General features: G+C 40.9%; 23 protein-coding genes, 3 long non-coding RNA genes and 2 pseudogenes across 41 annotated transcripts in view; 10 read left to right on the forward strand and 18 right to left on the reverse strand.

Moving 5' to 3' along the window:
- Positions 1-3,078: 3,078 nt before the first annotated feature.
- Positions 3,079-6,168, reverse strand: tmem74b (transmembrane protein 74B). Its single transcript, XM_026307783.1, has 2 exons — positions 5,935-6,168; positions 3,079-3,681 (listed from the first exon to the last, which is right to left on the reverse strand). The coding sequence occupies exons 1-2, from the start codon at positions 6,166-6,168 to the stop codon at positions 3,079-3,081; spliced, it is 837 nt and encodes a 278-aa protein (XP_026163568.1).
- A 5,260-nt stretch (positions 6,169-11,428) lies between these two features.
- On the reverse strand, positions 11,429-24,825 carry rbl1 (retinoblastoma-like 1 (p107)). 2 transcript variants are annotated; one of them, XM_026307744.1, is made up of 22 exons: positions 24,544-24,825; positions 22,550-22,683; positions 21,664-21,867; positions 21,459-21,523; positions 20,834-20,962; positions 19,882-20,045; positions 19,701-19,765; positions 19,078-19,252; positions 18,756-18,922; positions 18,514-18,626; positions 18,284-18,387; positions 17,403-17,540; positions 17,077-17,241; positions 16,767-16,911; positions 16,465-16,683; positions 15,945-16,132; positions 15,654-15,830; positions 15,422-15,493; positions 14,982-15,060; positions 14,315-14,463; positions 14,052-14,216; positions 11,429-13,245 (listed from the first exon to the last, which is right to left on the reverse strand). In XM_026307744.1, the coding sequence occupies exons 1-22, from the start codon at positions 24,703-24,705 to the stop codon at positions 13,051-13,053; spliced, it is 3,174 nt and encodes a 1,057-aa protein (XP_026163529.1). In that variant the 5' UTR covers positions 24,706-24,825; the 3' UTR covers positions 11,429-13,050. The 2 variants fall into 2 exon arrangements, with proteins under 2 accessions (XP_026163529.1, XP_026163528.1); XM_026307743.1 differs by having other exon boundaries at positions 14,973-15,060.
- Positions 24,826-26,180: 1,355 nt separating this feature from the next.
- On the reverse strand, positions 26,181-32,950 carry LOC113130294 (keratin, type II cytoskeletal 8). The gene is made up of 10 exons (XM_026306785.1): positions 32,639-32,950; positions 29,449-29,657; positions 29,284-29,344; positions 28,468-28,563; positions 27,984-28,148; positions 27,421-27,546; positions 27,195-27,338; positions 26,818-26,894; positions 26,684-26,730; positions 26,181-26,287 (listed from the first exon to the last, which is right to left on the reverse strand). Exons 1-10 carry the CDS (start codon positions 32,948-32,950, stop codon positions 26,181-26,183), a joined length of 1,344 nt encoding a protein of 447 aa, XP_026162570.1.
- A 1,200-nt stretch (positions 32,951-34,150) lies between these two features.
- Positions 34,151-44,108, reverse strand: LOC113129992 (deoxyribonuclease-1-like; annotated as a pseudogene).
- A 39-nt stretch (positions 44,109-44,147) lies between these two features.
- On the reverse strand, positions 44,148-50,317 carry LOC113129802 (uncharacterized). The gene is made up of 2 exons (XR_003295644.1): positions 49,823-50,317; positions 44,148-44,998 (listed from the first exon to the last, which is right to left on the reverse strand). It is a non-coding gene; the product is annotated as an uncharacterized LOC113129802 (long non-coding RNA).
- Positions 50,318-53,887: 3,570 nt separating this feature from the next.
- Positions 53,888-55,436, reverse strand: LOC113129993 (nuclear factor 7, ovary-like). Its single transcript, XM_026306278.1, has 2 exons — positions 55,343-55,436; positions 53,888-55,252 (listed from the first exon to the last, which is right to left on the reverse strand). Exon 2 carries the CDS (start codon positions 55,235-55,237, stop codon positions 53,888-53,890), a length of 1,350 nt encoding a protein of 449 aa, XP_026162063.1. The 5' UTR covers positions 55,238-55,252; positions 55,343-55,436.
- A 1,764-nt stretch (positions 55,437-57,200) lies between these two features.
- LOC113129796 (nuclear factor 7, ovary-like) lies at positions 57,201-59,440 on the reverse strand (annotated as a pseudogene).
- A 2,833-nt stretch (positions 59,441-62,273) lies between these two features.
- On the reverse strand, positions 62,274-65,097 carry LOC113129794 (tripartite motif-containing protein 35-like). The gene is made up of 3 exons (XM_026305909.1): positions 64,982-65,097; positions 64,145-64,636; positions 62,274-64,054 (listed from the first exon to the last, which is right to left on the reverse strand). The coding sequence occupies exon 3, from the start codon at positions 64,037-64,039 to the stop codon at positions 62,642-62,644; it is 1,398 nt and encodes a 465-aa protein (XP_026161694.1). The 5' UTR covers positions 64,040-64,054; positions 64,145-64,636; positions 64,982-65,097; the 3' UTR covers positions 62,274-62,641.
- Positions 65,098-66,734: 1,637 nt separating this feature from the next.
- Positions 66,735-79,259, reverse strand: osgn1 (oxidative stress induced growth inhibitor 1). The gene is made up of 8 exons (XM_026305908.2): positions 79,074-79,259; positions 74,712-74,776; positions 73,033-73,169; positions 72,737-72,928; positions 72,378-72,469; positions 71,104-71,303; positions 70,272-70,615; positions 66,735-69,876 (listed from the first exon to the last, which is right to left on the reverse strand). Exons 2-8 carry the CDS (start codon positions 74,767-74,769, stop codon positions 69,301-69,303), a joined length of 1,599 nt encoding a protein of 532 aa, XP_026161693.1. The 5' UTR covers positions 74,770-74,776; positions 79,074-79,259; the 3' UTR covers positions 66,735-69,300.
- A 12,860-nt stretch (positions 79,260-92,119) lies between these two features.
- On the reverse strand, positions 92,120-96,104 carry ccdc51 (coiled-coil domain containing 51). Its single transcript, XM_026305911.1, has 7 exons — positions 95,972-96,104; positions 95,357-95,436; positions 95,061-95,268; positions 94,766-94,903; positions 94,302-94,466; positions 93,791-93,997; positions 92,120-93,445 (listed from the first exon to the last, which is right to left on the reverse strand). Exons 2-7 carry the CDS (start codon positions 95,359-95,361, stop codon positions 92,864-92,866), a joined length of 1,305 nt encoding a protein of 434 aa, XP_026161696.1. The 5' UTR covers positions 95,362-95,436; positions 95,972-96,104; the 3' UTR covers positions 92,120-92,863.
- tma7 (translation machinery associated 7 homolog) lies at positions 96,091-97,737 on the forward strand. Its single transcript, XM_026305916.1, has 4 exons — positions 96,091-96,230; positions 96,596-96,651; positions 96,900-96,987; positions 97,221-97,737. The coding sequence occupies exons 1-4, from the start codon at positions 96,215-96,217 to the stop codon at positions 97,253-97,255; spliced, it is 195 nt and encodes a 64-aa protein (XP_026161701.1). The 5' UTR covers positions 96,091-96,214; the 3' UTR covers positions 97,256-97,737.
- A 1,162-nt stretch (positions 97,738-98,899) lies between these two features.
- LOC113129798 (deoxyribonuclease gamma-like) lies at positions 98,900-103,959 on the reverse strand. 2 transcript variants are annotated; one of them, XM_026305912.1, is made up of 10 exons: positions 103,886-103,959; positions 102,544-102,629; positions 102,143-102,231; positions 101,572-101,658; positions 101,354-101,466; positions 101,062-101,174; positions 100,473-100,630; positions 100,062-100,158; positions 99,385-99,460; positions 98,900-99,288 (listed from the first exon to the last, which is right to left on the reverse strand). In XM_026305912.1, the coding sequence occupies exons 2-9, from the start codon at positions 102,622-102,624 to the stop codon at positions 99,392-99,394; spliced, it is 807 nt and encodes a 268-aa protein (XP_026161697.1). In that variant the 5' UTR covers positions 102,625-102,629; positions 103,886-103,959; the 3' UTR covers positions 98,900-99,288; positions 99,385-99,391. The 2 variants fall into 2 exon arrangements, with proteins under 2 accessions (XP_026161697.1, XP_026161698.1); XM_026305913.1 differs by having other exon boundaries at positions 99,378-99,460.
- A 2,040-nt stretch (positions 103,960-105,999) lies between these two features.
- On the forward strand, positions 106,000-108,402 carry LOC113129795 (zinc-binding protein A33-like). Its single transcript, XM_026305910.1, has one exon. It carries the CDS (start codon positions 106,279-106,281, stop codon positions 107,671-107,673), a length of 1,395 nt encoding a protein of 464 aa, XP_026161695.1. The 5' UTR covers positions 106,000-106,278; the 3' UTR covers positions 107,674-108,402.
- A 1,985-nt stretch (positions 108,403-110,387) lies between these two features.
- Positions 110,388-113,787, forward strand: c1qa (complement component 1, q subcomponent, A chain). Its single transcript, XM_026305914.1, has 7 exons — positions 110,388-110,540; positions 111,438-111,611; positions 111,802-111,978; positions 112,601-112,677; positions 112,997-113,113; positions 113,246-113,329; positions 113,509-113,787. Exons 2-7 carry the CDS (start codon positions 111,449-111,451, stop codon positions 113,647-113,649), a joined length of 759 nt encoding a protein of 252 aa, XP_026161699.1. The 5' UTR covers positions 110,388-110,540; positions 111,438-111,448; the 3' UTR covers positions 113,650-113,787.
- Positions 113,788-114,923: 1,136 nt separating this feature from the next.
- On the forward strand, positions 114,924-117,790 carry LOC113129800 (complement C1q subcomponent subunit C-like). Its single transcript, XM_026305915.1, has 7 exons — positions 114,924-115,115; positions 115,319-115,431; positions 115,517-115,579; positions 116,305-116,467; positions 116,752-116,892; positions 117,168-117,294; positions 117,505-117,790. The coding sequence occupies exons 2-7, from the start codon at positions 115,329-115,331 to the stop codon at positions 117,658-117,660; spliced, it is 753 nt and encodes a 250-aa protein (XP_026161700.1). The 5' UTR covers positions 114,924-115,115; positions 115,319-115,328; the 3' UTR covers positions 117,661-117,790.
- Positions 117,791-120,947: 3,157 nt separating this feature from the next.
- Positions 120,948-124,814, forward strand: c1qb (complement component 1, q subcomponent, B chain). The gene is made up of 5 exons (XM_026307037.1): positions 120,948-121,059; positions 121,655-121,823; positions 122,182-122,413; positions 122,716-122,833; positions 123,117-124,814. Exons 1-5 carry the CDS (start codon positions 121,057-121,059, stop codon positions 123,324-123,326), a joined length of 732 nt encoding a protein of 243 aa, XP_026162822.1. The 5' UTR covers positions 120,948-121,056; the 3' UTR covers positions 123,327-124,814.
- On the reverse strand, positions 124,120-125,350 carry LOC117152653 (protein ATP6V1FNB). The gene is made up of 4 exons (XM_033325198.1): positions 125,175-125,350; positions 124,901-125,075; positions 124,383-124,485; positions 124,120-124,238 (listed from the first exon to the last, which is right to left on the reverse strand). The coding sequence occupies exons 1-4, from the start codon at positions 125,348-125,350 to the stop codon at positions 124,120-124,122; spliced, it is 573 nt and encodes a 190-aa protein (XP_033181089.1).
- Positions 125,351-127,390: 2,040 nt separating this feature from the next.
- On the reverse strand, positions 127,391-131,768 carry LOC113130414 (nuclear factor 7, ovary-like). Its single transcript, XM_026307029.1, has one exon. The coding sequence runs from the start codon at positions 131,480-131,482 to the stop codon at positions 130,088-130,090; it is 1,395 nt and encodes a 464-aa protein (XP_026162814.1). The 5' UTR covers positions 131,483-131,768; the 3' UTR covers positions 127,391-130,087.
- A 1,009-nt stretch (positions 131,769-132,777) lies between these two features.
- flnba (filamin B a) lies at positions 132,778-186,831 on the reverse strand. 2 transcript variants are annotated; one of them, XM_026306994.1, is made up of 49 exons: positions 186,438-186,831; positions 167,476-167,585; positions 167,145-167,280; positions 166,469-166,566; positions 164,496-164,643; positions 162,905-163,023; positions 162,727-162,801; positions 162,157-162,319; positions 161,772-161,972; positions 161,501-161,638; positions 160,912-161,038; positions 159,452-159,588; positions 159,154-159,347; positions 158,957-159,070; positions 158,458-158,601; positions 154,213-154,336; positions 153,620-153,780; positions 153,238-153,328; positions 152,997-153,151; positions 152,620-152,737; positions 152,369-152,448; positions 152,010-152,195; positions 151,286-151,600; positions 151,081-151,198; positions 150,572-150,772; positions 149,834-150,007; positions 149,579-149,741; positions 148,941-149,101; positions 146,973-147,264; positions 146,456-146,609; positions 145,802-145,991; positions 145,465-145,712; positions 144,572-144,655; positions 143,642-143,747; positions 142,862-143,002; positions 142,276-142,404; positions 141,884-142,057; positions 141,307-141,465; positions 141,028-141,231; positions 140,721-140,873; positions 140,488-140,610; positions 139,125-139,391; positions 138,563-138,700; positions 138,346-138,461; positions 136,700-136,832; positions 136,388-136,564; positions 135,716-135,934; positions 135,313-135,522; positions 132,778-134,474 (listed from the first exon to the last, which is right to left on the reverse strand). In XM_026306994.1, the coding sequence occupies exons 1-49, from the start codon at positions 186,727-186,729 to the stop codon at positions 134,287-134,289; spliced, it is 7,848 nt and encodes a 2,615-aa protein (XP_026162779.1). In that variant the 5' UTR covers positions 186,730-186,831; the 3' UTR covers positions 132,778-134,286. The 2 variants fall into 2 exon arrangements, with proteins under 2 accessions (XP_026162779.1, XP_026162780.1); XM_026306995.1 differs by lacking the exon at positions 144,572-144,655.
- Positions 134,381-140,726, forward strand: LOC117152655 (uncharacterized). Its single transcript, XR_004463080.1, has 7 exons — positions 134,381-134,493; positions 135,284-135,547; positions 136,338-136,899; positions 138,291-138,419; positions 138,566-138,703; positions 139,113-139,402; positions 139,779-140,726. It is a non-coding gene; the product is annotated as an uncharacterized LOC117152655 (long non-coding RNA).
- A 2,364-nt stretch (positions 186,832-189,195) lies between the features above and the next one.
- Positions 189,196-233,525, reverse strand: slmapa (sarcolemma associated protein a). Of its 11 annotated transcripts, XM_026307001.1 has the most exons (26): positions 231,798-233,525; positions 220,085-220,232; positions 219,268-219,340; positions 209,996-210,032; positions 208,231-208,293; positions 207,915-208,010; positions 207,276-207,347; positions 207,043-207,183; positions 206,797-206,934; positions 206,335-206,503; positions 206,075-206,125; positions 204,980-205,117; positions 203,619-203,684; positions 201,763-201,822; positions 201,480-201,551; positions 200,805-200,885; positions 200,350-200,409; positions 199,957-200,082; positions 199,557-199,631; positions 199,363-199,463; positions 198,971-199,175; positions 198,747-198,864; positions 197,505-197,676; positions 197,287-197,421; positions 195,315-195,402; positions 189,196-192,340 (listed from the first exon to the last, which is right to left on the reverse strand). In XM_026307001.1, the coding sequence occupies exons 1-25, from the start codon at positions 231,993-231,995 to the stop codon at positions 195,319-195,321; spliced, it is 2,679 nt and encodes an 892-aa protein (XP_026162786.1). In that variant the 5' UTR covers positions 231,996-233,525; the 3' UTR covers positions 189,196-192,340; positions 195,315-195,318. The 11 variants fall into 11 exon arrangements, with proteins under 11 accessions (XP_026162786.1, XP_033181115.1, XP_026162787.1 ...); XM_033325224.1 differs by lacking the exon at positions 204,980-205,117; XM_026307002.1 differs by lacking the exon at positions 195,315-195,402 and having other exon boundaries at positions 205,004-205,117.
- Positions 233,526-236,696: 3,171 nt separating this feature from the next.
- On the forward strand, positions 236,697-250,972 carry dennd6a (DENN/MADD domain containing 6A). 2 transcript variants are annotated; one of them, XM_026307020.1, is made up of 19 exons: positions 236,697-237,085; positions 238,121-238,159; positions 238,359-238,401; positions 240,643-240,755; positions 240,988-241,068; positions 241,771-241,876; positions 242,341-242,420; positions 242,790-242,849; positions 242,965-243,020; positions 243,774-243,896; positions 244,239-244,334; positions 244,624-244,718; positions 245,123-245,188; positions 245,363-245,427; positions 245,574-245,663; positions 245,944-246,107; positions 246,529-246,631; positions 246,861-246,935; positions 247,253-250,972. In XM_026307020.1, exons 1-19 carry the CDS (start codon positions 236,855-236,857, stop codon positions 247,382-247,384), a joined length of 1,818 nt encoding a protein of 605 aa, XP_026162805.1. In that variant the 5' UTR covers positions 236,697-236,854; the 3' UTR covers positions 247,385-250,972. The 2 variants fall into 2 exon arrangements, with proteins under 2 accessions (XP_026162805.1, XP_026162806.1); XM_026307021.1 differs by lacking the exons at positions 246,529-246,631; positions 246,861-246,935; positions 247,253-250,972 and adding an exon at positions 246,287-246,411.
- Positions 250,973-251,124: 152 nt separating this feature from the next.
- Positions 251,125-255,348, reverse strand: LOC113130417 (uncharacterized). The gene is made up of 5 exons (XM_026307036.1): positions 255,093-255,348; positions 253,448-253,612; positions 252,727-253,022; positions 252,045-252,170; positions 251,125-251,555 (listed from the first exon to the last, which is right to left on the reverse strand). Exons 1-4 carry the CDS (start codon positions 255,331-255,333, stop codon positions 252,075-252,077), a joined length of 798 nt encoding a protein of 265 aa, XP_026162821.1. The 5' UTR covers positions 255,334-255,348; the 3' UTR covers positions 251,125-251,555; positions 252,045-252,074.
- A 1,522-nt stretch (positions 255,349-256,870) lies between these two features.
- On the forward strand, positions 256,871-259,743 carry LOC113130419 (ADP-ribosylation factor 4). The gene is made up of 6 exons (XM_026307038.1): positions 256,871-257,091; positions 258,071-258,151; positions 258,247-258,356; positions 258,440-258,511; positions 258,879-259,001; positions 259,288-259,743. Exons 1-6 carry the CDS (start codon positions 256,923-256,925, stop codon positions 259,372-259,374), a joined length of 642 nt encoding a protein of 213 aa, XP_026162823.1. The 5' UTR covers positions 256,871-256,922; the 3' UTR covers positions 259,375-259,743.
- A 506-nt stretch (positions 259,744-260,249) lies between these two features.
- appl1 (adaptor protein, phosphotyrosine interaction, PH domain and leucine zipper containing 1) lies at positions 260,250-270,663 on the reverse strand. Its single transcript, XM_026307015.2, has 22 exons — positions 270,473-270,663; positions 268,934-269,032; positions 268,689-268,748; positions 268,451-268,522; positions 268,163-268,250; positions 267,929-267,970; positions 267,323-267,381; positions 266,857-267,003; positions 266,422-266,504; positions 266,096-266,257; positions 265,496-265,684; positions 265,337-265,379; positions 265,201-265,257; positions 264,686-264,777; positions 264,363-264,542; positions 264,127-264,179; positions 263,646-263,820; positions 263,332-263,368; positions 263,070-263,210; positions 262,917-262,967; positions 262,700-262,789; positions 260,250-262,404 (listed from the first exon to the last, which is right to left on the reverse strand). Exons 1-22 carry the CDS (start codon positions 270,524-270,526, stop codon positions 262,252-262,254), a joined length of 2,127 nt encoding a protein of 708 aa, XP_026162800.1. The 5' UTR covers positions 270,527-270,663; the 3' UTR covers positions 260,250-262,251.
- Positions 270,664-271,758: 1,095 nt separating this feature from the next.
- LOC113129994 (kelch-like protein 10) lies at positions 271,759-275,220 on the reverse strand. The gene is made up of 5 exons (XM_026306279.1): positions 275,024-275,220; positions 274,030-274,519; positions 273,126-273,737; positions 272,697-272,846; positions 271,759-272,106 (listed from the first exon to the last, which is right to left on the reverse strand). Exons 1-5 carry the CDS (start codon positions 275,218-275,220, stop codon positions 271,759-271,761), a joined length of 1,797 nt encoding a protein of 598 aa, XP_026162064.1.
- Positions 275,221-275,575: 355 nt separating this feature from the next.
- On the forward strand, positions 275,576-280,066 carry LOC113130423 (uncharacterized). 2 transcript variants are annotated; one of them, XR_003295698.1, is made up of 4 exons: positions 275,576-275,636; positions 276,412-277,565; positions 277,965-278,183; positions 278,919-280,065. It is a non-coding gene; the product is annotated as an uncharacterized LOC113130423 (long non-coding RNA). The 2 variants fall into 2 exon arrangements; XR_003295697.1 differs by having other exon boundaries at positions 276,412-278,183; positions 278,919-280,066.
- Positions 280,067-281,472: 1,406 nt separating this feature from the next.
- Positions 281,473-282,605, forward strand: part of il17rd (interleukin 17 receptor D) — a 23,180-nt gene continuing 22,047 nt past the window's right edge. The window contains exon 1 of the mRNA XM_026307014.1: positions 281,473-281,673. Coding sequence (XP_026162799.1) covers positions 281,473-281,673 — 201 coding nt within the window. The remainder of the gene's footprint in view (positions 281,674-282,605) is intronic.

Consider the following 282,605-nt stretch of genomic DNA (forward strand, 5'->3'; position numbering starts at 1 on the left):
GGAAAATACTGACTTTGTTTCCATAGAGACAGTTCCCCCAAGTTAAAACATGTTTTCTAAGGCATCGTGGATGGTTTGAAGTGGATGTTCTTTGGGCTTTCACTAACACAAAGCATATTGTTTTTCTTTGGACAGTCTCAGTCCAAACAGATGCATTTTTAGGATTTCACCCTGAAGCTCCTTCACATAAATGGACGTGTAACTCTAGGAGCAGCCAGAGAGTTTTCTTTCTCCAGGACACATCAGCAGAGAAGCAAACAGAACCGTTTCAGAAGCTGCTGCACCAGAAAAGATCAAACTGTATTAAAAAACACAAAGCATTTCTGGTTTTCCTGCAGAATATTTTGGTTTCTATTATATATTTCACTCTTCAATCATCAGTTATCGTATCATTTACAGTGGGTATGATATCTGCCTAATCTCTACCTGGTGTTGGCTGAACCTCAGTACATTATTGTTCACTTCTAATTGAGAAACTAATCAGCAGATTCATCTACAAATAAACCAAAGAATCAATGAATTGACCAGATTAATTCATCTGTCATTTTCACTTGGCTAGTTAATTATTAGTTTATGTCAGTTTTTAGCTTTAAAACTTGCTGTGGGTTGTAGATACTAAAATGTGGACATTGACTGGTTTACATTAAACTAATATAAATCCATGACTTTTTCCTATGAGCTGTTTGTTACCATCAGTGTTTTCTTTGTTTCTTGATGCTGAGGGGAATGAGCTGCTAGTAGAAACAAACTGATCCACCTGGGAAGATGAGTGTTTTTTTGTTTTTTTATTTTCCATACCTGCGCTGTGTATTTGGTTTCTGAGCATTAGCATTAGCTGGTCCTCTACATCCCACACGTCTACATGTATTTACAATATATGACATGAAAACGTGATGGTACCTATTTCAGCTTGAGATCAGTCTGAGTGAACTCACAAGTGCTGAGCCACAACCTGACTTATCAGGACGTGTGTGTGTGTGTGTGTGTGTGTGTGTGTGTGTGTGTGTGTGTGTGTGTGTGTGTGTGTGTGTGTGTGTGTGTGTGTGTGTGTGTGGCTACATTACCCTTGGCTAACTGGCTCACTATACAGGCCTTAACACGTTAGCAGAATAATATTTGCGTATACATAATTTACAGTGTGTGTGTTTACTCATTAAGGCATATTGTATACATGACATAAATAACAGCTGTTTACATATTATACAAATGAGTAGGTGCTGTGTCATTAAAGGTTCATTCCAATTAAAACTGTTTCTCCAGACTAGAGCTGCATTCAAATGGAAAAAGACTCTGTGAGCCCAGCTCTGAATTATTTCTTTCCGGTTTCAGATTCATTTCAGTCGGAAAGTGACTGTTCAAATGTTTTTCTAAACCTGCAGCAACTAGCATGAAGCACGTGTTGGCTTTATGTTCCTATACTTTGATCCGGTGGAAAGTGATGCCAGCAGAAAAAATGCTGATTAGTAAACATGAGGCAACAGTTCTGGATGTTGCAGCATGAGACGTGGGATATGTCACATGATGCTTCGCAGGTTCAGGTTGTTGTCATTCCACTGCAAAGTTAAATTCACTGAAAAACACGAGACTGTCGAGGACTTGACTTTCACACATTCACAGGTTATCTTGACTAGTTTCGCTGCTACAAACACAGACACTATCAACTAAATTATTCCATATCTGACTCAAAAGTCAATTTGAGCTGGTACAGACGTTCCTGTGAAAAAACTTGGATCCACCATCATAAAACAAGCAGCCTGTTCCAGCCCAGTACAAACACACCAAGGGCCAACAAAACAGAATCACCATCTGAGCTGTGACTCATGTCACTTCTGCACCTGTCACTCTGACACCTCCACCTCTATATCATTAACAATATATCAGATGATATATGATTTTTTATAATGACAATAATAACAACTGTCACTTTATCAGTCTGGTTTGGTAGACTTAGTTTGTTAGTTCTTAGTTTGTGCAAATTAACTTATTGTTGACAATAGAATAATATTTTACTGTAGCATATTTTTATTTTATTATGACTAAAGCATTGGGAACACGTTAAAACACTTAGCTTTTTTAACCTTTCAGCTCTGGTTTGGTCTCCACCACATGCTGAGAAAAACATGTTTCACTGTTGAAGATGTTCAGTCACTTTTTATCTTCAGGTGTCTAAGGTTTGGCTCTACCGAGTATTAGGGCCACTGTTAGGTCAGAGACAGATTCATTGTTGAGATTAAAATTATATTAGGAGAAAAAAAAGATGTAATATCGGAGAAAAAAATGCTTTCAGATTAAAGTAAATTTGAGTCATAAATTATGAGACAAAGTCATTGTAATCTAAAACAAATATTGACTCTGGCAGGTTTAACTAGAAGGGGTTTATTTACCTGTAGTTCCCTTTCAGTTTCTGGGGGTGAGGGAGCCTGGAGCCATGTTTACAGGTTATTTTATTAAATATTGTTTTAGGAAACGTTGCCTCTGTTTTCTTTGTGTGAGAGCTGGCATCAGATTTTCCACCGCACTATTTTCTATCCAATAACTGTAGATTCACAGCAGCAAGTCAGATATTAATGTCTGAGTTAAGGTTAATTTAAGGACTAAGGATTTAAAATATGGCTCGGTTTAAATGCTGAACATCCTTTAGTCACCTGGTGGTTGAAACCAGACTTCATCTAATTCTCTGCAGGAATGTCTATACAGGACACTGTGCTTTTTATTGTCACACTCTGACAAACATTCTAGGATTTGATACTGGAACTCTAATCTTTGATAAACAACCATTCATCTCAAAATGTGCTCTGAGCCACACTGCGTTAGGCTTACCTCTCTTCTTCTACCGGATCAAGCCCTGCTTTGTCATACATCCTTTGTGGTTGGTTAGAATAACTATCCCATAAATATCCCATGAGGTTGGTCTACGTTCATCCCAAAATGCTGGGTTACAGCTGGGTCACTGCAGTGCAAAGCCATGTGCTGAAGATGTGCTTCTCTTGTCAGTACAAATGGCAGACCTGCACCATTTTGCATCCCCACGTTGCAGCTGAGGGCTCACTCTGAGGAAGGAAAAACAGCAAAGCGCAGTTAGTCGACTCCATGTGCAGCAGGAGGAGGATTCCTGCTTGGTTCTGGTTCTGATCTGGAGTCCTGACTAGCCCCTGGCTGTGTGCTATTGTGCATCTCTGCATGTTCCACTAAAAACTCCTCGCCTGCATTCCCGTCTTCACCACCTCCCGCCTCTCCAGTCGCCAGCTGCTTCATTCTCAGGTTGATGGAGCCGTAAGTCCTCTTGGGGCGAACGAACGCTGCCCTGCGTCGGTACATCTCACCCCGGCAGATGGACACCATGAGCAGCACAGACAGGAACATGCCCCCCAGAGTCAGAAGGCCCAGGCCTGCAATGATGCACTTGTCCAGGTGGGAGCCCAGCTGGGCGTAGTACATCTCCAGCTTCTCCATCTGGCGGGCCGACACCGAGTCCGGGTCAACTTTGGCCTCTCGGGGGATGGTGTAGGCAATGACCACAAGGACGATCCCACTCACCAGGAACACCAGAGCAAAGATGAACCCGTAGTCCGCAGAGTGGTCGTCTATGGGGTTCAGCTCTGTGAAGTCCTGGCCCTCTTCCTGCCCGCCACCTCCTTCCTCCTCGTCATAGGAACGAGGGGAGAGCTCCTGGTGCTGCTGCTGCTCACCCTGAGAGAAACAACGAGGCAAAGAAGGAAGAAAGAGACACAAACAAAGAAGAAATGAGAGCAGGGTATCACCAAGAACAAACACAATGTTGGTGACTTCAAGAGTAAAAAAGAAAAACAAAGAAACATGAAGAAAAGTGTTTGTGTCAACATCTGAGTCAGAACTTCTCCGTGAACAACCTGGTCAAACATGCGGATGCTGAAATTCAATTTCCATAGAGACAGGTGGCTTTGTAAAGAGAAGAGTAAACCATTGATGACACAGGACAGTTTTCTGTTGATGCTGAAACATTTTGTCCCTGTTGGACACTGCAGGTTAATCTCTTACTGTGTAACCACACTCTTCAAATGTTTCTCCACTAAACAATAAATGTGATGGCACCGCTGTGTAGCTTTGTACGAGCTGCTGTTTGGTTGTAATTCAACACCCGGTGATCGATATGGAGTTTTAGAGTTTGAGGATCTTCAGGCCCAGGTCAGCTCCACAATCAGGCTCCATCCTGTTCATCTTGTTCAGTTTAAACTGATACTGGAGGAGGTTTTTCTATTTGTAACTGAGATTTCTTAGTACAAAGAAATGTGGACGGGCAGAAGAATAAATTATTGTGACTCTTATTTGGAGTGGTTTTGGTGGTTTTATAGAAGCAAACCAAACATCAAAGGAGTCTGTGAGTTAAATCTACAACAATCTGTTAAGATACAGTCTAATCGTCCAAAACAATAAGAAGGAAAGTGAAAATCCATCACAAACTGATACAAGTTTCATTAATTAGCTCAAGGTGTCTCAGGAAACACACACAAAAAAACACTGAAGAACAAAGCAACTTAACGTACAAACTGAGTCGTGATCCAAAAGCTGAGAAAGTCCAAAGCAAACACTAAAACACAAATGGGACCATAACACACACATTCACAAGGATCTGAACAAAGAACAGAGGGATGTATATATATACACACACACACACACACACACACACACACACACACACACAAGGAGACTAACAAGGCACAGCTGAATGTAATCAATAACTAATGACACAGGTAAAACAAGAAACACTAACCAACAACAGGAAGTCCTTTCAAAATAAAGTCCCTGAACAGGAGGCACAGCACAGATCCTGACAGACACTCCTTATAATTTCAGGGTTTATTGACAGTCAGTACATTCATGGATGTACAGTGAACAGGAACATATCTAACTGTCCAGAATGTGAATACATACAGGCTAAAATATGACATACAAGGTTTAGTTTTCAGTGTTACTCTGTGGAATGGTTATATTTGAAAATATTATAATAAATTGAACCTGAGTTTAGATTTGTTTCACCAGGTGTGCTGTTACCTGTGGCTAAACCAATTTCAACCTGCGCATGGGGTAAACATTAATTTCACCCCGGACAGTTAGTGTGTTATTATCCCGGAGAGACAGACACAATGTGAGCGTGAACACAGTGGAGGCTAATTAGACCTGACTAGTGAAATAAATATAATAATAAAAATAGTAATAAACCAGAGGTGATTTTAGACCATTTCCTAGGGTGCTCATGCAAACCTAAAATTCATCTCAGCACCACCAAAACATAAAGATAATTATTAACTATTATTAACTAATGTCAGATTTCACAAACACGTTGTTGGATTTCATGGTGGAGATTAAAGCTGGAAAGCAAATCTAGTTGCTGCCTGTGTGACTGTGAACACTGGGCTATTGTTGCTGTGACTTAGAAAGTGTGTTACAGCTCCATGGTGTGAATACTGTCAAACAACGTTAGCTGACTGAGCCCCTGTAACTGATGCTCTTTATTATTTTAGTGTGAGTGGAGATAAAATACAAACCTGCACAGGATTATGAAGCTTTGTGATTATTATTCTTCATTAACAAATAAAATAAAGTTCAGTTTTTACATTAAAGGAGGAAAACAACCAGGCTCAGGTGAGGAAGTGAGGTCAAAATGACACTACCTGACTACATTACCCATAACAACCCAGTATTGAATTGGAGTCATATAAATCTGTGTGGTTTCATTGATGCGTTTTATAAAATTATAGATTCTGTGGTTGGATGATACGTTTGGTCGAGAGCACAGAGAAGAACAGAGGAGGACAGTGATGGAGACAGAGAGAGAGCAGGAGCTCGTCCCCAGATAGACCCCTGGACACAAGGCCCTGTATAAATGCACATGTGCCCCCCAAAGTCTGATCCTAGAATTGTCCCTGTAATAAACCAAACCGAGCCATTGGCTACACCAACCTTGTGACTGCCTGATGTTGAGGGCGAGCAGTTCACCGACACAGTCTCCCCCTGCTTCTGCTGGTTTTGCTCCTCATCCTGCTGGTAGGAGGCGTTCTCGAAGCCCCGGGCGGCACAGCCCACATTGGTCGCCGTCCAGGGCGCCGAGGCCGATGTGGGAGACACAGCTCGACGGCCACCTGCGCCCCGAAGCTCCTGGAGCTCTACGTTGTTGAAAGAGGACTCCATCTAAACCAGACTGATGTTTTCATGGCCCTCCACTCTGCAACATCCTCACTAGATAAAGAAGAAATAGTGACTCAAAGCACAACCTGAACTAATATCAGTTGTGATTTACAGCAGCTCTGCTTTATGGCATTTCTATGGTTTCACTCCTTTAATATAAATAGAATTAGGATCAGATATACAATTAGGATCAAATATACACATTAGGATCAAATATACACATTAACCACATTTTAAACAGGCAGAAATAATGTAAACATCAAAAACAACATTTAAACAGTAAAACACTGACACTGATGCATAAAACAATTTAAATAGTGAATAAATGTGTGTGTGCTGAAATAGAATAAAACGTTTATATAGAATGACAATGACAAATGTAAGTAGATTTAATTATAGTAAGAGAAATGAAAAACAGCACAAACTGTGGCCATGAATATTCTAATCTGCAGCCAGGCTGAAGAGGTTTCACAGCATAAACACTAAAAGCTGCCTCACTAAAAGTTTTTGTCTTTGGAACGACTAAAACACTCAGAGGATCTGAGTCCTGGTTCGCCCTGTCTGGCAGGTCGGCTGCAGCAATGAGGCCATGAGGAGCTTTAAAACAAGTTAAACTGTTTCAAAATCAATAGAGGAAAGTGGCAGGAAATAACACAGGCGTGTTTTTATGGACAGTTTGACTTATTTTCGTTTCATTTCAGAGGAAACTGTTGTAGTTTTAATATGATCAGGCTGTGAAATAATAAAATAACCACCCAGCAGTACATGATGTAGGTATAATTAGCTCTCTCTCCAATTAAATGCTGCCTCACACTTCATTAGTAATAGTATCGCAGTACTACAGAGTATATATGATAGATATACCACACTGTGCTGTTGGTGTTTTGTGTCTTTGCACCTGTGTGTCTGTGTGCGTCACTTTCTTCTTGTTTCAAACGTCTTTGTGGTCATTTGGATTCTCGTGTTAGTTGTTTAGAGTCTGTTTGTGGTCGTTTGACATCTTGTGTGTTTCTGTGGCATAATGTGTTTTGGGTCCGTGCCCAGGAGTTGGGCCACGAATGGAGCCATGCACACTGGATAGTTTGGTTCATGAGAACAATCAAGGAGTTCTGCTGCATGAGAGAGGCCTGTTTCACACACACACACACACACACACACACACCCTCACACACACACACACACACACACACACACACACACACACACACACACACACACACACACACACAGACAAATCACATGACTCTCACCTCCGTAGTTACTCATTTCCATTTTTTTCTTCTCTTGTCACCATGATCGCTGTCACTTCTTCCTGTTGAACCCAAAGCAGAGTCAAAGATACAGAATCCTGGTCTAAACCCTAGACACAATAAACACAATCCTGCTCAGACACACGCACACACACACAAAAGGCTTATAGGCATATATATGTTATATGTTTATAAATTCATTTTAACTGCAGTATCAGCTAATAATGTCCCTTCATTTGTGAATCTCATTAGACTGGGATTGTAAACGGGCAGTGTCAAAGCTTTTATCATTAATATTATTCATTTTGTTTTATTTTGCTCATGTGTCTAAATATAATATGTAAGTAGGCGTCAGACAGAAAACAGGAGATTTATTGTCACTTTCTAATTAATTCGTAATATATTAATTATTTAGGATAGAAATGGTAAAAAAAAAAAAAACCTGAAGTCCAACGTGATGTTTTCCAAAGTCTGACATAATTTATGAATTTGAATCTAAAGGAGTAATGACATGTGTAGTGGGGGGTCAGTGGGACCCAACATTATTGCCCATGGGCCGCTCAGGAGCTGGATCCAGTCCTCAGATGCTTCACATGAGGGTAATGAGAAGCAAAATCTCAGGTAACAGTGAGACAATTGTGACATCTGCTCCCATCAGCTGTTTTTTTTTTTTCTCGCGTTATTTTAGGATAAACTCACACCCCCTGTATGAGGGTTCACACCTCACAGCCCCGGGTGTCAGAGCTCAGACTCGTCGGCTTTGCACCAAGATTTTATAAGCAGAAGCTGGTCTGAATATTAAAAGCAGAAAGTAATTTCACTCAGACAATTAAGAGTTTTCGTCCATCCTGCCCAGAAGCGTCACATCTTACAGCTGAATCTCCAGGCTGCAGTAGCCCACTGACACAGTTACCGTGTTTCAACCTCCAGGGGCCCCCGGGGGCCCCAGGTGACCACGGGCAAGGTTTCATTTTACCGTCTCCATCACCGTGACCTTGTGATGCGCCAAAGTACCAAAACCAGAACCACCACAGTCGGTCTGCGTGTGTGCATGAGGCGGTGTGTGTGTGTGTGTGTGTGTGTGTGTGTGTGTGTGCAGGAGCGATTATATCAGGATTACCCGGGACAGATAAGCACCACACCGACTGACACGCTATTCATTACGCGGACCGGACGGCTGATAACGTGCACAGGAGGAGGACGGAGAGTTCGAGTCCGCGGATCATCTTATCCCGAGTGAAAATACGAACCGAGCGGTGTATGAGCCGATTTCTGCGGAGGGAAACACCGGGGATGGTTTCAGTATCCAGGCAGGGAAACAAGCAGCACCTACCCCGCGCTGAGCCCAAACAAACACCGCCGATTGCGTCGATCATCCGCAGGGACACCGATGAGATCCAAGAGAGTCGAGCAGTGAAAGTGATGGGAGTGACACCCGGGTCTTACCTGGTGCTGAGACCGGGACCAGGCGGGAGTCGGACGGCTGTGGAGGATGCTGAAGGATGCTGGAGGATGAGAGAGGAGGATGGAGGGAGGGGGCAGACTGACCATGCGCACAACCAGCCTGAGTCTTTCTGAGCTGCTGGTGGAGCTGGTGGTGTCGTTTAAGGGGTTTCCTGGTCTCAACGACCCCCATTATACAAGTCTTTATTTCCCCAGAAACCAGTACTCTGGAACCAGTGGATCAAGAAGCATTAAGAAGAAGCATCCTTTACAGTAGAAATACCACATAGTAAAAATCCTCTGATCCAAGTAAAAGCCCTGGATTTTAAATGTTACTGCAGTAAAAGTCCAAAAGTACCTGGATAATACCATAAGCTGATGTTAACTACCTTATATACTTCTAATTTGAAGTACTTTATATACCGCTGGGTAGCTGACGTTAACTACCTTATATACTTCTAATTTGAAGTACTTTATATACCGCTGGGTAGCTGACGTTAACTACCTTATATACTTCTAATTTGAAGTACTTTATATACCGCTGGGTAGCTGACGTTAACTACCTTATATACTTCTAATTTGAAGTACTTTATATACCGCTGGGTAGCTGACGTTAACTACCTTATATAGGAAACAGCTGTGACCAGATCAGCTGAAACTCGTATCAGATGTGAGCAGAAATAAAATCTCTATAAATGTTGCACTAGAACAAAAACACCTACATGGTACATGGTTTGAATCCTGCGTAGAAAGTGAACTAGATGTGGAAATGTTGGTCTATGAATGTCCTCACCACAAAGACGGTTTAGGACCTGGAAGATGAACTATACCTGCCCGGCGACGATTACAACCTCACAGAGATGTCACAGCTGTTACCATGGCAACACATACCCAGCACAGACAGGTGTAAAACCAGCAGCCGTAAAAACATCAGTTTTATCTGACTGAAAAGCTTCTCACATGAATAAACGTGTGTCCTCTGCTGCTGATTTCTCTCTCTGAACACTCTGCTGGCTTCACACTGAGCAGCTTAGTATTTGCAGCATGAAAAACTGTTTGTCCCTTTTTAATGTTTGTGCATGTTCACTAGTCAAACAGAACAAAATCCACCACAGAAGGTGCAGATGGTCGTTTCTCCAGCAGCCTCAAAAGACCAGAATGCACTGCAGCTACAAACTAAACCAGGCTCTGGATTCACAACATCACTCTGATGACACCACATTCATTGGTTCTGTCAGTCTCTGTACTGGACTTAGACTCTATAACACACACAAATGCTCCGTACAAGCACATACTGAGCTCTGTGTCCATCTCAGCGCTCTGGGCGAGTAGTCGTCCATGGAAAAGGCAGCAGCCCATGAAGCGTGGACTAATCTCATGTCACGGCAGCTGGGATCGCTCACTTCCCAGCCTCAGGTAGATCATCAGCTCTCACCTTGTGGAGATGAAGGTCAGGGGAAGTGTGGCGAGTCAGTCACTGCACAGAGCGACCACTCAGGGGCTTTTCTGCCTTTAACAGGGAGCTGAAGCCTAAATACTGAGCTGGGCTAATTTTAGCTCAGGCCTTTGTGTGCAGTTAACAGGATGCAGAATGAAAATTGTATTCACGAGGGTGTGAAGCATCATGGGATTCTCTGGCTCCTTCACGGTTTTCAGTTCCTGAGAGCCTGCTGGCAGATTTTATAAATGTCTCACCTTCTTACTTCATTTTTGAGGATTTATCTCGTCTCATGTCTGTGGACGCTTTATGAGAGAATGGCTCCCTGGCAGAGACAGGTACCAGGCCCCACAGTCCGTCATGGATGACTGAAAGACACAAAAATGAAGTGGTCAGTGTGAGTCTCTACGCAGCAGCATTAATAACATTAAACTGGATGTTAATCAAATCAGGTGATGTGTAATCAATATTTTTGTTTAAACATCGTATGAACTGACAGTTTTCCATGTGAAAGGGATGAAACCTCAGGAAATTATCAGCCAACTCTTCATTTCTGTGTCTTTCAGCTCTTTGTTGGATTTTACAGCCCATAAAGTGACTGTTTTAGCCTTCCCACCAGGACAGGACATGGCTCTGGGCCTCAGTGTTTCAGCAGCTGTAAAAAGCCAATGACCTCTACCTGCTCAGCAGCAAACAGACACAGAGTAATAGATGAGCTGGTGAATATATTGGAGCAGTTAGCAGCTAAAGAGCCAGAGATTTCCCTCAGGAGTCAAAACAAGAGCAGAAACTGGATTTAAGTTAATGTTGCGGCCAGAAACAAAAGACATTAAGACACAATGGGCTGAAACTCTATATACAGGTGCTTAAAGCTGAGAGGAGCTGCAGGTTCATCACTATCAGAAACACCTTGCACCTTATTATAAACACACTGACTGCAGCCCCTTTGCGCGCACGCATGCACGCACACGCACACACACTTCTAAAAAACAAACATGATTAGAGCCTGAAGTTCGCTCTCAGGGGAACAGATCTTTTCTTCTTATCCTTCAATCATCTGATGACCCGTTTCAGATTTATGTGCTCCCATATTCACAGAGCACGTCTTTGAAGAGGAGTTAAACTCAGAAGCTAAGAATGCTCAGAGGAAGATTTATTTTACAAAACTTTTGGCTTTTGTAGAAAATACAACTTTTGTTTGAAGTGAACGTAGAAACACAGAACAGCAAACACCAGAGTGACACAAACTTGTTCTGCTTCCAGATTATCATCCATTATTGTATTTCAAGGCTTCCTGGAGCAAAATCTGTACTTACTACACTTAACTTCTATTTTACAACAAGCGGTTAGACGTCGGACTCCTTGTCCTGCAAATGTGCTTTTAGTGAACTGAGCTGAACAAAACAAATCATTTTGTTTAAAGTTACAAAGACTGATTTTGAGGTGAGGACACAATAAAATGTTAAATTCATCCAAACATGAGTGTAGATACTACACACTAGGCCACAAAAATACTGCATCAGTCAAGCTCAGTTAGTTACCTGTTAATATTATTACAACATTAAATGGTTTAGAACCACAAGAAGTAGAGATTAAAGGAAACAGAGGAACCAATTAAAAGAATAAAAGTTTCTCTATGAACAGTAAAGACCTGTGCAGATACTGTGGTGAGGAACGTGTTTCATACTGGAGAGTGTCCAACAGCACTTGATTTGTCACATCCTAACAAAGGAACTTACATATACAAATTAACAGACTGGACCATTGTAAAGTTCAAATCTTTTTTTCAGTAAATTTTGAACTGAAGTGCAGAATGTTGAACTACAAAACATAATAAACCTTCTGCTGCACAATAAAATGAGAATCAGACAGACGACTTACAGAGATCCTCAGGAAAAACCCCCAAGCTGTCTCACTCTGAGTGCTGTAGCCTCAGATTCACTTACTGACCACTTTATTAGGTACACCTGTGAAATTTAATGCAAACCAGTACAACAGCTGTTGTCAGGGTCAATGTAGTGAGGTGGCACTGAACTGGACTGTGTTATACTAGCAGGTGGGTCTAATGCAGTCATCATCACCATCATCATCATCATCATCAGTAGCTAAACCTTAGTAGCAATGACACAGCTGAATTAACACCTCATGGATTAAGGCTGAGCTGCAGCTTTCAGTTTCCTTCTGAACTCAACAGTCTGAAAAACCTGCTGACGCTGTAACCTGAGGTTACCTGTGAGTCACAGCAACAGTGCAACGTTAAAACTGCTGTGAATTGTTGCATTTGTCTCTTCAGAACAAGAGACTTTAATCCCACATTGCAAACATGTTTTTAAATGGAGTCGCTCTGAAAAGATATGAATTTTAACAAGTCAAACAGCTGAAGATGAAGATGTTTGGCCACAGTCCACCTGGGTTACCTGGGGGGAGGAAAAAAAAAAAAGAAAAGAGAAAAAAAAGTGACCTTTCTCTGCTCTGGTGTGGTGTGGCCTGAATATCACATTCAGATATTAGCATAGATCTAAAAGTCAGAGTTTTGTGGTTGTGACCACTACATGTGGAAGCAGTCACTGCTTTGGCTTAGACCAAGGCAGGAATCAGGTCAGCCGTTATTTGGTCATATGACCCTCAGGTCATATTGTATATGGTCAAAGATGAATGAGCGTCAGCTTCCTGGAAAATACAAACACGTCTCCACATGTAGCTGGAAGCTTTTTAACTAAAATCCTTTCATTTTTCCTGCTATCGGGTGTTTGTTCAGTGACTCTGCCGCTCAGACACGACGTCCTGCAGACGCTTCAGCAGCACATCTGGACTGCTGCTGTTCTCTGGACATGCCCTTTTGTTGGGGGAGTCGCATGCTGATGACATCATTACATCCCCCTCCATGGTGAAGGCCCGCTTTCTGCTCACACAGCCCTGTCTGATCATGCGGTTGATGTCTGATAACTCCTGCAGGGAAGCAGCAGAGTGTTAGAAGTGCAGATGGAACAGCTGCTAAAAATCCTTTGCATTATTGAATAACATACCAGTTAGTTTTGATTCATCATTTAGTCTGTGAAATGTCAAAAAACTAAAAAAAAAAAAAAAAAAAAATTCAAAGCCCAAAGCAAATGCTGTTTAAGCAAAAGTCCAGAAACCTAAAGATACTTTCAGTGTTCAATGAAACCAAAAGACAGAAATAAACATTGAAAACAAGACTTTTAAAAATGAACATTTGAGGATGAAAATCCTTTACAGTTTTAGAATAAAGAATAAAAATCAACATAAGTGACCAAGAAAAGGACATGAATTAATTCAGTCTCAGTCACAAACTGATCAGTGAAACCAAACCTCTACTGACACTGATTCAGCTGCTTGACCTCTTGTTGCCGTTAAAAAGAAGCATCTTCCCTCCACGAACATTTTGTCTCTGTCGTCTGACGTGAATCCTGGCTGGTTAATTAGTGAGCGTTGTATTTCTGCTGTTTACACCGAAACCATCACACAGATGCTGCTGAGGGAACTTTCCAGACTTGTCCAATCCAGACTCTGCTGCATGTTGACATCTAATGAGCTTCAAACAGCTAAATCTGTTCTTACAGCTGGACTTCTGTATCACTGTCTCACCGGAACATGAAAGGACAGGCGAGTGGGTTTTCCACTGATCCATTTCAGATCAGGTCCAAAAGTCTGGACTAGTGAAGGGCAACCATCATTTTGTCAAACACAAACAAAGCAGTTTGCACCAAACTCTGTATCAACATGTGTGTTCTTGCCTTGGACGGGCTGCTGTTGATCCTGTAGGTGTAGGAGTTTGGCGTGAGGCAGCCTGCAGAGTTCTTGTGGGGGGAGACGTACAGCGAATGTCTCTGGGAGATTCGACGTGGAGAGAGCGGCTGAGCCCGGACCAATGGGAATGGGGACAGAGGAGGAGCGTCCGCCTGGAGGACGAGAACCGTCAAATTATGTTTCCAGTCATTCAGTGAAAAGTGATAAATTCACGATAGTGGCTTAGTTTTCTGCTGTGAGCACATCATACCCTGTTGTCATGGGTGGCATATCTCAGTGCAAAGCTTTTCATCTTCAGGACGAAGACGGTGTTGTAAAACTGGATGAGGTCACCACGTTCCTCCTCCGCTGACTGTTTGAAGCTTGAGGTTCCTGAGACCTGATTAGTTTTCTCTGCAGCTAAAGAAGCACACAAGTAATTTATAAAACAAGCCAGACAATTTATAAAACTAACATTCAAACATTTGTAATGTTTAGCTTTTTATTTTCACTACCTCAATCTAAATACAAAAACGCAAAATACAAAATATAAAAAATAAAAAATAAATAATAACATAAAAAAAATAAAATCATAATAAAATAAAATAAAAACCCCCAAAAACAGAAAACCTGCTTCAGGTTTTGAACTGGGACACAATAATTTGTTTAAGTTTTCTGGTGTTTATAGACCAAATAATGGTGAAAGTAAATTTTACTAAGAAAAACAAAAGTTTGTGTTTCATGACAAAAGTTCTTCAACTGCAGAACCAAAAAGAAAATAGCTTTACCATTTTAAAAACAACAGTATTAAAGGCAAATAATTTTTTGTGAAGAGCTGAGGAAACTGCAGTTTTTTTAAACAAATCTGTTCTTCTGCTTAAACCAGCTCATCATGTCTGAGTGTTTATGAAGCGTCTGTCTGATCTTACATTCAGCACCTGAAACTGGATCCACCTCCATGTTTTCATCAGCCACGGGCTCTTTGGGAGAGTGACGCAGTAAGACGCTACGATAAACCTACAGACACACACACACACACACACACACACACACACACACAAAAGAAATGTCCTACTTCAGTTTTACTTTGTATGAAGCTACCTCCATATAGTCTATTTAAATCTAGTCAAACAAAGCTACAATAATTAGTACTATCTTTGTGAGGACCATTTTGAGGACATTTTGGCTGGTCCTCGTTTGTCCAGGCTCCTGTTTGAGGGTTAAGACCTGGTTTTAGGGTTTAGGTTAGAATCCGTTTTAAGCTGGGGTTAGAATGAGGGTTGAGGTTAGAGATTGATTTGTGATCATTAAGGTGTAGGGTGTCAATGAGTGTCCCTGAAAAGACAGAAAGACAAACACGTGTGTGTGTGTGTCTCACATGGCTGCTGGCCTGTGGTTGGCTGCGATAACACTTCATGATGTCCTGGAAGGTGTGTGTCTCTTTAGTGATCTAAAGAAGGAAAAAAGATGTGGAAGAGTAGGGCAGCAACGTTAAGGATTTTGTGAATCAAGTGTCAGATTTGCTGTGGCTCAAACTGTTCACAGCCGCTTCCAGAAACAAAACAATAGGAGCCAAGTTTTTTTTAATTACATGTGACACGTTTTCTCACTTTGGATATGATGTAAATGCTACAGAGCAGCAGCTGGTCGAGGTGTCGGTCCTTCATCATATCTGTGCAGTGGACCACACAGTGTTCAAAACACGTCCAGATTTTCCCACGCAGCTCTGAAGAGATGTCCAGTCTTGCGCACAGGTCTCTCAGACGTACACTGGCCAGGTGGTACACCTGGAAGCAGAGAGAGAGGTCAGGTGGGTCAGAAGACTGAAACACAACAAGTGGAAGCTCACCAGTGTTTTTTTTAATGGAGGCACAAATCAACTATACTACACTGGTTCATACCTTCCTGAAGAACAGAGCGACAGACCCGGTGCGTCGCGGCCGCCCATTTCCTGTGTGGGGGTCAGAGGGCATGGGTGCGGAGGCGGCACGGCTCGGGGAGGCGGTGAGCAGGAACTGAGCGGTGACAGCACCGGAGGAGTCAAATGGCTGGACCGGGATCAGCGTAATAGTTTGGTCACTATTCACACCTGCGGACGTTCACACACAAACACACAGTAAGTAGTGAACAAAACCAACGTGTGTTTGTTTCAGCACAGACAACCCTCCACCTGCTGCAGCTGGATTTACTGTGTAGCACCAGAGCAGGGAACCAACATGACCAGTGGGTCAACGTGCAAGTCAAGAGGTTTTAGGATCATTTTAATACCACAGAATTTAGATTGAATCAGTTTTGTGTTCCATGTACCCTGTGGACTACAGAGGTAAAGAGTATTTGTATTCGTTGATTAATGTGCATGCTTCTGTAATTGCAGGTCAATCTGTGTAAATGTATCTGTGTGTGTGTGTATGTGTGATTTACTTTGCAGTGGGATATTCAGGACAGTGGTCTGGCTGCCGATCTTCAGGGTGCTGCTTGAGCCAAACGTCAGCCTTTTGGCCGGAGATGAGATCGGGCTCATACTGGGGGTCAGCCCTGATGTCGGGGCCGGAGGGTCGTCGCCAAACAGACGGCGTTTAGCGCTGCCGGCCGTGGGGGAGCTGTACCTGTCATGGACTGACAGTGGAGAGGGAGGCACCTCTGGAAGAGCAAAGGACAGAAACATCAGCTGCATCCACAGAATAAATCTCCAAACACAGAGACTGATGCACCAGAACACCCACCTTTACGTGCACTGCCCAGACCTGATCTGAACTCCTTGATGCGAGGGTGGATGATGGGGGATAGGGCAACCAAAGGCAGGTGGGACTGACCCGCACTGGTGGAACCAGAAGCAGAACCTGTGTCGAGGCTGGAAGAAAAATTCACCTGGAGAGAGCGGAGTGAAAAGAGTCGATGAGAAGAACAGGAGAGGATGAAGAGGGACAGAAAAACAAAGTAGCTGAAAGGAAAAGAGAAACTGGAGCTGTAGACTGTGAGCTACTTGTTAGTCACAATATATTGTGTGTGTTTCAGAGCGTGTGTCCTGCTGACCTCCTCCACTGTGGGCACTTTGTTCCCAGCAGCTTGCAAGGCACTCCAGAGGACAGAGTCTGTAGTCCACGCTCTGCTCTCCAGAACCTGCTCCTCGATCGAATTCAGGTGCTTGACCATGTCTCTGGACAGACCTTCCTCTGAGCGGATAAACACCTCGATCACCTGCGTACACACAGACATAATGTAGGTATATCAGACACACCTTGGAAATATCACTTAGGAATCACAGGTCTGGTTTAATGGAATAAAATTCCTGTCTTCTGTGATAAATACCTCTTTTAATGCAAAAACAAAAAAAAAAAATCTCGTTGAGTGTGTGTTACCTTGAAGAAGTAGAATGGGGCCAGTTTAAAGACATTGATGATCCAGGGGAACGTCCTTGGGGAGCTGTAGGAGAACAACACCACTTCCAGACAACACGCCATCAGGGAGGAGTGGAAGATATCCTGCTCCAGCAACACCTAACAACACACACACACACACACACACACTAATTTTTACTAAATTAAAAAAGACCTCTTATCATGTGAAGACAACAAAGTAAGGACAGAAAGGAGGAGGACAGAAAAGCTTAAAACAGGAGTAGACCTTTGATTTTTACATTCCAGTCTTATGTTATTTGTTGTTATTTAAGAATTGACATTAAATTATTAAATTCACTTTAAACCCACAGTGACTGACTGGGCAGAAGTCAAAATGAATGAAAATGAAATAAGTCGTGATCACAACAGAGACATATCATCACCTTTTAACCTCATATGGGAACTTGACCAGAACAACATGCTGATCTATGTGGACCATTGTCTGTGTCCACCTACTGAGTCTCAGCCCTCAGTTTGGGCTCTGGGTTTGGTCTCCACCACCTCCTGAGGGAAATCTCTGGCTCTTTAGCTGCTAAATGCTCCACTATGTTCACCAGCTGCTGTTTGTTGCTAAGCAGGTAGAGGACGGTGGCTTTTTTTTTTTTACAGCTGCAGCTCTGGAGACAGCTGCTGAAACACTGAGGCTCAGAACCAGGCTACGAGAGCACTGACAAGGAACCAGAACAGGAAAGTAAACAATGAGCTGAGACTCACAATAAAGGTCCATAAAGCTATGGGGAGCTGCAGATTCATCTGCTGAAGCACCAATAAGTACCAACCTTCTGAAATCATCACACTGCTGTTATAAAAACAAAATAAAACCCACTGTGGCAGCTGCTTACACTCATGTCTTTGCCGTGCAGCCGTTTGGTCTCCTGAACCATGACATTCTCCAGGACCTTGTAGTAGAGAATCTCAGCCAACTTCAGGCGGTTTTCTGCAAAATCTAAAAAAAAAGTAACAACAGAGAGTAAATTATGGTGTGACAAAGTGTCGTACACTTTTTCTGAGGTTTTCAATAAGGAAATAAAGATGCATTGAACATCTTGTAATTAATAAGACTGTGCTGTACCTATATGAGAGCCAGGTGTGTCCTCAGAGTCATTGGTGTATTGTTCTTTGAAGGCTTGGCCCAGCGTCTTGACTCTGGCCAGTATAGACTCTGTGGGATCTCTGGAGCATGACCTGTAACAAGGGCACAGGACACACTGTTAGTATGGAGGGGGCACAGAATCCACATCGATCTGCTTTGTCCCGGTCTCACGTCAACACGCAGGTAAGAAGCAGAAGGAAGAGACAAAAGGAGAAACTGACTTGAAGATCTGCATCAGCTGGTCGCTGGGGGCCGCCCGTAAGCGGGCCACCATGCCCTGTAGCCGGCTGACGCTCTGGGTCGCTGAGGACACGGGGGTGACGAGCAGCTCCTTCTCCTTCAGGTAGACTCGTCCTGTCAGAGGGGTGGAGGGCGCCAGAGACCCAGACTGCAGAAAAAGATTCAGATTTTTACTCTATGCTGGTGAGTGTTTCCTTTTTTGTCGTGTTGCAGCTCATTTTCTCTGTCTTGAAATATGTCTTTGTATGTATCTATGTATGTGCACATTACTGTGTGTGTGTGTGTGTGTGTGTGTGTGCTAACCTTCTCTACATGCTGTTGCAGCTGTTTCTGAGCCACTGTCTGACTGACAGATGCTTCCTGAATGATCTTCCTCGGAGTCCCAATTTCCTCGTCAGCATCGACTCCCAGAAACACCCGTTCATCAAAATCTCCCACCGTCAATACATACTCCTCATACTCCCTGTTTATGGCTTTACTGTAGGTCACAAACACACACGCAGACAGATGTTCAGTCTAACACTACAGACTCTGAAAACTACAAATACATACAAAACTTTCATCTGTTAAAAATGAAGTCAGGGAAAGAAAGAGACAGGAGGTTAAAAGTTGTGCATAAAGGAAAAACAGAGCAATCAGAAGCATTTATAAAACCTTATTACAAAAATGTTGTGTACACAGGCCTGAGGTGGAAAAGTTGGACAGAAAGACAAAATGATACTGTATGTGATGCTTGTCACTCAAACATCAATCATCACTTGCAGGGAAAAGGTGAAAATGTGTGTGGAGCAATGAGGTGTTGATTTTTCTTTTGCTCATCATCTGAAACGTCAGTTGCACAATGCAAATCTAGCTGGTGTTAAAGAGGAAAAGGATAAGTTGTTTTCTATCACAGTGACCTCGGACGTGTGTTCAGATGGCCTTACTTGTTATCAATGAAGTTCAGAGGGTCCAGCATTTCTGTCAAATGCTCCTCATTGCCTTTCAGGATCTGATTGGGGAGAAGGGATGAGTTTACAAGCCACAGATGGGTGAAAATCTGCTTTATATAAACTGAGTTTATATAAGTTTGAATAATAGTTTGACGATGAATCTGAGTGACTGTACCTGTCTCTGGAATAGTTTCTGTATGTAGGGTTTGAAGTAGTGCTGTTTAATGCCTTTGGCCTCCACCACCAGCCCATCATGCAGCTCACACAGCCTCTCCAACACACACGGATGAGGCTCATCGGGTGAAACATGCCCGTCAGCGCGGTACGTAGCAGGCAGACCTAATAACGTATGTGCATGTTTAAAAAGGGATTCTTATGATTCTCCCACAGTCCAAACACAGGTTAGATTGGTTGGTGACTCTAAACTGTCCATTGGTGTGAATGTGAGTCTGTCTCTGTGTCAGCACAGTGTCAGCTGGGATTGGCTCCAGCCCCTCACCACCCTGGATGTTCCAGGATAAGTGGTAGATGATGGATGGTTGGATTTCGTCATGCGCCACAGATGTAGTTCACAGCTGGCTGAGAACTGTTCAGAACAGAGAATACTGTCTCCAGTCTGTGTTCTGAAATCTTAGTTATTTTAATCTCATTTATGGGATGCATTTTGTCTAGCAGTCTTTGGTGTGTACAGTCACCATGGCTACACATGTGGTAGTTGAAAAGGCTGTTTATTTGTTGCTCTGCAGTGCAGCAACTGATTTAGAAATCGCACATTTTAAAATCCAGTTCACCAGGTTCAGATTGAGAATAGGAGTTGAATCAAGAGGAAACAATTAACGCAGTTATGTTCCTTTAGGACCACACACGTAAGTGTACCACATTCAACCCACTTGGGTAACTAGAGCATGTTATGTAAACACAGTCTCTATGTGAGTTGAAAAAGAAGTTTACACAAAAAATAAAAGAAGCTGGACCGAACTCTGTGCATGTACTGCTACATACACTTGACATTTGTTCACAGAAACACAAAACAAAATTCGAATAAATGCAGCGATGTAAACATTTGTTTTTTCCCCTTTACACCCAGACACACACACACACACACACACACACACAGAGCTTCTCACCTCTAAACGCTGGATTGATCAGGTCCTTCCTGTTGGCACAGAGCAGTGCGTTGCCAAACACCAGGTCCAGACTGCACAGGAGCAGGTGGTACGAGTTTACCAGGTCATCGCCGATCATACGGAAGTTACCTGGAGAGAGACAAACATCACATCCATCCATCCATTATCTATACCCGCTTTATCCTGAATCAGGGTCACGGGGATCTGCTGGAGCCTATCCCAGCTCTCTCTCGGGTGGAAGGCAGGGGTCCACCCTGGACAGGTCAACAAACAACACATCTGTTTCACAAAAGGAAACCTGTATTCTAACACCGTTTTAACGAATTAAAGGTCACTTGAAAATGAACGTTGGTTTCTGTAACACCAAAACTCACCAAATTAAATTCAAAACTTTAAGAATTGTTTAATCCTATGTCGAACGCAATTTAACAACTGCTGTAAATCCATACTGACAAAATATGAAGGCATGATGGAAAAACCTTCAAAGGCTTTTTGAGGAAAGTGAACTGAATGCTTCTAAAGACCTGCAGACTGCCTGCCACAGCAGAGACTTTTTCAGAGCATTTTAAAAGTCTACACTTCAGCGTTTCCAGCTGCTCAGAGATCTGGTTTAGATTCTGGGTACCTTTGGTGTAGACAAACAGAGTCCAGCAGAACTTGAACAAATCACTGATGTGACAAGGAAGCCGCCTGCAGAGCCAGAGAGACACACATATGGTTATTCTGTGATTGTGTTCCCTGCTGTAGGGCTGGCAACATGGGTGGTCAGAAAAATTAAAGAAATACTGGATCTGACAAACACAATAACAATGTATAAACACGTATCGTGCCTGTGTTTTCTGCTACGTGGCTGCCGGGGCGGCTCGCCTCCCTGTGGGTTCTGAAACATGTCCATGAAGATGGGCTCAAACTTGCGGAAGATCACTGTGGAAACCTCAAAGTTGCGCTCCAGTCGTTCCATGCGTAGCCTGAAGTCCTGAGACAGGTTGGACATGTCGGCCCACTTCTTCATTTTTGAGAAGAACTGGATCAGACTGGGAGGACAGGGAGAGAAGTGTGAGGAGCAACATACAGAAGCCACAACCCCAAACATAAACAATCCAGTTGAACAGAGGCTTCAGAGAATCTCACTTCAAACCGTTAAAATGCTTTTCTGCATTTTCTCATTGTTAATCAAAATTAAACTGCTATTTAAGAAGAAGAAGAAGAAGAAAAAGAACTTTATTAATCTCCAAGGGGAAATTAAATTGTTACAGCAGTTATTCTCATTTAAAGTTATTAAATTTAGCATTATTTAAATTATCAGAAGAAAATTATAATTAAGAGAGGATCTGTGTTGTTTCCTCTGAAAACTGTACAATGGAAATTTTGTCATCTGTCCTGCAGGGTCCATGTAGATGTCAGCATGCTCTGAAAACAGTGTTTACATGACTTTCAGTATTTCTTATCGTTTTGATAATTCAGCTTGAGTTAAACACTTTGTAGCTTATGCAGCAGTTTGTTGGAGGATTTTACAGTTTGAATTTTACTTTAATGTAGTAGAAACCCAAACGTGCTTTTAGTTCACTTCCTCATCAGTCATCTAACATTAGAAAAGCCACTTTTCATTGTATATATGATATGCCTTGTGATTTACCAGATGCCTTCTATCAGCTTATACTTTATCTTTAATACTGTCTCAGACTGGCAGATGCAGAAGACCCGACAGTGACTGACCTGAGTTTGGAGGAGCGGAGGATCCTGGTGAGAGAGACACAGTTTCCCTCCATCAGGCCTTTGCCCACTGTGGGCGTGGAGCCCTTCCTGCAGGCTGCATACAGAGAACAGGCCAGCCAGTGCACCACCTCTCCCTGTGGAGACACAGCAACACATCATTTAAACTACCACCACAGGAAAACACACAACATAATATACATTATTTTCAGCAGCAGAACACAAGCAGAAAAAAACAACTACATGTGTAGTTAAACTCTCCAGCGATGTGTGGGAAGGTTTGTTTCGCTCTCAGGGGTTTCTACATCCCAAAATAACGTCTCTGGTTGAACTTTTTAGATTTTTGTAACCACAGAGAACACAGCTGGGTATTTTTAAACAAGGCTGCTGAAGAGCCAATTGACTCAGCACAATCAAAATCTTAAACATTCAACGTCTTAGACTGCAAAGTATATAATCTCTCTTTGGTATCAGTTTTAAAAGACAAGACAAAATCAAGCCAGCATCATTTTACTGAAACGATCAATTTTAACAGTCCATTACTGATCACCTTTCAATCCTTGGAGTCACCTTTCAAGCAAAAATGCCCAATGTTTATGTTGACCAGATTGTCAATTGTGAGTTTTTGGCGTTTTTTTTTTTTTTTTTGTGGCTATGAGCATATGAGTTTTAGACTGTTACTCTGAATAAGTCATGAATACAGAAATAGTGATGAGCCTTTATCACAGTTATTGGACAACAGTTCAGTAAACAGAGAGATGACTGATTAGAGGTGGATCCATAATCAAAATAAATCTCAATTATTTGCAGCCTCACACAAAGTCAAAATTTTTATCTTCTTTTAAAATCCCTTAATTACAATGAACTAGATGACTAGTATCGTATCTGACCTGCACTAAAACTCTTTCTCTACAGAAACGATAACTAGCAGTTAAACAGGTCTTTTTCTCAATTAAATGATTCACTCCATCCAAAAGCCAGACCCAGCAAATGTTAGTCATTTTTTGTTTTAAAAAAATGATTATTAGATTATCAAACTTGTTAAAATGACGAATTTCTGTAGCTTCTGAAAACATCAGATATTGGTTTCAGAAGAGTTATGAATCTATTAACATGCTCTCAATGAAATGCTTTTCTCATTCCGCCAACAGTGAAAAATGGGCTGTTGTGAGTAATCTAGCTCTTGTAAAACAACACAGAACCAAAGCAGTTGTCAATAAATTAAGCCGCGTGACACATTAAGGCTTGTCCCTCTTCTCTCCCACTGCGGAGCAAATTCATAATTAATGTTGTGGCTTTAAGCTCAGTTTGATCCCTGTGTTTGAAAATGATGATGAGGATGATGACAAAAGATTGGGCCAAGGCCTGTCTCATAGGGTGAAGACATACAGTCAGAGTGTCCTGTCATAACATGTCAGTCACACAGTCACACAACTAAGTAGTACAGTACAAAATCTGCTTAGACTCACATTATTTGTAAAGCAGAGACCCTTCTCTTAGACAAATTAATCATTAATGTAAAAGGCTGCAGTTCAATTTCAACAGGGCTGTAAATATCAAGTTTATCTTGATTTTATTTTAGGTTTGAAACAAATTGTAGTTTTTAATTGGTGATTAACGTGATGATGATATTGTGGGTCGTCTTTAAACATTTTATTTTCTTAAACCAAAAACTTCAACTATTCAATTATTTTAATAAATGCTTGTTTTTCTGACTGTTCATTATAAGAATAATAGTAATAATAATGTGTAATAAATGTATATTACAGAACAACAGTAACTACATAAATTAATATTTTTTGGGGGGTAATCACAACCTATTAGACACACTGACTAAAGAAAAGAATGGCTGAAGCCCTTTAACTCCCAGACACTGTGCTGAAGTTCAGTTAGTCCTATAAACTGTCAGAAAACGAGAAGAAACTTAATGCACTTTGGCAAATGTCAAGTGTAACCGCAGGTCGTGAGGTTAAACAGCCCCTGAGGACGGTATTTACCTCCAGTGTGTATGTATTCCATATGGCAGTGAAGTTCTCCATGGCTTCAGTCGCCGTCTGCTCGTCCATGTTTAGCTCCTGACACAACGTCTCCAAACTCCTCCGGACTGAACTCTCCTCCATCCTCCCCGACTCCGAATCCGACGACTCTTCGCCCCGCATCCGTCCGAGCTTACAGTTGCAGTTTGAGCCGAGTTTTAAAACCCCCCAGAGTTAATTCCTGAACACCGAAACACGACGACCCGCCGTGCGAATGTAAACAACACCGTCAAACACACTTCCGCTCAAGGACCCCACAATGCATCGCGTTGGCGGGAAAACTGCAGAGCGGTGACCAATCAGAGGCTAGAACAGGGTGGGTCATGACTTCATTCGCCCCTCCCCCTTTCCCCGCCCACGTGCTGCTTCCAGCTAGCGGTTACTAAGCAACCACTCCCTCACGTTACGTTACTGTAAAGCGCGCCTTTTTTCTGCTTTTCAGTTTAATGTACAAAAAATTACATAGTAAATCAAATTTTACTAAGTTTTATAATAAAATATTTGAATATGTAAGTAATCTAACCAACATTATACAGTTGGCAACCTGTAGTTACAAGAAAAGGTTAGCAGGAACCAACCAGAAACTTATCACATCATTGTTTAGCTGTGCAGCACAGGTTTTACTGTTTTGATTAATTCTTAACACTTGTATTGTTTTCAGAAACAGCAGGAAACATCTCTGAGGTGCCATTTGTCCTCTACCTGCCCAGGTGGAAACAGCAGACACCAGAATCTGCAGGTTTCCCCACTGGAGGTAGTGGAGACCAAAACCAGAACCAAAAGATAAGGAAAGCTGGACTCATTCATCAAGCTGACAATACATATTTGTTTTGGGGTTTTTTTTGTAATTATGCAACTGGGCTTCATTATGGCCTCAAAGCTCTAAAATAGATTTTTAAAAAAAGCACAGAAACATTCCAGGGTTTCTTTGTTCTTTTTATTTTCAAAGGCAAGAGCAGAAAAATGACACAGACTTAAACCTGATGATCAACTCAGTAGATTAAGAGTACACACTAGTTTATCTGATATGCTAAGTACATATTCACTAAAGTCCTTTGGTGTAAAAGAAAACAAGCAGTGAACATCTGAGCTGACTAGGTCTAGGTAAACAAATAAAACTACATGAGTCAAAAAATGTCATCAAATGACAACACACCTCTAACAGGACATCCCCAAAATGATTTGGAAGACTAAATATGTATATTTAGGATCTCAGCACTGGTCACATGAGCATATAGAAAACAATAGTGCAGTCTACCAGTGTTTGTTAAAAGCTTCACATTCCTGTGTCCAAATAAACTGAGTCCCAGAATGATTTTTTTAAACTAAATCCACCGAACAAACTACAATAAACAACCTAAAATATTTAAACACTCTAAATTACTGTAGCAACACAATTCCCAGCACTATAACTCCAAGACGTCCTACTTTTAGATGCACAGATCTGTTTATTTTCTAAATACAGGTTGCTACATTTGGAGATAGCTGTTAGATAATCCCAGTGAAACTGTAGATCTGTGTGCACATGCTTTGTGTGTGTGTGTGTGTGTGTGTGTGAGTGAAACATCTATGTGTCTGTTCTGAATATAGGTGTCCACTCAGTGAGTGCTGTATCTGGTGTTATCCCTGGTCTCAGTTGTCTTTATCAGCAATTTTGGAGCAGGAGAGCTGCAGGTACTGTGGTAGCCATTAGTACTTTTAGTACCTGCAGGGAGGGAAGTGACAGGTGTAAGAGAGGAGACAGGAAAATAAAACAGGAAGACAATGAAAAAAGAAAGAAAAACAAACAGGGACACAGAGACAGAGGAAGAAAAAGACACAGAGCTAAAAGTCAGTAAAGTTATTTCATCAGTGTTATGCATCAAACATATAAAAAGTGTAATTTTCCAATTAGATCAACATTTAGTTTGGAAAGAAGCATCAAACATTGAAATAGTATAGAAAATGGTGTTATTGCAAACACATACAGCTAAAAAGAAACCTTCCAGCTGTGATCAAAGGCCAATATTCTGACATTTAATTTTAATGGCAACACTTTTTGGTGGTTTTGACTGTGGAAAGGTATCTAAGCTTCGTGGCTCCTTCTACATAAGTTACTTACTGTAGTTGGACACAGCCTGGATGTTGAGGACAGACTGCTGCCCGAGTCTGCAGGAGAGGAGATGGAGGTTAGTTGGTGTGTTTCATCAATCACATGCTTATAATTCACCTCCTGTTCTCGTCTCCTCCTCCTACCTGTCTTCCTCTCCTTCCAGCAGCTTCCTGTAGGTGGCGATCTCAATGTCCAGAGCCAGTTTCAGGTTCATCAGGTCCTGCAGACAAAGATGAAGGTTTTTTCCATTAATTTGACTCCACATAACTAGTGCTAGTCTAAAGTAACTAAGTACATTTAGTCAGTTACTGTACTTAAGGACAGGTAATTTAGTAGTTTATTTGATTTAACTGATTTGTAAGTATTTCCACAAGTATTTGATTATTTCTACATTGTAGAAAAATAAAAATAATAAAAATAGGAGCAGTTCTTCAATCACTGCCAAACACTGAAGATTTTTACATGATGCTCTGTGGATTTTCAGTTTTTCTCCCATCCACCCAGGCCTTCCCTCTCTCACCTGATACTCTCGGAGCTGTCGGGCCATGTCTTGCTTGGCCCTTTGCAGTGCGTCCTCCAGGTCTCTGGTCCGGGCTTTAGCTTCTTTCACAGCCAGCTCTCCACGCTCCTCTGCCTCAGCCAGCTGGTTCTCCAGGCTGCCACGCTGAGGGCGCAGGCAGCGAAAGAAAGGTATGAATTATGTATTAAATGACTTCTACCTGCCTGAATATTGTCTGCGATGGTACCTGAGCTTTGACAGCCTCAATCTCACTCTGCAGTCGGCTGATCAGGCGGTTGATTTCAGCTACTTCTCCTTTCACAATGCGGAGCTCGTCTCCAAATTGGCTGGCCTGCACCGACATTTGGTCGAACTATAGACAGAAGAACACCAGCCAGTTTCTGCAAATGCTGCTTGTCTTTTTAGACGGAGAGCTGGCGGTGAAGTGGAGCCCATACAAGCAATTTATTTTACCATCTTCAATCAATTACAGCTTATTTTTTATCAAAGATTGATACGTGCTGATGCTACTTCAGGTGAATGAAAAAATATGTGGTAAACAGTTTTTAAGTGTGAAAGCCTGTAATAATGTATCACTGCAAACCCTCACCTCTTCAGTGGTGTAAACATTTAAGTACTTGTGTGTTTTGATTTTGTGCTGATTTGTACTTCAACTGCATTAAGCTTCAGAGGGAAATATTATTTTATAAATATTATACAGTCTAACTTAGCCTCATGCTAGAATATAATTTGTCACCTCCTTTGATTTGTACTCAGGATTATTAAGAAGTCCTGTTTCCTCGTCCACACCTTGCTCTTGTACCAGGCCTCTGCCTCCTCTCGGCTGCGGGCTGCGATCTCCTCGTACTGGGCTTTGACCTCAGCTACAATCTGCTCCATGTTCAGGCTGCGACTGTTGTCCATCTGCACCACCACTGACGTGTCTTTGATGCTGGCCTGCAACTCACGCAGCTCCTGTGACAGGTGACGGCAGCAAAGACACATAATTTACTGAAACTCTCCACGTGCGTTTCCACCGGTACTGAGGAAAATGGAGACTATTCAGGGTTATTCTACACTTGGAAAAGTAAGTCTAAATTAACACAACGACAATTCTGCACACAAGCTCAAAAATAACATGCACCAAAGTAAAAAAGTTACTGTTCTTCACCCTGGTCTCTTTGGAAAGGTGAGTCTAAATCTCACAACCCAAAAGTAAAAATAAAGAAACGGAGGAGGATGATTGTTTAGACAAACCCCCTCAGTGTTTCAGCACAGGAAGAAGTTTCTTTACCTCTTCGTAGATGTTTCGCAGGAAGTTGATTTCGTCAGTCAGAGCGCCGACCTTATCCTCCAGATCGGCCTTCACCAGATAGGCTGAGTCTACATCCTGAACACAAACAGGGATTATAAACCAGACAGCAGTGTCCACAGATGTGTTAGTCGCTCTGTAAAGCTGTACAAAGCTGGGCAAGTTGAGCTCGACACTCTGCACTTCTGAGGGGAATGTGAATGCTCAACCAGATTTCATGGCTCCTCCAGCAGTTGTTGAGACATTTCACTAAAAAAAACACAGATGTGAACCACATGGTGGCAAGAAAATAAGGATTTATCCTCCTATAACCATGAACGTCTGTACCAAATGGTGACAATTCACAGAACATATTTAGTAGTATATTGAGTTAAATCCAAACTTCCCTGTGGCACAATAGGAAAAATTGTGAGAGCACAAGTTAGGACTGATCCTCTGGGGACAATGTTTCACAGCAGTTCATTTAAAGTGCTGGACCGAGCAGCAGATACTGTACTCATCTTCTTAGCCCCATCATCAGCACAAATAAAACTCTACTAGCAAACAAATGTTTGGTTTTATTTAACTCAAGTCATGACAGTTTTCCAGGTTTCTGAAACTCTTTCTGCGTTGGTGCATTAACTCCAGCTGCTGCTCCCGCTGGTACGACAGCAGTTATGGGTTTTGATGCATGTGTGAATGCCGAGAGACAGAGAGAGGAAGAAGGCAGGGACAGTGTGAAAGAACAAGAGAGTGGTTCATGTTACTCACCACACCTGGGATGTATGAATGGACAAGAGGGAATGTGTGTATTCTGACCTTTTTGAGGATAACAAAGTCATTTTCCAGGTTGTTTCTCTTGTTGATCTCATCTTCATATCTGTGGCAGAGGAAGGACAGTGGGATGGACGAGGTGCATCATTACACATATACCTGGATAATACAGAGGTCAAGCATCACCTGCCTATCAGAGACATTATTTACTTGTGTTTGTAGTCCTCCACCAGGCCCTGCATGTTCCTCAGCTCTCCATCGAGTTTGATCTTGTCATTGTTGACCAGGTCCATCTGGCGCCTCAGACCTGCCATGTAGGCCTCGAACAGGGGCTCCACGTTGGATCGACTCATCCCCTGACCCTGTAGCAGCTCCAGTTTCGTCTCCAGCATCTTGTTCTGCTGCTCCAGGAAACGCACCTGGGTGAAGAACATGGGACTGGATGAGGAACGGTGTAGGATTTCTAAATACTGTAACCAATCTATTTCAGAAGGTCTGATGATGCATGATTGAGTTATTTCATGAACCATAGTTTCTGATCAATTAACCACCTGTGACTTGTTGTTTCAAACAGTTGCTACAGCCTGTTCCTTCTGGTTTGGTCCAATAACACGTCTCACATTGATCTGCTATTCACCATTACCTGTTTACTCTCTGTAAGTCCTAACACAAGAGCTAACACGAGCTAACTGTACACTAGCAGGCAGCATACATACAGTTAGCCTATGTTAGCTCTTGTGCTAGTAACAGCTGCCCCTGCCTAACGGACCACTCAGATCAAGAACTGAGGGTTAATTCTAGTGACTGGAGGACAAGCCAAGTAGTTTAATCATCAGAACCTTTTTTACAGTCATATTTTTAAATATTTACATATTCAGATTATGTAAAATACATTTGTGTCATAGGACGGTGCTCCCCAATCCTCATGTCCTGCTCTCATTCAGTCTAAAGAGCAACAAAACACCCTGGTGACAGTTTGTCAGTTACTAAGTTCAGAAAGAGACGAACTGTTTTGATCAACGTTTCAATGTTTGATCAAGTTTTAAAGCAACAGCGCCTTGAATGATTCCAGCCTGTGAAGGACGAGTCTTCTCTGACAGTAAATTGTGCATCTTTGGGTTTTGGGGCTGTTGGTTGAACCAAACAAATGATCTGATGTTCCTCTTTGGGAAACTATGATGGTCAATGTCTCTGTTGTGATGGAAATAACTGTCAGTCCTTGCTTTGACAAGCGCAGGTCCATCCCAGTAGCTAACCAGCCTGAGCTCAATGTCACCACCTGACTGCATCTGCTCAGCTCGTGTTTCCTGCCTGCAGCCAAGTATAACCACGGCCTATTATGGCATCTCCTTCCACACAAAGCCAGTGTCCTGTACTGAGCAGCATGATCTCCCTCTGAGACACAACCACACCGTGTCCGGCCGGATTCATCAGGTTACAACCCAGCTCAGTAGGACTGAAATGGGACACATAGTTTAAATATCCAGTGGCCCCAGTCCACCACAGGTTCAGGCTTTAAATGGGAGTTTAAATCCCACATGCATTCACTGAACTTTGGGCTCTTTTTTAAAGGTTTTACTGTATGTCTGTCTGTTACAGTCAGATTGACAATTTGCACAAAACACATTTTGCAGTCAAACTGGGTCACTGACTCTAATTCAAACATAAACTGGGTCATCATCCTGCAATAAATACTTGTCTGTGTGTTGCACTGCACTAACTTCGTCTCTGCATGAGGAAGCAGCTCTTTAATGATTCATTCATGCTGCTGGGTCCAGGTGGCCTTGGATTACACAGTAATTGCAGGATCTGTTGATTTCACTTTGTCTTTCAGCAGTTTGCTCTTTTGGCTGCAGAGCATGAAGGAGTGTCAGTGCCACCATGTCCAAAATGCCGTAATGTGGCTCCACCAAACACAGTCCGGGTTTTCCAGGCCAACATGCCATGGATTAATTAACATGGAGAGGAAATAAAAACCTGATTCTACATCAGCATCTCACAAGCAGCGAGAGATGAAAAAGATTTTCTAGTTTTCTAGGAGTCAATATTTTGACTTTTAGACCATACTGACAACACTGCAGATCTAAAATGACAGGAAATTATAACATTTCCAGACCCAATCTAATCTATTTGTGATCAGTCTTTGGGCACCACCTCAAATATTGGTCCAATTCCTGCACTTTGACTATAAGTCGAGGATTTTTAGCTGCTCAAAAAAACCCCAAATAGCAAAAAAAGGAGAAACCAACCATCAAGATCAGAAATGTTTGCTGAGAAGATAATATGTGGATCAAAACATGGCATGAACAAATAGCAGAAGTTTTAACATGTTTTGGTCCAGTTAATTTAAACAGCTGGTTAAAAACAAAAGGTTCTTTTTGTGCATTTGGACAAAGGAAATCCATCCAGTGCAGCACTCTGCCCCCTCAATGCCTCGAGTGTATCTCTGCTGATGTGAGAAGCCAACAAAGCCTCTATTGTGAGTGTGTGTTACCTACTCCGTGAGAAAGCAGAGATGTTCTCTAAGTGGAGTATCAATGTCCAGCATTATCACAGAGATGGTGGGTAATGTGTCCTTCAGAAACCTTGACACATGTCCTCTTTTCTTATCATCCTCTGTCCGTTTGTTTGTTGCCCAACAACTTTTAAGAAAACCAACTATAATGTAACATGCCAGACACAGTTATGGGCCAGTTCATGTAATATAACAAGGCAGCCATAAGACACTGGGACAGCAGGACATAAAACAACAACTGTTTTTAGTGTCAAGACTGGAGGCCTGTTGTTGTGCTGCTGCCTTATTGAAAGACAGGTATCAGGTGTTTTTTTCACATCCTCTAATTAGGCCACTGCTTTGTTTCTGTGTGGGAGGAGCTTTGTCAGAATCAGTAAAAAGTAATTGAAATCACCTGTGTGGTTTATTATGTGTGTGCAGCATCACATAGGGTCAGAACAGAATTTCAGTTATGATGCTGCAACATTACAACAATGAATATTTAAGTAACAGCACTGTTAAAAACCAAAGGTGGTATGCTAGTTTAATATCAACACAAACACTTTATAAGTGAAAGGTGAAATGAAAATGCGCAGCTGTACACAGCACAGTTAACATATCAACATTTTTATTATTCGATTCCTTGTAAGAAAACATCTGTTTCATTTTACTAATGTATTTAAAAGGTTTGACTGCAGAACATACAATTTTCATTCTTTTATTAGCTGGAGTTATTTCCTAAAACATAAAGGGACCTTTTCAAATCAGTTATTCACACCACAGATATAAATGAAAAAGCATTAAATCCTCACATTCTAGTGTCAGAGGCTATTTGGCACATTTACTTCATTCAAAATGAAATAAATTGATTTAGTTTCTGATCATCAACCACCTCAGTCTGTTTACCTTGTCTATGAAGCTTGCAAAGCGGTTGTTGAGGCTCTTGATCTGTTCCTTCTCGTGGGCTCGGCTCATGGACAGGCTGGGGTCGATCTCCAGGTTGAGGGGCGCCAGGAGGCTCTTGTTGACCGACAGGGTCGTCAGTGGGGCCCCGAGGCCCTGGTGATGCCCGTTGGCGCCCGCATACAAGGAGCTGCTGCTCAGGGAGATGCCACTGAACCCCCCGAGACCTGGACTGAAGCTGCTGAGCCTCCTCGGCCCACTGCTGCTCCGGACAGAGTTACTGGAGCTGATTCGCTTGGTACGACTCAGACTCATGATGGACGGAGAGAAGGAGGGAGGCAGAGGTGAATGGAAGGATCAGAGGTTGGATTGGAAAACAGAAAGATGGGAAGAACGCAAAGTTTTCAAATAAAAACTGAATGAATCAGGGAATGAACGGCCGAGTTAATGAGCGAATGAAATGGAGAAGCAGAGAAAAGTGAAACAGGTGAGGACGTGTGACCACAGTGAGGAGTCTCAGGTGTCCCTGGGCCTTTTAATCCTCCCCCAGGTGGAGTCACAGAGGAGGAGAGGTGCTGTGGTGTCAGGTGTCCAGTGTTTCTGATGCTCATGTCCGTGCTTAAAAGCACTCAGACACAGTTTCATATGCGTTTATTTCTTCACAGTTTGTGCAAACTGAACTCCTGTCGGAACCTGCTAACCAGAACCAGGAGCTGATACCACATCACTCTTGTTTTGTCATCTATGCTCTGGCTTCCAGGATCTTTTAATCTCTTAAGACTCTTCATGGCCTTTCTCCCAGAATTGAACAGATGTGTAAATTCAGGTTTATAGGGTTGGCCAAAAACGAAAGGGGGCGCAGCATTTGCAGTCAAGGTCCTAAGGTCCCAAACCACTGGGCCAAGCCAGTGACATTTTAAATTCCTTCTTAAAACCATTTCAACCCATTAGGACCCTGTGAGTCAAGCTCTTTTTCAGGTGTGTTTCAGTCTGTCCTGGACTGTCAGTCTCCTGAATCTGCTTCTTTTTCTAAACAAAGTTCTGATCTGAGGCCTTTTAATTGATTTTTTAAATTGCTGCAGTTTTTAACTTGAATTTGTCAAGTGTTCTATAAATAAACATGATTATAGATTACTGACATTAAACCTCACTAAAATAACCCACACTTCACTGCAGACCCAGCAAACAGTGATGAATGGAAAGAGTTCAGGAAAATAAACAGCCTGAGCACATTTTCATACATGCACAATCTCTCTCTCTTTTTTAAAAATAAGTCCTTTATTAAAACTTTCAGATTTCTCCAAATTAAAAGATTACATTCAGTTGTTACATATAAACTTATTTCTAATAAAAGAAACAATATTTGAATATATAGTCTACATATTTTTAAAAAAAGTCAAAACCTGCTCATTAAAACAGTGGTGGAAGGTAAGTCCATTTATTTAAGTGCAATACTTAGGTATTAGTACTTTACCGGAGTATTTCCATGTTGAGCTACTTCATCCCTGGACTTCACTACATGTCAGAGTCAAACCTTGGACTTTTTCCTGCTCTACATTTGTCTGATAACTTTAGTTAGCGATGAATCCAACAAAATACAGACTGATCATCAAACTTTATTGATCCCTGGGGGGGAAATTCAAATGTTGATACTTCTGTCATTTTACTTCACTAACTTTTTAAATACCTGGAACAAAGGACTTGTTCCACCACTGATTACTGGAGACTATCTTTTTTCTAATAATAGGAAATGTATGATATACTTTAAGAGTCCATGTAGATTCTAAAACATAAACACTGTTCAAACAGAGAAATGTCAGTAAGCAGTAAAGACAATTCAAAGATACATTCATTATGTGATAAAAGATCCTGAAAATCAGTTTTATTTGGCAACTTTTCTTCTCTTGGCTGGTGCGTCGGTCACATCTGACGACTGTCCTCTCTTCTGCTTTCCTGGCTTCTTCTTCTGTGGCCCTGTTGGTTTATTGAACAGAAACAAAACTGAAACATGCACCCAAATTAACACAATGGAATACAAATATAAAATCAGTTTGTTAGCACTGGTTTTGTTGTTTTTTTAGTTTAGCCAAAATCTATAACTGATGCCTCACAGTGCACTAATTTTATTCAGATATTCAGACATTCAGGATGAATGACCTGACACTGTTTGCATGTAAAAAATACAGTCACCTTTCTGGGTTTGTCCTTTTGTCTTTGCTGCCTGAGGCACAGCCATCCTTTGTCTCGGTGCTGTGTTTTTCTGCAGCTCCACCTCCACAGGATAGTGGTCACTGACGCTCAGAGCCTGGAAAAGCAAAGAAAGACACACTGTGACTTTATCTAGAGGGTGCTGTATTTTATTCTTTTCAAAAAACAAAACCAGGGGTTACAGGTTATGATTAATGTTTAGAGTTTAATGACACTGGTATTCTGAGAGAAGCAGAAATTTTGTCTTACCTGTTCATCCGTCAGCCCGAACTCAGTCTGGAACTTGAAGGGCTTGGCTGAACCAGGGACAACGGCGTCACGCATGGTCTCTCCATACACCACAATCCTGTTGGCAGAAAATCCATCACAATCTGAAGAAAGAACAAACCAATAACAAATATTCCTGCTAACAGCACTAACATGTCTCACCTGTCGTAGGTGTTGTCATTATTGTTACTGCTGGTGGTGTCGACACTGTCGTCTATCAGCCAGTAATAGGGAGCAGAGCAAATTCGAATCAATTTCAATTCAATTCAATTTTTATTTGTATAGCGCCAAATCACAATACAAATCATCTCAAGGCACTTTACAAAAACTAAAACTAAAAACCCAACAATTCCCTTATGAGCAAGCACTTGGCGACAGTGGAGAGGAAAAACTCCCTTTAACAGAAGAAAAAAAAAAAAAAAACCTCCAGCAGAACCGGGCTCAGTTTGGGCGGCCATCTGCCTCGACCGGTTGGGGTGAGTGGATAGAGCAGAGAGAAAAGAACAGCAACAATAAACAACAAATAGACACTGCAAGTTGGTGGGACCAGTAACTGCACATCAGCGATATACAGCTCCAGGACCAGGGACACCTGCAGAAGGTACAGAGAGAGAGAGAGAGAGAGGGAGAGAGCACAAACTAGGGGAGAGAGAGAGCACAAGGTTAGTAACATTCAATGGTGGAATATACATGAGGTGGGAGAGAAGAGGGGGGTTAGCAGCATAACTAACTAAGGGATGGTTCAGGGTTGCCTGAAGCCAGCCCTAACTATATGCTTTGTCAAAGAGGAAGGTTTTAAGTCTAGCCTTAAAAGTACAGAGAGTGTCTGCCTCCTGAACCCAGGCTGAGAGCTGGTTCCACAGGAGAGGAGCTTGATAGCTAAAGGCTCTGCCTCCCATTCTGCTTTTGAGAACTCTGGGAACCACAAGTAGGCCTGCACTCTGAGAGCGAAGTGGTCTATTGGGATAATATGGTACTATGAGGTCTTTAAGGTATGAAGGAGCTTGATTATGAAGGGATTTGTATGTGAGAAGAAGGATTTTAAATTCTATTCTATATTTTACAGGGAGCCAATGAAGAGAAGCCAATATAGGAGAAATATGATCTCTCTTGCTAGTTCCTGTCAGGACTCTGGCTGCGGCATTCTGGATTAATTGGAGGCTTTTTATTAAGATATTAGGACATCCAGATAGTAATGAGTTACAGTAATCTAGCCTTGAGGTAACAAATGCATGGACTAGTTTTTCTGCATCATTTTGAGACAGGATGTTCCTAATTTTGGAAATGTTGCGCAGGTGAAAGAATGCAGTTCTAGAAATTTGTTTTATGTGTGAGTTAAAGGACATGTCCTGGTCAAAAATAACTCCAAGGTTTTTTACAGTAGTGCTGGAGGCCAGGGCTATGCCATCTAGAGTAGCTATAATTTTAGAAAAGTTATTTCTGAGATTTTTAGGCCCAAATATAATGACTTCTGTTTTCTCCGAGTTTAAAAGTAAAAAGTTACTGGTCATCCAGGCCTTTATGTCAGTTAGACAGGCTTGAAGTCTGGTTAACTGGTTTGTGTTAACAGGTTTAATAGATAGATATAACTGAGTGTCATCCGCATAGCAGTGGTAATTAATAGAGTGCTTCCTAATGATATATCCTAAAGGAAGCATGTACAGGGTGAACAGAATCGGTCCTAGCACAGAACCTTGTGGAACTCCATAACTAACTTTTGTTCGTGTGGAAGGTTCATCATGGACATGAACAAACTGGAATCTGTCCGATAAATAGGATTGGAACCACTTTAACGCTGTTCCTCTGATACCAATCACATGCTCCAGTCTCTGTAATAAGATGTTGTGGTCAATGGTGTCGAATGCTGCACTAAGGTCTAGGAGGACAAGTATCGAAACAAGTCCATTATCTGAGGCTAAGAGAAGATCGTTGGTAACTTTCAACAGTGCTGTTTCTGTACTATGATGTGCTCTAAATCCTGATTGGAAATCTTCAAATAGTTCATTCCTGTGTAAGTGGTCTGATAGCTGCTTAGCAACAGCTTTTTCTAGGATTTTAGAAATAAATGGCAGGTTGGATATTGGTCTATAATTAGCCAAGACTCCTGGATCAAGACTAGGCTTTTTGAGTAAAGGTTTGATTACTGCAGTCTTAAAGGCCTGTGGTACGTAGCCTGATACTAGAGATAAATTTACCAAGTCCAATAAAGATGAGTTCATTAATGGCAGGGTGCCTTTAAGCAGTCTAGTCGGGATGGGGTCCAAGAGACACGTTGATGATTTCGATGAAGCAACTACTGATGTAAATTCAGAGAGATCTATAGGAGAGAAGCAGTCTAAACATAACTGAGGTCCTACAGATGATTCAAGAGCTACTGTAGTAAAAGATTCATTTATTGCAGGTATAGGAAGCATCTGCTGAATTTTATCTCTAATAGTTGTGATTTTATTTGTAAAGAAACTCATAAATTCATCACTGCTGAGAGCTAAGGGAACACTGGGCTCAACGGAGCTGTGACTTTTTGTCAGCCTGGCTACAGTGCTGAAAAGAAACCTGGGATTGTTCTTATTTTCCTCTATTAGTGATGAATAGTATGCAGTTCTGGCTTTACGGAGAGCTTTTTTATATGTTAGTAGACTGTTTTTCCAGGCTAGAAAAATTTCCTCTAAGTTTGTGGAACGCCACTTCCTTTCCAGCCTTCGTGATGCCTGCTTTAAGGTACGAACATGTAAAAACTTCTTTTTCAGAGGGGCTACAGAATCAAGCGTTTCACGCAGTGAGGTTACAGCGCTGTCAACAACATGATCAATTTGGTAGGGAGTAGGATTAAGGCAGCTGCCCTCCACTATGTTTATACTTGGCATAGATGCAAATAGAGATGGAATCATTTTCTTAAATTTATTAACAGCGTTGTCAGATAAACATCTGCTGTAGTGGAATTTTCTTCCAGACGATCTTATCCTTCTTCTTCTTGGAAAGATAATGTCCATCCGCATTAAAGTCCCCCAGAAGCATAATGTTCTGCAGAAAATATCACAATAAAAAGTGCTCTATGTAAATATTTGTCTGGGCATGTTTTTATTACAATCAGTCATACAGTATTGTGTGTAAGGTTTTAGGCATTTCAGATGTTTTCAGTTCTTTTCACACGCCATCAGGTGTCTGATTGATCCCAGGTTTGTTGTGCAGGAGAAGAAGTCCATAAAAAACCCATTCGAGTTTATGGAGAACTATTTACAGAGGCAAGAAGAACCAGGAGTCCTGCAGCAGATGCTCTGACCCCCCACAGAGCCCTGATCTGGGCAGTGTGGAGTCAGTCTGGGATCACATGACAAGACAGAAACACTGGGACAGCCTGAACCTACAGAAGAACTGCAGCAGCTTCTCTAAGGTTCTGCAAAGTACCAGGAGAAACTGTGTCAGGTCCAACCAGAGAGAACTGCTGCTGGTTTAGGGGCAAAGGGGAGAGCTGCAGATACTGATTAGATTTAGGTTTGGTTCCCTTTACTGCACTTTGTATGTAGTTCATTGATAAATGAAAAAATATAATTCATATTAAAAGCATCGCCGTGTGTATTATTACTGCCTTAAACCGTTGCCTTACCTTAAATATGTAATTGATTGATACATTTTCATCACTAATTTGTCTGAGAATTGAATTCACTTACTCCAATAATTATGTCTATTTATTTAATTGATCCTCCTGCACAGCTGTGGCATGTGCTGCTTGATGTGATCAATAGTCTAAAAACCAAAGATGTGGTTTAATGAGTAGTGAAACATTTTGATTCAACAGCTAAAGTCAAGCTGTCATGACTCAGACTCATGGCCTCAGCCATTAAAACCCAGGTTCTACCAACAGCCTCTAGTTTGAGAGATGCTGTCAGCTGAGGTGCTGTCAAACTGCACTTACACATGTGGGATCCTTTGTCATATGTCAGACTGTTGCAAAATAACCACACAAACCATCAGTCTAATAAATGATTCTACATTTTCTGTTGCATATCACCTGAATGGAAAGCTGTAGCTCAGTTAAAACCTGTATCTGATTTCATCACTCGCAGCAGCATTTACATATGTAATTTTTCAAATTAGCCCCAAAGTGGCAGGAGGCTGAACAGCTGGAGAGCAGAAACTCACTGTGGAGCAAATCGTGATCAGATTTGGTCTCCAAACCTGCTTTGAATTGGATTTAAATATCATGGAAATGGTTTAACAGTAGGTGAATCAGCCCCTCTGAGTCAGACGGTAGATTCTTCTTTCAAAGGCAATAAGACAAACGATCAAATCTACATTAGTTCTCCACTTCTTCCTGACTTTATTGACCACGTCATGCAGCTCATCCAGCTCTTTCTGAGCATCCTGTGGCTTGGCGTGGACTGGGATCAGCACCAGGGTTTCCACAACTAGTAGAACACACAGGTCCAGTATAAGTAAAGAGAAACTGGTTCAGGTATTGAGAGATAATATGTACAGCACATACCTGTAGTTGGACAGCTGAAGCGAAGGATAAAGGGCTCGCGAGCAAAGGCGTCTTCATCTCCCACTTGATTGTCTTCATACTGGTAACAGTCTGTCTGTGTCACCTCATCACGTCTGAGACATTAAATCACACACATGTGATAAGACATCAGTGTCTTCATGTGCATGTTACACCAGACAGACTTAAAGCTGCTCTGCCTACTTTCTTTTTCAGCTGCTATGTAAAAACCTGAAAACTAGACCTTGTTTTCTTTATAGAGATCTATAAAGTATATAAAGTGCCCTGTCAGCCAAACCTTTTTTAAGGAATTTAATTTATTTAGAAGAATGTGGGAGGAAACCAGAGCACCTGGAGAAAACCCATGTCACACTGTGGTGACAATAAGAGTTCCAGTCCTGCCCCAAACTAGGAGGCCAGGAGGCCAAATGGATGTGGAGCAGGACTGGAACTCTTTATTCGATTCACACATTCACCTAAATCGGAACAACCTTGTTTCGGCGTTTGAAGATGTTAGTGAGGGCTCTGCCCACAGATGAGAAGAAGGAGCAGATTGTGCTGGACTTTTTTGGTTTCTTCAGGTGATGTGTCAAAGAGGAGACGATGCAGTTTTCAACTTGTGGTTCCTTCAGAACCATGGCAATCACTAACCTCCCTGCACAGCCCCACTTCTTATGAAGGTCTTTGTAAATGGCCTTGTGGAGGTTTTTACACTTTTCCGGGGTGATGTCTAAGTCACTCTCAACTTCAGCCCATGCTCTTTCAGCCAGATGGTTGATGATGGCGTCTGTATCTAAATCACATGGGTTCACCTTCACTTTACTTAATATTTTTGAGACAAGCCTTTTCATGACCTCCCTGATGAACATCCTTCTGTTTTCAGGTTCTTCTGCAGCCTGCACAGGTTCAGCAGGAGTGTCTTCGTGAGCAGAAACCGCACCTGATGCCACAGCTGGATTTATGTTCACAGTGACAACCTCCGGCGGATGTGAGTCTTCCTGTGTCTCCACATCGACGACCTCCGGCGGATGTGAGTCTTCCTGGGTCTCCACGTCAACGACCTCCGGCGGATGTGAGTCTTCCTGGGTCTCCATGTCGACGACCTCCGGGGGATGTGAGTCTTCCTGTGTCTCCCAGTCGACGACCTCCAGCGAATATGAGTCTTCCTGGTTCTCCACGTCGATCACCTCTTGCTCCAGTGGCTGTGTCCTTGCCTCAACATACCGTGGAATTAAAGCCCGTATTACCCTCTCACCCTGTCTGTCAGCCTGTATGTTCAGCCACCAGCTCATCAGTGCCATGCAGTTCTGCACCTCGTTACGTATGTCAGCGTACATGGGGGCATGTGCCTGTGGAACAGACATTGTACTGCAGGTTTCGCTGCTTTTGACTGGGACTTGGGCAGTCTCAGCTCCCCTCCCGGAGGTGATGTGTCTGTAGAGAAGATCACTGACTGCTTTTGTTAACGTCACTGCTTTTCCACTGAACATCTTCTTGTATTTCCGGAATACAGAAACATGGCCGCAGTATTTCTGAGCTACATCCAGGAGCAGACTGTCAATACTTTCAATCAGCTTCTCCCCCGACTCAGTGCTGGAGTCATGAGGGAATTTTGCTTTGATTTGTGCCAGTATCCGATGTAAACAAACTTTGGCGAACTGTCTGGTAAGAAAGGTCTTTATCACCCCCCCAAGTTCTTTCAAAAAGCTGGATGTTGACAAATCCATCTCTACCAAATACTCATCATCATCATTAACATCATTCATTAACTCAATTATGTCGTCTGTAATTATTTCTGTCTCAAAAGTCATATGGCGTTCCAGCAGGTCGTAGTCAGTATCTGGCAAATCCTCTAAAAAGAGCTGTGTGATTTGAACCAGTTCTTTGCTAATAATTTCAGCGAAATCCATCGGCAGCGACAAAGTAACAGGTGACTGATCCTGGTCAACTACGTTCTCTGTGGAAGAGGTCTGGCTTGTTTTCTTCCTGCGTGATGTGCAGAAAGACTTGACTTCGACTCGGAGCACCAGTAAAAGACTGAAAATATGGCCAAGCATATCCTGAAGTCTGCAGTGGGAGGTCATATGGTTTATGATAGGCTCCTCAGTGCACACGTCAATGGAGATGGACTTCACACATTCTGTGACCTCTGAAACAATTAAATTTGCCAGGTGCTCCAAGCTGGCACACTGGTCCTCAGGGCTGACAAGGTCAGAGAAACTCTGGCAGAGTGTAGCAGCCAGATTGGAGAATGGACCTTCCTCTGACGCGACTTCTTGGTCCTTAAGAACCTCGGCCATGGCGTTTGAAAGCCTCACTATCACCTCCAACAGCAGCTTGGCCAAAATCAGTTTGGTGGCATCATCTGGCGCACCTGACCTTAGCAGCTCCCACTGTTTCTTTGTCAGATGTGTCTCAATGCCATTGAGCAGATGACGAGCCACATCGAAACAAACTTCCAGAGTCTCCTCTAACTGTGGTGTTTCTGATCTTTCCATGGTTCTCTCTGTGTTATGTTCCATTATCTTCGATACTTTGCCTTTTCCTCCAAAAATGTCTTCACTGAGTTTTCACACACGGTCGTGCAGTTTAGCACCTGCAGAAATGACGTCTGTCTGAACTGTGGACTGGTCCTCCACCTCTATTAACAGCAACTTCCATCAAAGGCGTTTTACAACACGATGACGTCAGAGGCCAAAGCCTTGACTGCTCTCCCTTAGCAACTGTTGCTGAGCAGCATTCTTCACTTTCATATTACGTCATCGAGGTCGTGGACCCACACGTGTGACGTCACCCACCGCGTTACGCACCGCGAGAATGAAGCCAAATCAGGGGAAAATAAATAAATAAATCAATAAATAAAAAGGCCAATTCAGTCGCCATGTTGCTTTTTTTTGGAGCCTGAAGTACCATATTTGGACAATAAGGCAGTGCCAGAGAACGTTTCCATGGCGACCAATGAGCCAATCAGCAGCGAGCTTGTTGAACGTACACGCTAAAAAGAGCTGCTAAAGCTACGATGCTACATTCTGATCTGGTCTTAGTCATAGGGCTTAGCTTGAGGCTAAATATCAATATCTGTTATGTACAATTAATTCTACCTATAAAATGGGATTTGTGTATGAGTAAAAGCAACCTGTCAATCAAAAGAGTGCGTTCAAACAAAGACGGCAAAGCCATAATGATTACTGTGACAACAATAGTGACTTGGTAATTGGCGCCGATTTTTGAACGGAAGTCAATGGGAGCCAGGGCTTGGTGGAGCCAGTTTGAAGACCCGCCTCATATGTCACACCACAACACTTCTTCATGCACTAATTAATGGATTGCATTAGCACTAGGATTGAAATAAGTTTGGGTTGATATCGACTTTCACCTCCAGAAGAAAACAAACTGTTCCTTGTAGGTGTTGAAGGCAGTGTTAACAGCAGTTTAGTGAAAGGATATTGTTTGTTTACACTGTGGGAAAAACAGAATAGATGAAGGGAGTAAAAGGGGAACAGAAACAGAAAAGGAAACTCATTTCATTTGTTCATATATACTCAACTTATATTGAGAGGAAGTATTATGACATGATTATGACATTCCTTGTCCTACCTTCAGCTTCATTCAAAATGTCAAAGTCACTGTGTATGTGTAGTTAACATGTTTCATAGAAGTATTTTAACACTGGTATGAATGCCACAGTCCTTTAGTTCCTAAGTAACAGTAGTAACAATAGTACTATAGGTAATTTCCTACGTTCAAGATGTGCTTAAAGTAACATCAAAGTGCTTAGTAACCCATAGATATACTATACTGCATAATTCAATTCTTATCAACACAGACAGTAAACAGTTTCTTAATGCTGCAGACATGAGCTGCAGACAATTTTAACTTTAAATAATAATTAATTTTAAAACACAAAACACACGCACTTTAATTTTCCAAAACATTGCGATTTTTGAATTATCAGGACACAACATGTAAGTTTAGCTCAGCTCAGCTCTTCCTGCTCTCAGTTTGTCAACTTATCTTGAAGTTACACGATAAAAATGAGTTGACGTCTTGTCCGCAACATTTGCATCCACAGCAGTTTTTAGGTTTCAGTCGTCTTTTCAGTGCAAAAGTGAAAATGAAAATACATTTATTATCTCAGTATTCAATCTTCTACAAGAACATTTTCAGATAACAGTTTAAAAGTGTTTCCCGCTGACCCGCACCAGGTTTAACCAAGTTCAACCTGTTTGGCAGACACAGTCACTCAGTTCTAGTGCAGAGGTGCAATAAGTTAAACAAATAGAAGAACTCACCAGTTCTGCTGAAAGAAACAAAATCAACAGGTTAGAACGTGAGTAGCAGCAGCTGCTGATGAACCAGAAAACCAACACACCTCTGCAGAAAGTAGGACAAGTGTTGAACAGTACAGGAAGAGGATGTGTCTACTGTAACTGCAGGACATGTAACAACCCTGCCCCCGTGGGCTCTGTGGATTCTGCAGCCTCATTACTAAATGCAGCTGTATCTCACATTTTCCATAGTAAGTTAATGAGAACAAAAAAAAGAGTGCTTTCTTCATTTCTGAATTATTGTATTTTTATTATGTACATTAAAAAACGAGGAATGAAAATTTAACGAACTAATTTAAAGAACTAAAACATGACGTCTACAAGATGAGATTTCTATTGAGCCTGCCGTTGTTCTCTTGAAAATATGACAATTTTAAAAATGACATTTTAATGATAAATGGACTGTTTTCCTTGTAACACACAAGCGACAGACCTCTGTGTCTGTAATTAAGACATCCATTCAATGAAGGCGGCGTCTGTAACAGCTGACCAGTATGAAGTGTGAAAACCAGTTGTGGTCCAGTAAGCAGCGTGATGTGGAAACTTGAAACCTACAGGACACTTACGTTTAAAACACACAGACTGATGTGGACAGATGCTCTACAACATAACTAAACTGACATTATAACCACAGGAGCAAAAAAACATGCACAAGCACTGTATTGGGAAGGAACTAAAACAAGTGAAGGTGGAGCACGTCAGATAGCAAATGTTTAGTATGACTCAGGTTTGTATTTCTAAACTTCATCAAAAGTTGCAAAGATCCCAAACACTGTGGAGAGATTGTTCCACCATGAAGGTTTCTTTCCTTCTGACAAAATTCACAAACATGTGTCCGGGACAAATATTGTAGGCCCAAAGAGACGATCGACTCCTGCTGAAGCCTTAAAAACAAGATTCTAAACTGAGCTCAGCCACTGTGTTGTCTGATCTGTGAAGACTGGGTTCTCCCTGTAGGGTGTTGGTGTGTCACTGCTCGTTCTGCTGTGTGTCTGTGATGGTGGACACGGTGCCCTGACCCTTGCTGACGTCACTGATACACGCCCACTGACCATCCATCGACTCCTTCCACAGCGTCACCTACCAAATGAACACACACAAGGAACAGACAAGAGTGTGTTAATGTGGAACAGTTAGTGGTATCACTGCAAAGCCATTCTGAAAACCATTAGCTGCTTTATAAATAGAATCAATAAAGCTTAATGCAGCCTGTTTGAAATTAGATTTAAACACTGAACTGCATGTTTCCTTTGGCTCCACCCAGTGGTTCAGCTAAACACCTGCAAGAGTCAGGAATTTATTTTGTTCTTCCAAAATAAAGTGTATAAACACTGTGGTTATTAGGAATTGATTCACTGAAACATTCTGAGTCACTCTGGAGAACATAGTTGCATAAACATGAGCACCGCTGGAGAGCAGGTGCATGATTTGACATGGATTACTTATTTATCTCTGCATATATCAGTAAATGTGGTTTGTACTAATGTATCTTAAGTGTTACAACAAACACTAGATGTTAAAGTCCCTGTGAGTTGTGTAGTTATTTATTGCTGTATTTTCTCTGGAGGATATTTAATGGTAAGTGACATACTTGGTTTAAATACTTAAAAAATAATACAAAAAGTTAAATCCATCGTCTGGCCGTCTCCAGTTGGTGCTGGAAGAACACGTTGACCATCATTAAACTGTTGTTACTATCATTATTAAATTCCAGGCGGAGGACATGGGATAATTTCCACATTGCTAACAGAAGCTCAGTGTCAGCGTGCTGTTAGTCTGCCTGGCGTCTGGCCTCTGTGGAAACACAGACAGGCTGTGTGTTGTCAGACTGTTTCTACCAGGTTCTGGCTCGGCACCCGCAAAAACACAAAGACCTGAACTCAGAAGCTCCGTCCTGCACAGAATCCACTCATTCACTCTGTTAAAGGTGAAACGCAGTTCACATGAAGCTAATTCTCACCAGCTGGGAAATGTGCCGTTAGACCACCCGATGTTTGTTTCCAAACATGATCTCCAATTTTTCTTTACATCATAATATGGAAACTGCCCTAATCATCACTCTCTGACTTGAAGAAAATGATCATGTGGTTATAACAGGGTGACTTGTATTGTTCTTGAAGATCACATGTATCTAGCTTGGCAGCAAATAATACAGAAGTGACTGAAATGCTAAAAAAACACGACACCTCATGTAAGCCAAAGTCCAAGAAACTTGATCCTAATTTAACTCTATTTAAGTCGGACACATGTGACCCAAGTAGTAATTATAAGAGGAATCGTCGCTGTGGCTCTGGACTGCAGTTCCCAGAGATCATCTTTCAGTCATTATGGGCACTGTGTGAGACCGTCTGTCTTGTGTTGCCTGATGATGAAGTTTGAGTGTTGAACTTTATCGTTTTTCCATTCAGCCGTGGCAGCTCGCTGTTCCTGCTAATTACACAGGTCTCACTCGTGGCTTTATCTTGAATGAGAACGTGCTGGAAAAGTGATTATATAAACAGTGTGAGTGTGAGTGTGAGTGACACATGCAAAAATGCATGGATGCCATTCAGAGCTGTTAGCATTTATGTGATTTTGAGATTAGCATACCATGTTCAGTTCCAGTTTTTCATTTTCAATCTGCCTCCCAGCAGTGGACTGATCGGCCTGTTTGACAGGCAGAGCTGCACAAATCATTGTTGAGATTTATGTCTGCTCCTCTTAATGCCTCTGCAACATACAGTTTACCTCTGTGTAAATCTGCAAAAGTCTTATGAGAATGTTCACAGACGTATAATCCTCACACAACTCGCCTGCCACTTTCACTGTGTGGCCAAACAGAAGATAAGAACCATAAATGCTGGTCTGTTTAAATGCTCATTTCCTCATCAGAAACAAAACAATTCTTTGCAGTGTCTTCATAAAACCACCAGTTTGATGAAAAAAATAAGGATGTTACTGGTTGTTAATTCTGAATCTGTTCCTATTGCATATTACAGATGTCAAACTGGACTGATATACGCACGGTTGACTGATAAGCTGAATTATGTTTAATTTGTTTTTGTTCACTTTCAGGGAGAAAACACTGGGTAAAATTTCCCAAATGCAATGCTAATATTTGTCTTTGTTATGTCTAATAGTAAACTAAATAGTTTTTTTTAATTTTATTTTTGACTGTCAAATTTTACATACAATCTACATGGTCCTGTGTTTTTGGAAACTATAGCAGGGAACATAACTATTTTCTGACATTTTATACATAAAGCAATTAACTGATTAATTGCAAAATAATAAAATAATCATTACTACTGTACTTTATTTTACAGGTGGGTTATATTTAAAGAAAAGGTTTTTTCCACAAGTTCCCTTTTAACTATAGAGTAAATGTTGAAGTTTGCTTAATACTGACTATGTTGCCCAAAATACATATTTGCAAAAAGGTACAGGCAACTTTTTAATCCAGTCGCTGACAGAGTTGTCACACTGCAGTAACTGTGATGATGCAACAGAGAGCGAGGGAGGTCGAGAGAGGTTAAGACTGTTCAAACAGCAGGATGATAGTTTGTTTAATGTTTTGTTTGAGCAACACTGATTCATGCAAAGAAAGAAAAAATGGAGAGCAAGAGAGAAGGGAGGTAGACCGGTAGGGTGTGTCAACATCAGGCAGTGTGTTCAAAACGGTCGGCTGCCCGGTCATTCATCTGGGAAATAATGATGCTTTTATTAAGCGAGACAACAGTCAGAGGACAGAGTGGCAACTCATCTCCATGTGACTTTTGTCTGTTTCTTTGCATAATATTTGTGTATCTCTTTCCCTCCAGTCATACTGGTCCACGTCCTTGTGTCGCTTTTTGGATCGGCACACACACACACACACACACACAAAATAGACTCCAGGGGAAAGGAGGCCAGGCCCACTATTGTTTTGAATGACATTTTCCTTTAAAGTCAATGGTTAACGAGTAAATCAAATTTAATTTTCAAACACTAATCAAATCCTCATGAAGCAGCGAATCACATCAAGGTGAGCTGGCGGAGAGAAAGAACAGAGGGAAAACAGGAGAAACGAGGAAGAAGAGGAGGACGTTAGATGCAAATGGAGAAACAGGTGGGAAGGATACAGATGCAAGATAAGAGACAAAAAGAGTGCAAGAGAGTCAGAGTTGAAGGAGAGAGTGAAGTGAAGGTACGTACACAGCGTGTCAGGAGGGAGGGATAAATGAGAGATGGGTGAGGGTGGGAGGTCGATGGCTGATAATGTCACCACCGATGGAGAAGAGACAGAAATCAATAAGCTGTCGGGTCCTCTCTCCAGGCGAACTTAAAAGGTGGATGAAGCTTTTCCATGGGGCTGTGACATATTCTTTATAAATCTCAATTTTTAAGCATGGTGCATATTCACCATTTAGTTTCTGTACTAAGAATAGAGACTAAACATGACAGGTATGGAGTGTCAATACCATATTCCACAATTAAGTGGAGCTGTGACATTTAGTTTAACCTTCAGGACAGATACAGCAAAAACTAAAAGTCTGCTCTCCAATTCACTGGCACCTTTTTGTTCAACCTATAAGAACCTCATTTTTACAATAGATAGTTTTGTCCAAAAACAAAAATTAATACATTTGTCTTTAGGATGTAGCACAACACATACTGCAGAATCAAACAGGCCAACAATCTTGAGTGTGTCTTCACTATAGCCACTGAAGTGTGTTTGTTACTCTAGGAAGGTGATTTGATTTTGACATTTCCTACCCCAGTTAGTAATTTTAGACACGTGCTACTTTTCAAGAGTTACAGCCATAATTACTTCCTGATTTTGGCAAACTCACTGGTCCGACTATATTTTAAATCCTGTTTGGAGCAGCAATCTTGAGATTTAAATAATATTTTTGCTGCTCGACACATAATCAGACTGATTCTTGTTGGATTATGATGTTAATGAAGGTGATTTTTTGCCAAAATACAAACTGTTCAACCTTTCTACTTAAATTAGTTTGTGTCAACCTACTTGGACCAGAAAGTCTTTTTCTTTCTGCTAAATTCTGTGACCTGAAGATCCTGTTTCTTTCCTATATCTCTGGTCTCACTCCTGTTCCTGAAATGTCATAGTATTCTGACTTGTAATAACAGTCTGAATTTGTTGTCCAATGCTGTTTTCACAGTTTCACATCTGCTACCAGTGAAAACCTTGAAGGCCACCTGCTGTCTTCAACCGTTACTGGAAGTGTGTTTATCTTATTGCAATCACACAGTGAACACAGTGACCACAGAAAGAGCAGAGAAGTTGGCACCAAATGTCAACTTCAGTATACACTGAACTGTGCCCAAGCACAAAAGTACTTATAGGCTGAATATCTTATTAAAGTTCATGTTACAACAATAATAAAACCTTCTGCTTTATTTAAATGGCTGCCTGGTAAATTCACCAAATGACCTGTAATCTGCAACAGGCTTCTCTACAAGCTCTTCACAGGTGCGTTATGAAACCCTCAGGAAAGATTTATCTGGACAGAACCTCTCAACTTAATTAGAGATGATTTCTGTGTGTGGCAGATCGCATGAATGGCCCCGCTGGTTCTATGCCATGTTGGTAAAATACCAAGACAGGATATTGTTACTAGGAATGCCCTGATCAAGTGTTTTTGGCCCGTCCTGAACAAGGTCCTTTATTATTAGGTATTTGTCGGGCTTTTACGGGTGAAAGACAAAAATTGCATAGAGAAGTGTAATTGGAAAATTATGTAACAAATACCTAAAGTGATAATCAAAAATAACACAAAAACCGAAAAGAAACACTCTAAACTTTAAAGTATATGTAAAAGGTTCCTGCAGACAAATCAACTTTTGCAAAAGCAATGAAGAAACGAAGAACGACAGGGAGATCAAGTGAAAGCACTGAATTTAATTAAACGCGTTTTTTACCTTCATGTCGTTCATGATGAGTTGGAAGAGCCCTCCCAAGGCGCTGCATTCCTTCTCTATTCCCGCATCCATTTTTCCACAGGCTCGGGGGAAAAAGTCCTCTTCAAATTCCCAACTCGCAAACTTTTTACCTTCCTCAAAAAAAAAACCTTCCAGTCAAGTTTTCAAACGCTCCAGCACAGGAACCAACAGAGGCTTTTTATTTAATATGGAGCAGGGCAGAGGGCAAAGTCCACTTTTAAAAACCAGCAGTGGAAAGGCAGAAAAGCGACGAAGATAAATACAAAAACTGAAGGAAAATCCAGCTCAAAGAATCCGAGAAACTCACACTCACATACGGCTTCAGTCTGCCGATGCTTCCAGCCGGCCAACTTGATAAACGTCCACAAAAATACCACAAAATCATTGTGTCCGAATGATTTCACGTTGTTTCCCTGCGAGTTTTGACGAGGGAGCCAAACGTTTCCCTCCGGTTCGTCCAACGAGTGTCCCGACCTGAAGTGAAGGAGCGTTTCCCCGAACAACAGGTCCACTTGGTGACAAAGCCACATCCGGCCTGGACTTTCACAATCAAAGCCTGAGAAAGATCTATGCTAGTTTTTGTAGTTTCAATTATATCCGAATTATATTGAAATAGATAGATGGATAGACAGACAGACAGACAGACAGACAGACAGACAGAGAGACAGACAGACAGACAGACAGACAGACAGACAGACAGACAGATAGACAGATAGATAGATAGATAGATAGATAGATAGATAGATAGATAGATAGATAGATAACAATTAACAAGAATTAATAGAATTAACTATACCAGTGGCTACTATAGACAACAGGATGGCCAACATCTTGACCATTCTTCTGGCTAGTAGCTAACTAAAATAAAATTCATTATGTATATATGTAAACTTTGGACTCAAATATGTAATGTTTACATTTTTCACATCCTGTTACCTATTGCACTACCTTGTTTAGCAACTTTTCTGTACTGGCTGACACTGCATTCTCCTAAATTGTGCCTTATCTTGTACATTGTCTAATCTACTGTCTGCACTGCAAAGACCCGTCCACTTACTGTAGCTTAGGGCTTTTAGTTAATTACTAGTCAGTTAATTAGACTATTACATATGTGTAGTCTGTATTGTTTTACTGTCTTTATGTAGCACCATGGTCCCGGGAAGAGCATTGTTGTGCTTCACTATGCACTGTGCTTAGTGTGCATGGTTGAAATGGCAAATAAAAGCTATTTGACTCGAACTGGAAAAACCAATAATGTAATCTGTCTGCCCCGATTTATAGCTGTTGAGTTTCTAAGCGCCTTAGTATATCTATATACATTTTTACACCTATGACTAATAAATATTGTCAATTTTCTACTTAATCATTTATATTAATGACAAACTATTCAAACAATTTGCTTTTGACGTTTTTTCTCTCAATATGAAAATAATTTTTGGGAGGCTCTTATTTTAGACGCCTTTAGCTTCCGGTCGTCGCTGAGTTGCTGCTGCTGCTGCGTTAACGTGCATGGGGACGGTTTGTTGCAGAGAGCAAAATAAAAGAAAGCGCAGTGATTTTACTATTTATGTTCAAACTTTATTGAGAGAGAGAGAGTTGTAACGTGGACGATTTTAAAAAGCGAATACAAGTTAAATATTAATCCTGTTGCAAAAACTATTAAGAACAGCATGCAACAAATACACCAGACTGTATATTGATTTAAGCAGAAGGTAAACTAACATTAATTCTAGCCTGTCAAAACGAAACTAAAAGAGGGTGTGTAGAAGTGGTAGCATATAGTGCTGTAGATGTGCAAACCACAGTGCATATGAGCAGTTTGGTAGAAAACATGATTATGGATCACGCAGCATGCAGACCAGTACAGGCCCAGGAAATAAGGCTGTCATTACTCACTTTCAGTGCAACATGCCTTCTTCACTTGACTTCTCTGGGAAGGATTAAACAAATTGTGGTTTCCCTTGCCTGCTAGGAAAAAAAGACCATGTTGGAACTTAAAGGTGTTTAGACCTGACTCCAGTGCCAGTGGCCCCTTAGTCCTGTAGGGCTTTTGAGGACATTTATATGCAGTTGTATCTCTATATGAGAACAATTCTGTGTATGGTCAACAGCATTTGATAAAAATGGACAGTTCAGCACAACACAGTAGTAAAAATTAAGAATTTGTCTTCATAGCAGTGATTAGTTGTTGCCAACAAGTGTAAATGAGTAAAAACTTGTTGTAATTAAATATGTATTTGCTGCTTATATACTGTATGATCAAACTAAAGCATTAATCTTCTTAATATCCTGTTGACTTTCCATTGGTACAGGTCATGTTTATTCTACCTTTAATTAAAAGGCATCAATGGAAGTCACAGGAAAACAGTGTCACATGACCCAGTAATGATAATTTAATACTGTAATAGATTTCCAGGCTGTTCATGTTTGGTTTGTACCACATGCTTACTGTTGTAGCAGCTAGCAGCTAATAAACACATCGTGCTCACACTGATTCACCCGGCAACAAGCTGACTCACTGCAACAGCAGCCTTCCTGCCAGCCTGGTTTCCATGGCAACCAGCATGGTGTTTGCACATGTGTGCGTGTTTTGCTGAATCACAGGAACGCCACCATCTACCCACCAAATACCACCGTGGTGACCATGGCAACCAAAACATCAATACAAAATAATAATAATAAAAACAAAACAACAATAGCAAAATACAAAAAACAAAAAATCCTGTTTGTCTATTTTAAAATAATGATCTGGTGTAGTCTTGCAGCAACAATTACATCAAAGTGCACTTTTTATTAAACAAGAAGCAAAACTCAGTGTCTCCAGGTGTTGGAAAAACAAAAGAAGTAATTTGAACTTGAGCTTCAGGGAATAATTCTCCTCTAAGAAACTAATTAATCACAGTAAGTAAACAGAAATAATATGTAAACCTGGAGAATTGCTCACTTTGCCCAGCTGATAATAAAGTCTGGGCCCAAAAAATGTCCGTCAGGGTATTTTACACTGAAAATGACAATGTACTGAAATAGGAAGTTACTGTCACCATGTTGTCACAGTAGTAGTATGAGACTATACATGCACCATATAAATTAAAAAAACTACAGAAGATATTAAAACCTTAATGCCCCAAAACATTAGATCTGTCACGCAGCACATGTTATCTCTGCTATAAAACACTAATTCTAATCTCTTTTTGTGCTGCTACATTCTGGTTGAGCAGTTTTCTGTAGATTTTTTTCTGGAGATATTTATTTGATTTAACGCCTACCTGTTAACACTGAAAATGATCAGCCCATTGCAGTGATCACAATAACAATATGTTTTAGTTCAGCCTTAGTTGATGTTCTTCAGAGAAGCAAAGACTTTTATAAATTGTAAACATAAAAGTTAAAACACCCAAACCAGATGCTGAGGTCTTGTGGTTTATTATACCAACAGTGACACCTGCTGACCACAACAGCATCTAACACAGAATCAGGAAGACAACATGACTTTCAACATGCTGTTGTAAGATTTATTTAGCTTTAATGTTTCACTTGTTATCAATAATATCAGTAAAAAGTATCAGTCCCCTTGGTTTTCTCCTTTAGAGCAAGGATGTGAACATCTTGATCATGTTTATTTGTCAGGCCATGTTTTTGTGGTTGAAATGTACTTTGGGGTTTCCAAAGTGTTATTGTATTAGATTTGTTTTGCAACAGACCATCAGTTAGTGATTAAAATTAATTCTTCAAATCAAACATGACACCAATAAAATTTTATTCACTAATATTTGTTAAATATGGTAAAACACAGATTCCTTCTCAGTTATGAGTCAGAGTAAAATAACCGGACCCCTTTGTCTAATGTTCAAAGTATGACGACCTAACAAAGCCGTGAAATCACATATGTTTACATAATGTTCTAAAACTGCAACATGAAAGTATACAGACAGTAATACAGACAGGTCAATTTGTTCAGACTTCTCTAATGTGTTAAAAACACTGAGTCTGCCTGTTGATGTGCTGCAATTATCCCCATGATCACTATTGTCAACACCACCATCGTCACTGATCAGCATCATCAGTGACCACTGGTAGTATCTTCAGCTGTTGATGCTCACAACTAAAGAATGGAAACACTTCCTCAGTAAAAGTGTGTGTGAAGGTGTGTATGTGTGTGTTCGTATCAGTATCAGAGAACGACAGTTCTCCTTTGTCAAAGTCAAGATGGACTCTGATCTTCTGAAACTTCTGCTCTGAACGTACAATGGAGGGATTAGATGGGATATATTTGCCTTGGAAGAATCTCAATGTATGTAATCCAGAAATTGATGCTACACCCAGACACCAGTGGGGACTGTCTCCAACTTCAACAACCCAGGTGTGAGTCCCAGAGGTAAAGCTGTCAGAGCCCAGGACAGAGGGGTAGTTGAACCTCTCTGGGTTTGAGGGACGTCTCTGCCTCTGTCCACGCCTCACCCTGGTCAGATCTTTAGACAGGGTCAGTTCTGGATGAGCAGTGTTTGGATCCAGAATCACAGGAGTGTAGGAGACCACCTCCTTCATCTTGTTCCAGATGTTGAAGGTCAGGTTGCCCAGGTGATTGGCCATATCTATCAGAGCTCCTAAGACCGGCTGTGGATCATCCAGCAGGGGGTGCTGCTGGACTCTTCTTACTGCAGCCTTGTAGTTCTGCAGGAATGAGATGTCTTCAGCTCTCAGCTCCTCCTCTGTGGCTCTGATTGTGTCTGAAAGAGCTGTTATCTCTCTGCTCAGAGCCTCAATCTTCTCCTTCATCATCTGACTCTTCTGCTCCTCTTCCTCCCTCAGAGCAGTGATCCTGGCCTCCTCTTCCTCTTGTAGAAACTGGTGAAGCTTCTGTAACTGCTCCTTAATCTGTTTCTCTGTCTGTCGAGCCTGGACCTTAATGTGTCCTGCTGTTTGATCACAGTTTCCTTTAGCTTGTTCAAAGAGCTTCAGTTTCTCCTGTAAGGGCTTCAGAGACTTCAGGATCTCCTCTCTGTGATCCTGTGCAGCTTCATTGATGGGTCTGAATCTGTGGTTGTTGTGAGTTTTTGAATCTTTACAGACAACACACACTGGCTGCTGATGGTCTAGACAGAAGAGTTGGAGTCTCTCAGAGTGCAGACTGCACAGATCCTCAAACTTTGCTAAGGCTGTCAGGTCCCTCTCCAGTAAAAAAGTCTCACACAGGTTCTTTAAAGCCAGGTTACGAGGAGGGTTTTTCTGTCTACACACAGCCTTACACATTGGACACAGGTGTATTTGTTTCCCTTTCCACCATCTCTTCACACAATCGTTACAGAAGCTGTGGCTGCATTTCAGAAGAACAGGATCATTAAAAATGTCCTGGCAGACTGAACAGGTGAGATCGTTCCCTGATTCCGATGCCATTTTCTCTCTGTGAAGCTGAAAACACAACAAACACAAACTGACAGTCACAATGTTTCCTTTTCTAAAGCTATTATAAATCTGAATTGTGATTTTCTGAAAACTCACATCAGTGGTTGAAGTCAGCTGCAGGTTGTAGTGTCAGTATTCCAGCTCTGTCCCTCTGTTGAAGCTGAGGTTTGAATCTGATGTCAAATTGTATCTTTCTTCCTCTCTTCTCTGTGGAAACTAATTTGTCTCTTATTGAATACACAGTGGGTGGAGCTTTGTCAGCTGATTTCTTCCAAATGCTCACCTGTTTCAATGTATATAGGGGTGTGTGCTTCATTGTAGTGTTATTAGAATTGTTTTGGTAGATCTTGCTATTTTTTCTGAGGGCAGACTAAATAAAGTCTGATCCAGGATCAGTTTGCTACAGAAACTAAAACCCAATTGAGATTGACCTGGTATTTTAACCATTGTTTGGTCCACCACTTAAAGTGACTCACAGAGTTTTCTGACATCTACTGCTGCTGTGTCTCAGTGTTTCTGTGAGCAGGTCACTCATTTGTGTCCAGTGTCAATGCATAAAGAACATACAGCGACACTTTCCTGCCACCACTTCCAGCCTATTCCACAGATTGTCAGTAATGCAACCAGATATACGACAATGTAGAAACAAAATTATTTTGCTTTCTAACTTTTATTCAGCTGATCAACAAAAAATGGGTCCCACATGAGGACTACATTAACCATTCTTGACTTATACATAACATTTAGTTATTTGTCCTGTAGTTTTGGGTGGAATAGCTTAGCATAAATAGTACAAAGGTGGAACTGAACCATTAATAGCAAAAGGAGGAAATGTACTAATACAAAAATCACTGGCTACAACACTGGACTTGTGATCTGACTCATAGCAGCGTAGTCCCGTTTCCATTCCTGTAACTGTAGCAGTGTACAAGGTTGTTATTTTCATTGTGTTGTGGCCTGTCTTAAACCCAGTGACTGCTGGGCCTTACAGGAATAAAACACCAGAGAAAACTGGACTAGACCAAAACAACAGGAAATACATAATAATTTAACAGTGTTAAAATCACTTTCACCTTATTAGATTGTGTAATTCATCTGTTTGAATAGATATATTATGCTTTATAAAACACCCAGTCCCCCAATAGTTTGTATATGTAGATGTACTGGCCCTTGAAATTAAAAAACAAGGACACGTCTATTTTTCAAGTTACAGGTAATGAGAGAGTATTTAGAAGAAATCAACTGACACGGCACCACCCACTGTCTGACTCAGTTGACACACATGAGGAAACAAGTTATTTTTCCATCAAGAGGATTCACATACTGGCACAAGACTCACGTTGGACCAAACCCAGAATATTGGAGCAGCTAAATGAAGCAATGCAAATACTTGATCTTGTTTTGTTGCAGATTCAAACATTGAAGAACAAGTGAAAGTAACTTTGACCAAATTGTCTGTGTTCAATTTTGAATGTATCGTCTAGTGTGTTTTCATTGAGAGAAAATGGCTTCGATTAGAGAAGGATCTCTGCTGTCCTGTCTACCATGAGATCTTTGATAATCCTGTCCTGCTGTCATGAACCAGTTTCTGTAATGACTGTGTAAGAAAACTAGTGGTGAAGGAAGCAAAGACGGGTGTGTTATTATACTAGATTCATACTGCAACAGACCATCAGTTAGTGGTGAAATAAATTCTTCAAATAAAACATGATACCAATGAAATTTTATTTTTTAATTGTGAAATATGGTGAAATACCAATTCCTTCTCAGTTTACAAGTCAGTGTTAAATAACTGTACCCCTTTGTCTATTGTTCAAATATGAAGACCTGACAAGAAGAGAGAGAGAAGAGAGAAGATTCATACAATGAATTACATTTTGTGTAGTGTTAAAAACACTGAGTCTGCCTGTTGATGTGCTGCAATTATCACCATGATCACTATTGTCAACACCACCATCGTCACTGATCAGCATCATCAGTGACCACTGGTAGTATCTTCAGCTGTTGATGCTCACAATTAAAGAATGGAAACACTTCCTCAGTAAAAGTGTGTGTGAAGGTGTGTATGTGTGTGTTAGTATCAGTATCAGAGAACGACAGTTCTCCTTTGTCAAAGTCAAGATGGACTCTGATCTTCTGAAACTTCTGCACTGAACGTACAATGGAGGGATTAGATGGGATATATTTGCCTTGGAAGAATCTCACTGTATGTAATCCAGAAATTGATGCTACACCCAGACACCAGTGGGGACTGTCTCCAACCTCAACAACCCAGGTGTGAGTCCTAGAGGTAAAGCTGTCAGAGCCCAGGACAGAGGGGTAGTTGAACCTCTCTGGGTTTGAGGGACGTCTCTGCCTCTGTCCACGCCTCACCCTGGTCAGATCTTTAAACAGGATGAGTTCTGAATGAGTCATGTTGATCCAGAATCACAGGAATGACCATCTCCTTTATATTGTTCCAGATGTTGAAGGTCAGGTTGCCCAGGTGTTTGGCCATATCTATCAGAGCTCCTGGGACTAGCTGTGGATCATCCAGCAGGAGGCGCTGCTGGACTCTTCTTATTGCAGCCTTGTAGGTCTGCAGGAATGAGATGTCTTCAGCTCTCAGCTCCTCCTCTGTGGCTCTGATTGTGTCTGAAAGAGCTGTTATCTCTCTGCTCAGAGCCTCAATCTTCTCCTTCATCATCTGACTCTTCTGCTCCTCTTCCTCCCTCAGAGCAGTGATCCTGGCCTCCTCTTCCTCTTGTAGAAACTGGTGAAGCTTCTGAAACTGCTCCTTAATCTGTTTCTCTGTGTGTCGAGCCTGAAAATGAATGTGTTCTGCTGTTTGATCACATCTTCCATTAGCTAGTTCAAAGAGCTTCAGTTTCTCCTGTAAGGGCTTCAGAGACTTCAGGATCTCCTCTCTGTGATCCTGTGCAGCTTCATTGATGGGTCTGAATTTGTGGTTGTTGTGAGTTTTTGAATCTCTACAGACAACACACACTGGCTGCTGATGGTCCAGACAGAAGAGTCTGAGTTTCTCAGAGTGCAGACTGCAGAGATCCTCAGACCCTGATGGAGCTGGCTGTTCTCTCTCCAGTAAAAAGGCCTCACACAGGTTCTTTAAAGCCAGGTTACAAGGAGGGTGTTTCTGTCTACACACAGCCTTACACATCGGACACAAGTGTATTGGTTTATTTTTCCACAGTTTCAGAACACAATCGTTACAGAAGCTGTGGCTGCATTTCAGAAGAACTGGATCATTAAAAATGTCCTGGCAGACCGGACAGGTGAGATCGTTTTCTGATTCCAACATCATTTTCTCTCCAAGTGAGGCTAAAGACACAACAAACACAAACTGACAGTCACAATGTTTCCTTTTCTAAAGCTATTATAAATCTGAATTGTGATTTTCTGAAAACTCACATCAGTGGTTGAAGTCAGCTGCAGGTTGTAGTGTCAGTATTCCAGCTCTGTCCCTCTGTTGAAGCTGAGGTTTGAATCTGATGTCAAATTGTATCTTTCTTCCTCTCTTCTCTGTGGAAACTAATTTGTTTCTTATTGAATACACAGTGGGTGGAGCTTTGTCAGCTGATTTCTTCCAAATGCTCATGCTTAAATCTACAGGTTGAGTCATGGTAACTACTACTCTTCTGAGTAGTCAAACGATTTGACCTAAAAACTAGAAGTCCAGTTGCCATGACTCAACCTCTTCACCTGCTAACTTCACCTGGACGACTGACAGTCTTCACAGTCACCTGTTTAAATGTATATAGGGGGGTGTGTGTTTCGTTCTAGTGCGTTATTAGAATTGTTTTGGTAGATCTTTCCATTTTTTCTAAGGGCAGACTAAATAAAGTCTGATCCAGGATCCACTTGCTCAGTGAGTCTAGAATTTAAACTAACTGAAGTTGGTGAATCACAGGCTGGTTTCTTAGGTGAGAGTTGGGTTATGTCCTGGACAGATCAGCAGTCTATGACAGGGCTGACACACAGAGACAAACACTCACATTCACACCTACAGGAAATTTAGAGTCAGCAACCAACCTAACCTGTATGTGTTTGGACTGTGAGAGGAAGTCAGAGTACACAAAGGAAACACACACAGGCACAGGGAGAACATGCACACTCTAGGCAGAAAGGATCAATGTTTAAATGGGATTTGGACCCAGAACCTTCTTGCTGTGAAGTGACAATGGCCCTTAACTAGACTAAAATATCTTTAGTTAATGCAATTAACTGCAATTTATAAAATAGAAGTGTATTTTATCAGATTCTCTATTAAAACATAACACACAAGTGTCTTAACTATGAGCATAAAACTCTAATCATGATCAAAACAGGTCTTTGTTTTGATGCTATTTTCCTACAATGATTTCAGTAGCATGTGATGATAAACCATCTACTGTAGATTCAGATCATCTTTTGATATAATCTGATGAAAACCTCAGAACAAGGGTTCAGCTTGTTCTTCACCAGAAAAAGAGGCAGGTGGCTGGCTGTTCTGTCAGGGACTAGACAAGAGGGCCAGTGGCCTGGACCAGCAGAGTCATGCACACTGTCCCTGTGTGAGTGACCTTATCAGGTAACAACCTCGTTGCAGTTCCCTGGATTGTTTGGATTTAAAGGCGTTCTTCAGGAAAAACCCAAGCAAACTCCTTGGACCAACACAGGACACGCAATTGTGTCACTGATCTTCTCCCAGGGTCCCCTACAACCAAGTGCAAAGGTTCTCCATCCTCTATATGCTGATATGTTCCTGTGTCTCCTCCTCAGTCTCCAGGAGAGAGGTTTTCTAGGTACTCGTACCACTTCACCACAGCCACCATACTGATCCTCCTCAACTTCAGGAGGTATTTAACTTGCCATAGATGACCAAGGACTTCCACCAGATCAAAAACACAACTGGGAGCTACTGGTAATACTTGGAACACTGAAAGGAGATCTTACTTAGGGTTGGCTGAGTTGGCTGAACACAAACTGCATGTGTCTGGATTTTGGGAGAGAGCTGAAGTACCAAAAGGAAACCAATGAAGACATGGGGAGAACATTCAAACTCCACAAAAAAATACCAAGTATAATACAAGAGCAAACAGCAAACTGAAGGAGAAACTGAAGTTCTTTGAACAAGCTAAAGGAAACTGTGATCAAACAGCAGAACACATTAAGGTCCAGGCTCGACAGACAGAGAAACAGATTAAGGAGCAGTTTCAGAAGCTTCACCAGTTTCTACAAGAGGAAGAGGAGGCCAGGATCACTGCTCTGAGGGAGGAAGAGGAGCAGAAGAGTCAGATGATGAAGGAGAAGATTGAGGCTCTGAGCAGAGAGATAACAGCTCTTTCAGACACAATCAGAGCCACAGAGGAGGAGCTGAGAGCTGAAGACATCTCATTCCTGCAGAACTACAAGGCTGCAGTAAGAAGAGTCCAGCATCGCCCCCTGCTGGATGATCCACAGCTGATCTCAGGAGCTCTGATAGATATGGCCAAACACCTGGGCAACCTGACCTTCAACATCTGGAACAAGATGAAGGCATTAGTGTCCTACACTCCTGTGATTCTGGATCCAAACACTGCTCATCCAGAACTGATCCTGCAAATAATACTAAAATATACTTAAAAAATAAAAATGATTGCCTCTTCTTTTCCTTCTTTGTCTGTTTTACACTTCTTCATTTTCTGTTTTCTTCTTCTTATACTTCTCTTGCTACCCTGTTTACCCTGTTCTAGGACTGTTTACTTTCTCTTCCTTGAATCTTTTTTCTCATCTTACACTGTTTCTTCTGTCATCCCTATATTTTCTTCTTCTATTATTTTGATGTCTTTTCTCCTCCTTTGTCACTGTATTCCTCCAGCTTTCATTTCCTTATTTATCCACATTTATGGTTTGGGTGAGGATATTTACACTCTTGTTTTCTCTGCTTCTCAGCGCTGCTTGGTTTGCTCCCTTTTCATGGCTGAAAACACTTCTGCAACTTGTGTCATGAATTGGCATTCAGATGCAATTTTAGAATTCAAGTAAATGCAAAGTTAGTTTTAAGTGCTTGATGAAAAATACATTAACCATAAATTATGGGGACCTGGTAGTTTGGAGCCCTAGGCAACCGCCTGATAGGAAGTCCGCCTCTGTCTCAAGGCAAACATCATCGAAGATGATAATGACTTTCTCTGTCATATGATGCTGATTTTGATTGTGATGCTACTGTAACACACAGCAAGCCAATCTTTCCTTACACACACTTTTTTTGTAACATATTGTGATTATGACAGTTTTGTTTAATTTCATACATACAGATCATGACATTGCTTCATTAACAATATTGTCAGATGTTAGGCAAATTCTTTTAACAAACAGACTCAGAGGGCGAACTCTGGCTAGTTAGGAGTTTTACTTGCAAGGAGTAACAGTCATGCAGCACCTTGGTACAGCATGAGAGTCACTGGCTGGTAGCAACCCAGGTATGATACAAAATAAGGTCATGTGAACAGAAAGAGGAGTTAATTTCCCACTGCAAGACATCTGGGTTTTGATACTGTCTTTATCAAGAAGTCAGGTAGAGCAAACTGTTCTCACTGAAAACAAAGTTATGTTTGAACCTATTCAGCAGTGTTTCGATTATACTACAGTAAGGTGGATTAGGTCACTAGAGGGTAAAACATTTTCTTAATTTCTCTTACATCAGGGAATAATATTTCCTCATGCCAGGCCTGTCGGCTTTTTATTTTTTTAAAGTCTCAAGTCTCCTATAAAAAATAGGAGTTAGGGTTATTATAGTTATTGAAGCTATGTGTCTCACTTTGGCCATAGTCTACATGTAATGATGGTGAATGTGATGTTGGGACTTTGTCTGCTGTTATTCTCCCTGTTAGTCCTTCATCATAAAAACAAATCTGCTGTAAATAACTGGCTATCAATGTTAACATTGTCATTTTTACCAGATTAAACTGCTCTAAATGCAAATTCCTGACTGGCAGGTTGCATTCAAAAGACTATTCATGTTATTGAAATATTTTGTTCACAACATTAATGCCAGGTGAATCAAAAATCTATTTAAAATACAGAATTTATTGTAAACCAGCACAAAAACATATGTCATCAACACACTTTACAACTATGTGATACACTTGTCTTGCAGTTAGTGGAAATTTGGATTTGATTAATTATGAAATATGGTAAAACACCCATTCCTTCTCAGTGTACAAATTACAGTAAAATAACCTTATGTTTTAAAACTGTAAATTCAAAGATTTACACAGTGAATTATATTTTGTGGAGAGAAGAGGCTGAAATATGCAGATAGTTCAGACTTTTTAAATGTGTTGTAAACATTTTCACATATCTCAGATTATCTTAAAAATACTACAGGTAGCTCAGTCTGCCTGTTGATTCTAATTATTGTCACCACCACCATTGTCACTCAGCATCATCACTGACCACTGGTAGTGTCTTTGGTAATATCTTGATTAGCCGATGTCCACAAAAAATTGGAAACACTTTTTCCGTAAAAGTGTGTGTGGCGGTGTGTATCTGTGTGTTAGTATCAGGATCAGAGAATGACACTTTCCCTTTGTCACAGTCCAGATGGACTCTGATCTTCTGGAGCTTCTGTACTGGAAGTACAATAGACAAATCAGATGGGAAGAATGCTATATATTTGCCTTTGCTGAATGTTACTGTATGTAATCTACATATGTTATATTTTCCTGTCTGGCTTTGAAAAGACTTTGCTGCCACACCCAGACACCAGAGTTGACTGTCTCCAATTTCAACGTCCCAGCTGTGAGTCCCTGAGTCAAAGCCCTCAGAGCCCAGGACAGAAGGGAGGTTGAGCCTCTCTGGGTTTTCAGGAAGCCTCTGATGCTCTCTAAGATTCACAGTGGTCAGATCTTCAGACAGGATGAGATATGGATGAACAGTGTTTGGATCCAGAATCACAGGAGTGTAGGAGACTAATGCCTTCATCTTGTTCCAGATGTTGAAGGTCAGGTTGCCCCGGTATTTAGCCACATCTATTCGAGCTCCTAAGACCGACTGTGGATCATCCAGCACGAGGCGCTGCTGGACTCTTCTTACTGCAGCCTTGTAGTTCTGCAGGAATGAGACCTCTTCAGCTCTCAGCTCCTCCTCTGTGGCTCTGACTGTGTCTGAAAGAGCTGTTATCTCTCTGCTCAGAGCCTCAATCTTCTCCTTCATCATCTGACTCTTCTGCCCCTCATCCTCCCTCAGAGCAGTGATCCTGGCCTCCTCTTCCTCTTGTAGAAACTGGTGAAGCTTCTTAAACTGCTCCTTAATCTGTTTCTCTGTCTGTCGAGCCTGGAACTTAATGTGTTCTGCTGTTTGATCACAGTTTCCTTTAGCTTGTTCAAAGAGCTTCAGTTTCTCCTGTAAGGGCTTCAGGGACTTCAGGATCTCCTCTCTGTGATCCTGTGCAGCTTCATTGATGGGTCTGAATCTGTGGTTGTTGTGAGTTTTTGAATCTCTACAGACAACACACACTGGCTGCTGATGGTCTAGACAGAAGAGTCTGAGTTTCTCAGAGTGCAGACTGCAGAGATCCTCAGACCCTGATGGAGCTGGCTGAGCTCTCTCCAGTAAAAAGGCCTCACACAGGTTATTTAAAGCCAGGTTACGAGGAGGGTGTCTCCCTCCAGACACAGCCTTACATATCGGACACTCCCGTGTTTGTTTCTGTCTCCACCATCTCTTCACGCAGATTTTACAGAAGCTGTGGCTGCATTTCAGAAGAACAGGCTCTTTAAAAATGTCATGGCAGACTGAACAGGTGAGATCGTTCCCTGATTCCGATGCCATTTTCTCTCTGTGAAGCTGAAAACACAACAAACACAAACTGACAGTCACAATGTTTCCTTTTCTAAAGCTTTTATAAATCTGAATTGTGATTTTCTGAAAACTCACATCAGTGGTTGAAGTCAGCTGCAGGTTGTAGTGTCAGTATTCCAGCTCTGTCCCTCTGTTGAAGCTGAGGTTTGAATCTGATGTCAAATCGTATCTTTCTTCCTCTCTTCTCTGTGGAAACTAATTTGTTTCTTGGTCTGTCTCACGTTACACAGGAAGTGGGTGGAGCTTTGTCAGCTGAATTCTTCTAAATGCTCAATGCTGTGTTTCATTCAATTGTCTTGTTAAAATTGCTTTGCTAGATCTTGAATCCTTCCTGAGGGCAGACTTAAATAAAGTCCGATGCAGGATCCATTTGCTACTTTCTATCAGTGAGACCTTAATTCAAGTTAACAGAAGTTGGTGAATCACAGGCTGGTTTCACAAATATAAATTGTTCTGCCCTTACTGTTACACCTGGGTAGAATTATGCAGACAGGTAACTCCACGACAAGTGACAGATGTATTGTCCCTTTATTTAGACGTTATCCTTCACATGCGTACAGAGTAAAACTGAAAGAAATAAAAACATTTCCTGTCACTTAAACATGAAATGTATGAAGACTATGGTTCTCCTATATAAACATAAATTAAACAATCCAAAAGGTACATAACATGTGCAGCCAAACATAAGGTACATAAAGAACTGCAAGTAACAAACGTCTCTTAAACATATATAAATAACATTCAGCATCTAAATGACAGTAAAGGTGAGCTAAATGCATTTGCCGAGATGTAGAAGCCCATTCGACTTTGTTACCAACATAAAACAAGCTATCTGCTATTTTACTAAACATTTTCTCACTACTAATCACTGATAACTGTTTCTAAGATGCTTTGGTAACTACAAATACTCACAGGCAATGCTTTCCATGAGAAACAACCAAGGATGCAGCTGGATTCAGTTTCAGCAATTCTGAACTCTGTCAACCATACTGAACATGTGTTTCCTACTTCTTACCCTCCTGATAGCTACGGCAACACAAAAGTCTCAAAACCTCGTGAACATAACACCACCTGCTGGCGAGGATTTCTCACAACGGGTGTGGCTGGAACTGCAACTTACTGGGTAAGTAAAGTGGCTGGTGTCAAGATGAGGGGAAAACTGGGGTCGGTGGATACTGGGATGAGAGGTCTTGAGTTCGCAATAGCAGTTACTTCTACCATGAAAGTCGCCTGGGTAAGTTGTCTGGGTGAAATGCTCATGAATATTGAGTCAAGAATGTGTCTTGTCACTCCAATAAGACGTTTCCAGCTGCCACCCATGTGGGAAGCATGAGGGGATTGAACACCCAAGTACATCCATTGTCACTCAAGAAGTCCTGAATTCTTGTGTTATTGCAGTGTCTGGAGCTGATACCAAGGTCTTTGCATGCACCCACAAAGTTGGTCCCGCAGCCAGACCTGAACTGTTTCACTGGGCCACGAATGGAGAGGAATTGCCGCTGGTAAGACCAGCAATGTTGTCTGGTTTAGAGACAGTGGCCCTGAGACAAAGACAGGAGGCAGAGCTGGAGGTAGCAGAGCTGAAGATGTTGAGGTTCTCTCTGGGAGTCACGAGGATGGACAGGATCAGGAATGAGGACATCAGAGGGACAGCTCATGTTAGATGTTTTGGAGAAAAAGCCAGGGAAGCCAGATTGAGATGGTTTGGACATGTTCAGAGGAGGGACAGTGAATACATTGGTAAAAGGATGCTGAGGTTAGAGCTGCCAGGAAGGAGGCCTAGAGGAAGACCAAAGAGGAGGTTCTTGGATGTAGTGAAGGAGGACATGAGGATAGTTGGTGTGGGTGAGGAGGATACAGAGGATAGGGTTAAATGGAGGAAGATGATTGGCTGTGGCGACCCCTGAAGGGAGCAGCCCAAAGGAGAAGAAGATCTTGATACTGTGGCAACTGCCTGTGTTGGGTATAGTAGGCAGCAGGGGAACAGACAAGTGTAAAGATGTGAGGGGCTCTGACAGGGGCCAAAGTGTGGTGGCTGGATGACTGGGTCAGAACATCTCCAAAACTACAGGCCTTTTTGGGTGTTCCTGGTCTGCAGTGGTTAGTACAGACCAAAAGTTGTCTAAGGAAGGACAAAGTGAACAGACGACAGGATCATAGAGGTCCAAGGCTCATTGATGACGAGGTTAACCTACTGTCAATCTCTACTTGTCCTCATGATCAGTTTTCACTCCTTTTGATATGTTTTTTTACTGAAGGGTGGAAAAATGTGTTTCTCATCCTGACAGTAGAACTATGGAAACAAACAGATTCACAGAAGATGCACAGTGAGCTGCAGCGTGACACTAGTGCCAATCTACTACTGCATTGACTCCTGTTTACACAGTGTCAGGCAGATGCTCATAGTGTTATGGATGATCAGTGTATGTACAGTGTATTCAGAAACTATTCAGACCCCTTCCATTTGTTCAGTTTTGCAGCCTGATACATTTTTTAAAAATAACTTTTTCTCATAATGACAAAGTGACAACAGAATTTTAGAAATGTTTGTAAATTTATTAAAATGAAAAACTGAAATAGACGAGTGGCATAGACAGAGTAACCTACAATGATAATATCTTAATCATGTACAGGAAGTCCAAAAGCAGATACACAACAAAATATGTTTGCTGAAAAAGAATGTTTTAATAGAAACTCACATACAAATGAAAACAACACATTTATAAAAACAAAGTTTTACTGTTTACTGAATGACAGACATCCTACTGTGAAATAAAACAAAGTATGATTTTTGCTGTGTGTTGAGGCACTGCTGGCTGCTGTATAGATCACTAGTTTTCCTTCATCTTACTTAAGTAAATAAGATTAAAAACATATTAATCCCTCCATAAAACATGAGACAAGTTTTAAGGATGTTCATTTTAAAATCGTGTTCATCTTTAGAACCGATAAAAAAAGATAACTTGGCGTGTAGTTGAACTAAATTAATGAGTTAACAAAAATTCAACAGGCTACAATTGATAAGAAAAACTTATTTTTTACACAAAATACAAAACCATGTTATTGCAGCTTCTGTAAATGTGGTTATTTCCTCAATTTTATTAATAAATAAACAGTTTTTGCTTTTGTATTCAAGTAAGGCTGTGTTCAGGTAAGTCACATTTGCAGCCTTAGTTTGGGGTATAATTAAAAGCACAGTATAGAATGTAGTACTGTATCTGATTTCTATTCAGTAAGATTAAGTTTAAAAGTTATTTTTATAGTGTGTTTCAAGTATATTATGGAAGATCATAAGCAAATGCACTAAAGTAGCTGCTAACTTGAACACAGCTGAATGCAAAGTGACTGGATTCAATGTTAACTTAGCGTTGCACTGTTGTATTGGGTGACATGTTCCTTCAGTACCATGCACACTGCAGTTTGTTTTGACTGAATCCCACATATCACCCTGCTGCTGGAAATACTCACTACAGCACCAAATGTGCATTAATCCACTGCTGAAAATAGTCCCCAACAAATACCCAGTTTCCTTCTTGAGTAACATTTGCTAAAAACTACAGTGTCCAGCTGCTTGAGGAAATTTACAGTAGATATGGTGCCAGTGTATTTTGTCTCATTCTGCAAACCACCTCAAAATGTAACAGTGTGGTGTGTTAGTACTAATATTCAACAGAAATAATTGTCCACCTGCTTTATTTATTTATTTTTTCATTTGATGTTCTCTGGCTCTTACTGAGGCGACCATATCAAATGTTAGGATCTCTCTTTGTCAAGAATAAAAATTTATTTGTGGTTAAAACACTTAAAAATGAATTAAAAGATTCTAAACTACCATGAAAATTAGTCATGTACAGCTGAAATCAACTATGTGATTGGGCTGCGTATGAAAATGTGTGTTATTACTACAAGTTACAGAAGTGGTTTATTCATGTGGAAATAAACTGCATTAAATAAAAAAAATTTTAAAAAAAGTTAGCAGTGCTAGTAATCTGTCATTCATTCAGTGTTATATTGCTGATGTACTGATGCTGTAACTTGCTCAGTGAGATGAATTAGAAAATAGATTTTTCTCTAATGTTCTATAAAGTATAAAATGTTCATTAAAACATGAACAATAATATCAGGTAGGTAGTTTGTATCATGATAAATCATAGCAAAATTTAAAAATGCAGCACAAAAATACACAATAACAAAACCATAAGTCACAAACATTCATGGGAAACGGTGTTTTGTGGAATTACAAACATCTGTGACAGCATAGTGTTGCAGAATATAACAGATCACAGACAAATAAAGGTCTATGTAAAACATGGTCATTATAGCACATTACTTTTTTAAAAAAAAGAAAGAGGTTGAGGTGTTCTGGTCATGGACAGCTGTTTAAACTTTAACCTGGTAGTTACTGTAGTGATCATGGCTCAGTGGGAGAAAGGAAGCCTAACCAGCCATGCCACTGACAAGTCTGCTTCACTGTTTTTCAGGATTTATTCACATCCTTGTCCTTCTCTTAATTCGATTTTTCTACTTTCTCTCTCCCCGTCTTGGAAACTGCTGCCTCTCCAGATCTCCACCTCTGTTGTTTCATGTATCGAAACTATTATTATTGGCTGATTTTAACTCCTCAAATCAACAAACTAGTGTTAGTTGACATTTGTGTAATTTGTCCCCCAGCGGCACCAACAAAGCAGAGTTTAAATTTCCTGCTCGGTTAAAATAATGCCCATGTATGGGTGCACACCAGCTGCAGGCAGGTCTCTCCCTACTCTCACCCTGCCTACCTGTCTGCATCTACTGTTGCTATCAAATAAAAGCTCAAAATTTTATGTGTTCATGTAAAAAATAATTATGTTGATGCCAGATTTTTTAAATGATCACATACTGCAGATATCGGCTTGTAAATTTCAGTAAAACATCTCAACACACAAAGTCATGGACAGCTTCTAGGTGGTCTCCTCCTTAGTCGATCAGTCCATGCCCTTCTGCCATTTTTCTTTGCTTTTATCTCTCAGAATGCCTGAGGTCTGGTCTACATGGATCTAATGAGTTATCAGACCTATCCTAACCAGTACAAGTACAGGTCCAGTTATAGCACCTACCCACACACACTGAAATCACTCAGCAGCATGTTTGAGTTCCCTGCTCTGATTTCTGGGAAACATCACCTGTGGCTTTTGTTTGCAGTGATTCCAGTTTCAGATCAGTTTGCTTTGGTCCAGTGTCCCAGAAACCAGCTATGAGTCCACGACACAAACCTCTGCTTCTGTCTGTGCGGGCACCTGTCTGTCCACCCATCTGTCCCCCCATTCTCCTCCCTCCCTCTGTCTCTTGGCGAGGTCGCTAGCGATCGCCAGTGCTCCCCCCTTCAGGAACCTCACAAAGTTCTCACCAACTAAGGGCCCCATGGCGTACATGCCTGGCCAATCAGCTGCAACCACCTTATTTGTGAACGGGTCCACCTCAATCGGGTTCCTCCGGCATGAGATTGGCTCCCTGGGGTCAATGCCGAGCAGACGCCCATTGTCGTGCAGAAAGGAGAGGTTGGGGTGGGCACCAATCAGAACCAGTGCCTTGGAGACCTGGACCACTGTGCGCTGACCAGAGTCTGACTCCAGAATACACTTCTGATCGGGTCTAAACGCTACGACCCTGTGGTGAGGGAAGCTCAGGTAACCTGGGTAGGAAGAGGGGGAAGATGAAGAAAAGTGGGAAGGAGAGGAAAGGTTGGAGTGGTGATGGGGGTTCTGGGTGTGGTCCTGTGTTGGATGGCTCGGTTGATGATGCTGCTGTTGGGTCATCATCTGATGAACCTGAAGACCAAAGGACATGAAAAAGTAGGTTAGATGTGATTTAACTGCTGTAAAAAGTTCCTTTTGTTGCTGTAGTGCAGGAAAGATTATAAGGTGAAAAAGTGTATGGTAGTTTCTGTAGACAGACTGGGTTACAAAAAATATATTGAATTCTTTCATGAATTAATAAACACATCCATCCATCCATCTTCTGTACCCGCTTGTTCCTGAAAGCCAGGGTCCCAGGGATCTGCTGGAACCTATCCCAGCTCTCTCTCGGGTGAAAGGCAGGGGTACACCCTGGACAGGTCACCAGTCCATCACAGGGCCACATAGAGACTTAATAAACACATGAAATATCTTATTTTTGTCAGTAAATATAAATAGTTTAGCGAAGCTATTGAAGCTCTCCTCACCTTGTGGTACTCTGGGTACAGCACTTTGGGCAGCTGGTTGAAGATGAGGTCGGGGTCTGTGACCGAGCGTCTGAATGCGTGATAGACAGGAGTGTTGAGATGGTGGGCGGCCAGTACTGCGTCAGCCGCCGTTAGCCCAGCTCCCACCACCAGCACTGGGTCTGAAGACTGGTTGAGCTCGCCACAAGAGATGGTGGCCTCCAGCTCCCAGAAAGAATGGCAGACGAAGGGCAGGGACTCTCCCTCTATGCCGAGCCTGGCCGGGATGTCGTGGGTCCCTGTCGCCAGCACCACATTGTGGGCCAAGAGGGAGAAAGGCACCTCTTGCATAACAGAGGAACCATCTAGCCAGAGAAGCAAGCATGTTAGCAAACAGTTGTTTATTTGCATCTCGGGCAGTTATGGAAATATATGACCATACAGTCGTGTCTGTGTCCAACTAATATAAACCAAACATTCCCCCACTTTTAGCTCTAACTGGGTTTCCCTTCAAAGAAATCCCTGGCTCTCTAGCTGCTGAATGTTCCACCACGTTCACCACACGGTCTCTAACTGTGCCTGGCTGCTGTTTACTGCTCAGCAGGTAACAGACAGTAGATTTTAGAGCTTTTTCCCTGAAAGGAGATGTGTGCTTTGGACAAACATGAAGCTCTAAAACCTGAGAGCAAACCAGAACAGTAATCCTACAACCACACACCTGAACAATAAGACTGAAGTCACTATAAAGCTCCATAAGGCCAATGGGAGCTGCAGAACAAGGTGATAATTTTCTGTCATTTGATTCAGTGCAAACAAACTGATTAACTCCATTGTGTGTCATCATGCACTGTACCTCCCAGCTCTTCCACCTCTCTGCACTGTAGTCCCATCACTCTCCAACAGGGCGGCAACCCATTCTGGTTGCCAGGCTCCCTGGTTACTGAGGTGACAGTGGCACCACAGGCAAAGTTTTTCTCCATGGACATCTGGGAAACGTAGTGCTGGTAGTAGGAGGCTATTTCTGCTGGTGTGGCACGGTCATTTCGTACATTTCTGAAATAGAATGAACATAAAAATACATTATATGCACATATGCTATATCTATCTATCTATCTATATAGATATTATTTTACATAAACACTAAGTGGTAAAGCAGCAAGTCAAAGAGTCCAGTGGCTGCAGAGACAGTCCACTGGATCCCTTGTCATGGCTTAATTTACACGAAGTTGTAATTGCATGTAGATCAAGTGGGAGGTGTGAAAAATCAAACTGCTGAGGGAGAACACAGGGACAGTCTTTGTTCTGTGGCTCATATTTCCTCATGTGATGCTTCAGGATTAGGTCTAGTGATTCTATGAGTGTAATGAGATTAACTCATGATAATTTATCAATCAATACATCAATCAACACTTTATCTGTGGCTCTAAAACATAAAATGAGCCCAGCATCAAATTTTAGGTGACACTGACAGAATACTGAGGCCACACAGGAAACATAACCTTCCTCCATAGAGGCCATTTTGGACGTTCAGAGCTCTTGAGTAACTGTAGCTGTGAGTGACTACATGTCAACTGGGAACTGATCATTTCATCACTGTAGTTTAAAAAAAATGTCTGTTTGCAAAGTTGGAAATTCTTTTCTTCAGGCAGAATTTATGGAGTGAACTTGATTCTCTTTATAGTGATTTGAAAGACAAACATGAGGAAATGATCTACAAATTAAAAGTTAATCTAACGTGGCAAATAAGACTAATATTGTCTAATGCTGTGTAAAAACATGGGAAGACACTACTGGACACTGATCTAAAGTGTTAGATTAGATCATGTGATCTGAAATGTATTGATTTCATTTTTATTCAACTATATTCTTCTCATAAATTGGGATTTTCAGACATAATGTGCAATTTGCCATAGACATATCTATGAATATGAGTTCTCCACGAAGGCTTCAGAGTTTCCTTTAATGTGAGTGTCTTTATGAACAAGCTTAAAGTGCAAACAAAACTAAATGTGGAGACAAAACAAAACTTAAACTAGCTGCCTCTTTCTTTACAGATTATTAACTAACAGACAAATCTGTGAGTCACAAGTACTAAAAGAATTTGATATTTTTTTATCATGCACTGACCTGCGTTTGTCTCTTAGCCAGTCCTTCAGTTTGAGCCCAGGAAGCTCCATCCAGTTGGCCAGGCTCAGAGTTAGCATGGAGCCCTCCATAGCCTGGAAGCAGCACACACAAAGGTTGAATAAGATGCTGTGTTCAGTCACATGCACGGCTGCAGTCACCTTCACGTATCACGTGTGTGCAAATAAGCAGCTGAAACAATTGTTAGTTGCACACTCCATAATGTTAGATGAGTCGATTTGTCTTTACATCATAGTATCACCGTATTTCTCCTGTTTAAACTCAGTGAATACCATTAATCTGGAACAGCCTTAATAATCAATAATCTGTAGGTAATCACTGAGCTATTTCCAGCCACATACATGCCAGGCTCCTCCAAGTGGACCCTTCCCCAGCACCAGGTGAGGGACGGCTCGCTCCGGCTCGTATCTCCATTCCAATGGGGAGCTGTAGTCCAGCCCGAAGTCACTGTCGGGCAGCAGCAGGGAATCAAAGAGCACGGCCACAGGATTGGACGACCGCCCCTCCAACCCCTCGCACAGGTACTCCAGGTCCTGGAGAGAGATTAGGACAGTTACATGAGAGACCTTCCACTAATCATTAACCTTTAATTTCATTCACCAACTTAAAACAATCTACTGTAGGCTGTGTGTGTTACCTGCTCCAGCAGCGACAGGTGAGGCTGCTTTCCCAGCTTGCTGTGCAACAGGGGGTTGGGGTGCGATGCCTCCGGCGACAGGTAGGGGGTATAACCTGACAACAGGTATGACAGGCAGATCCCTGATGGGCCATTACCTAGGAAACAGAGACAGCCACAGAAAAGAATTCATAAATCATAAAGAAGCCACATACAGACTCAGTTCTACCAAAAATGTTTGTGATTGGAAAATACCTAAAGTCATACTAATCTAGCTTTGTCCATGTGGAACTTACCTATCACACCTGTTAATGTTATTGTTAATGTAATTCATTAACACATTCTAATTTAGCAATAATGCCCCTAACTATCCATATACGGTGTTTTATGTTTTGCTGTAATCTGGATTTGTAATGGTTTGGAGTTTTTTAACTTCATTCCGAAACAGTAAAACCTTTGCAGACAGAAAATGTGTTGGTGCAGCACATCTCCACATCTCCACCATCTAAACCTTGTGCAACCTGCTGCTACATAATGGAGGAAAAGGGAACAGATCCCTTCAACAGGAACAACAACTCAAGGTAGAAAACACAAACAGCTGGAGTGAAAAATATCTGCACTGTCACTAAATAACTACTTACTGTATCAAAGTCACTTGGGGCTGCTGCATGACTCATTAAGTTTATATGTTAAATAATGAGTTTGTGACTCAGCAGGACACAAGACACACCAAACCAAATGCAGAGCAGTTAAAAGTCATGATGACTAATGGATTATCACACAAGATAAAGGACCTTTGACAGCAAAATAAATCTCAGTTTGAATTATTTCTAGCTAAAAAAAAAAACGTTGGACTCAACCGAAGACAAAAAAAAGAAGAATTTGGGTCAAAATCCAAAGTACAAAAAAGAAAAAGGTTCAAAAAGATAAATGATTAACACCTGGTACTTCTCTTAAAGCTTACTGAGTTTAGGCTCACAATCACATATTTTAATGCATCACAAACATTTATTCTCATTTTTGTTGTCAGTGTGATTTTTAAATGTATGTGTGAATGTATGTACTTCACAGGAATCTTGTGAGGTGCCTCAGAGACAGTGGGAACTAAAGAAACAGACACTTCAGGCTGTTGAACGTGTGTGAACCAACTTCTTTTTGTGCTTTTTTATAATTAACCTGATTTTTTTTTCTTTATTTGTAAAAACAAAAATCAGATTCATGCTTTTTTCTTCTGTTGAGTTATTTTCACTGCAAACATTCACTTACAATGTCCAGCAAACATTATGAATGCACTTTCCACACATAATCTTGTGTAACACTTCCTCCTGCGGCTTTCTAAGTCTGTATTTAGCCTGTGAACAATTAATAAGCATTCACTGCACAGAAGCTTGTGCAAAACCTTTTTCTCATACAGTAGCTTTGACATTAGGTACAATTTGATCATATCTGCAAGAGTTGTTGCAGTTAACGTCAGTTTGCCCTGTAGTCGCCTATTAATGCAGCCGAGAGTGTGAACTTCATGGACACCTGTAAGTGCTGCATTCAAGAGCTTTAAAGAAGGTTGGGAAAAAGGCACTAGGTGTTTTGTTTCATACTAAGTTCCATAATATGTAACTTATCAAAGTAAACATCAATGCAAATTTCTACGTGGTTTTCCCAGCACATAAACAAAAGAAGAGTGTGTGTGAGCTGCTTCTTACCAATGATCACCACTGGTAAAATCTCCCCAGGGAAAATTTCTTTATCCTGAAGATCCATGTTTTCTCTGAGAAAAGAAAGATGCTATTATTATTCTATTATTTCCCTGCAGCATCATTAGCATTCAAAGTATACTGTCACCACTATGATCTAAAACGTACATAACAAAGGCCTTTTATTTAGGTCATTAATTAGTTCATCATTGGGGTAGGCTCCAGCAGATCCCCGTGACCCTGGTTAAGGAATAGGCGGGTATGGAAAATGGATGGATGGATGAGTTCATCATTGTGCAGTCATGACATCAGACACAATGATCAGTCAGTACATTTCCACCAACCTGACACACATGCACTCACTTCACTGTCTGCCCTCACAGTTCACCTCAGCAAATTGACCTCCAGCAAACAAAGAAATGCAGATATGGTGGTTTTACACACATAAAGCTTCCACTGGCACATATGTAAAAGAGAAGTAACTGTTTATCTTTCATAACCTACAGATATAGAAGATATTCTGGAAATCTTGCTTCATTTTAGCTGAAATACACAGAGAACAAACCAACTAAGACATGTGACACTGACATTACTTCACAATTTGTTCTGCATGAAAATCTGAAAAACGTGAAGTTTGAGCAGCACAGGAAGAGGAGGTTAAAAAGTTTCTTGTTTTAATTGCGAATATAATTTGCATGAAAAGGTCATGTTCAAAAATACAGTTTCTTCTGGGTTTAGACAGTGACTTTACTTAGACTTGATGCCGCACATATGACTAATGACTCAGTAACGTGATATACAGTAGCTGGACGTCACCACATGATACCTGTTATTTATACAAACATGATCTTATCAGCCCGAAGGCCTGTTGGCCGGGGTCCGACAGTCAAATCCTATTTCAGAACAACTTACAAAAGTTACATTTCATGTATTTATATGTCTGTATTTAAAACACATCAGCAGGTTGATAAATGTTTGGCCTTTTCTGTTGTCGCAGCAGAGAAATGAGCTTAAATCTATTCTATAAATCTTTATAGGGACACACTTTGGTTGGTAGCAGTGTAGGACTCATGTCAACCATGTCAACATGTCACCTGGGAAAAATATGAGCGCATGTCTTCTGGGCACAAAGATCTAATCATTCACATTTTTCCTGCAGGGACACAAACTTCAGGGAAACATCACTACAGATTAAAAAGCAGCTGAATACAGCAAGTTGCCTGTGCTGCAGAGTTTACCTCACTGACAGTCCGCAGAGAGTAAATAGTGAAACATTATACCGATAGTACCAACTCATATCCACGGCTGCAGAGGAATGGGCGGGGTGAGCCGGGGCCGTGGTGCATAGCGACGGGTGCTGGTTGCTTATAACAATCTGCAGAGTCATGCTTACACAGAAGGACGGAGAGGCGTGGACAAATGAAAGAAGAAGAAAAAAGGCAGAAAATAAAACAAAGTCAGGAGTGCAGAAGAAGTGCAAAAGAAGAGAAGCCAGGAAAAAGGAATGAGGCAGAAAGAGAGAAAGAGAGAAAAATGAGTTTTGAGAGAGGATTACATAAGGACATTGCACAGGCTGGCGCTGAGCCCAGAGCGGAGTCCGTTTCATAACCAGAGCATTTTCTAGAGTTCACACACTACCACACACAAACGCACGCACGCACACACACACAGTACATGCTTGGCCCTACTAGCCCACTTTCCATGTGGAACTGACTGGACGGGATAATTAGTTTTCCTTGATTTCCTGGCAGAAAATATCTCCACCAGGAAGAGGTGACTAACGCCTGACTTACAGTGCAGGCCCAGTCGTCCGGTCATTGGAGCCCTTGGTATTTTCTGTTTATTATTTCAAAAACGGAGGAACTGAGCTGTGTTTATTTGAAATAATCACAAAGTGGATGAAAACGAATGAATCCTGTTGGAAATCAGCTCTGTAGCACAGACTTTCTGTAGTTCCACTGTTTGTTTTGTATCAAATGTTTCTCCTCGTTTGCTGGGAAATATTCGTAGCTGAGTCCACGTTTAGGGTCCAGGTGTAAAAGCTGCAGGAACAATACCACTTGTTATGTGCATCAGTTCTAGTGAGAATTTAACTCTCAATCTAAAACATATTTTACTGTCATGTTTTGACTCTACTTGTCTTTCATGCCTCCCTGTGTTTAGCTAAGACAGCTAGTACAAAGCTTTATTAAATGAGCCAAAGCAGAAATTCAGCCATTAAAAGCCATTAACACATACTTAAACTAGTAACAAGCATGGCTGTAACAACAATGCACTGTTCCCTCCTTCAGCTGACACGCACGACTGCACACATTACGCAACATGCTCACAATCTGTGATGCAAGACTTCAATTGCAAACAATCTCAGACACGTAATGAGTTGACTTGCATTGGTCAGCTACTCACACTAACAGTATCACACAGCTTACACATAAAAAGGCTCAGTGCACTAACCAAACCACCACTTCACCACCCCAGAACAGAAACATCATTTAAATCAAGTCTTATTTAATAGATGGTTTTCGATCAACAGCAAAAAAGGATCTGACACCTCCACAACTGACCTCAGTGTGACCTTTACTACACCCTTTTAAACTTCTCTTTTACTATGAACTTCAAATATATTCAACCAGATTTTCTCTGCTTGGCTTAAAACTTGTTAATATTCCTCACAGAGAGGTACGCACCTTGTTTTGGAATCGGTACTGAAACTAACAACCAGATCAGCTTTTATTTGACAGATTTGTCAGATTGCACAACGAATGAGTTGACAAGATTTCCAGAAAGTCACGGAGACAGCGTTGCTGTGAAATTCAGCTCTGTGACAGTGGACACAAACAAACCTCCAAACCTGAATCACTGTAAAAGCCTGAACCCAAGACGAGTTTGTTGCCATTACTTTAATACAGGGACAACACTTTCATTTAATTTTAATCTGGGACACTGAAACACTTCAGAGGAGGCACCTGTACCGACGCTGTCCTGACATCATCCTGCGGCCGACCCCGATCTGCCATCTGCACCGACCGGAAAGCTAATGAGATTTCAATTATCTACCCAGTGAACAGCAATGCACCTGCTGGAACCTGTGGAGGAAGCCACCGTCCAGGAAAGAGCTAAAGTCAACGGGCAGCAAATTAAATTACAATTCACTGACCAGTTATTTATGTCCTCTGGAAAAAAAAATGGCTTCTGATTCACACATGCGGCTTCTTTTTGCCTTGACTGAATATTTGCGGTCAGAAACTTTTAGCTCTGACTGATATTTGCTCAATTTCCAGACATTTTATGAATAAATGGTTAATGGTTACCAACAATAAATACATCAGTCTGAATCCATGGCTCTGGGGCCTACGTGCTCTCTGGGGTAGGGAGCAGAAAAAGTGTTTCAGATACAGAAAATTCTTCACACGTTAACACGCTACACAAAGCTGTGCACTGTTATCACCCCATTCAGACTTTAAGCAACGCTCTCCAATACCACACACAACGGCACATTGAGACTGCAGATATAAAACATAATCAGTTAGTGGAAGATTTCTGTGTATTTAAGTGGTCAGTTCTTATACAAGCTGCCAAAATAACTCCAAGTTAAAAGCGTAAAAAGGTCACATATACTTATAATAGTATTCCCATGCAGTACATGATAAATAACTACTCTTATGGTGCAGTTTTGCATAATGTGGACTTTTGAAAGTCAAACTGGCAACTGTTGAGGGGCCCCAGATTCACCTGTCCTGCTGGTTTTGGGGATCTGCACCACTGAGCCACCTGCATTATTAGCTAATGCCCTGATACTGTGCAGACACCCTGAGTCTAAGTCTAGTCTAGCTCAGACCTATTCCTCATTTATCAAATGACTCCAAACTAAACATAAGAGCTTGTTTCAGCGCAGGTTCAGTTGCACAGGAACTGACTTGAACTTGGAGGTGACAGGGCCTAATATTTTAGCCTCTTGCTCTTTTTAAATGCAGGTTGGATTTTACTTCTAAGGAGAATTTTTACTCTGTGTTTCCGTCCTGTAAGAAAATGTGGTCTACAGTGTGTCTACAGGCAGACACAGCAGGAAAAGGTCGGGCGAGGTCCCGGGGTGGGACTGGACATGCAGCCAGACCGATTGCCTGCGCAAACCCCCCCCTTTCCTCCGGTAACCAGCATGACTCCCATCACGTCAGTGTAAAGTGACGACGCAGACTTTTTTTTCTGCGCACCGTTAATGCACAACCATCGGCCTTAATCATGATATTCATATATATATATATATCATATATAATAAGGGGCTACATACTCATTTATATAAAGGCGCATGCGCTTCAAGCACGCACCGGTTTCATGAATTAACGTTCTCGAGAATGGATGAATGTTACTCACAGATAACGTCCTGGTTTTGGGTCTCTCCGGGTCCTCTCTTCGAGGCCAATGTGGATTTAACTTCTTATCTCCTGCTGCTTTTCATTGACTCAGCACATGAGAAGATGATTCGGTCATTCCGCTGCTTTGTTTCCTGCTCTCTGTCCGATTTGCACCGCACATGTGCTGCAGTCATAGCTTATATACAGTGACACCGTCTCCGGCCCGCTGACCAATCAGCGCCCACCCCCCTCCTGCACCTGCGCTGTCGTCACAAACACAGGTCGTCTCTGATTGGTTGATGGAGTCGGCACGATGGGGAGCCACTGAGTGCAGTTTGAGAGCTTTCATGGTAAATTTCTGCTTATGTCACGCGTCTCGCCCACCGCCATATTGTGTCGGGTCTTCTGCCCCGTTCTTGTAGTCAGCTAGTAGAAAATCTCTGCATGTCTAAAATAAAAGGTTAGACAGAAAACCATAGAGAATGCAAAGTGTGATTGTGGTGGATTTGTTTCGTGTTCTAGGCCTATAGGTTCCCAAAAGATAAATAGTAAGGACAGAAAAGCACAGTAGCACTGAGGAGAAGGGACTTTGAGCCAAATGGCAGCTTAGTTTGCAGCCCTCATTTAGGCTAACTGCACTTCACTGTACAGCTTTGATTAAAAAGGTCATTCAAAAAATAGCTGTGGTGTCTGACAAAAATGTATTTAATCTTTTAACTTTTCATACCTTGTTTGATTCTTATATTTATAATATAACTTTTTCAGAATGAAGTAACAATTAGATCATGTTGTCATTTCATCTATTGAAACATTGGTGTTATATTAGTGTTTTTATCTAAACCATGTTTTTAAATTTGACCAAGTATCCTGTATCATAATTACATGTCTGGGATTTTTAATCAAACTGCTGGAAAATCTGTTGTAAATTAAATGAGTTGTGATGATTTAAAATTGTGAATAGACATCCTGCCTTCATACATTTACAGGCGCCCAAGGCGCAGCATCCCTGTACCAACATGGCGACTGTGTTGATGATAGTGGAAATCAGCAAAGCTGTCACTATTAAGGGTGAACTTAATGGCAGCATATCAGGATCCCTTTTTTTAAAAGTGTCTGAAATGCTTTTAGCATCAACACAGTTTAAATGGAGTTTCAAAGGAAAGTTTTTTTGACAAACACACTGGAAATGGTAACATCCACTTACTGAAGAAATTTAATTACTAACATGGTTGATTTGATTATTTCCCACTTTACAGTTCAGCTGACAGCTTACCTGACTTGTTTATTACATTGCAAAGAAACCTGCTATAGGCACCTCAGGTTTCTCAAAAACATACTGGCAATGCTTGAGGTTTCAAAGAAGCCACTTAACTTGTCATGGTGTAAAAGCAACGTGGGACAAGTCTAAAGATGCCTTTGAAAAACCCAAAGCTGTTCTGTCAGTCACACTATAATCCCACCCTGGAAGCTTTCCTTTGTATGTGAGCGCTCAAATACCAGCATCACTGGGATCTGCTTCCAACAGCAGGGATCACAGGCAGAGGATGAAGAGATCAGAGCAAGACAAAAGACTGTACGAAGGGTTAAAAGTACACAAAGCATTCCTCCTCTGTCTCTTTTCCAGAAACAGAGTTGATATTTGAAAAAGGCAGTGACACGGTGATCAGGCACAGAACAGTGCAAAGAAAACAGCAGCTGCAGAGATGAGCCATAAAAGACATTTTACATGGGTGTGTTTTCTGTGTGTGTGTGGGGGGGGGGGGATTAGTTTTAGAAATCAAATGTCATTTTAAAACAGGAATGTCTGCACTTTTTCAGACAGTCTCCTGGAAGATGTTGCAGATAAACCTGCACCCTTGTCCTGTCGAGGGCTGCGATGTGGTGTCGCAACAAAGTGATAATGAGTGATTGAGGATGACGGTGTTCTAGCAGAGTTTATGATGATAGTGGAAATCAGCAAAGCTGTCACTATTAAGGGTGAACTTAATGGCAGCATATCAGGATCCCTTTTTTTAAAAGTGTCTGAAATGCTTTTAGCATCAACACAGTTTAAATGGAGTTTCAAAGCAAAGTCTTTGTGACAAACACACTGGAAATGGTAACATCCACTTACTGAAGAAATTTAATTACTAACATGGTTGATTTGATTATTTCCCACTTTACAGTTCAGAGTTTAGAAAGCTAGAGAGATAGCGCCTGTGTGTGAATGTCTGCTTGGAGAAGAGGGTCGGACACATACACACCTTATCCAGCATCAAAAGCCATGACAAGAAGTTTGGAAGTCTAAATCCTGTTTAAGCTGCCAGCTCTGTTTTGAAGTATTGAACATAACATTTAGATTTAGTTTTTTATATTCTGTGTCACTGTTCCCAGAGGAACCAGAATTTTTCTCTATACATAAGGTTGCAATGTTTTATATTCATTATAGTCTCACAAGTATTTAAACAGCTTGGATTATGATCCTCTTTAGGCAGAAATAAGTCAAGCGTTTTCTTGAAAACATGTCCAGAGTGACTAAGTGTTTCTGTTGAGATCTGCTGTTAAACTTTTCAAATGTCACTTCTCTATTTTACAAACCTCATAAGATGAAACCAAAACTATTTTCATAGATAAAAGGGATTCTTTTTTGTGAGACTTGATTGAAAGAAACAAAACATTTACAGTGTACACATATAGTGAACATCAGCCTGTTCTGGGAATTTGCGCTGCTTCTTTAGGAGCTCTCGTAACAGCGAGGTTGCCAAGTTTGGTATCATTGTGCCTGTGACCAAAACCTGTGCTGATCAACGGCATCTGGCTTTTCTCTTTTTAATGATACAGTGTGTCAGTCACTGAGATCGAAGGTGTTGGTAGGTGCATCTCTGACACCTGCAGATGACCCACAGTTCTGATCAGCATCAGAGTGAGGTCATTCTCAGAAAGAAAGCAAAAAAGGGTTTTCCAGCAAATCGGACTTTTCCATGTTATCCAATAATAATCCTGCACAAGCAGCTGGAAGAGAATGAATGCAGGAATCAGGAACATGTGTGGGAGTCTGACTCTGTTTAAACAACCCTCCCCCCTCTGGTGGAGCTTCAGTCTGGTTCACTCCAATGTATGGACAAGAGAGTAGACAATTGGATTAAAACATTACATAAATAAGATTATGTAATACTATGTGCAGTGTGAGACTGATTGGTGCTGATGTAGTTAATGCTTTGCTGTCAAGGCTGAAACAGCATTATGTTCACTGCTATCAGACACAGTCCCTTTGTGGTTTTTTCAGAGGAACTCCAAACACTGATGAGTGAATTGACCAGGATTTGGTTTAGTTTGGTGCACTATCTACACCGAACATCTGCTAACATCTGGAAAACGTTCTCTCAGTAGCAACATCATGCTGTTTACCACTGAATGCAGCTGCCGGTCCTGAGTTTTAGGCTTGAACTGTGTCTGCAACCAAACCTTGGGCAGTAGCTGTAGAAATAGCCTGTAATGTTGTAAAACGATTGTTCGGTTTTGTTTTGTTGAATCATTTTTGTTTCTTTGATGGGTGGAATTTACTGAGGAAACACAGGCCTTTGGTAATACCTCTTTGGCATAAGAGACATTGAAGAGTTTTTTTAACAGATGCTATGATGGTTCTGATGTGTGCAGTGTGTTTCCTGTGCCCAGAATGAATACGTTTACTGCAGTTGACAGACACTGAGCATAGAGTGTTTTTATATCTATGACCAGAGTGGATCATGGCTGCAGGTTTGGCTGCTTTCAAAGAAATGATCCTTTAAATCTCTCTGGCAAGTTTTTTTTTAGTAAGATGTGTGTGTGCATGCTAGAAGCGAGTTATAAAACAAAGAATTATAAAACAAGTTAGACAGGGGACACAGCAACACAAACAATGAATGATTTATATCAGATATATATTAAATTGAAAGTAACTAAAACCAAAAACAAAAAAAAAATGCAAGTGTTCAAATAAACACTTTTGCTCCCCAGGCCTAGATATATTCATGATGCATTGGTCCAAACCTACACTCACCACTGTCCACACACAAACTGGTGTTTATATTCTTTAAAAAGAAGAGGTGCTCCACATGTAGACTTCAGACCAGGGTGAAAACAGCTTTCTTGAGGTTGGGAGTGGACAGAAGGGACACAAATGAACAATGCTGCCTCAGTGTTATTCAGAGCTGGCCCTGGGAGTGGTTTAGAGGTAATTTAATTCTCACCTGGTTACATCATGTTTGCTGCGACCCAAGAGCCCTTGATGTGCACAGAAAATATTTTGGTCAAGGTCTTTATCTCAGAGCAGGCTTCAACAGCTCTGAGTCTCTGTAGGAATTTGGAGATCAGCTTGCATTTACCTGGAAGATTAGAGAGATTTTCATAAAACTCTGAATTCTTTAGCATCATTATGAAACAATAATCCACTTTGCAGTACAGTTGCATTCTTGCACGGAATGAGATGAGGGAACAGCTGTGATTTTCTGTTCACTCACAACTCCTCATTTTATTTCTCATTACACAACAGCAGCTTCCTGATGTGTTTTTGTCACCACAAGGTTGCCAGGTTTGGTAGCTTCATGCCTCTTTAGAGACTGTAACTGTATTTGTTACCTGGAGACACTTTACACAATGAATGGAAAAATGCACAAATGTTCATTAAGAAATAGTTCTTAATGAATAGCATCTAGCTGCATCTTAGGTCACCTATTGTTGTACTATTGTTTATACAGCCTGCTAAGGAATGGGTTTTATTAAGGATAAGATCATTAAATTAGCATTAAAATCTGCAGTGATAAAAATACTAATACCACACTAATATCATGATTAAAGTAAAATGAAATCAGCACATGGAATGATATGTTTATAAAAGTAAAATGTAATTTTCCTAAAATAAAGGTGCCTATCATTGTCAAACACACTGCAGAACTCCCAAAGATGCTGAGAATTGACTTGGTAGGTGAACCAACTTGAGTTACTCATATATAAATTTTATAGTAGCAGTAGGGTGTTTCTGCCTATTTGAAGCCGCTGAGCCAACATTCACACTCACTTCACACCATTGTTGGCCAACCATGCAGAGGTGTAGTTGTATTAATTGCTCTTTAAGTATTTTTGGCCCTTTTAATGCAAGTGAAATTCTGTCTGCTCCCTCTTTATGATCAGGCATGTGGTTGGTTAGTTATCATACCTGGGTGTCATCTGCACAAAAAAGGTAATGGATTATGTATTTATGAGTAATGGCGTTTGTTTGCATGTTCTCCCTGTGCTTGTGTGGGTTTTCTCCAGGTACTCTGGTTTCCTCCCACAGTCCAAAAACATGTATGTCAGGTTGATTGGTGACTCTAAATTGCCCATAGGAGTGAGTGTGAGTGTGTGAGGTTGTTTGAAAATAATAATTGAGCCTTGTTGCTGGATGGACAGAGCAGGTGGTTTGATATGATTTGAACCAGATAGCCAGTAAATACAAATGTTCCTCTTTTTCAATTCATCCTGGGTGACCCCCAAGGTGTTTCCAGACCAGACGAGATATATGATCTTCTGAGTGTGTTTTTGGTTTACCCCAGAGTCTGTTACCGGTTGAATGTTCCCAGAAACCATCCAAAGGTGAGACACACAGGAGACACTGGGTGCAGGGGATAGAGAATATTGTGAAGACTCTGTCACAAATAAAGATGAAGCAGTTGTAGCCAAGATAACCTTCCAAAGTTGTAAAATCATGTCTGTGAGTGTTACAAATGACTGCTATGGTTTAAAATCAAATAAGCACTGAAGACATGTGGCATTGAAACGTTACAAATCACCACAGGTCTGCACATGTGCCATCATCACATCATGTGCCTGAAAGAATCCAAATGAAGGGGGGATGTCGTCTTCCGCTCTCGCTTAGTGACGACTGTCATCTCTAAAACAAACAACACTGCATGTGTGTGTGTGACTAATCCGGCACAAATTCAGATGCTTTACTTTTCTACTAAATGCAAAGCAAGTTAAAGTCTGTTTGTTTAAGATGTGCAGTCGCACGTAAGAATGTTGGCATAAGTATTGGACATACACGACTTATGTGTCAGATGATGTTTAAGTGAAAGCAGTGGTGAAAGGTGCAAAAGCAGCAAACCGATATAGACCATTCACATGAACTCAGAGAACTGAACTGGAGAAACCAATTTCCCAAATTCTACTTAAATTATCAACAACATTTTCTTCTTGCTTCTGAAACTGCTTCACATCAGCACATTAACACCTCCCTCCCCCACTTTCCTCTTATCTTCGCAGTAAATTTCCTTCCTCTAAAGTGCATTTTTTTTACTCATTTACTGTTTGTCTATGTTCCACTCGGAGTAGTTAGTCATTAAGAAAACACTACCCATGGTTGTTTTTGTTGTGTACTTGAGTTGTCCCTGGTAACTAAACTGATCTGAGACACTCACTGCAGAGGTTTGGATTCATGTATGTACTGGGTTAGGACTGACTCAAAACTTTATTATCATTATTACAGTAGAATTTAAATCTTTACATCTGCTGTCAAAACAGATGTCAGTGCCATACATCGCACAGCTTGTTACACAATGGAATTCCTTGGTGACATGAGAAATATATGTTTCAGCCCCACCCAGTAACATACCTGCCTCCTCTTTTTGTCTCATCTTTTGTCACAGGTTCCTCTTCTGCTAAGACTTTAAACACCCGTTACTGACACTAACGGTACACAAGGTACATTGTGTTGCAGTCTGCCTGTCAATTATGCACTTTATCTTGGTCACGCTCACATTATACAGGTGGTCACAGACTCTTTCCTGTCTGGGGCCAGTTACTTCCTGGACCTCCGTCATGTCCACGGTCAAAGAGATGTTTAGTAGATAGTAGATAAAACACTGAAACATTAAACATTAAAACAATGACACTGGGGGCCACTGGTGGTGTAGCAGTAGCGTGCCCGTCCATGAACGCAGGAGACGGCGGCTCGACTCCCGAGCCGGCTGTCACAAACGACCTGCATGTCTTCCCTCCCTCGCTATCTCCACTGTCCTATCCACAGACACTTTAGAGCTGCGCTTCATCCTCTAAGCTGAACAGCCAATCACCGAAGTCTCATAGATCCAACCCTAATGCTGAATTGACCAGAAAGACATGGACACACTGCAAAGACTTGGACAACAGATGCTCACAGACAGTCCGATGTTGGCTGTTGACCATTGGCTTGACTTGTTACTGGCCCTTTGTCAGTAATGTCAAACTTAGCTCCCAGTTGCTTATCATCCAACAGTTACTGCATAAGACTGTGATTCTTTGAAGTTGTGTCGCCTGAACCTTCAGTCTATTTTAGACGTGTATCTGGTCTCTACCTGACCCTAAGGGTGTCTGGCTCTTTAGCTGCTAAATACTCCATTATACTAACCAGCTAGTTATCACAGTGGTGTTGTTGGCAGAACAACACAGCAGAAATACATCCAGAAATGTCTTCTTGAATATACTTGATTGGCCAATAAAGCGTTTTAATGTCGGGGTTCAGTGTTTCTATGTTGGGGCTCCCTGTGTTGACTCTCTTGCTCCAGTGAATGATGGGGTTGTGTTTTTTCACCCAGAGCTAAAGTTGATCTGAATAGTCTAAACCCTCAAACAGCCTCTTTGAAGACACAATGATCAGACAAAATGTCCCCATTCATAACGCAAACTGGTCCTCACAAAGACTGAAGGACAAAGTCAGCACACATGGACTAGACTAGATGTCTAGACACAATCCCAGGCTCTGTCAATGAGGAGACCTCCACCAGTCAAACACACACACACACACACACACACACACACACACACACACACACGTCCTTAATCCCCAAGTCTGCTGAACCTGCTGACCCCTGAACTCCAACTTGAATAGAGTAGAATAGAATAGAATAGAAAAGAATAGAAAAGAAGTCATCTTCCTGGTTCCTCAGTCTTTGTAATTTCTAATTTCCCTGACTCTTCCTCCTTGCTTTTAGTGAATTCTTTTATCCCAAACATTTATGTTGAGCTGGAAAGTTAAGTATCAAATGTCAGAATCATTGACAGAATCACTGTCTCCAGATAGTGGGACGTCACGTCACTCTGTGGACACAGTACTGCTTTTTATATATACTGAAACTTGCTCTGAATGTTTGTTGGTTTTTCTCAGTATAAGCCTCGTGGAGGACGTCATAGATTTACACTGAATGAGGAATGTTCCTACAGAATTAGACCTTGAATTTTTTTTCTGTTCTAAAACATTTTCAGTGGGAATTATCTGACCAACAGCAGCCACAATGTCACATACTTGACCTGAATAAGGGAATTTGCCCTTGGGTGAACAACAGTTTGAAAAGAACATACCACTAGAAAAATGTGTGTCTGGTTATGAAAAAAAAATACTTATTTTGCTTTGGTTTTTGATTCTTAACTCTTTCTGTTATTTTTAGACAAAAGGAGACCTTATAATGAAATAAACAATGACCTTGTTTATTTGAGGTGATTTTATTTTTATTTGGTGCTATATAAATGAATGGAATTTAAAATTGAATTAATATTATTAAATTATTATTCAGTTTTTATTCCTATATATTCCATTATTATATCGAGCCATTTCTCACTGTCCATGTCATCTGTGTAAACCCACTAGGGAAACTCATTATGGAAATGCTTTTACAGATGTTAAGCTTTTATAAAGATCCTATTCCACAGTACAAACATAAGTGCTGTTGGTCTCATGATGATCATATGATAACAAGCAATCACTGCCACATATAATTGCAGCCTCTGTGTTAGCGCTAATCAAAGTTCTACAGCAACAATGAGCGAAATGAAATCTTGATCAACCTACAGGGAACTACCTGACCTGAGCTCCCCTTTATTGAAAGTCATTGCAAGTTGAAGTTCATTGTTTAACAGTCTGGCCCAAAATGTTTTGGTTAAGTCTCCCTGCACTGAGCATGTTATATCTGCCCTGACAGGCAGCAGAAAAACCCACTGTACACAAGCAGCTCAGCACCAAACAGCCGACAGACACAGAGTCTAACTGTGTCTGCTTTATTTCAACTTGGCCTTTAAATTTAAACGGGTGTAATAAATGTTTGTACTGATCTTCAGTGGATCACTGTAAAACAAACAAATTGTCAGTGACCTGCTTTTTCCTCCTTAATAACACAAGAGTAGTAAACAGAGTGAGGTCCTGTCAGTGTTGGCTGTATCAGTAACAGTGTGATAAATGATTTATTATCCCATCCAAGTTCACAGGCAGATAGCTACTGCTGACCTGCTGCTGTAGAGTCAACATTACAGCAGCAGTTTGATTGCTGCTACCACTACCAACACTAGTACTTAGGCCAGTACTACTTACTCACATTATCCTCTCACTGGAGTCGTGTTTGTGTCCAGTGGCTTCACTAAATATTCAGACTGCTTCAATCCTAGACACTTTATTGTGCTGTAGAGTTGCGTTTAACTGGATAGATGTGCAGTGGTGCTGGTGCCTCACAGCAAGAAGGACTCACTCAAGTATTGTGTTTGTGTAAAGTGGATGTGAGTCTCCAGCCACTTTTTCTTTCAGAGAAAACAGTGACACACACAGTCTTCAATAATTGATTGATCTGATGATCATAACATCATGTGTGATATTACTGAACTGAACAACTGTCAGTTTGACAGTATTTTGATCCACAAAGGTAACTGAGTTCCATGATTATTTTTTTTTCACACAGTGGTGTAGATGCAAGCAGAGAAATGGAAAAATTTCACATTTGCTGTATTAAAGGGTGAAAGTTAAATCTGACCATCTTCTACTGAACCACCTAAAAGTGAAGAAGAATTCACACTGCATCAGTTTCTGCACCTGTCTAACATATTCCCTCATGCCTTTCTGCACGCTCTCTATAAGACTGCAACTCTGCAGACGTTGCCTGAGGGAATAACCCACAATGCATAGCACTTTAATAATTGGTATATTGTTTAACCCTAAGGAGTCTGTCGTCACTCCAGTGTTGCCCGTAGCCGTTCATATGGACAGTGACACAAATCTTTGGGTCAAGAGCTCGAGAGAGAAGCTACATTAAAGTGGGTGTTAATGTGAGATTGTTGGTTTCGGGAAGTTAAAAAACCAGTTGGACACAGACCAGTTAACAAGAAGATCTCAAGGCCATTTTTACAGCTTCTGTCTGGTATTTGCGTCTTCTACGTTGGCTCTTATCAAAACAACTGTGTGCCCTGGAATTCACAAAATACAACACAAAGTTGAAACACCTCACTGACGTTTTAATCATCTGGGTAAATTGCAGGGCCTGTAAAAATTATATCACACTCTGGCCCAGAATGAAGTTGAACTTCAGAATGAAGCACACAATAAAGTCATACAGCCTGATGAATGAATTACAGCTTGTAAACACACTAACCCTAAACTAACTAACTCTAACCTGAACCCTAAAACATCAAACAGAAGTTCAGAGGAGTGGTCCTCACAAAGATGGTACCAAAGTAAAATTTGTCCACACAACCATAGTATACCAAGTACAAACACAGACACACACACACACACACACACACACACACACACACTGAGTAGTGCAGTGTGGTGAGTTGAATGATCTGGATAACAAATTTATATCCAGCGTAGCCTTTTATAATGTATGAACTAAATAATGTACACAAACTGTTAACTGTTAAAACACTACGTCTTTAATTCTCCTGTAGGGATTAGTAAAGTGCCCTGTGATGGACTGGTGACCTGTCCAGGGTGTACCCCTGCTGGGATAGGCTCCACCAGATCCCTGTGACCCTGAATGGGAATAAGTGGGTATAGATGATGGATGGATGGATTAGTAAAGTCTATCTATCAAATTTCCATTTGGTGGCACAGGTTGTTCTGTGAACACGACTCTAATGGGGCAATGATAGAAAAATATCCTGATAACTGTGCCTACTTTCACTCCACTATCTAGTCTGGAACAGCTTTAATCACTTTAGCCTCAAATCTGTTCAGACAACACTTTCTCCGAGCTGGTCCTTAGTGCACTGAGGCCTCTGTTATGTTCGATGGAGCATTTTCTACAGATGTAAAACTGCTCGAACTCGTTTTATCTGACGCACTTCTCAGTTTCACCCTAATTTATGATGAAACCATGACAGATGTCAAACAGGACAAAGAATAAGACTACTAAGAAAACCATCAAATTGTAGTTACGAAGTGAGATGTCAGGTTAGGTAGTTAGTCAATACTTAAAATTAATTTAAGAGAGAGAGTCTGTGAATAACTGAGAAAAATATTCTTTAACCCTCTTTTTGCTTGGTCTCATTTAAAAGTTAACTCTAAATTTTATAACCAAAAAGTCAAAATGAGACTAAACTAAGGGTACAGAGGCACAAAGACTGTACAAATATAAGTTTTGTTTTGTTTTGTTTTGTTTAATAGAAAATAAGATCTGTAGCAGAACCTTTTGATTGGAAAACACTTTGCAGCCACAGTTCATGCACTAGAGATGAGCTTTCTGCATTGTTTAGAAGAATAAATAGATAAAGAGGCTGATAGTCTAGTGCAGACTAAAACACACCTGAAGGTGAGCTAAAGCTGACCCACAAGTTAAAGGGTTAAACCTGTGTCATTGTCCACATCATTACTGTGATATACCCGATCACATGACCACAGCATTTACCTGGAAGAATTTGTATCAGAGGTGAGAGTGACGGGGTGAAAGGGTGACTTCAGGATTGCACAACATCTAGAAAACCAGGTCATTCAGTTAACTCAGTATGTGTGTTATATTTCTATCTTTGTGAGGACCAGTTTACAAACTAATGAAACTCAAAACAGGCTAAATCTCTCAGCAAGGAGTCAAGGTTGTTATGTGTACATGTAATATTTGCTATTAAAGGCAGTAATATCTTGGTTCTGTGCTGAAAACTGGAGATGTGACTGAGCTTTAGTACAGTGCTGATATACTGCATGTCTTTGCTGTTGCATGACCCCCCCAAAACCACAACATAATTCAAACCTTGGGTTGAAGTTGAAGGAAAACACATGTAGTGGAGGTTAAGAGCTCAGTATGTTTGAATCTAGTCGTCCTTTTGCCAACACCCCAGAACCTCAAGGGGCACAAGGGTGTAGCTGATGGATGGATAATCCTTTCCTGCCCAGACTGTGTATTTGGTTTCAAAGAGCTTATTATAAGAATAAGGTTTGTTTTCCAGGGCACTGACGTCACAATACGTCAGCCAATAATTAAGACTGTAGGGTGAGTGTGTATGTGTGTGTGTCTGTGTGTGTGTCTGTGTGTGTGTGTGTGTGTGTGTGTGTGTGTGTGTGGTTTCACAGGCGTCAGTCATTGTGCTAAGTAAAGACCCAACACCTGCTGCAGTGGATTTACAGGACAGAGACAACAGAACACACCAAGATACATACACAACATGGCCAGAAGTATGTAGACAACAGAACATACAGAAACACAGGCTTTTTCCAGTCAGCAACACAATTTCCTCTAACGCCTCATTACCTACATGCAGTTCAGCACCACTGTTAATCTCACATCAAAAACACATCAACACTGTGGTAGCAACAGATACCATTTAATTTGTATTTTATATACTTGTTATTCTGTATTTCCTACATTTTTATGTTTATCTGTTGTGACTGTGGTGCTGCAGTACCAGAATTAACCTCTGTGGGTAATAAAAACTCATAGTTGTAGCCAGAAAATGTACCTTTATTTGAAATCTCAATCTGTCAAAGTACAGTGAGTTGTGTTCACAAACCTTTGGCAGTGTAGGGCACTGCATATAGAGAAAGGACAGTTGCACAGAAGTGTTGTGTCCTGTCCTCTGCAGGTAGAAACACAAGGTCCACCAGCTGCCTGCATGTTTCACATGTTCAACTGCTCCCCCTACTGGTCACTACTGGAACAGCCAGTCTAAACATGATCACTGATCTCATGTACCGTTGTTTTAGAGGTAGATGACAATTGCACCTCAGCTCCTCACCACAGTGGTTCAGAAGACATGCTTACTTTTATTCATAATTAGACCTAATTATAATATGTCTCGTAGGACCTTACAGGTGCAAATCACCACACATGAATGCACAAAAAGTGTTAATAATTTTATGACATTTTCTGGAGCGAACCTTTAATCCAGCTCAGTACAGCTCTGAACAACACGACAAAGTGCCCAACACCAATATGTAAGCACACAACAACAAGCTCCAGTACTGGAGGAGATTAAAGAGGAATGTGACTGCAGCTGACCCAGAGTCCATTCTGCCAAACCTCATTAACATTTTTCTGCATTTTCTGATCCAGTTTTAACATTTGGCAACTTAAGTGTTCTTCTATTTAAACAGTGAGAACTGCAGTGATTGAAGGCAAGCAGAATTTTGTCAGAGGACTTTTAGACATGTTAATTAACATTAGCATATTTTCTTTATTTCATTTATCTCTGAAACTCACAGTTCATTTAAAGTCATTATTGCTCCTTCAGGTGTTTAAATTTACACTGATTTTGATTGAGTTTCCTCACCTCAACCATCTGGTGAAGATGATCAACCATAATGAACATATCATGGAGGTTTATTTCATGTCTGGCAACAGTGCAACTCCACTGCATCGATTGTGTGAGTATTGTAATGTTTTAGTACAGACCAGACTAGAAACAAATCCCTGAAATGGGAGCATGAAAAGAAAATGTGGTCCCTTTGACATTAAACTGGTTAAGTACTGATTCTTTCAAGGGTAGATCAGGTTCCAAACATTAAAACTCCTTTTGCACTGGATTTCTCCCAGTGATGAGGGCTACACAGTGCATGTAAGCACATTGAAATGAGAGGTATCACATCTAACCAGTTCCTCTGAGCAGCAGGTAGACAGCAGAGATGGTGATAGCAGTGGCGGTGTAGGTAAACACAGCATTATAAAAAGTGTTTGTCCTAATTTGTTCTCCTAGCATCCTCTGACTCTCCTCAAGATGCCTCACCACCACCTCAGATTCCCACTGGTCCTCTCTCTCTGGTTGCTCTGGTCTTGCTAACTCCAACTGGGCAGCCTGTGCTTTAGCTTGTGGTCTGGTCTCTAGAAGCCTCCTAACCATCAACAATTCACTCTCAACTTTACTGAGTCCTTGCTCCAGTTGTCCCAGTTGTGGCGGAAGGGACTCCAGGAGGGACTCTGTCCTTTGCCTGCCGATGTGGAGGTCTTTTAAAGCAGAAAGAGGCACTGAGGGTGAGTCCGAAATGGGACCTCCCTTGTCTTGAGGGACGCCTCTCCTCTGTGTGAAGATCTCATTCAGAGTGACCCTGAGGCTGTTGATAAGCGTTTGGAGCTCGTCCTGCTGGGAGCGGTGGTTCCCAGCCTGGACTCTGAGGGCCTCCTGCAGGCTCTCTGGCCCTTTCTGGGCCTCCAGCAGCAAATTCTTCAGCTCCTACAGATGAGAAAAGGAAGATGAAACTGAAAATTGGTACAGAACACAAAGTACAGCTCAGGCTGATGGGAAGGACATGTTTGATGATGCTAAATGGAAGCAATTCATCTTGCAGGAAAGATGCATGCATGGATCAAGGTTATCCAGCCAACAGTTTTGAAATCTTTATGCCTGGAGCAAAGTGGTGAATGAACCAAGAAGCATTTTTCACTACTCTTTCACAGAGGTGATCCAGATTGAAGATTTGGTCTTACACCAACATGCTTTAGTTTGGCCAAAGACTACTGAGCTGTCACTCTCAGTCCAGTTGAATTCACCAGCAGCATGAACGCCAGCCCTTCTCACCTGTAGACGGACTCGGTTGACATATGTTGATCCCATGACTCCAATCAGGGCTCCAAGCACCGAGCCGATGATGGACCAGTTCTTGGTGCGTTCTGCTCTCGTCCTCTCCTTCTCGTGGCTCCCCCTGACAGCTGCTGAAAACAGGGCAAACTTCTCCCTCTCTGAGCTTTCTGCATTCTCATATGTCGTCCGGAGACGACGCTCCTCCTTCAGTCAGTAGAGACAACAACAGAGATGTGGGTTAATTTGAATTCAGTTAAACTGTTATTACTTCAGCTGGTCAATTTTCAAATGGACGTCTCTGATTGGACTTTTGAGTATAACTGTATTCTTATCTTTACAAACAACATCTTCATAACTGTGTTACCACATTATGTAGCTAATGAGGCACTGAAGAATTTCACTTCTTCTGATAAAAAATTACCCGTAAAACCTTGTAGGAAAACCCTTGTACAACTAACAGGTACTGTACCACCTGCTGTAGTGCTCATTTTCAATTGCCTCAGCCAACCTGCAACAGTTTGTGCTCCAGTGTGGCCAGCTCCAAGTAGTGAGCCTCTTCCCTGGACACTCTGTCCAGCCGGTCTCTGACCTCCTTCAGCCTGACCTGAAGGGCTTCCAGGCTAGTATGAGCCTCCCGCACCATTCCTCTGGCCACCATGAACATTGCCTCAGCCTGGAAGAAAGACACGTCTGTCATGCAACCCTACTTCTCCAAAACATGTAAAAAATGGTGATGTGTAAAATGGATTGAGTTCCCATCCAAACTGAGGAGAAAATGTAGTAGTGTAGTGTAATAACTGCCATTATTTCAGAGTTCCAGGTTGAAAATTTATACACATGCTACAGACAGGATCAAGTTCACTGAGCAGTGTGTGTCATAAGTGAGGTGTTTCTCATATTTTGTCTACCACATTTACGTCAGTGTGGCTTGCTTAAATTTGGAAGTTGAGGTACTTCTTACTATCCACTGACCTCAGTGACCTTAGCCTGAGCCTCACGGACTTCATTGAGACCAACGAACTCCTCATACCTCTCCCACCAGTAGTTGACTGTGGCGCTGGCTGCTTGAGCTGACCTCTGACCCCATTGTCGCCCCACATCACCTGCATACTGTTAGGATGGAGAGAAGGCAGTGTTTTAATTAAGTTGGGTTCTTTTGTAGTATCAGATGATAATGTTGTTTTAATTGTAAAAATTCAGTGGTTATCAGCATGTTGGCAGTGATGTGTATTGTCTGAAAAGATGTCAAACAAGACTTTTCAAGTACTTGAAAGGCAGCCAGGACACGCTCCTTCGCCACCTCAGCTCCACCCTTCCCATCAGGAGACGCAGGATTAGTGGGTGGGAGGGAGCCAGGCTGATGGTGAGCACTGTAGGTTCGGACCAGAGTAATTCTACCGGACAGACATCCAGGCAGAGAGAGGCGGGACAGACAACCTGACCCACTCCACAGACACATCTGAGCTCCCCTGTACCTGAGGGATTAAAGATACTGTCAATCACCAGCTTCAGTGCTTTATTTGTATGTAAAACCAGACATGAAGCTCAGGTCTCCCTGTGTACCTCATTGAGAAGAGCAGCAATCAGAGGTGCAGCTTGAAAACTGTCAACAGCAGCTACAGAGCCAACACTGGAACAGTCACCTGTGAGAAGAACAACACAAACAATATGAAGACTGATAAAGGTTGGAGGCGTCTTGTTCAGACTATGGGCTGGACTCCTGCTGTGTTTGAGCGATCCAGTCAGTATTTATGATACAATTATAGCAGCAACAAGAAGCTAAAACGCAAATACGTGTTGTGAACTAAACAGTACAGTACAATATTTCATTCTGAACTGTAGTAGAGTAAAAGTATACAGCAGTATACCATAAAAATACTAAAGTTACTCAAAACTCTACTTAGGTACAGCACTTGAGTACTTAATTTTTAATTTTAATTTTACTTAATTAAAGTACTTAATGTTAAATGATCTAAAAGCCCCATTACTAATAACAGATGACACGAAGATGGTGTCTGGGGGTAGTTAAGGTTAGTATTTATTAAGTTAGTTACATATCATGTTTTCCTCAAGGGTGAGCGAACATTAGCTATATGCTGCTCCTTCCCCTGCTTCATTCTCAACTTACATCAGATTTCACTCATATAACGAGGTGTAAAAAAAATAAACATAATTCACCTGTTTTCGTCGATGTTGTAAAACCGTACATGTCACACTGTTTACGTTTCTTGTGGCTAACTAGTTAGCATTTTGATGTCAACTCACAGCCGGCTGAATTTTCGTTCAGGCACAAAACGGTCATTCTATTTCCGGTTAAGAGTTCACCGGGGTCCTGGCAGCGCGGATTAGCGAGACAGCTGGGAGAGAGTTGAAAATAAAAATACATTTATTTATTTCCTTCACGTTATTGTGGTGCCAAACATGTCTGGCAGAGAAGGTGAGCTGTCGTTTCATCTGAGGACCAGCTTAGCATTTTAGTCACCAGAAAAGATTCGTTTTGATAACATGCTGAAGCTCGTGCGGGTTAGTTAGCTAGCCAGCTGTTGCTAACGGCTTATTCAGGGAGCGCCAAGCTGATATCGTTGATTTTCACCAAAGTGCATTAAAAACATACAACATTGACGATTGTCGATATAAGTATGTAGGATACGACTCGTTTGCAATCGACACATTCGGTTTTAGTCAATGTTCGAGTAGTTTATCGGTGGTGTTATTAACAGAGAAATACGTCTGAGACTGGAAAGATGTGAAAATAAAAATGTGCTTCTCTCGGTCACATTCTTATTTGTGTGTTGTTCTTAGGAGGCAAAAAGAAACCACTGAAGACGCCCAAGAAACAGGCGAAGGAACTGGACGAAGTAAGTGTCTTCCTGTTCTTTCTGTTAATGTGATGGTTGTTTTCTTGATTGAACATTTAGCTGTTAGACAACAACAACAAACATAAATAGTTTCTTCAAACTTTAGTCGAAAACCAATTAAATTATTTGCTATTAATTAGTTTGATTGCTGGGAAACTTCTATGATTTCTAATTGTAAAAAAATCTATAATTATACCATAAGACATAAGGGAAGGAGTTTAAAGATTGTAAACTAAGTCTGTCTGCAGGATGATGTGGCCTTCAAGCAGAAGCAAAAAGAAGAGCAGAAGGCCATGGATGCACTGAAGGCCAAAGCTTCAGGAAAAGGGCCTTTGGGTAAGATAGATCAGAAACAGATAGATGAGAAGCTTGTTTTATTTTGCAAGATCTTATTTGTTATGACATATTTTCTTGCTACTACAAGATACCAATTTAATCTGTTCATTTACACTTCACATTTACAAACCCAAACTCTAGTGTGGTCACATTGAGGTCATTTATATGAATTGATTGAATTAGAGGTTGTGTTGCACACATTTTTCTGTTTCCTGTCTTTTCTCCCCCTTCAGGCGGCAGTGGAATTAAGAAATCGGGCAAGAAGTAAAATCTGAAATGGACATTGTTTATTTGCTCCTGGGCCTCGCGTTTTACATCTGTGATGTGTGTGCTCACTGACAGACTGACGTTGTTGACCATGAACCCCATTAAACTCAAAACCTTTCCCAGTGTTGAGCTCCTCCAGCAGTCAAAATGTAGAGACCGTGAGTTTAGTTGATTCTGAGAGTTTCAGATAGCTGTTTTTAGTCAATCTCGGTACACACATCCTAACTCCCTAGTGGCATGAAATTAGAGGTTTCATACTGTGATGTTTGTGGTTGAAAAATCTTCATTCAGTTAAATGCACTGACCAAAATCTTCAAATCCTGCTTAGAAATGAAATGCAAAGTGTGGAAAAATCCTGACTTCCACTGTTGTTTTTTGCATCTATGTGAAACTTTGTTAGAAACCTAAGTTACCCCAAGTTCTTTTTTCCTTCTGATTTTTGACAGTAGAGGAGGAGATTCAAATAAAGGTTTTCTAATTATTGTGTGTTATTTTAATTTTGTTAGTTTTTTTAAACAGAAGTGATTAAATTTTTAAGGCTTCAGTATGTTTAACCTGTGATATGTAAAATGTGTTGAAGTAGTTATGTTGAAATTTGCTGTATATCCTTGAGGTCTAACAGTTTCTTTCTAGGAACATATTTGCAAAACTTTAAGTGTGAGACCTGTATTACATCCAGGGTCACACTAGCTAGATGGCACTTTGTTACATTTCTGCTGTTGCCACCTTTCAAGCAGTAGAGTAGCGTGAAGCTGACATGGTGTCTGTTTTGTATCTGAGCAGGGTAAAAACTAGCATGTAGGCTAATTCCTAGAGCTGTTATAAAAAAAACTTATAATCTCTCAAATTTCATCTGCAAACTTTAATTATGTGTGTAGATTCTCAGTTGTCCAGGGAAAGTTATCTAGAGGTTGAGTCATGGCAACTGGACTTTCAGTTCTTTAAAGGCGAAACGTTTCACCTTTAAAGAACTGAAAGTCCAGTTGCCATGACTCAACCTCTAGACACACCTTAATTAGTGACTTGTTTCAGATGGAGTGGTGGCCTCATCATTTTTTAGGGTTCAGTAAGGCACACACTGGTGGAGGAAGTTTGACAAATGACAATGTAAAGTATTGCACTTTAATTTAGCCCTGAATTAAAAATCAGTTGAATAAGTATTGGCAGCATGATGCACTAATGCATCAAATATCATTTGAATCAAACCTCTCCTTGATTTATTAATGTATGGCGGAAAGATCCCGTCTTCTACCACTGGTGTTAAATTTGGCCCCTGATTTTGATTTCATTTTAGATTTAGTCTTTTAATAAAAATTTTCAATTCAGTTTATTTGTGTAGCACCAAATCACAATACCGTCATCTCAAGGCACTTTACAGAGAAACAAATCCCTTATGAACAGCACTTGATGACAATGGAGAGGAAAAACTCCCTGCATACAGAAGAAACCTCCAGCAGAACTGGGCTCAGTTTGAGCGGCCATCTGCCTCCCCTGGAAATGTATACAGGTTTTAATTTTGATTTTAGTATTTTTGACATTTGATTTTTGCAATGGAAATGTGATATTTTCTTTCTTATTTATGCCCTAATCATTTTCTTTGCCATGTTCTGTTTTCAATTGGCTTTAGTAAAACCGTAAAAAGCAGTCTGCTGTCTCCAACCTTTATTAGAAATGTGTTAAGCGTGTTGCATTGCTTTGCAGTTACATTTGCTGACAGGGCAGGATGTTAAATGAATTCTCAGTACTGCCTGTGCTCTGCCAAGTAGATTCCATATGAAAATTGATAAGTAATAATAAATGAATATTAATCTGCTGATCTGAGAGATTTGTCCATGATGATTAAAATGTTTATTTTTTACTTTAAAAGAGGATGTCACATACTGATTCTACACGGGATGTAAATACACAACTTGATCCAAAATGTCTCATCTTTAGAAGAATGTTTATGAGCTTCTCCCCCTCCAACAGCAGGTTTCCCCTCCTCAGCTCCAGCTGATCCTCTTCCATGACCATGGTGTCCTGGTGGCACTGCACCTACATCAGCGAAGGTCAGAAAGGCTGATTTGTGCCAGAGTTTTAATATTTTTTATAGCAAAATATTAAGTCTGTAAGTATTTTTGTACCTGTTACCATTCAATCATTTTTTTGACTTAGTGATGGACTTCAGCTCCACCTCCACAGGGTAATGGTCACTCACTTTCAGAGCCTGGAAAATAAATATTTATTGATCAACAATCACAATCTGAGCTATAGCTTAATATTAGCTGTGTGAACCAAATCCTGTAGTATTTTATGACTATAACACTATAATGTGTAGTATAAATAATTAATAATCTCAAGAGGATTTTTCTGAATCAGCATCATAAGGCCACTCAGAGCTGTACTCTAACACTTAGATCAACAACATTAAGTATGTCATGGCTGAGCCGCCACTCAGATTTGTACATGAACTTAAAGATAAGGCCAGCAGATAAAGTCAAACAGTTTTGAGACATTGACCAACACATTGTTTTGGTCTTTTCATGGAATTTGTTGAAAATAACATACAATTCTTTAACATATAAAATCCAACTGGCAAATTATCATAAAAGTGCTAATAATTTCAAAAGGATTATTACATAAATGTAAACTGTGTACACACTAACATTGTGCACACAAGATGTCATCTGCCGAGTATGCTGGGGTTTGAATGTGGTGATTTTTAGAACCTGTAATGCCAAACTAAAATCAGACTTTATGATGCTCTTACAAATGGTGCAATCATTAGTTTAGACATTAGTCCAGACACTGTGAAATGAAAGTGTGACCTGTTCCTCGGTGAGTTTGTATGCCTGGTGGAAGTTGAAGGGTTTGGCAGAGTTTGGTACAATCGCCTCAAGCATGTCGTCTCCGTAGACCACAATCCTGAGCAGAAGCACACAATATATATGTTAGAAACATAACATTAAGACGACAGGTATTTTATAACTGCTGAGCATAAGACTGGAAACGAGGGGACCTACTAGCTGAGCTAAACTGCTCCCAATAACTTAATGTTGAACTGACATACATTTAAAATATCTGCAACTAAATCTGCACCAGCAAGTAAATATGTTTATTCCAAAAATGTCCGTCTTTATCTGAAAGAATGCAGTAGCTGCTCATATGGCCTGTTTATACCGTCCTATTTATTCTAGTTTGTTTCCCACCACTGGTGTTGGTGCGTTGGTGTGTGCTACCTGTCATATGTGTTATCGTTTTTGGTGCTGGCTGTGGTGTCGACATCATCTCCAATCAGCCAGTGGAAGTTCTTGTCACTGCGGATACGGATGCGTTTCATTTCTTTCTTGGAGACGTACGATCCATCTGCATTGAAGTCACCCAGGATCATTATGTTCTGGGTGAACAGGACATCATGTGTCAGCAGGGGCCCAATACAGACACAGATTAACAAAATAACAATAACAATATAAATACCGACATCTTGACAAATACTGACATCAGTATCTTTTCATTACATTGTGATAGTTTTGGAACTATCCCACATTTATCCTGTACTTTCAGACACTTCTAACCATTCCAAGCATTTACCTATTACTTCTAACAATTTAAAACAATTTCTACTATCAGTAATTTTGGCCATTTACTTTTACTTTATCTATTGTACCTTTGTGTTCACATGCTAACCAGTGTTCACTCTCTACACATAATGTTCAGTGTACAGCAGATACATATTTGGATATCATGTTTTAAAATATTTTTGTAACTAGTTCACTGTGATGTTTTGTATTGTTAGCATTGTCTGCACTGACTATGTTCTGTCCTTACATCAGTTTTCCACTTGTCCTTGACATGATTGAAGACATCGTAGAGCTCGTCCAGTTCCTTCTCTGAGTCCGTTGGTTTGGTGTGAACTGGGATTATCACCAGGTCCTTCAGCACTGTGGTGGGCACACACACACACACACACAGACCTCTCAATTCAGACACAGTCTACTACAGCTGTTCCGTTTTGTAAACGTATCTGTTACACCCAAACTCAGCTGTAACTCTATATCTTGCGACATTTGATCATCTCCTCTCACTTTACTTGTAAATTTGTGTGCACAGCATTTTCTACCTGTATTGACACAGCTGAATCGCAGGACATAGGGATCTCTGTCGATAACGTCTTTTCCCTTAGCCACCTGGTCATCAAACTGGTAGGAATCCACCAAGTTAACAATATCCTCCCTACACATATAAATCAATGCATTAGATCATTAACTATAGTATGTTCATGTCAGTATTTTAACAAGTACTGTGCTGTACAAACTGCTATGCAGGCTGAACTCTCACCTGTACAGGAACATGAACTGCTCCTTGTAGGTTGTTCGGCCCACACGGCTGCTGAGCTTCAGAGTGTAGCGATTCTTCTTTTTGGATCTGGACACAGTCAAATGTATTGTAATGTGAATCTAATTTACTGCTCTGGTGCTCGGAGGGTGAATCCTTCTGACTTTGATGATCCTTTAACTGTTCCTTTAGTGTCACCAGATGTTAGTGTGGGTTACTATTAAATTTGGTAATACCACCTCAGTGACTTGGAATAACAGTGATAAGCCCAAACTTGAATTTAGTGAATTTCAGCATCCAATATTTTATCTTATGAGCAAATTCCCATAAAAGTATCGTCATTCCTGTCTGTCTCAGCTGTAATTTGGCATTTCTTATCAAGTGTTAATGTGTTAACAATGACCTAAGATGATAAATATGGTAAACTTTATATCTATTTAACTGCAGCCAAAGAAATTAAATAATATCATCCATCCATCCATCCATCATCTATACTCACTTATTCCTTAACCAGGGTCACAGGGATCTGCTGGAGCCTATCTAACTAATATCATTATAATAAAATGCCACTTACTTGTTGAGGGACTCCAGGAAGGTTTTTACAGCCTCACCGCTGGTGTCCACCACCTCCAGGATCACAATGAGGTCATATCGAGACACGATCTGAAGTCAGAAAAAGAAGAAGTACTTTATTAATCCACAAGGGGAAATTCAATTGTTACAGCAGTTATTCTAATTTAAAGTTATTAAATTTAATATTATTTAATAATAAGAGAGAGACCCCTTTGTGACATCAGTATATGAACCTTTAGATTTGGACTAAAATAAAATAATAATAGTTGCAGCCCTGATATATTCACCCATGTAACTTAATGCAAGTTCCGTAATTAGTCAGTTTTGAATGGGTTTGTGTTCTTGTATGGCTCCATAACTGTGAGTTTTGCACCATGAGCGTGCATCCACACTCGTACTTACCTTAGTCAGGATGTTCAGGATTTCTGGGTCCGACACTTTGTTTTTTCCAAACCTCTGGACGTTAAAAGATGCTATTTTCATTGTGGCTGCAGGGAAGAAATAAAAAACAGCAAATTTTAATGACAATTAACTGTGGTATGTACATTGCATGAAAAAAAACAAAACTTTTGTAAGTAATGGCCATTTGGCAGATTATTGCAATTTTCCATCATTCAGCATTTATACATCATCTGCTTTTTTAATTCAGAAAAGTCTGTTGACAAATTTGGAGCAGTCCTGTTGATATCAACGGGTCAATGAAAAAGCCTCAAGAAAACATTCAGGACTTGTTCCTTCAGGTTTAGTGACATTTTGGTTTCAGCTGGGACATTTTACAGAGCAATTTATATGATTTTCTGACACTTTAGAGACCATATTGATGAATCAAGTTAGAATTAAAAGACTTATCTAATTAGTAATTAAAAGGTAAATAAAAGATAATTGTTAATTGCAGGGCTGCAGTCATGTGGTTGTACATACAGAGAAACATGAAGATTAAGTTTAACTCAGTTGGTCTGGTCATCCAACCAGTTTGTCTTTGTGCTGTTGCTCAGCCTGATGAGGAGAAGATACTGCAGCTGATAACACACAACATGCCAGTACGTACAAAGCAAACACCTGCATGTCCTCAGAACAAACGTAACTGGGATCCGATGTCTGTGTCACCCTCACAGTTTCTTATGAAAGTCTTGGACTGTTGCAACACTTTGTTTAAACTTGTTGAAGATAGAACTGACACCTTGTCTGCTCCCGCTATAGATTAGCATACACAGTATACAGTAGACTTGTGAAGGTGTTGGGTTTAACAGTCACTTGTGATCTTGTCAAGCTTATTGGAGGTCATGACTTATATTTATGGTAGATAGGTTTTTGCAAATGGCTGAAATTCAATTTAATAATGCAGTACTTCAGTACAATACTGCAGTATTATCATTTCGTCAGGACTTTCGGATTTTACTCCACAACATTTACTTAATGGTTGGATGTTTTAGTTCAATTTTAAATTCAACATGAGGTAAGATCATAATGCATGGTGAGCTGTTTCACTACCTCCAAAATGTCAACACCAAAATACTCAGAAAAACTCTTTTAGCTCAGTAAAACAATGAGACCATTAAGTCCATTAAATCTTCAGAATACCAGAAAACTATTATCTCCATATTTTTACAGGAAAAGACAAAGTAAACTATCAGTACCTCAGCTCTACAGGTGGAGGAAGGTTATTTTATCCTCTGAAATAATGCAAAACCTCATGCAAAGCTCAGCAGGAGAAGAAAAAAAAACCAGACAAGTTGTGTCTCACCTGCAGATGATACGTATGTGTTGCTGCTTGGTCAGATCTATAGGCTGTGTTGATCTATAGCCACTTAGAGCCAAAGCATTATATAGAGGGTGACCAGGGGCAGTGATTGGCTGAAAGTCAACCAATAGCTGAGACTAAAGGGAGAGGGAGAAACAAGACAAGTATCCCGCCCTCCATAATGTTTACCAGTTGTATGTGTATGACGGCATATATGGACCTGTACCTTTGACTGAGGCCGACTGATCATTTTAGAAACATGATCCACTCAAGTGTCATCCAGGCCTTAGGTTGAAAACAAAAAGAGACCATAAATAGGAGCATTAAAATGTCTTTGTGTGCATGGGAGGGAGGTGTTTGTCTGCTCCCAGTTGCTCAGCAGCAACTCTACAGAGATAAGACAACATGAACTCACAATGCAGCACATGACACACCCAGAAAATGTCCTCCCAGTAAAGATAAGCACAAGTAACAGCATGTCTCAGTTCACAGTGGGAGGACATAGACTGATTGATAGATAGATAAACACATTCACCACCTGATCTCTCAAGTTCTGAGGGACTGTCTGAGCCATTCTCATTGTGTTGCTAATGCATCTGCAGCTGAGTATTATACCTAATGATTAAGTTAACAGCTGTGTGGTACCTGGCATTCAAATACTGACCTCCTTGTGTTAAAGACGTCATTCCTGTAAAAGTGTGTGTCCACTAAGCAAAGCCACTGACGTACCAAACAACCTTTCCTGTCTCGGTTACTTACTATCGTCTTCCTTTCCATGCATCATGTTTCCTGAAAGCAAACTGAAATCTCACCTCTGTAAAGGAAATGTAGTATTAATAATCTGTCCTAACAGCAGTATTCACTGTCTTATACTTCCTTTTCATTTTTAGTCTGCTGTCAACAAAGTTGATTACACCCCTATCTTTGGTAGCCAGTCACATGTTGATGTGGATACAAGTGGAAATTTGACAGACCAGAATTTTCTGAGCTTGTCTCTCTTAGTTCAGCTCTGCTGTTGACACCAGAAATTTGTTTTCCACCTTCATGAATCTCCCCTACCCTCCACCCACTCCACCTGCCACGTTTCTCCCGGCTTGTGTGTTTCTTACCTAACAAGGTAACAGAGATTACCACACAACCACAATGGATCTCCTCTGACTGAGGGTGTGTACTGTAACTTGCTGTAACTGCTCATCACCATTTGCCCTGTGCCTCCCAACCCTAAATCCATCTTGTTAAAAACTACAGGCCGGGTTTCACTGCTTCTCTTCCAATCCAAGGTTCTCAAGGGTGCACTTTTCACCCAAGTCTCAAGTTGTGTGTACCAAAGTAATAGATTTCATCCAAACCTGTCTGATTCCTACTTCTTCCTCACCCAATATGCCCTTTTCTCTCTCCATCAAGAAATGTGAACATGAATGAACACACTTGATGATTGTTCACACAAGCAAACCTTTGGAGTGTCACTGAGACGTACTGATGGGTGAGAAAAAGATTTCATTTTCATAAATTTATCCTCCAGGTTGGGTGAGAGTCGTTAGACCCAATTTACCTAACGAGCCTATTTGGCTACGGGTGGAGTGAAACCAATCTGAAGCAGTTTCATTGACTTCATTGACAAACACTTTCTAGTTCTTCTCAGCTGATGTAACTACATTTGATTTCTAGTCACAGGCTACCAAGGAACTTGTTGACAATTATCTAGTGTTTTTTAAAGTGGCACTTATTTTGCAGGGGTATTTTGTTATCCACTATACACAGATCTTAACTTAATAACTTTAGCTGCAAACAATATTAGCTTGTCTTTTTGAAATGTATGATTGCTGTCGAGACACGTTGTAAAACATATCGTTGAGATGTGTGTTTTGTTTTTTTTTTTAAACTGAAGGCAGATTAGTTTTAAACTAAAGCAGATGTGTAGATGTTCAGGTTGTATGTTGTAGTAGTGTGCAAATTTTATCATAAACATACATTTATATGTCCATGTTTCAGTCAAGCAAACGCATTGAAGTCTGGCTGCATATTAAAAGAATAAGAGCTGGTGTTTTATTGCTGCTCTTCATGAGTGTACAGCTAAATGTCAGAGGTTGCCTGATGAAGCTCCACCTCCAGTTCACCTGAAACAAACCAGGAAGCAGACAGCTGTTCCCCCACCAGGCAGCGACGCTCACACTGAGAGAAACAATAATCTCGTTCAGACTAGACCCACAACTTCCCCTGAGGGAGGAAAGCTACAGCAGGAAAAACTGTTAACCCACTGCTGACTGTATTTCCAGACTTAGAGGGGAGAAACCAGCTAAAAGTGAATGCAACTTCCAGGAATTTTCCAGACGAGGGAGTGGAGCAACAGACTTCCTGTTTAACATTCAGCCTTTCAACTGCACTACTGAGAGAAAATGGCTTTCCGATCTGAAGAGGATTTCTCCTGTCCGATCTGCCAGGACATCTTTAAAGATCCAGTTGTTCTGTCATGCAGCCACAGCTTCTGTAAAGACTGTCTGCAAACATGGTGGAAAGGCAAATCTGCACAGGAGTGCCCTGTTTGTAAGAGGAGATCTTCAAGAAGTGATCCACCTCGTAATCTGGCTTTGAAGAACCTGTGTGAGGCCTTTTTACTGGAGAGAGACCAGAAAGCTTCAGGAGGGTCTGAGGACCTTTGTGGTCTGCACTCTGAGAAACTCAAACTCTTCTGTCTGGACCATCAGCAGCCAGTGTGTCTCGTCTGTAGAGATTCAAAAACTCACAGTAACCACAGATTCAGACCCATCCATGAACTGGCACTTGAACATAAAAAGGAGCTCCTGAAGTCCCTGGAGCCCTTAGAGGGGAAACTGAAGCTCTTTGAACAAGCTAAAGGAAACTGTGATCAAACAGCAGGACACATTAAGGTCCAGGCTCGACAGACAGAGAAACAGATTAAGGAGCAGTTTAAGGAGCTTCACCAGTTTCTACAAGAGGAAGAGGAGGCCAGGATCACTGCTCTGAGGGAGGAAGAGGAGCAGAAGAGTCAGATGATGAAGGAGAAGATTGAGGCTCTGAGCAGAGAGATAACAGCTCTTTCAGACACAATCAGAGCCACAGAGGAGGAGCTGAGAGCTGAAGACATCTCATTCCTGCAGAACTACAAGGCTGCAGTAAGAAGAGTCCAGCATCGCCCCCTGCTGGATGATCCACAGTTGGTCTTAGGAGCTCTGATAGATGTGGCCAAACACCTGGGCAACCTGACCTTCAACATCTGGAACAAGATGAAGGCATTAGTCTCCTACACTCCTGTGATTCTGGATCCAAACACTGCCAATGCAGAATTTATCCTGTCTGAAGATCTGACCAGTGTGAGACATGGAGACAGGCAGCAGCTTCCTGAAAACCCAGAGCGGATCGACTATCATCGCTCTGTCCGAGGCTGGGAGGGATTTTACTCAGGAACTTACAGTTGGGATGTTGAAGTTGGAGACAACACAGCCTGGTTTGTTGGTGTAGCAGAAGAGTCTGTTGAGAAGAAGGGACGCATAAAATCTGGGTTCTGGCAGATAGAGTTCTACAACGGTAAATACATGGCACGCTTGTTAGGAGAACCTCCCATTGTTGTCCGAGTGAAGAAGAAGCTCCAGAGGATCAGAGTGAATCTGGACTGGAACAGAGGGAAACTGTCATTCCTTGACCCTGATACTAACACACACATACACACCTTCACACACACTTTCAATGACAAGCTGTTTCCATGCATAGGTACTTTGAATGAAACCCCACTGAAGATATTACACGAAAAGGTGTCTGTTAGAAGAGAATAGCTCAATCTGAATGACTATTGCGAAGTTTAGACACTGAGATGCAATAACATTTTGAATAAACACAATGTTTCAGTTAGCGTTTGGTGCTGAGCAGGTTTACTGGGTTTACTGGGGCTTGTTTACTGAAAAAAAGAGGCCTGCTGCTGATGTTTCTGCACTAAATCCACAAAACCAAAACAATAAGCTCAAAGGTGTCTAAAAGCTCCATAGAGCTGCAGGACTGGGAAGACTTCTCTGTTAGTTTGTCAGTGTCAGATTATTTCATTTATTGTTATTTTAAAGTATGTGTGGCTCATGATGTGCTGTTTTAACCATAGTCTGTTTTTATTTCCTCATGTAACCCAGGGTTTTTAATATGTATGCGTCATTGGTGAGTTGCAGTTTAATTAATATACACCTTTTACACTCAGTACTGTTTGCTCTTACACCTCACGTCCAAAAGTATGTGGACAACTGAACATAAGCATACGTGGTAATAGAGTGGCACTTGTTTTCTGGTCAGTGAGTCTCAGGTTGTGTTGGGTTCAAGGACCAAAAACAGTCACTGCTCTGTGCCACTATCAGACTGCCTCTGGCACGCTGCAGAACAGACAGTAGATAACATCAATTCTAAAGCTGCATCTTATTTCATTTCTTTTACATTTGGATTTTAATCTTTTGAAAGGATGAATGTTTATCACAAACGTGTCTGCCAGATGAATGCACTGTAGACTGGTGTAATAAAATAATTTAAATACTATTTAAAGTCATTATCATCAGTCTGCTCAGTGTTTTTTGTGAAACGTGGAGGATTTATAATAATAGTTTTGCAGAGCTGCCACATTTCATCTCCTGCCACAAATAAGTGAACATTTCCAACACACAGGGTAACTTCAGGACTTCTTGTCTGCCATAGACAACTTCATTTTTAATCCAATACATATTTTTAGTCCTTTTAGTGATGTTTGAGTGAGGCCCCTCCAGCCTGAAGCCAACACTGCGGATGCTAGGCACAGCTCAGTTTAACTAAAACAAAAACTAACTTAATTACTTGTTGTTTTTGTTTTGTTTTTAATTTATTTTATCCATCGGTCCATCTCATGCTGCTGCTTTGAATGAAGGGTTGATTATGTTCCTGTTATCCACAGCTTGGGCTGCTGGGAGGGATTTCACTCAGGGACTTACAGGGACTTGTGTTATAAATGTGACTTTTAAACTTTTTAAATTGGAGCTTTGTTGTTCCTATTGGTTTTCCTTCATTGTTTGACCTGTATGACCATGAAAATGTAGAAACTTCTTTCTGTGTGGCATTTCAAAGGTCTTATAAAGTCCTACATTTAATGTGGTGACCGCTACAGTAACCCTGCACACAGCATCTATAGTTTCATTCAACTCAAACAGATGACACTTAGAATTTGAACCTTTTAGGTTGAACAAAACGACACTTACGTTAAGATTATAACTTAAGTGACAAGCAGCAAAAATTGTGTAAGAATGTAATGTAATGAAAAGTTTCAATCAAAAGGGTAATTAATAAAATAAAAATGTAAATGATAATAAAAGGTAATCAGTGCAGTCCTTATTAAGCCTGTGTACACAGGAGACATTTTGACTGTATCTCATTATTGCCTCTTGCGAGTAAATGTCTATTTTCAGTCTTTTGCATAGTTTGTCTAGTGTCATTGCTCCATGTGACCACTTGATGGTGCCCCAAACCCTGTCATTTGTCTGAACAGGCCTAAAAACCTCAGGTGTGATTTAGATGGTGCTGTCTCACAAAGTCTTTAGGATAGTTTGTGGTTTGCACTCACGCTATTATTGCTGGAAGCTGTAAATTATTGTTCATCTTATTTGTTCGTATTATATTGTTGTTTTTGGCTGTCATCTTCTTTTTGTTCCTATTTCTTTCTTCACACATTTTGTTTTTCTCTCCTTTGTCTTGCTAATCAGTTTTGTAAACAATAAAATGTTCTGTATTTGAGACATGACAGTGAGAAGCTCAACCCTACTCTTCCTTTAGTGGATGCTTGGGTGCATTGTGCTGCTAACACCTTTTGCTTTTCAAGTAGTTCTATCGGTATTTACTATCATTGAGTGTCACTGGCTGCATTGTGAGTATATAAACGTATATTGTGCCCACAATAGAAAGAAAGTAGTGTCCATTGCCCACTGACATCTATGCTGCTAATATTCCCACAATGCAATGTGCAGACTGACACATTTCTGTTTATTAGCTCTGTCAGAGATGATGCTAAATGAAGATGACTGATGGCCACTTTTATTTTGCTGAGTGTTTATTGCTGTATATAGGAAGTGTCAATAATTAAATGAGGGTCTGATTCCAGACAGGGAAGTACTTTTTTAAACTATAAAAAATGGCTGACCAAGCAACCACATCATCAGGAATAAATAGTTAGACCCATTCATTGACCTGTATTTATTTAAAGTTTGGAAATTTAACTATGGTGAAACAGTTTCTGTCTCTGGATGTGCTGATAACTGTTAATAAATGACTTTGATACTGAAGAAAACTTTAAAATACAGTGATTCTCAGGCAAGGTTTGGTTTTATTAACCGTATGCAGCCATAGTAGAATTGCCAGAAAGGCAAACTCCAGTTTCCAACATACGCTGTGGTCACTGAGAGAGAAGACTGACAATAGAGTAACTTGATGATCTACTACGGATCAGTCTAAAGTATCACAGTGAAGACCTTCAACTGGAAACCTGTCAGATTACAACTTTCACTTCCTCACAGATTTTCTGCTCCGCTTGCATGTGTGAAAAAGTCAGGGAGGCTGTTTCAGTGTTTTTTTCTGAGGAAAAGAGGAAATCCCGTCTTTTAATTGCAGCTCAAAATTTCTACTGGACGGAAAGAAAACTCGGCTGGTGAGTACAACAACATCTCCCAACGTGCAAATGTACTGAAATGCTGCTGATAGAAAGAGAGATAGTTTTGTTCAGTAGGTGTTTATGCTGTTTACATTAGAACAGTATTTGACAAAAATCACAATTCAAACATTGCACAACCTGAAGTTAAAGTTAAGTAAAGATTCATTATGAAGCAAGTTTCAAGCTTCAAGTTGTTTTTCATAGAAATTCACTTAAAATAATAAATGATCAGTTACTCAGTGCACTTGAGATTTATTTAGATTAGATTTTAAGATTTAAAGTGTTAGATGCTGTTGGTCTGTCAGCTCCACGTGTCTTTTTTCAATCTTTACTCTCTCATGTCTGGTACTAATGAACTTGCCTCAGATTTTCCCATGAGGGTTTGATTTTCCTCACTTTAGACAGACAATAATCTCAGTTACTTTCCATGTAAAACATCTTACAGAGACGCAGCAGAGAGATGGTCCGTTATACTGACACATTTGATTAAATCATATTATGTCATTGCTTACATAATATAACAAAACTGTAACCTGGGATTTCATCCTTTACTCTTAAAATCTTTCTTAAATTTTACATGACTAATTTTTTACAAAGTGCTCAGTGTTATGTTTTAATCAGTGTCTGCTGTTATTTTAACTTTATTTTCCCAAACTGTGGATGTATTTTACTGTTTTTAAAACATCCCCCACACTGCAAGAAATATAGTTCTGTTGGATTTAAGCTGCTGTTGAGTAGTTGTATTTAAACGTGTGGAGACACTGGAATGAGCGTAGATTCATTATTTATTCATTGTAGAACAAGCCCAGGACGAAACACAGACGACATGATCTCAATGTCAAGGACAAATGGTTTTTTATTCATTTTAAAAATGTTTTTAATTGTTTACTCCAGTGTTGTGGACCATGGGGGGTTATTATGGGCTGGCGGTTCTGCTGGGTGTGGCCTTTCTTGTGACAACCAGCCACTGTGATGTTCAATGTAGAGGAGTTGATGGCCAGGCAGGTATATCAGGAACCTCGGGCAGAGACGGATTGCCTGGAGAGAAGGGACAGAAAGGAGAGCCAGGTAAAAATCTGCCTGTGATTAGACACTGCTCTTTTGAAAGATGCCAAAAACAGGACTTCAAAAAGTAAGAGGGCATGTTATTCATATTACCTTCTCTATTGGAAATAAGCTCCATCCTTTGGTAGTAAGACACAGGTTTCATATTAGCACTGAAATATAATTTATTTTAACCACTGCTGTTTGTTTCCAGTTGCAACGTCTGACGGTCCAGTGGATGCAGCCGTCCTTCTGATGTTGAAGGGGGAGATGGGGGATCGGGGCATGCAAGGAGTCATGGGCGCTAAAGGTTTCCGTGGTGATCTGGGAGCACCAGGTCAACCAGGGATATCTGGTCCACCCGGACCTGATGGCAGGAGCTTTGAGAGTGGTAACGAACGACCTTTGACGCTACACCTTACAATATATGCAACGTTAAACTCAACACAATGCAAAATACCTGACGGGACTGACAATAAAGCAGAACCTCGTTGTGAATAAAACTGCTCCAGATCCTACAGTAATGAAATGAAGAAAAAGGCAAAACAGGAGGTTGTTTACCGGAACTAGCCGCATTTAGCTGTTAAAATAAAGTTCTGTGTGTCCCAGTCGCCACCCGCAGTATTACAACAAAAAAAATCCTTTATGCCCAAAAAAACCTTTTTCCCCCCAGACCTCCTTTATAATAGAAATATAAAACTGTTAAATAGATTGTGTCCAACTGCAAACAGGGTCAATTAATACTCTTTGTATGATGCATTTTTAATCATAATGGTTTAATATATGTAAAAGTTTCCCAGAGCCTAGAAACACAACACAATGAACATATAGTGAGTTTAAAGGCCTTCATAGTCAGGTAATGACAATATTCAGACAGACTCTATGTAGTTACAGACAGATTAGTGATGTATTGTATATACTGTAATAAATCTGTTGCACTTTTCTTTGTGTGTGTGTGTGTGTGTGTGTGTGTGTGTGTGTGTGTGTGTGTGTGTGCGCGCGCATGCTTGCAGGACAATATTCTTTTGAACAGGCCCGATCAGCCTTCTCAGTGATGAGGACTGACACCAGTTATCCCAGATACAATGAGGTTCAGTGTGTCATCTGTTGCATATGTTTTACAAACCTGAAATTAGATTTTCTTTCTTTGATGTCTGCTGCTATGAAAGAAAAAAAACCATTGCATTTTGGCAATAGGTGTGCAGATAGTCTTAGTTCTCTCTCAGCTTTTAAGATATCAGTATTGTTAATGTGGATAATCCACAGATGTCACAGTCAACAAAAGCTGTTCATATTAAACTTGTAAGGGAACATATAGCAACAAATGAAAAATGTCACCCAGTGTTTAACCTTTTTTGTCTTTTTCTCATATTATTATTGTTTAACTTAGCTCTTAACTGTTCTTTCAGAAAGTAACCTACCAGAAAGCTGTGGTCAACAAACCTGGGGACTTTAACATAGCCACAGGTCAATTCACCTGCAGAGTACCTGGTGTTTATTACTTCAACTTCCACTCCATGGCTAAGGTAACACACAATAAGTGCTGACCATTTTCTGAACTTTATCATACATGTTTGGGTAGAAGGTTATGTCACCATATGCTGAGATATTTACAGCTCCATATCATAGTGCATTACAGTTGTGCTGCATGTCTGCAGGTCAGCATGTGTCTGAGGATAGAGACTGATGCTCCGATCGACCAAAAGCCGGCATTTTGTGATTACAACAGGAACTATGATCAGGTAGGTGTCACTGCTCCACCACAGAGACACAGACATGTCAGGAGGGAACATCTGTCACTCAGACTGTCCCCAGAAGAACAATAGAAACAGAAGTTTTACTGTTTAAGTTACAAAGCCTCTGTATCTGTAGCAGTTATGACAAGTTATTTCATGATGTGACTGGCTGTGTTATGTTTCAGGTGCTATCAGGAGGTGTGGTCTTAGAGCTGGAGGCCGGACACAGGGTTTGGCTCGTGTCCTTTAAGGACCAGCAGACAGACCCTACCACGCGAGACACCCAAGAAAAACTGATCATTTTCAACGGCTTCTTAATCTTCTGAATCCCAGAATAAAGTTCAGTCATACACACTGAAAATGTCTGATACTGTTTGGTTTGCATTTGAACACGCTGGAAACTTTTCACCTGACTGCTTGTTTTCATACTGACTCATGTAAGCACTCGATGGTGACACTGCCCATAAATGCTAAACAAAATTAAAGTTTATTATTCAGCAAGTTTATGTTTGAATGGGTGTTTTTGTATAGCTTCATTACACAAATTTTAGTAACAGTGACTGATGTTGGTGTTCATGGCATCGTAGGTCACACAAAAAACTGATACCCGTCTTCTCTAGAGGGGAAAGACGGAGAACAACACAACACATTCACAGTACAAACTACATTACAGCCCTCTGTAAAGCTGATTCCTATTTATTTTCCCACCTTTATGTGAACCCTCTGAAAGTTTCCGAAGTGATTCAATTTTGGTTTTATGCTCTTGGCTCATACTACAGCGACCTGTTCCATCTATTGTTTTATGTGTTGTGTGTGTGTGTGTGTGTGTGTGTGTGTGTGTGTGTGTGTGTGTGTGTGTGTTTTGAAAAAAATGTTAAATTGCTAAAACCTGCCTTGGACCTACACACCCTGTCATGAGTTAAAGGTCCTGAATGAATCCATGAAAAGGCCAAAATCAATGCTAATCCACCTTTTTATAGTTTCTGACTTCTCTATTCTAACTGTTGCATTAGCCCACTGGTTCCTACTGAAGTGAAAACATTTTTAGTTTTTAGTAAATTTTAGTTCCTGTTTGTTTGGTATCATTTGGCAATGGATTAAGACTCATGGTCTGAATTACTGGTTCTCTATTGGCTTCAGTCTATGCTGGTTTAAAGTGTAAAGCTTTGGCTGCACAGTCACACATTTACTATAGATTTTGGTCTTTTAATTGGAGTAAAACATAGAATGTCAAACATTTTCTTAAAGCACATGACATTGCTAAAGTACGTGGAACCCCCGACAATGTGCTTCCAACTCCACCCAGGTTCCTGTTTGGTGTGGAAGAACTTGAACCCTGACCTCAACCCCATTCAACAGCTCATGGAAGAACCTCAAACATCAGGCCTGAACATCACTAATGGGGCAGAATCTTTGCAGCCAGGTCCTAAAATCACAAATTAGTCCACATATTTCTGACCACATGGGAAACTTTGTTTAGTTGCGTTTTGACGACTTGCTGGTGAGCGTTGTCATCACGTGCGTTGTTGAGTCTGAATATGAACCCAAAGCTCAGAAAAGGCTGACAAACTTCTCCTTTGTTTCAGAACATGCTTCTTTATTCCCTCACTCTAACCTCCCAAAATTGCAGAACTCCACCAGTTGGCTCAGAAAAATAATTTCCGGCATAAAAGCTGCTGAATCTTTGGTTTTGTGTGAGCTTCCTCCTCTAGCTGCTGCAGGACTCGGAGCTTAACTTCAGTTTGTTTTGAACTCACCGCAGCGGGTTTTATTTCTTCGTCTGTTCTCTCAGGTGAGTGTTATACCTTTCTTTTAAACCTTTTTTCATCTTTGGGTTGATTAGTGTTTATCAATGTTTTGGTGAAAGAGATTTTTTTGATTTTGACATTTGAGAGATCAAATTCAGGTTGTGTCAGTTTTTGACAATTGGTGCTCAGCACTTGCTTCTTTCCTCCTTGTGTCATCTTGTTCTCCACGTCCTCTCCTCGCTGTTAGGTGCTCCATCATGCTCCATCAGTGTTTTTTTGTGATTTGCACCCTGTTGTCATTGACTGTACAACTGGTTGCCATGGAGACTTGCCCAGCAACAGGGATGCCTGGTATACCAGGTACAGTATGTGCATTCTTGCTCATACAAGTCAAGGTGTGTGTGTTGTTTATTTTGTTTTTGTTGATCTGACTATCTGTTCTCAGGTATTCCTGGGATGCCTGGCAAAGACGGACGTGATGGAGTCAAAGGACAGAAAGGAGATCCAGGTAACAACCAGCCACAGAGTTGGTTAGGTCTGAAAATCATGTCAGGTCAGCTACAAACACATATGAGCTCCAGTTGGGTAATTGTATTATGTTCCAGCAAAACCCAACACTCACTTTAAACACAGCATTTTACCTGTTACAAGAATTACACAGCTGAGTGCTTTGGCTCGTATCTTCAAGACATATTCAAACTGCTGTGCCATCATTTCTGATGCAAAACTCAAATAACTCAGGGAACTGTCTTGATTTTGCACCATGAATCTGCAAACATGCAGAATCTTCTGCCATTTATTTATGACTTGACATTTTAACAAATTAGGTCTTTTTTATTTACTTCAGTAAATCTTCAGATTAAAAATCTCTTGTATATAAATGTCTTTAAATACAGAAAGAAGAAGAAAGAGACATTACAGTCAGGATTCAGTATTTTTTAAAGTTACGTGATTTAAACCTCTAATTATAACTTTTGTGCTGTTTTTGAAGGAGGTAGTTTTTCTGAATTTAGTGAAATATGGACAGGATCCAGTTAGCTGTCCTTCACAGTGTCTGCTCTATATGCTAAGCTGAGCTAAGCTAAACTAACCATGTTCTTACTTACAACACAGACATAAGATATTTTTATGCTACAGTCAGATAAGACGCAAAGAAAATGAATATTTTGTCAGACACAGCAGCTCAGTGTTGGTTATCATGTGCGATGAGCAGCCTGTTGTTGGTGTCTACAGGAGCAAAGTGGCACGGGAGCCTCAGCCCCCAGAAAGGAGAAAAGGGGGAGATGGGTCTGATGGGATTTTCTGGTAAACGTGGTCAGAGTGGAGAACCAGGGATGCCAGGGAAACCAGGGCCCGCAGGTCCTGCTGGACCTCCAGGAGAAACAGGAGATTTCAGGTATGTAATCAGACAAACCACTGATCAAAGCACAGGTGATCTGATGTGGGTGACAGAGACATGGGTGCTGCAGTAGAGTACTTCTGTAAATTCAAGACAATAACATGCTTATAAAACCCAAAGACTAGAGCTTTAATACCCTACCATTCCAGGTACTATCAGTGATTACATGGTGCAAATTGTTAAATTACTGGGATTTAATTAAACAAAGTCCAGTGCCCACGGTTCACTTTTCCTCTGAGCTCCATTAGACTCACATTGTCTTGTGTCTGTGGCTGTGGCAGGGCTGTTGGAGTCCAGCAGAAAGCAGCCTTCAGTGTGGCCAGAGGAACCAACGAATACCCGGACAAAGCCAGCGTCATTCGGTTCACGACCGTCATAACCAACATCAACAATGACTACAACGTCCAAACAGGACGTTTCAGGTGAGAAAACCACCTGCTGTCTTGAATGAGTTCAGGCTAATGTCTCAGTCTCAGTCTCAGTCCAACCTCATACAAGAGAAATTAAGGGATCATCAAAGTCAGAGGGATTCATCATCTGAGGACCATGATCATAAGCTCCAGCCGGTAACTGGCTCAATCAGGCTACAGCTTAAAACAGGACAGTTCCCTGATTGGTTTGTTGAACAAAATCAATCATTTCTTTTTTCCAGATGGGCCAGTCTTTTAGTGACTGACTGAAGGTTTTTGTGTTGCAGGTGTAAGGTCCCGGGAATATACTACTTTGTGTTCCACGCCTCCATAGAGGACCGACTCTGTGTGGTACTGAAGCGGGATCAAACTCCGCTGACATCGTTCTGTGATCATCGCCGCTTGAGGAGACAGGTACAAGCAGAACACAACACCACTGATTGATTATCAGTCAATGTGCCACTAAATGAGGCTGAAGAATCCATCAGAATGAATCAGTGAAGAAATAAAACAAACCAAAAAAAAAAACAAACAGTGGGGATCAACATGTCCACAAACGACAGGCTTCACAGAACCTCTAACTGAAGTACATGAGTGAATAAAATTTTGATGTACTGATTCCAGGTGACTTCAGGCAGCCTGGCAGTCTACCTGTCAAGGGATCAGGAGGTTTGGCTGGAGACTAAAGAGTACAGAGGGATGAGAGGAAAACCAAGCGGTTACAGCATCTTCTCTGGCTTCCTGCTTCGCCCTTACCAACACACAGGACTGGAAATATAAGGCAGTCTTTCTCTCGCCTTTACTAAATCATTCACAGGAACACTGCAAGGCTGGAACTACAGGACAAATGAAGCATTCCTTTCCTCCATACTGACCTTTTCAGCTTTTTCTTTTTCACATTTCTCTGATTTAAAAATGGAATATCAATCAGGCACCATCCTAACAAAAACACCCTGGTACTAAAATGTATGTAGTTTACATGAATCAGTGTGTTCATAATGCACTAAGTCATGTCTTCACTAGTGATTTGGTGTTTATTTCCTTTGCAAACAGGTTTAATCCTTAAAGAACGTGTTTTATTTAGTTTTCTCATTATTATTGAATATGTACAATTTACATTTTGAACATATCAGATCCAACTCTGTTAATTTGACCTCTTCTGTCTGCCAGTGAATCCATAGTTTGACTTCAAAAACCAATAATAAAGAGCTTTAAAAAAATCTAATTTTCTCCGATGTGAATGGGTCATGTTTTTAATTCTCTGTCAGACTGATCAGAAAACAGGAGTTTTGAGGAGTATTTTATTTATTAAATCATTCAAAGAAAACTAAGCCTAATTGTTTGTATAGTAAAACAGCTTTAACATAATATGAATGCGTCTTGTACTGTTACAAAAAAGCCTGTGTACATTAACATTTAAAGATGTTAACTTCCACTGTACAGTGAGATAATTACTGTATTTAAAATACATACAATCATATACTGCATACAAATATTAAGCACATAACATGGTACAACAGTGGATTGGTGGTTAGCACTGTTGCCTCACAGCAAGAAGGTTCCTGGTTTGAAACCCATCAGGGGCCTTTCTGTGTGGAGTCTGCATGTTCTCCCTGTGCTTGTGTGGGTTTTCTCCAGGTACTCTGGTTTCCTCCCACAGTCCAAAAACATGTATGTCAGGTTGATTGGTGACTCTAAATTGCCCATAGGAGTGAGTGTGAGTGTGTGAGGTTGTTTGTCTCTATGTGGCCCTGTGATGGACTGGGGACCTGTCCAGGGTGGACCCCTGCCTTTCACCCAGAGAGAGCTGGGATAGGCTCCAGCAGATCCCTGGGACCCTAAATAGGAATATTCAGACCTCCTTCACTTTATTCAGTTTTGCTATGTGTCATCTGATACTACAATTGTCTAAAATCTTTTTTGTTTATTAATCTACACTCAGTGCCCCATAATGACAAAGTGAAAACAGAATTTTAGGAATGTTTGTACATTTATTAAAAAGTAAAAAGTAAAATATCAACATACACAACATAACAACAAACATAAGTATTCAGACTCCAACACATGAAAATTAGCTCTGGCACCTCCCATTTCTCCTGATCTTTGCTGAGATGCGTTACACCTTGATTGGACTCCACCTGTGGCATATTACATTGATTGGACATGATTTGGAAAGACACACACTCTCACAGCTGGTAATGCACATCAGACCAAGACATGAGGTCAAAGGAGCTGCCTGAAGAGCTCAGAGACAGGATTGTTGATTGGCACAGAGCTGGGGAAGGCTGCAAAATAAATTCCTACTGCACTGAAGCTTCTCAGGAGCACAGCGGCCACCATAATACTCAAATGGTTTGTCACAACAGGACTTCCAAGACCTGGTCACCGGCCAAACTGAGCACAAACAAGCACCTGAAGGGCTCTCAGATTATGAGGAACAAGTTTACTGGTCTGATGAAACCAAGACTGAAATGTTTGGCCTCAATTCTAAACATCGTCAGCTGCCTAATACCATCCCAACAGTGAAGCATGGTGGTGGCAGCATCAGCAGCAGGGACTTGGAGACTGGTCAGGGTTGAGGGAAAGCTAAATGGAGCAAAGTACATAGATATCTTCAATGAAAACCTGTTCACCAGGGCTCAGGACCTCAGACTAGGCCGAATATTTACCTTCCAACATGACAATGACCCTGAGTACACAGCCAAGACAACACAGGAGTGTCTTATGGACCAATCTGTAAATGTTAAAGAGCAGTCCAGCCAGAGCCCTGACTTGAACACTGTCCACCATCTCTGGAGAGACCTGAAAATGTCTGTCCACTGACAGTCCCCATCCAACCTGACTGAGCTGGAGCAGATTTTCAAAGACAAAGGGCAGAAGATCCTCCAAACCAGGTGTGCAAAGCTTGTTGTGTCGTACTTAAAAAGACCTGAGGCTCTAATTGTTGTTAAAGGTGCTTCAACTAAGTCCTGTGTAAAGGCTCTGAATACTTATGTAAGTGTGATATTTCAGTTTTAACTTTTTGATTAAATTTACAAAGATTCTTAAAACTCCGGTTTCATTTTGTCATTATGGTACTGAGTGTAGATTGAGTTCAAACAAGACTGAACAGAAAATAGAAAAAAGTGAACGGGGTCTGAATGAACTGTATTCTTATTTAGGGTCACAGGGATAAGCTGGACATAAGGCATCACAGTGATGACCCAAAATAGTTGATTGCATTAATTTACACTAGAAGCAGCACCAGAAATGACCCTAACATTGTGCAGGTAGACAAACATCTTCATATTGTTGATCTGAACATACAATGAGAAATGATTAAAAACAGGAACCAAATGGAAGAAATAAAAAAAGAGGATCAGAAAATGACAAACTAGCATATTTCACTGGGTGTAATAATTAAACATCAGCTGTTTGTTGCTAGATACACAGAACCTAAACAGATACATACATCCAGACTGAGGTCTTGAACTTCAGCAGGACTCTGCCAGTAAAAATTTGAAGGAACAACAGGAAGTTCAGCGAAAAAAGAAATTTTTTATTTAAAATGTTTGTCCATATTTCTTCATCACTTTTACGTGACCTAATGTTCAACAGTTTCACTACCTCTCATCTCCTACATCTACTTTGTCAGATAAATGTGAAAAGAAAAAGGCATTGAACTCTAAGGTCAAGTGTGTATATAGATTTAAATATGCACAATGAAGAAGAAACAAGACAAATAGGGAGGGTGGTAAAATAAAATGTGCATTGAAATATATCATGTAGGAATTCTAATGGTAGAAATGAACTATGGTACTGAAGTAATGTACTTATGTCCAATTTGCAGGTAAATATATTTAGTCTCTTTTTTTTTTTTTTTTTTTTAAACCCACTTCATTGCATTTCAGTGGTAAATACTGTGCACTGCTATATTTACTGCAGTACAAATAAAGTCACTGGCTACTTTTAAGGTTAGGTTATAAAACTCTTTTCTGTGTTGCTCAGTGAGCAAGTGAGTCTTCTAAAAAAAAAAAAGAAAAAAAAGACTGATGTATGATCCTCTTTTTAACACGTTCACTTCCTAGTTTTTTCTGACTGAGCTGCTGCTGTCACTGTGAAGCAGGACGGTTCTTCGCCTCCACTCTTCGTCAGCTTTTCACGCCACCACAGGACCACAGACTGCATTACCTGCAAATGGTGAGACATCTATACTCCAAAACCTGAGGACAGGCAAAGAAAAAGCTGCATGTGTCTGTCAGAGGGAGTGCAAGAGAGAAAGCCACTTAGACAAATGTAGGATTCATTTCTTGTCAAATCTAAATTCCTTTCAGCATGTTGGACTTTAAACGTAGGAAAGAATTACTGAGACCTGTTGTCCAGGACAGGGTGTCTGCACTGTCTTAATTTGAACTGCACACACTTTAGTGTCTTTGTCTTGAATTTAAATCTGTGATATTTTTTCATTGAGATTGTATACAGTATGTGATTTATGGAGAATGAGAAAAACATTCATTACAGTGCACTGCTCTATTACACTTCATAGAATTAAGTTGCTGCTGTGAGACAAAAACCCTGTACTATATTTTACAGTACTGTACATCCAAAATGTCAGTACTTTGTTTTTCTTTCTTTGTTGAACATCAGTTTAAAAAAAGTATTAGAAAAAATTTTACATTTGGTTGAGGTGTAATTTAGCACCACCTGTTTATATCAGTGTGGTAAATAGCAGTGGTAACAGTACTTAACTTTATTTCACATTTTTTGTGGGTTGTCTGGAAATTTTTGTGTCCAGGCCCCCCAGTGGCTCTGCTCCAGTACTGCAGTTTTGCTGCTGTTGGCTCATGTCGACCCAGTCATCACACAGATGCCCTGCGGTGGGGGAACCCCAGGGATTCCTGGGATTCCAGGCACCCATGGGGACTATGGCAAAGATGGTCCTAAAGGAGAGAAGGGAGACCCTGGTGAGCTCATACCAGACATGAAGACATGAGATATATATCACATGTTGCATTCACATTTTCCTTCCCTTCTTCTCACTATTTTTTAATGAGAAAATGTAAATGAAGTCTGTAACAAAGTGACTAAGGAGGTATTGATTTATCTTGATTTCTGGTCATTTTATCCTCCTTCAGGTTCAGTTCATGTTTAAGTAGGAAAATCTATATTTCTAAGCTGAGCTACTGCTGTTAAGGAAAAGGCACATATAATTTAGGACAGTTTATTCTGCATTTCTACCTGTATAGGCTCCTCACAGCTGCTGTTCATAGTACTGTAGTTCACAAAACAGCTTTGTGGCAGCCTTTTTCTTTGTATGAGCAGGTGAGTCTGCTCAGCCTGTCAGGGGCCAGAAAGGTTTGCCAGGGTTACGGGGACCCCCTGGACGGCCTGGACTGAAAGGGGATGTAGGTGAGTCAGGACCTCCTGGAGATCAAGGCCAACCAGGGCAAAAGGGAACATCCTTCAACCCTGCCAACCAGCAGAAACCCTTCTTTTCCTACCTGCTGATGATACCATATCCACCAGAGATCAACACTGACATCAACTTTGACAGGTCAGTGCTGCAGCCAGATAGATGCTGTCATTATCACCTGTTATCAGGACCAAGCTCATGGCTCACTAGGGCCCTACTCACACTACTAGAAGGCTCTGATTAATTTCTGATGCAGACTCTGTAAAATAATTATATTTCTCCATGAAAGATCAATGTCTGAACCAGAATTCAAGCCTGTTTGTAATGTCATTAAAATCTATCAAACGCCTGGTACAAACGAACAAAACAGCCTTTTCATCAAAGATTTAATGATATATCTCTAAAATTCAATAAAAACTGAAATGATTTTGCATTTCTCTCAGACATATTTTGGAGAACCTGGCTCCTCAGATTCGAGGAGAATCGCTGAGCAATGGAACATTTACATGTGATATCAAAGGCGTCTATTTCTTCAGTTATCACATGTCAGCGAAGAGCAGAGTGAGTCTGAACAGTTGGTTCATACTTTATCTAAACACAGATTGTGATCTCTTCTTTTTCTGTCCATGTACAAACATACATGATATAAATACTGATAAGCAGGGTAATAGATCTTAAAGACTAGGGTTGGTGACCCCTACTCTAAATAAGTCTGTGGTTCTCTAGAGTTTTCTACACTTCTTCACTGTACCTAGTAAAATTTTCTTTGACTCCCTGTATATACAAAATATGCATCATTACTGTGGTTATTTTTGCTGCTGAGTCTATGTATATGTTCATCCAGGTGTGCCTGAGGCTGATGAAGAGCAATGAACCTCACATGACGCTGTGTGACATGTCTGAAGGTTTCCTGGTCACGTCTGGCTCAGCGATCCTGGAGTTGGAGGTCGGAGACATGGTCTCACTGCAGTTGATCAAGTTTAACAACATTGTGACTAGTCAGGGCATCACCAGCCACACCTTCACCGGCTTCCTGCTCTTTCCCACTGCTTAAATCTCCAGTTTCTGGAGATCCAGAGATCAATGCCTTTTTCTTTTTGCAGTATCTTCACAATTTCTGCCCTTTTTAAATGAAAATTAAAATTGCAAACTCCTTGTGATTGATTGCACAAGAGATTAGATTGCACACATAATGGAACTTTTATTACTGATTAGAAACAAGATATTTAGTCTTGTAGTGTCTAGTATTTCCTTTATGGCTCAATGTTTAAAAAGACTGAGGTATCAGGTGTGTTAGAGTTGAAATGGGTTCATTAATTATCCATCAGGTTGTTCAACATTTAACCTTACAATGGTGTGGGGGGTAAACAAACTGTTAGATGAAGTAAAGGATTTCTGGATGGATTTATCTGTTAGCAGACCTTCTATCCCTGTCATTAATATCTGATGTGCTTTCAAATTAGTAATATCTGACCAGTCATGGCTCTACTGTTTGGTGTTTTTGTGCAGGAGGATGTCAAAACACTAAATTATTAATAATGTAAAGATTTAAAACAGTCATTTTAATGTAGAGTCCCAAGAGATGCACTGCTTTATTTTGTTATAGCAAACCTAAAAGTCCATATTTCATAACCAAACATTAGCAATTTGTAATTATCCCAAAATGATCTATAATACCACCAAATCCCAAAATCACATGAGTTGAAGAAGCATTGGAGAATTTTCTGGCATTATTGGCCAATGAAGCTAAATTTGAATGTGTCAGATAGGAATGGTGTTTATCCCATGAAAGCCTACCAGCTGCTGTAAACCCATTAAGAAACAGTCTGGTGTGCGATGGTTGAACTTCAGCCCAATGTGTCAGTAGCTGATGAGCTACTGAATACGCCATTTCTTGCATAAAAGGTGTTCTTCACCACCGATGACCTAGCGCGAACTGGAGTTCTGTAATCCAGAGTGTAGTCACCTGTGAATCCAGGCAGACACCATTAATCTGGATAAAAGCTCTTTTAGTACAAACAGGCCATGCAGAGTAATGGTGGCTGCAGACAGACATGAGGCCTTCCTCAGTCTGAGTTCTTGTCTAGACTGGTGTGTGTCTCTGTCTTACCCAGCCTCCAGCCGTACTCCCAGGACGAGAGCAGAGGAAAGTCAAACTTGTCCTCAGGTCTAATTTGACCACGTCTCTGCAGGTACAAACTGCGCCCTTTCCCCTGCACAGGACATCTTGCTTACAGTCATGCTCAAATATGTCATGCATATTCTTCATACATACATTAGCCAAAAAATAGAGACCATAATCTTTCATGGCTGCATGTGATAGTTTAAATGTCAGCTAAATTTCATTTGCAATAGAAGCATTTGCATTATTAGCTTTGTTTACATTTTGGCTGCAAGTTAAATCTTAGCCCAGTCCTATTTGTTTTTCATGGTTTTTATAAACTGCAACAAACTAAAGACACGTGTGCTATGAACAGTATTGCTGGGTAGTGAAGGTTTTCATTCCAAGTTACAATAAATAAACTCTAAATCTGGAATACAATTCAGGTTTCTATGATCTACTGTACAATTCTGCTAAATGAACAGTGACTGGGACATTTTAAACCAAGCTGTCACAGTAATTCCTACATGATGAGATGAGTCCTGATAGAGAGACTTTCTGGTCTGTGGAGAAACTGGCCTCATGAGAGGGGCCACATTCATCTGCCCCTCCCCTTCCACAGACAGCAGAGGAGGAGTGAGAGGAGGAGGAAAATGGCTGCTCTGCTCCTCTGGTGTCCTGGTCACAGGAGGCAGGGCAGCCCTGGTGGGTGCAACATAAACTCAAAGTTAGTTTGAGTATGGTACATGTAGTTAAACCTTCTGATGATGGGTTAAGTGTGAGCACAGTCGAGCAGCTCACCTGGGGTCAGCGGGCAGCTGGGGCAGCTTGTTGGGCTCCCTGCTGTGATTCTGAGTGTTGCAGCAGGATGGATAAACCTGCATGTAGCGGCTCTTCCAGGTCAAACGTGTCAACATCTCCTTCTGGATCTGCTCCCGGTAGCAGTTCTGACTCTGAGTTGTCAGCAGGGATCGCATGTCCTACCAGATGAGTTTAGCAAAACATTTTGACTCAGTTTTACATTAATTGACATCTTCATAGAGTTCATTTAACAAACTTTAAACAAAAACAACTTACACAAGCACTGTTGGATGCTGCTCTTTTAACAAGGAACAGTATCACTAATGCAAAACAAATCTTGATATTTCATGGTTTTATGGGCTAAACTACTTTGTGGCTGAGGGCAGTAACTTTCTGGTCCAGTACCTAACAACCTTGTTTTACTAACACTGAGGATATCACAAAAAAACAAATGCAAATTGAGAGGAGAAAAAATACTTAAATGCTCTTTCTAATGGAAAGAAATGTAACAGCAGCAGTTTGATATGAAATTTTGTGGCTCAGTTTAATTAGATAACAAATTGTATATTTCATTGTTTAGGTTGGACAACTTGTTCTAAATAATCCAAAATTTGGTCATAGAACACTACAAAATATTCATACAAACATTATCTATAATGGTTTACAAAAAAAGAAAGAACATTATTCATATTAAATTTGGATTTCTTTTTCACAGATGTAAAAAAACATCCAAAAAAAGGGGCCGATTTAGTGTACATCAAAAACAGCTCCATAAATGAAAACTAATGTATTACAAGGCTGAAATAAATGAGTATAAACAAACAAAAACAACTGAATTTGGCATTGAAAATCCAGTGGTCCTTTAACATTATTAATAGATGCGAGGGATGCTGCATTTCAGAAATCATGTTAATTAATTAGAATATTATCAAATTCAAAATGTCTTCATTTTACCTGTGCCTGATGCAGAGCTGTGCAGGATCAGATGCTCAGCGTGGAAATGAGCTGTGGCTCAGGTAGCACGATGTAACACAGGGAAACATGAGACAAACACACACATACACACTCTTCTTGTCCCACTATGTACCAGTAAGGTGGCAGTTATACCAACATGGTTGGACAACATGTCAATTTACTATTTCTTTATTCATAAATCTCATATGTTTGTTTTAATACTGAAGCTAACTGGTATCCTGGTAAGACTCACTGTTATCATGTTGGGAGATACCAGAAAAAAAGAGAAACACTTCCCTCATCTAAAGATGGCTACTCCACTGCAAGCGATGTAGTTAAACCAAATAAAGGGAAATTATACTAGCTGACTCTGGGATCAGGTGAGGTATAACACAGTGATGTGTTGGAAATACACCTTTTGATTCTCAGTTCAGTGGAAAAACAGTACAATATGTTTTGCTTCCATAGCAGCCTGTTCACACTGTCCACTGTTGATGATGATTAATGATTTAATTCATTCCTCTTTCTGAAGTGTCTGTGGATCAGTTTGTCTCTGTAATTAAGCTGTGATGTCCACCAGTCCTGAGGTCTCACTCTGGTTTGCAGCTGCTTCTGCCTTTGTCAGGGTAGAAACCTGTAGAGTGGCAGCTGACCGGAGAGGTGCGGGTGATCTGGAGGAGAAACACTGAGGGGAGCTCTGGAGAGAGATGACAGCTGAATATTTGAAGTTACTTTTATGGAAATCCATGCAACTCTGAACCAAAGTAAGACAATTGCCACTGCCTTTCCTTTTTTTCCTCTGCAGGCCTGTTTGAACATTAGTTATCAGCAAAGTGTTTCTGTATAGATACAACACTAAGTAATTTCTTGGTTCTTTATTATTTATAAGAATGTGTTGTTAAAATTCCACAACCCTTCCAAATACACTGTACACTGTATATAAGTAACCTATTCTATTTCATTTGTATTTCACCAGAAATGTTATTAAAATCATTGTATAACCTGCGAACAGTGTATTAGATATGTAATATTATTTATTTATTTATTCACAGTTTATTTTCAAAATTATATATAAAACTATCAAGGAATGCAATAACAACAAAATATTATATTTTTTACACATCTACAAAAAATGAAGTTATAATAATAAAATTCACATTTTAATATCACCAAGTGTCCTATAGTACAACTTCAGGACAGACCTTTATTTTGTCCAGGCGCGTCATTTCCTGTCCCGGTGACGTAATGCTGTCATGGTCGAGGGGTCGGCGGGTACTCTTGAGCGCGTGGTGCGAAATATTTTAAAACGTTAAGAAGGTGAGAGAAACGCTGTTTATTTACTGCGTTTTACTGGTATTATGTACAGTATAAACGCTCTCTGATGGTGTATTTTTTTATATTGCGCCTGTCTTTTGTTGTATGTGTTTTTTGTTGAGGCCTGACATCGCTTTTCGCAGTTTTAAACTGATTTTATGCGGGAGTAGCTAACGTTTCCCGCTAGCTAAGCTAACGCTAAATGGGCGCACCGTTATTAGTGTAGCGTTAATCTTTCCCTCTTTGTTTTCCCTGTAGGGATGTTCAAACTAACACATCTGGTGGCTTCTCTCTGCGTTGTAAACAAGGTAGGAGGATGTTTTATTAATGTCTTTGTGTGTGTTTCAACGTGTAATTCAGTCTCTGAAAGTTAGTAACTTATGACATTTGTCTGAGTCCTAATTTTATTTTACTGCTAAACACGGCAAAAGTGGAGTCTGACTGATTTCTCATAGTTTATCTATAATTAGAGTATCTGCAGCCTTAAAATATATAATTATGCCCTTAAAAGCACTGTCAGAAAATCATAAATTGAATTCACTAAAAACTTTCATGCTGTAAACACCATAGCCATAGACATTGGCATTTCTTACGTTTAACTAAACACAGTTATTGTTTATTCTATCTATAATTTTTATGCCTCTGGTGTTTGGGTCCAGGGATGGATGAATTAGATATGTCTTTGAATTTTTGTGGTAGTTTTGAGTACCTTTTTTAGTCGTTTTGCTTCATTTGGGGCATTTGAGTGTCTTCTGGTCATTTTGTATCTCTTTGTTGTCTTTTAAGTCTGTCTGTGGACTTTTTTGGCTCACTTTGGCATAGTTTTGTCTGACTTAATAGTTTTTGTAACTTAGTAAAGTGTATAACCTTTACTTATGAAGAGGCCCCTGATCCTGGTATGACAGTGTAAAAGGCACTGAATTGCATACTCCACGGTCTTTGGATTGTCTTAAAGTTTTGAATTGTAGAAATCCTGTTATATGTGCTAAAATTTTAGTCAATCTCAGCATCTTTCCTTCATTGTATTAAGAACAAATTTATTTCAAACATATTAGGAAAAAAATCACAATGCTAGCATGCATCATGACCCCTGACATGCAGTATTTTGGCAACATCTTCAGTAGGAGTTTATTCTAAGTTTTAATGTACAGGAACAAACTATCGGTGAACGTGTGTATGACAATGTGTGAATGTTAGATTTGAAGAAGTCAGTTTTGCGTTTTCCAAGTGCAGATGAGCTCTGATTCTCTGGAGCTTTTTCTTTACTTGGTTAACAGTTATGGGGGGTGCTGGGAAGCGTGCTCTGTATATATTTTTGTAACCTGCTATTCCTTCATATGACCAGGCTTTGCTGAAGTACCCAGTTTTCCAAACTTTGTCTCCAACCTCAATGTCCTAGCTGTGTTGAAGTGCTCAGAGCCCAAGTCAGAGTGGCAGATAGTGATCCTCTCAGGGTTGTTACAAGAAGAATGAGATGTGGATGAGCAGTGTTTGGATCCAGAATCATAGGCGTGTAGGAGACCACCTCCTTCTTCTTGTTCCAGATGTTGAATGTTGTCCAGTGGTTGACGGCATTTACCAGAGCTAAGAATATGGATTTAAATCTGGGTCTGATATGAATTTAGAAAAACCATGCCATGTTTTCCAGAAATATATATTCGTGTTTTATTGATGTAAAAATTTAGCTGATGAAAAAGGACTGTAATTAAATTTAGTTGAAAATATATCTTGTTTCTAAGTACAATGCACATACTGTAATAAGTTTAATACAGAGAGGAATCTATGGAGCCCTTTAAATATCAAGTGGAAATTATTTTTTAGACTTTGTTTTGCGTTCACTCAATACTTCTGCGGTGTCTTGCAAAAAGATTTGCATTGCGTGCACTACACTACTAACACTACATTAATAATGTAATTAGCCACTTGCTAAATGCATCCCGTTACAACCCATTGCTTGTTCGTACGGGTAGGCTAATTTGCCTGCTCCCTTCATTTCAACAAGATAAAAATGTAGTTTAATACTGAGATTGCAGATTGACTTTAAACTGGCTTTGTCTTTCTTTAATCATATATTTGTTTTCATACCAGCCAGCTTAGCTGGAAGTGGCCCTCAGTGGCTACCATTCAAAATGTGACGGAAGTGTCCTGCGTGCTGCGATCAAGGGCTCAGTAAAGCGAATATAATGGACACAATGCAAATCTTTCTGCGAGGAAACGCTAATATATTGCAAGTAAATGCAAAACAATAACTCTAAAAATAAAATAATTCCAAAATAAATAAAAATAATTTCCAACTGATACTTAAGGGCCCTGTATACTCATATCTATACAAATGGTTTACATTTATCTCAGTGCGCAAACACATTGAATCCACTTTGCTGTCCACAACAAAGCTGCACAGGGACATAGTTAATTTGGTATGTCAGAAATCTCACTTATATGTATATACTGTATGTGTGGACAGACAGAACAATAAATTCAGAGGCATTAATCATTAAGAAATAAATAATGATACTGATGTCATTCTTTTTTTCTTTTTCCTTTTTTTTTAATTAACCAAATTTAGGTAGATAATATGTCCAATTATTGATTACAAAAATCTCTTGGAATTCACATCCCTAAATTTTTCTGATTGTTTTGTACCATCATTTCTCCAAGTTTATTGACTTCACTGGTAACATTTTGAGTGGGATTTTATTCAGGTTGCTAATGTATGGAAAGAGCCTATCAGTGAAGGTGTTTGTGAAGGTGTGTATGTGTGTGTTGGTATCAGGATCAGAGAATGACAGTTTCCCCTTGTCCCAGTCCAGCTGAACTTTAATCCTCTTGAGTTTCTTCTCCAAAAAGAGAGCGGTAGAGAATTCTGGAAGGAAGCGAACCGAGTATTGCTCTTTATAGAACCCAATGCGCCAAAATCCTGATTGTGATTCTCCCTTCCTCTGGGAAGATTCTGATAACACACCAACTTTCCAGTCTGTACTATTTCCAACTTCAACAACCCAGATGTGAGTCCCTGAGATAAAACCCTCAGAGCCCAGGACAATAGGATGATAATCAAACCTTTCTGGATTATCTGGAAGCTTCTGCTTCTGTCCACATCTCACAGTGGTCAGATCTTCAGACAGGATGAGATATGGATGAGCAGTGTTTGGATCCAGAATCACAGGAGTGTAGGAGACCACCTCCTTCATCTTGTTCCAGATGTTGAAGGTCAGGTTGCCCAGGTGTTTGGCCACATCTATCAGAGCTCCTGAGACCAGCTGTGGATCATCCAGCAGGGGGCGATGCTGGACTCTTCTTACTGCAGCCTTGTAGTTCTGCAGGAATGAGATGTCTTCAGCTCTTAGCTCCTCCTCTGTGGCTCTGATTGTGTCTGAAAGAGCTGTTACCTCTCTGCTCAGAGCCTCAATCTTGTCCTTCATCATCTGACTCTTCTGCCCCTCATCCTCCCTCAGAGCAGTGATCCTGGCCTCCTCTTCCTCTTGTAGAAACTGGTGAAGCTTCTGAAACTGCTCCTTAATCTGTTTCTCTGTCTGTCGAGCCTGGACCTTAATGTGTTCTGCTGTTTGATCACAGTTTCCTTTAGCTTGTTCAAAGAGCTTCAGTTTCCCCTGTAAGGGCTTCAGGGACCTCAGGATCTCCTCTCTGTGATCCTGTGCAGCTTCATTGATGGGTCTAAATTTGTGGTTGTTGTGAGTTTTTGAATCTCTACAGACAACACACACTGGCTGCTGATGGTCTAGACAGAAGAGTCTGAGTTTCTCAGAATGCAGACTGCAGAGATCCTCAGACCCTGACAAAGCTGGCTGAGCTCTCTGCATTAACAAAGCCTCACACAGGTTCTTTAAAACTAAGTTACTGGGTGGATCACATTGTGGAGATATTTTCTTGCAAACTGGGCACTCTTGTATTTGTTTCTCTGTCCACCATTTATGCAGGCAGTCTTTACAGAAGCTGTGGGTACATGACAGGAACACAGGGTCTCTAAAAATGTCATGACACACAGGACAGGAAAGTTCCTTTTCAGACTCCAAAGGCATTTTTCTTCCCGAGTAAAGCTGAAACCCTACAGAGAAAACAATCGGTTGTAGCTCCGCTTCCTGCTCTGTGAGAGACAAAGATTCTTAAGACTTACTTTCACTTTGAGTGTTGACCTTTGCAATGTTGAAATTCAGTGTTGGTAGGTGGAAAGAGCAGTATTCCAGTATTTTCTCTTCTAAATGTTCTCTCCTTAGTTGAAGTTGTGGTTTTAGTCTGAAGTTGAAATTTGCTGTCTTTATGTTTGCGTTATCTCAGAGATAAAATGACACACTTTGTTTTCTGGTTTGCCTGGATGAGGCAGAATGGGCGGAGCTTTAACATATAGCTAGGGCTTTGTCAGACCAGCGGTGTGTTTTTTGATTTCAAAGAGTTTCTGATTGCTCCCATAATGTGCTAGATTGTCTAATGGACTAGTCATTAACTAGGCAGAACAATAGAGAATGACACAAGGTAGTGACAGTTTTAACGACATGAATATTGTATTTATCGTATTTAATACAAACTTAATGAGTCAGACCTTGAAGGTCGTGTTGTGTTTGGTGCTGTAGTGTACATCGGGTATGTCAGAGCTTGTGTGTTTTGTAAACTGAACCATACAGCATGTGACTTAAAAACCAAAACAAGCTTAATGAGGCAGGTATTAATTCTGCCAGACAGTACAGTAAAGTAATTCTTGATATTGCAGCTGGTCCAAAGGCTTGTGCTATGGACACAGATTTTCTTGTTTTATATTTTAGTCTTTTTCCTGCGGTGTCAGTATTTAACAAGTAAGTAGCGCAAACTATTAGTTTGAAATCCGTGAGTGTAGGAGGTAACCTTGATCTTCTTGTTATAGATGATTGCACATATGGTGTGAAAACCAGAGCAGTATAAATTACAAAGCTATTTTATCATGTATAAGTACTGTATGTATGGCTATATCTAGTTTTGCCATAATCAAACATCCAGAAAGCTAACCAGCGATTTAAGCGTCGTCCTCAAATTTAACCACACTTTAATGTGTGAAGCACTTTGTGAAGAATAAACATACCAGGGAAATAAAATTACATCTCCAGTGTAAATAATAGAATTTAGCAAACAAGTAATAAGAAATTAAGCAATTTACTGAACATGTATATACCTAGGGATTTTCTGATTTCATCCAGCTGATCAACTCCACCAGCCTAGAAATTGTAGATGTAAACTATATGTGACAGGAATGACATATGCATGTTTTTGTGTAGGCTCTTACTAAAGTCAAAGTAAAACTTACAAATGATTTAATGTTTCAAAATGAAAAAACGAGAGACTCAAGTCAATGTTCTTAATTCCAGTTTATTTTAATTATCAAATGTACATTATTGCAGGGCTTAGTTTCACAATAAAACACCCATTCCCTAATACAAAATGAGACGTCATCCCCTATACAAAAATGCATTCATCCCTTAAGTATCAAAAGTAGCAGTGATTAGGCAACATCCAGGCAAGTCATAAAGGCAGATGCATCTAGATTTCTACAGAGTTTTAACACAAACCAAATATCTGATCCCATGTTTTCCAGCTCAGATCTGCTTTTGGATGTTAATGCAGTGTGTTTGATTTTGTTTACACTGTAAAAATTGTTACAGGTAGAGAAATGAGTCATGCAGCATCCTTAGACTTTTGTTGCATCCAAGCACATCAGAACTGAGCTATAAGGTGAAGTCAGATTTGTTTATGTGAATGTGCACCTGAAGTAGCAACAGAGAATAGAGATAAACCCCAAACTTTAAAGTCGAACAAATAAGTAGTCTGTGGTACAGTGCAGGAAACAGTAGTGTGACTGCAGCTTAAACACTCATTGATTAGTTATAGCAACATTATGTACTCATGATTTAAGGAGCTAAGGTTCAATAGAAGAAATAAACATCAGTAGTCGCATACAGTTTGGCACCTCAGAGCAAGTCTAGCATGTCAGCACTTTGAAGGAACAATAAACCAAACACACTAGTTTTCTTCTTTAAATTATGCAAAGTTGTTTTGTTTGCAGCACTTCAGTATTTTCTGAGAAGTTCTGTGTAGAGTTGGTTGTTTGTGGTTGGTTTTCTCCCTGGTACACAGACCACTAAGAAATCTCAGAGTAACTTGATAGTTGTTTCTCAATTTAATTTGGTTCTTGGAACTGTGTAAACTGAAACTAGATCTTGGTAACTCAATTTATTTTTCTAAAGATAAGCATTTACAGGTTTGACATCACTGGTCTTAAATCCAGTTTAACATTTATGGGGTCATGTACCAGTAGGAACCAGACTGTTGTGTCTAGACGATGTCACATACTAAATATATAAAACCGGCATATCATGCAAAATTTGATAATTGATCATTGGAGGGACAGCAAGAATCAACAGTTCAGATGTGCCCTCCCCCCAGTTAGCTAATTTGTCCCTCTGTCATTTATAGTTTCAATTAAAGGCCAATTATATCTACCACTTGGACCATTTTGCCTCCCTGATTCACTTCAGAAGAAGTGTCCAGCTACTAGAGTGCCAGTTTCCATTCACAGATGTCTTTCTCCTCCTTTTTAGCTTTTAATGGTTTTTTAATTAGACACCTTTGTCCCTTTTTGAAAGAAAGTTCAGCAGTTTGAGAAGCATTTCAACAAGTAAAAATTAGTTCTCAGGGCAGAAAATCCTGAACTGACAAATTGGCACTCAGTGTGTTGTGTAACCTGTTTATTGGACAGCATATAGTTCAACTAATGTATCTGCTTTAACTCAAACAGAAATGCAAAATGGTGTCAGAAGAGTGATGACAGCTGATCAACTCCACCAGCCTGATCAATGGGTCAGGGGACCGTGACATGGAAGGGGGAGCCTGGGATGTGGTCATCACCCCACTTGACCACTAGAATGTAGTTGCCCCGCTCCTTCAGCAGGTAGCTGACATTGTACTGCAGATTACCCAAGTGTTTGACCAGAACTTCCTCACATGGGACCTGAGGACCATGCACACCCACCATGAGCATGTTCTTACCTGAGAGACAAGAGAACAAGTAAGTGAAATGTCCAAATATTAGTGTTTTTAAGAATTACCTATTTCTTTTATATCTAGAAGCTGAGTCACGGCAACTAGATTTCTAGTTTTTAGGTTGAAACATTTAACCACTAATGCAAGTGGTTTCTTCAATCTGAGGGAAAGCTGGTAGAAAACTTAAATTTATCTTTCAGGTTGGTTTCACTCCACCCCTTGGCTGAAAAGGCTCATTAAAAGGACTGTGTGAAAGTCAGCTACATACCAGCTTTCACTTAGACTGACAGGTATATTTTCATAGTTTCATTCATAGTCATTCTCTAATCAGTAATATCATTTTACTTTTAACAACTTAATTAGATGCATGGACAGACTGATTTACAGTTCAGTGTGTATTCATCACTGTATAGTAGTGGTTGATTGGGCTGAGAAAAATGGGCACTGAGCCTCAACTTATTTAAGGCCTAGCAAAAATAGCTTCAAAGAGCCATACATTTCTGCAGCATATGAAGTCAACCACACATGGGCGAGATCTCCTGCAAGATATCTGCATTATTGATAGTTCGTTTGCTCCGTGTATCCGTTGATCAGATTTTGTTTCAGACATTTTAAGTTTGTTGAAAAACTGTAATCCAAAGTGAAAGTAGTCATGTGTGGCACAAAGAGCTAGTGGACATCAAACAAAGCAGACATCTTGCTCAGAGGTCTGGCACATGTTTAGTTCAAAAAAGTTTTAGTTTTGGGGTTATATTAAAAAAAAAAAAAAAAAAAAAAAGCATAGTAACATAGTTCTTCACATTCTCTACCATCAGATAAAATGCTGAGGCTACGTCTTCCTTACCAGCCTTGCTGCAGTCAACAGAGAAGCTGCTCCTCTGGCCAACGAAAGCCTTGCTGAGGCCGGCTCCTCGGCTCAGCACCTTGCTGGCATCAGAGTCGGTCGGCCTGGGCATAGCACTGTGGGTGAAGCTGCTGCTAGACATCTGCAGTGCTGGATCCAAAGTCAGAGTCGACATTTCACTGGCATTGGTTACATTTACCAGCCTCGGACCTAAAAGAAGAGTGAAGAAAGTCAGGTACAGTCCTCTTAGATAAACCTTGTAGTAGCAGCTTTGAAATCTTTTCTAATGTGTTACAAAACTGCTATGCAATGACAGGGATTTCCCTAAAAAGCCTGTCTTATGTGTCTGGTGTGTAATGAAGCAGTAAAGTGAAGGTCAGCCAAGTGATGTTCTCCATGTTACCTGTGACTTTAGCCTTGAAGGGGCTGCCGTTGATGTGGTTTGGTCCTCCATATTTGATGCTGATAAGATAGTTTCCAGGTGCCATGGGAGTGTACTGCACCTTGTAGCCTTCTGGAACATCCTGGCAGTCCATCTTTACCTTGGAAGGACCCTCGATGGTCACAGTCAAGGCCCCAGGGCCTGCCTTAGTGTTGTTAATAATGAACTCGGACTGGGCACCTGCAAGATTTAAGACAATTTTTACAACTAGCAGTGGTTGTCATTGTTGTGGTTCTGTTCTCAGTGATCCTCAAAGCTGGCAACAAAATCATTGTTTACCAGCTGGTGAATGCTGGTGTATATATGTGTTAGATGCTGCATCATTAAAAGGTTTGTGAGAACGTAGCTGTATTTTAATGTCAAACATCATGTTTGTGACATAAGAATGTTTACAGCAACAAGTAACTGATTAGTCGATTATTTGGTTGACAAAATTGAAGAGGTACCTATTTTAATATTTAATGGATACATGTTAATATGTGTTTGGTTTTTCTAGTGGAAAAGGCGTATTTATGTTGCCAATGGAGCTATTGTGTTTTATTTTTTTTTTATCGTAAAGCATTCTGTAACTTTGGTTTTATAGAGGCTGACAGTGCAACCAGTTAGCAGTCAGGACCCACACAGGTAACCCACCTGTTGTGCCTCTCTCTAGTCCAGCTCCATATGCTGAGACAAGACCAGGCTCTCCAGTCTGTCCTGGTTCCCCTACTCGGACCTGGAAAGGACTTCCTGGGATGTGAGAGTTGTTGAACTTGACATCGATGGAGTGGACACCGTTCTCCCTCGGGATGAACCGGATTGCGTACTTGTCTAGAGGACAGGACAAAAGGATTTATTGCCAGCGTGCCTAAGGGTTGGGACACATCTCTCCTTGACAGACGTTTGTCATGTTTGTGAAGAGGAAGCAGAATTCAGACAGTGACTTTCTACCTCATAAACACAAACCTCTCTCTAGCTCGGTAATGACGCATTCCTCCAGAGCTCCAGAAGGGCTGTGGACTTTGGCCTCCAACTTGCCCTGTGCGCCATTCAGACGCACTGCAAAGGATGCTGGGTGATTCACCTTCAGACCAGACTCCTGCCAAAGGTTGTACGCACAGTGTACAAGAATGTTTTCAAGACAATTTAGCAGGGAAGAAAACAAGGTAACACTTCCACACACTCAAACACTAATGCTAAATAAGCAAACATCTGTTGTATCCTCTGCTCTATTTTACACCATCTGTCCCTGTATTTTATTGACAGTTTTCTACTCTTACCTAAGCTCCTGCAGATCCAGCAGACAGAGGCAGACAGCCACAGTGTTAAGAAACAGAGTTGGCACCTCTATACAGTTTGAAAGTGTTATGGTAGAGTCTACTAAGTACTAAGTGTTGACTGTACCATAAAACCCAATATTAACCGACACGAGCGTTGCGGACTGAACAGGTCCAGATAGAAAAACTAGTCTCTGAGGATAGCAGGAGCTCTGCTGTGGTCCATCTCTGTCTGCTGTAGCTGAGCAACCAGGGAGCTGATGATGATTCTGCAGAGCTAGATGATGGTGCTGTTAAAAGCCTTTAAATGAAACACGAGAAACACCAGCAGTTCCACACCAAACAAAAGGAGGGGTGACCACAGCTAGTCAAATCCATAAGAAATCTCCCTATTTGATGTGAAATTCAGTGTATGAAGGTGATATTTTCTCAAACCTGAAAGTCAGTCAAGTGTCCAAAATGGAAAGGTTTCATTGTAGAATCAAAAACATTTACTGGATTAGTCTAACTCAAATGAGACAATCTTTAATAACTGTAATAATTAATTTGTTGTTTAGATATCAAACAGAAATGGTTGCAGCTACCACATAGTTTAGACATTTTATATAACATATACATTACAAGTAAATATTGTATAAGCAATTAATGGAAAATGAAATTACGTTTTGTATAATGTAGAGCCCTAATTCAGTTTTAGGAATGTGTCCAAAAAGATGAACCATTTCCATTTTTGAGACTCGTTTCCTAAAGCACATCTCAGAGAAATGGTGTGTTTGTCGAGCTGTGGTCACGTTCTGAGAACAGTTGCATAAAAAGGATTCAGACACTTGAAGCTGACTTCTTATACAACTGCCAAGGTTCAACTGATAATGGGTTACATTTAAAAAAAAAAAAAAAAAGTCAAAGTTGTTGCCAAGACTGAAGTGAATGTCCATAAAAGCACTTTCTTCTTCTTGTGGTAGGAATATCTCTGAAAACATTTTATTCTCCCAACAGCTCTCAGTTTCCTTATATATTTTATGTGTTAAAGCTTGTCGTTTTGTTGAGTTATAAAACATTACAATGGGAGGTGGGTCTTTAAACTATATTTCAGCAGAGTATTGTTTTAAGCTGCAGCAGTTGACGTGTTGATGTTTGCAGCTCACCATAAATTTGATTCTAATGTTAAATGGACTCAAATTAAATTCTAAATAATCAAGTTTGGTTGAATAAAACCCCATATCAGCTGAACCCTTAAAGCCACTTTATGACATCACATTGTTTATGCAACTGTGCCTCAGAGTCCTTTAGCAAGGCAAGTCAGGCTGGGTGTGGAGGTGTCTCCTCATGTCTCACCTGAAGACCGGTAACAGTGAGACGACGGGCATCGTTCACCGGAGCGACGACAGGGACCAGGTAGGGGCTGTCAGGTATGTGCTGGTCATTAAACTTGACAGAAATTTCATAATCACCTGGAGAGGAGGGGGTGAGAATAACTCAGTAAGAGAGATGCATTAATTGACAACTGTTAAGAATGTGTGAATGTGTGTTTTTTGTTTTTTTTCTTCTTTACCAGGCTCCTGAGCAATGTAAGAGACACCACAAGAGCCATCTTTGCGGTCATCGAAGGAGATCTCTGCCCTGCTGGGCCCATCCACAGCAATGGACAGGCCACCGGCCCCTGCCTCCCTTGTCCATATACTAAACTCAGCTGGTGAGAGAAAATAAGAAAACTACAAATCCACTGTACACAAACCTCTTTGTATTAATACAGGCATTTTCTGGCTCTGCGTAGAACAATACTGGAAATTCCACAATAAATTGACTTTATTAATTTAAGACCATGTAGGATAGATACTTATTCATGGGTTAAAATCACCAATAACCTACTGAGTGTATGTTACAGAGCCATTTTGTCAAACATTTCTTTTTTTCCCCATTTTATTATAGTATTTGTAAGATACATACTATACATTTGATACACAGACAAATACTTGTTCATATGATTAATTCACTGTGGGTTTTGATCACTTGCAAATATTGCCAGAATTTTAGGTCTGATTTGAAGATGCATGTACAGTTGTCAATTCACAATTCCCTGAGAGTATAATGTTTGTGTGTAGGTGTATATGTACCTGGCTCTCCTGCCTGTGCTCCCTCCAGTCCTGGACCTCCTGCTCTCACCTTGGCTGCCCCGCCCTCTCCTAGTGGCCCCACAGTAAACTGGAAGGGACTACCTGGCACGTGGACACCCCTGTACCTCACACTCACACTGTGCACGCCCATCTCTGTGGGCACGAAGCGTACACAGTAGGTGTTGTTTCCCACAGCAACCAGCTCTGCAGGTTGATGGGCTCCAGAGGGGGAAGTGACCTCAGCAGTGACATCCTTCATGTCAATCTCTGCAAAGAAGGTATGATTTTATTAATGTTTGTCTATTTATTACCTGTCTCATTAACATATGCTTTCTTTTTATGCATAGTCTTAAGCATGTGTTTTTATATTTTGTTAAAACTGTAGTAAACTAAAAAAGAATAAGATGGCAGACGTAAAATAAGGAGAGGAACAGGATGTCTTGTTAAAATGTCTTAAGAGAAACAGAACAGAAATCCAAAGTACAATCTGATGAGCAAAACAAAACAAAGATGTATCTACTGATTGTGACAGGTTAACAAACCAGCCCTAAAGCCAAAAAGTAAAGCTAAAAACAAATGTGGTGAAACTTCTCACACAAACACAAAAGGCTGCAACTTAAAGCATGTTTTGTTTCAACGCACCCTCTACCCTAGAACTGCACCCTGAGCAGTGGGCATCAATGACCCAAACACCCCGCGGTGCCCTTGCTCCACCTGCTAGCACCAGACCAGTGAGACCGGAGATAAGGCGGACACGGCCTGGAGAGAGGCTCTGGTTCTGGACAACAGCAGAGGAAGAAGCTCTGGATCTTCCAGACCACCAGAGGGAGCAGTAGGAGCGTGAGGAGGTGTGAGAGAGGAACTGACGAGACAAGACCAAGAGGAACCAGCTCACTGGAGGTAGAGGAGGAAAAGACAAGGAGGATGAAGAGAAGGGGGGAAAGAGCAGTGTTTGCACATGGGGAGGAAGAGAAAGTAAGAAGAAACTGAGGAAGAAAGGGAAGAAGAGGCAAAAGGCAGAAAAACAAAAAAAATCAAGCCAGAAATACAGTAAGTAGAGGGAAAAAAGCAAAGCCAAACAAGAGGAAGAGTGAGATGAAGGGAGGAATGTAGGGAAAGGGAAAGAAAGATGTGAAAAAGAAGACAAAGGACAAATGAAGAAACTGACACACTTCAGCAGTAAGAAACAACACAGACCAGAGACTTGTCAGAGCTTAAGGCAGGAAACAGTGTTAGAAGAGAAGGATACACCAAACAACCAAACTCTCACTACTGTTTGAGGTGTTCACAGGTGCATGTGTCCTGTACACATGTGCACAATGATGAGCCTTCAGAGTAGCAACGTAAGAAGGACTGTGTGTACCTGGTATTTTCAGGCTGAGGTCACACACACTTCCAATGCTGGCGACAGATGCTGCCTTCTGTCGTCGGGTGATGCTCTCCCGGATACGACCCTCACCCGTCACCTGCACCGTGAATGGACTTCCTGTTGCCACACACACATTTAAATTATTTGCCTGAAAAAACATTTTCCATTATGTTTAATTAAATTCTTTGAACAGTGGAAGCCATGATGAGGAATCATTTAGATTTTACCTGGGATGTGTTCATCAGCAAAGCGGATTGAGACAATGTAGTTTCCAGGTTCAGTAGGACAGTAGGTGACACCACATGTCCCATCCTCCAAGTCCTCAGTTTGGATGTCCACCTTACTGGGACCTTCGATGGACAGGGCCAGGCCGCCATAACCTGCACAAACACACACACACTGATATATGAAACTAATACTGAACAGATACATACTGGTGATGTGTTCTCAAATCATGGCAATGAACATAAATGTTAGAAGTGAAAGAAGACAGGAAGTTCATGTTAAATAATAATAGATGCTCACTGTACTGACCGGCCTCCTGCGTGTCGACAACAAAGCTGGCATTGTTGAAGGTGGTTCCCTGGTTGAGACCGTCGCCATGAACTTTGACCCGGCTGGCGTCACCGATCTCAGACTGGACAACCATGATGGTAATGGGACTGTTGGCAACATGGCGGCCGTTCTTCAGGATGCTGACTCGGTGTTCACCCACCTCCCGAGGGATGAAGGAGATACCTGAGGGCAGGAGGGAGATATACTCAGAAAATACAGTTTTTCATTTCCTTTTTCACTTTAAAACGTGTATTTTACCAATGTGGTTGTTGGCCATCCTCTTTAGCAGGCACGGCTCATCACGTCCAGACGGTGACCTGATGCTGGCGGTCAGCAGACTAAGGTCTGTCTCATTAATATCCAGAGAGAAATCTGCAGCAGAGCCCAGTTTGATCTGAGAGCGCCGCTGGTTGTCCTCTATAACACACACAGGCAGTGAATATCAGCTGTTAATTCGTTATATCTCTTGCAAACGTTTGTAATTTCCATTGTTCAGTGTCTTTTGAATTTAACAAATGTGTGACTCAGCCCCATGGTATTTTATTAAAGAAATTACATTTCTGCCATTAGTAACAGTAGTCTTTCTTTAAGGTGAGACAGATTGTCTATAAAAGGCTGAGAGAGACAGTTTCTTTAATGAAGATGAACTGAACACAGCTTCTACTTTCTGAAAGAGGAAACTACAAATGCTTGATTCTGAAACTATCACTTCTAAGCAGAAAAAAATAAAATTACACACCAATGAAACAGTATTAGAATTCTTCATATGAAATCCTCATACTGTAACTCCTGGATTCACATTTGTGTGCGTGCGTGCGTGCACGCGCAGGCTGACCTGTGATCCTGGCGGTGAATGGGCTGCCAGCGATGTGCTCGTCATTGTATTTGACCAGGATGTTGTAGTCTCCAGGCAGAGTGGGCAGGTAGCTGACGCTGCATGTCCCGTCTTTGTTGTCCACACAGCTGATCTCTGCTTTGGATGGGCCCTCAATGGCCAAGTCCAGACCTCCTGGAGGGACAGACAGATGGCTGGTGAGACTGACATGCAGCTTTATACCAATAATGTAATTAAAATAAAATTTTTAAGAAAGTTTACCACTCTATTATTACTATTATAAATACAGTGACTACTTCAACATAACAAATACTAAGAATAATATGTAACTATAGTAACCACGTGGCACTATGACTCATCACAATTCCTGCTGCTAGCCCTCCACCCCTTACCGTCAGATGCATCATCGGTGTACACTGTGAATGTAGCCATCTTGTTGGCGACACCGTAGCTCAGTCCAGGACCATAGGCTGTGACGTTGGGGCTGCTGATGTGATTCACATAGAACTGAAGGGGAGACTCTGCAAACATAAAAGTGTTAAAACTACAATTAAAACCTGACTGATGAAATCAGACTCTCAAGCTGGAACTATCTGTAGTGTTCAGTCTGCAAATGTTTAACTTTCGGTCTACAGTAAAACTGCTCCACATTACAAAGGTATTGTAGAAAACAGTTTCGTCATCAGGTTGAGGACAGCCCTGTCCTGTTTCAACATGACAGGTCTCCTGTGCACAAAGCCCGGTCCTAAAGAATTGATTGTCCCAGTTATGGAAGAGATTGACCGGTAAATATCAGTATGACATTGTGCTGGACAGGCTGCAGTTCTGCTTTTGGACACCAGGAGTCTCACTTATCCTTTCATAGACCTGACTGAACAATAACAACGTAGCTACTGTGTGTGTGTGTGTGTGTGTGTGTGTGTGTGTGTGTGTGTGTGTGTGTGTGTGTGTGTGTGTTGTGCGTTGTGCTGAGCTGACCTGGGATGTGTGTGCCATTGTATTTGATGTGCATCTCGTGCAGGCCAGCCTCTGTGGGTGAGTACTGCACTGTCACAGTCCCATCCAAGTTGTCTGTGATCAGTGGTTGAGCTGATTTACCTGAAGGCATCAGTACCTCACCTGTGACACAAAGAAACACATTTCTGACATTTTTGTGCTGACCGTGGGAAGAATGGATTCCATTAAATATCAGCACATTCTGGATGCATCTGTTATGCAGTCAAGAAAGTGAAACTGAAAGGAGGCTGGCTCCTATGACATAACCACAATTCAAAGCAGACCTCACAATCTGCTTAAAGAAAGTTAAGCTGAAAGTTTTGGAACAAAGAGCATGTGAAAACTCAAAACATACAATAAAAAGCCTGCTGTGATATCTGCCAAAGGGGGGGGTTAGTAAGTACAGACTCAGTATGGTGCCACAATTACTCTTTAAACTGCTCACATAAAAAGTAACAGCACATTAACATTTGTCTGTCTGCTGCTGGGATTGTGTTTACATCTTTTCACTTCAGAATCAGCAAAATGTATTTTGCACGACCACATTTTAACATACAGAACAACATTATTTTTGTTCTTGTGCTTCTTCGGTATCTATATCTTTAATAATGTTTTTATGCTATATTGACTTTTTGTTGAAAGGTATAAAAATAAACCTTTTTTCCCTGTGGACATGACTACCATGCTAATGTAACATCTGCTACGACACCTGGGAAAGAATCAGGAGACAAAATGAACTTGGAGCATCTGCCTGTTCCTTACCGGTGATTTCTCCCTTCTTGAAGGAGAACGGTATCACCATGTCGAAGGGTCTGAAGCCGCTTCCATTAACGCTGCTGCTGATTGGCTTATAGTTGTCTGATGTCACCTGGAGTAGACGGACAAAGAGAGACACACAGATATTAATGAGTCATTCATCACTGAGAACAACCCCATGTCCTTCTCAGCAACCTGCATTAAAAACATGCTGCTGCATCCAAGCCCTGCCCACACAGGAGCATCCTGGGAAGTGTAGTGCAATGGAGCAGGAAGGAGGTTAGAGGAAGAGGGAGGATGATGAGATGATTCTGTGATGCAGCCACAGCGATGAACAGTGCACTGAAGAGGAAGAGGAGAGAAGAAGAAACCACAGCAGCAAAACCCCTGGAGGAAAAAATTCAAACTCCTTAAACACCCAGAACCATAGCAACACCTTCTGCATCACACCTGGAGGTTATTTTATAGTGATAGAAAGTTTTCTGTGATCCAATTGGCTGAGGCAAAAAAGAGAAGCGATGATTGGATGAGGCAAAGCAGTCGAGCGAGGAAAAACATGTCGGGTTTTACCCAGAAGCTATTCTCCAAAAGGAGTGTGTGTGTACCTGCTTTTACTTTGTCTACATGTGTTATATGTTTATGTGTGTGTATGTTGTGCCTACTGTGTTTTGAATGTTATGTGTGTGTCTCAAAGGATAACTTTAGAGTGTGTTTGTGGTTTAATGTGACATGTACCTGTATTTATATTGTCTGTGTGTACAGCATAAATGTTTGTGTTATGAGTCTACATCTTACTGTGTGTGTGCGCAATCTGTGTCTGTTTAAATGTGGGTGTTCATGTGTTAATGAACATTAAAGGTTAATTTCACCCACTACATTTAAAAGTGTGTATGTGTTTATGTATTTCATAGTAGGTGTGTGTGTTTTAGGGGGTACCCAGGGCTGGAAGCCAGCTCCGGGAGGAGCGGCCTTTTGCTGTAGAGACGTCTGCTCTTGAATCATAGGTACCTCATCTGTAGCCTGAAGAGACAATAGTAAGGGTTAACATCTGACTACACGCACACACGCACACACACCAGCCTGATCCACTTGCCCGTCATCTGTACATCTGTGAGGAGGCTCCTCCATATTCTCAAACCATCACGTCTCATTGTTTGTCACATACTACAGCTGACCTGAAGTGCAGATGCCAGATTAGGGAGGAATCATCTGCACTACTGTGCAATGATTTTAGGTATTTAGATGTTTAGATTCTCATCCAGCACTTATCACCATAAGGAGGTATCTGATCTGCCCCAAACATCCAGCCAGAGTCATAAAGAACAATGAGCCTAGAATTTTGCACAGTATTATGTTTTCTATTCTGATACTATAAACTACATTAAGGTCATGCTCTTAAGAATCCTAATATCACATCTGTTTCCTCATGTGATAGAGTGAGACTTGTGAAGGGCCATCAGTTTGTGACACATGCTAAGCACAATTTATATATTTTATCATGGCTAAATCCAGCCCTATAACCTGAAGAGCAGTGGGGCAGAGACATGTCAGGCCTATTTAACACATGATGGTAATAATGTACCAAATTTGACATTTGCAGACTTATGCTCCCAGTAACTTATTATACAACTCCAGCCAGTTGCACGAGCAGTTTGTTATTGCTGTGATGACAAGAAAACAAATAAAAGATCAAATCTGCAGTCTGTAAACAAAATGTGTAAGGAGCTGAATCTTGGATACTATCTGAGATGAACACCTGTGCTTACATCAACCACTCTGAATCCCTTAAATGGCACATTAATGAAATCAGTTCTGCTTCCCTCCCTCACCATGACTTTGAAGGGACTGCGGGGGATGTTTTCTCCTCCAAAGCGGACGTAGATGACGTAGTTCCCAGGAGCTGGCGCTGTATAGAAAATGTCGAAGGTTCCGTCTTCGTTCTCCAGTACTTCGGCCTCCACCTCGCTGCCATCAGGCTGAACCACCACACAGCTCACCTTCCCCTTCCCAGCACCATTTGCATTCACCACCAGGCCCAGCTCTTCGCCGATGGCCACAGTGGGGCCCACACCAGGACCTAAGAATACAGTTTAATACATTCATTACTTTTTTTTTTTTTTTTTAAACTACCTCTGTTTGTTTTTCGGTGTCAGGTTGGTGACAAACCAGTGATGGTGCATTTGCTGGCGTCTCCTGCAGCAGTGGCACGGACTCTGTAGGGCGATGCAGGGATGTTGTCTCCACCGTATTTTATGACGATGGTGTACCGGCCCGCACGGTCGGGGATATAAGACACGCGGTATGTACCGTCACCGTTGTCATGGATACTGGGCTGCTTAGGTTTACCATCCTGGTCCTGAGGTGGAGGAAGAGAAGCTTGTTGTTATAAGCTGGAGTCACTCTGGTTTCACCTAGCTTCAGTGGTTTAAATGGGTGGACAAAATAACAGAAACACTTGTCAGTATAACAACTGTGTGTAAGTATAATTAACACCTGAAACAGTCTGAACAAAGTGAACATGAAACAGGATTCTTCACAGGACTGTCGACCAGACTGACTTGGTGTAAAACTGGAAACGGTCCATGCTCTTGCTGTCTGTACTGAAAAGCTACAGTGTTCTCTCTTCTGTACAAATGACATCTATAACATCTGTAAGTCCTGGCAGAGAGATCCCTCGTCTGTTTCATCATATTTTTATTTTAAGGTTTGTTGGGACATTTTCACTGTAAAGCTCACTGAGGAAACTTTGTGGTCTTGGTCTATATAAACAAAACTGACTTGATGACAGAATATTTTAATGCGAGTGTGTGTGTTACTGACGGTAATGAGGACGCTCAGTTGGCCCTGGCCAGCGTCCTTGGCGTCAATGTTGAACTCGACAGGGAAGCTTGCTGGGACACCGCTGGTCAGCCCGGGGCCGCTGGCTCGCACTTTACTGGCATCATGAGTGGGCAGAACACGGAACTTGAAGGGACTGAAAAGATCACAGACAGTTACCACAGACGATACTCGTAAAGTGCCAACGTGGCTCTGAGCAGTCCAGTACCGTTTAATAAAGGGACTGTCTGTTTGCTGATTTTGACATTACATTACTGTGGGTTTCCTGAAGTGAAGCCAGTGTGGAAAATTAAATCAGAACTTTTGTCAAAGAACAGGTCAAATAACTGAATAAACAACTTCAATGCAAACATCAGCTTAAAGTGTAGAGATTTTCTCACAACAGCAGATCCAAAACACCTTCTGTTGTGTCTTCACCTCAAAATATTTCAGATTAAAACAATCAACTGACTCCTGACTTCCTGTTACTTGACACTTGCACTGCAGTACTGCTGTGTACCTGCGGGGAACGTCCTCCTCAGCGTACTGGACGGCGACGGAGTACGGTCCCTCCACAGACGGCGTGTAGGACACCATGTGGGTCCCATCCCCATTGTCCTTCACCTCCACAGGCTCGGCGATGCCTTTAGGGGCTGTAACGGCCACAGCCAGTGGGGCCACGCCGGCCTTCCTGCAGTCCACCATGAAGGATTGTGGGATATTGGCCCTGACTGCTGACCCCACACCTGGACCGGACACTTTGACCTTACTGGGGTCCACCACGTCCTTCACTGGGACCTTGAATGGACTTCCTGGAAAGGACAGGAAGAGGAAGAGGAGGTTTAGTCCTAAAATTATCACTACTGAAAATTATCAGGAAGAAATACAAATATTAAAGAAACATTTTATTTCTACCAGAACGACCACAACAACCACAAAAACCAGCAAAAGCGCCTCCTCTTGGTTTGTAAACTTTTATTACAGTAGGTGGAAAACATAGTTGCACTGCCAATATCAGCTTATTTTTATTTTTTCTGTCATTGCATCTTGAAAATGTAATTTCAGAAATTTCAGTCATGCCTATGGCTGCTCTAAAAAACAAATCCAGCTGTACTTTGTTTTTTATGATAGACTGAAAATCTTGCTGTGCCAACAGATGGTGGCTTTGCCATACTTATGAGGCAGCTGTGTTCATAAATAAATGGCACATTCAGAAAAATGTGGTACTGAGTGTTCAAAAGTTTGTTGTTGCACATGATCTGGGGCCAATGCTTTTGACATGAACTGTGGCTTCACCATTTGACAGATGCAAACACTTAATGTTCAAATTTAGAAATGAGTAGAAAAACCTTTTCAACACGTGAATAATCAAGCTATTGTTAGAAATGCAACTGACAGCCAAGTCAGGCAGCTCACATCATTCAACAACTGTGCAGAGACTTTTAAATAACCGGTTCCTGAATGTTGTTATGTCTTGTATGAACAGGATCCACAGATAATTTCTGAGCACTATTTGATATGTTGTTCTCACAAGAAACAAAAACGTTAGAGCTAAGAAGTTTCATGCATTAGACTTATGTCCATAATTTAGAGCTAAAACAGATTTTTAAAGCAAAATGTCATTGTCTGGTTCCTACTGGTCCTCTTGTCTTACAGAAGAATCTTTTGGACAACACACACAATCTCAATCAACTGTATCAGCATAACACTGACACGTTATAGGCTAAATAATCAATCAAGTAAGATTAATCAATGCTCCATCAGGGACCTTGGTACCACAGCCGCACACAGTTAATCCTGGTGTTACACTCTCAGTCAGTTTGACTTGGACCATGTTCTTTACACTCAGCTGGTGCCTTCACGCAGCAGAGCCACAAAATAAAAGTGCTCTATAAACAGTGTAGAACAAGGAAACATGCTGAGGTTTTCCCGAACACAGTTAATTAAAGTGAGCTCCAGCTTTCCGACTGCAGTCCGTAACTTCAACCACATCTTCCAAACATCACACTCAAACACTCGTCACATGTGTTTTACCAGCCAATAAAATCAACATCTTTTTAACATTAACTGAACACAGAGCAGTGACCTGACGTTAAAGTGCCTTCAGGAAATAAACAGAATGTGAGATCCAAGCTGCTGGTGGATGTGAATTCAATCATTAAGTTTTCATCAAAGCTGGGCTTTCTCTGATTTATTGACATTTCTCTTCTGTGCCAATTTTTATGACAGTGTTTAAAAATTAAGACTGATTATATTTTTCTTGTTTACAAATTTTATAAAAAGGCCAAAAACAACAACAAATTGATCCGAATAACCGACATGGAGAACAATAGTTTCCACAAATGCACAGACTCCGTTTGCTAAAAGCTGCAGCAACCAGCTGTTTGTGAAAACCAGTGAGGCTTTTTAAAGATGAAACTATAGATTTGTGAGTCATTTTAAACAGTTTCATCTTCAGCACAAATGCAACAGCAAAGAAAAATCTCACCAGGGATGTGGTCTCCTCCGTAGGTAATGTTGACGTCGTAGATGCCGGGGGTGAGGGGAACATACTCCACACTGCAGCTGCCATCTTTGTTGTCTTTGCAGGACATCTTCGACTCTGATGGACCCTCCACAGTGATGCCAAGACCTCCAATACCTGCTCCTCTGTCAAAGGATCAATAAAGGATCAATATCTCTCACATCAGTGCTAAAGTCTGACCTGAAGTTCCTTCATTACAACAAAATGTAGCATGAACAAACTGCACTGAAAGTTTAAAATCATAATCAGCCTCCTGCCAAACAGGATTTAAGAGATCAGTTTTAAAGGACAAGTCTTGGTCTTATTTATCTGCCGTCTTTCATGTTGAACTAAGAACTTCAGGAAGTCAAAACGTTCTGCTTTTATCAATAAGTTGATAAGGACGAGTCCTCAGCCTACCAACAGCATCACACTGTGACCCCTGAGATTCTGTGACCTGTAGCAAAGCAGCAGGGACGTTCGTCTTTTGGTAACTAAATAACCAAATTCTTTCATTTATATTTGTATTATTGCCGAAGGTCGTTTTAAGATTAAAAGTCTCAGGCAGCTTCAAAACCAATAAAAACTTTATTCCCCAACAGCCTCCGTTTTGCCTCCAATACCTGGTGACAATGTTGAAGTTGTTGGGCGTGTTGGTCAGAGCCTCCTGGAGCCCAGGCCCGGCAGCCACCACTTTGCTGGGGGCACATCCCTCTGACACAGAAACCCTGAATGGGCTCTTAGGAACCGGTGTGTTGTCATACAGAACCTGGACAGTGTGGACGCCTGAAATAAACCCCAGGACAGAAGAGCCAATGAAAGTGACACCACGGTACTGAGAGGACAGTAAAAAATGATTACAGCTTCCTGGTTCTTACCGTTCTCAAAAGGAGTGTACTCAACACCGTAGGTCCCGTCGGCCTTGTCAGTAACCAGACAGTCCGTCAGCGCTCCAGATGGGTTTCTGACCTCAGTCTTCACATGGTCTCCTCCTCGCCGGGTCAGGGGACGGGCATCCACCGTGAACTCTGTAGTAGCTTCTCTAAATACAGCTGGAGGAGAGAAAAAGATACTGAATGTTTACGAAATTAGCACAAAGACCAGGCACTGCAAACTAGAGGCTTTGGGTTTCACGGACGTGGCACACAAACACTATTAGTCATGGAGGGTTTAATGAAAAACACATTTGAGTTGCATTATGAAGGATCCAGTGTTTGTGCAGCCTGACCTGTACTGGCAACTAAGACTCAGGAAATCCTGGTCTCTGCTGTACAGGTTTTAACACAGCCAATAAAGACATGAGGTCTAATTGCAACAAAGTGAAAATGTGAGATGTTGGTGCTTTGTGTCACATTAACAGTAACCAGAGCTTCCTCCTGGACTGACACATTTACTAGTAAGTCAGCTACCGCTAGCTTTGGACTAAACAGTCTGTCCCAACCAGGAACCCATAGCTCACGTCATACCTTCAGGACATAGGACGGGATGGGAGGGGCAGAGAGCGTTAAGGACAGTCCCTTAACATTTTAAGTACCTTTAAAAATGATTTTCCTTTTTGATTGTAACAAATGGAACCTCTTGTCAAACCAAGCAGACACAGCTGCACCATACTGCACCTTGTCCCTCCACTCCAGGCCCAAACACTTTGACTTTGGAGGTGTCGACAGCAGGATCCACCATCACCTTGGCGGGGAAACCGGGGACAGCCTTCCCTCCATACTTCAGCAGGAGGGTGTAGAGGCCAGAGGTCAGGGGGATGTAGGTCACCGTGTAGGTCCCGTCTTTGTTGTCCACCACCTCCGTCTTAGCTTTAACACCTGGAACAACAACAATCATTGTGAATCCCACAGCAGAACACGTTAACATTATCACCGCAGATATGAAATAGTAATGTGTGGCCCAGAAAGTGAATAAATATTGTCCCAACACACCAACTTCTGCTTTCTAAGCAAACATGATGTGACTGATCGGCATCTTGAATTTCAAAGAAATAAACTAAAACCAGCAGCTGCCTGCAAAGAGGGAAATGCACCTGCTAAAAATGTTCAGCACTAAAAATGTTCAGCACTCATTGTAGTTAATGAGCTAAAGCCCAGAGTTTGCTGGTTGCTGGTGTGGGTCTTACCTGGGCCTGGTGCAGACCCAAGAGGACTGGCTGGGGAGGACTCTGGTATGGCCTCCAGACTAAGTTGTCCCGGTCCAGCTCGAGAACAGTCCACATTCACGACACTGGTCTCTCCAACCTGCACAGAAAACAAGCTGGATCACACTTTGTCATTTAACCTGGCAATATGTCTCAGAGTGGATCATGTTTGGAAAACAACTGTCACCTTGGCTCTCTTCAGGCCTGACCCCGACGCCACCACCTTGGAGGGGTCAAAGGGCATCTGAATGTCGGCTCTGAATGGCGAGCCTGGTATGTGGACCTCCTCAAACAGGATGTTAACCAGGTAGTCTCCGGGCTCAGTGGGCAGGTAGGAGACAGAGCAGGTCCCGTCACCGTTGTCCGAACACTCGATCTTGGCCTCGGTCGGCCCCTCCACTGTCAACCCCAAACCTCCGGTGCCAGCGCCCTTGGTGTCGATGGTGAACTCAGCTGGATTCCCCACCAGACCTCCCTTCAGACCAGGACCAAAGGCCTTCACCTGGAGGGGGGATGAGGGCCCAAGTGTGTTTCACAGACATGAGTCATCACATATAAACAAACTAAACTGCAAAATGCTGGACATTAAACCAGCATGTAAACCATGAGATGTGGATGAAACTGCTGTCAGAGAAGAAATTCTACATGTACATTCTTCTACACTGTATAATAAATATTTTTATTTTTCCTTCTGCATTTCTTCTTAAACATTTAGAGGAAGCCTGAGCATTAACATTTGCTATTTCATGTTTATTTTCATGCTGGTCACCATGAATCATTGCAGCAGTGAGGACAACACATCTACTTTATGCATACTACCATCTGTCACACACTAAAATTAAAAAGAGGAAAATGAAAATATGACAAAACATTTCTTCTTTACCGCCACCTGAAAGATCAGATGATGTTACCTTGCTGGGGTCTGGAGGCAGTTGGGCCTCCACAGGGAAGGGGCTGCCTGGGATGGGGTGTCCGTCATAGGACACGCTGACAGCGTAGACCCCCTCCTCTTTGGGAGTGTAACGAACCAAATGGACGTGTGCTTTACTGGACTGGGGCTCCACTTTACAAGGTACCGCCCGCTGACTGGGACTCAGCTACAGACACACACAAGACCATAGTGAGTAACTGACTCCCTAGAAAGAAGTCTTATGAACTGTTTTTATTTTGTCAGCTGAATAGACCAAAATCAGCAACAAACTGATCCCCACTAACAAATGTCAACTTGCAATTTGAATGAAAAAACAAGTAAATGAAATCTGACACTCACCACCGCCACCTCCAGGTGACCTTGACCTCCTGCACCTTTTGTGTCAATCATAAACTGTTGTTCCTGAGAGACCTCCACTCCTGAAACAATCGTGTAGAAATGACTCATTCCAAAGTCACAAAGAGAACTCAGTCATTTTGTAAATGATGAAAAAAACTTCACTTTCTGAAACTGGAACCAAATTCATCCTTTTTAACATTTAAAACTGTGTTTCCAAGTCATGGAAAGATAAATGAAGGTAGATTTCTTACTTCCATCCAGGTTTTGCACACTGACTTTGCTGAGATCCAACGGGGCAGCGACCCCGACCGTGAACGGGCTTTTGGCGATGGGGTCTCCTCCAAACTTCACCAAAATTTCCATCTCTCCCTGCAGACATGTAGAACTTCCATTACAACAATTACTCCATTTTAGACTTGGTAAGAGGACAGGAGGCCTGCACTGACTGCACACAGGTAAAGATATGCTACCTGAGCAACCAGCGGGCACAACTTTAGACGTTTTTGCTGATTTGCTGGGTGTGTATTTGTTTAAGAAATCAACCTGACCTGCTGTTGTGTATTTGTTGTGCAGGTAAATTTCTGATGCAGCAGTTACAATCTGCTGTACAGGTTCTTATTTGACATACCTGTTGCACAGGTGTGTATTTGACAGTCTGCGAGTAGTCATAGTTGTTGATGATGTCAAAGTCTTTGACTGGAGGGGAGAAGGAAACATCCAGCGGTGCTTTACCGGCTCCTTTGGTCAACACTGTGAAATGAGTGGGCTTACCGCTCTCCACACCTGGACAGGTCAGGTAAGAACAAGAACAGTCAGGATCACTGAGGCATCATGATTCTGCAAATCTTTTGCGTGTGTGTCTTTCTAACCAGTGCGAGCCAGTCCAGGACCCTCTGCTTTAACCCTTGATGCATTGTGTGAGGGATCAACCTTGACACTGAAGGGACTCTGTGGAACTTCCTGTGTGAAAACAGACAGTGAAGCTCATCAGAACAAACTACTGGACTTGTTTATTTCTTCCCCTACATTATGGGAGCTGAAACCTGTTTACACAGACATTTAAGGACTTGCCTTTGAAATCCAGGACCCCACTGAGTAAATCTCTGAATGATTTGTTTTAAGGTTCAGGTGAGGTAGTGCTATTGATTAAGGTTAGGGCAAATCACCAGGAAATAAGTGTAAGTGAATCTAACGTCCCAATGAGGAAGGAAGGAAGTCTGTGTGTGTGTGTGTGTGTGTGTGTGGTTGTACCTTGTCAGTGAACAGGACTTTAACGGTGAGTCTTCCAGCAGCTGGGGGAACGTATTTGACGGTAAATGTGTCGTTGGCATTGGGGATGATGTCAAAATCCACGTCAGCCTCTTTGTCACCAACCATGTTGGCATCACACTTAATGCCCACGCTGACGTCACCTGAATGAACACACACATATTACAACACACACGACATGACAATAAAATAATTTAGAAGACATCAGATTCATTTCTCACTTGTTGCTGTGACCGACCAACATCTTCATAAAAAATGAGATTTGTTAATTCAAAGTATATTTGTGTGCTTGGTATTTGCAAGCTGAGGGTGAAATGTGTGTGTTTTTCAGGAAGGTCAGAGAGATGAATTTCCTGTCAGGATGTTTCTGCATTGACATCATCACTGGCCATACCAAGGACAGGACTTCGTGTGTGTGTGTGTGCACTAAAATCATTCCCAGACAATGTAAAGGTGTTGCACAGGGCAGTGTGTGCAGACTTCTTTAGTTTTACTGCTTTTGTATAAGTTATAATACAGATGGAAGCTGCTGTCAAACAAAGCGGTATAAATTTATATGTGTCTCTGTGTGTTACCATCTCCAGCTCCTGAACAGTCCACAGTGAAGTGTGTGGGCTCATTGGCCTTCAGTCCAGTTCTCTCCACTCCAGGACCAAACACCTTCACCATGTCAGGATGGCTGCCTTTACCCACATTCACCTACAAGCATTGACAGGAAGTGACATGACAGGATTATTTAAGATCTCCCCATTCTGATGCTGCGATTTCATAAACACTTAAAATGGAGTGCCTCAAAGCTCTATCCTGGACCCTCTACATTTCAGATTTAATATTTAATAAAGAATTTATTCATTTAAATTTACTCATTTTCATTAATACAGAAACTACATATTGTGGTTTAGGTAAAAATCCATTCAGGAGGCCAGATTTAGACTCAGTGTTGTTAGAAGCCCCTGGTTAGGGGTATTTTTAAAATAATATTTTTAAAAATAGTTTTTACTAAAAGTGAAATTAAAATAATTTAAATGAAAATAACTTATTTACTGAGATAGGAGATTTAAAGGCATAGGTGAATACTGATCAGTACTTGATACTAAGCTGGTTTCCAAATAACCAGACTTTTTATTTCTGCAAAGGGATGTGTGCTACTTTAGCTAATTTGCCACCTGCAGTTTCATAGGCTGCAATAAAGAACTGTCACATTAGATCACAGGCAAAAGAAAGTCTGTGTACAAATACGTAGGTTGAGATCACAAATAACAAACCAGAAATGCTAACAACATCAAGGATATCTTATTACTGTTATGTTAGATCCTGCAGGGTGTAGTAAACCAGTTAAACCAGTGAACCAGCATATTGACAACTGGGCTTAACTGAGTCTTCACTTAAAAAATGAGGAGAAAAACCCCCTGGTTTAAAAACTGGATGATTTTTTGTTTAAACAATATGTACACATTGGATGTTTAAGTCAATGTCAAGTGACCCCCTTTGCTGTTTGTGAGATCATGATGAACATTATATTCACTCTTATTTCTTCAAATTCTGAACCATCAGTGAGCTCTGTGAATATTTAATACAGTAAACATTAAGATGATGAATGACACTAGAGTCCAAAGAAAACAAACCAACACCACAGTCAAACATTTAAGTGAAATGTCAGAATTTATTTGGAAACCAATTTAATTTAGTGTGAATACAAATGGAGTCCTGATGATCAAGGTGTCAGTCAGCATATGTTGGTACAGATTCAGCGTTAAATAAAATGCAGTGCAAGCATTCAAATAGTGGCCGCACACAACAGCATTAGTGAATTAGTCTTTAGGAAACAAATCTTGAATATTTTTTTCTAAATAAATCTAAAAAAATTCGCTTTAAAGGTTCCCCAGTGAGATCAAAAGTTGACAGACTCACTATACAAATATCAAACTAGATGCTGGTGTACAAAGTGCAAAGCATGTTTCTGATTTTAGCTTAGAAGCAGCTTTTTCAGCCGTTTCATTTGTTTATCAGCCGTCTTCCTGGATTCTCTTTAAAATTTAAAACCGAAGGCTGTAAAGTTTGATCTGTCAATCAATCACCAACCAAATCTCCCTTCACACTGCAGACGAACGTGCGTGGATGTGCTTCCTAAAGATGCAGCTTTATGGAGGGACTGGGGAGGCTCATTCGCAGCTAACATGAGAGCTCAGCAGCTACTGAGCACACACACCAGGCCTCTGGTACACTGGCAAGGTTAAGAAAGCTGTCATGTGAAAGTCAATAAAGTCAAATGTAACAAACGCTCCAGGCTCACAATTCAGTAACTATGGTGACACCACTGCAACCACCTCATTTCAGACTGAGGTTTTCTTGTAATAAATGCACATATGACTGAGGCTGTTTGGCTGCAAGAACCATAAAACACTGTCCTTTTGTTAGAGGACCAGAACCTGGGAGGTTTTTTTTCCTCTTATAACTAAACTTGACCTCACAATCTCTTGTTCTCTAACTGAGCACTGAGCATTATTTTAAAAGCCTTGCCAGCAAATGAAAGTTTTCTTTTTTTCGTAACACCATCAAGCGACAACATAAAAACTGCATTAGGTGTTTAGACTAGTGGACACTAGTGGCTAGTTTGGGTGAGGTTTCCACCATGATCCACGCTGCCTTTTTTAAAGAAAAGGTGTCACTGCTGTATGTTCCCAGCAGCGCTGAGAGCTGGGTGTGACTGTTTACCTTCCACACTATCTCCTGTATCAACATCAATGTTGGAGAAAGGTGCAGTCGGTGCCAGGCAGCCTGGAGGCTGTTGCAGTTCATAACAAGCCTGTTGAATCATCGGTACCATCAGCTCTGAACCTGCAACCAAACTTCCCTGCACCAACTGAAACCGTTTGTGCACCAGTCCAGATACTCATGGGCCATAAAGGCCTGAAAACTTTATGTTGCAGAATACTTTAAAATACTCTGACACCAAAAAAAAAAAAAAACTGCATTAATTTATCTTTTAGATTTGGTACGTCTTTCATCTCATATAACGAAGAAAATATCTGTGGTAATTCCTGTCATAAATTCCCACACAGACACAAATCCAGACATATCTGAGGCAGTTTCTCACTTATTTACCCTGCAGGCCAAACTACAAACACCTTCGAACAAGCAGGACGGAAGACAGCTGATAGACAAAGTCAGAGACCAGACAGCAGCAGCTTCAAAGCAAACAAATGTCTCAAAATGTGATTGAAAAACACAAGATGAATGTGGGTACAGCGCAGAGAAGACAGGTTAGTGCACAGTTAGTCAGCTGTAGAATGAAAGCCTTTTCACATTGATGCTTCAAGCTGTAGCTGCTTATTGTTCACTAGTTTACAGTGTTTTGTCCTGAGATTCACTTCAAATTGAATTAAATAATGGAACATGTTGATTCATTACACAAGTAAGAAGGTTTTCATGTGACAACATTTACAAAACACACCACAGTCAGAACGGTTAGTGAAACTCCAGTGTAGAAAATCAAACAAGCCAGTTAGTTACAGTGGTTACAGTGCAGAAGAGACTGGTCATCAGTTCTGTCATCAGAGCATGGTTTTAAATCAAAGTGACAAAGTCCTGGGTCATGAGAGAAACTTGTTCAGTAAAACTCTAGTATTCAAACAAAAGCTAACGGCACCATGACGTGGGTCAAAATCTGACGTGTCTGATCACTGAGAAATATCAAATTTAACTGGATTAATTAATTATTCCAATGTATTATGTGGTAGAAGCCATTAGTTATCCTGATATAAACTGGTTATACTGGCAGCGGATTTTGTAAATCAGCTTGTTAGTGAGCCAACAGTTTGTATTTGCTTTTTTTGCTTGGTGTGTTACATGTAGAGCTGGGATCAGGATGTGTTTAGACTCGCAGCAGGAGGAAACAGTTGTGGAAGAGTAAAAAGAAAATACATCAGCAGCAGCTCACTGATGAACTCATTCAGTGATGAGCTCACTAACACGTATCTGGATGTGGGTTTTAGTGGGAGGCCTGTGATGGAACTTTTTCCTGATGAACAACGTTTCCAGAAGCTGCAGACACTCTTCACAAACTGTTGTTTAGAAAGAAGTGAAGGGCACCTGAAGCTGCAAACAGCTCCAAACGTATTGCACAGACATGAGATCTCATCATCTCACGCCCACAGAAAACAAAAGAGAATTACTTTGGAGCAGAAACTTGAGCGTAAAGGCGACATGTTTCTTTATGAAAACACAGCTGGTTTAGAGAAAAATGCCTGTGAGCATCTTTTCATATGATGGTGGTTCGAGTCTTTGATCCGTTCAGACAGACATCTGGACATGTTGCATTTCAAAGTACAGATACTAAATATGCAGACACACCCTCAGTTGTGAAATCAAGCATCTTGGTCTACTACTTTGCTTTACTTTGTTCATTTCCTGTGTTATTCCAGCCTTCCTGTTTCCATGATTCAGTAAATCATTAGAAAAATTACTTGTTTTTTAGCTTGTTTTACCTGCTGACATTAGCAGGTCACCAGCACAGATTCACATTGGTATTTAAAAATCTATGTACTTCAGTGATTTATCTCTGTGCATGTAAACTAAAAGCTGTGCTTCTCCACGACACATGTAGTGATGACAATCACAGGCTTCTTACTTTTACTGCTTGTATTTGTAGCTTTTGGCTGCACTGTGTCAAAGCTTTCCTCTGAGTGCACAGCTCTAACGTTTTCTGCCCTGAGTAAAGCTTTGGACGGGACGTTAGCCCTTTCTGCCACGACCACGTCCTGAGACTGGGGCAGGGTATCCCATCCCGCTCTAACAGGCTGCTGTAATTTGCTGCTTACCCTGAAGGGGCTGTTGGGGATGCTGACTCCGCCCCAGGCGACGGACACGGTGTGTTTGAGAGGGGAGCTGGGCGTGTAGGAGCAGGAGTACAGCCCATCGCTTTTACTCCTCACCTTCACCTCCACAGGAAGACCATCTCCATCCTGGCAGACACACACTGACTGTAAGAATGTTTGGTCTATGAAACTAAAATGTACACTCTGCTTCCAGCTTCTCAAATACAAGAATACAGGCTGTTAAAACTGACATTTCTGAGGGCTTGTTCCAATTCAAATCTGCCTGAACAATAAATCTGGAGAGATGACAGATCCTCCTGAATGTGACCAAACCAATATCTCATCCAAAAGCAGAGCTCCGATTTGTTTGTAAGGGCTTCATCAAATTTTGAGAGAGAGCAGAAAGCATGTCAAAGTGTTACAGGAGAAACTAATTCACTAAAATCTGTGGCGGTTTAAAAACTGTGTGTGTCTGCACTGATTCAGTATGAAGCAATATTACCTGAGCGTTGATCTTCAGAGGTCCTTTCCCAGCATCCTTAGCACTAACAGTGAACTCAGCAGGCTGGTTGACCAGGACGCCACTCTTCTCAAGCCCCGGCCCAAAAGCCTGGACCTACAAGCACAAAGCCAGAAATCATCATGCCAGACTCAAATGTAATTCCCACCCCAGCAGCTGTAGCTTTTTGTCCTGCTGACCTTATTTGCGTCGCTGGTGTTGTCGTCAGGGATGATGCAGGCCATGAAGGGGCTGTGTTCGATGTCCTCCTCATCACAGGTCACATGGACAGCATATTCGCCGGCCTCCGTCGGCCAGTAACGGACATCACACGACCCGTCATTCTGGTCCTCGCACTCGATTTTAGCCTGAGAAGGTCCCTCAATGGCAAAACCTGAACCACAGCAGGTCAGATGAGACTGGATGAGATCGCATCTTTCAGCAGTCACATTTTGAACTGCACCAAGTGATTCAACGTCAGAAAACAAAAAGACTCACCCAGCACCCCCACATCAGTGCCAATGGACTCCACTACAAAGTTGGCAGGTTTACCCACAATGCCTCCCTCCAGGCCAGGACCCCAGGCCCTGATCTGCTGAGGCCCCGCCTCCTGACCCACCACCACTTCAAATGGGCTGAAAAAGAGCAGGAGACAGGAAAAATGAGCAAAATTATAAAATCTCTGTAACCTCATAACATATATGAGACACAGCACATGACTGTGTGTGTTTTAAATGTGAGAAGGTAAGAGACACTATGCATGATCTCACCCCACAAGGCTGTCTGCACACACACAAATCAACAAACTAAGCTTCATGGTGTGCGTGTGTGTATATACCACACACACACACACACACACACACACACACACACACACACGCTGAAGTGTGTCCAGATGGAAAGTAGCTTCACACCAAATAAAACTGCCTGCACAGATTTAGCCTCTTTATTACATACGTTTGTAGAGCTATCTTTGTGAGGACACTCACTGACATACAGGTACTGCATCCTTTAGCCCCTGACCCCAACCCTGACCCCAACCCTGACCCCGATTCCAACCTGAACCCTAACACCAGGTCTAAACAGGTTTAACACTCACTGGTGCCAATAAATGAAAGAAGCCATGTCCCCCACCATCATCACACTCAAACATAAAAACATGTCATAAAATGATTTAAACAAACACACAGGGCATTTTTTCTGCTTCTTAAAAACCCTCCTCCTCCTCCTACAGCTACTATTAACAGCACAATACAATCCTAATTATTATCCATATTATCAGATTAACTGCAAGCATGTGCAGCGGCTGTCAGTGCTTCATGTATACTGACGAGGAACAACACGTTTTTTCACTGCCTGTAAAATAATACAACAATAATTGGGACCCCGGGGCCTCTGAGCGCACTGATGTACAGGTCTGAACCAGCCTGGACCGAAGCCATGACGTCAGTCCTGTTTCATGCTCTTTTAAAAAAAGGAAGAACGATCGCAGGAACATAACGGTTTAGAATTCATTCAGAAGACTTGAAAGGCGTCTCTCAGTCAGTCTATAATACAACAGAAAACCTCTGCAGACCCCAAAGATTTGAAAGCTGCTTCCTGACCCCTTATGATCTGAGACGGTGCAGCACATGATTCTGGATCCATGCACAGTTTGCCCTGCTCTTCTGTAAACTGTCTGTTCTAATTAATGATGTAATCAGGTAGTTTTAACATGAGCATGTTTTCTTATTCTGCATCCCGGAGCTACTCATCCATACACAAACTAATGACCTCACCACATGGAAGTGTCTTGTCACTAAAAATCCCCGGGTTGGCTTTGGAGACGCTCACACAACAAAACACACAATCTGCTCTCCAGAGGGGCAACAAAAATAACAAGGCTCTGACTGGAAGTCTTAATTCCTCTGCTGTCCTGACCAATAAGCGCGCGCACACACGCACACACGCAGGCTCACCTCTTCGGGATGTGCTGATCGCCCCAGGTGATGGAAACTGTGTATTTGCCAGGACTGCTGGGATAATACTCGTAGCAGAACACACTGTCCTGACTGGAGATCTGCTTCACCGGCTCCTCAGTGCCCTCTGAACAAACACACACAGACACACACACGTATCAGAAACTAAATCTCAGCCAGAGGAACTTCCTGACATTTTCTCTTTTTGTTTACCATCATGTCCACTAGACGAGGGTCACATGACATGTCACATGATAAAGCAGGCCCTTTTTAAAGTACAAGTGAGCTCAGTGATCAAACCTGAACTTTAATGGTTAATTATCAATATTTAACAACCTTTAATGAGTTTTAATAAGATGCTAAAGGCTCCTTCAGACCTGCACCTATATTTCTAATCTAATCTAATAGCTCAACAAACACACTGGTATCATAGCAACTATATATAATCAAAGCATTATTTCTTTCTTATCACAGAGCTTTCCCATGCATATTTTTCCATCAGTTTTGTGGCTAATCGATTCTAAATGAGGTCTTTCTTTTCCTGGACCAGAACCGTCTGTACAGCCTCTACAGTGTGAGCTGCACTCACTGGGTCCTTTGACGACCACCTTCAGGTCTCCACTGCCAGCGTTCTTTGTGTCCACTTTGAAGTCACCGACCTGTTTCACCCTCAGCCCCGACGGCTGGAGACCACGACCCGTGGCCCTGCACGCCCCCGGCACACAGGCTGGAAAAGGGAGGGGTGGTGACATGCATTAGAAAGATAAATAAATACTTCATGATGAGCTCTACTAGGGTCATCACTACCAAATTTATCTTTATGACAAATTTACTGATGTGATGGAGGTGAAACAACTCACCAGGACCCACGTCCACACTGAAGGGGCTCCTGGGGACCCCCACCCCTCCAAAGGTGACGGTGACTGTGTGCGGTCCAGCTTGGGTGGGCCGGTACGTGCAGTGGTATGTGTTGTCGCCCTTGTCCTCCAACATCACCTCCACACTGTTCTGGCGACCCTGAGGGTCTCTGATCATGGCTGTCACGTCCCCTGTGCCGGCCCCTACAGACGAGACGTAAACAAGAGGAAACTTTACTGATTGGACTTAGAGGTGGAACAAAAGAGTAAAAGCTGATTGTTGTTAACTCAGCACATGTTGAAAAGATGTCTGTTCAATTTCTTTACAAATTATTTAGTAGCACAGCATTGAGACTCTCAGAGGTCGTTTATGTGTCACGTGTCTCACCTGCGGTGTAGATGTCGAAATAGGTGGGTTTGTTGGCGACGTTGCCCACAGGTTCGAGTCCCGGGCCTTTGACTGTGACCTTGGAGGCGTCGCCCAGCGCTTTGTCCACGTCCACTTCAAACGGACTCTTAGGAATCTGCTGGCCTGCAAACAACACCGTGACCTACGGAAACAGAAACTACATCTGTACAAGAAGGAAGCATTTCTGATACAGCAATAAACATGTTGCTTCCTCTTTTATCTCGACTTTCAAAATAGTGATACCTTCAAATTTCCTCTTAGAGAACTGTGACGAGTTAAATAACAGCGGTGGAACTTTTAATGGTTTTTCACAGCGATCAGTTTTCTATAAAAGCTCCATCTTTTAGACTTTAACTTTAAAACATGGTTTAAACTCAGAACTGGAGTGTAGAATGTGAAGATGGAGTCCAGGCCTTAAGGTTTCAAGGGAAAATACAACATGAACCTTCTCTGGCTCCGAGAAACTGGAAACCACATGTCACAGTATGGTCACATGTTTTATGGTTTTATGTATCATTACACAGAACATACAGAAGAAACAGGTTTTACCTTGTGAGTTCCCATGACCTGAGGAACGTAGGTGACGCTGTACGTCTTCTTGCCCTCGTTGGGCTCTGGAATCAGCTGCTCAACACAAACGTGTCAGAGATGTCAGAGCAGGTTTCTAATGAACTAGATGTCAAGACACTGTACACCCTGAAGGAGGAGGATTTGGTGCGTACTGTACCTCCTCTCTGGTGCCGTCGGGATGGTCCAGGTAGACAGTGACCTGGCCCTGGCCGGCGCTGAACGTGTCGATGGTGAAGACAGCAGGACGCAGCACCCTGTTCCCCGTCGGCTCAATACCTTCACAAGAACAGTCACTTAAACTCGAGTTTTTCTAATTGAAAACTTTGCTCTGTGACACTTTTTCTATTTTCCCATAATGACGGGAAAATACAGAACTGCTTCAAACAGACGTTCCTTCTTCATTTTACATACTGTTCTTTTGTTCTGATTCAGTATTTATTATCTATAATGTGTTTATACACTACAAATGTTTTGGATCGAACTATTAAGGAGTGAAAAGATCCTGAAAAGAAAAAAGTAACAATCTATTTTAATAAGCGAGTCATTGATTTTGCCATTTTTCAAGCAACAATGTCAAATATTTGGTTCCAGCAGCTGAAGCGAAGGAACTTATGCTGTTGAGCTAGAACAAAAATCACACAATATTAAGGCACAGACTGGTTTATGCATGTTTCACTGAACATTTGGTTTTATTTTGGCATCCCTAAAAACTCTTAGCTTAACTGAATTTTGGAACATGTGTAGAGGTTTGATGGCTTATCAGACACCAAAACACTGAACATCAGATTTTAATATTAACAGACAGGACAAGTTATTCCTGTGACGACCATTTCATCTGCATTTCACCAGGTGATGCTGCACTGCTTCATGTTAAAACTGACCCAAGATAAACTCTTTTCCCAAACACTCTTTCACAGGAGCGTCTGCGTCTAGACACCCAACAACACAAAGTCATTTTGAGAAAGTGGGGAGGGACTTGATGTATTATTTATGAAGCTGTGTTGTCAGTTTGAAGCCGAGCTACAAGCTGCTGTGAGTGTGTGTTTGTGTTATAGTGTGCATGTGTTTGCCGCCTCCTACCATTTCCAGCTATTTCCTCCTCAGAGTTACAGTCAGAGGATCTGTGTGTGCGTGCATGCTCTATTGTTCAGACTAACAGCTGCTTACTTCCTCACATTGTCAGACAAACCAGTGTTCCCATTAGTCAACACATACTGGGAACAGCAGGTCACAAACACAGTGTGTTATTCAGTCAGCAACCAGATGGTCTTTTACAAAGTGTTTCTACAGTAAAACCTGCAAAATGCATTAAAGACGATACATTTAACTTTTAGTGACAACAACAATAAAACTCCCCAAAACACTGAGCAGCTTCATTTGACTTCTCCTGCCCAGATGTGCTAATTTTCCATTTATCGTACATTTTGATTTATCATTTTTGACTGTAGTGCTGTGTTTAACTACCTTCTATTTAACATTTTTGCTTCCTGCACCTTGACACCGTTTCTGCAGTGATGAAATATTACACACAGTGAATCTATAGGTGTTTATCCCTGAATATCAGCAAGACTAGACCAAGTAACAGCAACATCTGTCTGCATAACATCTGAATTCAGGTGAATCAACAACTCTCAGAAACGGTTGTAACACAAGCTGAACACTACAACCCCTAGTGAATGGAAGGTTTAGTTTGATGTGCCTAATAAGAATTACTGAATGCATTAGTGTGTAAGTGTGCCTGGCTGTACCTGGGCCGTATGCGCGAACCTTCTTGGGGTTGAGTTTGGGTTTGAGTGGAGCTCCTGGCTTCAGTTTGGCTTTGGGGAACTGAGACAGGTAGGTCATCACCGACTGTTCGTCCACACTGGGGTCGATGATCTCCTCTGGAGCTATCACCTACACACACAGAGCTCAGGTTTGACAAACAACTCTGACATCACATCACTGACGCTGGGTGACACGGGCTGTTTGTCGGTGCTGCGGGCTGGGTCTATGTCACGCTGAAACAGGAAAGAGCCAAACACAAAGCTGGAAGAGCTTATTATCATCTGTGAATGTGCAAACAGGCTGAAATGCAGCTGAGCACAGACCAAAGCAGAGGAGCCAAGTGATGAAAGATGACTGAAGGAGGAAACATGGCTGTGGATGACAAGAGCCTGGTTCAGTCCAGACACTGAACTCTGTGTCATGGCTGATTTACAAACACAGACTTCACACTGTCAAAGACCGACTGGTATAAACTACTGTCCCTACTATCAAAGACAAACTTAATTACTGTCATAGTGTGAGAGTGAGGCTGTTTTGTCTTCAGGAGAATTCCTGTGGGTGTTGGCCTCATTAAAAAAAAAAAAAAACTCATTTCAGAATTCATCAAATCAGAACAAAACAAAATGCCCTCAATCACTGCCCAGGAGATTTTTATACTGAGCAACAGCAGAAAGTTGTTTTGTTGTTTGTTACAAGAACTTCCAACCAATCTAAAAAAACATATTACCCACACTTTACTAATTACTTTGTGAGAATAGTAGTTTGTTACATAACTCATTACAGAACACTTCCCTTTTAGCCAGTTGCATCCGCTCAGCTTCCAACACAAGTATAAAAAATAAACTCAGGTTCAGTGCGTTTCCTCTGCTGTCAACAATCAGGAAACCAAACAGCGTCTGTGTGAGATGCTGCTGGTGACCTCTGACCTCTGGAGAAAGCTTGCAGCAGACCAAACTCAGCCTCTCCTGGTCTGCACGATACACAAAACACAGGATGGGTGACACTTCGATGCAATATAAGATGTGAAGCAAACATTTAAATGTTAGCAGTCGGTGCTAAATGTACGCAGCAGCTTCAAAGTAAAAGCCCCTCAGATGCCTCCTTTCCTTGCATTCAGACTTTTAATGTGAAGTAGCTACAAACACACAACATACAGGGCTGTTTTTCCTCTGCATTCAAATCAAGTCACTAAAATTATTGTTGGAGCAGCAGAGTAGAAAAAAAAAAAAAAACAAATTTCTAATTTAATTTGGACACATGATATTTTCTGGTGAAAAGGACTAGAGACATCAACAAACTGTTGGCAGCAGTTTTACCAATGCAGCACAGCTGGCAGAGAATAGAAGGAAAAATACAGCAGTAATACAAAGCAGTGAGCTGATTGAATAAGAGCTTTACTGTTTGTATTGTCTAGAGGTTGAATCAGTCTGAACTAGGTCCATTTGCCATGACTCCACCTCTAGATAACTTCACCTGAAGTTACCTGACGACTGAGAAGCTTCACTGACAGATTTCAGCACATTCAGGGAGAAAAACCCTGAAGTTGATGTAGGAACATGAATAAGTTTGTACAGATTCAACAATAATTCATTTAAAAAGCAGCTAATTTATGCTGTTCATCTAATGTGACTACAAGCTTAGCATGTAGCAACTACCTTAGCTACTGCTAACGAATCTGTCAAAGGTTGATCTAAATGGATATTTGGTTACTTTATTTGTAAGTAAGTTGCCAAGTTTAAATTTGAAAAGATGCACGAAAAGTATAAACTTCATCTCAACTCCTTCAAAGAGAAAGACTGAATAAGAGAATTGCTGGTTATATCAGCTTCTACCTTTCATACCACAGCCATGTGAAAAGTGCTTATTACTATTATTGTGGACACATCCTATATACACTAATTAAAGGTTAATGGTCACAGTGAAAAGGCAGAGAGCCCTATGGAGGGAATCTAACCTGTGGGATACCCAGCCACTCATCGGCCAGCTTCATGGCTTCAGTTGCATTCTCCACTGGTTTGACTGGATCCCAGGTCTCCCAGTCTGGACACAGACCTGCAAATAACAAAAATATTCATGTATTAATTATCAGAACAAAACTTTACAACCTCCACAGAAACAAAATGCAGTTTGTTTAGGAGCAGTTAGATCAATGCCTCCTTAAAGCATCTTCTACAATAACTGAGCATTGGAAACTTATTTAAAGTGGGAATTAATACAGGCCTGTTACATTAGAGCAAATGGAAACTGACTCTCACTGCAGAGACTGTAAAGTGATGTTTAGTCTCTTTTTTAAAAAACACAGACCCCGTGTTTTTCATAAGGAAGAAATACATCACTCAGTGCCACTGTGTGGGTGTCTGGTGTGTTTTCAATAGTTTTCAGACAACAATGGAGGTCAGTCAGACCACTGAGCTAAACCAGGCTGTGGGTTCACAAACATTACACCGAGTACACCACATTCATGGATGGTTTTAATCTTTGCACAGGGATTTGTGGGAAATAACTCAAAAATAGAAAATCACTGGCTTTATTCTGTGAAATTCAAATATGAACTTCCATAGTGCACTGGTTCTCGCACTGGTTCTCTTCCAGAAAATATTCCCAGATCAGTACTGGTATCTCTAGCATACCAGGTGCACAGCTGTCCACCAGTGCTCCCAGGGCCTTGCCGTTCCTCCAGTCCTGGCTAAAGTTGGTGATTGGCAGATCAGGGACTTTGTGTTGGATCCAGCCCAGCAGACGTTGCTTCGGTGTCTTTGACTCTGCCTGTACACAAAAACACAGTCAGCTTTCTAACACAGGTTGGTCTGTGTGAAAATTAATCTGCAACTACATTTTTACTGAAGCAAAAATACTCAAAAATCCAAGTTCAACTCTGACATTTTAGAAATCAAGTGATTCCATCATTTAAATGAGCAACTAATTTTTATTAGATTAACAACATTGATTAATGACCATTACCTCTTCATCCTCGCCCTCCCAGACTGGCATAGAGATGGAGTAGTGCAAGATCAGAGTCCAGACCAGACCCAGGATCAGCTTCAGGTTTCCATCCACAATGGCTTTAGAGTCTGGAGCAGAGAAACAGACAGACCCTAGGTCAGATTTCCATTTTGCTCTCACAACCTCTTTAGATAGTGTTTAGGAATTTATAGCAAATAACTAATTTCACATTGTGAAAACATCTAAAGCACTTGGACAAGGGTTTGGAAAGTTGAGACATAAATGCTGACATCTGTATTTACAGCAAACCTCAGTCAGGGACCAACCCGCTCCCAACACACCGTGGATGTAAACGTTTAACCTCTTTTAGCAGAGTAGAACTGAGTGCTGCTGGGTAATGTTTCTCATTAATCAGACATCACTGTGCAGTACCAGCTGGTACCTCACACACACTCACACACACAGGATGCAATATTAGCTAATCTTCAACTCCGGCACAGCGAGTTCAGAGCGAAACATTCCAGTCATTTTTAATCTCTCGGCCTCCGTCTGTCTCCCCCATAACAACAGCTTGTTTCTCAGAGACACGAGGGTGGGTAAAATATGTCAAGGACACAGGTGAATTAGAGATTATGACACGGTTCATCGAGCAAAGACAATAATACCACACAGAAAAGCAAACTTAACTCAAAGACACAGAGCACAACTGGCACTAATCAAAAACAGCACAAAGACGTTGGTACTGAAACAACAATGCAAATAACTTTACACCAAATCAGCCACAACGTTACGACCACTGACAGGTAAAGTTAATGACTGATTATCTGGTTACAATGACATCTGGGAGGAAGCAGGAAAAACAGGCAGCGTAAGGACCCGAGCAGCTTGGACAAAGGCCAAACTGTGATGCCTGGGTCAGACCATCAAACTGCAGGTCTTGGGTGTTCCTGGTCTGAGGAAGGACAAAGTGATGACCAGGTCGATCTACTGTAAAATAAATTTCATTCATTCTTTTCAAAAGACTCATTTTGGTTGGGGGTTTGTATAAATGAGTGAAAATGAGAAATACTGTACATTGGTCTCTATGAGGAGACACATTCAGCAACTACAGTGGTGACATCACAACTAGAGTCCCCTGACAGGGACGAACACACTGAAGTCTAGAAGCAAACAGATTGCCAGAAGATGCATAGTGAGCTGTGTGAGTGATGAGAGTGGTGACTTCCTGTGTGCACAGTATTCTGCAGGTGCTCATGTGTTATGGCTGATCACTGTATGTTAGTATGTTAGTTCTCTTGTGTAAGCCTTGTTATAACAACACACTAAGTTCATATGTGGCACATCCACCAATCAGCTTCATTTCTGTGTGCAGGAAGAGGCCAGTTAGCAGTTAGCTTAGCACAAAGACAGAGCAGGCAGAAACATCCCAGGGTTTCTCCTGGTAAAACAGTTAACATGTGGGTGTCAATCATGTTTCTGATACATAACTGGTTCACATCTGCATTTTTACCCACAGTGCAACATGCTGCTCTGAGTCATTTCTGTGAAGGTAATGTATGGGATATCTATGTATGTTGAACTGAATCAGACCATCAGATCCTGATGCTTCTGCTCATCAGTGTCTTGACTAATCACCTGATTACATGGCCTGTGCTGTCTGATGCACCACCACTGCCTGGTTTATGCCACTGCCAGTGTCTATGTTAGGCTAGTCCAGAAACCTGGACTAGAAGCCTGTGTGTTCGTTTAAACAGCATTTATCTGTTTGTCTTTTCTTGCTTGTGATACTGTGCTGCTGCAGGCTGAGGTTTCCACAGCCTCCTGGTGCTGTGTCCGTGGGAAACCCTGTGATCCACCTGGGGAGGTTCCAACTCTGCTGCAACAGAGCAGCTGCAGTCCAAACATGTTTCAGCAGCTCAGCTTTAGGTGGAGCTTTGGGAGGCTGCCTCACCCATGGGTGACACAACATGGGAATGGCTGAGTGGTTTAATGTTGTATGCTAAGGTTGCGACATCCTGCTCTCCACATTCCTAATCTCTCTTTTGCCAGACCTGACACTCCTTCATTTCCATGCTCCCCTTTTCTTCCTTCATGTATTTTAGCTTTTCCTCTCCTCCAACACTTTCACCTGTTTGTTTTTTAAGTCTCATTTCACTCCGATCTCTCTTGCATCCATTTCTCCCTTCCTTTTTCACTCTGCCACACCTGCTAAGTGCATGTGTGTCACTGGCAGCCGCCTCTCAGCAAACATCCGTCAGTGAGCTGCAGCAGTCAGTGGCCTTTACCCTGCATGCACACAGAGACACCGCCCACTCACTCATTCAGCTCAACACCGATCATTCAGTCCAAATCAGACACTGAAAAACTAACAGGCCTTAAAGTTGAGACCTGGTTGTTTGCATGAGAAAGGAATTTAAACTGTGCTTTATCTATAAACTGGTACTTTTCTTTACTTTAGCAGCTGGTTCAAACAAACACAAAAGAGATTTCCGGACTGGTTTGTGAATACTAATTCTAATTTTGACCTGTTGACATGAGTTGAATCATTCAATGGGTTAAACAAGTCACTGTTTTATCTGAATAAAAACTGAATTAGGGAACACTGAAAAAAAGATTAGAGCAGTGGTTTCCAAACTGGTGACCAGGACCCCTTGAATAGTCCAAATGAAAAATCTGAGGCCTGACCAGACGTTTCTGTCTAAAAAATTAACAATCCGAGAAGAAAAAAAAGTCATGTCCAGACTGAGGTTATAATCTGTGATGAGGGGTCACAAACAGAGTCACATGCTCAGAACATAAATTGTAAACAAAAAAAAACACACATTACAGGATACGATTTTTTTGTTTTGTAATCCAGAAGAACTGTGGCAGGTTCTCCAAGATGTTGAAACAACCTACTGTACCTCTATCAAACTGTGTGCAGGTGGCCGAGGAGAAACTGGTGTTTACTGCACTTTGCATGAGTTTAACTGATAAAAACTATTCACGGTTTGATTTTTGAAGGCAGCCTCACCTTTCTTTTACTGCCTAAAACTTGCATGTTCTGTGTTTAGAACCTTTACTCTTTCACATCTGAAATGTTCCTTTGTAACCATAAATTATTGATTTCTGCCTTTGAACTTCATTGAATTCAACCCAAACGTGCAGTCTGGGAACTAAACACTGAGTGTGTCACTGCTGACACAGTTTTGTGCGCAACCAGGCTATCTCCATGGCAGCCCATTGTTCACACAGGGTGACAATAATAGAGAGAGAGCAAGAGCTACAGGGAAAAAGAAAAAAAATGAATGCAACAAGTCAAACTGACAATAGAAGAAGAAAAAACAACAAAAGCTGCATTGTGAAAATAACAGATTACTGCTCTCAGGTTAGGTGTGTGTAAATGAGTGTGAGTGTGTTACAGAAGGTTTTAACGGGTCTAATCTGCTGCATTGTTTTCTGCTGCCTAAAGCCTAAACTCCATCGTGTGACTGACTTACTTCTGAATTTTAATATTAGTTTCGACCTAATAAAAACCAAAACTGGCTCTACTACAGGTAAATCCATAATACTGGCTTAAATGGTAAAATGTTACAACCCTTAAAGGCTGCATGAGAGGTTTGGGTTGACGCCCTGGGCCTCTCAGTAATATTAAACACTACACTTCCCTCCTCTTCCATTCAGAGATTTATCTTTCCACAAATCCATTCACAAAGGTCCTGCTTCATTCAGCCTGGACCTGCGTCAGATAACCAGTGTTTGAGCCTGTCGAGCAGCCGCCGTTCCTGCCGATACATGCTGATTTGTTGACGTGTTACCATGGAGACACAACAATACCCAGACAACGTGGACATTGATGGAGAACTGGGGGCTGGGACGGTGAAGGTTTGCATTAGCAGAGACAAAGAATGAGAATGTGTGCAAGAAGAAATGGAAAGTGAGGGAGTGCAGATAAAATAACCACGTATGTACAAAATGTGTGTGTGTGAGAGAGGGAAGGCGAGTCAGGCTGGAACAAAATGCCTTATCAGTGTGACACACCTGCTCTCGTACAATAAGTTACATAATGAATCAGCAGACTACTGAAATACCTCTATGATTCCAGTCTGCAAACTAAGGACAGACAATCCTGTCTCTAGATGTAAGCATGGGACATATGTCTGGAGGTGAGACATGTCACCTAGAAATGAACTTTTAGACTGACATCAATGTAGGCTGCTCTGGTAAGTCGACACGGGGCGTCTTTTACAAATACAGTACTTATAGAAAAGATTTTGATTTGATTTATCAGGGACTTAATTCACTCAAAAATCCAAAACACACATTCTCATCTATTTTTAAATCATATTTAAACGCATGGGTGTTTTTACATGCATGAACATTCAAACTACTTTGCTAAAACAATTTGGACCAAGGCTAGGATTTCTCTTCGCAATTACAAATCAGACGTTAAAATGCAAAGTACAGAAATATACCCACATGACACAAACAGCATTTGGAAGCAACTAAGCCAGCATCTTATTTTTGTCAGTAAACGTGACGCGCAGACTGGGAAGAAGCTTCACACAAATGAGTCCACACAGTCTGAGTGTGTGCAATACTGCACCAAAGTCAGATGAGCCTACTGTGACTCACCAGTTTAGTCTGATGAATCTGATACTAAAAACTGAGCTCACAAGTAGCTACAGTAGATACCAGAATAAGAAGCGATCCCACAGTCAGAGCTGGTCTGATTAAGCAACAGTGGGAGGAAACCGAGCATACAACAAGGAGGCTTCACATCACACTGTTCCTCCCTCACTTCTTAAGAGCACCCACCCTGTTTCTCCCTGTCTGTACTTGTAGTTTCTGCAAGGTCCCCCAAGTTAGAGGCAAGACCTTCCTCTCATTACACTGAACACTGTTTAATACCTGTTTTACAGTCAAACAGGCCAAACCTAAACGACACTATGACGTGAAACCAGCAGGGACAATATAAACTTCATGTATTCATTACCATAGCCGATTGTTTCAGTGGTTTATAGCAGGATATATTTCAGACACTTGCAGAAACCTTGGTGACGAGAGTTGGTTTGTAAACCTTTGCAGCCTGTCATGCTCCGTATAAAATGGTTAAAGAAGTCTGATGTTTTGACACGTCAACTTGGGGCTATTTAATTGAAAACACTTTCAGAAGCTTTTGCTGAGAACTCAATCCAATGTAAACACCCACACATGAAGTCACACCTTGCCCACAGGTGAGATAATGTCTGTCAGGTAACTGTACCATAGTTCACTGTGAATCCCGCCCCTCGCTCCTCTTTCCTTTTTCTGCCTACATCTTTCACCCTCTCAGGCACAACAGCTGTTCCTTAACTTGATCACAATCACCGTCTCACGAATGCACATGTTCGACTTCCGACTCAACAATTTACCGCTCACCAGAACAGTCGATGCCTCAGGCAGATCATCACACTGATGTAAGCGAACACACAGCTAAACAAACCTCCGGAAACACTCTCCATCGTTAGCAGGAGAGCAAAGACACCAGATGTTTATCACAGTTATTTATCTGTTTCCGGATGACCGAAGTCAATGAGCTGCACGGAAATTAATATTTAAATAAAGACGAGGAAAATGTTCGTCCTTAAATAAAACCCAGGTGCAACACTGATTTCAAAAAGGTCACAAGCAGAAGATGCAAAGAACAAAGTGATGTGGATTAATTGAAGGTAATTACACAACTCAATTTACCAACTGATTAGATAAAAATCTGCACAAACAGTAGAAATGCACCAGGTTTTCATAATGGTGAGCTGTGATGTTAAATACACACAGATAATAGGAAATTGGCTAAAAGATATAAAACCTCTGTTGCAGTTTTTTAGATTTTACTTAAGTATTTAATACTTTGACACACATTACATTACAATAATTATACCACCAGTTGCAATTGTGCATTAATATATTGTAATTAGTAAGCTGCAGAGAGGAAAACAAATACAATGAAGGACAAACAATAAAAAGTGACAGTAAAAGTGAAATTTGGGTAGAAATGCCCTTAAAAAAATAAATAAATAAAAAAAGCAGGCCATGAGGTACCTTAAGCAGTAAACAGGGTGGAAAGCTACTGTGTGTTTGTTCAGTAGGTTTGACCGACGGTACACACACACAGATTCCACAACAGTGAGATCATAACCACACCCACTAACCCCTGAATTCACAACACACAATTTAGCAAACCCCCACCTCTCAGGACCCATTGGATGGCAGCAAAGGAACAAAAACCACACACAGAGCACCCGGTCTTTATTCCAATATTCATTCAAACACGCAATTTAAACCAAAGCCCCACCCCACCCCACCCCACACACGCACACACTAGGTAGCCTCTTCAAACTATTGTCAAGCGAGTTAATACCAACACATCTTTCACTCATCCCACTTAGAAAGAAAAACACTACACAAAGACACATCACTGCTGCTGAAAGCCTGACATATTTACTGTGAAGCCCACTACCATCATCATCATCATCATCAACACTTCTTTCCAGTATCCATTAACTTCACAGGCAAAGCAAAGTGTTCCAAGTTATACACAACATTATAACTAAAGTTCAGGCTGTTAATATTTCCATTGCACAAGATGAGGGAACTGTGGTTACTCATCAATAACTCGGGATGGTAAAGGTAATATTATAAACCCAGGATGCAGAAAGTCTGTGCCCCCAAACTGCAGTGCGGCTCACAAACAAGCGTCTTGTGGTAACGTTAGTTCAGAGCCCAGCAGGAGTCGCTCAGTTCTGTCTCATTAGTCGTTACTTAAAATAGGACCTCCAGAAAAAGCGGGTGCATTTTTATAGTTTATGAAAACACTGATTTCAAAAAAATGTTCACAAAATTTAGGACTCTTCCCCCAAGGCATCATTTCCCTAAACCGTGGCACCCGCTGATGACATCACGGCATGATGCACTGCTGTAATAACGGCACCACTTAATAAAAGTCACATGAGGCATGCACCAGCAGCTCAGAGGGGGCAATCCCACCAAAAACGCCAGATTACAGAGAGAAAAGGGCAACAGGCTTGTGATGTCTTTGATTTGGTTAATGAGCGAGATACAGAGTGTGTCATTCAGTCTCTCTTTAATCTGGTCATTGGAGTCAAACAGCTGCAGAGGAGAAGAGAGAGAAAGATCAGAGACTCAGAAAAACCTCTCAGGCCCTTCAGACTCATTCACAAGGAATCGAAGAACTGAATTCTTCTGTCACTGGTTCTAAAGCTGGTGAGTAGTGATGGACCCAGAGAGCCGGTTCAGGAAGGTATCAAAAAAGTCCTTTTCCCGAACTTCTCAACAAATTAAGAACACATCATGTCAGACTGACGCTGTTTTGGTGTGAAAAAGACTGAATGTGAACCTTAAGGTCTGATTCTGTTTTCGGTGCTTCCTGACAGTTAGTGCAGCGAACCAAGTGCCAAAGTCGACCAGTGGCACCATGAAGTGTCACCAGAAACCAGGAGATAAAAATAGAATTAAACATCAATAAAAAACAAAACAAAAAAAAAAAAACAGCTGAATAAATTAAAGCAGTGTCAGTAGAAGACAGTCAGGCTCAAAGACATTTGACACAAACAGCAGAAGAAACATGAAATCATGAGAACCACAAGAGAGCTGAGAGACCAACTCAGTGCTGCCCTGTCATTAGCAGCAACACACATCTGGCATTACATCTGTATGCATAAACAGGACACACACACACCGACTAACACACTGCAGCGTTTAGCCTCGTATGACCTCATCACGCTGGTTCCCAGGCCATGATGTCATCAGGACCAGTCCAGCCATGTGGCGAGAAAGAGGAGGAGAAAGATGGACAAAAGACAAGGACAGAAAAAACCCAGACCACAAATACATTTAGTATCTAAAACGTCAACAGAAAGTCAATGAAGAGACAAAAACTGCTCCAGGTGTAAAAGCTCCTGAAGGCAACTCAGTGGACCCTGAGGTGAGATCATGTTTTCAAGATAAACACATTTAAAATGTTCAATTATCCTGAGGCTGTTTGACTTCAGCTCCTGAATGTACAGAGAAGACAGAGGAGAGAAACTGGAAGAACGTGACATGTAGAGAAGATCTGAGAACCTGTACATGACAGCAAGACTGTAAGGCTTTAGAAACAAAACCACCAAAACAATTTATGTTTCCTTTAAACACATGCAGCTGCACGAGGTTTTCATCCACAATTTAAACCGTAAGTCAGTTAATGGATCCACGGGAAAATAATCAGAGCCATTTTTGATTTGAACTCAACATATTTGTGATTTCAACCGATGGTCCGACAAACCAAACTGACATCAATGACTGAAGGAAGTTTCTCACTATTTTCAGACCCAATGTTTAATGAATAAGCAATAATGACAGTATTCATTAGTTACAGCCCTAAAAAGCCTAAAATAATCCAATATTTTATTTTTTATGACACCGTATGAACTGTAAATGGAAGAACAGTGGCAGTGACAAAGGGGCCTGGACTGTAGTGATGAACCTGCCTCCAGCTGCAGCTTCACTGTTCTGGCTCTCAGCACCCAGTTCTCAGCTACAACAGGGAGCAGCTGTTTTCATGGAAAAAGCTTTAAAAGCCACTGTACACAAACACTCGACGGAGCGTTAGAGACAAGCTGGCCAACACTGTGCAGCCAGCTTTCCCTCAGCAGCTGGTGGAGACCAAAAACTGAGCTAAAACTGAGCTGCATATGTAAACAACAAGTGTTTACTAGCAACGCTGTCGTTTTAACTCAACTTTAACTTGTTTCTGCTGTTTCAACTGGCCACAAAAATGAACTTAAAATCAGAAAATAATGTCTGACTAAAAATGATTCTAAACTGCTCCAGACTCTGGATGCCAATTGACTTTAAAGTCTTCAATATTGTCAATCAGTGACACAAAAGCAGTAAAGCTGAAAAATGAAGTAACAGGGGAAAAAAAAAAAAAAAAAAAAAAAAAAACATAAGAAGGAAAAGATAAAAGAAAAGATGGAGAATTGGAAGCAGAGCGAGTAAGACGAGCAGAGTTTGAGATGTTTGTAGCTGAGCCAGGCTGCAGGAGGTTAACCACTTGATTACCACTGAACAATCATCAAACCACTGCAACCACACACACAGACACACACTCAACATCACAGTATGTATATATATATGTGTGTGTGTGTGTGTGTGTGTGTGTGTGTGTGCGTGCGTGCCTTTCTCTGGTAGAAACCATACTTGTGAGGACGTTTTAGCTCAGTCCATGTTGGTTTTAGGCCTCAGGCTTAATGTTGATCTTGGACATTTAAGTTACGACTGTTAAGATCAGAGTAAGGGGTGAGAGTCTCTCTAATCTTCCTATCAAGCCTGATCATCATCATCAACCAAATATTTACAGAGCACTGACCGTCACAAATCCATAAACTGTATCATGTCTGCGTGTATGATTACACTCAGCCACATCACAGACCAGACCACAATGACACCAACGACGTGATGACAGCCACTCAGCGTCAGAAAGACATGAGGGGCCGCTGTGAGACAACAGGGTGATTGATGGTGTCAGGGCAACAAAGGCAGGGGCAGGGGGGGGGGGGGTGGGTATGTGTGTGTGTGCGCGTGCTACATTTTGAAGTGCGGAGTTGTGGAGTTGATGCCAAAAATAAAATTTCCGTTCACTGCTACTGTAGGTCTCAGAAGCCACATCAAATCCACAACCTCACTGTGCCACTAGGCTCCAGTAATGTTTATTGTGATTTGGGCAAACTGAGCGTTTTTATTTATTTTCTTAAAATATCCTTGTCCTCAGAAGTGACCAAGTGTCATGTGCTGGACAGTGTCTTGGCTCTGAGCAGTAAACAGGTAAAGAAAACAGCCTTTACACTGACAGCAAACTGGTGCTTTGTGCAGCTGAATGAAACTAAACATGTCAGAGTTTTAAATGTGCCAGTGGGATTTGGTCTTTGGACCCAGTAAGGCTAGAGGTTTCCAGTCTTTATGCTAAGCTACGCTCACAAGCTGCAGCTTCATGTTAAACAGACTGATATGAGCGAGGCACCAACACTTTGTGACAAAGGGCAGCAAACAGATATGCCCTTAACTCAGAACAGATGTTGGGAACATGGAAACCATGGAGGATAAAAACAAATCCAATATAACCACATTTTTAGATGTGACCTCCTGTAATAAATCCTTAAAATGCTTTTCAAAGTCTGTCCCTTTAAGTTTCACACAAAAAAGCAGCACAAAGCTGCTACACTCAGACGTGAACGCAACAAAGAGGTGTGTAAGTCTATAGCCCTGCCTGTCTCAGGTTACTGAGGCTCCGTCTGTCCTGTCACACACCACAGCCTCTGGTGCAGGAGGGGAGGCTGACAGAGTGAAGGATAAACAGCACTAAGATTTACATCTGTGTATACACGCAACAACATTTCCAGGGTCGACATCAGGCGCTGTACGGTGGCCCTGCAGGACAAAGCACATACACAAATCAAAGCCGAAATACAATGAACTGAACCAGAAACAGTTCAGGACAATACAGGCAGCGACAGAGTACAACAATGTACAGTAACGTACAACAATGTACAGTAACGTACAACAATGTACAGTAACGTACAACAATGTACAGTAACGTACAACAATACCTAGAACATGATGATAAAATGGTCAGAATCTAAAGGCCATGGTGGACTCAGCAGAGATCATCAGCTGCATCACTTACAAGTTGTAACCCCCCCCCCCAAAAAAACAACTGTCATGGTGGACGATCCAAACAACAAGAGTCATCCAGGTCTAGTTCTAGTTCTTAATCAACTTCCTCTAGTTTGCAGGGTGTTTCAGCTGTTCTTCAATGAGCCTGCACTGAAAACCAAAGGAAAGAAAAGGCTGGAGCGACAAAAATGACAGCAGGACTATGATGCTTCTTTTTCCTCAGGAGTGAAACCGAAGAACTGGAAGAGACAAAAAACACAAACAAAAGAGCCAAGAAACAAGCGTGTTACTGTGAGGAGGAGAGGAGCTGGGAGGTTTTCAATGTGTGTGTGTGAGTGAGAGAGCGGGGCCAATTCAAACACTCCTGCCTGACGTGACTTATAGACACAGGAGATCTTTGCATGTAATTTATGGCTCCAGCTTCCAAAGGAAATGAAAACGATTGGTGAAGCTTTCAGTGGTTTTGCACTCATCTCTGCACAGTTCAGGTCAATATTATTGTTTTGCTTAAACTCTTTGCTTTACTGGAAATCTCTATCACCAGACAAAGTTTTAACAGTGACACATCGGTCTGTCACTGTGGTCCAGACTAAAATCTGTTGACTATATTTTGTCCAGACATTTGTGGAGTCCAGACTATCACAATTCACTGACTTCCTCTGTAAAGGTTTACTAAAACATCAAAGTTGTCCAAAACGTGGTACAGATCCTCCTCAGATCAAGGATCCTCATGCAGCTCATTGAGCCACAGCAGGTAAACTCAGCATGTACATGGTCAGAGATATTGACAAGCAAGTCCTGATTATTCACAAAAGCCGTTTTTGATCCAGTCCGTACGGTTCAACACGTAACTTTGAAAAGACACCGTTTACAGCTAATATCCCACACAAAGAGCCTGTGTCCAGATCATTTTCACATTAGGAACAGTACAATTTCTATAGTCGTCTCATATTTTTTCTTATTTGTTTCCCCCACAGGACCTGAACACAGCATCACAGTTATGGCCCAACCTGAAGGTCAAACCCTCCCAGTCAACTCCAGCCAATCGCTGAGGTTGTTTACTGAGGTTGTCATGACAACAGGTGGACCGTGTCTCATCCCCATGACCTTGTGAGGTGTTGTCAATCACTCAGTGTGAGTGTGTGCGTGTTATAAAAGTAAAAAAAATCTGCCCTTGAGTAGTCTAAGTGGGTCAGGTCTTGGTTCTGTGAGTCCAGTATTCTACTGCATCCAAACAAATGTAGGTGCATGTGGCCTCAGCTGTTATATAATACGCCACAATCACTGCAGGAGAAAGGTGCTTTCAGGTGAGGGAGAGAATGAGAACACCACAGCTTCGAGTTTTGTTTAGGAAGACCTCCCAAGGTTGAATCCAGCTGTTCTTACAGTCTGTGTATTGTCAATCTAAGCACTGAAAGAAATTAGAAAAAGAGCTGCTGTTACAAAAGCAAAGTGCAATTAAGTGCAGTTGAAACATGCATCTTTTTAAATGAGCACACAAACCATCACAAGTCCAACCTGTGCAACATGAGTCTGTTTGGAAGGGAAAGAGTGAGAAAAGATGGAAGATAAAAACCCCTTCATGCCAAACAACCTGTAAAAACTCCCCAGACACATAAACAAAGAGACACACACACACACACACACACACACACACACACACTCCTGTTAGACTGAAACCAAACATCCATCAGCTGTCAAAGTTCAATGAGCCGAGAGGGACGAAGACTGTTGTTGACACACAGCACCAAGGCAACGTGTGTGTGTGTGTGTGTGTGTGTGTGTGTGTGTGTGTGTGTGTGTCTCTCTCTCTCTGTAAGTCCAGGACAGAAAGACAGACTGGGCTGTAGAGTCAGGATTAAATCATCTGTCCATCATTTGTGTTTCCAAGTGATGGTTCAGTTTATAAAATGTGAGGATGCACTAAAGGTACTGGTGCTGATTATGTGGATCAGGAATGAGCCAATACCTGTACCTCTTCTTCATTTTATTGTGTGTGTGTGTTTTCACAGGATGCAGCATTATTGGGACAATTAAATTCAACTTTATGTGTGAAACTGCTGGATCTTCAGTCAGTCTGGCCCTGCATCCGTACTTTTTATCAGCAGAGTTGATCCAACAGAACTGGTTCTGGAGGAGGAAATTAAGCTCAGCATTCCAGAACAGAAATAGCACTGTGTGTTTTCCAGGTATGGCTGAAACGTGATGCAGAGATTTTAATGAAGTGATCCAGGAGAAGTGAAAACACTGCACTAACACAGAGACCCATCAGCCCAAAGGTGACAGTCAGTGTCTCCTCTGCCTGCACAGTCACCGTTTATGGCAGTAATTTAACTACTCCAGCAGGAATGTGTGGTGCCGGCCAGCGCATTGTGCTGCACAAAAAGCTGAGCCATTCAGACTCTGGGTCTTTTGGGGTTTTTTTGTTTTTAAGTGGTTTTTCGGGGCATTTGTGCTGTACTGAGTCTGAACTCAGCCTTAATGTCCTGCAAACAGTTAATGCTAAAGTTCCAGAGCTGCAGAAATAAATAAGCAACTTAATGAAGTGAATTTAGGCTGAATCACTACTACATATTAAACTGTAATAGATCTGTTTATACACGTCTTCCCAGTTAAAGCACTGACTGAAGTCTCAGTCCCGTCAGTGAAAATGTGAAAAGCAAACTTTCAAAACTGAAGGTGAGTTACTCCACACAGGCTTTCTCTTCAAAAACACAGCCTGGAGGCACCGCACGTCTGATTAAGGTCTGAAAGCTACAGATCCTGTTGGGCCTGTTGTCTGTGCTTTTAACTGGTTCCTCTCTCACACGGAGACCTGGGTCTCCACGCAGGAGCACGCCAGCCAGAAAATTCATTTCAGCTTTAAATTGGGAAATTCAATTTAGGGGGGAAACCGTTAAAAATCTGTGTGACAGCTCAGCAGTGAGCACTTTCAGTAATGTAATGTCACGGTTTCTCTGAAAGCCTCACAGTTTGTTCCAGAGGATCAGTCTATGTGCTGGTGTTGAGCACAAACTAACTGCTCTCTTTGGCAACTCGGCTGCTAAAACGAGTCGCTACACATTTTAGGATGATGCTGTGAACATAAACAGCTTCTTACAGTATTTACACAACAACATTCTCATCCATTGCAGGTTGTGTTGCTGGTCAACACATGAAGGAAAGTCCTAACTTAAACTCTGTTTTTGGTCTCTGAGGAAAATACCTGACAGTCTGGTGCAGGTAATGCACCATCACATTTTGGGGCTTCTTCTCTGAAAATGATGCTAAACAACAAGCATCATGAGAGCAAACTACCTAATTCATCACAACCAGTGACCTCCACACTGGTCTCCCTTTGTGACTGCATAGTAAAAATATCCATCACAGCTGCTTTGAACCAATATCTCCCCTTTTGTCTGCACAGATTTGAGCAGCGTTTACAACACCCAGCGGCAAACCTCTGGCTTCCTTTAACTCACAGCTTTGGTTTAACCATCTGCACACAACATGTCCACCACCAAACAATCAGAGTCAGGGACTGGCTGTGGACATGTGGGAAAACCTGCAGCTGAGAGTCCCACATTTTCTCAGGAGATGGAGATTAAACCAGAACCACAGCACCAGCCACTCAACCTTTACTAGTTAACAAGTTATCAAATTATACTAAACGTTTTGTTCTGATTGTGCTGAAACAATGGGTCAATTAGTCAGAGTGAAATAGCTCTCCCACATCAGCCAGGATGCAACACACCTGTACAGACGGCCGACACCCTTTTCATACACCATTCATAAACACACACACACACATCGCTCGATACACCGGGCAACTTTCAAACAGGCATGGAAAACACACACAATGCATTCTCTAGCCCTTTACCCAAACCTCAACTATCACATCTGACCCCAAACCTGGTCCCTAAAACCAGGTCTGAACCCTCAAACTGCCCTATGAACTACTACAAACCACTAAAAACTTTGAGTTTAAATTGTCATTTGTGCACATAAACTCTGTGGGACCTCAATACAAACGTATTAAAAACCAACTTTAACCACCTGCAGCTTCTCATTCTTCAGCTCTCCCAGCAGACAGTGAAAGCAGCACAGCATAGCGTGGAGCAACAACCAGTTTGACTGAAATTCATGGAACAGCAGAAGAAAACTGGGAAATGAAAAGTCCCAACACTATGAATGCTTTAACATGAACTGTGAACGCATTTCTAAAGGACACGTGCACGCGCACATGCACACACGCACACACGCACACCCGCACACACGCTCTCTTCGGTTACGTCACTGTTTCCTTCCCACGCCCACTCCTCTGTCACAGAGGTGAGGTATCTGGCAGCCGGACGTTACCTGTGCGACTCTACTGGATCCTTTCCAACATGTCCACAACCTGATTTCACTAATTCTGTCTCAGCTCTTACAGCTGTTACACAATAAGTAGTGCATTGCTCTGACATGCAACATGAGCTGCTGCTCTGAAATAAGCGTTCATCAGGATATCACATATACAAAGTAACCAGGCATGGCTGAGAGTCCTTATCAAACCAGTGAATCACCTGTAATAAAAATAGTTTCCTGAGAGAGACACACCCTTCACACGGGCCTGAAGCCACACTGGCAAACACACGGCTGTAACCAGAAAACAACTGTCACCAAGATGAAAAGAAACGGGTTTGGTTGGATTCACTCTCACTCTGTTGCCTCTGCCCCTCTGGTTGATTCGCACTCATAGTTTATAGAAACGTTTCTGATGAATAACGAATTTATTGTTCAAGCTTTAACAAAACATCAACATGTCTTTATAAATGAACCATATCAGTGTTTTCTGCTCTGACTGGTCCACCTCTAAAAGCTGAATCAAGACCAGCTCTGCCTGTGTGTGTGTGTGTGTGTGTGTGTGTGTGTTCCACCCACTCATTTCCTTTCTACTGTGGAAAATCAAACGTCCAGGCACTGAACAGGCTCCGACCTCGGCTCACTCCCATCACCAAACACCGACCAGCCTCAGTGACTGTGTCACACTGGGCTTGGTTCTTTTTTCCTGAACCAGCTTGTCCACTATAAAAGCTTCTGCTGAGTCCAGACAAACCAGTACTGGTCCAGCTCAGGACAGTGAACTCTGGTGCCCCCTGAGAGTCTCTCAAAAATCAACCTACACTACACCTCATGAGCTCAGTCCAGCTGTGGAGAGACAATATTTAGAGTCGGTCCCTGTGGTATTTATGAGGAGTCACGTGACCTATTTCCGGCAAATGCCAATGTCCCAGTGCCCATTTACACCACAAGACTGTTTATCAGACACACTTGGTTAATAAGGACTTCCTGTTGCTCACACTATCTGCAGTAATAGTTTTATTTTGGGTACATTATTCTTAGTGTGTGCAGAAAAATGGATCATTTGAAGTGCAGAGCCCACAAAAACACCAAAACCAGCCACACAAAGTTTGCCAGGAAACCTGAGTCCTGAGCTCTGAAGGTTTCATAAGACCTCAAACAAACACACCTGGTGTGGCCTGCAGGTCTAACCACAGATATGGGACGACGTCACTATTAAAGGCCCGAGATGCTTCTTATAAAAACGACAGCGTCACGTACGTAAAACTGCTCCATCAGCCTGTTGACGGAGCTGCTGACCTTGATGCAGACAGGCTGCGTTCGCTGTCGGTCATGTTCCCACCTCTGGTCAGCTCACGCCTGAATATGTCTACAAGGAATGACAACAAACCTAAAAGGATTATGGGTAGAAATAATGGATGCAGATTGTCGTGCTTGGACGGCAGAACTGGCATCAACACTGCAGACGTGCAAGTCAATTACAAGACTCATGAAGCTGTGCATTGGCAGCAGGTACAACCCAGAGTCTTCTTGGGTAAATGTGGACCAGCTCTACACTGTGAGCAGATGTGGACAGATGTGAGCTGATGATGTGTCTTCTTTTTATTGACATCCTGTGACCACAGATCTCAGAATGACAGGCAGCGAAGCTAAGCCCTCCTCCCACAGGCTGACTGAGCCACGTGTGCAGTTACACACAAAATCATCCAAATTACACACAAACCAACAAACAACAACGTCAGTTACGACAGTGACAGGTACCGTTAGCACCATCAGCTAATAAAACCTGCCAGAGGAAGCAGTGTTTGTAACTTCAAGCTGTGTAACAACTCATCCCAGTAGTGAGGTGTGTAGTACTGGAAACCAGTCTTCCCCAGTACAGATGCTGGTCTCATCAGCACCACGAGCTCTGAACTCAACTGTGGATGTTAAATCTCTTGGCGAGGCGTTACAGGTGAAGACACAGGTGTGAGCAGTCGCCTTATGAAGTCTGTCTTGTCTAAAGTACAGACCCTGCAGGATCTTCGTTACGTGCTGCGTCTACAGGAAAGAAACAGGTCCACACAGAGGTGTTCACTTCAGGCGGCAACAGCCAAACTCATAACCACATTATACATATGAACACAGGTACAAACTGTTTCCTGCAGCAAAGAGTATCACTTGATCATCATCAATCACTCAGACACACAACATACACTGTTGAACCTAAATCTGACAGAACATCTGCAACACTTTTCCACAGTTTCTCTTCAGAAAACAGAAAAAAAAGGAGCTGGAACATGAACAAACAATTGTCATCAATGACAATGATGAATTACCACTGATGACCCACTGGCCAATTACAGGATTTCTAATTTCACCTATAGCGTGCCAGAAATACTTAGACACCACAATCTCCCCAAAGCCCAACAACAATTTAACCAATAACCCAGAGATGTTTAGTTTGCAAACATAGAAAGCCAAGAAAATGAGGAAATATTCACATTGGATGAAGTGAAACCAGTTAATTGGAGCAGATTGTTTTTGCAAGACTGATCTAATCAATCTCTTCAGTGTTCCTGTTAATTAACTCATTGATTAATCAAATAGCTGCTTTAGCTCCAAACTGGTTGATGACAAGACTGAGCTGCTGTGCAAAGACAAATCACACAGAGACGAATACAGAAACAGTGAAAGTGTCTGAAATATTCCCAGTGAAGTAAGTGGTGTGATGTCTGAGTGCTGTGCAGCACAATCCAAAGCAGCTGTGTGCTAATTAGCAGCATGTTCACAAGAATTAAAGGCAGATCAACTCTCACACAGCTGACTATGCACATTCAGCTCGGGCTTGGTGAAGCACATTGTCCTGTGGTGCCCACACTGAGCTCATTACCACAGGTGTGTGGGGCCTGCTCATTAAAACAACGTGCCAAACTCCATTCAGAAATCTGTCTGTTTAGTGCTGACAACATGGTGTGCTCCATCAGTAACTACCGTGGGAGCCAAACTGTGATTGTCCCAGTTATTCCCCCCAGGTGTGGACACTGACCTTATGTCTAACCTTCCTACAAAACCTGACTTCGATGTTAATGTTATTTGGCCGACTTAAAAACAGGCACGTATCAAACACACAGTCCTTTAAAAACATACATATAATCACACTAATTTCACGGCAAAAGCACTTCGACGTTAACTTGCAAGATTTTTGAACACGGTTTGGTTTGAAGCTCATACAGCACAGAGCTGCATGTACAGCAGCCAAAGGGAGTAAAATGGGAATAGCTTTAATAGAAACGTAGATTTAAGTAAGAACCTTTGTTCTTCCAGCCCAGGACCTTTGACTAACAGGTTTATTTGACCAACATGACGCTAAAAAACGTGGGAAACACCGGAAAGCTCCGACCCAATGACCGGACAAAAGTAATAACTGAACTTCGGCCTCCGGTTAAAGTACCGTCCTTTATAAAAACCCAAGTCAGGATTTCCTCGAGCCTGTCGACAGGTGATTTACTGTAACAGAATAACACACTGACCAGCACAAACTTCAATCAAATATCAACTTTTTAAGGTGATTTTCCTCCAGTGATTCCCACCAAGCTGGACTCTGCCCCGGGGGCAGACATGGCGTGAACGTCATTAAAAAAACCTCATTTTTTAATTTAAAAATAAGTTTTTGTGTATTTTATCTATGCCGAATTAAAGAGTGGGTCCAAATGATTGATGAGGGGATATTTAAAGTAACTATGGTGTATTTCACTTGTGTTTTAAAGCGGCGATGCGTTAAATCGCCACATTATCAATGGAGGTTTGTGTTTTCCACTAAAGAAAAGTGGGAAAAGTTCGGGGAAACCTGCACCGGGAGAAGAGAGATCGGTAACACCAGGCTCCGGGTCATGTTTAGACCCCTCTTCACCAGGAAAAGCCCATTGGGGGCAGAGGTTCGGTGTTTTGCAGGCCAGAAGAATGAATGGACCGGCGGGACTCACCGATGGAGACGAGCTTGATGTTCTCCTTGTCCAGGAACTCCAGAGCCACCGACACGTTCTCCAGCTTCATCTGCCTGAAGTTGGGCCTCTGGTGGTACTTTCTGTACATCTTCTTGTGGCTGAGGACCTCCAGCAGCGAAATGAGCCGCAGGCCGTCGCCCAGGTCCAGCTGCAGGTCCACGATCCGCTTGTTGACGCACTTCAGGTGCTCGTTGATCCAGCGGGTGAAGGTGTTCTGCTGGATCTTCTTCCACGGAGCGTCCTCCGCCAGGTCCTTCTCTGTGGCCGGCATCGTCAGCGGCTCGTCTGGTCGGTTCTCGTTCGGACTCGGGTGAACAGAGAGGTCGGTGAGCGTGTTTGGGGTCCCGCCGTCTTTCCTCCGTGCAGCCTGAAGTCGCTCTGAAGTTTTTCTGAAGCGCACCGAGACTGAGGCTGCTGCTGCTGCGTTCAGGTGCAGCTCTGAAAACTCGGAGCTTTCAGCGTCACTGTCGAGGAAAATGCTTTTCGTGAGCTATGATTATAAATAAATCGTGTTTCTTACAGCAGGTGTGGGATGGAAATAAGTAGGTTTGGTCAGGTGTCCCGACACTTTGTGTCCTCTGATGCATTCAAGGACACTTGCAGGTCACTGCTGCACTGTAACCAGTGGTGGAAAATTGTTACTCAGCTACTGTTCTCATGAACAGTTTGACAATAAACTGACAATGGCCCAAGGGCAGACACATTTAAAAGGCTCCTGTTTCTCTCAATAAAAAGCCCAGACTGAAAGAGACCCAGCATTATTTGCAGTTATTTTGATATTTATTGCATCTGTGCTGAAGTGTGTTTGTGATTCTTTGAGTCTTTGTTGTTGTTTTGCATCTCGTTTTGGTCACTCTGTGCCTTTTTGTTGTCAACTTGTATGTTTGTAGTATTTTTGACTGCCTTTGTAGTAGTTGTGGGTCTCAGTTCTGCTTAGTAATCATGGATGGGTTATTGAACAGGAAGGGTCACAAGGGTCCATTAACATTTCTGTTGGAAAGTCAGTCAAAAAGCCACAAAATGAGTAAAAACAGATACAAAACCACAACCAACCAGAAATATATGCAGAACCAAAAAGTCACTAAAAAACTAATACACAACATATAACAAGTAGTGGTAGGTGCAAAATGAAAACGGAGATATACAAAATAGGTAAAAATAGCACAAAATGGCTAAAAATTGGTGCAAAGGAACCAAAAAATAAATCAGTGTAGAGACAAATCTTCTACTTTGTCCTGCACTACATTTATGTGACAGCTGTAGTTTTCAGTATCAGTGATGATAAATAATAATCATAATGAATATGAATATATTTTTGGTACTTTAAGTGCAGTGTATCTGTTGTTTACAACTGCAATTATGAATCCAGACTGATGGGTATAAACTTATTCTATTACATAATCTTGGAGCGTCATGTTTAACACTGAGGATATGCATAGCTATGTGAAGTTTTCTGTTGTTGGAAAAAGAGTCAGAGTGATACATCTCACTCTGTCACTGTCAGCCTAATTCATTGATCTGATAAATTATCAGTTTGTTTTTTTTAACCTTTAGACTCAAATGGATCTATAAACTTTGATCTGATTGTAGTTTACTAAATCACTAACACACACACATCACCATTACTTTTTAAACCAGCTCTGATTGATGTGCTAGCTCGTTTGTGCCTCTGCTCATTACCTGTTTTCACAGATTCTGCATTTAGAAATAAGACACTCTCATTCTGACAATGTTAAAATACTTCCCCTGATGTTCTCAAGTTAGGTTTCTTCAGCAGTGTCAGTGTTTGTTTTATTTTCCAGATTATTCTGAAGAAAATGTCCATATCTGTCAACTTGTGTTGTTTTGGTGTAAAAATCAATGAAACAATTACACAAGAACATAGTGATCAATACTTCTGTGCCACAGATGTACACATCCTTGTTTCAGTTCTATAGATACTGACAAGTTGCTCCTCAGTGTCCTTGATTAATTATCATCACACTGACAGCAGCTGTGAGATCATGATTCCAGCTCCAGTGTTTAAGAAACATTATAAAACAAAGAACTCATCTGTGTTTTGTGCTGGTATTAAATCACACACGTCTTACTTGGGTACATTTCTCTTGTGCTTAATACTTCTACTGCCTTTCAGAGAGATACGGTAGTTTTCACTCATTTATAGTTATTAAGTTACTTTTCATATTTAGACTGAACGCAACAGAGTCCTGTGAACTATTAAACCAGAATTTCCAAATCTTTCTGGCTTGTGAGCCCTTATTAAAAAGTTGCTTCAGGTGTTTATCACTGCAGAAAAGTCCAGAAAACCAAAAGGAGAGAAAATTTGGGTCTCAAAACCATTTTTAAAAAAAACATCTCCCAATCTCTCAGTTTTATCTTGTGTGTTTGAAAGGACCCCACACTGGGATTAAAGATATGAATCTGGTTATTATGGAACATTAACTCAAACATCCAGTTTGATGACTCCAACTTTATTTCATCCAAATATCTGTGCAGACTAAAAACACTTGATTCCAAATTTTAACTGATTAAAATATTTTTGCTATTTGTTGCCTTTATTTCAAAATAAGAGCTTATCATTACTAAAGATAACCTAATATGAACTAAATAAAGAACCATGCTAGAGGGGAATTTTAGCCTGATCACAATAGTCACATTTGAAGATGGATCCATTTGTTTTTTATTCTTATTTGTCAGACATCGTGTGAAGCTGGTGAATAAAGACTTTGGAAGCAGGTTTGGTGGGTCAGCTTGCTACAACTTTAATCCAAACATCGCTCTGCATATTCAATACATCATATCATCTACATATCTCCATCTCATATCTCTAAACTGTTTTTAACAAAATAAGTCTAGTAGCACATCATTCAATAACATTTTATTTTACAATTCTCTCTCTGTACTGTAGTGTTTCTCTTTAAACATCGGGAATATTTGTTCGTTGTCTTTATTTTTTAAAACACGAAGACAAGACAGAGTACACGAACGATGACAAACGCTGATTAAGAGTCCAGAGTGTGAAACAAGCCACACTCACATGTTCACCAACACACACACACACACCTGAAAATAATTAGTTTACTGGAAACATCACAACAGAGGCCTGAAGTGTTAAGAGTGTTTGGAGAGGAACTGACCACAAAGACCACAACGTTGAACCGGTCTGATGTTTATCACAGCAATAAAACATCTAAAACAGTGATCTTTTGTATTTTTGGTCTATTTTTAAAATACTGTACCAACACGTCTCTTCTTTGATTCACGCTTGGGACACTTTGTTCTGTTGGACATGTCTGTGGGATGAAATCAGGTGGGACACCGTGTTTTTCTTATATCTCTCTGAGGCACAAATACCAGTCATTAAAAAATGACTATGTTGTTCCCTAAAGCCTGTCACAGTCATGTCATGGAATGGGTGATGCATTCATCCACCAAATAACCCACGACCTATGAACAAGAACAGCTGAGGGTTAAAAACAGCATGTTGTGAAAATAGCATATTATACATCTTAGCAGATGGATGTGACCAAAGCAGGATTTACTATCGTCTAAAACACTGTCTGCAAATGTTCTATGAGGAAAGAAATGCATGGACACAATGGATTTATTAAGGAGTGGTTACTTGACTTAAAAATGGCCCCATATGTGTTGCCAGCTGCATAAACAAAAAACCTTTCTAGCATTCAGGATTGGGTCTGTGTAGTGCAGCTTCTCCTGCTCTTTGAATGATGCCATGAGCTTTTCCAGGATGTGGGCAAGTCTTGCAGATAGAAATATATAGATACCTATTTCAAATTCATAATACAAAAATAAGAACTGATTGACTTTGTCTGCATTTGGAGGTGTACTGTCATAAGGGAGGGGGAAATTTTTCTGCTGTGATAACACGACTGGGACAAAATGGCTGCAAAGCTCAGCGGTGGCGCCTTATCCAGCTGTTTCAATGTTTCAAACATCTGTGACTGACAGACACTGTGTATTTTGGTCATAAACCTTAAATATGAATGATAACTCTGCCTGTATTAACAGGCTACAATAACCTCAGCCAGAGTTATACTGAACTCTAGCAAACGACACACTAACATTAGCTTAAAAACTAACAGCAGCATGTTAACACAAGGCCTGTTTATATATTAACGCACTATGGTGCCACAAAGTGTTGGACGAGTCAGCAAACACATTAGGATTCATTCTCTCACACTTATATCCTTCCAGTATTTCAGTCAGGACTAAACTGTTGCTCCAAGAGACCAAAATGTCATCCAGAGACATGCTAACGGATCTAAAAAATATATGTTTATCAATCGTCATCCTGCTGATGGAACCGACTGATGAAGCCACAGTAACGTGACAGAATAATCTAAACTTAAGGGGCACTCACTGACAGTTCTGGGAGTTTTCAACAACTAATCATCATGTGACGCCAACTGAGTCAACAATCAGACAACGGTTCACTGATGAAGGCCATGAGTGACAGCTGAAAGTCCAGAGACCCCTGTGGATCACCAATGTTTCAGCTACAGCTCCTCTCCACACACTCAACACCAACAGAGCCCTGACAGCCAAATAAAGCAAGTGTGTGTGTGTCATAGAAAGTGTGTGTTGTGTGCATTTGTCCACACACATAAACTGTGGTGTTAGTTACAAAGTTCAGAGGCACTTTGACCCCGTTTTCTGTGCCCCAAAATAGAAAAGAAAATAATAAATGTGATTTTATTTCAATCATTTGGCTTAAAGTTTTAACCCCAACCCCAAATTCCCCTAAAAGCACAAACATAGAAAAAATGCCTATTAGACATCAAGCAGGGCCTAATTAAACCAGAGCAGAGCAGGACTTTCTGAAACCACCTTCACATGAACGCTTTCCAACAGGCTCAGGTGCACCATGGACACCACATACTGAGGGAGGGGAACTGACACACTCTGCCACTGTTTGTGCTTCACTTGTGCTCCTCCAGCCTAGATGAACATTTACCATCACTATGATTTCTGTGAAGTACTGATGTGGATTGAATGTATTAGTTTGCTGATGACTAGAGCTGATCCTGTTCAGTAAAGTCAGCCCAGCTCCAGTGTGAGGTGATACAGACAGCACTGGTCTGAACATGGCTGGAGAAACCCACAAATTCTACATGTTTATTATTAGGATGATGCTGTTTTAATTATCTGAAGACAGAAAAAAAAAAAAAAAAAATCAACAGAAAAACAAGAAATACGCTACATTTTGGGGGGAAAAACAACAAAAATAAAAGACTTAGACGATAGTGGTACCAAATATTAGCAGCTACACACAAAATACACCCCCCCTCCACAAAATAAAGTTAAAACGGAACTGACACAGAAACACCACCGGCTAACAGTTTCCAGTGATGACTGTGGATTTTGTTTCCCTGACTGCACTGAGCTGCTGGAAAGCGTTGCGTTTGCCTACTCTGTTTGTTTATGATGGGACAGGTTTGAACGTCACACTGGGCAGGTTCTTTTTGTGTGGAAGCTCAGCCTGTTGGAGAATGATTTGTTACCCAGAAATCAGCAGAGACGAAAATTAAAAAAGCCCCCACTACAGCTGAGAGAGAGCAGAGAATAAAAACAACAAAAAACTCCCTGACACAAAAAAAAAAAAAAAAGAAGCTAAACATAAACAAAATAGTCCCCAAAAAAATCTGAATCCTCTGTAGAAACCACAACCTTTATATTCCCTCTACAATTATATACAATTAGACTTTATACAAGTAAAGCAGTGACGCTCTCCTCACAGCACTCATGAGTGTGTGTGTGTTTGTGTCCTAGGTGGAGCTGCTCTTGGAGAGGTTGGGATAGAGGGCGGCTGCCGTCACGGCGACCATCACTGCGATGACCGGCATCCAGGGGCTCCAGCCACTCTGTCAGAGAGAAACGACGACACATGAAAACACAAAGAAAACCGTGTTAGTGTGCAGCATCACAACTTAGCACCGTGAGTCAAACTGGACCAAGACTGAAACCAGGAAGAAGAGAAGAAAGAAGAGGAGCAAAGGGAAAGAAAACAGTAAGAGGACTGTAGAAAATAACAAAACAAAAAAAAAAAACAAAAAAAACAAAAAAAAAAACAAGCCTGTGAAGTCCAAAAAGATGGTCTTTATTTCTCAGATACACTTCTAACTGGGAAAAGTTATCTAAAAGTAGGCACATTAATCAATTGCATGAAGGTTAGCCCAGCGGCTAATCTAAAGCCATCGTTCAAAACATCTTTAAAAAAAAAAAAAAATTAACATAGGAGGGGAAAAATTAGCCATTACAATTTAAAGCAACAAAGCAAACAAGACTATAAAGAAGTAAACCTATAGATGTTAAACCATTCTTATACCTGACTTTGGAAACAGACTCATTTACATCTCAGTATAACATGAAACTGTGATAAAAGGAGCAGGCTCCAGGTGCTGGATGCAAGTCTGTTTGGCTTGGATATGAAAACTGCAGTCTGGGACCAACTGTGGCTTTGCTGTGAAATAATCATGTGTGTACTCTACATCTTTACAGCCTCTAGTGGTGGGATGAGGCCAAGACAAGGTTTAAGACAGCTACCAAAACGAATACTTTTATCTAATGTTCCCCATTAACTTCACTGTCGCTGCATGTCCCTGTATTATAAAGTATTATTAGTATTTAGCCCCAGGAGTTTTCCTGAGAAGCTCTTACACAAACCAAGGTTTTAACTAAGGTAACGTTCTGTTTTCCATGAAGTCATCTGTGTATTAAATGCTCAAACTGCAGCTCAACTGAAAGGTTGTTTTAGACTTTTAAAGCCACTGTTTTGGCATTTCATAAACATCCTTCTAAACCTGTATCTTCCAAATCCATGTAACTGATCATGGATGAAGTCATCAGCAGGGTCTAGGTCGTCCTTTTGTTGGCCCCAGCCTGCTCAAGAGATGGTCTCTGTGAGAAGCCAAAATGTAATTATCGGACATCCTGAGGTGAAAAAATACTCATTTTGAGGTGGCTATATGAATCCCAGCAACTGACAGCAACTTGTGCACATTAACAAACAATAAGTAACATGTTTTTGGACTTCGGGAGAGGGAGAGGAAAGACACAAAGAGACCAGAAGGTGAAATAAAAACAGAAGAGTAAGAAGCAAAGAAAAGGAGGTCGAGGAGGTGACCTGAGTAGGAAAACTGAAAAGCTACAGACCAGTTTTCCTCCACAGCAAACCACTGGAAACTCTGGTCAGACATTTCCAAATAAACAGACAAGCAGCAAACACAAACAGCAAGACACAGAAGACCATGATGGACTGAATGATGAATGTTTTTAAAAGGAAGAAACAAGTATCAACAGCTGGAGTAAGTGTTAAAAAACTGCAATAACACCACCAATGAGCCTCAGTGTAAACAAACACACACCCGGTGAAGTAGGCAATGTAAAACTCAATGGCTGAGATGAAGCAGCAAACGGAATAATGAATAAATTAACCACAAACACTGTTGAAGAAATTGAGGGGAAAAAAAAAAAAAAACAAAAAACAGAAACACCAGCACGTTGAGTGTGAGAGGGAGCAATGAAGACAGTAAATGAATGAGCAGGAGAGTGTTAGTCACTGTTCTTACAAAGAGGTGGTCAGACGTGAAGGGATACTTTAGTCTTCACAAGGAGCTTCAGGGGAGAATTAAGTGTCTGTGAGCTTCATTTAGATAACATCAGTAAAACATCTCTAAACTGAACTGAACCCTCTCACTAGTAGAAGACTTAAAGAAGACGACGCCTACAGAGGGGAGCACTAACAGTCCATGGCTAAACTACAGACAGAAAGTTTATAAAAGGATAAACCGGGTGTTATTGTAGACAAATCCTACCAAAGGAATAAAACAAAGAATTAATTTTACTAATAAGTATTAGCATAGTACTGTATGGCACAGCTTCTTCCTCGGCACCACTCAAAAACGATTAAAAACATATCAGTAATTTTTAAAGTATAAAGATCTAAAGATCCTGATGAAACCTCTCAGCTCAGCTGCTCAGTCATAGATCAGAACTTTATCTGGAACCAACAAAGATACGCATAAAAACAAAAAAGTGCTTTTCCTGCAGGGAGTCTGACAACTAATGTTTTCATGAAGATGAAAACTGAAACTATCCATTGGCAGTGAGAAGACTGAGGTATCCCTTCAGACAGAGTCTGGCAGAGTCGTCCCATTAAAGAGCAGAGTTTAGTGTTTCCAGAATAAGTGCAACCAACGGGCAGGCAGCCATGCACTTAGAGCAAAACCAGAAGACAAAGACCGTGACAGTGAAGATGATTCTCAGTCTCAAAGGGAAGTGGAAGGTGAGGAAAGTGTCCTGCTGACCAGAATTCAGGGTCCAACACTAACAGCCTGGTTACCTTCATGTGGCAACATGAATTTATTGCTAAAACAAAGGATTTGGTAAACATCACTAAAAACTACTTAGCATTATAAGTAGTATTTATAGATTTATAACAGTATAATGTAGCGGTAAGCAGTACATTATAAACTGGTATAATTGGAAAGTTACATGAATGACAGTACAGCACCACAACTGTAATAACGTGTTTACAGAAGTTCCAACTGTAGAAAATTAAGCTCTTAAATGTCCTAATAGTCATGAATACCTACATTATAGTGTGTTAAAATCATTTACATCTGTTTATATACGTCTTAGGAATGCTAAAGCGGGACTTATGGTGAATCAGTAAATATTTTGCTGTAACTTTAATGACACTGATTCCAGGACTGGTGGGAGCCTGAATTCATCACAGATCAGGATGTCAGTCATGTTTCCTTCCACAGACAATGAACAAATGGAGTCAGACACAGGCAGACAAAGAAACAGACATGATGTCATGTCGGTGTGTACCTTTCTACCACAACTGGCCGAAACACCAGTAGAGCAGAGCCAGGACAAGGCCCATGAATATGGCTTGGACAGGCTGCAATATGGATGGCTAGAGGGGAGGGAGTGGGGAGGGGGAGGAGAGGGATAAGAAGAAATCAGCCAGCAAATCAACCAAAACCAATATGGAGGATGGTGCAGCTACAGCGAGGGGGGACAAAGCGAGACAGAGACAGAGGAGGGTTTGTAGGAAGACAGGTTTGTATCAACTCAGCTGTTTCCACACATTCAGCAGCCACATTCACAAAAAAAACACCACAGAAGAAGAACTGCCATCCATCACCAGGTGCTTTTCAACAGCAACATCTTCCTGTTGGATTTTAGCTCATTAACTTTCCGCACCAGGACGCTGAAGCTGATCTCTACCAGCTGCACATGGACTGTGCCAACTAAAGGCCAGAGTGAAATGTTTGGAGTCTGATCAGATTTTTAATAAAACAAGCTTCACTGCAGAAAAATTCTGGCCACAGGTTCACACAAGAAATACTGAAAGACAAGTTTCCTGGAAATTGGAGTGCAAATGCACAAAATGTTGTGCCTGGCAAAGATAAATAATGGACTTGAAGGATGATTCTGGGTCACTACAACTTGGGTCTTACATTCATGGTTTGATTCATCATTTCTATCATTTCTCAACAGTAACAGTCAAATTAACGGCTGAGATCTGCGCAAAAAATCCAGTGGCAAATGACACATGCAAAAGCTCCCAGCTATTTTCTATCAAAGCCCACACTGAGAGCAAACCCCATGCATTTTACACAAAGTCTGTTTACTCAGGAAGTGCTGCTGCACATGAGCAAAACGTTGATAAACTATCTTAGGGTCCTGTGTCATGTGATATTGACTGTGTGATGAGGTTTGTGTGTGCGGCACATCAGATAATCAGACAGGCTGTAAACAAACATCTTTCCAGGTTATCTAAACCAGAAGTTATGAGGGGTCAAAAAGAGGGTAAGTACACCTGAAGATCAGTAGCAGTACAAAAAATAACAACAGTAATTGCAATGAAGTGAATTAGTAGTCAGTTTGGACCACAAACTTACTGACTTGCCTTCATTGTCTCCCAAGCAAGCTTATCTAGTCTGAAGGTTTGGTCATGACTTGTCAGTCTCACTGCTCGTGTTAATATCTTTTTAGGGGATGTCACTGTGTTCCAAATACCATCTATTAACTCAATCAATACACCATTATTAATTCAATCGAAGACACTATATTTGACCTTTAACCTCATTTCAGCTGATAAATAATGATAGAAATGATGAAACCATAGTTACGATCAAAAGAATTTATCCATCCTGAAAAGACCAGTTAAGTTTGTTGTTCTAGTCCTGTGAGTCTGGATGAGTACTGGTATTTTGAAAAGCTCTGGAGAAACAAAACCAAAATTTATTGTCACACCAACAGAAGAGTAAAGAAAAAGGTGAAACAGGTGGATGACAGAAGAGAGCAAGAGGAAGAAGACAGGCAAGAGTGAAGGATGATGCTCTCCCTCACTGTTCTCTGACTTTTTAATTCATGTTTCTGAGAGTTTAGACAAACAAACTGCTGCCATTTATCAGCTTAAGATTAAAAAAAAAAAAAACGTAAATCTGTCTGTTCCTAATAGACATTTTTAATGCTGGTTGGTGAGACTTTGTGTTCAGAGTTGGTGAGTAAACAGGGAGAGGAGGGAGGCTGCAGAAGAGAAGTACAGGGTGGTTTGTAGCAAGTCCAAGACTGTGTGTCCATAAGCATGACTGCTTCTTCTGCTGCATTCAACGTATAGCAAGAAATTAAAACAGTGAAAATAAAACATCTAGACAACAAAAACATTTGAAATTAAAGCTCAGCAAACACAAATATTTCAGGCTGCAACACAAGTAAAAGTCTTTGGTTGTATTAAAAAGGTGTGTGTGTGTGTGTGTGTGTGTGTGTGTGTGTGTGTGTGTGTACTCACAGAGCTAGTCTTGTCCTGCAGCAGCTTCAGGCTGCTCCTGCACTGCTCCAGCTCCTGATGGATGTTCAGCTTCTCCTGCTCTGTTCTCTCATAGCGCTGACGGAGGTCCAGAAGCTGGGACTGTGTGTCTTCATACTACACACACACAAATATCACATAATTTCTATCAGTTGTCAAGTCAGGAATGTCTGCGACAAAGAGATTTCAAACGCTGGTACCTCTCTCTGCAGTGTATGTGTGTGGTCCTGGGCCTGGTCTAGCTGGGTCTTCAGCCTGCTTGCATCCTGCAGGTGTTGGTTCTCCAGAGAACCGAGTTTGTCCTGTAGAACCTCCTCCCTCTTCTCCAAAGACTCAAGACTGGTGCTGAGGACCAGACTTTGCTCCCTGGTGCTGCACACAAACACAAACACAAACACAAAGACAGATATATGATACAATGAGTTACGGAGATTTTAAGTTTCAGTCGGAACAAAACAGCCCTCTGCTTTCCTTTGTTTTGAGCTGCTTCAGGGGAATATTTTCACTTAACTAGGGCACTGCTGAATTTGACTTCATCTGCCAGTGAGCATTTGAAAATGCTTAGGAAATACCTTCAGGCTGTACAGTATCTCAGCAGGGATCGGGCAGCAAGATGCCCTGACAGACCATCTGACATCTGCATCTACAGATATTCATGAGAAGACCTGCCAATAGCACCTACAGTTTATTAGAAACTAGGGGAAAAAAACAGCTGAAGCTCAGATAAATTCCTGCTGAGCATTCAGCTCCAATGAGAACATGACGTGATGCTGTCTCTCCATGAAAAACAGACAAAACCAGACAATCCTCAGAGAGACAGCTTCAGTCTGTCAAACTGCTGACTGCTCAGTCTGCTTCAGTCAGTTATCACTCATCTGTCGCCTCCTCGTCCTGAATCAGCCAGTCACCTCTTCCTCATCCTAGTCTGTCCTTTACTGCTGAATCCAAACTCTGGACCTGTCAGGGTCTGTGGACTTGGCTGTGCTTATCACAGAGACTTTTAAGTCCAGCCTTAACACTGGGTTTGACACATGTTGTCTCTCAGTTCTACCTACAGTTACGATTTTGGGGACGTTGCATAATAACCTGCTAAAAAGCGTTTTATTTTATGATTTTGGTCTTGTCAACTTAAAATCATAAAACATAATACAACATTTATGTTTAGTTGTTTAGGGTTTAATGACAGTTGATATTACACGACATATTACCAACATGTCATTTTTACAAACATTTTCGTGTGTCAGTCTCAAGTATCATTGAAGTAGGATAAGAATGTACTGTAGGTCACTGATGCTCACGTTTTGCAGCCCGGGACTGTTCTAGTCTGAAGGTAACCTATCCCTGGCCTGTAAAATTCCTTCTGCTCTCTTATGCTGTTTGACTTGAGATGCTGAGCAAAACATTGACATTGCACTGAGACACTGCATCATCTGTGTGTGTACCTGCTCAGCTCAGCCTCCAGGCGGTGTAGTTTGTCCAATAAAGCTTTGCGTTCAGCTCTCAGGCCGTCACAGTCCTGCTGCAAACATGCACACCGCTGCTGCAGTGCAACACAGTCCGCTGAGAGGGAAGGAGGACGGGTAGTTATTCTCAGTATGTCATTTTCGTCACAACTGTGTCTTTAATGAGGATAAAACTCGCAACGACACTAAGACTGACTGCTTACCCTGCAGCTGGCTGGTAGAGTTCTGTTGCTGTTGCTGCTGTGTGAAGGCGTTCTGCAGCCGGCTGATCTCCTCCTCATACTTAGAGGCTGCGTTCCTCCAGTGCTCCAGTTCAGACCGCACACTGCTCAGGTCTGCCTGCAAGGCGGCAATCTCACGCTCCCGCTCTGCCGTGGCTGCTTCCATGGTGTGGCGCAGGACAAGAATCTGACAAGCACAATACAATTAGGAAGCAGCAGATGGTTGGGCGGAGTAAGAAGGGAGTAAAAGGGAGTCAGCGGAAGTGGGGGAGTCAGGAGGAGTAAAAGGCAAGAGAGTGGAGAGGGTATGAGTCAAGAAGAGTTTAGTGACACATAGGAAGCTGATGGAGTAGGGAGCAGTAGCAGAGTAGTACCTCCTCCTGGGCAGAGTACAGCTCCTCTCTTGTGTTGCAGATGGTGCTCTCCCTCTGCTCCCTCAGTGCCTCCATGTCAGCCTGCAGCTTCCCAAGCTGAGCTACAGACACAGAAACACAAAAGGCAATGAGGTGACACATGACACACGCAAGTGTACAGTACCTCACTAAAAAGACTGTGTGTGTGTACTAACTCTGCAGGTACTGGATCTGTTTGGTCGACTCTTCAGTCAGCTGAGAGTTACTCCTCCTCTCCTCCTCCAGCAGAGCTACAGCAGACACACAGTCATACGATCATCTCTGTTATGCTGTCATGTGACATATTCGATACTTTACATATTTGAATTAAATTTCCTCCCAACAATACCAGGGAGTATGATGTCAAATATCAGCGGGAACTTATTTGGCAGGACCAGAATTTTAGAAAATAATGTCTCCCCCTTCTGTTAGGAAATTTCAAAGTTCACTTTTGTTTTCAGAAGATGAAGTAAAATAGGAGGATGGTCTGGATGCAAATAGGGCTCTGCATTGGCAACAGCATCTATTGTGTCTCTTTGTTATTTGATGTAACATTACTTTTCTACTGTTACTCACCTTGTAGCTCCAGACATTTCTGCTTGCCAGTGTTGGCTAATTCCTGGGCCTCCAGAAGCTCTCTATGGAGATGGTGGATGACCTGTTCCGTGTCTCCAGGCTCTAGACCAGCCCGATGCAACTCCGCTGCAGAAAAATTAACATTTTTAGTCTTCATTTTACTCTCCAGGAAAACTTTTAGTACACGTAAAGCCCAAGTGATACAGTACAAATTAATAAAATGAAAAACAGACTCAAAGAACAAAGTCTTTCAGCTGTAGCTGAACAGCTCCCCCCTAATTGACAGTTAACTGTCACTGAAATACCTTAACTATTACTCAGACCCTCTCAGTATATGTGTTTGGTCAGTTAATATAAAACAACTTTAAAAAAACAAACAAAAAAAACAGTTACCTTTCAGCAGAGCAACTCTGTTCTGTGGTTCATTCAGCTCCTGCTCGTCCATGTTGCCATCTGAAACAGAAACAGCATTAAAGGTTGTGTAACTGACATTTGTTTCTAATGAGCCCTATATTAGTAAGGAATAAGTCAAAACAGGTCATTAAATTCTCAGATGAATATTTAGAACCTGTTCCCTGATAGATGCTCTATGTTTCACAGATGTTGAATAAGGAGGTTTAGAAAACACATTTCTCTAACCATTTCCAGTGGAAAATGAACCATCAGCTCAAACTGAGAAAGAAAAGTCTTCAAACTAAAACTGACAAATGGAAAACTGAGATAAACCCTGACAGAGGAACAGAATCAAATAAATGATACATACACAATATATTTCTACATAATTTAATACAAACAAAAATCTATAAAAACCTGTGGGTAAAACATGATGCAGGGTGTGTTTTACTGACCTGATGTGTCGTCACTGCTGCGGTCCTTGCTGGGACTCAGAGTGTCTGACATGTCTGACTCTTTGGCATCCATCTGATTTCCTGTGGACACAAATACACACACAAAGGAGTGAAGCAATGGGTGTGACAAACCACTAGCACATCATAACTAACCTAAGCAATATACTGCAGCACAGGTGCGGTTAGGTTTAGTGTGACAAATGGAACTGATGTTTAAGGTTTGAGAGTTGGATATAAAGTGTAGTAAAACCTAAACCTCGGAAATATAAAATTTGTGTGTACAACCAAAGCCCTACACATGGCAGTGGGCATGCCTGAGCATTGTGTTTATTCACAGAGAAACCAGAGGATGGCAGTCCGACCACTCACAACACAAAGAGAGATTTCTCATTTTGTCAGCAGTTCTGCTCTTAGTGATTCCTGCTTTACAGAAAACATCAAACCTGCTGTCCCCAGCTGACTGAAACTACATCTCAAAATTAAATAATGAAAAATAATAAAAAACACTAATGGAAATGAATTAAAAAGCCACCATATAATTCTTGCAATTTTTTTGTAGTAAAAAAGGGCAGATGACATTAAAAAATAAACCGTTTAAGTTTCACACCAGATGCTTTGCTGAGATTTAAATTGAAATTGAGACAGAGTGAGTGTGCATGTGTGTATTTGCTCTACCTTTGAGCCGATCAGGGCTGGCCAGGATGTCTTCTGCCGTCTGGTTGTTCTGTAGGTGGGCATCCATCACTTCTACAATCACACACATCAATTTTCAGGCCATATCCTTCAGTAATGATAGAATTTGATCATTTAATTTAATTTAACCACAGAGCTCTTGATCTTCTGCTTTAAAAAAAGTCAGCTGCACATTGAGTATTAGTCTCAGACTGACTCAGATAGAAAACAGACAACAGAAGGAAATTATGAGGTATTTTTTCTTGAAGCTTAGCTGAGCTCTTACCATCAAAGTTGGCCAGTTTGTGGATTGAAGAACTTACAGTCTCCTTCAGCTGTTTGACAGCTGCAGGCAGAAAAAAAGAAAACCAGAAGAATCACTGAACAAATTTGGTTTAAATTTGTTATTAAACAAAGAATTCAATTCTGAATCTGCTCAAATTTGTCCCAAGCTCTGCAAACACTGAGTAAGAAAAATTAACATCTTGTTAATACGACCATCCATCATACAGCAATTCACACTGACTCAGACAGTTATCAGTAGGATCACTGACAATATTAATATAGATGGCACTGAAAAGGCGACATACATAATCTAGACCTATTAATGTAATCTGTTTAACCTATTAAACTATTGTGCAAATTCAGCCCAGATAAATTCTCTGCAAAAGACACTCATACTAGGTTATATAATATTTTGATACAATATAAAAGTGTTATTCTCTTCTTTGGGATTTCATATTTCACAATAAACTTCAAAAGCCACAAGCCCCAACCCAACTCATTGTGATTCATCTCTATCTCAAAATATTTCCACCACAAATTCTTAAAGCTCAAGTTACTGTTGTCAACACTGATGTCCGTTTTGTGTCCAGAAACGGAACTAAAACATAAAGACGAGAAGAAGCAGCAAACTCTCACTCTTGAAAATCATTAACATTTTTACTTGGAAAAATTATTACTTGATTATTAGCTGATTTTCAGACTAGTTGTTGATCACTTATCTGTCAGTCAACTAATGACTGACCAACTGCAGCTCTAGTTGTCTCTAATGTTAAAAACTAACAACAATTTTACGCTAGTGGGAACTGATGGAAAATGCAGCCAAAAAGACAAGGCAAAGAAGGCAAGGCAAAAAGCAATCATGGTTCAACATCAGCTGATGTTTGGCTGGTATCACAAACAAAGGCAAGTTCCCACAGTCTTAAACTGCTTGTGAACATGTGTTCAGCATTTAAACTTTAGTAAGAAAGTTGCTGAAGAAATTATCTCAGGGCCAGGTGATTAGTAATAGGAACACAAGAAGAGACAAAAAGCAGCATGCAGAGAAGTGAAGATCAGATAAAGATGAAGAACAGAGGAGTTTGTGAGGAATGTTTGAGAAGCTGAGAACCAACCAACATACTACTAAAATTATTGAAGCACCAGTAAAACCCTTTACTAGCAAACAAGACGTTCACTGACAGTCACAGGGGCAACAAACACACCTCGAGCAATTAAAGGTCTGCCAGCAGTGAGATGCAAACATACCAGAAAAGAAATCTACTTTGGAAGTACCAGCTTACATATCCTACAGCTCCAGGTCAGATTGTGTGAAGGGGATAAAAATGTGAGGGGAAAAACACTAATATACTTTTACCTACTTTTCTTTAAAATTAATGCCATAATGTCTTTTATTCAAAACCAAAAATGTGAACTTCATGGTGGGGCTAGAGGAAAAGTCATTTGCACACATCATCTGGGTTCCATTAACATCTGAACAAATTCTGTCTCAATCCATTCAGTGGATGTTGAGATATTGCACAGGACACCATGAATGTCTGAGCTAAATCCATCCAAGGATATTTCTATCTGGACCAAAGTGAGGTCCAGATAACCAATATTGTTGATAACCAACACTGCCATAAAAACAGATATAATATATGGAACAACAAAGGTCATGCTAAGTCAAAACAATTAGACACCAAGTCAAAATTAATAGATACAAATTTGGTATAAACATATTAATCCATAATTTAGAATTATATTTTTTTTTATTTTGCAGCAGTGGACTTCCACAGAAACAGTAAGTGATGAAATGATAGCAGAAAATGTGTGTTTTTGAGTGGACGTGCAGCAGCAGGAGCGGATGCTTGTACTCACGCGGACACTCAATCAACTGTTGGATTCTAGTCGAGTCTCCTCCGCTGTTGTTAACATGACAGTTGTCTAATAGAAACACAGAGAACTGACATTACTATGATGATTGTAAGAGTAGGGTTGTGGTATTTATCTTACATTGATTCTGCTCAATAAATCTCAAGCCTGATTTATCTAATTATTTAGGAAGGGAAAATAAATACACTAGAGGCAATCATCTGTTATTTGAGGCAAACTGATGGTGCCAATTATTGATTTGAAGGTTTGTGGGGGATTTTAGAAATATGGGTATATCCTATCTTACAAGCAAAGGTTCCATGTTCTCCTCCTTGGTCTTTTTTCAGATTTTGAGTCATTGTGACAACAAAACTAAAGACTGGATCTCAATACCCAACTCTGGATTAGAGAGGACGAGATCGCAGACAAAGAAAAACTTACGACACAGAAAGGACAGACAAAGAAGCAGGTAGCATGAGAGAACTAACGAGTCACAGAGAGACAATAACTACACGGACGGACAGATGCGCGATAAAACAGAAAAGGACAGAAAATAAAAGCCATACTGTACATGGCAGGGTTTTTCAGACAAAAAAAAGTTATAACACAGTGGTTCTGGGCAAATACCACAACACTGGAACAACAGAAATGATGTTGACAGGTGGACATGTTGAACTACACTACAACGGCATCAAAAAAATCCAACCATCTCGGACTAAATTAAAATTTACGAGGTTTTGTATCAGAGCACAAACTCACAGCTCCACACAGGAAAGCATCAGACTTTCTACAGATATATCCTGTTGTTTAATAAACCTGCTCTACACCAGTTACTCAACACTGTCTATGCAGATAACAACAAACTCACTATAGCCCCCGAAAATATCCCTTATATCCCCAAAAAACACCTAGAAAACAACATATACACTCACTTTCTCACTTTTGTCAAGTGGGATTTCATTTTCTATGCAGCTCAGTAAAACCAGACATTGTTTAAAAAAACAAAAAACAAAAAAGTTATTTCATAAGCAGACTGTTAAATTATAAAATCAGACTGCAGCATGTTATAACAACAAAAAAAAAAAGTTTCACTATTTCTGTGAAGAAAAAAAAAGGCCCCAGCTGAATGAACTATGTTTGGAATCGCCTCGTGTAGTCAAGGTAACGTTTTGTCTTTTAGAAAATGCCATTTATAGGTTTGATTTTTATATTGTCAGCATCTTATTCAGCAAAGCTTATCCAGCTTAGATGTTTCTTTATTGCAGATTTTCATATTTTCTGTAAAGCACTTGGCAAAACCTGTTATAAAAACAGTGCTATATACAAATCACTGTGAAACTGTTTATTATGATAATCAAACTAACTACCATCAATATCTTCACCAACTGCACCATCATCGGTGTCTGTTTCCTCCTCATCCTCCTCTTCCTCCTGGCTCTCAGGCATCTGCAGGCTCTGTTTGTCCTCGACAGGCTCCTCTACTGGTCCAGCCGAGACAATGTCATCTGTCATGTGACCAGATCAGATATATAGGATTTTGTCGAAACTTTACCAGCCAGACACAGGTTGAGAACAGAGTAAGAGTCCAAATGATGGCAGGTTCCTTCACAAAGTGGCTACTGTGGCTCAGTGCGCAGTGAGACAGTTACCTCAGCATTCATATTCAGTGCTGTCATTCAATCACCAGAAGTCAATCAGTGACCACAAGCTCTTTTTCCCCAGAAGAAGAAAAACAAAGCAGTGGAAGAAAACCCAGATTATCCAACAAGCCCCATTCAGACCCGACAGAGTGCCACCATATCCCTGACACTACTTGCCTCTGAAACACACACACAGACACACACACAGACACACACACAGACACACACACAGACGCACACACAGACGCACACACAGACACACACTGGTTACCCAAACCATCTCTTCACTTAAAGGGCACGCCTTTGAATCCTTGTACAACCTTTATCCGATCCACTTGTCTGGGTGATTCTGGTATAGTGACCACTGATAAAACTGCAAGTTACAACTTTTCACGTTCACAGTAAACTCCTTTGAACAAAGAATATTTCTATGCGTCTAAAACCCTGAAATTTGCAGCTTGCTCTGTGTATTATGAACATTTGAGCTATAAGGTCCAATAAAAATCTCAAACTAAACAGCGTAGTATTTTCAGATTTCTGGTGCTCACTGAAAAGACAAAGTAACATTCTGTATTTCAGTGATAATGCGTGTGCCGAGAGACTGCACAACAGAAGAGCCAGATTTCCACTGTGCCAGACAGAGACAGATGAACTAAGACAGCAAAGAGAGCAGTGAGCAACAGGAAATTATGTGGACATCATGCAGGAAGTTGTCATGCATCATTAGTGCAAGATGAGAACGTGAAGTTAGCGGCCACACAGAGACAAAGAGTAGCGAAGAGGACGAGTGGCCAAGAGAAGACCAGAGACACATGGACTCACCCAGACTGTTGTTCTCTTTAATGCTTTTCTCTTGTAGCTGTTCTAACCGCACTGTGAACAACAACAGCAGCAGAGAAAAGTGTTGACTAACAGGAAGTCCCGCAGAAGCCTCCTGATTGGTCAAAGATCTGTTTTGACCAAGCAACTGTTTTGTTGACCAAGAAGTTGAAGTGACTGGTTAACAGGGCGCAGTATGTTAGCATGTTAAAAGTGAGTGTGGGGCCCTGTGTGCATGCGTGTGTGTGTGTGCATGTGTGTACCCTGCAGTGCAGCGAGCCTCTCATTGGTGAAGTCGTTGTCAGCCTGCAGAGCTTCGATGCGAGCCTGGAGAACCTGCTCCTTCTCCTCCATCTCCTCAATCCGCAGCTCCAACTCCCTCTTCTCCGTCGCTCCCCGCTGGGTCAGCTCCTCCTGCCGGCCCTCTGCCGCCTGGAGGAGCAGAGCAGGAGAGGGAGAAAAGGTGACGACAAACCAGGACAGGAGGAAAAAGCAGAGGAGGGGGGAAGATATATGGGTGGAGGAATAAAATGACATATTGATGGTAGAGGCAGGAAAGGGGGGGAAAGGGAAGAAAAAAAAAAACAAAAAACATCTGGTTGAATGTGTGAATTTCATATCTATTCATATGAAACTGCTGATTTTGTAAAATCAGACCAATTCCAGAGAAGTCTAAGCTAAATCTTATCTAATTAGAATAACTTTCGAAATCTCCGCGCAGGTACCTTTATTTTGTCTGTGAGCTCTTTGATCTCATTGACAGCAGCATTGTATTTGTTAGCAAGTTCCCTCAGCTCCTCCTGGCTCCTCTCAGACATCTCCTTTAGGTGTGTGCATTCATCTTCTGTGTTACTGAGCGAGCGCTGCAGGAGAGGAGATACAAAAGACATTTTAGTTTCACACCACACCTCAAAATGCCAACTGTAGTTGACAGACAATGATGTGGTGTACAGAATGTATATATACCCTACCTCCACCTCTGACAGCTTCCTGACCACTTCGATCTTCTCCTGCAGGACTCTCCTCAGAGACTCCTTTGCTGTTGTCTCATAGTTGTGTTTGTCCTCCTGAAGAGCCAGGAGCTCCTTGCGAATCCCTTCCTCTGTCTGCGACTGTGAGAGTGGAGCCACAGATTTGACCCACTTATTGCAGGCTTTTACACTTCAATTCTGACTGACAGAGCTATTTAAAGTGTGTGTGTTACCTTAGAGTAAGCCTGTAGCTGACTGCCCATCACCTCCAGTCTGGAGAGTAGACGGTCCTCATCGATCAGAGCCTGGAGGGGAGACACACCCACCTTACAACAGTGTGGAACATTTCTCTTCATATCACAGAAGATAAAAGGGAATGATGGGGACACCTTTGATGCAGACTTCGTAATGTTGGGCAAAATAACAGTGAATATATTAAGTGACAGTTTAGTTATCTTGACCGAGAGACTTGCACTGACCTGAGGCATATTTGTTTGCTCTACATACACTTTTATCAGTGTAAACAAAATATCTATTCACAATTTGATTATGAGCTTATTAGCAGTAAGACAGTCATTTCTATATGACATAATCACAGCAGAGCAGAATACTGATCATAAGGGTTACCTTTACACGGGCAGTTATGTGATATGTAATATAATGCTAAAAACTGGCAAAATCACACTTCAGAGTATATCGATCATACACTACATGTATTCAGTCAGACAGTAATGTACATATGCCATTTCAACAGTAAACAAACTGAGTAGGGCTGTGCAATTAATCATATTTTGATTTCCAGTTTGAATTTGGCACCAAACAACCACAAAAACGACGAATCTGATGTGGATCAAAAAACGTGCAAGAATTACCTGCCAGCTGCTCTCTGAGGCCTCCTGAGTGGTGGCTAACAGACGCTGCAGAGTAGCCAACTTCTGCTCCAACATCTGTTCGCGGTGTAAGGCCTCCTGAAGAGAGAGACGAGGATCAGGGAAAAGAAGAAGAAAGGTGGGTACCCAATAAATCAATTAAGAATAAATAATTGTAATCTTGCTGCTTATAATCTGCTATGTAAGATAAAAATGTGTTGCCTTATGAAATAGCAACTCTTATGTCTGACTGATTTAGATTTACTTAGTATTTTTTGTGTAGTTCCCCAAAAATGATCAGAAGGTGTCAGTGTAATACCTGTAGATACTGGGACAGCTGGAACAGTTCCTGAGAATACATACTGGGAGTGTTGGCTGCAACCTACAAAACAGACATATACACCATACCGTAGTAACATATTGGCAGGTGCCTTCTGTTCAATTGAAGACAAGCAGATGAAAATGTAAAGAGGTCAAAAGCGCGCACACACACACACACACACACACACTAGCGCCAGTCAAAATTCCTCAGACAGGTCATACTGAGGCCCTGTTGTTTTTACTGTTGGAGGGACACACAGAACAGGGCGAGGCAATCGTATCCAGCCTTTATCAATTAGCCTGACACTGTGTTGTACAACAATATAAAAATCCATGTGTTAGAGCACAGCTGGTTTATGCACTGTGGGGTTAACTTGAGATACCGATATAATGTGGCACAGGAAAATGTAACCCAGTGTGAGTTATACTGGTTTAAAAGTGTTCACCTTCATGTTGACTGGCTCAACTCACTGTGTAGTAGCACAAGTCAGTTTTTGACGAAAGACAGCTATAGCATGACAAACAGGATTTTCAGATCAATATCAGGAGAATTAAAATTACAATAACAATATAGAGGCCAATAAATTCTTTTCCACCTACCACATGCTATAAACTACCTCTTACCTACATCTGACATCTGCAAAAAGCAGTTATCAGCCAAAACACCAGCCTGGTCAATTTATCAATCTATATGAGGTTGACATAACTTAAAGTCAACTTAAGGTCAACTAGCTTTTTCTGGAGTGAATCACACTGCTTCCCAATGAATTTAGTGCTCTAGCTCGGACAATGTCATGAAGCAGAGCTTGAGTTACAACTGTTTTAATATACTTGCTTAATATTTTCATATGTTTAACAGCATCTTCAAATTATGAAGTCATGTTTCGTTTTTGACAGTTTTCATTATGTTGTGAGTGATGCAGCCAAAGACAGTTTTCTGTATTATGGGCACCAAGGTTGCTAATTAACTACTATAACACTCTTTCTGCCAAGTAGGAGTTTCCCAAGCAACAAGAGCATCAGCCACATTATAAACTAGTCAAGCTAACTAACTGCAGCAATGTGCACAACACATCAGGATAAACCTCACCAGAATCCCAAATTCTTCACTGTTAAATGGATAAAAATGGCCTGTTTTCATTGAGTTAGTGGTTATTGGGGTGAATATCCTTTATTAAAATTTTAAAAATTTTAAATGTTGTCTAAACACAAGAAGGTAAGATTTCTGTCAAAAAAAAAGTTAAAGAAATCTAAATCTGAAACTCTCTGTGCTCTCCAAAAAATTGTGAGGTTTAAAATCCAGACCTATTCTCCAAAAAGTCTTAAAACTACAGAGAGCATGATGTTCCCTTTCCTGTATTATCAGAATTCAGATTAAGCTCTGAAAAGAAAACCAAACAAATGGGCCAGTGTTTGTTTTAACATAAATGCTTTGAAGACACCTAAAGGCACAAAGCACTCAGAGTGAATGGTGGGAAAACAAAACGCTGCCCTCGGATGCACGTGAACGATTTCTGTAGTGCAGCAGCACAAACTGGCAGCAATATGGCATTCCTCAATCAGCTGACTATTTGGCTCTGTGTGTGTGTGTGTGTGTGTGTGTGTGTGTGTGTGTGTGTGTGTGTGTGCGCGCGCGCGCGTGCATGCAAAGACTAAGTGTGTGTTGTAACTGAGAATTAACAGACACAAACACAGCACTGCTACTAAGGAGCAGCCATACATGGAAATCTGAGGCAGTGACGAACAACAATTTTGGTTCTTACCTTGTCTACAGGTAGTGGTAAAGGAGCCTGGATAACACTGGAATAGAAAGAGAGAAGAAAACAGTTAGTCACCATGGAAACACAGGGAGTGAAGTCACATGGGGTAACCACGGTGACAGAAGAAATGAAAAATTGTTCTTGAAGGTCTTGTGATGGCCGTTATTCACCTCGTCGTGAAACAAAAATCACATGAGGACATCAAAGTCATCTGCACAACAACAAACCTTGACCTCCATGTTGCTTTGAGGACTTAAATATCTGAGGATCTATTTGTGTTCAATTACAGCCGCAAGGAGATTCTTTTACTTTAATTTGCTCATAGTGACACACACAAAGTATTGAACGGTAAAGTCAGAAAAATGTTCATAGTCACAAGAAAACCAAATTATGAGCATGACCAAAGTGCATTTTACCTTTAGCATTGCATTACTTGTTATTGCCATTTTGACAAACTGCTAATTTCAAAAGAAATGCAGTCCAGGCATAGAGAGCAACAGGCTTCAGGGCAAAGGGTCAGTACAGCAGACACTCACTGCAGTGGTTATGTGTTAAGTCATTGTGCTGTGGTGGTTGTGTGAAAGTGACTGAAAATCAAACATAGCCAGGAAATCATTACACTGGGCAGGGATTCCTTAAAGTGCATTGAAAGTCAAAGGGATCTGACAGTTCATACAGAGCAGCATGAGCTCAGTTTTTACAAAGGCAGAGTGAAGACAGTCACTTTGAAAATAATTCATACACCACCTAGTTTTAGGCAGCTTACTAACCAATCACAACAGTGCTGTACCAACCAATCGGGATTCAATCATGAGCAGCGACAGGAGCTGCTGCTATGTTCATTGGAAGGTGGGCCGCACAACAGTACAGAGACCAAGTGCAGGTTTACATAACCAATATGTGCTAGGTAACAGGAACTTGAAAAAGAAAGACTACTGAGCCCCTGGTAATCATCCATTTCCATCCAGAAAAGGACATGACTTAACCTTAATCTGATGGTCCTGTTAAGTTTCTGACAGCGAGAGCTTCAACTACTGATCATCATTACTGATCAACTGCCGATTATTTCCTCGGTTTATTATTTAGTATATTAAACAAAAATTATCAAAAATAATCTACTGCCCTGAAGGTAATGGCTTCAAATGTCTTTTTCTTTTCGAATAAAATACTTGAGAATATATTTTTAACACACCGTTGCTCACGACAATTGTCATGTTTCTTGTCTCATGTTGCAGAAACGCAATTTCAAAGGTATTTGAATGAATTTTAAGTGAGAGGTTAAAAAAAAAAACTGTCAGCCATCACTTCTTTGTTAGCACAGATAAAAGAACAGCCACATTATGAAGATGATTTTGGGACATTTTATCTCAGATGTACTGTATGTGCTCAAAAAGTGATTGTATAAAACATATCCACAACACAAATTCTTTTCCTGGTTTTTAAAATGGGATTTACAAAAACAAGTGGTTTAGGTTTGTTAATATGTCAAGTACAATGAGTGACGGATTTATTAATGGCTAACAAATTTACAACTGATTTTGGATTATGTGCTTAAAGATTAACCAAGATGTACAAGACAGCAGGACTCTTTGTCAAAGAATTGACAAAACATTAAAAAGAGAGATGGTTTCCCAATGTGCCATATTTTTAATCTACTGTGTTGTACCACAAGTCAGGTGTTTGGCTGATCTAACAAATATGATTCAGGTTGTCTTCATTTCATTCAAACCATGTGTATTAGTAGAGTCACAATGTGACACTTGTGTAACATGTTCAGTGTGATGCCATGTATGGGGATTTAAAAAGCTGAATGGCCTGATTTAATGTATCAGAATTTAAAAACAAAAATAAAAAATTGTGGTGATCGTTTTGTTTACATTGCAGTAAACCACCACCAGATCTTACTCACACAGAGGGGAAAGCAACCACCTTGTTAAAGTGGTTAAAACCCAAAGTACTCAATTTTAGAAAACACAAGGTCACGCAGGTTTGTTTTAAAGGAGATGAAGATAGTCCAGAATTCACCTGGAAACAGTTGTAGCTCAGGAATGAAGATAAACTTGACCTGGGGGGAAATGTAAGCTGACTGTTAATGTGTAACTACCAACCAGCAGGAGAGGTGGAGACTGCAGCAGCTCCTACAACAGCTTTAGATAACACAGCCATCTCTCAGTACATACCCGCTGCATGTATTCATATGAAGGCATTTCCTAAAATACACATAAAGATCACACAGGAGACAGGAGTCTGCTGAGCTTCCAAGATTGTACACTTTAAACTGCTTCAACTCTCCCCAATCTGCTTTTTGAAGCTCAACTTACTCTTTCTTATCATGCATTAGAAAAACCACCAGACTAAAATGGGCTGATATAGGTCAGAAAATATTTACACTAACTATTTGAACTAAGTGACGAAAGTAGATTGCTAATGTATGTAACGGCCAACTACTGTTGGCTAATTGTTTAAGTCATTTTTTAACCAAAAAAAAACTGTAATTTCAAACATTCCAGCTTTACAAATGAACTGCAAGGTATTTTTTCTCATATGTAAACAACATAATGTTGGTTGGACATAAGAACTTCCGAGACATCAGCATCAAATGTTTTGGACTGTGGAAGGAAACCTGAAAAAACCAGAGAACATGCCAACTCTACACAGAAAGAACCCAGGTTTGAACAGGATTCAAACTTGGAACCTTCTTACTTGTACTACTGTACTATTGAAACACACATTTCTTTAAAAAGATATAAAACATTCCCACAGTTAAAGGATTGTCTGGTAACTTAGACTGTTAGACTTAATTTACATAATCTTACAGTCTGTACCAACAAAGACATTCCTTAAGTGTTAGTTATGCAATCACATTTAGTAAATCATTATTATGAGAATAACTGGTAGTTACCTCAGAAAGAGTTTACATAAAACATGGTGATTGGCAAATAGTCGATAGAACCTAATAGTGTTCAGAATTGAAAAAATGTTTGTACTTGAACAGTAGAATAGAGACCAACACTAAGACCATGTCAACTCATCTAAATGCAAAGTATGTGAAAAGAAAAACTGTTTGCTAGTACTAAATCCAGGCAGTAATTAATCTAAAAAGCCAGACAGGCAGACTAAATAAAAGTGTGGGCCTGGAAGAGTACTTTCGTTAATGATTGCAGGTTTATACTCAAGGCCAAAGTGTAGGTAAGTGAATTGGATATAAGATGCTTGAAGAGATAAGCCAATAATTTAAAGGGGCTGTTGGACATTCATTTCCAGCAGTGCAGGTTCTCTGCAGAGATCAGGGTTTCTGCTGCTGCTCTAACTCAGTCTGACAAACCACTTTCACAGAACATCACAGTAAAAGAAAAAACTCTGTTTGATCCTGATTTCATTGTGCTGAAATAAATGTTTTCATAACAGAGCTGAGTTACATTGAGCTCTGCCGTCTGTCACCTGACACTCCTGAAGAATACCATGTACAAGTGTCCTCCAGGAAATACTGCAATCCTCCTAAAGTGTATTTCACTATGTAAGGTGTGGTAACAGACCATTCAAAATGATTGTTGTTTGAAAGCTAATAAATGTTACAACAATCATAACTACATGATGTAATTAGAAGGTTGTAACTTAAAATTACAAATATTAAGATATTTTATTATAGATTAGACATTTTGCCATCTCAATTACACTTTCAGTGGCCCTTTCACCTGTTTTCCAACTGGTAAACAGGAATACTAAATGTACTCTCAATACCACCAATGGATCATCAATTAATCAATACAACACTTCAAAAACTACAGCATGTCAACCAAAGTGCTGTACAGAAAATAAAATAAAACACAACAGAATCCTTTAAAATATACAGACATAAGTGAAGACAATATCATAACAGACATTGAAATAAACTCTAAACTGTATTAAAGGCTCATGAAAAAAAAAAAACATTTTTAGAAGGGTTTTAAAAACTGACAGCTGTGTATTAAATCTGATGGATAACAGAAGATCATTCCAGAGCTTTGGGTTGGCTGTAGTGAAAGCCCAATCACCCCACTGTTTAGATCTCAACCTGGGTATTTCTAATAAAAACTGGTTGGAAGACCTCAGGCTCCTCCCTGAAGAATGCCAGTTCAACATCACGGACAGGAAAGCGGGTGCCAGGCCATTTAGTGCTTTAAAAACAAGGGTTAATAACTCAAAATTAATTCTAAAACAAACTAGTAGCCAATGGAGGTTGATCAGAATAGGTGTCATATGGTTAAATTTAGGCATATTGGTATGAGACAGGCTGCTGTATTTTGGACAGTTTGCAAACAAGCTCATGAAGCCTGACGTATTCTGTATTACAAGGCATTCCAGTGGTTGGGTCTGGAAATCAAAAGCAGGAATAGTTGTTTCCAAATCAGCAAATGATAAAAAAAGATTTGGGCCTGCCTTAAAAGCCTCAGTTAATAAAAAGCTGATTATATAACAAAGTTTATTTGTTTGATAAAAACTGTATCTGAATCAAACACGAGGCCCAAGTTCCTACCTAATGGTTTCATATGTGAAGCCCAGCTCAAGAAGGACCCTGTTGTTCTTAATGGCTCCATCCAACTGTGTAATTTTAACAAACTGTTTCTGCTACATTCACTCTGTTACACTTTAATTTTCATAACAGCAGCAATTACTGGGCATTATGTTGTTTTACATATCACTAGCGACAGCAGCAGTTTTATAGTTCAAACAGCATCATCACAGTGGGATGCCCCCCTTAACCATTTGATTAGGTTTGTCTTTTGTTCGGTTTTTTTTGCCAGCATATGAAATCGCCCTTTTCCACTGTAGGAACTTAACTGCCTGTACCATGGAGATTCAAAAAATATGAAATCATAAAATTTAGTTGCCAGGTTTCACTTGCATTTCCACTGTATTTAAAAAACTGGAATTGTTGCCATCACTGGCAAAAATAGGGCAGCTCATTTTTAGCCATGGGAGCAACATGGTTCTGTGGATGTCACAATGTGACTGGTCTAAGTTTTGCCACAGGCATTTCTCACATTTCATGTAGCTTTGGTTTGAGACAAAGACAGATTCAGCAAACAACAGGTGAGGTGGTTCAGGATGTCGTGAAAACTACATCAAGCAAAGCACTAATGTTCAGGCCAAAATAACACATAATATAAAGATGGTAGGTCTACAGCATAACATGACCTAAATTCACAGCTTTCCAAACTATGGCTCACAAGAACATTGAGTAAACCTACACGCACACACAGGACAGCCGGTCCAAAGGAGTTTGTCATCCACATCAGATCCAGCAGAGGGTGATCTGCACACGGTCCAGCAGAGATCAACGATGGAAACACTGGCAAGAGTCTCCATCTGCACTGTGCTCAAATACTTCTAACACTAAATAGGTTTTACAGTCACACCACAACTCCGACCTGCCATGGGGGATGCACGAAGCTGCACAGGCTAACAAAAAAAAAAAAAAACAACTAAGATGGCATCAAATACCTCACCAGATTTATTTTCTTCTCTAATTATTCTTGGATCAAACTGTTTCTGTTTCTCGCTTCTGAAGGATTTTTAACACATCGCTAAAGTATCTTTTGTCAAATAAGCTAAAACATGCTAACACATTATTTTAATCAATTATTAAGGAAAACTGCCCATTTGTAGCTTTTCTAAGCTTCATATCACTGTCAACTGAATATATCTGGATTTTCAGAAGTGGGCTGGAAAAAACAAAACAAAACAAAACAAAACAAAACAAAAAAAAAAAAAAAACAATGAACGGTGCCAGATCAGGTTCTGGTCCTGGAGAACTTGCTTACTTGTTTATATAGAAAGATGGGCCTGTTTTTAAAGCAGTAATTAACATTTAAAGAGTAAAAGATGCTTTTCACAGATCTGTTGCTTCAGGTGTGGTCACTCATGTTATTACCTGCATATAGAATAATAACAAACCCAACAGTCATCCAAGCAAACCACAAGAAATCGGCTCTGTGTTCACACTTCCAGCTTCATTTAATGAAGGATGTAAATGGCTCAGAGCTCAATTGATAGATTCATACTGTGATGTTACACACATTTTATGTCATAATAGTATTTAGCTCTAAAGCTCGATAAATAATCAGCAGCATGTCACAGCCTGATCGTGACCATGTGAGTCTAAAAATCATGGTCACCATTCTAGGCAGTACAGATGTTACCTGTGAGGTCTTCTTCCTGTGTGCGTCAGCTGGTGATTTATCACAAGACAAGGTTCACCGTTCGGCCTCTGTCTCAGCTGGACTCAGCTACTCCTGTGAGAAAACGAACCCTTCCTTCTTGCTTCATTTTCTCTCCTAGTTTCAGACAGAGCAGCTGACACCTCTCCTTTTCCACAGCACAAATGAAGTCATCACATAACAAACTTTCTTTCTTTCTACTCTTTGCTCCTCCCCTCCTCTGAGCAAAACAGCTGATTTTATTCCTTTAACTTGTGCAAGTTACTGTAGCTCCACCCCTCCTGGCACTGGCTGTAAAGAAACCAACTCCCGTCTGCTACAGCTATGATTCTTCACTACCTTTATGGTCTGGGAGAAACTAAAGGTCCTCTAAATAACCAACAACCTGGCAACATGGAGAGAGCAGTGTTATTTTTTATTTTTTTTACTCAGTCCATCAATTTACAAGCTGACATCCAAAACCTCTGCTGATCCAACAAGGAAGCAGTTGTTCTGAAAATGAACATCCTCACTAACCGCCTGACCACGAATGTGTGGGTGTTTTAAGGAAATACAGCAGGAGATAACAGATTGATAAGGCAAATAGAGAGAACTACTGCCATGAACAAAACAATGGCTGGAGATAAACAATGGTGATTACACCTACAGTGCTTTAAAGATGCAATGTTGCTTTTTCAGAATCATTTTTTTACCATTTAGCCATATTTTAGGCTTCAGCTTACAGCTTTCTCTAAGTTGTGAATTAGATTTTTGTGTTGTTCTCCTTTCTGCATGTCAGCACATGAACAATAATGTGAAAGAATGACTTCACATTGAATCAGAGATAAAAAAAAAAAAAACTGCTGTTTGCTGTACAAACTTTTCTCGCCACTCCCAAATCAATGATGTCACAGCAGGTGTTTTGCATTAGAGGATAACAGAATAGTGTGGGTGTGTTCACGCTACATTTTTTTTAATCTGTCGGTGACTATTCCACATAAGGTCTAATGGGAGTAGCTACAGGAAGCTCACACTGCAGCTATTTAAAACACAGTGCATCCATGCTTTCTTTTTCTGGAAATGAAGAGCCCTCTACAAGCTAAAAAACAGTAACACTTCAGAAAGTGCTGCTTACTAATTCTATCCCTGTGAGTTTTCTGGTTTACACCAACAGAAGTGAGCAAAGACAATGACTGAACTAAAATCACACATTTCTGTCTTCTCTATAATACAGGTGTTTCTCACACCACACAACCACCACCACCCCCACCCCCTCACACACACCCGCACACCCGCACACACGCAGAGTGATGCCAACCCTGGAGAGCAGAAACATTCTTCAGCTATTAATAAACGTGTCTGACTTAGCATCACATCTCTGTCTCTCTGGGTGTACCTAATTAGAGACAGAGCTCCACAGCCTTAAATACAACAAGAAGAGCTGTCCTTAATTAATGAAAAATGTCCATTTAGTAAAATCTGAAATGTTGAAGAATGCAATTTTAACATGTGCATTTGTGATACAGGGTGGTACTGGTACAGAAGTCTAAGATAATGTAACCTCCTCAGCATACTCTCTTACTGGACATGTTTATGTTTGGGGAATGGTCAACAGACAATAGCTATTTTAATTCTATGATTTTATTTCTATTAAACTAAACAAGTAAATTTAGGACAGTAATATCCTCACATCTGTGAAACATCAGTTACATGTATGCAGGTGTTTTCACTTGCTAGTTATGTTGTGTCAGTCTGAGAAGCACACATCTGTAAACTGCACAAACGTTTCAGGTTAATTATTGGTCATTTTTAACCAGCACTGTGCTGCAATGATTAGATGCAGACTGAGATGTCTTTAATCTTTTAAAAATTAGCACCCAAAATTATTACACCACTTGTGTGCATCTGCAATCACAGAAAGACATGAATTCAGATTACTGAAAATCAAACAGAAAAGTATTTTTGCCTCAAGCAAAACCAAACTTGGGTAAATTTCAAAAGGGAGATAGCTGAAGGTCGTTCCACTCAACTCGCTCAACTTCAAACAACTTTTTGCTCTACTAAACAACTTGTTTACAGAATGAACTTCTACACAATTACACTCAGGTGACTAGATTTGTTTTTCAAACTTCTAAATCAAGATCAAGTTTCAGTTGTCAACACAGACATCCTGAGTAGCGCAGACCCAGGAGGTTTTTTTCAATCTGTATACATGAAGGCCAGATACTCATCTGCATTTTCCAGACCCAAAGATGGAGAGCAGGGCAGCAGATGGCACTGCCCACTGTGGCATCCTGCCATGACATCACACAAACACATTCCACATGGTGTTCTACAGTAGCCAGTTACAAACACACAGACTCCCAGTACAGAAGGAAGCTCCATGCTGGGTTAGCTGCTGGTCTGCTCTGGCCCATTAAACTGTACACACACATTTCTGTTTCGTGCTGTAATTTGTGAACAGAAAAGCCTTCATTCTCCAAACCTCAGCATGAGTCAGTGTAAACATCAAATGACCACTTGACCAATACCAATAATAGTGTTACCACAGAAATGAACACACACACTTCAACTCACAGATTGCCAACAGAATGGCTGTCCTCATCAATGACACACTACACAAGCAGAAAATTGCTGTGTGTGTGTGTGTGTGTGTGTGTGTGTGTGTGTGTGTGTGTGTGTACATAGCAGAGTCAATGACAGCATCATACAGAAGTGGTTCCTAAATGGTGTGCTGTGGAGCAGGTCCAGGTGTGCCGTGGGATTTTGTGACAGCCACATATTTTTGCCAAATTCTGTCATCTCTTCCTCTTTTCAGTTCCATTAAACTGTAATGCTGTGACTTGTCATGTTTAAATGGGTGTGTTGCTGCTTTGAAGTCTGAAATGAATTCTTAAACGATTAAGTTAATAATGTTGTCATTTACAAGTAAATAAAAATAAGACTATTTTGCATGGATCTGTATAAAGGTGTGCCTTGGATGCTGATTTTCAGCAACCAGAGAACTACTGGAACCATACAGGTTTATTCTATCCGATGATAATGTTATAATAACATGTAGAGTTTGGCTCAGCGTTAACCATTGAGAACACTCACTCGCTTCGTCGGCGTGCCTCCATCCCATCAGGTAGGAAGAGTTTGATTGTTGATACAATGCAGCCATGGGTGACTGAAAATATAAACAGGTAACCTTCATATTAATGAACTCAACCGCACTCAAATCCACATTTGGACACATTTCAGACTGCTACTGACGAAGTTCTGCGATAAAGTCATCTATCATGACTGAACATACAGCCTTGAACAACACAATCATCCAGCAGCTAAGAAAACAAAAGCTCAAACATTACATTACAGCCACTCTCACTTATTTAGGACTGACACAGTGATGCTGGTTAAAACTAGTGCAGACTGCACTTCAATGTTTTGAACTACAGTACTGTTCACAGTTTAAGCCAATTCTGTTCCAAACTGCTGTCATGTTGTGGGGATGATAATATGATTGAATGTAATTCTGTAGTTTATCAGCATTGCCCTTGGAACAGTAGACTACAATAACTGTAATGTTCAGAGATTAACCTGAAATCGTAAATAGTCTCAAGAATGAGGTCCAATGCAGGGCAAATGCACACTGTATAGATTGTTAGTGGAGCTGAAAATTTGACCTTAATATCTCCTCTGCACTATATATGGGTACAGTATGCAGACCATGACCTAACCCTAAGGTATACTTCAGGGTAAGACAAGTGTAATTATTTCAGAGCGTATGTATGCACGTATTAGAGGCCATAACCATTCTTTGATTTCCCCCAGCATAAAACAAATTGAGCAAACCTTGTTGGTATACATTACAGTAACTACAATTTTAATATGTTCCTGTGTATAATTCTGTTCTGTATGTATGTGCAGGTACCTTTGCGTGTGTTCTCAGTGACGTCAACACCAAACTGAATGATGTCTCCAGAGAGGACCTCGCAGGGCGGACTCTCCTCTGAGCCGCGACTCAACCTCTGGCTATTGATGAACGTCCCGTTGCTGCTTTTAGTGTCCTGCAGGTAGAACTGACACACAAACGAAGGACCAGGTGAGAAATGTGAAGACATAAATAAAACAACACCACAAAAGGATCATTATACATTACATTACAGGTGATTATACACTTTGATATAGCAGAGTCAAGTTAAAATCACTAAGGACATTGACACAGGGAAAAGAAAATATGACACAGGATGGCAGTACACAATGAAATTTCACAGTGGTCAATAATCATTTTTAAACTCTCAACATCATAGTAGCATTTATACCATGTGATGCAGCAAAGGGCTGACATGGACAGAATGTCAATCAGGTGGCAGAAAAGATATGATACACACAATAATAATACTGTCTGCTGATCCTGTCTTAATATATTACAGGGATGTAATGCAACCAGCTGTATACAGATGAACTGGCTAGATGCACTCACAATCTGAAACTCCCAGGGAAACCATTTTGTGTACATGCCTACAGCAATGCCAGTGGCTGTACTGGAGCAAAATTCTCAACAGAATGCTCACAGTAATGACAGATAGCAGGTATAATGATTACCAGGTTGACCATCTTAATTTACTTGACTTTACTGCACTGAATGCACTACGTGACGGACACGACTCCACTCCACCACTAGCAGCCTGAGGGCACATCTTGAAAAAAGTAGATGTTCGAATGGTTCAAAAATGGTAAATCTTTTTAGGACAAATAACTGCCCAATTTGACAGATTCTGACCAAAGCTCGCTAGTGGACAGACTGACTTGAAGCGCCATTCAGAGAGTTAAAGGCAACTTTAATCATTACAGCCTAGGACGACTTCCTGATAATTTTATATTGATACTAATATAGTCTACAATACATAAAACCATTTATTTGGATTTGTTGATCATTTTTGATGCATTTATACCTAATTTACTATTAACTCCTCCCATCAGTGGCTGTGCTGTGACAAGCTGTTCATTTAATCCTGAGACTATATTGTGGCACCATGTTGCAGAGACATCTAATAATACTAATAATAAAGCAATATTTAATATCATTAAAATGCACTTAAACTCATTCACATCCACAACATCAAGAATCACTTCTATAACTTTGATTAATTCACATATGATTCAGAAAACACATGCACACACGCAGGAGTAACAATATTATGTAATTCACAAAGGGAAGTGAGCATACACAAACAAATGGAGTACTCAGACAAAAAAAAAACAGAACATGCACACATATTAGGCAAAAAGGACATATATAAACCAACAAGGATGGAACACACACACACACACACACACACACACACACACACACACACACACACACACACACACATCTGATCTGGATGCCTGAGGCCTGTCTCTTGTTCCAGGAGTTTCATTCATCAGTTTTCAGCTCTTCGTCATCACTTAAAACCATTGTCGAACTACCAGAGAGAGAGACGGAACAGAGAAGAGAGGAAGGAGGGACTGTGGGAGAAAAATGCAAAAAGAGACAGGGAGAGAAAGAGAGTTGCAGAGAATGAGAGGTGGATTTCGCCATTTATCCGACTCCTCTGTGCCACGAAAAGCTTCATTGCTATACCCTCACACTCACACGCACGCACACACGCACAGTCCGTTACCTCCTGTCCCCATGGTAACTTGGAGACAGGGAGGGAGGGACCTAACTATAGAGCTTTTCACCCAGCAACACCACACACTCAAACACACACCACAGACCATGCGTCACATATGGTTCTCTCTCACACACAAACACACACACATACAGAGGAAACACATAGCATCATCAATCTGTGAGCAGAGGACGACTGGTTTGAGCTCAGTCCAGGGAAAGTAGACAATGTCATCTGTCTTTTACACCTCATTCCTTTGAAGCATCAGACATTTGTTGAATAAAAACATACTTGTATTACTTCATCAGTTTCACAGAAGAAATGTATTTTTACTTCCATTGTTCAGGTGTCAGCTTTGACGAAGACGTCTTTAAACTACAAATCCCCACACCCAGAGATTGCATCGTTTGTATTTAGGCTAGCACATGTCCAAACAGAAAACAAGACACTCCGGTTTAACAGGCAGGCAGCCCTACAGTTTCACAGTACAGCAGCTAGCTTAGTGTCAGTGATTGCACATAGATCACTCAGCAGCTCTTAAAGAAAAAAACAAAACAAACAAAAAAAAAACACATTGATATATATAACACAGTGGAACAGATGCAATGCTGAAACCTCTTGCTTTATTTGACCAACACTCTAAACCTCAAGGATATGAAGACAATGATGAGCAATAAATTCTGTTTTTGTTTTCTGATGATCAATTAATCAACTAAATGTTCCAGCTCTACACATATTTAACGATCTCTCGGTCCACTGCTGTTTCTCTTTTGCGCTCTCCAAACAATCTGCTTCTGCCTCTTTGCTCATCCCAACGTTTCTCTACTTCAGCCATTAGTGATTAATCTCCATCTCCATTAACAATTATGCAACAACAAGCACAATTTTCCTACTGTCTAGACAACTGTTGGCTTCTATTGCTTTCAGGACTGTGTGAAAACCAAGATGCGGTTTACATTACACTGTCCTCACAGAGCAACATGGATTTATTTAAAAGTTCTGTTAGTGTGGTGTGTTTCGGTGCTGTTACAGACTCTGTAGTACAAGAATGTTCACAGTCAAAACCACTAAAAGAATAAATTTTCCAATCCACACAATATCACACACTTTAGAACCAATCACCACCAGCATTCCTGCACCACTTCCACCCACTGAGAACATTTCTCGGGGAAACACTGCATCCATTTATCCCCTCTCTCTCTCTCTCTCTCTCTCTCTCGCTATTAGTGTCAACTAAACGAATGCCATGTGATTGTGTTTGTGTTTTAATTTGCCCTCAGTTGCCAAAACCAGCGCAAACCATCAGCTGGCAGCCAAAAAGACACAACCACTTCACCAGTAAGTTTACCAGTCAGCAGGTTGACACATGACACCAGTTTTGGTCAGACACTACACACGGATGTATTAATAAACAGAGGCAGTCTGCTGACAGATAATCTCAGGGCCCATATTTATCCAGTCTCTAAGAATCACTAGTAGGAGTCAGAATGAAAGTTTGAAGATGGGGGACATAACAGTATTTCTCCAGCAAGTAGGAATTTTAATTTCATTTATTTTGGAAGCATATTAGTAAAGGTTCTTTTAATGTACTAACAGGAGAAACAGCAACCTAAAACTGCTTAAATGCACATAGAGGCATGTACTTATTGTTTAAATACATAATTGAAAAAAAAAAAAAACAATGAAAAAAGTGAATCTATCCTTTTATCCCATCTGTATCTCTGAGGAGTAGGAATTAGTATCTTCAACTTGAATTTCTACAACTCAAACATATACAATCTTTTGTCCAATTATCTGCCAACTGCTGGAAGTCCAAACAGGTCAGAACAGCCCTACTTACTTCATATCCTACATACAGAGATAGGACATTCTCCTTGGTTAGGAAAGATGATAAAATACTTTTGCTTGAAGCAGAATCAAACAGCTGTTAGAGAATCTCGGGCCAGTCAGGACAGATTTCTTACTCTAAGAGGCCTCATGAACATATTCCCTGAACTCTAATTGCCCACAGAAAACCAGGGAGCAAAGAAGCTATGTCAAACATAAGAAAACACAGCAATAAAGAGTCAAAGTAGATAACCATATCCCCTTCTGCAACACACTACTGAACTAAATGTACATGTCTGCTCAGTCTTCAATGCAGAAAATAAGTTTTCCCTTTCCAGGACTTTTCAATATAACACCTCTAATTTAAACACCAATTTGCTGGAACTAATTTAAACAGTGTTGCTGAGGTCACATGGTATTTGGTAACATCTATAAGAGCCAAGTAAGCACAAGAATTGAAAGACAAGTTAAATGCAACATGCCAGTGAGAGACTGCTCAGCACAACATGTTGTTAAGCAGTGTCATTGTGATTTTTAATCAGGATCAATGTGGTTTGATTTTCAAACCTGATGCTGAAATGTAAAACTGGCCGAACATTTACATGTTACAGTGTATGTCAGAGAGGCTGTAGATGGAAGCAAAGCAGGAGAGTTTGTTGATCCCAGTGTGTGTCTGTGCACAGAGCCAGCAGACTGAAGCTTGGACTCGTGCCACCAATTCCAAAAGAGGCAGTTTGCTGCTTCTGGCAAACCAAAAAAAAAGGGGTTTTATTAGTCAGCAGGTGAGTATATTCCTGCAGCAGTCTGTGTGCTTCCTTGAAAGGTATCTATTAGTGCACATGTATTCTGCATATCCGTTTATACCTAAAATTGCAGAAAAAAAAATCTGAAATTGTAGATTGATGAGAGAAAACATGAATTTAATCTATTTTCTGAACCCACTGTATAAATGTTAAATGGTACAAAATTTTCAGTACTCTGCAAATATTTTCAGCGCTAAACGTACAATGAGGATGCTTTCACAAACAATGCCATAATTTTTATATATATGATTTTTAACATCATACAACTTTCGATGTTTGGCATGACTGTCCCTTCTTATGATCCCAGACTGAAGCTCTGATACAACTCTGTGTTCTTATTTATGAACATAGTTCTCTCTGTATGTTTGGGCTCACTGTCATACTGAAAAATGACTCAAATGCCTCCTTGATGGAATCTGTGATGGATAAGAATCTCAACATGAAGCCCCTAAAATGGTTTCACTTTAACATATGTTTTATGCTTCATATTAACTCAACCCTCAAAAAGTTTGTACTGGACCTGGTCACTTCTAAGATAAGACATTTTCTCTCCAGGTAGAAACATAGTTTAGTGCTGCGTTGCTTATATGAAAAATGCTACAAATAATTGAGGAAAAAATAAATAAACGAAGAGCAAAAGAAGAAAAACACCTGGCTCCAACCTCACCTCTGCAAAGCTGGACAGCCACAGCGTGATATGAATGTGACTATCGTAAAACCAGTTGTTGGGAAGTTACAGAAATTGTCAAACACAGACACCCCCTAACAGGAAAGCTTTGGCTGAGTTTTGACATTATCCATTCGACAAACATGCAGACCAGGGGGCATCCCTCAGTAGAAATGCCACTTAATTCTCCATCATGGTGCCCCGCTGCAGTATCTGGATGCAGTATTTCGGTCACACATGCAGAGCAAAGCCTGCCAGGGTGCCTTTCCTGCCAGCAGTGTCTTAGTCCTGTGTGGACACGCACGCGGACGCGCACGCACGCACGCACGCACACACACAGATTACAGAGCTGTGTCTTGTCTGTGTACCAGCATTCCTATGCTGTGTTGGTATTCAGACGGTGACCATTACCATGCTGTGGAATACTGATACCACACAAAAGCTCTACTCTGCTGTCAGCACTGCTGCCCACCAGCTCTCTAGTTGTCTTTCTCCCAACCAACTATCCTGCTGTGCCAACACAGAGGCTGGTGGATGATACTGGATTAAAATCCTGCCTCAGTTAACTTATGAACAGGCTGTTTCCACATTCTGAATGTGGTCTCTGTCTTACAGTGATCTTAGCACTCTTGCACTAAGGTGGTGTCAGTGAAGATGACTTTGCAGCAGCAGCTTAGGATGGCCATGTATTTTCCAAATAGGCCGTGCCAAATATCAAATTTTATGTTGCATTTCAATAAGGGTCAATCTCGATGATAAGAGTCATCCACTTTTTATTCGACATGGCGAGGCCTTCCAGCCAATCACACAGCAGGAATAAGGCTGAGTAGAAAGGTACAAGTTTAGCACATTCACTGTTACCACCCACTTGTAATATAACTTTGCTCTTGAAACTCATTCTGTCATTGTTTTGACAGAAAGTACATATAGCCAATAATTTATATAATAGCCAAAATTTCAGACATTTAAAGTCCAACAACAATTAGCGCAGCATGCCCATTCCCCCCAACCACATCGCCCAGCATTATTTTCCAAATAAATTTCTATTTTAACTTTTAGTGTTTTCATATAAGCAAGACCCAGAGACTCTAGGACTAGGTCACTGCCAAAATGATGGAAACGCACAAGTCTGATAGCTACAGAAACTGCCGTTCAAGTCAAGAATCTCCAAGCTTCTCCATTCATGTTCCATACATTTATGCTCATTGGTACTGACTGTTTGGGGCCATTCACGGTTGGGCTGTAACACTAAAGGTATAAGGAATGAAGAATTTGTTTTCCATTGTCAAGTTCATTTATCCCCACCTGAGGCCTGCAGCGATCTAATGACTCGTGAACCATTGGGAGTATGTGTCTTGATAACCTAACAACTAAACTAAAAATAACATCAGTCACCTAGCACGAACACATGATGTGACCTGTATGTCCAGTAAAAGTAACTACTGCTGTGAGCATATTGTAACACCCAAAACTGATAGTACTTAAATCAACACAGCCTAATCCTAAATTACATGGTATGACTTCATGCCATCTCCATTTAAATGCTCACAAATCTTCAGTCACTTTGATGTGGCATTTGATACACATTGTGATATTATAATTGTAAGCCAGTTCAATTTTACCAAAATCAAAAAATAAATAAATAAATATCTAACTTGCTATAGACAAAAGCACATGCAAGAAAGAAGAGCGACAAATAAATAAATAAAAACAAAACTTCATACTGAAGTACTGAAAACACCAAAATATTTCTTCCCTAGCTGGTTAGAGGGGTATTTTCAAAGTGAAACCCAGGACAGGTTTCTACTTGCTGACTGGTATTTACACCTGTTTAAACTGTGGGGCTTTAAGCTGATAAGGCTTTTAAATCATTTATTCATATTACAATTACAGTCTGGGTTTCCCCTGCATTCTTTTCACTTCAAGTCTAAATCCTCCTCAGAGAGCTGATCAAACATGACACTGGCCTGCAGAAATGCTGCAGATCCTGACGTAAGGTACTGCATTACTCACATGTAGCCTGCCAGGTGGGAAATATGCAGAACAAGAGAAAACAAATTTAACTACAACACAGGAGCAGAGATGCAGTAGTCTGTATACTCACTAGCTATGAAAATAGCAGGAAGCCAGGCAATTCAGCATTTCACCCTCAAATTAGCATGTGCAAACCTGCTTGATTACACATTTTGAGCACCCACGTACTTCACAACCTGAATTTGACTAGCAGCTCTAATGAACTGATATTCTATTTACCTTTTAAACCTTACCTTTAAATGTTAAACATCTCTGACATTTTCGAGCTATGCCTTCCAGAAGGATAAACCTGCTCTCAACTAGTCAGATGGCATATGTTGAGGAACAGTGTACACACACTGGATGGATGAATGACAAGCTGAATGGCTGCTGTATTACAGAGATCTCCACTGTGAGTCCTAAATCTGGTGTAATCTGTTATGTATCTGCCTGAGCACACTACTGACTGATTGACAGGCTGGTTGGTGGTTTGTGAGTTGCTTACTGACAGGCGGATTTGTTTAAAGACTTAATGACACATACACTAGTGTCCTGACTCAAGTCTAAGCATGCTTCATTGGAAGCTTGTCAATGTGGTAACTTACAAAATTCTCCAAGCTTTAACACAGTGGGACTGTTTTCACAGCAAAATACTGACTGATTATGAACAGGTCTAACAATAATAAACCAGTTCCACCTAGTGTCTTACTGGGTCATGTGAGGGAACCCTTATGCACAACCACTTGGCCATGGAACTGGTAAATCTATATGGAATGCAGCCTTTACTAATGACATTCACACAGTTACATGTCAAAACCAAAAGGTGTAAAAAGGCCCGAATATTATATTGCTGTTACGGCACTGAAGGCAAAAGACACTTCTTTCACAACAAATAATTTTGACAAACAGAACATTTAAATATTTATCATTAAAAAGCTCAGAAAGATCCCTAAACTGCAGCTTTTAGCAAGAGTTAACCAAATATTTGTTGTAGACTATTCCTAAACCCACAGAAAACATTTGCAACACTTTGGTTACAGATAGTGTGTTTTCAAGGAATGTAAACAAACTTCAGCTGGGCTTGACATGTGGTTTCTGTAGTCTCTTTATTTCTGAGACTGTCTGCCTGGACTTCTGGTTAGACTGTGGCCTGGCCTCTAGCACAGTGCTTTGCAAACTGAGGCTCCAGGACCAGTGTTGGGCTGTAGAAGCAGCTGGGTCAGATTTGACCCTACCACGACAGCTACCGCTTTATTAGGCATACACTTCATTATTCTTTCTAAGACCCCTTCAAATATTCATCCCACCAGTTGTGCTCCTGTCTGTCAGTTCGTCCTTCATTCACAGTAGTCAGTGTCAAGGCAACGGTAGCAGGAGGAAGCCACGATAAGAGCAGCCGCAGTACATATCAATCCTTAATCACATTTCAGTCTGCCTGCACAACAATACAAGTGCCCAAACATAAAAGAAATGATGATGTGATTCTTCCAGCAGAGTCTGAGGAGGGGACGTGTTGCATTAATTGTAAAACCTAATGTTTTAGATAAGTCACAGACTTACAGTACAAGTTCACCCTGCTCTGATGGACAGAACAACATTAATAATAAAGCAATCTGCTGAATCAGTGAGTCGATTGACCAGTTCATCAATCACAGGATGTGACCAATCACACCTGTTTCTCTCCACTGCACACTAATCTAAAAGGACAAGAAGGGAGGAGGAGACTGCTGAGCACAGAAGCCATCAGAGGGAAAGAGTGTCACTGCATATAGTATTTTACTACAGTTTTTATTGACACTTTACCCTGTTCTTCTTCCCAGTGGCATTCCAATCAACACATTCACATTCACAGTCACAATGCAGAACAATGCACCTGCATCAAACTGAGCATGATTCAAGAGCAAAGTGAAAGTACAGAAACACACTAAAACTGCAGACTCATGTGACAATGTTCTTACAGCAAGAGGAACCTACGGTTATGAGATGCTGGTTGGGCAAGCCAGGACTATGTGCTTAATTCCTGTGTGTGTCTGTGTGTAAACGTGTCTGCGTGTTGGCAAAAAAAGAGAGAATACGAGGCCACTGCACTTTAATGATCGACTCCATATTCGAAATATTTAATGTGTATTTTCTATTTTGTATTTGTGCATTATTTGCATGCACTGACCCTTGTGTCTACATTGCACATCAAGCACAAACTACAGATATTTTTATGTACATGTAATGCTGTGATAATGAAATATAGATATAAAAAAATCCATACTCAGCATTGGCTTCAAAAGGCAAATACTAAATTTTCCAACTTGAGATATATGTGGCAGGACATTTAGAGATGATTTATACATTTTAATCAAAGACAGTAAAAACAGTAACTGTACAGTAATCTCTACAGTAAACTTAACCTGAAATTAAATTGGAAATCTCAAAAAATTTTAAAACTTATATAAATGAGGTATTTTTGTACTGCACATCTTCTGTCATATGTATCATTTTGTATACATTAAGACCAACTTACCTGAAATAAGCCAATATTAACTGTACATCAGCCTGTATCAGTCGAGCATTTCTTAAAAATGACAGCATGCACTACAAAAACCCCTGCATGTCCGAGTACTTAATTTAATTTTTAAAAAGAATCTACTCACAACTAGCAAAGAAAGCAACAAACAGCAGATCATCCTGCAACAGCAAAGGTAGACGGAAGCATTATGACACTACATTAAGCAAACCCATACTGACCAACCCTTGACTTGAGAAATGCTCCAAAAACAGCAATTGATCCTGCTCAATTCATTTCAATATAGCATATAGGTAAGTGTCAGAAACCTGTACATAGTGGTGTGTGAATGTTAGACAATCCATCTGTGTGTCCATTTATCCCTGAAGAGAGGAAAGGATGACGCCACTGGTGTCGTTATAAATAGCTTATGCTGTGTGTGTGCGCGCGCACACACGCGCGCGCGCACACACACACACACACACACACACACACACACACACACACACACACACACACACACACACACACACACACACACACACACACACACACTTTCAAAGTCCCTGCATGCCACATAGCTGGGTAATCCCATGGCTGTCTCAGCTTGTTCAACCTGTTCCACAGAGAAACTACAGACACACTAATGCAGAAGTAACAACAGATGCTACGACACACAGATCTGATCTGTGTGCTTCAGATCTCAAACTTGTGGATTTAAAAAAATAACAACAGGTTGGTTTACCAGACAGGGATTAATTCTACTCCTGGACTAGTCTAAGGACTTTATTCAATGGATTCAAGCATTGATTGCATTGATTTTTTTTAAGTTTAACTCCTGCCTGGAAAATGACTTATGCAACAGTTTTCTGACAAAATATTCACTGTTCTCTTTGTTTACGTTAATAAACTATAAGAACAAGAGCACATTTGTCTTCAACACTCACCTTTCCTGATGACAGAAATTACACACTTCACAAGATAAAATGTAAAATAAGGCAACACACTAAGGCACTAAGGTGAAAATAATTAGCTGTCTGGCAAAAACAATTATTCTCACACTCCATGAGTCATTTATGAAGTAGAAAAGTTGACCATTAGTTGATTCCAGCTTCTCATATGTGATTTTCAGCTTTTTTTTCTCTGTTTATGCTTTATTTTAATGCGATTTAAACACAATGCATATAAAATGTAAGATTTGGTGATCCCAATAACCCTACTTTGTTTTAAAGTTACTGGTAATAGTTAACTGGTTATGAATCAGGGTACAGGAAAAAAAAAAGAAACAGTAACTCAATTACTGTTAAAAAATATATATATTTACAATAGTGCTTACGTTGGATCATTGTGTTTAAAATTTGCAAAAAAATCCCAGACAGACAACACAAACTGATTTTATTACAGATCATAATTCATAACATACACCTTAACCCTCACACTTCTTAGAGTGGAAACAGAAAACAAGAGCCAGGATCATAACCTAATCAGGTTTTAAAGAGCTCCAGGTATGGGAAAGTCACAGTTTACTTTTGGCATGTTTACGAAGTATTTGTTAAATTCATTTGGGTTCAAACTTAAATGAGTGGAAACTGCACAAATACAGCCACAGTTTGCCCATAACTGCCGTATGACTCATGGGTAGCTTGTTAATTGGACAAGGATTTGGTACGTAGTCTTCTACCATGATAGATCTTTTTGGCTGAGGGTGGAACTTAAATTCAAAACTGATTCAGACTTAAATGTGTACTGCTCTTTTTCAGCTTTTCTAACTTGAGGAAGAACATCTGTGTCTTTCTACCCATAGTCCCTTGAGTCTTGGGAACATTTCCTGTGCTCAATGGGATTATGCATTACCTTCCCCTCCAAGCAGTATTAGAAATATCTACAGGAGGCAACACTCCAGAGTCTCTCAACATGCACATATATGTGTGTTATGTGTGAAAGAACTGCTAATTTAAATATGACCAAGATTAATTTTCAAGCAGGCTTATGTTAAGTTGCAGCCTCTGAGGCCATTGTAGAAGTTTGCCTGCTGAACAATTTCAGATAAGTCTGAAGTAATCAGTTACGACTTTTTAATCAAAAGACAAAACACACTTAGACAGTATACGCAGACTTCAACCACTCCTGTGGGGAAAAAAAACAGTAATGAAATTATTAGTATCATTATCTTTTCTTACCTTGCCGGTCTTGTGGTCGAACCAAACCAGGGCATGATTCCTGGACAACACCTTACAGTCAAAGGTGGCATTGTTCTGGGCTGGGCGACACCGAGCCACCGACCTGCCGATCTTGACTGGCTCATCCAGGTACACATGCCTCTCCTGGAATGGGTGTGAGTTGGGTCGGCAGGCGAACACGGCTAACGCTGAAGGCATTGATTTTGGCTTGAGAGTATTACTCCAACCAGACACGAGGGACAGGTTTTCTTGATCCAGAGTGACAGGTTTCTGTTGCAGTCCCCAGTGAATGGTCTACAATATCTGTGGCCTATATGTAGGCAGAACTGTTAGTCCTTTGAGCTTCTAGGCACTAACTAATAAACATTGTCCACCATACACAGCCCGGGCTGCACTACTTTCCCACTTTGTTTCAACAAGACTCTCCTGTGCTTGAAAAAAATGAAAATAAAAAACAAACAAGCAGGTATAAAATAGACTAGACATTCCTTTCACCACCTGCCCACCAAAGCTACATAACTACACTTATATGTGACAGCAGGCACTATGTACAGACCAGGGTGCCATGTGTCAAGACATACATGACTGAGTATAGCACTGACAGCCTCCCACGTCCATCAAACTATTCCAGCATTGAAGCAGTCAGTCAGTCACCCACCAGACCTGATCCTCAGTCCCCGAAGATAGTAACAGCTCAAGTAAATAGTTGTCACGACCGAGCTAACGTCTTATCAGCCCAGGAAACTATAAGTTATATATATTGTCTGTTGTGAATAGTTAACACAATCATAGCGCACTTTCTATCTGTGGTTCGTTAAGTCTTGTCTTGCAGCAAGCTAACAACAGGCACACACCCCAATGTGCAACACACCAATCGGGTTTACGTACGTTTGGCGTCTAGTACTGTGTTTTCTTCGTTATTTAGAGCCTGTCATAATCTGAGTGACCTTGCTGCCCTGATACAGGGAACCTTAGCTAGCTACCTAACGTTATCGCTCCCAGCAGCGAGCACCTATAGGGTCGCTAACGACACCTAGCAAGACTGAGACACCCCTGAGTTATGAAGCATTAACGGCCAATTAAGTCCCCACTCTGCGTCTGAGCTGGTTGCAGCAGAGGCTTCAAAACACCCAGTCGGGATAAACTGGGGATTAGCAGGTCTTCTTGTGCAACTAAATGCTAATTGGCTAGCTCGCTAGCATACAGGCGAATAGCTAACTCGCGGCCAACGTTTTCTGGCGCTGTACCAGTGAGCTAGGCTAGGCTAATGAGTGTTGACAAACTTATCATTCAGGCACTCAAATGTTTTCTCCCCACCCTTCTCAACCAGTTCGCTTACCGAAAGGAGGCGAACTGCCATCACTGTCTTCCGGAACAGATAAAAGCAGCAAGCTAGCCCTTTTTTGGCTGCTACGGAGCTCTGTAAGCGAGTGTTAGCATCAAGGGGCTGAGCTAGTGCAGCTAACCGGCTAACTGACAGTCAAGGCAGAAACGGACGCGGAAAAATCTGGGGAGTTTCTTGACTGCGGGTCCTCACGCATCACATCAACCCGATTATCTTCCAGTGAAAATCTCTGTACGGGCCACAAGTTGTGCCGCCGTCGTCTGTCCAAGTCCTACTCGTGTTTTCCGTGGTGGATTTGAGTTACAGTAGTCGCCTTCCTACAGTTTTCTGGAAGGAATCTGGAAGAAGTTGTCCTCCTCCGCAAGTCCCGGTCGCCATACTGTAACTAGAGACAGGCGTGGTGCGTTCACTGCCCGAGTCACTACTGAGCTCATTAAATCAGTAGGCACTGGACGACGGTTCATTTTGGATTAAAATATATTTAAAACTTGGGGTTTAAAATTAGTACTATAGAAGCCCGCTAATGACAAAAACTACTACCTCCATTATGATTAGTACTACTACTAACAATAACAACAACAATAATTATTATTATCATTGCCATCATTATTATTATTATATAGATAGTATGGCTGTTTTTTCATCCTGGGGTGTTCTTGGGAAAAAACGTTTTACTGGGCCCGCTCATATCTCTTATTATTTCCCTGCGGCAACTACAAACTAACCAATAAGAAAAATACCAGAATTTACCTTTGGGGACGAATAAAGTTCTTATTCTTTCTTATCTTATTTTAGCTTATCTTAAAATTAATGAGCAAACATATTGTCTAGTACTTGCTTAGGCAAAAAAAAAGCTTAACTGTGACCATTTATTTACAAAATTTTTGTAAGTAAATAACTGCAATTTAAAATTGGTTTCCCATTTTCAGTATCTGCTCTTGTGTTGTTGTTGTTTCAGCAGACCACATTTTGAATACCAGTATTTCCTACAATCTAAGACACTATATTCAAATTCATAAGGCACCAAATGACAGTGTTTTAAAATTCCATCATAAAAATTTATACAGGTGACTTGGTTCATGGACTAGGACAGCAGGATGGGGTGGGGTGTCACGTGAGGAGATCAAATTCTGCTCACAGCTCCAGAAAAGTCTCTGCTGTGTTCTGGTGAACTGACAACTGAGACCAAATCAATGCTGAATGAGAAGGTAGAATGGGGAGGATAAAACACCAGGAGGCATTGCTGCTGCTCCTTTTGTTTAATTTGGTCACCACATAACAGGAGAGGTGGCAAAATCCATTCATAATTTGATGTTAGTGATTGTGGTTTGGTCCATTTGAACGAGCTGATTGCAGAGTAATGCACAGATGAATGAATGTAGCTTCACTATTCACACATATGTAGATTTTTAACAAATGAGCTAAACTGTGAGAGGCAACATGTCGATCAAACTAGTCAGTTTTGAGTTTAACATATTACACATGTGATTAATTTCCAAATCACATACAGTATAGCTTATCCACTGCAAACTGACTATACGGTGAACAGAAATGCATCTTGCAGGTCTTGCAGGTCTTGCAGGTCTGAAAGGCATAAGGGTTAATGCAGGGCTCTCTTCGGGATCAGCCTAATCATCTGTCTGTTTCAGTATACCAGGATAAAGGATGAGACAAGGACTGAGCGACTAAGGCAGACTGACATGATCCCCCACAAAGATGTAAACTATACCTCACTTGTACAGTTATATCGGTGCATTACTTGGACTATGAAACAAAACCTCTTTTCTGTAACCTGGTCCTATTGTCCAGGTCTTGGTCATGATAATGGTATAGGTCCTGTCCTTGTCCCTGTAGTCCTGCCCAGCCTGACTTCAGAGTGAACAGGGGACCAGCTGTCACTCTGCTAACAGTCTGACCATTATTCGAGATTTAACAACATCTTACTGTACTTGGCTTCTTAGCTTGGTTTGACATCATAGCATCCAGTTACACAGAGACTGTGCTGATATCGAGCTCCAGCAAAAATGTATTTAATAAACAAACAAACAAACAAATACTATAGTTTGTTTAATTTTACTCTTACTTCTCTCTGGTTGTTTATCTACATCAGCGTCCTGTAAAGCACTTTGGAACTTTACTTTGGACTGTATTATAACTTTATATTTCAGCAAAAGGATACTGTATTTGTCATTTTAAAGTTGTAATGATACAGTTGTGTTATGTTGAACATTGTTGAATGCCGTAATTAGCTATTTTACATTAGGGTGTTGCTTGTACCTGACTCCTCATTTAAGAAATGTTCCTTGATGAGAATTCTTTAAACTGCTTACAAACTATGGAAAACTGTTTTATAGTCTAATTTATAGTCCAAAAGACAAATGGGAAGTACCATCTCGTAAATAATGTGTTCCAATCCATAGACACAGAACAGTTATCATATGGCCCATGATGTGAGATTGTGTTTTCATTAACTGAATTTGGTATTCATTCATTTGCTCATGTATTTTGTTAGTTATGCATTTGTGTGGTATGTATTCATTTGTATTCATGTATTCATCACACCCCCCTTCCATGAGAGTACCACCATTTGGCTTCACCAATCCTTGCTCAGTGATGGAGCTATTAAAGGATTTAGATAAAGCTGATTCACTGCTTTGTTCCTGACTCAAACTAAGAGTCTGGCTGTAATTGAAAAAGTGATTCATTTTGGTGATGTGAGTGATACTCAGTGATGTAGATGTGACAGGGAACAATGCAGATCCAGCAGAAAGGACTGAAGTTGTTGCCAGAAGCAGGTGCCAATACTGAATAATTTTATCGGTTATTTGGACACAGAAAGCCAGTGAGGGAACACAAGAATATATAGTTTTTAAACTTGAAACATCACATACAAAGCCCCACAAATTTATTAGTAACTAGCATAACGTACTAGCTGAATTCTGTGCTTTTCAACAGCATCTCAAATCCTCTATAGTAGATGAAGTTTTAGCTCAGCAGGTCCATCAATACCAAGATTTTGTAGTATATCCCTTGAAAATATTTGCTATTTTTTTTTGCTAGTTTTTATTCACCATCTAAAAATTATTACTAGCATTTAATCATATTAAATTAAATTACAATAAATTCTAGATTAAACTATTAATTTAGAAAATCTATAATTTGATTTGCTATCTAAATTTTTTGATGAAATAATTAGTACTAACATCATATTATGATTAAAGATTTGTAAAGAAAGTTTTTAAAAAGTTAAAGTTAAAATGAATTTGCTAATTTGGACATAACAGTGACTACATTTTCCCTTTAATCTAATTAATTTTAAAATTTTAATACATTTTAATAATTTTTAAAGTAATTTTAAAATCGGTCTTATAAACGTGCATTTGACTGTACAAATTAAAAGGTTTCACTTTATGTCTGACCATTTTAATTTAGTAGCTGATTTTATTTTTTCACTGAACTTTTCTCCAGATTGTGATTGAATACAACACGGTGCCAGAAACGGCCTTACGTGATGACGCAATCAATAATTAATCGCTTCGTCAGCACGTCATACGTACGCAGCTGCTCATATGCTAAGTGCTAGCTGTGGCTAATTTCTGTACCGCTGCTGTGGATAACTGTGGTTGACAGAAGCCACAAACACCAGTAAACTTATTTTTAAAACCCCTTAGCACTCTCTAGAACGCCCGTCTATCCGCATCGGGTGGTCGCCATGGCTCTGCAAGGCCCGGAGGAGCTGGGGGAGCAGGTCGAAGAGCCGGAGGATCTGGACGACCAGGACGCTAGTAGCATCTCTCCGGCCGAGGAGATAACGCTGCCTCCCGGGGCCGGAGGCGACGAGGTGGCGGAGGACGCTCTCTTATTGCCCTGGGATCGGTTCTCCGCCTGGCTACACTGCATCTGTGTGGTCGGCTTCGACCTGGAGCTGGGGCAGGCGGTGGAGGTGAGGCAGGCGGAGGGACAGCTGGGTCACACAAAACTCACTAGGGCTGAAAATGTCTGAGTTAGCACTTATGGAAGGCGCTGGCTATTTCCTGGAGCACAACATAAACCTCTACATGTAACTGTTGGCTTGGTTCTTTGTTCAACTATCTTTTATTGATCAATACTGAAATCTTTACAGACAGATGCTGCCGTAAGTTCAGAGTATTTTTACTTTGAAGGATAATGAGCCAATCGCATCCAGGCTTAGGTGTGTGTGTTTCGGGTCATGGAGTTAGTCTGCAGCCACAGCATCACCCAGGCTACTACAGTAACTGTTAATATACTCCGAACCTCTTCCTCAAAGGCTCACCCTGAACCTTGTCTTAGAAATGTAGGATTTGAGCAAGCCTCTCAGGTATGGAGGGTTTGAGTCTGTCTGGAGTCCCTGATGCCAACAGGAGAAACACCTGTTGTCTTCATCAGTTTGGGATCCAGACAAAAACTGCACTCCTGTTTTTGTCTTTATTAGAGCAACCTGTAATTTTGATTCAGTGACTGATTATTCTCCCTGTGGCTTTAAAACTCCATTGTGACTGCACCTATTGATAGTTTACATTATGAATACTCTATAATTACTTTTATTGATTCATTGATGGATCCTTAAGTTAATAAAATAACAAAAAAGTCTTCATCACAAGTTCAGAAACTTACAATTGTATTGCTGGCGACTAGCACCAAGCTTAAAGATATTTGGTTTACAGTAAGCAGAGTAAGAAGACTAGGAAAACCTTCACTTTCATAATGTTAAAACCATCCATCCATATACCCACTTATTCCTAACCAGAGTCACAGGGATCTGCTGGAGCCTATCCCAGCTCTCTTTGGGTGAAAGGCAGGGGTACACCCTGTTATTAAAACCAGAGAAAGTTTTTTTTTTTTTTTTATCCACCAACCAATCAACTACTGCTGTATATGATAGAATTTAGATGGCTAAGGGAGTGTCAAATAGGTGTTCAGGTGTAGGTTGATGGGTTCCTGTGCCTTTGTCTTCCAGGTGATTTATCCTCATCATTCCAAACTGTCAGAGAAGGAGGTGAGTTAAACTTCCCTGAAGGGTTTTTGAATAAAAGGGTTAATTGTTAGTGTTTTAGATTCCTGTTTGGAAATGAAGTTGTTTATGACGATGAACAATGTACACTATATCCCAGAAGACCCAAACTGTAACATCTGCCTAGTGTTTGGTAGATTATTTTTAATGTTTGTAATTTTTATTCATTTGCTGCTGTTTTCAGAAAACCAGTATCTGCTACCTTTCCTTTCCTGACTCCAACTCAGGTGAGTCTTTTAACCTACAGACTGTCAGAGGTCAGACATAAAAATGTAGTAATAGAAATAGAAGTACATTGTCACATATCTGGATCTGTAATAATTTGTAGAATTACAAAGAACATTGTGATTATGAGTTTGTGTCTGGAAGAAAATTTGGAAGCTCCAGGCTCCAGTTTCATTCTGTCTCTCTGGTTTTAACTCCATTTGGAGTGTTTAATATTCTGTCTTAACAGTCGTTATTTGGCCCTGCAGTTGTAATCAGGAACCACTGTGGAAGTTGTTTATTTTATGTAAGAAAAAGAAGAAGTTAATGCAGGCGGTTTAGGACACTTTTACTGTGACGCCAGCATGAAGACACAGTGTGGGCATAGATTGGTTTTTAAGAGCATGCACCTCTGTGGAAATCTGTGTGTTTGCCTGCAGGTTTGTGTTTTTGTTGACTGTGAGTCAACGGGTGGTGCAGTTGACGAAGACGGAATTAAAACAAAAAACATACAGGGTTGCTGTTTACTCTCTCTGTGTGTGTATGCATGTATGTGTGACAGTGCAGTACAGATCTGAAGCTCCAGCTTTCAGTGGCTGTGATACGTCAGTCTCATATCTTGATCAGAGTTAGTGTTTTACCTGTGATCCACTTGTTACTGAAGAAATGACACGGTGACTGTGATGTTTCAGTCATCAGTGAGCTTCAGTCTGAGGCTGGAGGAACTGAACTGCATGTGTGACCAAAGCAGGGTCAGAATTAAAACCTAGAGCTTCTCACTCTTAAAACTGGTCTTAAGTCGCACTCAAACCAGGGCAGATTAGCATCTTTATGAAGTAATTACATGCTTGGTGTTGTTTTGATAACTCGCTCCAGAGCTCACAAGTGGCCAACGAAATAAATGAATGCAACTTTGAAAAGAGATCAATAGTATTTAAAAAATGTTTTAAAGCAAAATGCCACCGTTGTATCTGTTCATTCATCATGTCATTTTCTGTCCACACAAAACGTCTCTGCTTCCAGCTTCTTGGACATGAACACTGGCTGTGTTTTTGTCTTTGGGTGTTTAACAATTTGTCAGCTTGGACTCTGACAACTTGTGATTGATATTTTCACAGTTGCAAAAATTTGTAGGCCAGTTATATAACTGATTAGTTAGTTGAAAAGCATCCTCAGAGCTACAGCCAGTGTTGCAGGTTCAGATCCAGTGGCTGGAGCCTGTTAAGTCAGTTTAGACTCAGAGTGAGAGCCGTGGTTTAGCTTCTTAAACCCCTTTGGACTCTGGGCAGTCTTGAACGCAACCCAGCCTCATGAGGTCATGGAGTCTTGGCTGAGCTTTGGGGTGTGTCCGTGTGTGTGTGTGTCCGTGTGCGTCCATCTTATGATGTGGGATTCTGACAGTATGAACTAAAGTGTTTGTGTCTTGTATTTGGAAAGTCTTATACAGTGATTACCATTGTCTCGTTGTTTCTTCTCTCACACACTCTGTCTATTGGCTGGAGGATGTGCACAGGTTGTGTGGGTATTATGTGAAGGTCATGTGGAGGTTAAAGGCCTGTCTGTAACTTATTGTGCACTTCCTGTTTCCTTTATTTATTTATTTTGTTTCCGCCTCCTGTTTGTCCAGTAATCAGGAGGAAGTCAGGAATACACCAAAGAGCCACTTGACATGACATGAATAAACATATTCCTTGTTTATTACTTAACATGCTGTGTTCATATAATCACTATGCATTAAACAGTACTGTGAAAACTATGTGGTTTCTTGTAGTGATGTTGACTGTTGTCCTTTTGGAGCTTTCTAACAAATTTCAATGTGTTGTTTAGCCGTCCACTCCATAACTTTACTGGTTCAGTAAAGTTATGGAGTGAAAAACCTTTTTTGTCTCGCAGAAACATTGGAAGATCTAACTAATTTAAATTCTTTAAAATACAACCAAATGAGCCTCAAATCTTTACGCTTTTAAATGAACCATCTTTCAGTCAGCCAAAGCAAACAAGTTCACAGTATCACAACAGGCACCTTTTCTATATCTAGCTAAGTAACTTTTTACAAAAGAATAATCTACATATTAATTAGTAATGAAAATCATTATTAGCATAGAAATACTTACAGTAAGACTGAGCTGTAATCTAAAAAACATGCACATAGAGCAGGAAAGTAGAAATAAAAGCTTAAATATTTGAAGGCTTCAATTTTTAATAAAGATAGTAAACAAAAACGTTTCCATGGTAACCACAGTGTCTCTCTGCTGTTCTCTCAGGTTGCCTTGGCGACACCCAGTTTTGCTTCCGCTTCCGCCAGGGTTCCAACAGGAAGTCGTCACTTGGCTGCTTCCTGGAAACCACTGACCGAGATGCACCACCCTGTCTGAAGGTTTGGACACACACACGCACACACACACACACACACACACACACACACAAACAAACAAACAATACATTTTTAGGACAACAATAACAGTATTTCGTGTTCGCTGTCAATTGCATTTTAGCTCTTGGAGTTTAACACAAAGCTTACAATTGTTGCTGTAACTCTGTTAGCACAAAGAAACGCTGACCTCAGTCTTCTATTTGTGTTTTATCTGATTTATGTTTTTGTGTTTCAGAGGGAGCAGGGCCATTACTATGGTTATGTGTACTTCCGTCAGGTGCGAGACAAATCTCTGAAGAGAGGATACTTTCAGAAGGTCAGTCTGCAGGAAAACTATCAAGGACTCAAATCACAAATTCAGTATAATCTAGATGTAAAAGTCTCATTGTCTCTATTGTTGAAGTAAATAAAGACCAGTTTTTTAAAATACATGTAGAAATTCTGTTGAGTTCAGTTATCAAGTAAAAATCAAGTGACACTGTTTCCAGCTTCTCAGTTGTGATAATCTGCTGCTTTTCATTTACATCGTTGTAAACTGAGTATTTTTGGGTTCTGAACTGCTGCTCAGGCAAAACAAGCTCTAGGAAGCAGAGGATTTTCACTATTTTCTGAACTCTTACAGATTAGATGATTTATAAATTCACTAAATAAATAACCCAGTGATTAATCAATAATCATTAGTTTCCCCAGGGCAGATTAAAAGAGTTGTTAGAGCTGCCAGGAAGGAGGCCTAGAGGAAGACCAAAGAGGAGGTTCTTGGATGTAGTGAAGGAGAACATGAGGATAGTTGGTGTGAGTGAGGAGGATACAGAGGATAGGGTTAAATGGAGGTGGATGATTGGCTGTGGCGACACCTGAAGGGAGCAGTCCAAAGGAGAAGAATTAGAAAGAAAGATTAGTTTCCCCAGGGCAGATTAAAAGAGTAGTTATGTGAACACAGGTTTAACAGGAGTTACTGATGTCTTTTTTTTATGATTGCATGGTGAATATAGTGTTTCTGTCTGTGCCTCTCTACCAGTCTCTGGTCCTGATCAGTAAGCTGCCCTATGTGACCTTCTTCCACTCCCTGTTGAAGATCATGGCTCCAGAATACTTTGAGAAACAGGAGCCTTGTCTGGAGGCCGGTCAGTTTGATTGTCTGATTGTGTTTGCTGTAAATAGACTGTTTGTTTTTTTGTTTTTGTTTTTTTTTTAATGTGTGCATCCATAAAAAGCTACTGAGTGTCACATCACAGCTTGAACTGGTCCAGAATTCTCAGCACAACCTTTAACTTCATACTTTAGCTGCACAAGATTAATTTTAAATAATCTGTGTTGATAAGATATCTTACTCAGGATGCCTTGTGCTGAAAAATGTTTAGACCCTGTGATGACTACATGGTCCAGGGTGAACTGATTATTGCTGCAACTTCTCCCAGAAGCAAAATCAGTGTACATTTTCACCCAAACCATAGTGGACAGTTTATTGGACGTTTTTAGGTCACATGTGGTGTTAATAAACTTTATTTACTCGCTCAGACTCAGCAGAGCTGTGTTTGTTTTTATCAGGATTGTGATTCACTTAACTGTTGGTGTATTTGATTGACAGCTTGTAATGACATAGACCGCTGGCCGACGCCTCTTCCTGGACGAATCCTCACGCTGCCTATTATGGGAGTTGTCATCAAGGTACAGCCATGTACACTCAAGCTCAACAGGTTGAGATGAGCAGATATTTCATTGTCACTGCAGGAAGTGTTGTTAGTTACACCCGTTTAACAATCAAAATGTCCTCCATGATAAACGTCAACACCTAACCAACCCTGGTCCTCCTTTTAACCAGGCTGCAGACTTTCTGCAGCTTTAGTTTTAAATGTCATCTACAAGTGTGTTGTCTGATCAAATGCATATTGGTGGGACCAGTGGTTTGCCATTGGGCAGTGTATATACAGGTGTCTGTGTCTGTGTCTGTGTCTGTGTCTGTGTCTGTGTCTGTGTCTGTGTCTGTGTCTGTGTCTGTGTCTGTGTCTGTGTCTGTGTCTGTGTGTAATGTTGCAGGTTCGCATTCCAACCTGTTACGACAAACCAGGAACCTCACAGCTGGTCCAGTCTGCACAGGTGAGTACACATGGAATCACACACATAAAATAGTGAGGGAGTTGCTGTTTTCAGCATTTACATTCTTTTATACCTGCTGTTTCGAGTTATGAGAGTGTGTGGTTTTGTATTTCAGAGTGACAGTCTGGTGTCAATCGTGCTCCCAACCATCCATGAAGTGGACCTCTTTAGGTGAGCCCTGCAGCACAAGCCTCATGTTTGATGCACTCTGTCACCACCTCCTGTTTGCTGGTGGTACTGCAGCAGCAGTCCACAGTCTGGTGGACTAGGATGGATATTTCCATCAAAACCACCTCATCTACAGTTGATTACCAGCCAAAAATAGTTTTAATGGAACAAACCAAAGGTTGATCCTCTTTGTAAAAGTCTGTTTGTGTTTCTGAAACTTATTAACTTAACACAGTCAGTGACCTCATTCACACGCCCACAGGGTCAGAGTGACCGGCGTGCACAGTCATGGAAATGATTAGAAGGTCAGGTTCAGCTGTAGTTGTGGTGCTGCCTCCCTGTCTGTTTACATATTGTGTATCCAGGTCAAACCACCTTGTGCTCATGTTCAGGTTCATTTGTTTAGTTAATTTGCCCTTTATCACAGGGAGAAATGGAACAGAAGGAAAAGAATAAAGCTACATGTAAGGCATCCAGTCCAGAGCTGACTAAAGCAAACTAACAAAGCTGTTTGTCCTCGTCAAGAATATCTCACTTCACCAGCCAGCAAAAAAAAAAAAAAAAACACAAATCAGCACCTTCTTTAAGAACTGTAATGTCTACAGATGTTCCACAGTCCAAAGATAGATCAGCATGTTACAAATAACCATTGCAGTAATATCATCTTCACCCTTTCATGGCTTATAAAGAAAATGTTATATATACACTCTACACCTGCTGAATCTGACACTACACACTAAATCTATCTCTCTCCAGGTGTTTCTACCCGGTCTTCTTCCACATCCAGATGTTGTGGGAGTTGGTCCTGCTCGGGGAGGCGCTTGTTGTCATGGCTCCCTCACCGGCAGAGTCATCAGATACGGTGCTGGCACTGGTCAGGTGAGTCGGAGAGGGTTATGAGCAGGTCATCGTGGCAGCAGGTGCAGCGTAATTTAGCAAACTTGAATTTCATCCTCTCTAAAAAGAATAAGGTTTCTGGATCGGTGCCTTTAGATCCTGTGAAATGTCTAGAAATATGTCTTCATGTCCCAACAGCTCATGCAGCATGTCACATGGAGAGTGGTTATACACATACTCACATTTATCTCCTGGTATTTTTTTTCCAGTGTTGACTTTAGTTATATGGTCTAAGTTACAGTTCTGCTTTCTGCTCATGAAACTTCAAATGGAAGAAAAAGAGGCTTCAAGCGGTAAAACAGTTCTTTCCCTGTCTCTCTGCAGCTGTATCTCTCCTCTGCGTTACTGCACTGACTTCCGGCCGTACTTCACCATCCACGACAGTGAGTTTAAGGAGTACACCACCAGGACACAGGCTCCGTGAGTAAAGATGACCCATTTACACCTGCACCGCTGTGTTCTGTGGGCTGCTGAGCTGACATACAGTGCCCTGTTTGTCAGTGCTGCCACTGGTCTTTTAGTGTTGTTGCTTCATACTATGCTTTTATGTGACATATGTTAGACCATAGTTTGCAGTATAGTGAGGCCTCTGAACATAGGAAACATACAACACTCTGCAGCCAGCATTGTTATTAGGAAATCAATTTCAGGCTGCAGGTTGAAGGATGGCTGTTTCCTGATTCTGTCTCTGTTCCTTCTCTCGCTGCAGGCCATCAGTCATTCTGGGAGTGACCAATCCTTTCTTTGCTAAAACTCTGCAGCACTGGCCGCACATCATCCGCATCGGAGACATGAAGCAAACAGGTAGACGTTGCTGCTGGGAGGCAAAGATTTGAATGTGACTTTGGGCCACTGTGGTCTTCTTGCACTGAAATGCAGTACAAAACCCAGTACAACAGCAATTTCAGCCTCAGAAATGGACACTGTTGACAAACGTTTGTGGGATATTCAGATACTTCTGAATATTTTGATACCACCAGTCAACCCAACCTGCATGTGTTGAATTATATACTGTATGTGTTTACACTTTGGACACACTTCCTGATTAAACTGAATGGGGAACTTTAAAGTGGTAATATACTGTAAATCTTAGCTGATGCTGCCCACACCTGTGTGACCTACTGTACAGCTGTAGGTTGGATTTCAGTTGACACAGTGGCTAAACCTTGGACTCTGACTGATCTGTCCTTTCTCTCTCTGTCCCTCAGGAGAGATGGCCAAGCAGATGAAAGTCAAGAAACTGAAAAACCTTAAAACGCTGGACTCTAAACCTGGTAAGCGTTTTATTCATTTAGTTGTATTTTATTTATTGACGTGTTTTGTTTTTGTTTTTTTTTTCTTTTTACTGTGTATGACCTATCAGACTCACATTTTCATCTGTGAAGGAGCATATTCTCCACCAGGGGGCATTGTTTTGTCACTATCTGATCTGTGTGTGTGTTTTGCAGGTGTGTACACTGCTTACAAGCCGTATCTCAACAAAGATGAAGAAATCATCAAACAGCTTCAGAAGGTAAGAGAAGGTTTCTAATCAGTTTCTTCCATGGCTTTCCTGTTTCATTCACTTCAGTCAGGCCACCTGGCTTCTTGGTTGTGTTTCATCTGACTCTAGTTTTTATTTTTTTTGTTTTGTTTTGTTTTTTTTTTCTTGATTCCCAGGGTGTTCAACAGAAGAGACCCTCAGCGGCCCAAAATGCAATTCTGCGGCGCTACTTTTTAGAACTGACACAGAGCTTCATCATCCCACTGGTATCAACCAATAATCTGTACATCTCTCAAGACTGCTCAGTTGTCTGTCAGCTGCTTGATGTTCAGCACAGGGACAGTGTTTTGAACACACTGTCACATGAAATGATGCTCATTAAATTATTTATCTTAGCGGACCCACTCTGAGAAACAGTCCTCTGAATCAGATGTTTATTGTCTTCTATCAGTGCTGCTGCTGGGAGGTTTGAACTGAAACTGTGTGTGTGTGTGTGTGTGTGTGTGTGTGTGTGTGTGTGTGTCTCTCTCTCTCTCTCTTTCACAGGAGCGGTATGTTGCCAGTCTGATGCCCCTCCAGAAGTCCATCAGCCCCTGGAAGAGTCCTCCGCAGCTCCGACCATTCAATCAGCAGGACTTCATGAAGACACTGGAGAAAGCCGGTCCTCAGCTCACATCCAGACTAAAAGGAGACTGGATAGGACTCTATAGGTACACAGACACACACACACACACACACTTTAATGTGTAACTGGAAAAAATCCCACTGAATAACTCAGGTGCCTGGATGTGAATCCAAGGTCTTTCCTATGTTTCTGTATATAACACAGCTCTACATGATTGATTCTGTAGAAACTGTGCTATGATTTATATGTTTTTATTTTATTCAGGACAACTTCAGAAAGAACCAGATGTTTATTTGAAAGCCTTTCTCCTTTTTTATAAGATGTTTTAAACCATTTAAACAACAGCCTCCTCTCTTTCCTGATGGGCTTTTAATTTGAAGCCTCTGCAGATAGAGCTTGATGACAGCATTGATTTAAAAAAAAAAAAAAAAAAAAACTGAACTGGGATCAGTCACATTATACTGAGCCTCACAAGGACTCCTGTGTGTTCGTTTCCCCGTATGAAGGCATTTCCTCAAGTCTTCAAACTTTGATGGCTGGTTCCGCAACAGGAGGAGAGAGATGACCCAGAAACTGGAGGCTCTGCACCTCGAGGCACTGTGTGAGGAGGTGAGGGAGGGGAGGGGAAGGCAGGAGCATGTATACGGACTGATGTGTGTTTCATTGTGGTTACACATTAATGTTGACAGCTGGGAGGCTGATGTCTTCAGAAAAGACAAATGTCCAGGTCTCCACTCAGGCAGAGTTTAGTATTCACTGTCTCTGTGTCTCTGTCCCTTTTCATCTCTCTCTTTCTTTTTTTTTTTATTTTTTCTTTTTTTTGGGGGGGGGCCTGAAGGATCTGGAGCAGAGAATCCAGAAACACACAGAAGTGGAGACAGTTGATCTGGTTCTGAAACTTAAAGATAAACTGGTCAGTACGAATTCATCCATCAACTTTGCTCTATCAGTACTACAAATAAGAACAGTTTGTACTGTAAGGCGACTACCACTATTTATACTGTACTACTACTACTACTACTACGTCTACTACTAATATCTTTACCACCACAGCTGCTTGTGTTTCTGCTAAGCTGTTATTGAGGATGTCTGTACGTCTTAAAGAGCAGTGACCTCAGGCTGCTCAGTAAAGGCCTCAGCCATAAAAAAATGCTAATTATATTTTAATACAGTGAACTCGGTAGTAAACGTCTATATGTGATGAATGTGCTGTGGTCTTCTGTGCTGCAGAGCCAGGCGGAGAGGGAGCAGCTCCCGGTGCGTACAGGGACCTTAGGAAAACTGAAGGCCCACATCGAAGCTGTCATCCAGGCCTTACCAGAGGACCTGCAGGGCATCCTCCACAAGCCCTCCAGCCCCTGACCTTTAACCGTCTGCAACTCTAACCCCGGTTTGAGACCGTTTTGATTTTTAGGGATACTGGGTCTACTCCTAACTGTGGAAAACCAGCAGACTGGTCCAGGAGCGTCGGCTCAGGTCTAATGTGGAAAGCACAGACTCCATTTTTGGTTTCCAGGAATGATCATGTGGTACTTCTATGACCAGCTGGAGCAGGCCGGAGCTGCTTGGCTAAAGTTTTTATAAACAGGAGTAGAGAATTGTCCAAAAACATGATCAAGTAAAGACAGGAGCCCTAGACATATTTCACGTCAGATTTTTGCTCTTTCAGAACCTGGTGTCTTACCAAAGACCCATATGGTCTGTGGTGGCCTGTGTGGTTAATTCTTCTTCACCGTGGAAGTTAGAGCAGGAAGACAGTCTCTGTCGACCTTTGACCCTGAGCATTTTTACCTCTTGACATTTTTTTTTTTTATTTTTTTTTATTTTTTATTTTTTTTACTCGAAAGGTCTCACAGCTTGTGGAACTGACTATTTTTAAAAAAGTTTTTATAAGAAGTGCACTTCATCACTAACTGGACCAGTGTGCCCTTCAAACACACACACACTGACACGTTTATGCAAACAAACCGAGCAAAGCCAAGCAGTGCTTTATGTTAAATGTTACTAATAAAGACACTCACGCAGCATTAAGCACCAGCGACCCTGCAGCAACTGTCCATGCAGTAAACAGCTGCTGGCTCAGGGTCCTCAGGAGCCAACCACATCCCTGTATCCAAGTCACATGATCCTAACAGCCTGGGCAAATGTTCACAGTCCTGAAACGTTCACAACCCGTCTGGGCTGCCATGATATTTGTTTTTCTGAAAGCTGAGTCAAAACGATGTGTGAGAACGTTATTTGGTTTTAACATATGAGATTCAGTCTTTGGACTGAGACTGAACAGGCCAATTTCTGCCAAGAAAAGTTTAAATTGGGAAAAATTAAGACAATATGCAGCTTTAATGCAGTATTTAATATCCTGACTGACCGGGACTGTTTTTATTTTGTCATTTTAATTTTCCAGCTGGAGATGGGCTTTTCTAGAGGCTAAAACAATCTGGGTTCAGCTTGAGCTCAGCACATCTCATGAAATGAAATGTTTTCTTTCATTTAGTTTGTGCTGCATGTCAGTTTGTAACAGCAGTGTTGTATTTATATTGGAGGAAAAAATGTTGTTTATGATGAAAAGCAGAATCTTCTTGAGTGACTCCAGCTGTGTATCCCTGGCTGCTGGAACTAGATTCTCTCTCACACACACACACACACAAACACACACACACAAACACAAGCTGCTTTCCGCCTCAGCTGACAAGTTTGTTTATAACACCAATGCTAAAGTCATGTCCAGTTTATATTTTATACCAAGTTTATACCTGAGAACTGCTATGTGACATAAATGATGACAACTGTAACAGACTTTGTCCTGTCAGACAACATCTCAGTCTGCACTCTCTTCTCTCCAAATCTTCACAGGGGGGATTTACACCTGGCACAGTGATTATTGGGTTCATTAAGACGATCTTCATCTTTTTCAGTTAAATTCATACATAAATATCCACATTCAGTTTCCTCCAACAGCTGCACACTGCAGTACTGAAGCCCATTTCTGCCTGGAAAAAAGAATAATTAAAATATTCAAGTCAAAATGATTATAGATAGTTTTTAATTCAGTCAGTAATTATTTTGACTAAAAATCATAATTTTGAGTTTTTTTTTTTTTTGTTTTGTTTTTTTTAAGTAAATCAGTTGAACAGTAGATTAAACTCTGGTCTTAATTTTCTCCACTAGACATGACTTTGATAGAAGAACCTGATGTAAAAATCATAAACTCATAAAACTCCTAATTACAACTGATCACAATTTTGATTTTTATTTCTATTTTATATTTTTAATTATAATTAAATGTGCTTCCATAGTTCAGTGACAAGTATGATGATGTCACAATAGTGCACATCTGGTAAAAACAGGAGTGATACTGTCACAGTCCAGTCTTAAATCAATGGCCAATAATCAGATCAATAATCAATAATCACCTCAGAGAAAGCCTGTAGCTGATCAGATCAGTTGTGTGGTGGTTTGTGTGGTTTGTGTTTTGCTGATATAGCAAAGATGGAGCAGATTTTGTGATGTGGCTTGATGCTGGTGCCTTATAGGAACCGAACAGAACTAAAGACTCGGTGAATAAATTAAACCCTGTTGTTGTAAAGTTAATATGAGCAGTGCAGCTTTACCTGCAGCTCCAGGTTTAAAGCTTCTGACGCTAAACTTCATTCACTCTGCTGATGCAAATGAACCTCTGATCACCATCCTCCTCAGGATCCTCTGCATGCTTCTGTTTTCTGATGAGTAAAGGAAGTACACATTTTTTCAAAATAAGAAAAATTTAGAATACAATAAAGGAATAAACTAGCACTGCAGCTTTTGTTAAGTAACACAGATGATTTTAAACATCAGACTATATGTCTCTGGTGTTTCAGCCAATTAAGTTATCAATGAAATCCTTTCAACATGCAATAAACAAACAAACCTGGACATAAAGAAAAGACCAGGGTGAATTATTATTGAAAGTCTGTTCTAGCAGGCAGCTAAGATCCAACACAAATTAAAATAATTCAACTCAGTGTCTTTAGGCCAAATTTGTTTGAGTATCTGAACATCTACCAATGTAAAAATGAACAGAACTGTAATAACAGCAATAACAGGTCAATCATTTATTATGAGAGATTGTACTTTCAGATTTTTAAATTATTGACAGACTTATTTTTAGTGTATCACTTGTCTGCTGTCAAACTTATCGATTGTGTTTTTTTTTAATAATGGTTTGGTCTTTAAGCCATGTGTAACACATGTCTTTTGCCTTTTTGTCAAGCAGATAATTGTAAAGAAAAAGAAAAAATATGTGCTGGTTGATTAAAACTTGACAGCTGGTTGTTGGGCAACCATCTAAGTTTTATATATGTTTAAAAAAAAAACTTATTTTAACAACAGAATTTTTTAAAGAGCGCTATTCTCGTATTCCACTCTGTAGAGAATTGAGAGTTTTATACCTACAGAACATTATGGGGTAAAGTGAAATGTTGTGACAGATACAATGATGTACAATAACTATTTTGCTACTACGTCTTACACCGAGTTATAAATAATTGTTTCATATAATGCTCGTCTACCTTTCTTAGCAGAATTATAAAGTTGTTGAGACACTGCTATTTTGAATCTGTAGTTTATTTGCTAACAAACACTATGTGAGTGGAGAACTCCAGTATTTCTCTTCACTGACCCTAAAACGTCTCACTGAGCTTGTCGCCATTTGTTGGCTGTTCTAATGAATCACTCTTGTGTGCGTTGGTATCTCACTGTTTATACTCCAATACTCTTCAGAATGTAAATAACAGAAACTATTGACAGAAGATTTCACTAAAGAAACATTTAGGCAAACCCCTGATTATGTTCAAATCCAGATGAGGCTGCTGATGGAAATGAACCAGTTGTTCTCTCTCTACTTTTTTATGAGATTCACTGTTTGTACATGGTCCCTGACAAAACAATGCAATAAACAAAATGACAGATTTATGAGATGGTTTCTGACCAATAAACTGTGGTGTAACGAACAATAGACCACTAAAACTAATGTTTAAATCAAAGGAGAAAAATAATCCTCTATCACTGTAAAGATCAGAAATTTTAATAGTCCCTCTCTCATCCCAAAGCTGGAAACAACCACATTCTGTCAGATGTCTCTTTATTGTTTCTGCTTAATCACATACAAAATGAAAGTGCACCCAAAAAGATCAACAAAGCCAAAGATTTTAGTAAAAAGTACATGAATTAGCTCGTATGGTTATTGGAAGACCTGTTGCTCTAATCATATGTGGGAGTATCATGAAATGTTAATTACTGATTGGTGATGGTTTCTCAAGCTGATTGTGAAGAGGACACAGCTTTTCCTACATGTCTCTGCATGTTTCATTAAAGCTGCTGTCTCTGGCTCTCTATATTTTCCTCCATGTGCTTCTTCTTGTTCTTCAGTCGGCGTCTTTGCCCCTGTCTGCTGATTGGCTGTTTTTCCTGCCACCTATAGACGTCATCCAGTAGCACGTTACCTCTGGCAAAGTAGCTGATGGAGGACCACGTGAGGACTGAGCCCGTGTACGGCCTAAAAACACAGGTTTTAAATGTTTCTTATCTTCTCTTATTCTCTTCTCAGGTTATAGACAAAATAAAAATTCCAACATTTTGTACACAAAGAAAATCCAACTGAGGCTCAAAGGAGGCTTCACCTGGCCCAGACTAATTCCCATCTGTATCTTTCAACATTGGGTCTATTTAAAGGTGCAGTGTGTAAAATGTGACGCAGCATCAAGTGGTGAAAGGAGACCCAGTAAAAGGCTCACTCCTAAAAGTAAGACAGTACGACAGTTGGGATTTTCCTGTGATTGCTCACTAATGACAACATATTTATGAATACTAGATTCATTTCTGCTCATAGATGGCTCCACATATTACACATTGAAAGTTTAAGCCAAATTTGACTACAAAAATTATTACAAGAACAAAACTAAGCAAAACTACAAAAAGTGATCAAATATTTTCTATTATAAATATGCACAGGCAGTAACACACACACACACACACAGGTTCTTACGTATAAGCACTGGCCATGTAGCTGTAGACTTCATTGTAGGGAAGAGGATAATCCCACACCTGGATGTTGGTCAGCTGACCATCGAAACCTGAAAATTGAATCACTGGGCTCACCTGACCACACATACTGAACGCACACCACACACACACACACACACGTACACACCAACAATAGATTGATAATATTAGAGATGATGATTAATGATGAAGATTTAAGGTGATCACACACAAAATCAATCCCATTGTTGTGGTGTTTGACATTAAATGCACACAGTAACACTGCAGGTGCTAAGGATCCATGTGCACATTTCTGCTTCAGTATTTGAGTTTACACAGAAGCTGCCAAATACGTGTTTCCTCCCTCATAGTGAGTCACATCAGAGTTTTTTTTCTCTGAATTGAGACATTTGTTCTCCCAGATCCAATTAAAATCTGACTATGTGGCCAAAATTTCTTGGTCATATCAGCAGTATACAAAAATTATACAAAAGTACAAAAGTATTAGCAGCCAAATACACTTGAAGTAATACATCAAACATCTGGAGTAATGGCTGCCCTGCCACACACTCTCAGGGCCCTCCAGCAGAGGAGGTACTGGAAAACAATTCATGCTTCATTTTCCTGCTGAAAAAAGAAGCTGTAGATGATATAACCTGGATGACAAAGTATTAATCTGTCCTCACCTTCCCGGGCAGCAGCTTCTTGATGCTCATGTATGGGCCCACAAACATCTGGGTCGTGTTCTTCATGGAGTCCACAGTGACGCAGACCCTGGTCCAGATGTCCAACCCAAGGTCTGTAAAGAACCATATGTTCGGGCGGAAAGACTGTGTCATAGAACCGTATTTGCCATAGGACAGCCAATAGGAATTGCTGGAACTGGCTCCCAGGCTGAGAGGAGTTGTGGATGGACTGAGTGTGAAGAATGAGAAACTTTGCACAGACCAGTCGGTGATGTAACACACACACACGGACACACCTGCAGGATTCACATGGGGAATGTTGTTTGATTAATGTGACTGTGTGTAACAGTCATTTAACACAGCCTTCCTTCATTCGTTCACCCATTTATTCATTCATTCATTCACTCATTCATGTCTACCTGGTATTTCCCTGCACTAACTCCCAGTTCCTGCCTATATTTCACAGATCAGTTTTGCCTGAAGGACAGAAATACAGAAATTGTTTTTGGGGAGGGGAGCAGAAGGGGGATGGGTTGTTCTTTTGGATTGGATTCTAACTAAAACTGATCACTGTGGGAACAATGTGATGGATTCTGTCCCTGGTCCTTTCCTGCACAAGAATCTAGCCTGTCTTATCCAAAAGCATCAGCTCTTACAGAAAACACATAAACCAAATAAAATAACAGTTTTTATGTTGTTTGGTTCTGTAGCTCGCGTTGACCTCGAGTATACGGTGAGGCGGTCGTGTAGGGGTTGGTGGTGGTCCAGTAGGGGGTGGAGGTGGGGTGTTGCTTTTTTGGTGAGTAATGGGACGGGTAGAAGGATATTCCTCCTCCGTTAAAAGACAAAGTGAACATCTTTCCATTTAGATTTAGCCCAGAATGACCTGGGGAATGAAAAGACACCACACAAACAAGTCATCAGCATCATAAACTTATAAACTTTGTTTTTGTCACACGTTCTATCTTTCATTATCTTTCTTTTTAATTGTATTAGTAGTTTAACAATTACTCCAACACCAAACAGTGTTTTTGCAGCTGGTGGCATTAATTCTAATCTCATGTTTCAGTTTATATTTTTATTATAGCATGTTTGTTTTATGTAGATTTTTACATTATTCTGTTTTCCTGTGACTTCATGGAGCTTCTTGTCTTTTTAATCAGAATCAGAATCGGAATCGGTTTTATTGCCAGGTACAGAAAAGAACACTTTACAGTACTAGGAATTTGGCTTGGTGTCTGGAGCAAGCATATATACAGGAGTATGTACATAGTTTTATAATAAACTAGAAAGAATAATAATAATAATAATAAAATAAAATAAATACTACATATATACAGAAAAGTGAAGTGAGTGCGTGAAGTGTAGTGCACTTTAAGAGTGTTAAAGTGAAAAGTGACTGACTGTAGTTTGAAGGGGGGGGGGGTCACGTAGGAGTAACTGGTAATCAAATGAGGCACAGGTACTGTCACACAGGTGCATGTGTGCATGTGTGTACCTTGTGTGTTACAGAGAAATAACTGATTTTCTGGCCACATGTTTTCAGCAGAAACATTGTGATATCACAGGCAACATAATCATTCACTGGGAAGTGTTTTGGGGATTTAACCTGGTCTCTCCTGAGGGACAGATGTGGCTCTTTAGGGGCTAAATGCTCCACTGTGCCTCTCACTGTGTCTTAGTGGTCAGTAGGTTTTTCGTTTTGGTTTTCTCTGAAACAGCTGCTTCCCACTGCAGCCACAACCCATGAGAGTGACCCAAAAGACTTCATCAGTCACTCACAGTAAAGCTCTGCTGGCGACTCTTTACAAACTATCACACTGTGTTCATATTTGTGAGTTATATTTTCATTGTAAAAAACATTTGGCTGCTCCATAATAGTCGCTTTAAGATTTGAATTTGAGTATGCAGGAACTAAACCTGTTTTGTCGGTTTATCGCTGAAGTTATTACAGAGATGAGGAGGGTGCCATGCAAGTCTTGTTTTTTAAGGTTTACTTATTATTATTAGTTTATTATTTATTAGCTATAACAGACTTGTCGCTTTTTGTTTTTAGGCCTGATAGTTTTCTTGATGTGGCAGCCTGTCTGCTCTGACCTGCAGACCTATGACTGTTTTGGTCCCAGTGCAATGGGGATGAATAGTTATTTACCTGACATTTCCACAGCCTGTTTACAGTCGGTATGAAGAAGAAGACACACAGGAGTGACACTGAAATGAACAGACTTGAATTGTCTTCTAGATGGATAAAGTGAGAACTGTGCATGATTTGGTTTTGTTTGTTAACCTGCATTTATTCAAAACCATCTTTAAAATTACATTTTCTGTGTGTGTGTGTGTGTGTGTGTGTGTGTGTGTGTGTGTACCTGTTGTCCATTCAGAGGTGGTAGTAGTTGTGGGAGGAGTTGTTGTAGTGTCCCCCAGGGCTGATATGATTCCCAGCACCACAGGAACTAACAGCAGCTTGTTCATCTTGGTCCTCATGTGGCTGCCCAGAGTCTGTGTGTCCTCGCTGTGTTTCCAGGCGTTTGTCCGTCTGCTGTTTGTCTGAACAGGCTGCACTGGCGCACTTTCATTTCCTGCCCCTACAGCCACTTTAGGTTTCATTTCTGTGCACAGACCCGCCTCCACCTCTCACTTTCCTGTCACACCGGTTTAACATTTGGCAGAAAATAAAAACAAATGACAGGATTGAATCTGCCCAAAGTTCCTAAAACATATTTCTAAACATATTAGAAGTTATTGTTAATTTGACTATGAATTGATTTGATTAAAAGAACTGATTGATTAAAAGGACATATTCCAGTGTAGTTAGACTAAAATATAACTATAGTATTGTGTTTACAGAACAACAAATACACTAAATAGACTTTTCTTGGCTGAAGGAGGCTTTGAAACAGACGTGTTGGAAATGGGAAGGGTTGGATTCACACAATCTGTGTTTCTAAGAAACAGTGACCATGTGTTTGACCTTTTCTTTTCACAGGCATATAGAGAAGTCATGCACAGCCAAAATCACAGCAAAGCACAACTAAATTTAACAACTTGCTGATCCAGTAAGTGTCAGTTCCTAAAACCTGCAGTGATAGCGTGAACCTTTTCTATTGGCACAGTTGGATTAATCCATTAGAGGGAAAAATGGGCCGTATTTCTCTGCAGTTTGTTTTTTAGTGTGAGTTTTGTATGAATTTGAGATATAAACTGTTAATTAGCTACAGATGCACAGGATTCCCTGGGTTTCTGGCCTGTTTGATAAATTAACCAACATCTTCATATTTGCTGGACAGATGTGACAGAGAAATAAATGGGATAAAGGTTATTTTCACATAAAATATAAAGACATGCTTTATATATATTATACATCAGCTGTTATGGATGGATTATAATAGATGTTATAGCTGTGAATAAATTGTTTATAATGCCCTTTTAAAGGTTTAAAAAAAACGATTTAATAAAAGTATTAATTTATGAATTGTTTCTATACTGTTTTTAGACTTACCACTATGTAGCAGATTATTTTGACACCATGAGTGACACAAAATAATGAAATGAGACAAACTGAATAGAGACACGCTTGACCAATGAGACTGGTGGATTCAGACAAACCTGGCAACCCTGGGAAAACCGACTGTGTCAGTTTTGCCAACAACAACAATAGGAGGAGACAAAACAAGACTTCCTGCTGCAGCCTGGAGGAAGACACTGGAGTCTGTACCAAAATAAAAGTCAAATATCATCACTGTACAAAACCTAGTTCAATATGTACATAAGGCTCCTGTCCTCTTTTGGTTTATTGTTCTGTTTTTCTGCTGCTACATCACATTCAACCAAATCTCATTATATCATGTCATGTGTTCTTTTCTTTCTCATTCTTTTATGTTCTTATTCTCCTGTCATGTTCAGTTTGTGTTGATTTTGGTTCATCTAAGATCATTTTGACAGATGACGTTTGTGCTGCTGTTGAACTGTGGTGTATTTTATCCATGAAGCGTGAAGCTCAGCTAAACAACAGAAACACTAAATGTTACAGCACTTGGTTGTGGTTGTTTTGTGTATTTGCTTATATACAGTCGTGCTAATAAAGTTTATTTGAATGTCAAATAATAGCTTTTATTTTGAAACGGGTTTTCCGGTGTGCGGTGTTGACACCGGTTGCGTCTCCGGTTCCACCGTGTCCTGTGCTGACAGCAGCCGTGATGACACCGTGTGTTACACACGCTCCCCCGGTGCTCTATAAAAGCACACACAACACACCGACACACACACACACGTCTACCGGAGCTCTCTACCTGAACATCATGGGCATCATCATCTCACACATCTGGTCCCGGTTTGCCAGCAAGACACCTGTCAGGATCCTAATGGGTGAGCTTCCGTTTCCCGTTTTAGATCTAATATCTGGATTACTATTATTAAAAAACAAGAGAAAATGTATTATTATTGTTGTTGTTGTGGTTTGTAGTAGTTAGTACCTAACTAGGCCTATAAATAGTCACTTCTCTGTAATTTTTGTTTCTTTATTATCTGTGATGTGATTTGTGTTGGAATACAAACATTTTAAAGTTTAAAACATAAACATTGACGAGAAAATTAGATTAATAGATAATAGATCTAGATTAATAGATTAAACTGATAAAAGTTGTTATAGATTAAACTGATTAATAAAAGTTGTTATAGATTAAACTGATTAATAAATGTTATCAATTAAACTGATTAATAAAAGTTGTTATAGATTAAACTGATTAATAAATGTTATAGATTAAACTGATTAATAAAAGTTGTTATAGATTAAACTGATTAATAAATGTTATAGATTAAACTGATTAATAAAAGTTGTTATAGATTAAACTGATTAATAAATGTTATAGATTAAACTGATTAATAAAAGTTGTTATAGATTAAACTGATTAATAAAAGTTGTTATAGATTAAACTGATTAATAAAGTTGTTATAGATTAAGATGATTAATAAAGTTGTTATAGATTAAGCTGATTAATAAAAGTTGTTATATATTAAACTGATTAATAAAAGTTGTTATATATTAAACTGATTAATAAAAGTTGTTATAGATTAAACTGATTGATAAAAGTTGTTATAGATTAAACTGATTAATAAAAGTTGTTATAGATTAAACTGATTAATAAAAGTTGTTATAGATTAAACTGATTAATAAAAGTTGTTATAGATTAAACTGATTAATAAAAGTTGTTATAGATTGAACTGAGTATATTTGTACTGCAGTTTTATTTTTACCGAAGTAGAAAGTTTAAAATCACAGTTGTGGTCACTAAGTTCAAATCTGGTAACACGTCTGTCTCTTATCTGTGTGTTTGTGTTGCTGCAGTGGGTCTGGACGCAGCAGGTAAAACCACTCTGCTGTACAGGCTGAAGCTGTCCGAGGTCGTCACCACCATCCCAACAATCGGTCAGTGGCTTTATTAAGCTCTGTCACATGTGACTGCAGAGACTATCCAATCAGATCAAATCAGAAAACTAACTGTCCTCTGTGTGTCTGTGCAGGCTTTAACGTGGAGACTGTGGAGTACAAGAACATCAGTTTCACCGTTTGGGATGTTGGTGGTCAGACAATCATCAGACCTCTGTGGAGACATTACTACACCAACACACAGGTACTACTACTGCTGGTACTACTACTACTACTACATTGTTACTGCAAAAAGATGGCACGTAAAATAATGTGTGTCTTCTGCAGGGTCTGATATTTGTGGTCGACAGTAATGACCCCGAGAGGATTAAAGAAGCTGCCGATGAGCTGCAGGGGATGGTATGAGATATTTCAACACTTCTCCATTTCTCACTTAACACACACACACACACACACACACACACATTCTTCAATCAACATAGAAAACTAAGAAAGTAGCAAATATTCATATCAGAGAAACTGTTACTAGTGAATTTATGTATATTTGCTGAAAAAATAAGAGAAAAATGACTATTATCAAAGTGACAGACAATTTTTGTCACAATAGACTAATCAGTTTATCTCTAGATAACTGGTTAGTTTCTTGGCGTTACTCTAATTCAACTAAATTAGATTCAACGTCTCTGATTGGCTGATGCAAACAAACTCGTTCTAACCTTACTCGTCTTTCCTCTTAAGTCACCGCGGTGCTGTTTTTGTGTTGCAGCTGGAGCAGGACGAGCTGAGGGACGTGGCCCTTCTGGTCCTCGCTAACAAACAGGATTTGCCCAGAGCCATGTCTGTCAGCGACATCACCGAGGCCCTGGGCCTATCAAGAGTCTCTCAGCCGGTGAGTAACAGATGAACAGATGATTGTTTTCAGGATTGCAGGTATTTTCATCATATTTGGACAAATTAATGATGATTTATGACAGAAACTATGACAGATCATCCTGAGAGGGGGCAGTCAGTGTGGAGGCATTTCAGTCTGGACCAAGGTGGTTTTACAGTGTGGCAGAGAGACACAGGGTTTAGACTCAGGACTCCATGTGATTGTTTTGCCTGACACTTCATGTTTAAACTTGTTTTTGTGGCTAAGCTAATGATTGTGTCCCTCTGTGTGTCTGTCTGTGCAGTGGTTTGTCCAGGCATCCTGTGCCATCAGCGGTACCGGTGTGGTCGAGGGTCTGGACTGGCTCTCCACCCAGATCCTGAGACACTAGGACCTGACGTTGTTCTGCTTTCCTGTGTTTCCTATTGAACTGCGTCAGGCTGCCTTCTGTGGACTGATGTCCAGGGGAAAAATGAAGGATAGTTTTACTTTTATTGTACAGAAAGTTATTTTAATTACTGCTGTTATCATTAATTTGCTGCTCACTGATCAACTATTCAACCTAAAGCACCGAAAATAGATGTTTATTCTTGAATTTTGAAGGTGACAGGAGTGAGCATCTCATTTGATCCTCTGATGTTGTGGCCTTAAGAGTGGTATCTGGTGAACCCCTAGTGTTTTGTTCTTGGGACTTTCATCCACGGTGGATTATTTTTATAGGAAACTGAAGAGCTGCACTGGTTCTCTGTACGTTTTTGTCTGTTTACAAACTGTTTCAATGACGGCATTAACATTCAGTTTATCTGCCGTTTCTGAGTTTACTGTAGTGAATGTACATCACATCTTTTACAATTCAATCAAATTCATTTGTAACAAATGATTGAACGATTTATAAAACCTGACTTTGACATGAAAACTGGTTTCATAAATTAAAACATAAATTTAAAACTGTTTGTTAAATTTAAAGATGTTTTTCTCTCTCGCTGTTTCAATAATCAGCCTCCAGCCTGTTCTATTTTTGCACATGTATTAGGTAGAAATGTACATTTTTATAAAGTTTATTTTGTTCATATTTATTTTATAATAAAGTTGTTATGGTGGACACTTTGCAAAGTCTGTTTTATTTTTAATACATTGTGATATTCTGAAACTAACTGCAGGTAACTGATGAATCCAAACCAACATGACAGTAAAATAAAAAAAAAATCCAAACAGCATGTGTCTAAATGGGGGGGATGGGAAAACATCAGCAGACTGACTCAGGCGGGTGGAGTTAGTGCTTTATTTATCACCGAAAAGCTTCTTATTAGTTATGACACTGGAACATCAATCACCGAGACATATTTACAGTTCAACATCATCGATCCCGTCGCCTTTTCCTGCATAAGTAAAGTGCAGCTCCGTCGACACAAATCCTTCACCTGGTTACAGCAGGAAAACTCTCCCCGCAACAGAAAACAGAATCATCATCAGTAACTTTCAGCTGACTGCAGAGAGCTGTGACCCTTGACCTTAAACCTCCTGATATGTGAAGTCTGGGATGTTAAACTGAAGCTTATTCTACAGATAATCACTGAGTCACTCTGGATAAAGGCAGATTCATGAATAAAACCCATAAAAGCGCAACAGGCCCCAAACAACGACCCAGACAAATATATATGAAAGCAGAGTTACATGACGTGAGGAGACACTGACTCAGCTGAGGATTTGGTGGCGATGATGGAGGACTGTCCCTCTTTTCTTTTAACTTTAATTTATACGTTTAAGTGCTAAAAATATGAAATTGCATTAGACTTATGAATAAAGTGTACTAGCTTATCAGAGAAACTACAATTTAAGCTCAAATCTTTTATTGAGAGAAAATTCAACAACAATCAGATTTGTGCTTGTGTTGAGAGATTCCCCAAATATCAAATGATCAAATTAGTGGTTCACAAACCGACCAAGAGAAGAAGCATCTTTGTATGGCCTGAAATGTGAAGTGTCGGTGCAGAGGGAACAGTTTGTGATCCTCACTAACAGGGAGCTGAGGTAGCACACATCTTATTTTGAAAGGAAACTCGGGCTCTCTCTTCTATAGTGAGCCAGTCATGAAGGCATGCTAAAGGCTGCTGCGTACAAAAAGCATTAAATGCTGGGAATCTGGACTGGGTTCGGTTAATGACACTTCACAACCAGGTCAACAAATACAGAAAAAGGAAAAGCATGGAACATAGAACCGTTAATATTGGCACTGAAAGTAGCTGAGGGTGTTAAATTCATACTCACTGCTGCCCAAACTGACCCCGGTGCAACAACTAAAGAAAGAAAGAAGATGTGCTGGGTATGTATCAGTTAATACAACGTTCTTCCATTAGACAGGCGTGTCCGATCACACAGTCGAGCACCTGCACTCACCAGCTCAGTTGCATAAATGCACCAGGTAGAATGAAGTTTACCTGATAAAGGACTGAAACGTTGCTGACGCAGTGAGTGCAGGTGGTCGAGTGCAGTGCAAAGGATTTTTGGTTCATTCTTCACTGGTCAATATGTGAAAATTACAGAATGTGTCTTCACTGTTTTGTGTTTCTAAGTCATGACCTGCTCCGTGGCCTAATGATTCCCAGATCAGCTCATTTAAATTACCAAAAAGAAAGAACCCTTCAGTTTCTTCTTCTCTTTTCCTTTTAGAACATTGTATTTCATGTGTTTTACCAGCAACACTGATAGAGAGGAAACAGACGAGGTGTCCTGTTGTCCTTTGGGATCTCCGAGAGCCCACAGAAACCGTCACTTCCTAAGAGCCGACACTGAACCGACACCTGGTCCACATCCGCCTTCAGTGTTTGTCTCGTGTCTCCTTCAGGTCCTGGCTCTTTTTTTTTAAACCACATGCTGTTTTTCTTTATATCCTCTGTAATTACTGTTAGCTCTTTTTTATAAAATCATCAAAAAACAGAAACTTACAGGTTAGTCTAGATTTTTTTGTCTTGTTCTGGATAGTGGAGCCAGTATAAAAGCAGCTTTTTTTACACACACAATAAAACTCCAATCTGCCCACTCCACTCCTCCTTACAGAGAGGGTGCGTTTAGTTTATCCTCCATTTTCAGAGTGACAAACTCCACCATGAACTTCAGACAGTATCCAACAGAGAGGGAGCACATGTTTTTCAGTCCCAGGCAGCCTGGGAGGGGGGGGGTGTTACCCTCCTCTGATTCCTGAGGTGTTGTCTCAACAGTATAAGCTGGGACTTGCCCGGGAGGTAAAACATGCGTCCTCTCAGTGTTGTTAGGCTTCGGACTCGCCCCTTTTCTTGCCCTCCTCGCCGGCGTCACTGTCCTCTGACTGGCTGTTGCTAAGCACCAGGAACTGTCCGTCAGAAGCAGGTGGGTTAGCAGGACGACTTGAGGCGGCGATCAAACGGCTCTGCTCTTCCAGATCCTAAAAAAACAGGACTTGAGTAAATATCAAAAGAGGCTCTGAATTCATTCATTCATGTTTTGAGAAAGACTGGAAAAAGTCATTTGACTCTCCGACTGTCTGTCATTTTAATTTCTGCTTTTGCTTGTATGATGAAGTTACAATATTATTGTTGACCTCACAGCAGAGAAAGTGTCAGCAGGACAAATTATGTTCATTTTGAAAACTTTCTGCCCCCACCAGGGGTTAAAGGTCACCTACTTTGTTTATATAAGTTAGAGAAAGTAAACAACTGTGTTTTAAGGTTAAAGGTCACCTTCTCTATCTGCCTCTGTTTGCTGAGTTCCTCCTGCTGTTTCTCTTTGACCTTGTCCTGCTCCTTCCTCTTCTCCACCGCCTTACGGTCCTGCACCACCACAACAACAACAACAACAACAACAACAACAGTAAAAAAGAATCAAGCTCCAAAACAACATGCAGCATTTATTTACATCACAGGAACACAAGTGAATCAGTGTTCAAACTGGCCTCACCATCTCAGACTGGAAGGCTATCTGCTTGGCCAAGCCGATACTGTCACAGATCTGAAACACATGAAGAAGACAGACAGGTCAGACAGAGGGACAGACAGACGGGCAGACGGACAAACAGAGGAACAGTCAGAGGTGACAAACAGACGGACAAACCTTCTCTCCGTCGTTGTTGGACTCGAAGATGTAGCAGACGGCTCGGCCGTCACTCCGCCCACCTGCTGACTGCAAAACGAACCCAAACAGCCTCTTGTTGTCCTGGTGGGACGAACACTGGACCACGCTGGACAGAGGGAACTACAGCAGGACAGAGGAGGAGGAGACAGGAGGAAACGGCAGGATGAAAATGAGGCGACTGGAGCAGAAATCATTAGAAACATGTCTGAGACACTCTAACCAGAGGAACAGCTCGTCTTACCCTGAGTCGAGTGACTTGTGTCTGAGGATCAATTAGCCTGAACAAAAAAAAAAAAAAAAAAACATCATCATTAATATTTTCTACATGAAAACTGCCAAAGGAAAATGGATGCTTCAAAAGACAGGTTACACTTATCATTCTCCACATGTCCCAGAAAACAAACTACAGGCATAGAACCTCTATCGTCACATCACATAACACCTGCTATACAACAAATGCCACACAAAGTATGTTATAATGCTCTAATTGTGTCCTTTCATCTGTATTTTCTGAGTAAATGATCTGAGTAAACAGGGAATCAGTGTATTTCATACTTGAGGCAGTCACAGGTGACCAGCAGGTGCGACTCTGTCATCCTGAAGATGTTGTGGATGGCTCTGGCGGCCAGGATCTGCCTCATGGTCTCAGAGATGACGTCCACTGACTCGGCGGTCTTCACCTCCATGGATCCCAGGAAGCGAACAATGAAGAGCTGGTGCAGAATCGAGTCTGGATACACACACACAAAAATGTGCAATACATGTGTGAGCGGGCCCACTGAAAAACTGGTCTGAAATATATTATTCTAACAGCTCACTGGTTAATCAGAACAACCAGGTAGTCCTTATCGTTGATGTTTTTTCTCAGGGAAATTTGAAAATACTTTAAACAAAACAGAAAAAATTTCACCGCACTTCTTTTATAATTTAATAGTGAGTGTTGGACGTGTTGAAGTAGAAGCATCATGAAACAGACTCCATGTTGTGTGTTTTTCTTTTAATACAGAAAAAACGAGGCCAGACAGGCAGATGGTACCTTCAGTGTCTTCTGCTGTGTTGTCTCCTGACTCTCCGAACGGATTACTCCTCCTGTGAAAACACACACACTCGGAATATTAGAAACATTTTTCAAAATTAAATTAACTAAATTTACACCTCTATTGTACTGGGGCAGAGCAGAGGCAGAAATTTAGATATTTTATAATTTGAGTGAACTGACCTTTAAAACATCTCTTTATACACACACACACGCACGCACACACGCGCACACACCTGCCCGACTGTGCTGCCGTCTTGCTCTGTCCTGAGTTGTCCTCACTGACGGGGGAAATGATGTCAAACTGGATTGGTGTTTCCGGGGCAACCAACGCATCCAATGAGAGCACAGAAAGAGCAGGCGATGGTTCGGACCCCACAGAGCTAATACTGCTCGCTCGGCCTGCACGCCCTTTACTGCAGTGGAGAGAGAGTGAGAGAGCTATAGGTGGAGGTCTGACATGCTCAGTTTATCCACAGAAACCTGACTGGTCACCCGTAGAGCCGCTTCATTTTATCTGGCAGTTGATTGGTTACAAGGCCGTCAGTGTCAGTCCTACCTGGTGGGTCTCATGCTCTCGTGTCTCTGCTGGAAGGACGGCGATGGAGTAACAGCTTCAAGAGCTGATTGGTTCACCCGAGCTGCCAGCTCCTGAGAACAGGAAGGATCGACTGTCAGAGTTAACCACAAGGAAAAGACTGGACCTGCATGAGTACGAATAGGTTTTCAGGGGTTCTTCCTGTTTTAATCCTAGATAAGCAATGACCTATATAGATACAGTAGATAAGTTCCTCCAAAGCAACAGGAAGTAATCTGCTAATAATGCAGTGCCCTTTCTATCAGATGATACAGTGACTAATGATCTAATGTGACTAATGATACAGTTGGTAATGATCACTGGTTGAAGTTATACTTTGGAGCTATGATCAAATTTACTTCAATAGAAACAGAAAAATATGGTATCTGGTCACAAATCGGTAGAAGCCTTGTCCCAAGTTCAAGTTTGGTCAGGAACCTGTGTTGTTCCCTGTCAGCGTTCTACTACAGGTATTATTAAAATGTGTGAGCACACACCTCTGCGTTCTCACTCAGGTAGATCCTCCTGGAGATGTTGTTGATGGTGGCGATCCACTGGTGGAGGAAGCAGCAGAGAGACGGCGTGAGAAAACAACACACCTGCCACAGGTAACATACCAGGAAAACATTTTACCTCCTCGCAGTCCTTCCTGCTCTCCGCCTGCAGCGTCACCACTCTGACAGAACACACAACAGGAAAAACTAAAGAAATCTGAAACCTTTAAAATGACGAGAGTGTCTGAGCGTTAGTGTTTTCATGAAAGTGTAACATAAACAATGAGAGTTCTCTCACTTCTTGCCATCGAAGGAAGTGACCTGAAAGCAGAACCGACGGTCATCGCTGTCGACCGCCATGACAGAGCAGTTGTCAAGGTCAGTGACCAGACCCCCCGCCACCTCGCCGCGGCCCTGCTGCATCAGGTTTCCTCCCTGCGTGAAGAAGTACTGACGCTCCCAGGACGACGACACCAGACCCGTCTTACTGAGAGACAGACAGAAGAGCTGCTTTAACAAACAAGTGTGGCTTTTCAGTGTTTTTGTGAAGGTAAAGAATCTTAGTTTCCAACAACACAGAGATCACAGACTTGACAAAAAAGGTGACAGTGAGAGGTTATGATGCATAACCACCCCATCAGGAATCCAGCCGTGGATGTTTGCGATGTCACAGACAGAAATTTACTTTAACATTTAACAAAAAAAAAACAAAAAAAAAAAAAAGTTTCCAAATCACTGTTACAATGTGCATTAAAAACAAGTAGACAAATAACATAACGTCAGCTTATGCTGAAAAATCAGACAATCACTCAGAAGTTCTACTCAGCAGATTTAATGTGGACATTAAATAAAAGTGTGTATAGTGTGAATTAACGTGTGTGTGTGTATACACACATACTTGCGAATGTACAGGTAGCCCTGTTTCCTGGTCAAGTTACGACAGACAGGTGAGTGGGCAGGGTCAGGGTCACATGGTGCATACAGTGGGTCACATGATCTTTCCATCTGCTGGATGGTCTGCTGCATCTGCCTCACCTCCTCCTCCATCTCCCGACGCACACTGCGCGCACGCACACACAAACACACACACACACACATACACAGGAGTCAGATTTTCCCCATCATCTTTGAAACTGGGTTTTAGTCAATAAAAAACTGCACTTCAGAAAATAATTTAAGTCACTGTGTTTGTGTGTGTGCGTGTGTGTGTTCGGGGGGTCTTACTTCTGGACACTGGTTCCTATGGTTGCCAGGAACTCTTCCCACTGCTGGGTGAGATTTTCTGATCCGAGCTTAAAGAAACTGATCTGGACACAAAAAACAGATAAAGATCAAGAAGCATCAGCAGCTTTAGTAACACAGCTAAACTAACCAGTGACTGCACCACCTCAACAATACACAAGTCTATTGTCTGGTTTAGGTGATAGGACAGTAACGCTTGTGATTAGTTCTAACGCAGCTATAAGTTTCAGTTCATCGTAATCTGTAGAATTTTAGTTGGTTGATGCAACATGTGATCAGATGTTTCATCCTGGGTCAAAAATAATCTGCAGAGGCCTGAATCCTGACCTGAGATTAACATGTAAGTGAGGTAGGTGTGTGTGTGTGTGTGTGTGTGTGTGTGTGTGTGTGTGTGTGTGTGCGTGTGCGTGCACATACCTGGGCCTGCATGTAGCCCAGCAGTGGCTCCAGAAGAGCCATCTTCTTCTTGTACTGTAGTGTGTTAAGTGAGCAGAAGTAGTGCATCATGGTCTGATGCTGTTTCTTACGGGAGGTGTAGACGTCCTCAACCACCTCTGCCCGCATCTTCAACACAAAGGATCATTTCATAAAGTCGGACTTCTAGTCATGACAGTCATCAGTTTGATACATACTGTAACTTCCCTCTCACACTGCACACTACACTTAGAAATTAACCAAAGACCAACCGACTAACTTAAAAAAAAAAACAAAACAAAAAAACACATTTCAGAGCTTTATTTTCATTTACCATGTGACCAAATTCTATTTCAAAAACTCTGACATTAAAGTAAATCATTACCTAAAAAACTAGTATTAGAGTTTTGCAGTGAAGGACTGAACACTCCCCTAACATGAGGAGTGTTTCTTTCGTTAATGTTGTTACCTTGTCATTGTCCCTCCTCTTGGACAGGCGGCTGTATCTGTTAATGGCTGTGTCATGATCTGCAGACAGAAACCGTCAAAAAGGTCGGTAAGACTTTCACTGGCCTCCACACACAAGTTAATGTAAATAAAAATATGTGTAACAATAAAATTGATGAATTAACTAATTTTTTGTCAGTGTTCTCCAAAATGAGTATCTGCAGCTTTTTTTTCTGAGATTATTAGAAACTGAATCATTGTCGGGCGTAATTTCTGAGCAGTGAACAGATAAAATAAGAAACTGACTGATCCTTTGTCCTGTTAGTTATTCTGTTATTCTGACTGTTTTATACTTTTCAGAAAAATGGCACCAACTGTCCTCCTGCTGTCTGGAAAAGGCTGTTCACAAAGAAAGGATAAGACAGTAACTTCATCTATCTCCATTCATCCAACTGACTCTGTCTATACAGGCAGATGTCAAGGGGACATTATTTGACTGTGCATTAAAAGCTTCTCGCTCAACTGTAGGAGTGATATAATAAGTTTTTAATAGAGAACCTAAAAACAATAGACTAGGAAATAAAATATATATTGGTAAAAATATGTTACTGCAGGTCTTCTAACTCACCATCACTGCTAATCTGAAAGACTTCTTTCAGAGTGAGGATCTCTGGATAAAAACAGAAAGACAAAAACAGCTGCATGTTAAAGCATAATACTTTTGGTGTTTCTGGTTCTGTGAACACCACATGCAAATGTTTGCTTCCACTGAACAGAAATCCTCATTTTGCAGCACATAATGAGAAACAGTTTTTGCTTTCTTTGAGCCAGATGTGTGATTGGTTGATCGTGTGTTTCTTACCCTTCAGGTCTCTCTCTTTAAACTGAGTGATGGGAAACATCATGGCATCTGCAAGCTGGGTGGACAAGACAGCATGACAGGAACTCAGCTACAAAGAGAGAGAGGAAAGGTTAAGAAAGATCTTGAGCTTGAACCAGCTGAATGACCACGATGAGCACATTGTTTCTTACACACAGATATGAATAGTGAATCGGGTCATTTCACATCAGCTCGAAATCTGCTTGTGTGGAACATTCAGAGGGATAAAACAAACTTGCAGAAAACAAGTGTGTTTGCATACTGGCTCACCTCATCAATGACTTTGGCAAACTGCTGCAGGGTGGAGCTCATCACCTCATCATCGCCCCCAAGAGGAAAGCGCTGCAAACAACAGCAACATCATGTAAAAATGAATTAACATTGATTCCTGTGGAGCAGTGTCCTCACATAATCAGGGCAGTCTGACATTAGGAGGCAATAACAGTATTGTAGGACTAATGTCTAGCCTTACAGCAGGGTGGCTAGTGGCAAGCGTGAAGTGATCTACCTGTTTGTCATACTCTTTCAGCAGTCTGGAGGTCAGGTGTGTTGCAGCACTGAGCTCATTCTGAAAAAGAAAACAGTAGACACAGCACTGAGGAGCTGGAGACACATCATCCAGCAGCCCATGCTACTGCTTCTGTAGCTTCTGTCTATGCCTGCAATGCCAGTGGCACTATACCTGTCAAATGTGTGTGTGTGTGTGTGTGTGTGTGTGTGTGTGTGTGTGTGTGTGTGTGTGTGTGTGTGTACCTGTGCATCATAAATTCTCTGCATGGCCTGATAGAGCTGTGTACAGTAGTTGGAGATGGCTGCAGTGTCCTCTTCAAACACTCCCAGCAGAGACCGAGTCTACATGCAAAACATAATAAAAGTGGTGAAAATGAAGTCAATGATTAACATCATTTGAACAATTCATAAAACAACAAGCTACGACTCAACATTATGACTTGTGTAACTGCCAAAGACTAAACCAACATGTGTCTGTGTAAATACACACCTGCTAGCTGTCCCCACTGTACAAATGTTTCAGAAAGGTGTGTCTCAACTCCATTTTTGACTGCAGCTAGCCACTCAGCTCTTCTATCACTGTGATTCTTAACTCATCGGTCACTATTAAGGATAAATAAGTATAGTGGTACCAGTACTCAGTAACCTCCCTTTGGCAAATAGTACAGCCTAAAAAATGTTTTTGTAGCCAATAAAAAGTCCTTCTATCCTTAATTCAGGAATTTTCTTTCTGCAGATCACTCAGGTACGTTGATGCTGTGTTGTACACAGCATGTTTAAGATCTCCTTACTGCTTTTTCATGATGTTTATGTCAGGGGCTGTTCTAAGAGCTTCAGCTTCTGTTTCTTGAATAGTTCATGGTGGATTTTCAAAGTCCGTCCTGTTGTAGAAGCCAGCATCATTGCATCGGCATCCAGTTTGCAGATATTTAGTGGAATCCATTCACCCCTATATCCTTTCTATCTTTGTGATGCTTCCTGTGCCATTGGCTATCACACACCCAGTGTTTACCAGCTGGCAAATACTGGCTCAGCAGGGTGCACAAACCTGCTGCAATGAACAAATGTTCCTATGATTCACTGTTACCCACAGTTGAAATGATGTTATTTGTACTGTAGTTATACAATATACCTTTTTTTACATGAACGCTGCTAAAAAAGAAAAAAAAAGCTTCTCACATCTGAGATGCTGGAAACCTTGAATCTTCATTTAAAAAAATGTATTTATTATTGATCAAGCCGTTCTGCTTCTCTGATAATCAGGAGCCTGATTTGCCCGGGCAAACTGTTAACACATGAACTAAACAAAAACATGCAAAACATTTCTGTCCCTGTATCTACACAATACACCTTTCAGGTGTCAACACACTCTGGCCACGCCTCGCATGCTGACGTCACAGCAGGTGTTTGGCCGTGGGGTTTGCTTCAGGACACAACACTGACTGATGTCCCCCAGCAGCAGCAGCTTTGTGCTCACAGTGACACAAAGCAGCTGACTGCGTGGCCCCAAGACCAGCAGGTAGACCTGGAAGAAGGGGACACGTCTAGCCGAGCAGCTAAGGAAGTGTCCTGCTAACTGTTTATGCAATGACTTCATTCCTGTGCAGCCCAACCCTGAGTGATGGGTCTCCGTTTTCAGCTTGGCTGAAACCTTCACCGGCTCATCGGTGTATTAATCACGTCAGGATATGGGTCGATAGCGGTTAGCTGACAGTTAGCCTAGCCGTACAACTGGCTAGCGTTAGCATGCTAGCTGAAAGGTCCGAGGAGGAGCACTGTTACCTGCGGGCTGTCCTCCAGCGTCTCCTCTATCGGCAGCTTCTCTATCCCGGGCATGGCGGCGGCTGGCGAGGTGGGAATCAGTGCAAATTCACGGACAAAACGAATCGATCTGACAACTCCCACTCGGGATTTCTTGGCTACACGGATTCACACAACACCCCAAAACAGCTCCTCCCAATTCTGCAAGTCCCACTCACACGTCGATTCTTATTGGATATAAAAAACGTCAATGAATTCGATTGGTTCCTTGTTTAAAGGGGAAAAGGCGCCATGTTGGCGCTGATCCGTTTCGCCCTTTCGCTGTATTCGTGTACAGGGTAGAGCCAAAATGGAGGGCGGTGTACTTCGTTTGCACAGACAAATGTTTAATACCTGTATTTTGGTAGTGTATTCTTTGGTAGGAGTATTTTTTATTGGTTATAGACATATTCTGTGTGTTTTATATAAATCGTTTTATGTGAATTATGTTATTTTTATATTGTGCATCTTGTTTTCTAAGAATATAAACATTTTTTTTAACATTTTCAGCATTTCAGCAACCATCACCCCTAGTCCCATGTATCTCTATAATAAATAAGAACACAAATTAATTGTTTATCTATTTATCTAAGATCATAAGCAACAAACCTGAATTATATATTTGTTTTTTATTATTTATCTGGATTAATTACATGTGTAAAGAAACAATATCATGAGCCAGAGATTTCTGAACTTTTTAACATAACATTATCTTCCATTTAGTAAAAATAAATATAAAATAAAATTGACAGAACGGCTACAAATGCACCATAGCTGGCAATTACATTAAAATCAAATCAAAAATGTACACTTATATATTTACAGTGCTATAAATGCATAGTACAACAGAAGTGCCTACTTTTCTTCATCTGAATAGGTATAATGTGTGAACACCAAAATCTTGAGGTAGAGCAGTCACCTGTTATGAGTCATACCGATGCAGTAACAGGCAACAAAACTTATATGTGGCTCTATAATATAAATAAAATACATAGATGATTTGTTTACACTATAACGGAATAATAACATTTCTTCTTTGACTGACATCCATCCATCCATCTTCTGTACCCGCTTTTTCCTGGAAGCCAGGGTCACGGGGATCTGCTGGAGCCTATCCCAGCTCTCTCTCGGGTGAAAGGCAGGGGTACACCCTGGACAGGTCACCAGTCCTTCACAGGGCCTCTTTGACTGACATATTAAAGACATTTCTTTAATAGAATCACTTTATTTCAAAATGACAGTTGTGATACTATGATGGATAGCAGGGGTCAGGACTGGTTTTCATCAGCATTTGGGGGTGTCAAGGGGTCACGCAGGAACAGTTTTTCTACTACATTGCGGAGTCCACGGAGCACACAGCAGCTCAGGCCACAGTGGGCCGTCTTAATGTTGGAGGCACTGTACCACATACGTGTGTCATCACTGTAGCGCTCTACAGCTGGCATAGAGGAGAAGCCATTGTATCCCCCGACCACAACTAGCTGGTCATCCACCACCTCGATGCCAAAGTAGCTGCGAGGGCTGTGCATGGACATCACAGGGCTCCACCTGTTGGTCTGGGGGTTGTAGGCCTCAACACTGGACATGTGGGAGGTCTCATCAACGGTCCCACCAGCCTGGTAGAGAGCAGGTGAATGTGAGTTCAGTGTTTCAGTAAAGTAAGGAAACACATACTGAGTCTGTCCGACATCATGAGCAACTGTCACACATAATTAATGTGTATCAAAGACTTCATCTGGCTTCCTGTTGACTTTGAAAAGCATCAAATAATTTAAAGATGCAGCTCTTCTATACTTTCCAAATATTATTGGGCCAAACGGCTCAATGAAAAATGTATTCAGCATTTAATAGCTGTTCCTTTTCTAAAGCTAAAAGACTTTCTGGACCAGTGCGTGTCTTGTGATACTGTTATGTTCATCTCCACCAAACCACCTCAACAGTGCTGACCTTTTGGGAACCGCAGAGGTGGATAGTCTGGGGTACAGGAACCTTTCAGAGCCTTGTGGCATTGTGCAATTTTACAGTGTGACTTATTTTCTAGTGAAATCAGACTGGAGCTTTACTCTTTAACTGACTGTCATTCTCTTTTAGTCTCCTGTTTATAAAATGTATAAAACTTTCCACTTTCGGTGATAATTCAATAGAGACCAGAAGGTCTAACAGTAGAAACCCAAGAGTCTGCTGCATATTAATGACACACACTTACTGCATAGATGTGGCCTCTGTAGGCAGCGACCCCCAGGCTACTTCGACAGCTCCTCATGGGGAAAATCTGCGTCCATACGTTGGTGATTGGGTCGAAAACTTCAGCCGTGGAGAGGCAGCGATGCCCATTGAAACCTCCACAGATGTACACCTACAGACAGATTCAATAAATATAGCACTATATTATTATACTATGGGCTGTCATTAACAGAATGGGAGTGGGGACACTGGATGCTGACAGGACAAATACATCATTAGCTATTGACTGGTTGGGGCAACACAGAAGTAATGTCATTTAAGCCGAGATCAGAGAAAAACATGAACAGGTTGTATGATTGAATAGTGTGACAATTAAAGTGTATCTGCTTTTTAATTATTTCTGTTTGTTACATTAACAATATTCCCACTCAGCCATCTCTGCTTCACCCACCTTCCCATTTAGAGTTGCAGCACCGGCTCCACACCTTTTTGCACGCATGGGTGACATCATGGTCCACTGGTTCTCCTCAGGGTTGTATCTCTCAACTGTGTTATAGTAAATACGTCGACTGAAGCCTCCCATGGCAAAAATGCAGCCGTTCTGTACAGCAACACTGACACAGCTGCGGCGAGAGTTCATGGACGCCACCTGGTGCCATGTGCAGGTGACAAGGTCAAACTTTTGCACTGTGTTCAAGCAGGTACCACGGCTGCTGCCGCCGATTAAGTACACAAACCTATCGAGGACAGCGGCGCCGTGGTGGGCCCGATGAATATCAGCATTCACAGTGACCCAACGGTCAGATCGGACATCGTACGCCTCCAGGCTGGTCCTGAAAGTGTTGAAATATTTGCCTCCAATGACCAATAAAATGGCAGGAGGGAGGCGTGGCCGAGTCAACAGGTTACGGTAGACAGAATTTGAAGGTCCATAGTCCCTAAAATCTCTAAGTGCTGTCATTGCTTCAGTGATGATGGCTATACACTCACTGCTGCTGTTTACCACAGCATTGTTAATTATAACGTTCTTTAGGTAGCCAGTGGTCATCAAGCCTAGTCGCACCTGGACAAATATAAAAGGTAGCAGTTAGAAACTGTGTAATTAGACGTCCATCTAATTGTTAGTCCTGCTTTTCCCAAAGGTCAAAAGTTAAAAAATAGTTTGTCAAAAGGTCAATACATCCAACCATCCACCCTGACCTCCTACACAAGACTCTTTGTGGAAAAAAGATGACATTTCTGCCTCTTCTCCTGAAGAAGTAAATGTTTTATTTCCACAGCCACAAGACTGTCAGAAAAACATATTTAATCTTCAGCAGACAGATTGGGCTGTTTCCAGCTCATTGTTGTGTTACCTTGGGCAACAGCACAGACATGTGACCACGTCGTTGGTCAGGCAGGTGGTTAATCCAGTGCAGGACGGCCTCAAACACTGTGTTTTCTTGTTTCACGTTGAGGTGATCGTTCTCGATGATAACAGCCAGCTGCTCCACAGAGAGCTCTAGGAGCTCCTGGGAGACACAGGCTATTGCCTCGAAGTGGTCCAGGATGTACAGGAAGACCTTGTGCTTCAGTTCAGGGCAGTAGTATAAGTCCACCAGCCTCCAGATGCCAATGCAGTTCCTCAGGCACAACTGGTCCTCCAGGAAGAAGCAGCAGGCCTGAACGATTCCTGGGACTAGGAACTGGTCTCCTGCTGCCAAAACCTCCACCACATTGTCCTCTGTCACAGGAACGGTGTGGGTGTAGGCATAGTTAATGATAAGTTGCATCATCTCAGGTGACACCCCAGTGATAGTGTACATCTGCTTTGTAGAGGTGGCCCAGGCACTAGTGAACAGAGTGCTGTGGGATGAGGATGGACCAGGGTTATCAGGTTTTTAGGTCTACCATATATAGCACGGTCTTAACATCTGGAGTTAGTGAGTTATCCTGATTTAAGTGATGATAATTTCACAAAAGCCTCAGATCTTCAGAGGTGTCCTGAAATATATCCAAAATTATTTTCAGCACAAGGCGACATTACATATTTATTTGCTTTTTTTGTTGTGATTTAGTAGATTAGCTTACATTTACAGGCCTCCTAAATAATCTTCAAATACAATAAAGAACTGACTTGATCATTTATTTTCATCATAGTAGAGTTGTTAATACACTAATCTTTATAATTAGAAGAACAAACTAAGTTGATATCTGGAGAAACATGTCTGTGGATTGATACAAGTCAGTGTGATGTAACCATGTTTTCAGACTGTTTTATGTTGTTTTTCAAATCCACTCACTGTGATCATTTTAGAAGTGTGCATCTGTTTACTGACCAGTTTTACTCTGCTGTAATAACCTACTCACCTAAAGTACTGGCTGCAGCTACAGAGGATGATTCTGTGGGCATTAAACTCAACATCATCCACCTTGATCACCACGTCACACAATTTTCCCTCCAGGCGGAATTGAGTGAAGACTGCCAACGTCCTGTCACGCAGCCTTTTCTCCATCTCACTTCTGTGAGAGTTTAAGGTGGTGGAGGCTCGTCCTTGCTCACTCATTTTTGATGAATTATTCAAGTCAATATTATTTGTCATGCGTCCTGCTTTATCAGGTTATTCTTTATTATGGCAACACAGATTCTGGAACTCTTGGTTCAAACAAAACACATTTGCATATTTGTACACACAAATGAAACTCTGACAGTTTAAAATCTTTAATTCATAATTCATATCAGAGTTTTTCGTTATACTTTAATGTATTTGGAACACTCAGACTACTTATACAGTCCAATATTAATTTACCTCACTCAAGGGTCTTTACTACGGTGGCCGACAAGGGCAAACGCGCTGCAAAAGAGAAACGCGTTGCAAAAGAGAGAACACAACGGAAGTGCGCCAGGCCGATAGGGGGACCCCGAACTCAGGGATGTTATGAACAAAGTTTGGATAACTTTTACAGAGGCGACATAAAAAGGGTACGTTTTCCGTTTGTTTGTTTTAAACACTTGGCCGTCACATTTTACAATATTATAAAAGAGCAACAAATTTACCTTGCAATGTTGGCATGCTAGAGACTGATATATAATAGCTTGCGTTTAACTGATTAACTCACGTTATCCGTAGTGGTAACGGGAGTCACTGTAACTACTTTCCGGTGAGACCCAACTGCTGTGATTGCATTCAACGTTAGTTTTCTCTTGTTCACATGGTCTCCTCATATTGGACACTTTATTGATCAGCAAAAGGACAAGAGGATGATTAGAGAGAGGTGAAACAGATAGCAACGAAGGTTATGTAAAAAGAAATGTAGGGAGAGGTGCCAAAATAAGAAAAATAGAGAGATGACAAACCGAGTGCAGGTAAAACACAGTGCAAAGGGCAGGGAGATGACAAGGAAAGAGAAAAGGGGTGAAAAAAGGAGACAATGAGAAGAAGAGCAACAAAGGAAATGACAGGAAGCAGAGAAAGGACATTAAGACCAAATGGGAAGGTGTTAAAGAGAAGTGAATAGAGCATTAGATATACCCAAGCAGAAGTAAAAAGCAGATAAAGGTGACAAGGAGAGAGAGGTAACAAGTAAAACAAAACACAGGGTAAACATCCAGAAACTATAACCGCACAAAAACACACAAAAAATGACCTGTTCCTCTGATTTAGTTTTTGTCTTTATTTAGCAATGATTCCTATTCATGTCATTTTTAATTGAGTTGGGTAAATTTGGATTCATCATATCATTGTCTGTCTTTCCAGACTGCCATGTTTTGCCCTTTCTGTGGCCAGGATCTGCAGAGAGTTCAAGTGTTCTGTAGCTCATGTGGCAAAAATGTACAGTTCTTGGCACAAGCTGAAGACAACAGTAAGTAGTCTTGATTGTGTGTGTATTTATTTTGCAGGTAATGAGGGTTCAACACACCACACTTTTCAAGATATTAATGCCCAAATATTGATTCTTCGCAGGTAAACCAGCATTTCTGATTGTAAAAATAGAAAGGAGCAAAACACATTTAAACATAGGATTCGAACAGAAACATTTTACAGGCCTTAGATTTGGGAACAGTATAACTTTGAACTAAATGTGACCGTGCTGTGACAAACCTTAGATGATTTGACACAGAATGACCAAGCTGCAGCTTGTAGTCATTTTTTCACTCTTTGTTTGTCAGGTTCAGCATTGGACAGCCCCACAGAAGAGCATCTGATTAAAAAGTATTTCCATGATGGCTACAGCAACAATGAAATTTTGGATTTCCTGGCAACAATTCACAATGTTAAAATGAGCCTTCGCTCTCTAAAGAGTAAATTGAAAAGTTTCTCACTGTCTAGGCAAAAAAATGACTCTCCTCTGGCTATTGTACGTGCTGCCATCCAAGAAGAGCTGAAGGGACCAGGCCAGCATTATGGCTACCGTTTGATGTGGCAGACATTGCGCCAGAAGTATTGTCTGACAGTTAGAAGGGATGATGTCATGGCTTTGATAGGAGAGCTTGATCCCTCAGGAGTTCAACTTCGTGCAAGACGAAGATTTGTAAAAAGAGTGTACAGCTCCAATGGACCAAACCATGTCTGGCATGTTGATGGTTACGACAAATTAAAACCCTATGGTCTGGCAATTAGTGGTTGTATAGATGGCTACTGCCGCAAAGTACTGTGGTTGGTGTGTCGAGCCAGCAACAATGATCCTGGTTCATTGCTCAAAACTATCTGCAATGTGTCTCAGAAAGTGGGATCCTACCAATGCGGCTTCGCACGGACTGCGGCACTGAAAACGGCACAGTGGTGGCAATCCATTGTGTGTTAAGATCATCCCACACTGATGGCTTTGCTGAAGCTGCCAGTCATATGTATTGATCCTCAACAGCAAACCAGCGAATAGAAAGCTGGTGGTCATACTTCCGAAAACAGAGGTTTGGCCCTCAACATTTATCTCTATTTTTGCACCCCTAGTACTGATCAGTATATCTTAAAATGATCATGGAATTTTAGTTTCCATCCGATGTAATTGTTCAAGTAAAGTACAAGTGCCTCAAATGTATACTTAAGTAACGCTACAGTATTTGAATTGCATAGCCTGAATTTAGGTTGTTTTGAAATGTAGCATCAAGACATTTTACATAAATCCATATGTGATAACATAACATCAGGTCTTTATGCCACTGAATTGTTAAGAATCATGGTTTAAGAACAGATATTTTATTCATGAAATGCCTTCTGTGGCACTGCATGTTTACAGTTGTTTGGATTATTACAATGTACATTTTCAATCACCTAAAATAAACTACAGCTCTAATTTGAATCTTTTTCAGGTCTCAGTTCTGGATGGACCTGATGAAAGATCTGAGGGAGAGACATCTCTTCAATGGCAGTCATGAACACACATGCGTAGTGCGGTTTGTGTTCATGGGTGTGCTACAGAGGGACCTTGATGAATGCAGGGAAAAGTGGAACACTCATACCATCAGACCTGTTAAACAGTCTCGTTGTCCATCTGGTAAACCAGATGTCATATATTACCTGCCTTATAGGTTTGTTTCTATCAAATTTACGTCATTACTATCTATATGCAATTCAATTCTGTTGCCTGTTGTATAGATTTCAAAATATTTTTCTCTTATAATGAAGATTCTGTCATGTATTCATCTCATGTCAGCCATTACTCTAATAATCTCTTAATATTCAGTGTGACAGAAAATTACTTTATTTCCAAACTTTAGTCACAAATATTACAAATTGCAAAACTTCAAGTACAATTCAGTATTACATTTTGATACTCCTAACACGTCTCAGAATTAATACAGGATGAACTTAACTTCAGCACACCTGCATGCTTACAGATGAACCACCATATACAATGATCAGCCACAACATTAAAACCAGCTGCCTAATAGGTGATCCTCTATGAATCTGACAGCTTTCTATCACAGCCAGCATTTGTCTTTTTCAGTAACTTGTGCTGTAGTAGTTCTTGTCTGGGATCAGACTAACCTTTGCTTCCCATGCGTTTCTGTGTCTCAGATGCCCATGACGCTGTTAATTTGTTCACCAGTTGAGTTTCTTTGGACCAGCAAAGACTAGTCTGATGCAGGTTATGATAGAAAGCAGTCAGAACACAAAGTGCATTACAGCTTGCTACAACATTAAAACTTATTAGGCAGCTGGTTTTAATGTTGCTGATCAGTGCACATTTGCTGCCAGTGTGCCAGTTGACTGAAAACAAATGTAAATGTCAAATTGAACTGATATGCACATTTTACTCCCAGGTTTGGTGGAACTGACTGTGGGTTCCCAGTCTGCCAGGAGGAATTGGGCGAGTTTGTGGTTGAGCGAGTTTGTGGTTGAGCCAACCTGCAGTCCATGTGGAGATGACAATCTCCAGGCACACTTTGAGGACCTACAGAGACGGAGTGGTCTGATGCAGCCATTGACCTGGGAGTCCTGTGTGGACAACTACATTAGATTGACGAACATGGCTCATATGTAATTAAATGTGATTCCACCTTTGAATGAAACTTTGTTTGAAACAGCCAAAACAATGAACTATCACAACTTTCACAGAACAAGTTTCAAAATCAAGGTAGCAACTGCCTTAAAGGACCAACATCAGAATTTGTGTTTTCTGTTACTATATTTGAATTTCCAAAACCAGGAGAGTTTCGTATCCCAAAGTCCATATCTATTTTAAACTGATCATATGTCTTAGAGATTGGTATTTTGATTGTGTTTGCACAGGTGCTGCTGACTGGGAAGCGAGACGTTGACTGAAAAATCAGTTTGGGTTGTGGCTGAATTTGAGAGGGAGGCAATGTGTTTAATCCTGTGGCAAATATCAGGATGTCCTTGAGAGAGAGCCCTGTATGTTAGAGAGATAATTCTTCTAATTAAAATAAACCTTCTGTCTCGAGAAGATAGTCTCTCCAGAATCCTAGTACTCTGGTTTCTTCATGTCGTCTTGTGCTGCCCTTTTCACTGAGCTGAACTTCAAAAATTTCCTCCAAAGCTGCAGATGTCAGCTGCTCCACACTTGAGCACATAAAGGGCTTGAATATGCATGCATGCTGCTCCAAAGCATGAATGACATCTAGTGTTGAAAGCCCATCCTTGAATCTAGAAGACATTTAGAGCAATCAACACCTCTATGATTGCTAACAATGGCTGCATCTTAAAGGAGCAGTCCCACCTATCATACATGAACCTAGTTTAATACATTTAATGTAAAATCTGTCAATAATTAATAAAGTAATCTTGCATATTCACCCAGTGTCTGAAATCAACATTTTAACTCACCTGCCAAATGGCTAGCAAATGTTCAGATTTTACCAGCCATACAGTAGATTACCATTGTTTTTTTTTTTTTGTGAAGTAAATCTGCTAGCCTTTAAAATGCCATTTTACCAGCATTTGGCTGGTGGATGCTGTTAATTCTGGACCCTGTATTCACCGTAAATCAGAATAAACTTTCGCAGCTCCCATGTGAAAGGAGAGAACATCTTGGTGTGTGAGTGGTCCTTGTGGGTCAGCCAACCTATTTAAGATGTTCTTTGCTCTCGCACAGTAGGATAACCTGATGAAGGTCTCAGGAACGATATGTTTATAATAAATCCAGATTGCAAGTGAATACACTGTGCAGGAGTTTATTTGGATTTACAGTGGGTACGGAAAGTATTCAGACCCCTTTAAATTTTTCACTCTTTGTGTCATTACAGCCATTTGCCAAAATCAAAAAAGTTCATTTTATTTCTCACTAATGTACACTCAGCACCCCATCTTGACAGAAAAAAACAGAAATGTAGAAATTTTTGTGAATCACAAATCTGGTTTTGTGGATCTGAATTTTGTGAATTTTTGTGAATGTTTTTAAATTTAGTGAATCGTTGCTGCAAACCTTCACCACAAGAGGGTGTCATACAGGCCGGAGTGCAGTCCTGTCAGGAAGGAATGAATATATAATATATATATAAGAATTTTCATTCAGTAAAAGAAGAAATTCACAGTGAATAAAAATGTTTATAATACATAAAATTACACTACTCTGTTATTTTTTAATACACAAGCACATGTAGGCCTATTTCCATTTCTGTATTGGTTCCCTTCCGTTTGCTGTGAAAGTGGCAATTCATCTTTATAACTCACCCTGCTGTGAGTTATAAAGATGATCTCAAACCATCCATCCATTATCTATACCTGCTTATTCCTATTCAAGGCCACAGGGATCTGCTGGAGCCTATCCCAGCTCTCTTTGGGTGAAAGGCAGGGGTACACCCACACGAGAGAACCCATGGAGAACATGCAAACTCCACACAGAAAGGTCCCTGCTGGGTTTTGAACCAGGAACCTTTTTGCTGTGAGGCAACAGTGCTAACCATGTTTCCCCTTTCTCACACCACTGTATTAAGTATTAAGACTTTAAACTTTCTATCTCATAAGTTTGAAAAGAAAGATTATGTTTACTTTTCTCCTTGCTGATGCTTCCAAACCACCTAAGTGAAGCCCAGGGCTAAAAAAATAGTTGTTGAACCTGCTGACCCCCACATTTCAATCTGTTTTACCAGACACCCAGAAAGTTTTTAATCTAGAGCTAAAAAAAAAAGACAGTTGATTGATCAAATAAAAAAAAACTTTAACACGTCTTTTAAGCAAAAATTCAAAATATTTTCATTCGTTTGCTTCTTAAATGTGAATATTTACTTAGTTAACATCTCACCATCTTTGTGTTTTTGACTTTTGGTGGGTTAAAAAGCATTTTCAGTGTTAATATACTGTTAAAAGAAAAATAGTTTTTTTCTGTTGAATCAAATTATGAGGCGACACACGTGCATGCGCGCGCACGCACGCACACGCACCCGCACACTCACCTCCTGTCGGGCGCTCTCAGAGCTGCTCAGACTTCAGGGAGGAATGGCGGCTCCTCGGAGTTTCTTCATCTCTCTCTGCGGTTTGTTTCTGGTTTTATATTTGTCCTGTGGATCTACGACCCCGGGAAACAGAAAACCAGCCCAGGAGCGATGTGGTTTCAAGGTAAAAACACTAAATAATCATTTTTATCGTTTCGTTTGAACCACATTTAGCTAACGCTGATGCTGCGTCGCCTCAAATCGCTAGAAAAGTTCAGTTTTCGGTCAAAACTTGAGTTTTCTTTCATTTTTTGTGTCGATATAAGTCGGTTTGTTTTGCTAGCAGATGAAAGAAACATAAGTTTAAAGAAACTGTTTTGTTCAAACTTTCTTTAGCCCGTAGTGTTTTTACCTTTCGTACCTGTCCGTGCAGCTGCAGCACGGGTTCGGCCCATTTTGCATAAATATCTCACCAAACTCCAGTTTTTAAAGTGCTATTTTGAAGTTAACCCATGTTCTGCAAAACTACCGACATGGTTAAAGACTAACATAAAATATTTCACTAATATATCAGGTGTCCTGCAGAATTCGGCTCAACTGTGATTTACCTTAGAGCCTTTAAACCAGGTAAAATTTTAACTTTTATAACAGGTTTAAACCTTTCCCAAACCGGCGTTAACTCTAAACTAAAATGAAGCGTGAAGTTTTTGCATCGGATACATGTTAAATTAAAAAGTGGCTCCAAGGTGATTTATTGAATTAATATACTGAACATAACTTTTACTGACCCCTTGCCGAAGTTGAAGTTACCCGTGTTTTTAAAGTGAGGTTAGTCACTCTCCTGCCTCACCTGTCCGGACTGGACAGGTAGACGTGCCTTCTCAGCTTGTAACCAAACTGCTTTAAAGAAAATTGTAATTAATCGTTTCCCTCCTATGTAAAATATCTCGCTATCCTTTAAACAACTGTTTGTATCGGGGATTTTCTTTGGTTATAATCTAATAGCAGTAGGACCGTAACTGCAACAGTAAAGATTGATGGTTATTTTCACATTGCAAAGGATAATCAGTGGTCTAAGCAGAAATGTTTGTGAAGTTGGTTGTGCATGGTGCTGAA

Source organism: Mastacembelus armatus, chromosome 5, assembly GCF_900324485.2.
Source record: "Mastacembelus armatus chromosome 5, fMasArm1.2, whole genome shotgun sequence".
NCBI lineage: Eukaryota > Metazoa > Chordata > Actinopteri > Synbranchiformes > Mastacembelidae > Mastacembelus > Mastacembelus armatus.

What these genes read in the sequence shown, in the direction of transcription:
- flnba (XM_026306994.1), bottom strand. Translation starts at nt 186,729, where the DNA reads ATGCCGGCCACAGAGAAGGACCTGGCGGAGGACGCTCCGTGGAAGAAG. An exon ending in ACTAGAGAGAGGCACAACAG is followed by an intron (nt 135,935 to 136,387) that starts GTGGGTTACCTG and finishes TAAATCTTGCAG; the next exon opens with GTGCCCAGTCCGAGTTCATT. An exon ending in CTTCAAGGCTAAAGTCACAG is followed by an intron (nt 135,523 to 135,715) that starts GTAACATGGAGA and finishes CTCTTCTTTTAG; the next exon opens with GTCCGAGGCTGGTAAATGTA.
- LOC113130417 (XM_026307036.1), bottom strand. Translation starts at nt 255,333, where the DNA reads ATGAAACCTAAAGTGGCTGTAGGGGCAGGAAATGAAAGTGCGCCAGTG. An exon ending in CACCTCTGAATGGACAACAG is followed by an intron (nt 253,613 to 255,092) that starts GTACACACACAC and finishes TTCATTCCCCAG; the next exon opens with GTCATTCTGGGCTAAATCTA. An exon ending in CGCCTCACCGTATACTCGAG is followed by an intron (nt 253,023 to 253,447) that starts GTCAACGCGAGC and finishes TGAATCCTGCAG; the next exon opens with GTGTGTCCGTGTGTGTGTGT.
- tmem74b (XM_026307783.1), bottom strand. Translation starts at nt 6,168, where the DNA reads ATGGAGTCCTCTTTCAACAACGTAGAGCTCCAGGAGCTTCGGGGCGCA. An exon ending in CAGGCAGTCACAAGGTTGGT is followed by an intron (nt 3,682 to 5,934) that starts GTAGCCAATGGC and finishes CAGGGTGAGCAG; the next exon opens with CAGCAGCACCAGGAGCTCTC.
- c1qb (XM_026307037.1), top strand. An exon ending in ACTGACATCAACTTTGACAG is followed by an intron (nt 122,414 to 122,715) that starts GTCAGTGCTGCA and finishes CATTTCTCTCAG; the next exon opens with ACATATTTTGGAGAACCTGG. An exon ending in ACATGTCAGCGAAGAGCAGA is followed by an intron (nt 122,834 to 123,116) that starts GTGAGTCTGAAC and finishes ATGTTCATCCAG; the next exon opens with GTGTGCCTGAGGCTGATGAA.
- slmapa (XM_026307000.1), bottom strand. Translation starts at nt 231,995, where the DNA reads ATGCCTTCAGCGTTAGCCGTGTTCGCCTGCCGACCCAACTCACACCCA. An exon ending in GAGGCACGCCGACGAAGCGA is followed by an intron (nt 210,033 to 219,267) that starts GTGAGTGTTCTC and finishes TTTCTATTCCAG; the next exon opens with TGTTATCCAGGCTCCTTTAC. An exon ending in AGTTGGTGAAGATATTGATG is followed by an intron (nt 203,685 to 204,979) that starts GTAGTTAGTTTG and finishes TGTTTCTATTAG; the next exon opens with ACAACTGTCATGTTAACAAC.
- osgn1 (XM_026305908.2), bottom strand. Translation starts at nt 74,769, where the DNA reads ATGGATCTTCAGGATAAAGAAATTTTCCCTGGGGAGATTTTACCAGTG. An exon ending in TTTACCAGTGGTGATCATTG is followed by an intron (nt 73,170 to 74,711) that starts GTAAGAAGCAGC and finishes TCTGTTTCCTAG; the next exon opens with GTAATGGCCCATCAGGGATC. An exon ending in TGGCTAAGAGACAAACGCAG is followed by an intron (nt 71,304 to 72,377) that starts GTCAGTGCATGA and finishes ATTCTATTTCAG; the next exon opens with AAATGTACGAAATGACCGTG.
- rbl1 (XM_026307743.1), bottom strand. Translation starts at nt 24,705, where the DNA reads ATGCGGGGCGAAGAGTCGTCGGATTCGGAGTCGGGGAGGATGGAGGAG. An exon ending in CTCCGCTCCTCCAAACTCAG is followed by an intron (nt 21,868 to 22,549) that starts GTCAGTCACTGT and finishes CTGTCCTCCCAG; the next exon opens with TCTGATCCAGTTCTTCTCAA. An exon ending in CCACGTAGCAGAAAACACAG is followed by an intron (nt 21,524 to 21,663) that starts GCACGATACGTG and finishes CTGGCTCTGCAG; the next exon opens with GCGGCTTCCTTGTCACATCA.
- LOC113129800 (XM_026305915.1), top strand. Translation starts at nt 115,329, where the DNA reads ATGCTCCATCAGTGTTTTTTTGTGATTTGCACCCTGTTGTCATTGACT. An exon ending in GGAGAAACAGGAGATTTCAG is followed by an intron (nt 116,468 to 116,751) that starts GTATGTAATCAG and finishes TGGCTGTGGCAG; the next exon opens with GGCTGTTGGAGTCCAGCAGA. An exon ending in GTCCAAACAGGACGTTTCAG is followed by an intron (nt 116,893 to 117,167) that starts GTGAGAAAACCA and finishes TTTGTGTTGCAG; the next exon opens with GTGTAAGGTCCCGGGAATAT.
- dennd6a (XM_026307020.1), top strand. Translation starts at nt 236,855, where the DNA reads ATGGCTCTGCAAGGCCCGGAGGAGCTGGGGGAGCAGGTCGAAGAGCCG. An exon ending in TTATGGGAGTTGTCATCAAG is followed by an intron (nt 242,421 to 242,789) that starts GTACAGCCATGT and finishes GTAATGTTGCAG; the next exon opens with GTTCGCATTCCAACCTGTTA. An exon ending in AGAGCTTCATCATCCCACTG is followed by an intron (nt 245,664 to 245,943) that starts GTATCAACCAAT and finishes TCTCTTTCACAG; the next exon opens with GAGCGGTATGTTGCCAGTCT.
- LOC113129798 (XM_026305912.1), bottom strand. Translation starts at nt 102,624, where the DNA reads ATGAAAATAGCATCTTTTAACGTCCAGAGGTTTGGAAAAAACAAAGTG. An exon ending in ATTCAGCTGTGTCAATACAG is followed by an intron (nt 101,175 to 101,353) that starts GTAGAAAATGCT and finishes TGCCCACCACAG; the next exon opens with TGCTGAAGGACCTGGTGATA. An exon ending in AGGACAAGTGGAAAACTGAT is followed by an intron (nt 100,631 to 101,061) that starts GTAAGGACAGAA and finishes CTGTTCACCCAG; the next exon opens with AACATAATGATCCTGGGTGA.
- LOC113129795 (XM_026305910.1), top strand. Translation starts at nt 106,279, where the DNA reads ATGGCTTTCCGATCTGAAGAGGATTTCTCCTGTCCGATCTGCCAGGAC.
- ccdc51 (XM_026305911.1), bottom strand. An exon ending in CTCAGGCTAAGGTCACTGAG is followed by an intron (nt 94,467 to 94,765) that starts GTCAGTGGATAG and finishes TCTTTCTTCCAG; the next exon opens with GCTGAGGCAATGTTCATGGT. An exon ending in TGGAGCACAAACTGTTGCAG is followed by an intron (nt 93,998 to 94,301) that starts GTTGGCTGAGGC and finishes TACTGACTGAAG; the next exon opens with GAGGAGCGTCGTCTCCGGAC.
- LOC117152653 (XM_033325198.1), bottom strand. Translation starts at nt 125,350, where the DNA reads ATGCGATCCCTGCTGACAACTCAGAGTCAGAACTGCTACCGGGAGCAG. An exon ending in ATCAGGACTCATCTCATCAT is followed by an intron (nt 124,486 to 124,900) that starts GTAGGAATTACT and finishes TGTCCTGTGCAG; the next exon opens with GGGAAAGGGCGCAGTTTGTA. An exon ending in GGAGTACGGCTGGAGGCTGG is followed by an intron (nt 124,239 to 124,382) that starts GTAAGACAGAGA and finishes CTGGATTCACAG; the next exon opens with GTGACTACACTCTGGATTAC.
- LOC113129794 (XM_026305909.1), bottom strand. Translation starts at nt 64,039, where the DNA reads ATGGCATCGGAATCAGGGAACGATCTCACCTGTTCAGTCTGCCATGAC.
- appl1 (XM_026307015.2), bottom strand. Translation starts at nt 270,526, where the DNA reads ATGCCCGGGATAGAGAAGCTGCCGATAGAGGAGACGCTGGAGGACAGC. An exon ending in TGAAAGAGTATGACAAACAG is followed by an intron (nt 268,523 to 268,688) that starts GTAGATCACTTC and finishes TGTTGTTTGCAG; the next exon opens with CGCTTTCCTCTTGGGGGCGA. An exon ending in TAGCCTTCCAGTCTGAGATG is followed by an intron (nt 262,790 to 262,916) that starts GTGAGGCCAGTT and finishes GTGGTGGTGCAG; the next exon opens with GACCGTAAGGCGGTGGAGAA.
- LOC113130419 (XM_026307038.1), top strand. Translation starts at nt 256,923, where the DNA reads ATGACACCGTGTGTTACACACGCTCCCCCGGTGCTCTATAAAAGCACA. An exon ending in ACCTGTCAGGATCCTAATGG is followed by an intron (nt 257,092 to 258,070) that starts GTGAGCTTCCGT and finishes GTGTTGCTGCAG; the next exon opens with TGGGTCTGGACGCAGCAGGT. An exon ending in TATCAAGAGTCTCTCAGCCG is followed by an intron (nt 259,002 to 259,287) that starts GTGAGTAACAGA and finishes CTGTCTGTGCAG; the next exon opens with TGGTTTGTCCAGGCATCCTG.
- LOC113130294 (XM_026306785.1), bottom strand. Translation starts at nt 32,950, where the DNA reads ATGAGTCTGAGTCGTACCAAGCGAATCAGCTCCAGTAACTCTGTCCGG. An exon ending in TGCGAAACATCTACGAAGAG is followed by an intron (nt 28,149 to 28,467) that starts GTAAAGAAACTT and finishes CACCTGTCACAG; the next exon opens with GAGCTGCGTGAGTTGCAGGC. An exon ending in GACAGCTCCGAGAGTATCAG is followed by an intron (nt 26,895 to 27,194) that starts GTGAGAGAGGGA and finishes CTTTGTCTGCAG; the next exon opens with GACCTGATGAACCTGAAACT.
- c1qa (XM_026305914.1), top strand. Translation starts at nt 111,449, where the DNA reads ATGGGGGGTTATTATGGGCTGGCGGTTCTGCTGGGTGTGGCCTTTCTT. An exon ending in GGGACAGAAAGGAGAGCCAG is followed by an intron (nt 111,612 to 111,801) that starts GTAAAAATCTGC and finishes GTTTGTTTCCAG; the next exon opens with TTGCAACGTCTGACGGTCCA. An exon ending in TGGCAGGAGCTTTGAGAGTG is followed by an intron (nt 111,979 to 112,600) that starts GTAACGAACGAC and finishes GCATGCTTGCAG; the next exon opens with GACAATATTCTTTTGAACAG.
- LOC113129993 (XM_026306278.1), bottom strand. Translation starts at nt 55,237, where the DNA reads ATGGCATCGGAATCAGGGAACGATCTCACCTGTTCAGTCTGCCAGGAC.
- tma7 (XM_026305916.1), top strand. An exon ending in AGGCGAAGGAACTGGACGAA is followed by an intron (nt 96,652 to 96,899) that starts GTAAGTGTCTTC and finishes GTCTGTCTGCAG; the next exon opens with GATGATGTGGCCTTCAAGCA. An exon ending in TTCAGGAAAAGGGCCTTTGG is followed by an intron (nt 96,988 to 97,220) that starts GTAAGATAGATC and finishes CTCCCCCTTCAG; the next exon opens with GCGGCAGTGGAATTAAGAAA.
- LOC113129994 (XM_026306279.1), bottom strand. Translation starts at nt 275,220, where the DNA reads ATGAGTGAGCAAGGACGAGCCTCCACCACCTTAAACTCTCACAGAAGT. An exon ending in AGCTGCAGCCAGTACTTTAG is followed by an intron (nt 274,520 to 275,023) that starts GTGAGTAGGTTA and finishes CTCATCCCACAG; the next exon opens with CACTCTGTTCACTAGTGCCT. An exon ending in CTGCAACTCTAAATGGGAAG is followed by an intron (nt 272,847 to 273,125) that starts GTGGGTGAAGCA and finishes ATCTGTCTGTAG; the next exon opens with GTGTACATCTGTGGAGGTTT.
- LOC113130414 (XM_026307029.1), bottom strand. Translation starts at nt 131,482, where the DNA reads ATGCCTTTGGAGTCTGAAAAGGAACTTTCCTGTCCTGTGTGTCATGAC.